The sequence below is a fragment of the Agelaius tricolor genome, unplaced genomic scaffold, assembly GCF_023055355.1.
Source record: "Agelaius tricolor isolate 1412-34295 unplaced genomic scaffold, bAgeTri1.0.p SCAF_4, whole genome shotgun sequence".
In the NCBI taxonomy this organism is placed as follows: domain Eukaryota; kingdom Metazoa; phylum Chordata; class Aves; order Passeriformes; family Icteridae; genus Agelaius; species Agelaius tricolor.
The window spans coordinates 23,645,733-23,873,609 of NW_027269264.1; the positions used below are offsets into that span (position 1 = coordinate 23,645,733).

The window sequence follows — 227,877 nt, forward strand, 5'->3', positions numbered from 1 at the left end:
TATCTTGGGCAAGATTCACAATTCTCATATGTAGTTGCATAAAGCACAGCTCTTGAACACATTAGATTGCCCAGTCCTTTCCTGTAACACTGGCCCTGTTTTAGTCTCATGGGTGTTCACCAAGCTAATCATCAATATTAATCATCTGTAGAGAAAACTGCAAGTATCGATGTCTATAATTTTGTGAATTCTGAGATGTATATAAAATACCATTTTTCATTACCAATTATTTCACTGAAGAAATACTGACTATGTGAATTTGTTCCTTTTCCTGTCAAGCCAGGTGATACCTGGAACCACAAAAAGAATTTATAGACCACATCCTGATCTGGTATTTAGTTGAAAGATTTTCATCTTAAGGAAGTTGTTTTGTTTAAAAAATTGTAAATAGAAACATTGGTATTAGAGCAAAGAGAACTTTCATTTCAATGATAGCTACAGCTTAAGAAAAATCTATCAAAATTGCTTTCAGACACCAGAATTCTTAAGAGATAATAGCAAACTTCACAGACGACACAGGCTGTATACATTATCTTAAAACACCAAGGTATTTTTAAAGTATGTCTCACATCACAATACCAAGAACAACTGTGTTACTTCTTAGTTATAAGTAAATAGAAACCACTACTGAGATGCTTAGTAACAACATAGATGTGACTAAAAATTTAATTATTTTTACTAGTGTCTCTAGGTAGAAGCAAGATCAAAAGATACAGGCATCTCATATGGGCTTTTTTCAGTATTAAATCTAAAGCACCTGTGTAGGCCCAGAGAAGCAATTTAAAACTCCAGTCTGGCTAGGAAAATGGTATCCAAGGTAGTAAGGAGTAGTGGAAGTAGTCAGAAATAGTGTAGATTGGGGATTCAGGTCAGGAAGCCTGCCTACTACTACAGAAAGTGCTTCAACATCCCGCCAGATCAGCCCTTGTGTGTGGCATAAGGGAAATTAAAACTTTGGAGTTAAAAATGTACTTCAAATGCTGGCACAAAGAGCTAGAACATGAAAATAGAAACAAGGCAAGCTACTGCTGCTATCAGCTAAGAGCACTAGTGGAAATACCAGTATTGGAGTTTTCAGTTCACAGAAGTCTTATCCTGACCAGAAGAGTAAAAATAGCAGCTCCCACGAGATCAGAGGACAACTCCACTGGAAGCCTTGTCACCTGGAAGCTTTAGAAAACCCTCTTCATACTGTGCATTGATGGGAAGCATATAAAATTGGAAAGAATATATAAATGTGAAATTTTTGCTGTGGACCAAGGATCATTATGCTTTTGCAAATGGAAAGAATAAAGAGAAATAGTACAGGTCTCATTACACTTTTGCTTGTATTGGATTGAGATTTCTCCTATTTTAGTATTTTGCTAGCAGCAGTTATGATTTCATGTTTTAATTACATCAAAACCCATGAATTCCATCATGGAATCATACCAATATTCATAGTCATCCAATATAAGCTTTCAAAACCACGATTTCCAGGAATGCTTCTGATTTCTACCATTTGACTGAGAATTTCAAGTGCCACAATTTCAAGTGCCATCAGTCCATGCAGATGAACCTGGATTTGTGCAATTAACACAAAAGCAAAGACAGCAGTATTTACTATGATGCATAACTGGAAAAACAAGACAGATTAAAAGTGTAAATAAGTTTTCAGAGTTTTCAGTGAACTTTTATTAGGTTCATTGTAACTTCATGTTATGCTGGATAGCAAAACCTTGATCAACTACTGCTGGAAAAGAATCAGCTCACTCAAGGAGAGCACACATACATGAGTTCTCTGTCTGGTACCACAAATGGACGTCATTATTAAAAGATAAATAATGCTGACTACATAGCAACCTGGCAAGCATTTCAGGAGGCAGCTGGGATGTCTGGTCCAGCAAACTTGTGAGATGAGCAAATTCTGGTGAAATCTTACACTTTGGTGGTTCAAACAACGGTTTGGGGCTATTTTGTTTTTCAGAGATTGCAGTCCTGAACTGTGAAGAGTAGGTCTTGGGAAGACTAAGTGAAAAAAATTATTGAGCTTTATGAGTAAACAGTAACATGTTCTCTAGCAAATAGTTACCTATTGATTTCAAGCTTTTCGGTCAAACAAGAATACAGACAATTATGTAAAACATTAACTAATAGCAAGAGAATGAAACTGTTTCTATTCCAACTCAGGGTAGAAAATGGTTTCCTAAAAATTTAAAATAAAAATATTTTTACTTTTTATTAGAATACTTTATTGTTAAATATATATAAATTTATATAAGTTTATATGTGTAAAATGCTTTTTGTAAATGAGTTTTTAAATTGTTAGAAAAAACCTTGGATGTTCTGATGTATTCATGACAGCCTCAAAAAGAATACTTCTCCCCAGGCACTTCAATCCATTGTCTCTGCCAATTTCAGATCCAACTATATATAAAGTATGCAGTACAGATTCTTACAGTGAGAATGCAATACCATAGCAGCAGTAACATGAAGAATCCTTCGTGTTTCTGATTTGACAGGAAAAAAAAGGTTAAGTATTAATCCACTGAAAAAAAGTATGCCCATCTAAATTGCAAACTGCCTGGTCAATTTTGCTTTAAAAGATGATTTTTGACGTAATTCACACTCTAAATGCAAATATTGAAAAGCAAGTATTTAACATGAAAGATATTAAATATCACCTGCTTTTGGGCATGTAATATATAAATTATTCTAAGTTCTTCATGGTATTTTTAGGGACAAGTAACAGATTCCTAACTCCTAACCTCACAAATAAAACACTTCTGAATTTATACTTTTATCCAGCATTTCTCAGTGATTAGCTTTAGAATTTTAGATTTAAAAAAGGGAATAGGTAGCTTTTTACTGCTGAATATTACAGATTGCAAGTAATTGTTTAGTCAGACCAAAATCACAAAGAATGACTGAAAAATTAGACAAGCAGTTGGGAAAATATGTGAAAAATAACAGATTAATATATTACCTTCTAATATTCTGAAGTGACAAAGTCTGTACAAAGAACATACTTTCATTGTGCAATTACTTGTGCAATACTGCAATAGCTAAGTAATCTTGTGTTATTTGCTCTGTAGGATTGAATTTGAGGATTCATGAGTTTTTTCATATTTGTCAAGCAACTGGAGTCAGTAATTTCTACAGATCCTATGTGTTCCAGAAATCACATAGCAGATGACTGAGTAAAAAATAGTTACGGCCTCTTTTTCTCTCCATTCAGCCTAAATCATCCTGCCTAGTTCCTGTATGTAATAAGTATATTCTAGTTCAGAAGCAGCAAACCAGCTGCCTGTGCACAAGGACAAGAACAAGATGCTGGGGCTAAATCCTAGAGTTTTAAAACAGTGATAATTCTCTTAGTTTTACATTCTCACATTCCTCTAGGTCCTGAGAGCAATCTGAGTTAGACTACACATCCTCCAGAGGCCCCTTCCAGCATATGCTATTCTATGATCTGCAGTCATACCACTAATGATGGCTGTATTTAAAGGTTTCCTATAGCAATGTTTCTGGGCTCATTTTTGACTCTGAAACTTCCACTAATTTTCAGAATGTCATACCCACACACTGTTATGCAGGAATTGATGTTTGCCCCAAAACCATTTCTGCACTCCCACTGAAATACACTGAAAATAAACACTAGGAAAAAACTGTACTCAAATTAACTTTATTAGCTCAAAAATCTGTGATAATGGAATCCGTATGTTGAGTCCCTCATGCGTAGTACAAACTCATGGGTACCATTTTAGCTGTATCACATGTTTTCAAAACTAAAAATCTAGTGACAACATCTAGTGACAAAGAATGCAAGCATGAAACAGGAATACTGAGCAGTATGCAATGCTTTAAAAAGTCAAAGTCTACAAAACCTTACAAAAAATTCACTAATTATACTGAGACATCCAAAACATAATCTTGCAAGTGTAAAGAACAGTTCAAACCTTTTAGAACCACTTCAAATGCTGTTAACACTTGGTATACTTTCTTGTATTTCAGAAACAGATCCTACAGTATCAGTTCCAGAGCTAACATTAACTATCTGCAGTCTACTTTTGTCTCCTCTCACACTGTTACTTGGAGCTGCTGTTTCATTTGCTAGAGGAATGTGTTTCTTAGAGGAATAATTTTTGCTTTTTTCACCAGGAATACCACTGGATATTGTGCTATCATCACTTCTAATTTGTACACTGGAATCAGCAAATGAATGCAGACCGGTAGCCAACTGCCTTGCTGAGTGATGTCCTTTTGCTTGGTCATTTTGTTTGACTCTGCTCTCAGATAATACTGGAGTACTACTTCGAGGCTTATTCTCTTTATTTGGGTTAATTGTTTGAGCTTCATTTTCCCTCCACAAACCTGGCTGGTACTGCTGTCCAGCAGCCTGAAGTTCTCTCATTTCTTTAAGTGATGAAAAGGCATTATTCACAACCATCTGGGATTGAAATGTGCCAGGAAGAGGAAGTTGAATGTCCCCAGCTCTGTTCTGAAACAAAAGATTCCAATGAAAAGACAGGCAACTAGAGGAGAGGGAAAAAAAAAAAAAAAAGAAAAAAAAAGCCAGTTTTGCAACTGCCACATATACTGGAGTCTGCAGAGCAAAATACAGTCTTTACCTAATATAGGTAAGACACAGAGTAATAGCCATTGAACAATCTTTATCACCTTTCAAAACAGATTTTTGAAGATTGCTAGGGTGATAATGACACAGAGTAGGCACATTACAGTTTCACATCTAGCTTCAAATTTATACCAGAGGTGCATCAGTTACACAAAAGCAGCCAAAACTTAATCACATCTACCATCCCAAGACACCTGCAATTCCTTATGTTTACTAGCAATTCACAGAAGTGTAGTCTCAACACTCTATACCACAACACCTAGCTGCTACAAGAACCCAAACTAATCACCAGTATTGGGAGGCAAGAACAAGAGTCTTCAAACTGCAAAACTGGAAATTCTCTCCACACTGTTAAAACAACTCCCAAATTTTTAACATTACATTTAAGGATCTCGTGTTCTTGAGGAAATTAAAAGAGTTAGAGTGGAAGACTTTGGATATAAGAAACACACTGGAATGCAGAGTGATTCTTGGTACAACAGTTTTATTCAACTTGGACATAGCTATAGGCCTCCAGTATCTAAATTTTTAACAGCCTTTTAAAAACCCTGGGTTTTTTTCTTTGTTACATGAATTTTAATATCACCTTTGAAAAATACTCAAGGTTTACTATCAATTCACAGAGTAGAACCTCAAACTTCATGCAATATTTACAAATATTACAAATTTGTAGTTGCCTGAAGCTCATGTCATGGCCACAGAGAAATCTATCAGGACTGGACATATACACTATTATTACTTACAAGATAATTTATGATTTTCAGTAGGTACATTGTATAGCCTCTCCTGTAAGACCAGGGTTCTTAAAAACACTATACTTCATTATTAAATGTTTCTAAGAAACCTTATCATGGTATTTTCCAATTTGAATGGATGCATTCCACTACTGGAACTTCCTATTTCAGACAAGGAAACAACAGAATTACCACCAAAGCTTAATACATTACAAAATACTGCAGTTTGTGCTCCTAGTGGTAAACACTTTAAATGCTTACATTAATCACTGAATTATTATGATCTGTATAAATGCAGCTACAGCAAAGGGTTCCAGTAATAACTTCATGAATCAGAGGGGGATTAACAGCTAAAAAGTACATTAAAGAGTATAAAGCAGAATCGCCTCTAGCACTCCTTATAAAGACTTACTTTGCTATTCTCAGTATGTTCTTGTCTTTCTTCTTCAAAAGACTTCTCCTTCACCACGTTCACAGGCTTACTGAGAGTAGCATTCATTTGTGGATGCCCCAAAATACCAAAATCTGATTGGTCTATCCCAGCTAATACAGCAAGTTGTCCAAGGCTGTAAGATAAATGTTTAATATAAAATCACACAAACTATTATTACTTTTTGAAAGACTAAATGTTCAAAATCAGAAGTAGAATCTGTTAAAGCTTTGAACATAGTTTTCTATTACTTTAAGTGAAGCTCAGAGTATCTTAACTAAGACAAAAACAAGCAGCTGAAGGTATTTTCTTGACTTTGCATAATTAGCCTGCAGAATCAAAACAAGTGTTACAAGGCTGAGAATGAAGCTCTCTAGTTAGCTCAGAGCAGCATACTGGCAATGAGATTCCATGTCAGGCAGAACAAAGATTAAAACTCTGTCCATTCAAGCAGAAATTGGCGCACATCTCCAAATAGCATAATCTCTTAACATGTCAATGACAAGCTTCACAAATACAATGATGTTGGGTCATCTGCCAGCTTGTAAGTTGGCCAAACCAATCACATGTGGGTTTTAAGCCACAGTAAAAAGTGGAAAGTTGCAATCATTAACTGATAGCATAGCATATGATAAAAAGAAGCTTACTGAGAAGAGCATTCTTCATGACTGGGATCCTGTAATGCTCAGTGAAGCTCCTTATTTACTATGAATAGACATAGGGCTGATATAAAGAAATTTTTTTCATGCAGTGAAAATGCATTTTTCCCTTCCTGAGAAATCTGAAACTCCTGTAGTAATGGCAACTCTACATACCGATTGTCACAAAAATTAAAACACAGCCTCAGGGTAAAGTTTACAGCAAGTCAGAATCATTGTATCATGGAATCATTAAGGTTGAAAATCATTGAATCATTAAGGTTGAAAAAGACCTCTTAATATCATCAAGTCCTGCCATTAATCTAACACTGCTAGGTTCATCACTAAACCATGTCCCCTAAGCACCACATCAAGATGTTTTCTGAACACTTGAAGGGGTGGCCATTTCACCACATCCCTGAGCAGCCTGTTCCAATGTCTGACCACACTCTCAGGAAAGAAATTTTTTCTATGTCCCTTCTAAATGTCCCTTCTGAACCTCACCTGGCGTAACTTGAGGCCATTGTCACTTAGGTCCCAAGTTATATCACTACAATTTGGAAGTGGGAGATAGGGAGGGCAAATAAAATCTGTGATCTTCTCTGAATCCACAAAGTAGACTACAATGCATATTCATATAATTCCATTCTTGTGGATGAGACTGCCATGCTTGGTCATACAAACTTTACAAGCCGGGTTCAAGCTGAAATTCTTTGAAAAATGGGAAGGATGAACCATCCTCTGACAAATTGCAGATACAGTGGTAATACAAACTTTAATCAATTTTCTCTACTACTACTACTACTACTACTATTACTACTACTAGTAACAATAAATAGACTTAAAATACAAAGGCTGGAGATACAAATCCCATGTAGATTTCTATACTTCAATTTGTGAATGGACAGCACAAGGTAACAGGACACTCTGAAGGCAGTTCAACTGCATTTTGAGCCTTTCATATTGTGGGAATGTTAAGAGCCAAAGATGATTCACTAAAGACTTGGAAACACACCTTAATAGAAGCTTTCTACTGTTTTGGAATAGGCTTCTTGAAAGCCTTTCCCAAAGACAGATGCATGAATAGCATCTTAGCTGAACAGTATTTAGATCATGCCTTTGCCACTAGGAAGAGACTAAACAATAGGTAATTTATTTTAAAAATGGCTAATTTATTTTCCTTTGCTCTCTCAGAGTACACACCTAGAAATCTGGCAGGGTAGCAGGCAGCATACTTCATTGTGAGGATAATTTTGAAAAGATCTCAGGAAAAACAGCAAGACTAAAAGTGACAACCTACCCAGCATCTTTAAGGAGGTCTAAAAAAGCATGAAACTTTTGAAAAGAGTTCTCAATGCTGCCTAGAACACCTTCATCTTCCAAAATCATGTTGGTTACTGACTGTGCATGAAGAACCTCGGATAGGGAGATATTTAGACTCCTTAATCTTGCATTTTCAATTTCCAGCTATGCAGGGAAAAAAAAAAAGAAATTTCTTTCATTTTCAGTTTAAAAGACCCCAAAATATCAAACCTCACCTGTGTGCCTAAACAGTAGCATCATAACTGATGTAACAAGATACAGAGTTTGCTGTACCACACACTTTCAGGGCACTGTTGCATGAGCTCTGTGCAGGTCTGCTTATCCACAGCTGCAGTTCTGTGCTTCCATAGATATTCCTGCAGGCACTCAAAGCCACTGGCTTAGCACTGTCTTCAATATGTACAGGATGTTACAGATCAAGTACAAGCGGAAAAATTTAGCTTCCATATTGTTTTACTGTGTAGTTATTATATGACATGTTAACACCAAAGAATTTATTTTACTATTAAAAACTTTAATGAAGGCCAACGCCCTCCTTATATTCATCCCTCTATATTGGAGGCACTATGTATACTACTGTTAACTCTCCCCTGCCCTGTGCATCCCAAAACTGAAAGTTTAAGATTATTCAATCTTTCTCCACAACGACCAGTAATCAAATTGATGATGAAACTGAAAACTGCGTGATCACTACAAGATATACAAGGTTTTGTGCTCAAGGGAAGCATTAACTCACTCATTGAAGATTACAGCTATGCAATCAAGTACTACCACAGGCTTTCTGTCTTGTATTTTTTATGAGAGGATGAAAAAATTACAGATTGGGTAGTGCACTGTAGTTGATAAGTAAGTAACAAAATAAACACTTTTAGAGATTAATGCTACTTGTTTTATTCCATCTCCTGGTTCAAGGTGCTAAATCCAACCAGCCTAGCCTTGACAGAGGAAGATTTCTTGTAGGGGGTGTTCAGCCTAAAAAGCATTTAAGGATCTAAAAAACAGACAGGCAGCAGAGCCTACTGGTGCACATCACATTACAGGAAGATGGGGATAGTCACAAAAGAGGGCTACAATCTGTCTTTGAGAAGTGGGGAGTTCTTTGTGGGTATCTGCTGTGTGGTATCACCTGTTGCTCATATTTCAAAGGATATCACCGCTTTCACTTCCCTCCAAATCACATGTAAGGACTAAATCCCTTTGCTTACACTACCTTACACTCAACTATATTACAAGAAATTCTGTTTATTCATGCAGAAGAATATTTTTAGGTCAGCAACAGCAGAGGGGAAACAGACCTCACAATTCAACTGTGATAAATTGTTCAGTTTTGTCAAAGCTGAACTGCACTTCACAACAAGTGACATGCAGAAAACCATCCAATATGGTTAATGCCTGCAGAAATAAGACTTAAAAACCAAAGGTACAGAATAAACCAAACTGAACAACAGTTGCAACACAGCTTTCAGCACAAGTCATGGTTAGTGAGTTGGGAGACAAAGAACTATCTATGTGTACATACTGCAAATAGATTTAATCACTTTCTTGAGAAAAGCAAGTGTCAGGATGTCCCAGATCATAAGTGTTTCAGAAAATGAATAAAACACATTGAAAGAGTAGCTTGAGCTGGAGTTCAAGGCTCTGGAACAGAATCAGTAGAACAAACATTACTAAACACAGATTTCATCACTGCCCTTAAGAACAGTAAACGATCCACGTGACTTTGAACTGAAAATCTGGAAGCTAACACATCAGCGGTCATTGATAATTACCCCTAAGCAAGTGCATTCTCTGAGCAGTGCCTCCTTTAAAAGTAAATATCGTTAAGTATCTTTACCTCTAGTAATCGTTCCTCAGCCTTTACTCTAGCTTTCTGTTCTTCCTTTAGTTTTTCCATGCATTCTTCCAGCTCCAACTACCAAAACACAGATAAACTATCATGAAATTTATCTCAAAATGTCAGATTAACATGCAATAAGAAAAAACTTAACAGCTAGCAAATGGCATTCCAAACATACCTTCTTCAAAAATACAAGACAGAGGCCTACCAGTAGACCATCTAGGATGCAAAATATTAAGACAGAGAAGTAGAAGTGTGACTCACTTAACAGATTTGTAAGACTGCAAGAGATCACATGAAATTACAGTCCAAATCTTTTTGGTCTATGATATAACCATCAAGAACATATGTTCTTCTCTACTTCCCCTTAATTTTTTCAAGCATCATTTTTAACTAAATATATCTATATCATAAAGCTCAAATTGGGCTCTAATAAGAAATTCTTAGCAGCCATATCTAGATTTTCCAACTATACTCTTTAGCCAGGATTTTATTCCTTTCTTTATTCCTTCTTATAATTGTAAGAATACAAAATTCTGAAGAACTGTACTCTAAGTAGTCAGAATACAAAATTCTGAAATGTAAGAATCGTACTCTTTCTAATTGGTTTCACTTAGATCTTCAATAAAAAGCTTTTCACAATTCCAAGTTTAGTGTTGAGTTAACAAGAATAAAAACAAATCCAAAACACCTAATAAGTATATTCTAGTCTTATTAATAAGATGCCTAAACTTGTATTTTAATTAAAATCTCAATTTCAGTAAGAGTAGCCAAGATTTGCAATACCACATTTTCTTGCATCCCAGCTGAGCATTATTCTCTTTAATTACAGCATCTGAACTAGCAAAAAAACAAGCAAGAATTTTTGTTCTTGTACACCTTAACAATTTTCTGGTTCAAAAGGTGAAAACTGTTCGAATTATCACACTATTCTATTTTTCAGAGATTAGACTGTACAAATTAACAGTATACAAAACTTCTCCCTTTCACTTCGTGTACAAGCACACATATGTAAAAGGACACTGCATTTTGTACGCACCGTATCAACCAGTTCTAAAGAGAATTAAAGATTCAAGTGGTATTGAAATAGTTTGTTTACTAGTAAAAGCTTTTCCAATGCATACTACTGCACTTCCTATAAGTAACCAACTGAGAAGACTAGCGCGCAACAGAATGGATAGTAAAAATAAACCTTCTACAAATGCAAAGGTGTTATAAGTTGCAAGGTACTTTTGCAATTGGTTCCAAGATGCAGGTTCTACAACCACTCCAAGTGATGATTATGGGTCTGTCACTATTCCAGTGAAGCCCACTCCTAAAATCACTAGACTAGTATCAACCAAGCAAACACTGCAAGTAGAAAGCTAGTCATATCTTTATCATACTCCTATTTGAGCATCAAAGCAGATTTAGCACTATGTCTAACCTGCAGGCACAGGGTGGGGGGCAAATATCTAAGGAGAACCATCCACAAATATCATAATCTTACTGCCATCTACCTTTGAAGATGTGGAAATAATGGGAGCTACAAAACCTCTACATACACAGAAGCACAGCACAGAAAGTAGAAACCGTAATGTTCTGCACTGACAACTTGGCAGTCCCCCAGCCTAGCTTTGAAGACCAGTATTAGCTATCACAGACTGAAGAATTCTTACCTTTCCATTTATAGTGCATGTGCATATGTATAATTATTCATATTTTGAAGTTTCTAGGATGTAGGCTAGGAACTCTACTTTAGAAACCATAGCTCTCTAGTATTTTTGTTGTGGATGGAATTTAGATAATTTTAAAGATGAAAGCGCTGACCTTTTTCTTCAAATTGCTCGTTTGGAATGCTGAAGGTCAATGGCTTAGACAGTAATCAAATTATTACAATTTTTTAAACAGAAATGTAGATGTTTTGCAGTGATGCTTAAACTTGATTTATCACACTCGATATGTACATAGTATTTCATGGTTATGGACTGAGTTCATAACAAAACTGAACACTGCAGTTGCATCTCCTCATAAGCAATAGCAAAGCCAGCATTTAAAGAAACTAATTTGTCACCATTATGTTACAACTATATGTACATTTTAATCTTTGATTTGCTTTTAAGAAATTCACTAGTTTACACAAGACCCTAGTCTCTGTGCAGAAAAAAAATATTAAAATTGATATCAGAGAGGTAAATGTACATCCAAGCTAAAAGACTAAGACTTCAAGTATTACAGCCCAGAAAGATAACACTGATAGACTTTAAGATGAAACTGGGTATCAAAAATATAGGTAGCCCTTAGAATTACCATAAGCAGTATGTCTGTTCAACACTAGACAGAGGTATAAAACTGAAGTTTAAAAAATTGTATTTTAAAAAATTTAGTAACTGTTCTTTTATTTGACTGCATCATACTTAAAAAAATACAGTTACAGTGCAATCTCTACTTCTTTGCAATTCACAAAGTAGTGAGATGTAGAAAGAGTTGCCCTGATAACTAATTAGGGTAAAGTTCACCATTTAAATCCCTAGTTAAAATTTAAAAGTATGGGAGTTACCTCAACTACATACTTCATCAAAACCAATTGTGACATTTGATTCCCTCTAGTGGAAGAAGAGAATATTTATCAGTTCTCATTTTTCATTTAAGCAGATACTAGGCTTTCACTAGCCTAGTCTTTTTTTTTTTTTAATGAAAACACAACTAAGTACTACTACTAGTTTTATTAAGTAGTATGCCTAAAGCCCCTTTTTCTGCAGAAGGATGTAGAGGAGTTCTCCAAAACTTGCGTACTTAAGTGAAAGTCTGGTCCTTCAGTCACATCAAGAGATATCTGGAGAGCTTTTTTTGACAAGGAAGTAGTTTAAGGAACTCCCACCCCTTACGGTTTATTCCCACTCTGCATTCCCATCGTTGCTCTAACACAACTGGTGGTCCCATTAACTGAAAGGTCTATTACCACCAAATACACTGGACTACTTTTCAGTTGGATCAGTTCCTCAAAGCACCTCCCCTCACAAGCTACTGCACAGTAACACCTGTTGAATGACAGTCTTATGATCAGACAAATGTAAAAGGCACAAGAGAAAAAGACTGAAGCCAGAAAAGAAAAGGCTAAGTGACAGAGGGAAAAGAGACAATTCAGTGGGGCCAATTTGATAGCTTGATTCTGCCATAATGTGAAACCTGCTTTTTGTGAATGTAACAAAAACAATGGGTGAGGCACAGAATCAGGTGCAGATTGCTTAATTGGTGCTATCTGATAAGCAACCATGGCCTAAAAAAGTATTTTGGTTTTCAAATTCAGAAAGTCATGAAAATCTCGACCTTTACAAGCACACAAAAATCAAAACTTTGCAGTAGGTTGCCAAAATTTGTGGGTTTCTCTCCAAGGAAGTTGAAATTAATCATAAATTGTCTCCTCCTTATAGCTGCCCTACATGTAGTACTACAGCTAACACCAATGTGTTAGCTGTGGTATGGTCAATATGACATCCTAGTGGTCAGTATGACAACCCTTCCCCAGAGCACAAAACACTGCATGCCTCTGCTGTGTGTTATGAATAAAATATTCTTCCCTCTCCAAAAAGCAAGAATAAATACATCAAAGGCTTTCTGCAAGCACAGTAGTTCCTACATACAGGTTTTTGGAGCAATTTGCACATGACACAGAATTCTATGACTTCAGACAAAGGACTCTTGGTAAGTGTTGAAGCCACTACACAGCACAATGTCAATACATTGCACATTAACAGTAAAAGTTACTATAAAACTAATTTCCAGCAACATGTGAAAACCTAGAAATTTTCCTGAACAAGAGTTCTAGGGAGAAGAAGGTCTAAAGAAAAAGTATACCTCAGCTGAAAAGGCTGGGATTTATTCATGCAGTAATTGTACAGTCCTTTTGCTTTCCACAACTCTATCTGAGCCGAAATATTCCCACTACTGATAAACCTACAGCAGGTTAACTTAACTTCACTCCTCATACACAAAGACAGGTATACAGTCCAATATTTACACATACAAACAGCATATTCACCCAGCGTGGTGCTCTGACAACAACCTGCAAATCCAGACTGACTGTAGATCTTATTTACAGAAGTAATCATTGCTTTCTCTGAACAGAATTAAAATCTTGACACTTTAGAAACAGTTAACTCATTTATTCTGCCTGAGGGTGTTACCTTATAATACTGCTAGATTACCTCAGCAGCATTACAGAGCCACTGATACATACCTTTTCTCCACCCCTTTCTTTTATAATAAGATTCCCAATCAAGATATTTGCACAAATAATCCATTTCACTACTGCTAAGTTTTTTAAGTATCAAAGTAGAAGGAATAATAAAAAGCAGATGAAAAAAGTTTACTAGGCTCAATTATAAAATGGAATTCAAACATTTTGAGCTATTTCTGTAATTATTTTTAAACAACAGTTATTTGTATATTTTAGCTCTTAGAAATAACACTAAGTTACTTTTATAAAGGAAATACTTGAAAGAAAATAACACTGATCAAAAGATCAGTGCACTATGATGCAAGAGAGAAATTACACATACTGCAGCTGTATTAAGTTATTCTGAAATCCTGCTCCAAAACTGGTTATTTGTTTAATTACAATTTTCTGAATAAAACGTGGTTTAATTTATATAATTTGCCTTTACGGAATCTAAGGCACTGAACATGCTTCTTACCTGTAACTGTTGATATTGTGCTACATCAGCCTTATCAAATGATTTTGACAAACCAGTCTGCTGGACAACATTCTCTAAATCTTCTGTGTCTTCAGTTTCAGATGTAGAAGCACGTTCTAGTGTCACTTTCACAGGTACAGCTGTCTAGTTACACCAGAAAAGAAAACCATGCCCACTCATAGCATTACAATGTTTAGCAAAAATCAAAGATTAAATCATATCAAAAGCTTAATTTAAAGACAGTTGTTTCCCAGAGTCCTTTACAATGTATACACATTGCCCAGCCATACATCTATGAAATAAATTTGCATAAAACAGTATTAAAAAAAAACCAATCCTATGTGTGCCTATGTTGAGTATTTGTGGAGAGGATTTAGCAGCAGAGTCAGCCCCTGCAAGGCATAGCCAGGACTGCCCCATACAGGACACAGCCAGTCTCAGCTGACCCTTTGCAAGGCATAAAATGCCAGACAGGCACAAGAGGTGGGAACAAAAAGAGTGAGAAAAAGCAGAGGGAACATAAGGCTGGGAGCAGGAAAAGGGGTTCCATGGTGGAGCCAATACCCTCATTACAGCCAGGGAAGACCTGTGTCAGAGCAGAGGGATGGGTCAAAAGAGCTGCTGCCCACAGGCATCCTATGATACCCATGTTTTCCCAAAGGACTGCAGTCCATGGGAAGCCTACACCAGAGCAGAGGATAACTGGTGGCTTCTGCAGCCATCAGATCCTTCTGTGATGGAAATGAGATACAAAGGAGAAGGAAGAAAGATGGGGTTTTTCTTCTCCTGGTAGAGCAGCTCACAAAGAAGTACAAAAATAAGCATATAATCCAAATCCAAGACAGGAAAGATGGTGCAGAAAGTGTTCAGAGAAAAATGCTCTTGGTTATTCCTATTGCCTATGGAGGGATTGTGCCTATACTCCAACTCAGCCAGCTCCTAAGACTAAGAACCCAAAAGATACAGAGATAGAAATTGAAGTAAACTAAGTATCAAAGAAGATTCAACCAAAGGCTGATGTAAACTACTTTGTTTTTTACTCCTATGAGTGACAATCTTTAAAAGTATGTTCCAGTCTTAGCTTTCAGACAACGAGAATCTCTTGAGAACATTTTCCTCTTTTTTCAGGCAGCTACCCATTAAAATAAAACCAGTGTGTGAGAGAAACAGTACCTGAATCTTCAATGGCAATTCCCCAGCACAATCCGCTGCCCTGCCTCTGAAGTTCAGAAAAAAAAAAATCAAAACCATACTTTTGAGGAAAGTTTATAATGCTCCGAACACAAAATTTGGAAGAAATGCACAAAATACTTGGAACACAAAATTAACTCTTACTGGTGAAGCAGTAAGAGTAAATAAACAGCATCAAACACTGCACTACATCCCTTTAAGCCTCATTACACTCTTATTTCGATTAGTACTCCCTAGTTAATCATGATTTAGAGCAACACTACTGGATGCTAACATTAATATCTTCAATAGGCATTTTGTTTAGTTAATTATTTTGAACTAAAGTCAATAGGAGAATTTGGTGTTCAGCATTTTGAAAAACAAACTTAATTACCACAGTTGCAATATAGCATTAAGTAATTTTTTTGTTTAAATAGTTATATAGTCTCCATTTTGAGAGGCCAAGATCTTGGGAATGGATTAAAAAAACAAAAACAAACAAGAATTGTTTCAAAAGACGGCTTTCATGTGTAAGTTTTTTTCAGTTTTATTTTAATTTACCGCTCTTAGATGATCACAATAATTATGCTGGTATTGAGTGGGGTGAAGCAGAAAAAAGAGACAGGAAAATACCTAAGCACCATGAACTGGATCTCAAACCAACTATACTAAAAGTTTAGAATGCTAACTTGCCTCTTCAGCTATGATACAGTTGATAAATCATTATTAACAAAAGAATAAGCAGAGAAAGTAGATTTGGTTGTGGTGGGGTTTTTTGCTGCATATGAATGGCTATCATGTATTTTTGTGTATTTTAAATCCTTACTAGAGAAGAATTTATGTAAAATCCTCAAAATTTATATAAACAGAAAAAACTCTGACAACAGTTACAACATTCTGTGTGTAACTTTCAAATCATATTTTAAAAAGCTAACATTGCTCTCTACTGTATTTATCATGCAAATTTTATGGTTTAGTATTTTCTCTTGTACTATGAAATCCTCACCTGTATCTCCTTGCACGTTCTGCAGTCCGCCAAGGAAGGAAGCCCTTTGTGCCTGGTGGTAGTGGTTTTGGTGAGTAACTCTCTCTAACAGTAGAATTTTTTTTCCCAGGACTTACAGATTTCTTAGATGATAATCCTGAATTGAAGAGCAAGACCAGAAGAAAAGAGAATTCATAATACCTTATTATTCACATAAGAATTCACAGCTTACTGTTCATAAAATTTTCTATGTGATAAATAAGGACTGTAGGAAATCTGCCATTCAGTCTAATTTGGCTAAAAAAAAAAATCTTGATCCAAAACCTTGAGATTATAAGATGGTATACTTAACTGCTCTTAGGCTGATGCAAGACAAGCTGGATTTCAAAAAAAGGAGGCAAAGCTTTGTAGCAGAAGAGCTTTAGATGGTTTTAAACCATCCACACAAACAGTAAAGGCATCTATGTGTTTCAAATTGCCCTCTAGTGGCTTTAGAGTGAACAACATTATTTTATTTATGGGCAAAATAATTAAAAATAAAGCTGATACTTATGCACATCACTTGTACAGGACACCAGCAATCTCTTCCCTTCAGAACAATAATAAGAAAAAGTAGGGTTTACTGGTCTGGTATTTTGCTGTTTAAATCATACAGCATCAAAGTAGACTCAGAAAGAAACCTAATATGGATCATCATTAGAATATCTACCAGGAGTAATTAAACTTTTTATCAGGGCAAGGGGAGCCTCACATTCTCTCTAAGCCAGAAACTGGTAAGTCTTGAAAACTAATCATCTTATATTTCCTACAATTAAACTAGTGAGAACTCAGGTTATTGTTTTTCTGAGATCAGTACAATAACTGATTTTGCAATGGTATAGAAATGCATCACTTAGTTAATAGGATTCAAAATCTCAATTCATTCTGAACATAATAAACAGGATAGTTTTCAGCTTGACTTTGTCCTTCTCTTAAAAAAAACAATCCCAAAGCACATAAAAACACCATACACAACAAACAACCCCAAAACAGAGAAAAAGACAAGAAACCACAAAACCCTCCACAACCACATTTGCCAGGCATTTTTTCCTCCCATTACCACCCAGATCACTTACCTCTCTGCTTCCAGATAACTAGAGTGAAGACAAGAGACAGTGAAATGTATTACAGTGAAATTTTTAGTAGCTTACTGAAAAATGTTGAGTATCACATCTATCAGTACTTAATTATAAATATTCAAGATACCTATGTTACTATTTATAATAGGTTTACATGAAGTTAAAAAATGTCTTAGAACATTTTGTACATCAGATAAAAAATGCATATTTGCTTGTTCTGGCAGAGGACAGCCTGCTACAGAAAGGTTACAACAGCAGGAGAACTAGACAACTTACTACTGCCAAGCTTGAAAGCTTGTGGAGGCACAGAATAAATACATGCAATACTTCCACACATTTTAAAGTCAGCATATCCTACCATTTTTCCAGCCATGTATCTAGCAGCACTAGAAACAAGAGTAAGTTTCCTACCAATGATACCAATGATAACAGAAGATGCATTATATCATTAAGAAGAAACAATTTTTTTTCTTTTTGAAGACAAACATTCTGTAAAACACTAACATTTAGACACATCATACATTTTATTTTTTAATTTAAGCTCTTAAGCATTAAGATAAAATTTTCTAGACAAAATGTACTATAGGCAGAAAAAACAAAGAATTACCAATACGAATAGTAGCTTTTCCTTTCCGACCACTTCCTAGGACAATAGTTCTTTTCTTTGGCTTAGTTTTCAAAGCATCTTTGGAAGACGGAGACATCAGCCACTTAAACTAGAATTTGGTTTATTTTTTAAAGAAAAAGAAATCTGTTTAGCAACTGACAGTTGAAGAGGTGCTTATTTAAAATTAGTTTTTCAGATCTAGAGAACACTGTACTCACAGGAAACTTTATAAGATGTAAAATCAAGAAAAAACAGAAGTCTCACAAGGCCCAAATTTAAGCAGATGATAGTCTACATTACCAGAATGTGTTCCCAAAACATCACTAAAATATCCCATCCAATATTATCCTTTCTCCTGTGGAAAACAATTCTCCTTCTATAGCAAAAATCTCCCAGCATCAACCCTATAAAGAGGCAACCCTGGCTTCTGCGCTTCATTCTCAGACAACTGGCTTGATAGGAATGACTGGCTCAGACCAAAGCTCTCCAGAATAACAAAAGCTTCCCCAATGCAATTTTGTATTGCTGATAAAGTTAGTATTTTAAAAAACACAAAATTTATTTTTATTTGCCTGTAATGAAAATTCATCCTTACACAGTAAACGCCCCAAAATAAAATTAAAAGACAGTGATGATCAAAGGCCACAGCTGTACTTCAAACTTCACTTCCTTACAGCAACAGTTCTATTCCTAAAGGCTCCCCTTGCCTGATAAAAAGTTTAATTACTCCTGGCAGATATTCTAAAATTACTCAGCTAAAATTACTTACTTTTCAGTGTGCATCACTAATACAGACTCTAGTGCTGGAGCAGTAAAATACAGATGACACTAACACAAAGCCTGTCTCACATGGCCCTAAACCCCACATCAGAGTAGTAGGAACAGTATGTCAGAGCTATTCCCACCTAAACCATCAGAATGATTAAAATTCCATTACTGTGCTCTAAGTTTAATTCAAATTTATCATTGCCAAGAAGATCTTTTTCTTTTCACATTGGATACAATTAAACCTTGTATAAATTTTGCTGTGTCTCCAGGTGGGTCTGGTCCCTGCGCAAGCGAATTGATAATTTTAAACTAAAACATGCCCAGAAAGTGTAAAATTAATTTGCAAGCTTCTAAGAGCAAAAGTAATTTTAATTTTGTTTAGCTAGACACCTAAAAGAGCAGCTTTACTAGGTTAAACCAAAAGTTCATCTAGCTAGCACATAGCCTGTCTCATCTCTGCTCTTGTTGTAAACCATCTAAGCATCCAAGTATAAAAACAGCAAAATATAAAACCAGTGCTCTGAAAGTATCCTGTTTTGTAGACACCTTCAATGGATTTTCCCTTGAGCTATTTATAGTCTCTCAGAAACTACACAAACTTTCATCACCTATTACACTTGGTCATATCTATGATTACATATCTATGATTTCACTATACCACTACACAGTGCTGCTAGAATATGTAGCTTTTGTTTTAGCAAGGGCATCAATTAGCAGTAGACAATTACTCTTGCAAACCCAAAAAAAAGGTCCAGAAGAGAATCAACTACATGCTACTGAAAAACAAACAACCACTTTTTACACAAAGCAGGATGGAAGGAAAGACAGATGTGACTAGCAGAAGAAGCAAAGCTATGTAGTAAACCAATGGAAGTATTTCTTCATCCATGTTGTTAATGAAGTATGAAGAATTACTAGCAGTGCTAATAAAACTTAAGATACCACACTAACTGGTTGAATATAAAACTAATGTCTTGAGTCAAGTAATCTTTTAGTATATGGGAGATTTCCCAGAGTTGTTTCTTTCCATGGTCTGGCTTTCCAATTATCTTTAGCATTTCCAGGCAGATGTTATTTTCACGTGATTCCTGTGATATTTTTTAAGTTTTAATCTCATCTGCCAAGCAGAAAGAGTACTTCTTCACAACCAACCTCAACTTCTCAAAAAAGGTCTTCTAGAGATTGAAGTAGGGAACTGTAATAATCCTCCAGAAATTCTGTACACAAATTTTCAGTTTATTAAGACAGTCTCTACACATCCACAGCTCTGTCTTTATTTAGTCTTTTCAAAAACCAAAAGAGCATTAAATTCCAACACAAAAACTGGGATTGCTGGGACTCCTTTGAGAACTGAATCACATTTCTGTATATTTGAACACTATACCTAATCATAAACAGTCTAGATATTCAGTTTATATGCATTACTGTGAACTCTCTGTGGACAGTTAGACCAAGATGAATGGGGGTAATGTACTTTAACTGAACTCTGTTTTCATAGATGGTCTGCATTGAAAGGACAGGCCTGAGCAACTTTAAAAAATTTGGGTTACAGAAGTTAGAGACAAGAAATAAGTTCTAAAATAAATTAAGTGCTAAATTCCTAAATTGTGGTTTCCTTTACTTTTTAGTTAGAAGTTATTATTACCATGTTGACAAGGACATATGTAGTAGAAAGCCCTCCAGCAGTCCTGGAGGGACTATTTAATTTAATATTAAATTAATATTTAATTAATATTCTATGGTAATGCCCAAATACACACACATTTCCATTTTTCTCTCCATTTAATGGATATCCAGGTTTTATTACATGTGACAGCTTTAACTCCATAAGAAATCATACATGGAAAGAAATACAGTAACATGTTCATTATAGTGGTTTTAGGTTTCCCCCGAGATAGTGGTTTTTTTCATTTGTACTGAGTCAAACTTCTGTTTAGAACCAGAATAGCTGTTTTAGATTCATTCTGAAAAAAGTCATCCTTTAAAAAAAATAAATGCAATAGAAGCTAAAAAGAAAATCCCAAACTCACTCCAAAATGTGTAAAACACACCTCTGAGTCAGCACTGCTTCCATTCTTGAGAACTTTTTCAATTATCTTTTTCATCAGACTATGACCTAGAATGAATTAAAACACCTTTTTAAGAATTTTCTGTAAGAGACAATTCTTTTTGTGAACAAACAGATCATTGACTAGTAAGTAGATATTACCTATCCTGGTTGTTTTCCTATGTTAAAAATGTTTAGCAAATTATCGTGGCATGTTCTTTTTTTCTTAAAAGCAGTTTACCTTTCCCCAGATAGCTACTGAAGAAGAAAAAAAACCCCAACAACCACACAAAGAGAATAAATACAGACACAGATACATACCAATTAATGGATTTTTTCTTACGTCAAGTACCACTAATGTTGTGTTAGTTTGAAGAGCATCTAATAATGACCTTGCTCCTTCATTGGATATTCCGCACTGCTGCAAATCAAGTGCTAAAATGTTTAAGGAGGCAAAAAAAAAATCAGTGGAGGTAGTATAGCATTTAGTTAGTAATTTAATTTAATAGTTAATATCTAAAAAATTAATCCTGCTGAAAACCTCCATTTCACAGAAAATGAAGCATGAGAACTGAGGACATGATGATAACAGTCATCAAAAAAGTGTAAAAACAGGAGTATTGCTTTCAAAGAACACAACTAGAACTTTTCAAAATTAAGAAACAGCTGTTAATATCTGCAGAGGAGGTAATATGAACCACTCTACAACCACTGTGGGCAACCTGTGGCAGTGTTCAGTCATGCTCAAAGTAAGAGGGTTTCATCATGTTGGAGAAACCTCCAGTGTTTTCATCTCTACCCACTCCATCTTGCCTTGTCCACAGGTACCACTGGAAAGAGTCTGTCTCCATTTCCTTTACATCCTCCTTTCAGATATTTGTACACCTTGATTCCATTCTGAGCCTTCTCTTCTCCAAGCCAGAGTCCTAGCTTTCTCAGCCTTTTCTGAAATCGGAGCTGGTTTAGTCCCTTCATCTTAGAGGCAATTCACTAGACCCTCTCCAGTAGCTCCAGTTCCCTCCCGCACTGCACATTCCATGGCCTCACTTGTGCTGAGTAAAGAGGAAGAATCACCTCCCTCAACCTGCTCAAAAAGTCTTTGCTTAATGCACCCCAAACACTAATGGCGCTCTTTGCCACAAAGGCACCTCACTGTTTCATGGACAGCTCATTGTCCACCAGGATCTGCAGCACCCTTTTTGCAAAGCTGCTTTTCAGCCACACAGCCCCTGCATGTTCTAGTGCACATATTATTCCTGTCCAAGTGCGGGACTTTGCACTTCCTTTTCTTAAACACCATGAAGTTCCCATCAGCTGATTGATCCAGCCAGCTGAGGTCCCTCTAGATGGCAGCACATCCTCGCCTTTCTAGGGATCCAAGAAAGACTGTAGTTTCCCGAGTCCTTCTTCCCAGACTTCTTGAAAATAGGCAAGACATTAGCTATCCTCCTCCAGTCCTCAGGCACACTCTCCCAATCACCATGATCTTTCAAAGGCTACTGAGAGTGACCTCAAAATTACATCAGCCAGCTCCCTCAGCACTTGTGAACGCATCCCATTAGGGCCTATGGATGGCTGTTTGTCCAGTGTAAGTATTCTCTAATCTGATCCTCTTCCATCAGGATGGATGTTATCTGTAGACCTGCCTCAAACTAGAAAACAAAACTATAAAACAGGTATTTTATTCCACACACAGAATGCTATGATTTACACCAGCACTATTAGTAATTTTGTATAATTACTAGGTATAGCAATACATATACTGCAGAACAAATTTATTCTCAAAGATACTGAAGGACAATACTAAATAAAACAACAGTATTCAGATACTTCAGAAGAGGAAGAGAGATTTCTTTGGAAAAAAAACAGTACTCTTCCCAAGCTACACAGTAAGTTACTCCTCTGGCTGCAACTGTTATAACCGATAATTTTAAGTCTTCTGCCTGCCACTACTATATTTTAAGAGATGCAGTAGTGAGACACAGAGATAGTAGAAAACATATTAGTAGAGATAAAGAGATATGGAGATCCTGCTGAAATCCTTACAGCAACTAGTAACAAGCAGATATGAGGTATATCAGGAATTTGCTGGTATAGGCCAAGTTCTACATCATATGGAATATCTCAGTACATATACATTAGTGTGTCTGTAGTTACTATGTAAGGAAACTCCTGAATTACTCTGCTGCTCATTAGTAAAAGACTTAGTAATACCTTTTAGCCAAAGGTCCTCTCCTAGACAGTCTGCAAAGGCACTTGCTCCTCTATCTCCAACAAGCATGTTGCAGTTCAAAGTAATCCGCCTCAAACCTGTCATATATTCAAGGTCAGGTCTCCTGTAACGTAGGCTGTCAGCCCAAGCTTGACCATGTCTTCTTACTGCCTGGTGCTTTGCAAACAAAGAAGCTGTTAACAAGTGAAATGGCAAAGCCATAACTGAGGACATGATGACAAGCTACCTTTTTCTGTAAACCATGTTCAATGCCTTGAATGTTGGTATAAGAAATATATGCTGGTGTAAGTACACCATTCCTGAATTCAAGAAACATAACTAATTTTTAAACCTTACTGGTAAGTCATATTTGTTGTGACTGCTCAGTTTGCAATGCAAATTATTAAACTTGGCTACAAAGTATTTTATCACCTTCTTTTGACAGACACTTTCAAGGCACATTGAATAGGAAATACATACATACACAATTTTGTGCTTTCACAGAAATCACAATTAACACTAATTAAAACACAGTACTAGGCAGAAATCTCCTGATCATTTAATCAGCAGCTTCTAAACTGTAAACTTGATTATTCTTACCCAGTGCTTCAGAATACTTGAGACATTTTTCAAAATGATTGACAATGAAAGAAGCACCCTGAAAACAGGTGTCATGTTTACAGACCTAGTCCTTATTTAAAGAAAATGCTTTATTATTTATGTTTTTTTCTAAGAAATAGCAAATTTAAATTTTACACCAGTAAACTAAACTACTTTTGTCATACAAAGTCACACCTTTCGTAAGAACATACACTTAATTTTGGCATTCACACAAGCTCCTCACGAAGTGCCTTAACTGATTTTGGGCTTTAAAGCAGAAGTAAAAAATTAAATTTATTAAGTTCTTACAAACACTCCATTCTAAGACAGTTCATTAAATTACCTTTAATAAATTTGCTATATGTTCTGCCCCTCGCCATGTGAGGCTACATGCTGTGAAGTTAAGAAATCTGATAGTAGCTGTATTCTTTATACTCTGACAGATTGCTGAAGAAAACAAAAGTACACATGTTATCTACACACAGCATTTCCACATTATCAGAACATGCTTTTTCAGTGGCCTATTAAGAGGCAGCTTTAAGAGCCAAAAGCTTTGACAAAGAACTAGTGCTGAAATACAGAGTGTATTTTCAATACAATTAATGTGTTCTAAATTCATACATTTCTAGTGCAAATGTTCAGCAAAGAATATCTGAAAAAGTTAGAAAATATTTGATTTCAGTTTACTTATGGAAGCTTAAACAAATCAGGAAAGGGTAAAGAAATACAAATGCTGTTTTAGATAAAAGTATAAACATCACTAAAAAGTAGTATATATATTTACTAGCCTGAAGTGAAGAAATTCAAGTCTTTAAATGCTACTGAGTTATGCAGAATAAAGTAAAGATTGTTCTTATAATCTCCATAGACAAATTTAAAACGGGAATGGAAATACTGAAAAACTTGCGTACCTATTTGGAAACTTAAAAGAGAAAAGTATATTTACAGGTTTTGATTCTGAACTTACTTTCCAACCCTCCATCTCCAATTGGACAGTGGGCTAAAGAGACACTCTCCAGAGATGAAGCTGTGGCCAAGCCCTAAAGAATAAAACAAACAATGTTGTTATGTGGTTGAAAAGCAAAAAGAAAAAGAAAAAGAAAAAAAAAAAAAGACCAAACCACTCATTCTCTGTTCCTTACAAGAAACTCTAGTGGATTCAAACAAAGGTCAAAACCAGCAAACCTTCACCTTCAGTTTAAGCGGGTTCATTTCTTTAGCTTGCAGAGGAAGCTTGCCTGTGGGCAACCAGCAGCAACCTCCCCCCTAGAAGCCAGTCATGTGCAAACTGGAGCTTTCCAGTAACACATCTGAGGATCAATTTTTATCTCCTTGGTGTCCCACAACTTCCCTTCTACCACATACATGCACAATGGTTTCAGTTGTAAGCCTATGTCGTACGCCTCAAGCACACGGCAGAGATGTTGCTAAGATCTTTCTAGTAAGCCTTGTGCTTCTGAGACATTCAGTTAAGACCAGGTTATGCTAAAAGTCTCAGCAGAATCATTCTTTATGTATACGTAAAGACTACACAAGATATCTTTGCATGTATTTGTTGCATGTATGTTTGTCTGCAACAAATATGCAAAGATTAGTTGCTACTATTCTCTGTTCTGGGCAATTTGTATATTTTGTACTATATGTACTATGTATTTGTACATACTATTATATTCTCACCTTTGTTAAAAGTGCTAGGTCTCCTTCCCTCAGAAGCAAACCCTGCAGTTCTAAATGTTTTAGTACATCTGATATACTGAGACAGCCTTTCACAGCTTTGCATAGTTGGCCAGTCAAGTCTTTTGACAGAGTTGCTGGAATTCTCCTTCTAAAGTAAGTTTTGTATCTTTCAACACCTAGTGAAAAATAAAAACTACACATCAGTAAAATCCAGTCTGTATTGGCTTAAAAGCAATTATAATCATACCCTCCTTGTTTTTTGTACTTTCTTAAATTATAGTAATTCCTTAGGCATAAGAATTCCTCCCCCCATGTATTCAATCACGGAGAAGTTTTATGCAACAAGTTTTAACATGCATACATCAACATACTTATCTTTTATACAGACCTGATTCTTCAAGACCGTGTTGATGTAAACTTCTTATTCTAATAGAAGCCAAAGTCTTATTATGCCTGAGAGCATTCAGAAGTGGTGCCCAATCAGTAGCTTTGATGTGATCCACAATCAGATCAATAGCATCACGAGTCATGTTAGCCTTCACAGCTTTCAGAGGGAGAGAGCCTTGAAGTTCACAAAGATGTTCATAATGTGAGAAGAAATCCAGCATGCACTGTCTTCTTAATTTGACTGACTCAATCATTTCTTTTATGTGATAAATTTCTCTCTAAAATAAGAAAGAGGAAAAAAGACAGAAACTTTTTTTCAATATATAACTATCTTGCATTACAGTGCCAATTCAACACACATATCCAAAACATGAAAATGTTCCTGGATATTCTATAGCATTTACTCATCTTTAATGCGTAGCTAAAAACCTTATGTCTTATGATGCTTACTACCTGTGCAAGTAAAGTTGCATGAGTAAAGGGCTGGGGAAAAAAACCCCAAACACCAAAAAACAACTCATCTGCATTTTTATTCTCCTCACTCTAACAGGTATAACAAGAACACAGAAGCCCAGATCTTTAAGCACTGACTTTTGTAGAGATCTTGTTTTCATCTTAAGATTTAACTTAGTAGCATCAAGCTCTGCCCAAAAGCCTTGGGCACTCCCTGACCCACCATCAAGGGAAACATACAGAGCCAGTTGTGAACTTCTCTGCTACTTCAGTTAAAAGTCTAAATTATCATCATACATAATAAAATTTGATTTCCTAAATATTTTTACTATTGCATATCAGATATACATATCCCAGTAAAATTCACTAAGCACTTTTCAGGCATAAGGTTTTGTTATACTTTAGTACCCACAGAGAATAACACAACTAACTTCCAAACAGAATCTCTAAATACTGCTATGACATAGCTATTAAGAGTTAAGTAATTCTACTGTCTCAATAGGGACACTTGTCAGTATATTTAGAAGATACGTTTATTTATTTATTTATTTATTTATACTCAGGACAACATTAAGTATTCCACACAGGATATCAAACACTGTTCACATTGCAAACTTTTTTTCTTATTTATCACAGACTAGAAAGCTTTAACCAATCTTCTCAAATATTCTGTATGTCAAATTAAGACATGCTATACTGGACATGTGAGGACAGCCATTTGTAAAAGCATAACTTAGAAAAATAATATATTGTTAGCATATAAATGACTGGAAATATAGTAATTCTAATAATACAGTTCCTCTACACCCTTTTACTTTTTTTTAGCTCTGATTTACTAGCATTTCATGACCACACTGTGGCCACAGTGTCAGAAATTACTGAATTACAATCTTACACTTTGGGTTCAGAAAATGACCATCAGTTTTAAGACATCAATGGCTTCTGGTAATGTATAAATGTGCAAAATATTTCTCCAGAGCTTAAGCAATATTCTTCTCATGGAGGCTTTCACTGCAACACCTTAACACCACACCTCTAACTGAAGAAAGGAGCTCCTGGCCCTACCACTGAAGTTTAATCCACTTGTAGGAAGCGACAAAAAAAACCAAACTAATCAGACCCAAAAGCTTTCCAAATGGAAAACTATATAAATTCGAAGTCTTCTGCACTGAAGGTGCAACCAACCTGATACCATACCACCTTTGACTTGAGTGGCTCTGAGAATGTATACAGACGATACTTATCTACTCAATACGGATCCAAGAAATCACACTAGCTGGCAACAAATTACGAGAAATATACAGCACACAGTAAAACTGAAAAATCCAGCTCCATGTTAGGAGTTTTCTGGAACCTGTGAGTTTGTAAGGATTAAAATAACCAGCTGGCTAAATGTATATCGGGTGGGCAAACAGACGGCACCCAGGAGCACTGCCAGCAGCAGCCACGGCCAATGCCGACCTGCGGGGCACACGGGGAGGCCGAGCCGCGCTCACCCTGCGGGGGCGCGCCTTGCCAAGCGCGGCCTGGGGGCCTGCCGGGGCTAGGCACCCTTCACTGGACCTGGTGCACAACTGCGTTTAAGGATGTAACTCAGCACCCAGCTACAGACAGCTCCGGTTAGCACCGGGGTAATAACAGAGGGGCTTTTAAGCTACACCGACTCAAGACCGACACCGATTCAGGGAATCACTTCAGACCGCACACCACTGAGCGGGCATCAACAGGGGGCTGGGCTGTCCGCCACCAACTCGAGGGCTCTCGCCAGAGGCGGCCAGGAACAGACATCAGCCGGTCGCTCCCACGCCCACAACGGCCCCGCCACCCCCGGCCCTGACAGCCCCATCTTCCCGGAACCGACTACGGCTCGCTCCGTGGGCACCCCGCTCCGCCTCTGCGCCGCGGGCCCGCCGTTACCGTTGTTAGGCGCCGCTAACCGGCACTGCGCGCCGTTACCCGCCGTCACCCGGCAGTGCGCGGCACTGCGCGCCGTTACCCGCCGTCACCCGGCACTGCGCGGCACTGCGCAGCGTTACCCGCCGTCACCCGGCACTGTGCGGCGTTACCCGTCGTTACGCGCCAGTGACCGCTGTTCCCGCATCCCGGGCCTGGGCCCGGCGCCGTTGCAGCGGCCGCCGCGTGGCGCGCGAGACTGGCCCCCGATTGGCCGCCGCCCCGCCGCCCTCCCGCCCGCGTTCAAAATGGCCGCGCCCGGCCGTCGCGACGGCGGGGGTGTTACATAGCAACAGTACCGCGCAAGAGAGTACCGCTTCCCTTTCCTGAAGAAAAACAAACAAACAAAAAACAGAAACAAAGACGGGGGAAAAAAACCCCAAAAACCCAAACAAACCCCCCCCCCCAAAAAAACCAAAAACAAAAACAAACCAAAAGCCAACGACGCAGTGCTAGAAGAAAGCAGGCACTGCTTCAGCTTTCCGTCAGCAAGGCACGTGATGTAGGAGCTCCACAGGTAGGGAAACGTTTTGATATCCAGCAGTAGCCACAGACAGGTAGCCTGAGCCGTCCAACAGGGTAACAAACTCGTATTTCACATCTGTGTTTCCCATTAGGTTGCTAGGTCACACATAGTTTTCATTAACATTCAGTACAGTGCATTATACGGTGTGACATTTAGGACTGAATAACTCAAAATGGAGTCCAGGTCCTGCTCCTAGAACTGCAAGTTCTAGGGTAGGGACACCAGCTAATTAGGAAAAATTATTACTGTAGGTTGATGACTAAGAGCAATTTGGTTATTTAGAAAATTATGCTTGTAATCTGCTCGTAGGCAGCAGGATTTAAACTCTTAAGGTGAGCAAGCTCTAGAGAGCTTTCCACAGAAACTAGACAGGCTCCTAGGACATTCAGAGGACACTGTGTTTACGCAGATGCAATGTTACTCGCTGTCTCTGACTGACATCAGAAGCAACTGAAGCACCTTAATAGCTATCAAGTGTACCAGAACAAGACTTATTTCAGTAAGTCTGACATCACCATCTGTACAAATGTTTCACTGTGATATTTGAGGAATTCAATGTAAAAGACAAGAAACACTTGGACCATTATCAATGGAATGCCAAAGCCAATGTTTCCGTAACTGTCTGACAAAATATTTCCTGTGCTTGCCATAACTCTTGGTGTCACAGACTAAACTCAAGCAAAATTAAATTAATATATTTTCAAGAATCTTTACTTTTAAAGGTTTATTTTTCATGCTACTTAGTTACACAGATATTTCCAAAATTGAAATTCAAAAACCTTGCTGAGAAACTGCTTCAAGTTGCTCTCTACCAACCTTGGTTTTCTTAAAAAAATAATGTTAAGTGTCCATTTCCTCAGCATTTGATTCAGTGCTTTAGATTTGCTTTCTATTTGCAACTCTATTTTTTTTTGTTTGATTTAGGTTTGCGTGGGGTTTTTGGGGGGATTGGGTTTTTTTGGTTGGTTGGTTGGTTTTGGTTTTGTTAGCTTGTAGGCGGGGGGGTGGTTTTGTTTGGTTTTTTGTTTTTTGGGTTTGTTTGTTTGTTTGTTTGTTTTTGTTTGGATTGGGTTGGGGGCTTTTTGCTACACAGAATTTTGGTATACATGACACAGAGCTTTTGGTACACCTTCCAAAAGGGAGGATTATCAAAAGTGTTCTGTGTATATCAATAATTGAGTAGGCCCTAAACACAGGCTTTTTCTGGTACTTGTGATGATGTCTCCTTCTGCATTCCCGTCTCCCACGTGTGGGCCTTGCAACAAGCCCACAGACTTGTTGCAGAACACACCTAGAGCAGGTAGCTTGAAGTGCCAGCTGCAGGTTGTACCCTGGCTGGTGGGAAACAGCTGCAGCCCCAAACAATGAGCTTTGAAGGCACAATGAGCTTTTAGACCTCCTGCCTAACAAAGGGCACAGTCCTGGAATGCCAGCCATCACCCAAAGCCTCTGCAGGGCCCAGTGAACAGGGAGAAGAGCCCATGTGCCACATAATTTTTATTGTTGTTTTATGTTTTCTCTTTGGTAAAGATCTCATTTATTTTTGAATATATCCTATGTATTGCATTTGCAACTATAATCACTACTTTCTTTTGTAGTCAAAGGCAGTTCCCTTTACTGTTTTAGAGCTTCAAAAACATAAAGTAATTTGGTGAGATACCAGATGTCTCTGGAGAGAACAGTCCCAAACAGACCCAATTCTGTCACTTTGGCAAATGATGTCTTCTTCACCAGTCATCATTTTGCTGAATTTGTTTAAGCGCTTTTTGTTCTCACTGTTTTCTTCCTGTATCTTTCTAGGCCATATGCTATTGCAAATTTTTTTGTTAATGTGTAATTTAATTTTTTAATCTGATTCAACAGTACAAGCATTTCTCAGTCTCAGACTATAACCAATGTTATCTTTCTTAGAGGCATCTGGAGACAAAAAGGGGCTGTGCACTCTACCCTGTTAGTGGGTGGGCAGCAGATGTTTTCTCTTGACTTTATGAGGATGTCTGGAAGGTATCCTACTTGATCACTTACTGCCTAGTAAGGATGTGTTAAAGGAACCACTTCACATTGTCCTTTCTCTTTTTTTTTTAACTCCCCTATCTAGCCTTTTAAAGCCTGCTTCCAAGCTGACTTTAAATAGCTGTCTGATTCCAAAACAAAATAACTAAAAATTATTTTCCTCTGTTCTGCAGAATGCCAGTGGGGTTGAATGCTAAGTGCAAAAAAGGAAAAAAACTAAATTTCCAGAAATATTTGACAGGTTTAAAAAGCTGCTGACAGGGCAGCTCTGTATAGCTTTTGTCCAGAAGCCTGAGAGAATCCTTTGTTTCTAGGTGGCAAGGTTCATCAAGCAAAGCTGTATTGGAAGAGCTCATAAATCTGCTTAAAGCATGGAGGAAATATTTATTTCATTCTGCCATTATTAGATAGCTTTATCATATTTTTATTGGAAGTTCATAGTTGCATAAGTGCCCAGTGCTCCTTATTATTTGCATTATACTGTAAGAGGACTTGACCCTTCAACACACACTAAATGTGACAAACTGGCAGAATCTCAATGTCTACTTCAGGGCAACCTAAAAGCACATCAAGTTAAAAAGAAAAGAGTCATTGTTTTCACACCAAGAGATCCAAAAAGGTACGAAACTTAGATTGAAGACAGAAGTTTTTCTGGTAATCCTCAATTGTTCAAAACCTCTTGCAACATGGACTGGGCACTGGAAACTGAAGCAATGGTAAGAAAATATGCTTCAAAAAACCTGAAAGGAAAGAGGAAACTTGGCCAAGATGGAAGTAGAAAATATTTTATGGACTAAGGAGGGAAAAAGTGCTGAATATTCCTTGTTTTAGAAATCTTCGGTTGGACAAGATCTGGGGCATAGACATAGATTCAGTTCTTGTCTCCCTGCAGAATCTGGTGATTCCCTCCATTCCATGTATTAGCACTCCTTTTCGTAGCCTTGGAAGCTCCACATCCATGTAACAATGACTGAATGCAAAGCAGGACTTTTTCAGTGGAAATTGATTTTTTTTTAATTTATCTACCACTGGCTTGGTTTGTGTTCTCAAAAGATTGTTGTTTCTTTCACTGTCAGATATGTACAGAAAACCTTTGCTCTCCTTTTTCTCTTCTTGTTATTCATTATCTCCCTTTTTCCTACTTTAAATTTATTTTCTCTTTTTGAAAATTGCTGTTTAACTATATCAACAATCTAGATACAAAAGTCTTTGAAAAGACATGATTACTCCTCCAAAAGTTGCACTTTATCTAGAAAGTTGCAAATTATCTAGACGAATTCTGAAAGTCATAACTGTAACAATATGCAACACTGAAAAACTCACCTAGAAATTTAATTCCCTAAAGTTAGGAGATGAGTAAATACTGAGTGTGGAGGATATAGAAAGGCAGCATGAACAAAAATAACAACATTATGTACCATTGCAATAACATATATTCAATATCATACATACAATATATATCATTGTATAGAGAAGAAAATATATAACATGTATAATTACATACAATTGTGTACATAAGCATATAAATTAAATATGTAATATAAGATATGTGAAAGAACATCTTTTTTTCCTTCTGAAGTTAAGCTGAAAGGTCTTATGTGCAGGAAAAGAGCACACTTTTAGCTAACTGTCCTTGATCCTAACTTTTCTCCTATATTGGGAACAATTTTAGCAGTTTCATTGCACAAAGTTTGTCTTTTGTTTCTGATTCACTGCACAGATCTGCACAGCCTCAACTGCCAGAGTAATTTAGTAACTACTAACAGTAATAATAACAGTAACATAGTAATTACTATACACTAATTTTGAAATATATACTAACTTTCAGAAACAATGCTGAGAAAGAATAGAAAACATGGTCCAGGTTGGAAGGGACCTCAAACATCATGTACTTCCAGCCCCCCTGCCATGGACAGGGACATCTTTCACTAGATTGGCTTCCTCAGAGCTCCATCCAGCCTGGCCTTGAAAACTTCCACAGGGATGGGGCATTCGCAACATCTCATGTTTCAGTGCTTCAGCACCCTCAGTAAAGGATTTTTTATTAATATCCAATCTAAACCTGCTCTCTTTCAGTCTGAATCCATTCCCCCTTGTCCTGTCAGTACATGCTCTTGTAAATAGTCTCTCTCCATCTTTCTTGTAGGCTCCCTTCAGGTACTGGAAGGCTGCGATTAGGTCACCCCAAATCCTTCTCTTCTTCAGGATGAACAGTCACAATTCTCTCAGCCTTTCCTCACAGGAGAGGTGCTCCATCCCTCTGATCAACCTAGTGGCCTCTCCTGGACTCTCTCCAACAGGTCCATGTCTTTCCTGTGCTGGGACCCCAGAGCTGGATGCAGGGTTCCAGGTGGGCTCTCAGCAGAGCAGAGCAGAGGGGCAGAATCCCCTCCCTGGCCCTGCTGCCCACGCTGCTTTGGATGCAGCCCAGGACACGTTTGGTTCTCTGGGCTGTGAGTGCTCATGGCTGGGTCATGTCCAGCCTCTCAGCCACCAGCACCCCCAAGTCCTTCTCCCCAGGGCTGCTCTCCATCTGTTCATCCCACAACCTGTGCTGGAACCAGGGACTGCTCCAATCCAGGTGTAGAACCTTGCACTTGGTCTTGTTAAACCTCATGGAATTGCTATGGGTCCAATTCTCAAGCTTGTCCAGGCCCTTCTGGATGGCATCTTGTCTTTCAGATGTAGCAACAGCACCACTGACCTTGGTGTCATCAGCAAATTTGCTGAGGAAACACTCAATCCCTTTGTCTATGTCATTAATGAAGATCTTAAATAACGCTGCCCCAATAGGGCCTGTGAGGGACACTACTTGTCACTGATGTCCATCAGGACTCTGAGCCATTGAGCACTACCCTTTGGATGTGACCATCCAACCGTAAAAGGCTGCCCTCAGGGACAAAGATGTGGAATAGAGCTGTCAGATTGTTAAGGAACTAATCCATAGAGCACAAAAACTAGCAATCCCCAGGTGTAAAAAATGATGCAAGGAAGACAGGAGACTGGCATGGTTGAGCAGGAAACTGCTGGTCAAAGTAAAGGAAATGCAGACAGTGGAAACAAGATTAGGTGACCTCGGAAGCATATAGAGACAAAATTCAGTTGTTTAGGGATGGAGTGAGGAAGGCCAAGGCAAAGCTGGAACTGAACCTATCAAAGGATGAAAAGAATAACAAGAGGTCTCCTACAGATATATTGAGCAAAACACAAAGGTCAGAGACCCTGATAAACAATGCTGGAAAACTAGTATCAAGGGATGAGGAGAAGACTGAAGTAATCAACAATATTTTTGTTTCAGTCCTCAATGGCAATGTCTTTTCTCACATCTCTCAAGTGGATGTACAGCAGGATAAGGACTGAGGGAGCAAAGTCCCTCCCACTGTAAATAAAGATCAGGTTTGTGACCATCTGAGGAACCTGAATGTATATAAATCCATGGAACCTGATGAGATACATTCCAGAGTTCTGAGCAATTTCACTGATGTAGTTGCCAAGTCATTCTCCATGCTATTTGAAAAGTCATGACCATCATGTGACGTCCCAGGGGACTGGAAAAGGGGAAACATTGTACCCATCTTTATAAGGGGTAGAAACAAGGACCCCGGTAACTATTACCCTGTCAGCCCCACCTCTGTGCCTGGGAAGATCCTGGAACAGATCCTCCTGGAAGCTGCACTAAGGCACAGGGAGAACAGGGAGATGACTTGAGACACCCAGCATGACTTCATCATCAAAGACAAGTCTTCCTGACCAAGCTAGTGGTATATGATGCAGTGATGCATCAGTGGACAGGGGAAAGGCTACAGATGCCATTTATCTGGACTTCTGTTAAGCTTTTGACACAGTCCTGCCAACATCCTTCTCTCTAAATGGAAGAGAGATGTATTTGGTGACTGGACTGTTAAATGGATAAGTGGTTGGATGGTCACATCCAGAGGGTAGTGGTCAACAGCTCTATCAAGAGATAGATATACCAATGGCTTATATAAAGAAATATTTTTTTTATCTGCTGATTAAATGTATGTAACAACATACTCAATCACTTAGAATAAAATCGGTATATAGAAAAATATATACTTTAATATAGAATTTTAAAGGAGGAATATTGTCTGTTCTCATTCAAGATTTGTTACATTAACAAATAAGATTATGTTGCAAGGGGATTCTAAAGCCTGAAGAACACAACATTTTTGAGATAAAACATCTCCCAGGCACTTTAAGAAAGCAAGACACCCAGGGAGCTACTGTAATTGGCACTGCTGCTGAACAGCCAGGTATCCCCTCTGAATGCCTGTGGCCTTTGACCAGAAGACCAACCAGAGGCAACTATTGGAACAGGCAGAAAATGTACTCATATGACTTTCATTGCCAGACCTGGAGCTGCCAGAGCTATGCTGGGTACGATTGGACCAAGTCAGGAAATTGAATTAATTAATTAACTATTTAGTGCATAATTACGATAATACTTTTAGTTCTCCTGTTCACCATTCCATCATTACTAGTTTAATCACTTTTGAAATTTTTACACAATATATATTTGTCATGGTTTAGGAATGGTATTCCCCTATTTAGTGTTCCCACTGTAACAGTCAAAACCATGCACTGCTCACTCACTACCCTTCTCCTCCACCTCCCTGTGTTGGTGGCTGGACAGAATTGGAGGTTCAAAGGGTAAAGATCACAGGCTGAGATAAGTACCATTTACTGGAAACAGCAAATGAAACAGGAAAACAAACAATAACAGCAACAATATTAATAATAGTGTGTGAGAGACAAACCATTCAAACATGATTGCTCACCACATAACAATACCCCACTACCACCAGGCCACCCGAACCAGAAGGGCCCCTTCCCTTCCATCTGAGAAAATTATGTGAGGTGGTACAGAATAATTTTCATGTCCTAGCCATGCTTCCTCCTGGCTATTGCAAAAATTAACCCTGTCCTGGCCAGAACCAGGACAATATTGAATTCTTATTTTCTGCTAATAGCACCTGCCAGTGCAACATTAAATGACCTTGCTCTGACTGAGAATTCTTTTCATACTTTCTGAGATTTCCTGTCAGGATAATCCATTGACCATTTTAGACTTCTAGACACAACTTGCCGTCAAAACTAAACTAAAAGATCATTAAATTGAGCTGGTCCTTCTGATTTTTTCTTGCAAAGAAGCTGCTCCACCACATGACTGTTTCAGTCACCCAGTCTCTGAGTTTTCCCTAAGTCCACAAGATACTTTTGGCAATGGAAAAAACTGCAATGGAAATTGTACCTGCAGCCCACCTGCTCTTTTAGATTTAGAACCAACAGGATGCATTCTGATCTATCTTCAGCACCCTTTTGGTGATTGTCAACATTCAATGGCATTTTCAGCAGCTAAAGCACAACTGGCTGATAATCAATGACAATTCCTAGAACTCCCTTTTGAGCTTTAAGTTTGAGTTAAGCATTATAAAAGCATCTAATCATGTCTTAGTGTATTTTGCATTCTGAGTAAAATAATTTTTGGTGCCAAATTTTCCTATGCTTCCTCAGTCAATAATAATAAGCTCCCATGAACACCTAGTTTGTTGAAAGAAATACCTCTTCTGTGGTAGTCTTCATCTTTGGCCTATACTTTATGAAAAGCCATTTGTTTGAGTTCAGTGGTAGTGGTTTTTCAGAAAGAAGAAAAAGACAAAATGATAACAAAAATGCTTTTTAATATGGAATCACTTTTCTTCACATAATACATACAATAACAAATTTTCTGGTTATTAGCTCTCTTCAAGGGAAGATTTACCTTCTTTTTATTTACAGAGGATTTTAATCCTCTGTGCTGGATGCTGTTCTAGAGGTCATACAATATTCATCTAACATGTCTTAACTATTAAAAGAGCCTGAAATAACACTGTTTTGGCAAGATGAGGCAGTTGGGATGAAGTAAAAAAACTGTAGCAAAATTTTAATCTTATTGTTTCAAAGCCTTGGAAGTGTGAAGTTTTTCAGAAGTAAGAGCTGGCATTATTCTATAGAATCCAAACAAAAAACTGAACAAAAACTAGATAAGGAGACTTTGTCTATTACAGTAAGAAAACTCTCTTGATTCACTAAAGGTTCTGCACTACTGCTTGAACTTTCTCAAGATGATAGTCATATAGAAAATTGGAAGACTGGGAATTTAGCAATTAACTGAAATGTATATATGGTTGATAGCATTTAGAAAACACCAAGAAAAACATCCAATTTTCCCAGAAAAGTAATATTTTTTCAAAATTGTAGGCAAGGACAAACCCATTTTCACAGCAGTGATATATTAAATTACCAAAACATTTGTCCAGCTCAGAAAAAAAAGTACTCTGGCACCCAGCTAATCTTAGGGTCATTGTTTGAAAAATGTTAAAGGACAAAATCCAGCATCATATTCTGTTCATGTGGAGGTAGGAGGAGACATAGAATGAAGAAGTGAGAGTATAGAAATAGAAGACTAGGAGTATAGAAATATAGGAGTATGAATAAATAGAGTAAAGTGTCCTTGTTCTAAGCTGGTAATTATTTGATGGTCCTTAAGAATTGCCTAAACAAGTAAGGGTATTTTTTTCCCTTGGATTTCACTGCCAATGATATCACAATCTGGAAGTAGATTGTTCTTTTCTCACTCATTTTTCCCCTGTTCTGCTCAACGTCATTTCATGGCCTTTTCCCCCTGCTTTCAGCTTATTCAGCTTGAACACCCAGTTTTGTCTAGAGAAGTCATAAATAAATCTTTGTACCGGCAGAGAAAAATATCAAAGAGGAATCCAGTCCAGTGCAATCCCTAGTACAAATAGAAGCTGCGCAGAGAATGGATCAAGACTAGCCCTGCCATGAAGGACTTGGGGGTGCTGGTGAATGAGGAGCTGGACATGACCCAGCAATGCACACTTTCAGCCCAGAGCAAGCAGCCATGTCCACCCCTTCCGATCCAAACCATTTTATGATTCTGTAATTCTAGGAATGGCATTTCTGTGTGTTCTCCACAATGTGTTAACTGCTTAATATAAATCCACTGTATGAAAAACCTTTCAGTGTATTTTATGTAATGTTATTAATAGATCATTTTCTTGACATTATTGAGCACCAATATGCTGCAAATTCAGATCTTCAGCTTGCTAGGAGAACCAGTACAACACTGCAGACACAAACTATACTGACTGCATTGTTTCTGATGCAGTTTAAGGTTTAATGACATGGCGATGCTGGAATTTTTAGTCATTATTTAAATTATTTAGTTGTTGGATATAGTGCCAGCTCATTTGATGCTACCACATTAAAAGTCTAACAAAGGCTCAAGTTTTAGTTCACTTGGCACCCATGCTGTACATGTTGTGTTGACCTTGGCTAACTGCTGGACACCCACCCAACCCAGGTGCTCTTTCACTACTCTTACACACAACAAGGGAAGATAAAATAATATAGAATAGCTCATAGGCTGAGATAAAGACAGAGTGACAGCTTACTGATTCTTATCAGAGGTAAAAGAGACTCATCTTGAGAAAGATTAATTTTCTTGGTGGTAAAACTCAAAGACACTTACCTACCCCTTTTCTTCCCAGCTTCAACTTCACTCCTTCTTCCCCAGGTCCCCTTCCTCCTCCCATGCCAAGTTGCGTGGGGCAACACCAGTGCCTGTATTTGGGAAAATGTAAGTTGTACAGGATTCTCAGTCTTTGAAGTTTCTGAAAACAAAGAACAACTTCAAAAATACAGTTTCTAATTGGCCATTGTTCTGGTTCTGGCCAAGACTGGATTAAATTTTGTGGTAGCTAGGAGGAGCATGGCTAGGACAAAGAGATTATTCTCTATGACCTGATATCATTGACAGGGCAGAATAAAGGGACTTTCTTCTGGCAAGATGGGGTTTCTTCCAGTTGAGAAAACGTAGCAGAAGCCACCTTGTGTTAATTGCGATGTGGTCTGCAATGAGCATTTTTGCATGTGAATCACTCTGTTTTGTATACTTCTATTATTAATATTGTTGCTGTTACTGTTTGTTCTCTTATCTCATTGCTGTAAATTGTTCTTAACCCATGATCTTTGCCTTTTGTGCCTCCAGTTGGATGGAAGGAAAGGGGAGAAGCATATGTTTTTCTTTTTTTTCAGTGGGAATACTAAACTGGGGAATACCACCTCTAAACCAGAACTGCCATATATCTTTAAAGATAACTTATTATCTGTATAACAGAGGCAAATGAATATCTGCTGGAACAGCATCCCCAGAGACAGCACAGAGCAATTAGTAGTGAAAGTCAATACTGCCCACTCTATTACTAGCCAGGTCAGAGGAGCAAAGCAAACTTAGAAATAGAGTGAATGAAACATATACAAATTAACACAGTAGCAGGCTGATTTGTTATATAAAATCTTTTTGGGCAATGAGTTACATACCATTGCCATCACGGTTGTAAAAGATCATGTTACCCCAAAGAGTACAAGAGAATATCCTGCACTGAGTATGAGTAGTAAATAGAATCTATATTATTTTCTCAAGTGATGGTTTCATTAATTGAAAAAAAAAAAAAGAGGAAAAAAAAAAAGAGTGAGAGAAAGCTAGAGCTGGCAAGATGCATGTAGAGATGTGCAAGTATGCAATCCTGAGAAAATTGGAAAGAGCAGTAAGGCAGGAATAAATCAAAGCACCTGAAAAGTGGTTTGAATGCAATGGCTCTTGTCACAAATAAGTAGATAGCAACATGAAATCATTCTACTGTCACAACATGACATCATTGTGAAGACTACGCTGATGCTGTCTGACCCAAGATCAAATGTTCTCCTCTGACTTGTTTCAAAAACTCCAAAAGAAGGCATACTTGTTTGGAACCATATTTCCTTAAGAATCTTCCATCATATTTCAGTCTTTCTTTACAGGTAGGTTTTCTTTCTAACTTTATATTTAAAGTTAGACTAATGAAACAAATTGACAGACTAGCATTCAATTTTGTGGAAAATCAACAGCTTCAATATGGAGGATGATGCATTTTTTCCAGGGAGGTAATAATAACTGTTAAACTTTTATTTTTTTCTCATGTCTGGTAATAAGAGATATTCCTTTTTTTACTCAAATTGATCAAAGTTATTATCCATATTGATGATGCTACTGTAATTTACTGTACAGAGAAAATGCCTTTCTGTACTACCAAAATAGGAATGCAAGCACTGAACAAAGTCACTGCACTCAACTGTGTTCACACATTTTCCTGAACAGTAGAAAGATGTTGAATTGGGGTTTTAGACAATATTTGGCTAATATTGGGTAGCTAATATTGAGTAGCTAATATTGGGTAGCTAATTCTATTGATCGAAGTAGCTATCTAGGTTCCAAGAAAACAAATACAAATTAAAAGTTGTGATAAAATACCTTAGAAAAGGATTCTAAAGAAGACAGGGACCTGGGGCACAGAGTCTGATGAATTCATGTGCCCCCTAGATGGTGAATAAAGAGCCTATGAGCAGACACATTAGGCTGGAGCATCAAAAAAGTCCCTGACCAGTCAAGCAGCTAGATACTAGATTTTACTTCCAGCAGTGGAACAAAAAATGGTTTCCTGTAAATTTGAGCTCCATGTATTTAAGAAGTTGGTTATACTGAATCCCCAAAAGGATTGCACAAAGCTTAGTAATTTGCTTTGGGAGTGGAAAGTGTGTGTTCAAATCCTGGGTCAGAGTCTGCAGCTAGTAGCTCTTTTCTCAGCGGTTTTTTTTTTCTTTTTATGAACATGGGATGTGTATCTTCCAACAAAGGCATGCACATAGCCTGTGACTCCGTGTTAGATTTTATATTAAAACATTGGCATTTCCTGGCAAGCAGGAGCATGCCTGTTATCACGGAAGAATTAATTCGACTCTGTTCAGAAATCTGTCTGATCCAAAAATTAGAAGGAGGAGGGGCGTGGCCTCACTTTGTCAGCCTAGAAAGTGAATTAATAGCAGAATTATCAAAACTTCGGTCTCAGAGAAGATGCATACGAACCTGGAGAAGGCTGTTTCGCAATGGTTTCAAGAGTAAAGACAAAGGATAAGAAGGAGGAGCCTCTTGCTAGCCCGGTCTGTGTTGGTAAGCTCGACATGACTGATGTGGATCTGGCGGCTCCGCTCTGCGCGGGGAGGGGGGAGCAGCATCTCCCCTTGCCGCCCCCATTGTCCCCCCCACTGGTGGGGGTGAGCAGGAGAGCTGCCACCGCCGTCTGTGCCCGCCGCGGCTCTGGTGACAGCAGCGGAGACAGCGGCAGGGCCGCCACAGCCCCCGAGCGGCCCGACGGGGCGGAGACGGGCCAAGGCCCGGCCGGGGAGCAGCAGAGACGCGGGAGCAGGCCCCGGCCGGCCCTCAGCCCCGGTGACACCCGCGGAACAGCCTGCGTTGGAAGTGAGCGCGGTGCTTCCCACACAGATAGCTAGCTAGCTCCTCAGAAAATGAAACCGAGAGCAAAGCTGCTGCAGCCACTCTAGTGAGAAGGAAAAGGGGGAAAGCAGCCCGAGAGGCCATGGAAACACCCGACCCAGTAGCAAAACACACCAGATCTAAAAAAGGAGGAATCAGAAAGGGAAGAGTCTGCCATACAAGCACGTTTAGGCTATGCTGTTGGGAATCAAGGGGTGATTTTCATAAAAACACTGTTTTCTCTGGTAGAACTGCAACAGTGGAAAGCCTCAGTTGGACGACAAAGAGACAATCCAGAGAAGGTAGCTAATCTTGTTAATAGGGCTATTAAGACACAAAACCCAGATTGGAGTGATCTGAATGTAATGCTAGACACATTATTAGATGAAACAGAAAAAGAGATGGTTGATAAGGCTGTTATATCTGCTACAGAGACTCTAATTACAACTGGAAATCTTCAATGGCCAGTTAACAATATTTTTCCCTTTAACTGACCAAGGGTGGGACCCTTATGTGGCAGAACAAATGGCAAAGTTAAAATGTTACCAGAATTGGATAGTACTTGGCCTAAAATATGCCATTCCTAAAGCAGTGACTTGGTCAAAATTATATGAAGGCACAAAAACCAACCAACCAAACAAAACCAAAACCAAACCAAACCAAAACAACAACAACAACAACAACAACAACAACAAAAAACAAAACAAAAACAAAAACAAAAAAACAACAACAGAAATAAAACCCCTACAGACTTCTTGAGTAAGCTTAAAGAGGCTGCATGAAAATACACAAATCTGGACCTCAAGGCGCCTGCAGAGCAAACCCACTTGGCTTATTTGTTTATAGGCCAATCTGCAGAATAAGCTATCAAGGATGGGTGAGATGCATGGCATAGGTAGATTGTTGAATACAGCCTGGAAGATATATCAAAATAGAGATTCAACAGACAGGAATAGATGCCAGCAGAATAGAAGGGGTGATCAGGGAAAGTCATCTAATGTATTGAAAAGGAGTACTCCTCCTCTAGACAAAGGGTACCCCCAGTACCTGAATTAGCTGTGAATGGGAACTGATGGGGTCTGAAGGGACTATCCTGCTCAGCACAATCTTTGGTTATAGTTAAGTTGGGGAAAGAGGGTGTTGAATTTCTGGTAAATATGGGGGAACATATTCTGTGTTAAATACTTTAAAAGGGAAACTGAATCAAGATACTATAAATGTGATTTATGCCACAGGGTCAGTGAAACAAGGCCTTTCTTCTGGCCTTTAAAATTTAAGCTAGGAAACTGGGTTTCCTAGCTTAATTTTTTTTTTTTTAAGCTAGGAAATTTTTTTCCAAACTCCTCAAAGCCATTAATAGGTAGGGATTTACTGTAGAAATTAGAAGCAGAAATCACATTTTCCAAAGAAGGTGGGAGTGAAAGTTAGAATTCCTAAAACTAAATTTGTCAAAGCAGCTATTTTCTTACAGGAGAATTATGGCAAAATTCCCAAATCCCAAAATTCCCATCTTCATCTTCAAAGAAGTTGAAGATGCTGTCATTCTAATAGTGTAGGCCAATGATTTTCCTGGGACCTGCAAAAGAGCTGAGCCTGTATTACACTCAAATTAGGGTCTACAATGGCAAGGCAGAAACAGCACCCTTTGAAGTTAAAAGGCCATAGGGTATTAGAATCTATCACTGAGAAATTTGGGTTATTAGTGGAATATGAATCCAGATACAACACGTCCATCCTTCCAGTAAAGAAGGCTGATGATAAGAGTTATTGATTAGTGCGGGATTTAAGAGAAATTAACAAAATAACAGAAGATATATACCCAGTTGTAGCAAACACCTACATTCTTTTGACCATGCTGACAGATGATTAAGGGTGGTTCATTGTTTAGATCTCAAGGATGCCTTTCCCTGTGTTCCTGTGCATAAGAATAGCCAAGAACTCTTTGCTTTTGAGTGAGATAATCCTGAGACAGGGAGGAAAACCCAGCTCACTTAGATGGTTCTACCCCAGAGATTCAAAAACAGCCCAACAATATTTGGAAACCAGATCACAAAGGAACTGGAGAACTGGAGAAGACAGGAACCAGGAGGAGTTATTCTTTAATATGTTGATGATATCTGAATTGCAGCTAGAACTCAAGGTGACTGCATCCAATTCAGTGTAAATCTTTTGAACTTTCTGGAACTAAGTGAGTACAGAGTCTTGCAAGAGAAGGCACAGGTTGCCAGGGAAACAGTAGTCTACTTGGGGCTAGAAATCTTCAATGGACATCAACAACTCAGCAGAGAACAAAAAGAAGACACTTCCAGAGCCCGACACTATGAGAGAGATGCAAGCCTTCCTGAGAATGGTAGGTTGGTGCTGCTTATTGATACCAAATTATGTACTCTGAATGGAGCCCTTAAGGCAGCTGAAAAGGGAACCATCATGTGGACAGAGAACACAAGGGCTGCATTTAAGCAACTGAAACGTTCCTTGATGTCAGCCCCAGCTCTGGGGCTGCCAGACTTAAGTAAGCCTTTTTGAATTGTTCACATATGAGTGACTGAATATTGCTCTGAGGATACTGGTGCAACACCTTGGAGATCAACAAAAGGCTGTGGCCTACTTTTCAAAACAGCTAGACAGTGTTAGTCAGGAGTGGCCTGGGTGTTTGAAAGGTGTGGCAGCTACTGTCATCCTGATACAAGAAGCCCACAAAGTCACCCTTGGGCAGCACAAATTCAAGTATGTGTCCCACACAGTGATCACTGTACTGGAACAAAAGGGAGGACACTGCCTATCTCCTAGCAGAATGCTTAAGTATCACTCTGTGTTGTTGGAATGGGATAATGTTACCCTAAAAACAACATCTGTTGTAAATCCTGCAATGTTTTTTGTTATCTACATTAATTTACATCATGCCTGAGCATGACTGTTCACAGATAATAGAAGAGGCCTATTCCAGCAGACCAGACGTGAGGAATGTGCCTCTGGAGAATCCAGACTAGGAACCGTATACAGAATGGAAATAGCTTCATGGGAAATTGTAAGCAAATGACAGGCTACACAGTAACAACCATGGATAAGGTGATTGAAGATCTGATTTAACTCATTGTACTGACAAGAGCTCTAGAACTCAGGGAAAGAAGGTGAGTATATGGACTGATTCCAAATATGTCCTTAGTGTTGTCTATGCCCATGGAGCCCTTTGAAAGGAGAGAGGGCTATAACTCCTCAAGGTAATGAAATTAAGTGTAAATTAAGAGTATTTGGAAGCCTTCAAAGGTAGCTATTATGCATTGCAGAGGTCATCAAAAAGGGAAAACAAGTCCCCAAATGGGAAATTGCTTTGCTGATGAGACTGTGACTCAGGGTTGGCCCAACGATTTGTATGGGACTTTAGTCCAAAATGTATCCAAAGCTCTTAATAAGAACAATTACTGGATTTATACTCAATTGCCACCTTTCAATAAGAGTAGTAACTGGCCACTGACTGGTGTTTTAATGGAATCAAACTGTACCAAAAGGTGGTAACAAGTCAATAAGACTCTTCTGCCTCCTATACCCCTGAGTAGTCTAATAGATCACAGGAATGATACAGTTCCTTGTGCAGTTAAAAATGCCACAGGAAAGACCATTCTCCCTTCATACTGCCATAAGACCAGATTCATGGAAAAAATAAGCCCAAGAACTGTGAGGAAAAATGGAACTGACATCACAGAGACTAGTTCTACCACTTAGGACAGAGTATTGGATATGTGACAATAAGGCCTGGAAAATCCTGCCCATAGATAAAGCTCAGATTTGTGCCTTTGGGGCTGTAACTCCAAATATAACAATATCTGATCTAATTGAAAATCCAGATGGGAGGAGGAAAAGATTTGTTAGTCCCTACATTGAATGTCCTTGAATGTCTCCATGGTATAATCAGAACTCTCATTCCCTCTTTCAGAATAGTCAAGCTGGAGAGGGCAGTTACAAACATCTCAGCCATTACTGAATATATTTAATGGCAGACTGTAGACGCAATTTCAGTCTTACAGGAAGAAATCCATGGTATGTCTCGTGTTTGTGCAGAACACAATGGCTCTCAATTTCATACCGGCTGCACAATTATGTGCTATTATTAATACCACTGTTCTTATGTGGATCAGAGCGGAAGACATTTGGCTGACATTTGGAAGCAGACTCAAATTTTACATAAAGCAGCTTTCAGAAGTAACATCTTAAACTTTGACTATATCTTCAGCACCCTTACCTCATGGTTACCAAACTGGGCCTGGATAATCACAATAACTAGTGGGATAGCCAGCTGTGTAAACTGGTGCTGTGGTTAAATACAAAGTAGAGACTAGACAAGATAGACTCTTGCTAGTTTCTAAAAAAGTGCGGAAATAATGCCGTATTGATTTTTGCTATTTTTTCTTTTATATATTCTCTGTATTCTTTACACAAATATTTGTCACTCTGTAGTCTACTATTGTAACTTAACTTGAGTATTTTCCTAGGGAGAAGGACAAAACACATTCCAAGACCCCAATGCTATCTTGGCTCTCCTTAGAAACCAAGACTGAGACCAGCTCTTCAAAACATATTTTTTACAGAGCTTAGGCCTCATCTGAGGTGAACGATTTAGAAGATACTAGAGCACCGGGGCACGACTTCGCCGGGTGTGCATCTAATTGGGGATTCTTGCCAGATATGCTTATTTGCAAAGTTTATAAAAATTGTGCATGCATTATGCAGGGTGTGCATCTTCAGCATTTTCCAGCTGATGAATTGGGTACCTAAGGATCCTTATATAAAGGATAACCCCTTTTTATCTCCCTGTGTCTGGCTCATATTTCCAGGACCAGAGAAAAAGGCATCAGTAGGTGCTAAATGGATACCAAAAAAATGGAGAGACAGAAGCAAAATAGATCCTAAATATTCACTAAGGAAACAATGTCCTGAATCAAACAAGTCATATTTGTTTAGTAACAAGGGAACTGATAACTCATGGTGACCTTTTACTAATAGTGGTGCATGTGAATTTGGAATGAGTTACACTCTTATGGGGAGTGTGGCTGATATTTTCTCCAAACTGAGTTCTACTCCTTTCTATGTGGTCTACGTGAATAGATGGAAGGATTTGATATAGCAGAGGGAAGAAAACATACCTGTATGCGGTTGAAATACCTGTATTAGCACACAGGGCTTTGCATATGAATTTTTCTTACAACTACTATCCATTAGGACTGGAATCCCAATGGTCTGGACACTAAATAGAATTACAGAAAAAAGGATATATACTCTTAAACTGTTTATGCTTGTGGTCTATCCATATGCATGACAAAACAGATCTGGTACTAAAGCATAAAAATATGCAAAATGAACAAAGCAGTCAAATAAAATGATGGAGACAAAATGGGAATGTAACAGATTAAACAAACAGTAGGATCTACATTTTATAACATAGAATTCTAGCAACAAATAATACTCTCAGCTCACTGCTAGAACTGGCTCTTCTCAGCATGGGCAACTGTTTGAAATATTATATCCAATGTAAGCCTCCAAGTAGGACTTGATAAATCTTTTGTGAAGACCATGGAGCTGTTTTATTCAATTCATAAAGGAAAAGACAGAGCAAAAGTAATCATTAAAGTGAAAGAAGATTAATTGAGCACGTTAACAGCAGGAAAAAAGAATTAAAACTGCAGTTAAATTGAACTTCCCTTGATCACAGAATCAGTTAGATTAATCAATCATCTGAGATTATCAAATCCAACCTTTGACCAGACACCACCCTGTCAAGTAGAGCATGGTACAAAGTGCCCCATCCAGTCTTCTCTTAAACATCTCCAGGGATGGATGACTCCATAGCCTCTCCATGCAGCTTGATCCAGTGCTTAACAGCTCTTTCTGTGAAGAAGTTCTTTCTAATGTCCAGCCTGAACTTCTCCTGGTGCATGCTTTAGATTGTCCTCTCATCCTAATTGCCTGGGGTCAACCTAACTTGGCTGCAGCTTCCTTTCCGGTAGTTTTAGGAGCTGATAAGGTCACCCGAGTCTCCTTTTCTCCAGGCTAAGAAACCCCAGATCCCTCAGCTGCTCCTCAAATTACTTACCTCTAGACTCTTCACCAGCTTCATTGCCCTTTTCTAGACAATGTAGGGAACAGAAAAATTGTGAATGATCTGTGGGTAAAAACAAATATCTTCATGAATCTTGGAGTGCTGTCTCTCTAATGAGACCATGAAAAAATCAAAAATCAATCACTTTGGTTTACTGGTTTATTTTCTCATGAACTATCACAAAGGAGCAATGTGATCCTTGAAAAGAGTGCAGGTAGATACTGTACTGGGATCCTCATGGAAGACATTAAACCTGAGGAGCTGGTGATCTTGCAAAGGCCACATTTCTCCTATTGGAACTTGGACTTGAGAATGCCATGTTATTAATACGATTTGTAAATTACAACATATATTTGGGAAAGGTAAACTGTATAGGGATCAAGGGATGGAATGCATTGATCCTGACTGGGAGACAGCTGTACACTGCAACTAACATGGGACGGTACAGGCAGCTGCCTGTGGGCAGCTCCTGCTCAGCACTGCCATGATACTTCCTGCATGGACTTGCCCTTAAACAGACCTGTTTTCTTGTAAGGAAATTATAGATGACCTCAAATGACCGAAAGGGTGAGTTTCTTTCCCCAGACGGGATCTGTTCTGTGCAGTGTGCCATGGGAAAATCCACTGGGGCACTGTTCAATGCTCCATGGAGTGCCTTCACCTGAGGAGATGTAACATGTTGCTATCTGTACCCCTCTTCTCAGCCTGTCTTTTTGAAGTAACTTTATTAAGCCACTTGTTGTTGGGCCTTTCTCACCAAAATTTAGCAAGACCCCTGCACCAGCTCACTTTCACCTCATTCCACACCTCCATGTGGAACAGATGGTATTTGGCGTTACCAGGCCAAAGAAATAGAGGTTCGCTTAACTACTTTTTGGAAATCATAATGGTAAAAAAGAAAGATTATTTCATTAGAAGAATTTTGAACTCCATAGGGAAAATCAAGGAGAAGTACCAATACATATATGATACACTAGAGAGAATTTTGACTTTTTTTTTTTGTTACAATACTACCACCTTAATGTCACCTATAAAGAGACTAGCAGAGACTCTTTATGAGAACGGGTATAACAAGACTTGAAATAATCAGCATATTAATATTTTTCAGTTGTTAAAATAATGAAAGCACATAACTCCAAATAAAGCTCAGCCTTTGTGCAAAGACAGGCTTTTTTTCTGGAAAAAATTAAGTATTATTTAACAAAGAAATACTAATAAACAGATAAAAAGTGCTTTGATTATGAGCACTGATGATGAAATCAGAAACTATACATTATAGACAAATCTGGCCATTATGAGATTAAACACTTTCAGTGAAAAGTGTTTGTAATGTCAATCAGTACATCATTCAGAATTTTAGTTCTTAAAGTACTCTTTGTAACTTGCAATGGTAATAATGTAAAAGAACTCAAAAATTAGATTTACAAGTAGTAATTTATTAAAAATTGCAGTAGGAGTTCCCAAATCACTTACCTGAATAAATAATAGCTTTTTGAAAGCTATCTGGAAAAGTAAATTAAATTACTAATTTGTATGAATATGCCAATATTTAATAAGTTCTATGATCCACCAATTTCATGTAAAGGGAACAAGATTAAGTGTATGCATATACAAACACTAAATCATATCTTTGCACAGGAAACTTGGAAAACTATTGTATGTGAAGGTATACATTGTCATGCACATTATGCTATGAATCCCAAAAACCTTAAGAGTTCTAACAACTTGGAAAACAAACATTCTGATTCTCTCCACTGTTAATAGCACATTATCAGAAACTTAAAATAGTATTTCTGTGTTGTTAAATTTCTCTTCTATCTGACTGATATTTTACCCATCAAAACAAAATCCAGGTTTTCCATCTTTTTGGATGAAAAGAACAGTAGGGGGAGCTCAAAGCTTTTTCTTTTCTTGTAAATCTCAGACTTATGACTAGTTTCTTAGCAGAAGCAGGTATTAATGACAAAAGTTTTCCCTCACAAATACAAGAGGTTTGAATATCCTATATAATTCAAAATACATCTATTACTTTCAGTATTCAAACTAAAATTTAACCACTGATTTTCTGAAAATTTCCTAGTCTCTTCAAAGTCTCAGTTCTGTTAAACACTCTTTATTTTGGAGTAAAAAAAAATTACCTTTTTTCAATCAAAACAAAACCAAAATTTCAGAGGATTTTTATTTAGATTCTATGTAAGGCAATGCAAACCCACAACTCAAAATGCAACCAGATTAGGAAGCAGTCCCATAGAAATACAGTACCCTGACAGCCTGCCTCACAATTATACCCACACCAGGGTAATACATGTGTTTTATCCAAATTAGTATTTAAACAATCTTAGAACTCTATCAAATTCTCTATATGTCCAAACCAGAATTTTCTAAGTGTTGAAAAGTCTCTCTTCTCTGTCTCTTAGGACAAATGAAACAAATGTTATCCTTTTCCCTACTAATGAATTTCCCTTAAATATTATTATTGATTCACCAATCTTCCTTAAAAGTATAGAGCACTATCTGAATTCCATGTTAACTGCAGGGGAATAATAACAGCAATCTACTATTAGCTCTGCATCTCAGGCATGAGAGTTATTTCTATTTCTGCCCAAATTCAAGTTCACAAATCATCCCATACTGATTGAAGAAACATACTATTCGGCTATCTGAGGTTATAGGTATAACTAAAATTATGTAACTGTAATTATAGTTATACAATTCAACCCACATTTTTACTTCAGTATGTACCTGAGTGCCTTGATTCCTGCTCAATACTTCCTAAAGTCTTAAATGGAAGCCAATTGTTTGCTGTCTTCCAACTCAGTTTTCTCCATTACTTTAAATACTTCTGTGGAAATACTACTTCTGTCAAGTATTTGTGATGGCTTTATATAAGACTTAATAAGGACCAATTTTCCTAAGTACCACAAGCTTTTCTAATAGATTTTCATATAGAGAAAGAAAGATACTTCCCTTATTACTGTACTTCCACTTAGAAGAAAGCATTGATTACCGGTTGTCTTAAGATGCTTCTCTGCATTCACTTTAAAACCATAAATACTTGAAACAGTCTCATGATGGGCTTCTGCTATAATGTTTTTAATATTATATATATATGAATAAAAATCATTTAATTGCTCATCTGAAAACACAATTGACTAGGTCATAATTTTTATCCTTATGTCACTTATCCCTCACGCCTTTGCTTATGATTTTCATTAGAAGATATGGTAGTAATGTGCAAAATATATTGATGCTCCTATTAATATAAGACATGAAGCATATACAAAATACAGAATTTATTCCTAAAGCTTCTAAATTCTTGCATTTAATTTGTGTATAAATTGCATATTGAAAAGATAATTTTATGAACTACTACTACATGCAAGTGGATCATTATTTTCTGTTCATCTTCACTGGAAAAATAATTTTTCAGTTTACATACTAAAGTTTGGTGCAAGATTGTGGGAAGTATTCAAGAATGCTTTGATTTTGGATTAGTCTTCCATTTTAAAATTATGGGCAATGAGATAGTTATCCGTAGTCTTTCTAGTGACGTACTTTGGATTGCAAGAAAATAACCTCCTCTGACGCACTCTTTGGATGATGGAAAGATTTATAAATAATACTTTTCCATGAAATACCAAAAGAACTACCTCTGTCTGGGTGATGTGTAACTCTTGCCTCCCTGTCCTGTGACATAGTGAGAACTAAGATGGGAGTGAGGGCATATAAGTTTATGCTTTCTAATGGTTAGACTATTCTGAAATTCTGTTTTTTTCCTTACAAACTGGAGGAGTCACACTATTACAATGTGTATGTTAAATATCTTAAAAGGAAGCTCATGGTCTGACACTACTGTGTATGATAATGAAGAACAATTGCGTTGTTTTTCAATGGTGCAATTCCATTGAAAAGGATGGAGTTACTATGCTATGAAACTTATATGAAATCAGAATTAGGAAGCATATATCTAAGAATAGACTGTAGGGTAAGAGTAAAAGCTAGAATAGAATGTTTGAGGTCTTAGATAAATAATCCAAACATACAATACCATTAATCTAGCAGAGCATGAGAAGCCCTACTGATGGCAAATGAACCAGACATTATACAAAGTCTCTCTAGGTTAATAAATAGGTGTGTTTATATTTATGAATAACTTTGGACTTGCACAAAAATAAAAAAACCCATAAAGAATGAAAGCCGCCTTGTTAAAAATTCAATGACATGAAAGAAAAATGTGCTTGAATGTGACGAACATAATAAATGCACATGAAAGGTATTTTGACAGAAACAATAGTATTTCTCTGATGCCAAAATATTAATTTATAATTTATGTCACGGAGCTGGAAGACTAGTATCCTCCATACTATATCCTGGGCTGAACACTTCATCACTGGCCTTCTGAAACTTTTGGGAGGAGATTTTAACCTCTATAACTGTCAAATAATAAAAATACAAATAAGCCTGGATCCATAATTGGCATCCATTTCATGGTAAAAACAATATAATAGGACAAAAGTAATCAGAGAAACAGCTGATGCCAATACTGAAGACTTAAGTATTCATTTTCGGTGAGTGGCCATATTACAGTAGCATCAGCTAATACTCTACCAATTTATTAATGTAATTTGTGTCATGTGGCTATGTCAAGCGTGATGAGATTTTTTGCTTTGTTTTGGGTTTTTGGTTTTTCTCAGGGTTGAAATTTATGATCCTGTTCCACCAGACTTGTGCAGAACAATACAGGAACAACTGGCTCATACAGGTGATCCAGCAGCTAATTCCCACAGAAGTGGTGGTCTGGATCACACTGTGCCTACTAGACGTTTCCCATGAGCAGGATTGAAGGGTCAACCGAAACTTTGTGAAAGACAATGCAAATCCTTAAGCTACTAGCAAACCCTGGGAAAATACCCAGTCAAGCAATCAAGCAAGGAACCAACCAACAAACCCTAACGACCAAGAAAATTCCCACCCAACACAATACACCAGGATCAGTTCCGCACGCAGTTAAGGAGCCAAATCATGCGGCTGGCAGCCTGTCCTGCTGGAGCGGGCGAGGAGCACTGCGGACAGGATGCTGGTTCCTGGTGCGGCGTGCTCGGCTGGGCTGCGCGCCCTGCACCGCGCCATGCCTGCGGGTCGCTGCTCTGCACAACACCCCTCTTCTGCTGCCTGCTGGGGCGAAATAATATTAAAAGATGAGTCTGAAGAACAAAAGTATTTCGAAAAATACTTAAGCTTTTTCAGATAGGTCATCCATAAGAACGTCGACATACAAACAGGTAGAAGGAAAGAAGTTTCTAAAATTCCACATAAATCAGGTGAAAAAACGGGGTTAACTCTTCCCTAGTCATTAGGCTATACCTTAGCACCTTGGCGGGCACCTTTTGCTTTGAAATAAGTAACACTGAGAAACATTCAGAATATAATTTGTCTAAATTGCACACAAAAGGGCATCTGTTGAAGGAAATTGCAAATACTGGATGTTATTAATTTAACAGCAGAGAACAGCTGATACATTTTATTTGGGTTTTTTTCCCCTTTATAAGAACAAAACCAATCAAACAAAGACCAACCAACCAACCAACAAGAACAAACCAAAAAATTCAAAACCCCCCCAGAAACCCAACTAATCAGAGAAAAAAAAAAAAACAACCAAAAAAAACCCCCTAAAAACAAAAGGAGAACCGCAACTGAAATAAACAGGGCAGGAGACTTTTTCTCTTTTTAATGCCTTTATTAAAAATGATCAGCTCAAGATTGGGAAGTTTCCATCGTCTCTCCCAGGGTGATTCGGTGAAAAAGAATATGCGCAGCTTTGTCCACTAGATGTAGAGCTGGGGGTCAACTTCTCGGGGAACTCTGGGGCGTAACCCCAATCTACACTCTCTACCCCTTTCTAGCTCCGGGCCTCGGTTTAAGATGATTTTCGTGCTCAGGGCGAGGGGCAACAAAGGTTCTCAGCATCTCTGCAGGCTCAGTACTCTGTTCCTCACGTTTAGGCATCACTCTAATTTCTTAATTCTGCATTGGCTCGTTGTTTTTGGGGTTTCTTTCAGTAAGTTTGACACTTCTCATGGCATGCTGGTCCCGAAGTTATTTTGCATCTTCTCATGTCCCCCCTCCCACTCTCGTCCCCTCCCCTCACTGTCTGGGGAGAAGAACCATTAACTTAGCCGTAGCCAGGGCCTTTACTGACACAAAAAGAACTATTAACTTCAACGACTTGTGATTATCATAACAAACAGGTAGCACTTCAGCAGCAACACTGGTGTGACTAGTTTTTGTAACCTTTTTCTCACAAAAAATTGGCAGATTTTTGTTTATAACACCAACCTAAACAAAACCAGCAAACAAAAAGCCGATTAGGAAGGCATACTGGAAGGATAATTTGCTCAACTCAGACATACTGACAGCCTCTAAACTTACTGGAAACACAAACAAGACTGGGATGTACTTCTGCATAGCACTGTACAAATGTCTTCTTAATGCACAATGGCAAGCAAAAAGCACTCATAAGATATCCCATTGGTTAAGATGGGAGGCTTACTCATTATGAAAATCCTATGATGTTGCTATTCACAATCTTCTGTTTTATTGTCATGTGAGTACCAAGTTCAGATACCATTTGGAACCTGTCAAAACATCACAGAAAACCTTTCTTAGACAGAAAAGACAGAGGAAAGTGACAATCAATATCTTTAGGCATAAGGAAGGAAGAAATTGAAAATTGGGATAGATTAGTGCAAAGAATGTTATGGACATGGTTAAACATAGTGGTAGTTTCCAAATCTTTACTGTTTTATGGGTAAGAATACCTAAGATGCAAGGTGTTTTATACCATGTTTTCTCCCTCTGTCAGTCTCACTTTTAATTTCCTGTGGCAGTAAGCAACACCAAAACGTCTCACAGGCAGTGGGTTGCTATGACATGCACTGGAGACTAGATGGATAGAGGAATATGAGATTAGTGCTATAGGGAGGCTTATCAGGAAGTATCTGTCCAGGATTAGGTAACAGTATGGATATCTATGGTATCTATGGATAATAATTATGTGCATAGGCAATAAAGATTTCTGTCATTTACTGATAGTTGTTATTAGGATAAAATATTTATAAAGGATGTTTCACATTTCAAAACAAAAGCCAACCATTATGGAATTGAGGTCTGGAAAGAAATTTCCTCATAGGTTTTATTATCATGTAATTATCCATAATGGGATTCTTCTGACTTCCACTAAGTCATGAAGCAAATGAGTAAAACTGTGTATAATAGCTATCTGCTGATGCCATATTCAGGACTAGATAGCTCATGCATTAAAAATCTGAAGTTATTTATTCTGTAAATATTTGAAATTCAGTTATGTCAATAGAAGTGGTACATGCAGATTACAGTTTTGGTCTGTAGGGTGTCTTGTCTCATTAAAAATGCAAAATCAAATTACAGTTCTGCATTGGAGGTATACACTGTGTTCATGCCTTTTATACTGAGCATATAAAACAGTTAAGAAAGTTTAGTCCAGCTTCTTCTACTGCAGACTATTATAGTTTTTCTTAGAACAGTATGCCCTCAGTTTTGGAGAGGATACTGATTCAGTTTACCTAAAGATTGGAAACTCATTGACCTGTTCCTAACCTTTTTTCAAGATGTGATTCCTGGAGACGATTGCTGTGGATTTGGGCACAATGTACAAAACATCCAGCAACTATTTCTTGTGAGCTTTACTACACTCACCATCACTCTTTTGGACTCTGGCATTTATAAGAAAACCCTAGTATTTATCTCAAAAACTCTAATAATTATTTTCTTGAAGTAACCTCCCCCTCTTTTTTGTTACTTGTTATATCTGTAATTCAGTGTTGGCACTTTAGAAATATTAATTTCATGTATTATTAATATATCTGGGACCACTACACAATACAGGTGAATACACAGATACAATTCTATACATACAGGTTTTAAAAGAGAGAATATGCTGAGTGAAATCTAATCTATTCTTAGTAGCTGAAACTACCCAATTTTGACTAAAAGTCATTGACTGGAATTAAAAAAATAAAGATTCCAAGTTGTATCAATCATTTTATACATTATATCTACTAGTACAATATATATCTACATGAAAATGATGCATTTTTTAAATAAGTAATGTTTTTTTCCATGCTCTAAAAAATTGATTGTGTTATTTTCTTGATTGTTTTATTGTCTTTATTTTTAATTCCATCATCGTCTTATTCTTTACAGCAGACCTTACTTAAATAATTTTGTCGGTACATATGGAAGCTTTTAGGAAAGAGCATATGCTTTCCAAAACAGATGTCAGCAGGTGCTGGTGAGGTATCAGAAATGGGGCTAGAAGATAGAGAATGATGTGCCTTTCTACTCATTACCTAGGCTAGTACCAGATTTACAGCCGATTTGGCAGCATTCCTAGATACAAGTAGCTTAAAATGGAGGTGGCCAAAGGAAGTGCAGGTGTGGGAATTCTGTAAGGCGTTTATGAATTCACAAAAACTAGAAGGTGCATCAGTGCGTTCTGCTCGATTGTATGCCATCACCCTGAGGGCTACCGAAAGCTACGTGGGGACAGCTTTCCAGGGACTGAGTCTGCGGCAGGGGCTGGGGCGTGGGGTGAATAGAACTCACCGCAGCCGAGTATCGGCCACACTGGTGGCGTTCCGTGGGGTGTCCCAGGCGTTCGGGTCGAACGCACGGCTTTGCCTTCCCAGCAAGGAGCCAGGGCGCTAAACCTTCCGGGTGCCTGACGGTGTGCGTGTACCCCGCTCTGCCTTCCCATTCCGGCCAAAGGTGGAAAAGGCATTTTCGGCTCCTTACTTCTTGCTTCCTTTCAGCCGGCCACATTTTCCGCCAGTCCCTGCCAACCTAACTCATCTCTCCCAGGATGTGAACAGAATAAAAATGTGTGCCCACGACTAAAAACAAAGGAAGCGAAAGCAAACAAGGCGTTAGGGAAGGCGCTGCCCGGCAGAACAAACCGGAGCAGGCACAGCTCCTCGCAGCCATTTGGAGTGAGAACCCGTTCAGTCTCTTCCCGCACCTCCTCTTCTGCCCTCCTCCTTGGCCGCCGCAGGGCGGGCGGCGCGGCCCTGGGGGGCGGCACAGCGCGGGCGGGGGCTCGGCTGCCCCGGCCGCTCGCCCCCACCGCGCAGCGGGGCGGAGAGAGAGCGGGAGCGGCGGCGGGAGACGGGCCGCCATATTCCTGCCGCACCACGCCCGCGGCGCCCAACCATTTAAAAGCCGGTCGAGCTCGACCCCTGCTAGTGCACTCGTTTCCCTTTCCGCTGCTCCGTCGGCAACACGGGCAGGGCCGAGCCGAACAGCGGCAGCTCTGATAGCGAGCTCCGCTTTCCCTCACCACCACCCCTGCCTCCTTCCTGGAAGGGCGAGCGGCCGAGGCGGCGGGAAGGAGGAGCGGCCGCGGGGAAGCTCTTCCTGCCGGGCAGCGGCGGTCTCGCCCACCCCGCAGGAGCCGGGCTCCCGCTCTGGGGGCGGGGAGCAGCGGGGAGATGTGTGTGTGTGCGAGGCGGGGGAGGGATTAGTGGGCATTAGCGCTTCCACGGTGGTGGGGTGGTCGCGTCGGGGGTGTCGGCGGCCGCCAGGGACACTCGGGGACCGCGTAGGCTGCGGGCGGCGGCGAGGGAAGGGAAGCAGCGGGACGAGGGGCGGCTCGGCTGGGTAGCGGTGCTGCTGCTGCCGCGGTGGATGTTTCCATGTTGTTCGGTGCATGATTTAGAGGAGAGGAGGAGTTGTCAGCGGCAGGGAGCGGGGATCCGCGCCGCCAGCGGCCCTCCCTTTCTTCTTGCCCCTCTGTGGCATCGAGGCTGCTCTGCCTGCGTGCCTGCCCTGCGGCGGCCCCCGGGCTTTCGGAGAGCGCCTGTGCCCCCCGGGGCCGGAGCGGCGGCGGGGTGCGTGTGTGCGTGCGGGTTTAGGGGGGGTGGGGGCTGTGTCTGAACCAGTTAGGAAGAATGACTCTGGAGTCCATCATGGCGTGCTGCCTAAGCGAGGAAGCCAAGGAAGCCCGGCGGATCAACGACGAGATCGAGCGGCAGCTGCGTCGGGACAAGCGGGACGCCCGCCGCGAGCTGAAGCTGCTGCTGCTGGGTGAGTGTGGGGCTTCTTCCTCCCGCCTCGGGCCGCTTCCCTCGGGCCGCTCGCTTCGGGCCGCCGCTGGCGCGCACGCCCCAGGTGCCGCCGGGCTCCAGCCCGGGCATCGCCGCCGGCGCGGTCCGTGCCGGGCGCAGGTACCCGGCGGCGGGGACGGGGCGGCAGCGGCAATGCCTGCGGTGCCTCTGGCTCGTCGTCCCCGCCGCGGGGAGCCGCAGGCCGAGCCCCCGCCACGGGGAACGGGGCGTGTGTGCCCGCCCGCGGGCATCGTCGGCGGTGGGTTCGGTGTGGAACGGGAAGAGGCCTTCCAAAATGGAGAGGGAACGGATGACGGGTGAGAGAGGGGGCTGCGGGACGAGGGGCAAATGTCGATGTGTGTGGGAGAGCGATGGTAGCGAAGCGGATTAAGGAAGGGATTCGCAAGGGGAGTCGCTGTGCAGGTCGATGGTGGCGGGTGTGATATCTGCATTGTTCCGTGGGCTTCGGGAAGGTTGTTAACTTACCGGTTGAATTTTTTATTGTGATTTTTATTTCTTGAGGTAAAGTTGGATAAGGGGCTTGTGCTCAGCTTGCATACCGGTTTCTATAAAGAAACTGGACCCGCAAAGGCCCAGATGCACATGGCAAGCCGAGGGGCAACCTGAAGTGTGCTGGATGATTACAGGATCTTTAATACTGTTGGCATCCACCCACTGGATGGTGGAAATAAAATCAGCTGTATCGTTTCTCCTTAATTAAAACAGAGGTTGCTATTTTAGACCTGCAAGTGTGTGGAGGTGGCATTTATCTAATAGAAATTTGGCTTATCTTAAAATAAGGCTTTTGAATTAAAATATGCCTGCCTGTGTCCAGTGTGATGCACTGTGTCGCGTAGCTCTCTGGTAATAGTTCCTGCCTGGACTCATAGGCCTTTATGTGTTCTAGCACTACTGTCTGGTGTGTGGATGAGTGAGTGTGTTCCAAATGGATGTGGGATGTTTATGGGGAAGATGTTTTTCTTGGGCCGTGTATATGGAAGTAGTGGTTGATACTGGGGAAGTAAACTGCCTATTCAATGAGGTAAGACAAGTTGAAAGGAAAAGTTTTAATACGTTTTAGTGCTTCCATATGAATATGCTGTTTCCTGAAGGTTATCTTCTGGATACAGAGAAGGTTGGGATCTCTAACTGATCTGGGAGAGAAGTAGTGGACATGGATGCAGCACTCACAGTAATAATGTTCTGTTGGATTTTGGCCTGATTTTGGTTTATGGCAGCACATGGTGTGATTTCCAAGATTCACAAAGAAGATGAAATAGGTTGCCCTTGCTTAATATTATGGATGTCTAAGTATGATTAATGATAGACACTTGCTTCAGGATAGGCAGTTCATACATTTGACCTATTACTCAGGTCCAGATTTTTTCTGCTCTGGGAAAGCACTACCTTGTGATCTCTGAAAAACGAATCACAGAGCAATGTGAAATAAAGTAAGATAGATGTCCGATTAATGGTGATTAGCTTTGTTGCAGGAATAGAATGCTGTAAGCACAATATCTTTTTCTATGAACTTCCTCTTACAGTAGTGCTAGAGGTTTCTCCCAGATTTTGAGAAATGTATGAAATCCATTGAATGAGACTGAACATACTACCTAGAATATATTCTACTGAATATATTACCTAGAGAAGAAATTCAGAGATTCACTTCTGCAGTTAGGAACGCAGAACTTGAGCTGCTTTGCAAGGTCTTCCCACCACTAACATGAAGTATTGGTGTAGATGGTGGTAGACTGGAGTCCAGTTACGGCATCGCTTTGGATCAGGTGATGTGTGGTGATTTGCAGAAGAATGGGGGAGAAGCCACCCCATAGAGGGAACTGAGGAAAACTATGGAGTTCCTGTATAAAAGACTTCTGTGTTCATCATCAGTGCCAGCTAATAGTTCCAGCAGGCTTGTGAAAGTAGAGGCATGATATAGAGAGATCTGGAGGGATGAACTTCTGGCTGCATGTACTTAACAGTACATCCATATACCTGGGCAATAAAACCAGTACAGAAATTGTTACTGTGCACACATTTTTTGTCTTTTGTTTTGTCAGCCTCTGTCATATGTTTGACTGAAAGAAAGAGTATGTGCACATTTGGATCAACACTTAATGATCTTGTCTTGTGAAATGCTGTGTGTAGTGAAGGACTCTTGGTGTCTTGGTATTTTGTAGACTCCAGTTTCAATTTCTGAAAGAAATTTAGGGAAACTTCTTTCATTAGTAGGTTTATCTTAAGTACCTTAGAGCAGGTTTTTTTTTAGTCATTTTCATTGCTTCTCGGCATAAGCAAATGCTCAATTACTAAGTTTGTTGTTTGTATGGGTCATTCACTTGGTTATGAGACAGATAAAACAGTTTTAAAATGAAAATATATTCATTAAAAATGGTGAGGCTGGTAGCAGGAAAACCATCTGAACATGTTTAAAGTTACCTGATTTTTTTAAATACTGAATAGATGTTTACTGTCCCATTTCATCTCTTCCCCCCTCATTATTAGCAAGAAAATCACTAGTACAGCTTAACTCAAGCATGTTCACATATGCTTACATAAAATTTTCTTCCTTATTTTTTTTTTTTTTTTCTGGAAGTGCCAGTTTCTCAGTCCCACTCTCTCAAGTATTACGGGTCTGAAAAACATAAGTGTGTTAAGGTTTTTAAATACAGGACTAAGGAATAACCTTTGACTTTTTATTTAGGAGAATATTAGTGCAGTTTAAGCTGAGCCTTGTTAAGTGGCTTTGCGTGTTCTTCAGACTAGTTGCAAATGCGAAGTGAAAGGTATTATCAACCTCTAAAGGCACAAACAAGTGTGTCTGTGCTAGGTTGTTTTATTATTGCACTTGCTTAAAAATTAGATGTACACACATAAAAATGCACATAGGTAATAAAGAAAAAATTAATCTTTATGCTTCAGAGGAAAAGGATTTTCTCCCTCCTCAACTTGTGAAAGACACAGTGCTTTCTTGGAAATTTAGGTTTCTCCAACTTGTTACTGTGTCATGCACACAGACACAAACACACACCCACTGCTTAATGTGCTCATGATATCTTTTTACTTTTCATGAAATCAAAGAGCTCGAAGTCGGAAGTAATTTGTGTAAAACTCACTGTGTGCTAAGATTAATTTTAGGTTTTAGTTTAAAAATAAACACTCTTTGATTAAACATTAAAATACCAATTTTACATACCTTTTTTGTACATCATTATTTGATTTTTTTTTTTAATGTATTAGAACAGGACAAAGTATTTTTTACAATTGTAATTGTGGAAAGCCAGAATCCATAAATATGCACTGAAGCATATTACATAGTAGTTCAGCTAGCACAACTTGCCTGTAGTTTTTTGAGACACTTTGGAACAAATTCAGTCTTCCACTGAATTTAGTTTTAATCTGTATTTTAACTCTTCTGGATGTCATTTTTGATGAACACTTTGTAAAATGCTGTGGTTGTTCTCCAGAGCTTACAGTTGTTAATATCCATCTGTTGTTTGCTGTTAGCTGTAAAAAACACATTGTTTTTATAATTAGGGGAGAAAATTTTTATATTTGCCTGTGCCAATGTGTTCTGCATGCTTTTATTTTAAGCATTTATGTATGTATTTATATTAAAGTAGTAAAGTATATACTTATGGATGTATTTTTTTGGTCATACTTCCATATATAATTTTTTCCTGCCATCCATGTAAATTTTCCAGGGACTCAGAAAGCAGCATTTGAGCCTACATGACAGGTTGTAGCCATAAACCATCAGTCCTGGATGTAGTCTGCCTGTAGACTGTATACATTAATATTGTACACTATTTTCTCACTGAGAAATGCCTTGAGTATCTAAGAAAATAATGTAGGCCTGTGTGTGTGTGAACCCTGGCCAGATTAGCTACTAGAGATGTGTGTGACAGTGCTGGTTTTTTTTCAGCATATTGGTTGGTATTGTCATGTGCAAAGCATGTTTTTGTAAGAGTTAGGTACTTATATTAAAGATAGCAAATGTGTCAGTTGAGAAACTTGCCTTGATACAAGTGTCCTTCTATTCTCTGTGCTGTAGCACGGAAACTAGATGGACAATAAGCCATTTAAATTGGCATGAACAGCAGTCAATCTTATGCTTAAAGATGCTTTTGAACATAAGGTGACTATATGTATTATTTCTTAAACCTGTGTCAGCTGAATTAAATGTTGAACATGCAGAATGTGGTCTGTTCACAGAGGCAGACTTTGTGTAGATACATTTAAGAGGAAATGGATCAGTTAAGCCAACAATGGCACACTCGTGTTCCTATAACTTTTTCAGCTGGAGAAACAAGCTTCCTTATTTTTCTTGTAACTTTTATTTTTATCAGTCTGCCCTGATCACACTGACCTCTTTCAAATAATTTTAGGTAATTGACACAGTACATATTTACTACTGTAAAATGAACAAATAATTAACTTACTTCTTCATACATATTGTACCTAGATAGGTAAATATCTCTTGTTTAGCAGAAGCTTTTTCAAACTAAATATAATTTCATTCTAGATGTTAAACACCTTGATGTATTCTCATGTACACACACATGTCCATATATAAGAACATTTCTTTTTTGTGAGGTAGGAAAACACAAATCACCATTTGGATATCAGTGTGATAATGTGAAGAAGATGTATTTAGAAAATATTTAAGAATGTTTATTTTTGGTGTGCCACAAAAGGATACCTTGTGTGCAGCCATTAGAGAGGGTTTGTTGCTCTTTTGTTTTTACTACTCAATAAGCAATCTACACCCGCCAAAGTTAATAGGAACTAGTGGAGTGTCTGAACAGTTAAAGAATTTAGACTAATTTAGCTTTATTTATATTTTTATATATTAAAATATATTTATATTTTATTTAGCTTTATTTATATTTTATAAAGAGCCAAGTGGCCCCTAATTTGTATGTTACACTGGCAAACAATGTTGAATAAATGTAGGATGAAAAAATACATGCTGAGCAGAAAAGTCATTGGAGAATGGTCATTTGAGTGTGTGCTGCAAAACGAAGATATAATAATTCTCCTCATTTAGTTGCTTCAGATTAATTTTGTTGTTGTACAGTAACAGCAATTTCATAGGGGAAAGCACTACCTTGTGATCTCTGAAAAACGAATCACAGAGCAATGTGAAATAAAGTAAGATAGATGTCCAATTAATGGTGATTAGCTTTGTTGCAGGAATAGAATGCTGTAAGCACAATATCTTTTTCTCTGAACTTCCTTAAGCTGAATGGTAGAAGACTGAAGAAAATCTGTTCTTGTACACAAATGCTGTGTATGAACACAAAAACTGTGTATGAACAGCTATTACTGATGAAATTATGGAAGTTTTTCAGTATTAACCTTTTATTTACTGTAATTATCAAACCTGGCAAGATCCAAGAGCAGGAAAGCAGGAGAAAACAAAGGAAGAATTAGCATATAGGAAACACTAGGAAGCCATACACTTGGTGTTGACCAAAAAGAAGGAACATTCCACAGGTTTTAAATATTAACAACTCTGTGCAAAGAAGTTAGATGTGTTAAAACTGGATAAGAGAAGTCCAAGCGATACCAATGTTTTAGAATTTAAAAGTTTTGAAAGTCTCCTGTTCCTAGAGAGTTCCAGGAACAGCACAAATGTTTTTTCAGGCTAAACTGAAGTTTAAATCTGAAGTCTTCTGAAAGCACATTGTTCCCTCAATAAGTAGTGCTGATACCGAGGCTAAACTGAAGCGTGATTTTCTACAGATTTTTGTCTTTTGTAAGTTTTCAAAGGATAAATGGCAGGGAATAATGAAACTGCCTAATTTGTACCCTCTACTTACTGTGTATCAGTAGCGCAGACTTTTATCCCAGAACCCTGATGGAGATGCAGTTGCCAACAGAAAAGTACTGTTGTCCATTTCATTCTGCACTTGAGAAGGTGGTGTGGCTATTCCAGGAACAAAAATAAACCCTAACAAGCAAGACTTCTCCTTTGTCAATATGTTAAGGCAGAGTCATCTGACGAACTACTGTAATGAACTGCATGATTTATGTGTGCCCCACTGTATTGATTCAGCTCATCTTTCTGTGGAAAGCAGGTGATGTGCAATATGTGTGTTGCTTGAATAGGCAACAGAACATTAGAAAGTTGATGAAAGTGGAAGCAACTAGTGATTCAGTAAATTGAAAAGATAAAGGCTATATCACTACTGCCTCAGCACAGCTGAGCTGTGTATTGACAGTTTCATCTGGGAGCTTTGCTATTTGTAATTTAGATTCATCTGTGTGTGGAAGAAGCATCTGATAGGAGTGAATGAGACTAGGTAGTTTTGACTAGTGTCAGAGTCTGAGTCTGTTTGCCTTAGAGTACATGGATGAGATTTCTACCATAGGTCCTGTTCCCACTGATATCTGTATCTTTTGTTTTGTATCTAGGAGAATGCCGTTGTGGTCCTTACTCAAGTACTTTGGTACTCTGTCCCAGCTGTCAAAAGTCTGTTGAAGGAGGATTTGTTTTTCCCAAAGGAAATTATGGAGAGGGCAGTTAAAATTTGATATATGTTATATTTCTCCCCTTTACCCCCAATTTTCTCTTCTCTAAAGAGCTGAGTGCAGTCAGATCCTTAAGTCTTTTGAAGTTAAGCGAAAAATACAGCTCAGATCTTAAGTATCACCAAATGTGGATCTGAATAGTGTTTGCCCAGATAATGTTAGCCGCCTTTAAGTTAATTCACGGTAAGAGCACAGAAGACAACCTGTTAGAGATTCTTTGAGTATACAAGAATCGAGATAGAAATTACTCATTTAGTTACAATATAGCCATGAAATCAACCTAAAGAGATCCTGTTCTTGATCATACTTTTATAAGCTAAGGTATAATGTAGTAAACATATTTTAGGTGCACTTTGAAATAATACATTAGGAAAAAATATTTTAATTTTTTTGTAATAGTACTTATTCTTATGGCACAGAATATACATTGCTATCTAGTTTTGTTAGTGTGTCTGTCACTGTCCCTGAGCTATATGCTCACTAGACACTTGCATAAGCTTCTTGGTCCTTGGCTAATTCATTGCTCTAATGATAATCTTTGTCAAGAATCCTTATACTGAATGAGAATATTTCTGTGAATTAAGGAAAATTTCTTTGATTTCCTTGTTCTATAAACCCATCACAGGAGAGTTTTTAACTCCAAGTCTTCAATGTTAATGTTCATTATCTTGCTTAAATTAGAGAATGTTGAAAAAGAATCCTGAAAGGTATTCCAGCCCACAATTCTGGGTGAACAGCATCATCCAGAAAGTCAAACAGAAGGTTTCTGAAGGAGCTGGTAACTCAGAACACCAGAAAGATGCAAAAGACATAGAGGTTGGAAAAGATGCCATCATTCTTTATGTTTCTGGGAGTTGGTCAGGCTTGGGAAATCGGTGATCAAGTATGGAACTTATATTTTGCTCTGATAACGGATTCGCAAAGCGCTGTGAGTGCCTCTTAGTCTCACAGACCAGAGCAGCAAAAGCAATTGAAATTAAATGTGCTGAAAAATAAAGGCATCATTCACATATCTTGAAGAGATTCTTACACAACTGTTCAGATACTTGAAGGATCTGATGCTTGTGTTTTTGGAGTGTGCTATCTAGATGGTGTTTAAATGAAATATTTATGTTTATGGTTTAAACCTTTCAAAGGTAGTTTGCAAAAATGAGAAATAAAAACAAATGAAAAACAAACAAAAAATACTCCTTTGTACAATTTGTTTTAACTCAGTTAATCTTTTAGGAGGGAGAATAATGATTCTTATGATACTTCTCACTTGTATTTCAGTTTGATTGTTTTTAAAAAGAAAATAATAGTAACCTGGAAGCAGAGACACTCTGTAGTTGTGCTGGGGAGAAAAGGCCAAAGAATAAAGGATGTATTCTTACACCTATATTTGAATAACTCTGGTAAATTCTGTTTTCCTTCTTTTAATTTCTTGTTTGTGTGTAAGAACCTGATGCTTAGAAGTGCTTTCATACACAGCAACAATCTTCATGCCACTCAAATCTCTCCTGTCCTGTGATTGTCTGTTTATTTGAGGGTGGTTCTGATGTATGCACCTGGTCATCTTCAACAGTGGTGAGATTAGTAGTTCATCCCAGAGTGCAGGCCACCAAGCAGCTTTCTGACTGACTTAGCCCATTATTAAAAGAGAGATTTAGAGATCAAAATCTGTTTATCTCATTACCATTCCTCCAATCCATTAAATCCTTTAAGTGATTTTTTGATGAAGGTTTGATCTGGGAAGTTACAGGTGTTGCATGTCATCGAAAAAGGATTTTGTACGAAACCCCATGACAAACACTTGAGAAACTTTTTTTTAATCCCACCAAGTAGGGGAAACCTCTCTGGCAGCATTAAAACTCAAGGCAAAACTCAGGGTATAATTTAGGCTTTAGATCATGGAACAGATAGTCTTTAAACATTTATTGAAATTTAAAGAAGATGTGGAGGTGTTCATTATAGAGTCAGCCAACAAGACGTGCAAAGGACTAACTGCCTGACTAATTTTTTGGTCTTCTATGATGGAATAACTATATCAGTTGACAAAGGAAGAGTTAGAGATGTCATCTGTCTAGCCTTCTGTAAGGCCTTTGATACAGTGTCCCCTCCCAACATTCTTACTGTTAAAATGAAGTGAGGGAAATCAGATGGATAGACTCTTTGATGAATAACGAATTTTTATGAAGGCTGCATTCAAGGAGTATGGTCAATGATTTAATATCCAAGTGGAAACAGTAATGAGTGGTGTCCTTCAAGGAATCATACTGTTTAATACCTTCATATGACATAAGCAGTGGGAAGTTGCACCCTCAGCAGATTTCCAGGTGACACCAGTCTGAGAGGTACAGTTGATACAGGAGGTGAGTGGGCCCATTGGAACCTCAAGAAGGTTCAGCAGGGCCAAGTCCAAGGTCCTGGGTGTGTTGTCTGTGGTTCGGGACAACCCTTAATGTCAGTAGAGTGCTGGAGATGAATGTTTATTGAGATTGAGAGTAGCCCTCTGCAGGAAGACTTGGGGTACTGGTGAATGAAAACTTGCACTTGGAACCTGGAGAGCCAGGCCTACATCAGAAGTCTCACTGGTGGTTAGGGGAGGTGATTCTTGGATGGACCTGGAATCCATCCATCTCTGTGCTCCTCAGCACAAGAAGGACAGGAACCTTTTAGAGTGAAAAGAGCTCAGAAAAGAACCACAAAATGATCAGAGGGATGAAGCACCTCTCCTGTGAAGAGAGTCTGAGATGGTGTGAGTTTTTCAGCCAGGAGAAAAGATGCCAGAGAGACCATGATGAGCAGCCTTTCAGTATACCAGGAGTGTATATAAGAAAGCTGTAGAAAGACTTTTTACATGGGTCTGTCAGTAAGAGGACAAGGAGAAATGGGTTTGAGCTGAAAGTGAGTAGATTGAGATTGGACTCACAGAAGAAATCTTTACAGGGAGGCAGGTGAGACGCTGGAACATGCTGCTCAGAGAAGCTGTGGATGCCCTATCCGTGTAAGCATACAAGGCCACACTGGGGATGGTATTTGAGCAACCTGGTGTAGTGGGTGGCATAGATGATTTCTGAAGGTACCTTCTAACCCAGACTGCTCTGCGATGCTATGATTATATTGCTGTGGTAATAAATGATTTCCTGAAGTTAAAGTTTGTGTACATCTTCCTAATTAATAGCTGTAAGAAACAATGCTTTATACATGTATTTTTCCCCCTCTGAAAACATGAAATGCACCTAAACATACTTTTGTTTTTCTTGGTAAGAAGAGATTATGGAGAGAAAATAACATGAGGGGGTTTTTTTTGTACTGCATTCGGTATCCTCTTAGTCTTTGTTTATCTCAGCATTGAATTGGTAAATAAATTAAAGGAGATAATAAACATTTACTCTAAGTGATGTAAAGATGGATTTCATTTAGGTGACTCTCTCTCCTGGTTTAGCAGCTTATTTCATAGAAAAGTAGAACAGACAATTTAGGAGTAAATTTGCATTCATCTAAATGTAAGACTGGGTATTTTCTGCAAACGGAACAAAGATTCACTGGATTTACTGTATTTCATCAAATTGCCTAACAGCATGTTTCATAGAATCACAGAACAGTTTGAGTGGGAAGGATCTTAAAGTTCCAACCCCCTGCCATGGGCTGGGGCTGTGCACTAGACTAGGTTTCTCAGTGCCCCATACAGCCTGGCCTTGAACACTGCCGGGGTTGGAGCATTCGCAGCTTCTCTGGGCAACCTGTCAGTGCCCCACTGCCCCCACAGGCAGCATTAGTAAAATGGCTTGTCTTAAAATCTGTTAACTTGGATTTTAATGCCTTTGGTGTTCATAGAAATCCAGAAACATTCTCTGCCCAGAACAATTTTTGTTCTCTTGGGGTTTATTTACTTAATTGCATTTATCCTGTGTTCTTACCTGCAAGGCAAGATAATAGTGAATTCAGATTTGCTTTGATTTTGTTCTTTTCTTCTTTGCGTTTGGCTCCACAACATAATTATACACTCCTATTAATTATTAGGTTTAATTAGGGTTAAGAACTAGACTCATGGTAATCTCTGAAGATTTTGGCCTTTGAACCAAAACTACAGAAACAACATAAGCAGAGTTTGCTAATAGCTTAATAGTGGCTGTATTTCCTACACCAAATGCAAACCCCTGATGCTGAACAGTGTATGTAAGCCTTTAAATTGTTTTCTCGGAGAAATTTATGACACATTCTCTGGGTAATGACATATTTGTGCTTTTTTTTTGTTTATTTGTTTTGTTTTGTAAACTAACAACCACTTTAATTTTATTAGCGCATTTTTTATTTGGTTGTTCTCAGAAAATACTTTGTCTGAATGTTTTGATTTATGGACTTTTTTGGTCTGCAGTTTCATGTAGTAAAGTGAGAAGGATAGATTTAAACACTTACATTGCATTTTTCATCTATGGAGTTTTCTCATTAAATAATATAAAAGCAGTAAAGCAGGAGGAGATTGTCTTTTTGTTGTTTAAAATGACAAAATATGGTGGGATTTCTTTAACTGGTAATTATGCAAAATTACTATGTATGACTATGATCTGTCAGGCTGCTAGGACATAATCTTTTGTTAGAATAGCTTAAAAGGGGGGACACTATAATGAAATTACTTTGTAATGCTTTTGCTTTATATTTTAGTTATTTTCAAGTTGTGATAGTATTTTCTGGAAAAATCTGTAGCTGCAGAAAGATGTGATCACCTTGTTATCGGTTTGTTTTGTCTTGTTTACATGATACCAAGCTACTTCTGCTTAGTGACATGGAATTTTCTTACACCTTGCCATTTCTTTGCAGCTATTTTTTAGGTGTACAGAGGATAAAAACTCTGCAGAAGTAGTCAAAACAGAGCCATAAGACAGAGAAATGTTTATTTGTTGACTGAGTTCAGTCTTATTTAAAACAGTATTTCAACCTACAGATCTAGACTGTAGTTTAGGTATAGTTAATTGCATATATCACTGTACTTAATAACTCAGGCTTTTTTGTGGGTTTAGGAAGGTTTATTTTTGTGGGTATGCATGATGAGGTTTTCTTTTTTGAGTGTGGGTGTCTTTAAGGTGATATGTGGTTTTTTGAACCAAAATACATGGTTGCATAAAACTCCAGCGGCCTGTCTGATAAGCTCTTTCTTAATATATTGTGGAATTTGTTTTCTGACATTAGATAAAGCATAAGAAATAAAATAACTGGACTACTCATTTTTTTAAGTTCATCATAACCATGAACATTTCATTTATTATCCACTTTGAGGACAGAAAGAAAATACTCCAGTATCTTGGGGTTCAGTTTGGATGGTTCCATAGTTCAGTTCTAACTTTGTAACTGTAGAGTGGATTTTATGATCCTGTAACTGTTTTTGTAGCTGGTTTTTGAGTTCTTTCCAATTCAAGGTCAGTACTAAAGTACAGATCATGAGAATTGAACAGTGATGTGTATATACTTTTATTACAAGTATATAAGTACTGCTAGGTGGAATACCATTGTTGAGGTGTGTTCAAGGAGTGTAACAGCCTACTGAGCCATGACATTAAACTATTCATGTTTAGATGACTGCTGTATATTAAATGCTTTTCTAAATAATTGCTTTTTAGGGTGGGTTTAGTAATTGTTTAACAAGTTTATATTTAACAGTATTTGGATACACAGTATTTGCCTCTTTCTGTTTTACAGATTATTCTGATACAGTTTTCAGCATCGTATCATCATCATTGTTTACCAGTTCACAGCTTTTGCATCACCTACAAGTACTGGCAGCAATGATTCTTTGTTTTTATTTTATCTCATGGGTGAAGATTTTTAAGGTTTTTTTTAGTTTTAATATTGTTGGGATCCTGTTTGGAAGACAGCTCTCTGCTGAGGACTTTTGCCTGTGTAGTTTACTACTTAACTGTTTAAGCAACTGTTACTGAATGCATGCAGTGTTGGTTTATTGTATGATCCGTTGCTTAGCAGATGCCTAGTTCTTCAAAAGCACTGACTTTGACAGCAAACCATCCAAATACTCTAACTCCATCAGTTGGTATGCAATCTCTTTCCCTCACCTGTTTTTCACCCTTTGGGGTTTTTTGGGTAATAATTCAAGAGTTTCAAGTCAGTATGCCTTCCTAGCCAGTTCTTCTAAAACCTTTGGACGCTCTGACTGGCATTCTGACTTGAATAAATCCTCTGTGTTGTTCATCTTCAGTGGGCACTCTTTCATTGTCATTGCAAATGTGGTCTGTGCTTCCCTAAAAGAAAAAAAAAAATGAAAATTACATGAGTGTTTTTCTGTGTTAATAAATATTAAGTATTCTACAGCAACAGTTTTGTAAGGAACCACTATGGCTTGTCATTAAGAAAAAGTGAGGTTTTATGTGGAGCCCCAGAGGTCATAATTTGACTTTTTCTCTTAAATATGGTTGAGATTTCCCATGGTTTTGGCTTACCTATTTCAATTTTCTTCTTTTACTTCCTCTCTTATCCAGGCTAGTTTTATTGTTTTTCTTTTTTCTTTGTATAATTGTGGCTGTCTAGGCTACTTCATGAAATGTTCTGAAATGACTCCCAGTTGTTCCTGTTTTAAATCTAAATCCAGTAACTTACACTTGTAATTCTGTCAGGTTTTTGCTGAAGTAGCTCTCGTGAACACAATGTGCTTATAACATGCCTTTACTACTGGTTTTGAAATTTGTTCATTTACACATAGCAGATGGTGTACAGTCATAATCATATGCTCCTGCAGTTGCTTTTGACTGTGGTTCTGACACATGCCCCTTTTCTTAAGAGGTATTTCTGTATGGTGCTTTTCTGGTTTAGGAATCACAATTTTTAAACTTGCAGAAATACCAAGGTAATTTGCTTGAGACCTTTAGTGTCAGTTACATGGCCTTATATTTTTCCATCTTCATGAAAGCACTAGAGGAACTCCACTTGCTTGCCCTGTCACATTGCCTGAGACTGTCATCTGCTATGCCATCAGCTTTTGTTTCAATTTTTCTCTATTAGAATTTAAATGAAAAATATGACGAACTCTAGCTGCCAGACAATTCTGAAGTGTAAAATAAAGCCAGCCACTGTAAACTTTGACTTGGTAAATCCTTTCTTTAGTTATACCTCCTTCTTCAAAACGGCATCTTTCTAAAAATGTTACTTTTGATGTTACCTTTTAGAAATCAACTCTTGAGCCAGGCTCTTTTCAGTGATGCCCAGTGATAGGGCAAGAGGCAATGGACAGAGGCTGAAACACAGGAGATTCTGAACATCAGGAAATACTTTTTCACCATGAGGATGACTGAGCATTGTCACCAGTTGCCCAGGGTGGTTGTGGCGTATGTCTTCTATTAAAAAAACATGGTTCTGGGCAGTGTGTTGTGACCCTGCTTGAGATCCTTTCTGACTTCAACCAGTTTGTGTTTCTGTGAAATACAGTGTTTCTGTGAAATACAGTGCTGCAGCACTGGATCAGCTGAGTCACCAGGTGACCCTGACCTTTAATCATACAATGTGGGGGAAATCCTATGGGATTTATATTTCATTATGCTACACTTGCTTATCAGTGCTTATAAGTGTACGAAGAATCATTTGGTAAGTAGTCCTGGATGACTGTGACCAGTTACCTGAGGGGAAATCAGTGAAAATATTAGTTTTGTGTTTCAGAATTCTTGCAGTGGCAGCATGCCAGCATGCTTTTCCCAGAACAGCCACCTGTGCAGCTTAAGTCTGTCTGAGAAGACAGCAAAATAGCTCATTACCCTGAATTGTGGGCTGATATAGGGCTGTCTTTCAGCTGATCCTTGAATAGCTACAGGACTGACACAGGCTGTAGCTTCAAGCTGTTGATTGTAGGCTGGGCAGCCTCTGAGCCTGATCCAGTCGCAGTGCTCCTGTCACATCATTATGCATCATTATATAGGGTAGTTATGGTTTTAGGTGTTTGACATGTTATTATAAACTAAATAGACACAGCAGGATTGAAACCCTCCAACTTGTAAAAACACACTTTCCTGAGACCATGTTGTAAACTAGGTGCATGATGCTAGCTGTGCATGTAAGCCCAGGTCACTGCCAGCACATCCTGGTAAGTGGCACATGGACGCAATCACAAACTGTTATTTTGGTGATACTCAAAAAGATGGTCTGTCTGTTGTCAGCAAATGCTTTTTGTAGAAGACAAAATTATTTCTGGATAAAGTAGTAGAAAGAAAAATAGTCTCTTCTCCTACCCTCAAAATACTTACCACTGGTAGAAGTGTGCTGCAAAGTCAGAAGATTATTTGCAGAGGTGAATGTTAATTCTCAGTATGTACATTCATGAGAGAAATAAATGGATAAGACTTGTGATTCTCTACAAAGGTACTGTGTACCAAATATGTGTATTCTAAAATACGTACAAATAACTTCTTGAAATAACCAGCCTGTTCAGTCAAGGTTGACAAGACTCTAAGGAAGGAAGTGCATGTACTGCCAGTCTATAGCCCTGCCATGCTTAGGCTGGGTACTGGAATAGCAGAGCAACCAGCACCTGCCTTAGCTCTTGGCAGAGCTTTATTGTCTAAGCTGACAGGACTTTGCTCTTTAGTATGTGCATGACTGCTAGAGGGCCTGGTGGCTTCCCATAGGGGAATTTTGGGAATGGTGGGGCAGGATAGAGGCTTTTAAGCAGAGAGGCACCCGCTTCCAAAGTGAGTCCTGCTCCATCCTTATTTCTTTCTTTAAGAATGCTCCTCCTAGCTAGTGTTTGAAGATGAGCCTGTACCCTACAGTTGAGTGATGTGGTACATTGTATCTCCAGTGTCCCATCTCCATATCTGCTGTCTTGGTGTCCACTGATGACTGTGATAAGTGTGAAGGAGGCTGTGAAGCACACCTTAGCTGTCTGCCTTGGCTGTGCTGCAGGGAGGAATGGAGATATTGGCGTGGTCTTAAGGTAAAACATCTCATTCAGTACAGTTAGGGAGACGTGAGACATTTGTCAGGTTGCACTGGAGTTGGAGCCTTGGCCCCAACCACAGGTCTCTGTTTTAAAGACTGGTGCTCAGTGGTCTTATGGAAACTAGGCACTGTTTTTCGTGAGGAGGGCTGGACCTTAGCAAATGAGTGTGTAGTTGTGCTTGGCTCTTTGCTGTTACTTTCTAAAAATGTTACTTTTGATGTTACCTTTTAGAAATCAACTCTTGGGTTTATTTTCCTCTTGTCATAACGCTATGTAGTATTGGGAATTTGTTTCTTTGATGTTGGATTTTGATTGGTTTTGGAGCTCTCAACCTGTTGGATTTCTTTGCATCTTAACCTGTAAAATCAAATGATGACAAGTTGTTTTCCAGGCTCTCCTGAGATAATGCCAGTAATGAGTCAGCTGTTTGGGAGTACACTATTTTCTTCTCTTTGTGAAAACCAATAAATGGAAAGAAGGGAAAAGCCATTTGAATGCTGGATTATCTTTTTCCCTGTCCTTTCTTAATAGCCTACTTTAAATGTACAAAAGCCTTTGCCTCCTACAAAGATTTGTCTTTTAGTCTTACCCACTCCCCCTCAGAATAAGGTATGTTTAAAATAAAAAAAAAAATCAAAACAAAAATAAGAAAAAAAAACCCCACATCCTTAGAAAAAACAAACAAATCCCAGAATACAAAACAAACCAGCCCTCTTCTGTGTTATGGAGCTACCTTGCAATATATCAAGTTTGCAGTTGTGAATGAAATTCACAGTTTTGCAATTGTAAATTAATTGTAGATAAAAAATAAGCCTTCCTGCCATTCTTCCTTTGGACTTGCCTTTTTAATAAATCTGCTTTCACAAAGAGGGGAAAAATGATTTTCTGATGAAGTTCTTTTGAAGCAGAAAACCTTCCTGAACAACTTGTAATGCAAATTGTGAAGTTTATTGCTTTCAGAGTAATCTATTTCTTGATTTCAGGCAGTCCTTTAGCAAGCAAGGTAGATTATTTTTCAGTCCATCAGCAAGCAAGGTTTTTTCTGATTCTATGTTGTGACATGAAAGTCACCTAGGAGTATTTCTTCTTTTTCTTAAATGAATGGTATCTCTGTAAGTATTTTGAGCTGCTTGTTCTTCCCAGTAATCTCTTTGTAATTATAGTGTTATGAATTACATTTCAGAATTATACTGGAAATGACACCAAGCTTTATTCCTGGATCAATTAATGAATCCGTATCATCATTTCTCAAACAAAATCATGATTCAGACTGATCTAGGGTTGGGTTTGGTTGAGTTTTTTCCTTTTTTTTCTTTTAGTTCATTTTGTAATGCTTCTGATGCTGTAAATTACCTGGGAATGACAGCATGTTGCAAATTTTGCTGGTTTTCTGCAAATTATTCACTTAAATAATTACTACAGTTTGGATCATAATGCATGATTCTTTCTTAAATGATAAAGCTTTAATTCAGGGCTTAGTGGATCATTATCTTACCTTCACACAATAGGTTTTCTTTTGGGAAAAGTGTCATACTGAAACTAAATTTTAAAGTAGGGAAAGTAGAAAGGCCATAGCTGTTACTTTCATAGGTGATACTGTTTCCCCCTCTAGCACATCACCCAGTTTATACTCTGAGATAGAAAAGAGACTGAGGTACCAGAGAGGTGGATTTTAATTTACATTGGACTGGAAATGTTTGCCTAGGAGTAGTAAGTTTTTCATGTCTTAGCCAATACTGCCTTAATGTCTGAACTAAACTTCATATTTTAATATCTTGGGAACATCTTGTTACAATTCCATAAAAAATGACTATTTATAGAAGTTCCTTTTTGTTCTTTCTATCGTGTACAATCAGGTACTTATGTTTTTGATGGCACTAGTAGTTAATTTTTTGAAAAACCTTACTGTGAAACGTATTTTGATGTTCTCTTTTATTTAGTCTAACCCATGTAGTCATACTGGTAATTGGAAGTAATTTTGACAAATATTTTTGAATGTGTACATGAAAGATCCTGTCACTCCACTAAACATTTGTTTAAGAGCATAGAAATTCATTAATTTATTTGCAGTACATCTAGCTTCTTTAGTCACTGCTTTTTCAAACTGCAACTTTTGACATGCTTGGACCACCTGATGGTTTATGTTCATCTTCATCATGCCGTACTGCCTAGGTGAAGAATCTGTGCAGAGGGATTGCAGGTTTCCTGGAGAGAACTGTGACCTCTGCTAGCAAGCACTGAAGTACTTATCAATCCTTTGACCTGATTTAGAAGCCCCGAGAGAACTGGGTGAATGAGTAAGCATGTGCCTAATTAGCTAGAACTGGCAGGATCAGAAGCTGAGACTAACTTTTGATCAAGGGTGAGAACGTGATCACTTTCCTTCCTTCATCTGACAATACATCCTGCTTTTCAACACATGGATGCGTGATACATGGTAGTGTAGTTGGACAGCAGGTTATCTTTCTTGGGAAGTTGAAACTGGGAGTTTGAACTGATTTTGCCAAACAAGAGAAGGTAATTAAAGTTCTGTGTAGTCTTCTGTATGTCTATGACTAAGCTAAGCAGAAAGCTGTTTGAAGTAGGAAGGGTTGTTTTCTCCTGTAGTTGTATTTTGCAGCAGAGAAAATGTCCTCACACTATGTGAGGCTTGCCCTGGACTCCTCAGGTGAGCCCCCCTGGGCCTGTTGCCATACTGGAAAACCTAGGAGGTAAGGAAACATAAGTGCCAAATGTACTGCTGGAAACATAAGTACAGTGCCAAAATGAAACATGAAAGATAGTAATTAACAAAATTGCAATCTTTAAAGTACTTATTTATAGATTCTTTATATTGTCTTTGGTTTTATTAAGCAAGAATAAATAAGCAGGAGATGCATGAGAACAGCAGTAGGTACTGGTTGCTTCTGTTGTGTATAGCAGTACTATTGAGGAGTCATTTCGTTGTTCATGGGTTTTTGGATCCTGACTGATAAATAACATTTTAAGATCTAGAAAAGCTTATACTATATGGACAGAGTTGTATTTCCAGAGACAGATTTCTGCTGAACTGAACAGCATCCTAGCTAAAATCAATGCATGTGCTTCGACTGGACACATCATATCATTAAGTTCCATGAAATAAACCTGCTGTCACCAGAGTGGCTTCAGCAAGTGGATCAAAGTTGTACTGGAGAGTAACCAAGGGTGTTCCAGATAGGGGTTTTCTTGTTTATACACTGCTGTCTTATTGGATGGTACCTGCACAAGAGTATTTGTAATAAGAGGGAATAGCCACAAAGCACTGCAGATTTTCAAAATATTGCCCACCTACTAGCTAATCAGTCACTCTGTCACCTCCATAGGGTTCATAATTGCTATCCCTGTGGTGATAGGTGGGGGAGTGCAGAGAAAGGCTGTTCCTAAGTTAGCAAATACTGTGAATGAGAGTGGGTCTCTAGGGTAAAACAGTTAGTGTGGAGAACCCGATGTCCAAGGGTTTGGGTTTTTTTTGCTTTAGCCAGGTCTAATCTGATCCTAGGGACTAAATGCCTGTTTGTAGTTGGAATGCATTAGTTGTGGTCCTTAACTTCAATTTTTGCTGGCTTTGTTCTAAAGAAATCCATGTTCTCACCTGGGGATATTTTGATAGCAGTGGTAAAGAGCACAGTCTGTGAAGGAGTTGAGGAAGTTTAAGCTAGGTTCAGAAGAGCACTTTTGAAATAAACACTAGTGTATGTCTACCCACAGGGACAAGGGACACTCTGGCAGATGGCTTCAGGTAGGAGCTTCACTATGTCTACAGATTAGTTGTTTAGCCTGGAGAGAAGAAGGCTCCAGAGGTCTCTACAACTACCCAAAAGTGGTTGTAGCAAGGTGGGGATTAATCTTCCAAGTAACAAGTAATAGATAAGAGGAAATGGCTTCAAGTTCTGCTGGAGGAGATTTAGATGGGGCATCAGTAAAAATTCTACATGGGAAGAGTTGTCAAATGCTAGAACAGGATGCTCAGGGAAGCAATCAAGTCAGCTTGGAGGGTGCTTAGGAATGTGGTTTAGTGGTGGACCTGGCAGTGTAACGTTAATGGTTGGACTTGGTGATCTTCAAGGTCTTTTCCAACCTAAATGATTCTATACTTCTGTAATTTTCAGAGCTGCTAAGGGCACTTCAGCTGAACAGAGAATTGTGCTTGCAAAGCATCTCCTAATAGCATTTTATATACGTGAATCTGGTCTTAGGAATTGGCTGTTACTTTGCATGAAAGTGATGGAACTCACATTTCACTTTTCCCTATAATTGCTGAGTGATAATGAAACATTAATTCTTTGAAGTAGATTGATTTATGTTGAGAAACATCTTCTGATCAAGTCTGATTTTCATGAAGAACACGAGCTACTTACTCACTTTTTCTGTGTTTCAGTGCCAGAAGTAATTAGTCCATTATGTGCAAAAACTTGGATTAAGTTGTCCTCTTTATGGTCTTTTTTGTTCTAAATTGTCTGAACCATTAATGACATTTCACTCCTCCTTTGCTTTGCTTTCGATGTTGGATCCTGCAGTAAGTTTAAATTGCAGCATAACTAATTGATCAGAGAAGTGTTTATTCTTTGGTTAGGCAGTATCTTTGTTAACATCTAAATTATCAGTCCTTTTTGTTTGATTTGACTTCTTGTTTCAACTAATGATAGCAGCTACTGTCAATTCATACCAATATGCTTCAACAGAAGCATCAGAAAAATAGATTTAGCAGATGTTTTTGATCTTAAAAATAAGGAATTGAGCAGGGAAAAATACTAGGCTGTCTTTTTTTCTGGAAGCAAAAGAATAGCTATCCTTCTGTCTCTCTGCATGTGCAAGTATATTCATGCAATCTTTAAAATACTTCTGACCTATAGATTTTATGTAGCTACACAACAGAGCCATTAGAATGAGAAGTTTGATGCTGGCTTTCCTGTATGTTGGTTTTATATCTACAAAATTACTCCATATGGAACTTTTTCGTGCTTTAAACTGAGCTAGATGCCTTTAACTTGATGTACAGTTATCTTTCACACATTCCTCAGGAGATTTTTGGCTACCAGTAAAATTGGGAAAGAAAATTTTAATTTAGTAAAGAGACAGGAAATTTATTTGTATAAATTTGCTTTTTGGAAAGCTTATTTCATTTCAAAGATGATCAGTTCAAGCAAACAAATCATAGTGTAATTATATGATGCATTAGATTCTACGTGAAATTGCTGGTAAAATATATGAAGAGATACATCTATTCGTGTAGCATTATGTTAGCAATCCTTCTTGCAAAAGTCAAATCACTATTTTTGTTTAATACCTGGTTCATGATTGTACAGTCTTAAATAATATGTACGGTATTGCATATGAATCAATAGCCATGCATCAGTAGTTGACTTAAAGGAGCTGTCTCCTTGTCCTAGGAAGTTACCTTGGTGATGCAGTGGCTTTCACTAGTTGCAGTCTGAAACCCAGTGCTATAAGTGCCTTCCAACATAAAGTTTGTATATTGTTCTTCTACAGAAATAGAATTTCAGTCTTGGTAATTCGGAAAATACCTGTGCAAGGGAAGAGGAGAATTTAAGGTACTTAATTTTGGCTTTAGGCCACAGCATTTAGGGCTTTGAAGATGTAAAACTTTCATTTTAAATTTCACATGCCTTCCAGAGTTTAGCAAATACTAGATTGCCTGCAGTCATGTGTTGTTTGAGAGCAAAAGTTTTTGGGTTATTGGGAGGTCGATACACAGTATAATGTACAGTATAATGTAATCTGCGCTCACTTCTTCCCAGGTTACTGTCACAGTATCTGTCTTTTACTGAAGATAGCCTAACACAACTTCTTGTGGCGAGTATGGAATCAAAAAGGAATGTGTGTGATCATGGAATGCCTGTAAGCAGAGTTTTGAATAAATCCAAATGGCAGTGTGGAGGTGTAGTCAGAATGGAGCATCTTCTCTGCATTGAGATTATTCTTGGTACTGTATTTTGTTTTAAAAATCATAAGTATGCAAAGCAACAACGAAGGTAACATTTTAATAATTGATTTGAAATGGATAGCTCATGTAGAAAAATGGTAATGTGGATTTTTTTCTAAGTCTCACTAAAATCTGGCATGCAGATTAGATTTATAGGAAGGCAAAAAACCTCAAGAAAAATAGTACTGAAATTGGTACTTATTGGTTAGGTACCAGTAGTCTTCAAAAGTAATTAAGAAACAGGTCATTAATAACTGGTCTGTTTGATTGTTTAGTGAGTAGAATAGGTGCTTTTTTTTGTTATGAGAATTAACAACAGTAACAAACACATGCATAAGGAACTGTTCAGAGGACTGGTACATCACACACAGTAGCTGTAACCACACTGTGCTGAAATGTTCTCATTCAGGTAAATATATGTTTCACCTCTTTGTTGAGAAGGAATGGGATCATGACCTGTATGCCTAGTTGTGTGACATAACAAAATAGCTTGCCAAAGAATTGTTTCTCAAGTAGAAGTTAAAAAGCAGGTTAATCATAAACTTGTAACAGCAGAGCTGCAATAGAATAGAATCAGAGAATTAGTAAAAATTTAAGTCTTCTTCTACTTTCATCTGATACTTTAGTTTAAAAATAAATTAGTTTCTATAAAGTTATATACATCGTTCTTCAAATACATTTTCTTCATTTGTTAATATGGTATAATATAGGTGAAATCACTTTTTAGGACAGTGTTTAAAGGTATTTAATCTTCTCATTAGCTGTGTAGTGCAGCAAGATTACTGAAATAAAAAGGACTAACAAATCAGTTTGATAAAAGTTGACATTTGCACGTAACTGCACTACCCATGCAAAAACCACTGTGGAGCAGTGGAGCTAATACATGGTAACTGGTCACACCATGGTAACTCTTCTTAGACTCTCTCTGATCTTAAGAAAATTTTTGGTAATTTGGTTAAGTGATAGGCAGAGAATTTGGAAAGCATTTGATGTTCTTTATTCCTATTCCTTGTTTTTCAAGAATACTTCTAAAATTATTAAAATGGATATGCAGTATACTTTATGCCTACTCTCAGTTTTTTACCCTCATTCATATTAATAAGGCCATACTTTGCAGTAATCTTTTGGGACTACTTAAAGTGTAAGGATAGCAGAAAAAATCCTTAATAAGGATCGCAGGAAAAAGAGCGGGGGAGGGGTATGATTAAGCTTTCCTGAGGTCGTTATTACTTTCTTTAATTTCTTTTTCCAAACTCTTTAGTAACTTAATTTCTTTGAAAAATGATTGGTTTTTCTTTACTACTGACATGAGAGGAGTCAGTATATAGAAGAAAGTAATGCTTGCAAAACTGGGGAGAGGTTGTAGGTTGCTTGGGGGTTTTCCCCTGCAAATACCTTGAACATACCTTTGGTCCTCTTAGTTGCAAAAAGGTTTGCTTTTTTTTTTTTTTTTGTAGTTCTGGTAATTGAAACTCAGTTATTGACTGTAAGCTGCGTAGTGTAAAAATCCATATTTTTATGCTAATAGTGCATTTTCTCTTGTTTTCTGCTGCAAACTTAGATTGCAGGAACAATTTTGCACTCACAACTCAAATTTCTCTTTTTGTTATTTTCACAGTTTGAAAATTTCTTATTAAAGTGTAGGAATCCTTCTCCTAATTTTCTGACTTATCAATTTTTTTGTTGGGGAAAGAAAGAATTTGGCAGTTTGAAGTGAAGTTACATGATACTTACACAGAAGTGCTAGTTGTTGAAAACTTGTGCAGAAGCTTTTATTTCTTCATCTTTAGAAATAAAGAAAGCTGTTAAGATGGCATGAGAAAACTTGACCAACAAAACAGGTGATCTCTGATGACAGTCAAGAAAGGTTCATATTTATCTGAGCAGAAACATTCATCTTAGATTTTGTATCAGGGAATAACACAGGGCAACTGGGATACACTGGTCTATTGTCTAAAACACATTTCCATAGCTTTATGCTTTGTCAGCCATAGTGAGAAGGTAGTCTTTAACTGCATATTTTAGTCAACTAAATCACTTTATCTGAGTTGATAAACGTAGAGTTTGGTAAATAACATTTTCCCAGAACTGCAACAATATAAAGACCATCCCCAAAACACTTCAATTGTCTTTTATGATACTTGTTCCCTTGCGGCAGAGATTAGAGGACCAGCATCCTTCCTCGTCTAATAAATGTCAGAATGCTTACATGATTTTGGAGATCATGTTAAAAGAGAAAATTGACTTCCTCATGGCAAACACTTTTTAAGTGTTTTAAGTGTTTTAGATAATTGGTAATTACTGGATGTGTACGTGTAATTCAGCAGCCTGGGAGGGTGCAGTGGTTAACCTTTTACTAATGCTCAAAGGCGTTCAGTGGTGGTTGGATCTGTAGGGTAAGACACATACTGAAGCAGCTGGGCTTTTTCTCTTTTTTGTTCTTTCTTTTTTTTTTTTTTTTGACAAATGAGACAGCTGGAGTCAGCAAAATATCCCAAAATCTGACAAATGACCAGAGGAAAAAAGGATAGTTCAGAACTCCCTGGTTATCACATTGTCTTCTGCTTTCCATTTTCTTGAAAATAAGTGTTGCAAAGTGTGGACTAAGGGTTGGCTGCTGGTGCTGAAAATGTCATCCTTGTCCGTTTTTTACACACCTCTTGCTCCTCAGTGTGACAGCAGCCAAATGGCTCTATGTTGCTTGTACTTCAAGGCTGGGGAAGGAGCTTAAAACTCTTCAGAAATAAATTCTGCACCATGACCTCTATAGGGAACTGCCTTGTCAGCTTCTTGTCAGTGGGTGGAGGAAGGGCTCTTCCCTGGTACTCCCTCCCTAAGGGCCAAGCTGTGCCTGATTGGGGAGAGCTGGCTGGCAGTTCCCACCATCATGTCCCACGCAGAAATTGTTTTGGCTACACACAGGTCTCCTCTCCTGGCACACACAGGAACCTGCGGGATGTGGCTGGACAGCTGCTGGAGGGTTTGGGTAAAGACATGCGCCTTTGTGCTTGGTGGTGATTTTGCAAATTATGCAGACCAGTAGGGAAAGCTGTGTGGAGGGGTCTGTTGGTTAGAAATTGTGATGTTAGTGTAGAAAAATGGTGTCTGTCTCTATTCTTTGTTTTGAAAATTTTTAGTGTTTTCAGCATTTGTACTCTACATAAAATCAACTTTATTTCACAAGATTCAAGGCCTTTAGAGTAATAGGAGTGTTATGACATGGGGATTTTTTAGGAATATCTAAAAGGTGTGGGCTATTTTCTAGTCATGTAAGCTATTGCATGTTGTTTTGTTCTGCCTGCCTCCCTTTCTCCTAGAACAAGCCTGATAACAAAAAGAACATTTTTAACATCTTCTGTTGGATTTCCCAGAGTTTTTCATTATAGATTTTCAGACAGTCCAGCCCTATACAAAAGGGATCAATGAGTACATTTTATCAAAAAAAGTATTTTAAAAAAAATTGCAAAATTGACAGTGTAAGTCCAAAAGAACTTGGGGGGGATGCTTTGTTTTGTTTTTTATTGTTACCGTAAGGGTATAAAAAGAATGATGCAAAAGGAGAAATAAAAACGGAGGTGACAAATATAATCACCTTTCAGCATCATGCCATTGTGGTTGTTGTAAGTTCTTGTTTAGCTTTGAATGGTAAACTCTGTGGTTTGTGGTGACAGCTGGATATGCCCTTGCTTGTTTTGTTGTGGGGTTTTTTAGTTGAACTGAATTGGTAATTAAAAAAAAAAAAGTGGACTTGGTGGATAGCATTTTATTAGCCTAAAACATAAAGATTTGGACTCAAATACTTCTTATTTGGCTATTGTGGAAAGGAATGACGTGTTAAATAAATGTTTACTTCCTGGAAGTAAAAGTTTCCTCTAGAAAGAAAAATGATGGCGAATAGAAACTAGTTCTTCACCCTGCCACCTCGTGCCTGTATGAACTGCAGTTGTGTTACAGTTCTTTGCCCTGACAGTTAAATTTATTTCTGCTTTGGTGTACTAAATAAGAACAGGAACAGATTCATAGTGTTATCATGCTCTTGAGTATCTTTTGCCATAGCACTGAAAGTGGCTAGAAGTGTATTCAATGTAATCTTTTTTGAAACTAGATGCCAGTACAACAAGTGAAAACCAGAATTACATAAATGTTCATAAAACGAGAACCTGTCACCATAGAAAGCCCAATTACTGAGGATATTAAGTGAATTTAGAACTTTCTCTCAGATGAACCAGGATTTATAATGCAAGTAACTTACTTAAATGCAAATGAACAGCATGTGGATTTTAATTATTTAAACAGAAAACCACATGTAATTTCAGAAGAGGTCAGAGCAATGAGGCAATTCAAGGAGAGAAAGGAGGTGACATTTCCTAAGTTACATATCCATGTGTAGGTGGTACATGCTATTGGCTAGAGTAGCTGATGTTTGAATAAAACAGTAGTTGTTTTATTGAATTCAGATGCCATCTAGATTTCTGGAGATTTCTTCTAATAATGTAAGAGTATCCAGCAAAACAGTGCTTTCCTGTGACTCAGGAAGGTGTGTTGCTTATTCACAATTTTAATTGAGTTCTGAGTGTTATTATCTTATCGGTTTTATTACCTTTATAAGTAAAAAGTAGTTATTTATTAATCTATGCGGTCTTTGTTTATAGTGCATGTGTAAAGTGAATAAAAATACAAAAAATCCAAAAACTTTCAGAGTATGTAATAATCTGGTATATAATCAGATTATATAATCAGGTCTAAATAAATACGTAACTTAGGAGAACAAGAGTCATGTAGCTATCTGTTTTGGCATGTCAGAGATGTGACTGGAAGCTCTTCCTCTGAGCTGCTGAAGTTGCTCAGCTGAGCAGGTCAGTGGCATGGGAGCTGGGCCCCCTCTGGGCAGTCTGAAGGGGCACAAGCCATGAATGCTCTCTCTGTGACACTGTGATTCTCCAGAGTGGTGCCACCTGACTTTCCCTGCTGGAGAAGCAGAACATTGAAATGTCACACAGTTCAGCCATACCAAAGTGATGCTTTAAGCGGTATGCATGCTGGGACACTGTGCTGTTAAAAATGCAAATGCAAAATGATGGCACCAGATACTTTGACCATAAAATCTGCCTGCTTGTCCCTGTTCTTACTGACTGTGACAGTCCATGTTCTTACTGACCCAGTAGTAGTTTTCACTGGTCACTTTAGGCAAGCATAAAGTTTATTTCAATTTTTCATCTATTTGCTTGAGCAAATGCAGCATCTGAAAAGAATACTGCATTTGTCATGTACTAGGCATGGAAATACCTATATGATGTGGTGTGTATGTGTAAAGCTAGCAAGGATGTCCTCTCAGAACTTAGCTATTCGATTTACCTTTTTTTTATTCTTAACAAAAAGCAGGGATTTTTTGGTGGGGGGGTGGAGAATCTAATTATAATTTTTTTAATTATAAAATTGTTCTTTGCTAATATTACCCTTGACCTGATTTCTTAAATTCAGAGTGCCAGTGGTATATTTATGTCTTTAGAGCCTTCATCACTTTGTGTGTGTATGTATGAACATGAAAATATGTGCATAGGTGGTATTTATATTCAAATATGCAAGGAACATGATTAAAATGTGATTTGTTCATTCTTTACTTTTTCAGTATTATTCCAAATTTCCTAGATTTTAAATGTTTCAAGTAAGAGTTGCAATAATATAGCAGTTCTGTCACTCCTATCCAGCTAATGAGCTGACTTGCCCAGGGCCCCTCTCCTTGTAGGAGGAAAAAGTGTGCAAGGAGTCTACCTTCATTTTGGAGAAGCTGCTTAATTAGTGTATGACTTCTTGGGATACCTCAGAAGATATAAAATCTGAGAAGACAGCAAAAACCCTCAAAAACTAGTGACTCTCCAGGGGAAGTAGCAGTTCAAAAACACTCTCAAGTTAAGGATGGTCTGCCATAAGCTGCAGGAAATGTGCCACAATATCTGGAACTGTGCTTTCCTCTGTGTGGGTTTATAATGGGCTTGGCCTCGGAGCCTGCCTGGATTTCACAGTGTATGTGCACAGCCCTGCCGGTGTGCACCAAGGAACACGTAGAAGTTGGGAGCAACACTGTGAATGTAGGAATAAGCGGAATGCAAACCCAACATATGAGCCTCTCACAGTATTTGTAGGATGAAAATAAGAATCAAATAATATGTTTTTACTTGGATAGCTGCTGTGCCAGAGCTTCTTATTATGGTTGTCAGCCCTGCTGGGCTCTGTGCGCGCCTTGGGGATGAAGAGATGAAGGAACACTGCCTGTAGTAAGGGACAGATCTTTTGGGGACGAAGTCTTTCTAGTGGCTGCTAAATAGCTGCTGAGAAACTTGCACATGGAAGGAGGCTGGCAAGAGGAGCAGCCCTGGGCTCCGAAGGCTTGCCATGTCCATGGGGTGAAGGCCAACCAGGAGGAGCTTTGCCTGGTAGGGGATGGCAAAAGTTCTTCCCAGGGCTACTCACAGCTGCTGATTTGAAAGCAGTCTCTGCACTGGACTTGCCCTTGTGCACCCCAGTTCACCTCCTTTTTAGGTCTCCCAGCAGTCAATGTCTGCTGAAGCTGCCTGCCCATTCTATTTTCTGTTAGGAAGTTTCTTTGTTCCTTATAAAAGGCCTGAGCTCCCCCCACCCCACCCTCCTTCCAGTTTAATGCTGGGATCAGCTGTAATGACAATGATATCCCAAATGGAGTAACTGAGTTGGTGGCATGTGGAGTGAAATGAGTGCTCATTCAGTGAGAGGGCCTGAAGCCAGGTGGGGGTGGGTTTCAGTTACCACAACCTCTTCAGTCTCCCTGGGGAAGGAGGAGCAACGCCTTCACAGCAGCATGAGAGAAAGGGGTTAAATGCTAGAGGGAGATACTTGCTGTGAAACTTTCGCTTATACCATTAAGTATTTCCTTTATGATGCTCTCAAGATGTGTTCCCCTGGGAAAACAGGAAAATACACAGTGTGTAATATACACTTGTGAGGTGTAATATTAAACTTATTAATTACCCCAGCTGATTCCTTACTGCAGTCAGTTCAGGGCTCTACTTTCAAGAACCTGCACTTTGTTTGTACTTGTTTGTAGTTTAACTAAAGCAAAAATGACTTCATCATTTTAGTGCTGGAGGTATCTTTGAGGCTTGAAAGAAACCTCTGTCTCTCGTCTAGTACTGCCTGTGAATGGACCAGGAAAGCTGTCTGACAGGTATGCGCATACCAACATTTGATACATAGTTCCTTTATGTTTCTAGTGTAAGTTTGATAGTGACACTAGTAAGCTGACCCTTGTCTAATGAGGTCCTCAGCATCAGCTGTCATGTCATCATACTAACACAGAGGTCATTGAGAGCTCTGAAGCATGAGCAGCAAAGAAGCAAAAGCAGGAGACCAAGAGAACAGCTTAAATGTCTTCCTCAGGAGTACATTACCTAACACAGAAAGATGACAAATAGCTTTGTGGGAAAAATATTATTCTCTTCATGTGTAAGAAGAACCAGCATGATTAGCTTTTCTTTCTTTCTTTTAAATAATCTCAATCCATATGAAAATGTTCTTTCTTTGGCAGGAATGAAGGACATATAAAAGAGTGGAAAAGCAAAGGGGTTTTCTGTTCATTCATTTGTGTTTTTCCCCTGTAAGGAGTGCTTCATGATCTCTAGACAAAGCTTGGAACTGGGGTGACTATCATTCTTGGAAGCAGTGGCCAACCATTCTTGAGGAAAAAAATATACCAAAATGCTACAAAACAGTTGCTGTTCTCAGTTTCTCATTTCAGATAATAAGATTTACCATCAGAAGTGTTACTTGACGTACATATTGGATCATAACAAATATGCTATTATTCATATGACTTATTTTCAGTAAATTCATATTTATACTAGTTTTGTTATAGCAAAGCAATTGTATGCATTTCCACCTTCTAAGAAAGAAAATGCTGCACTGTGTACTTTCAGCTCTGGGATGGAGCCTCCTTGTATGAGGGGTAGGTCAAAAGCTTATATCAGGCTTTCAAAATAGAGCTCACAGGCATAGAATAGAATAATTATTTAAAAAAAAACCTTTGGAAAGGGTGTTTTCATGTTTTTGGACTTAGTTGTCCAAAAACATACTGTTATGCTAACATACTGTTAGCATAACATATTGTTAAACAAATTACATAATATACTGGTTTATATCAGATATTTCAGATGGTATTTCAGATATATCAGATGGGTATTTCAGATGGATGCAAATGCACATCTAATATACTCTCAGTACTACAATACTTCTTTAAAACACAGATTAGAGAACAGATCACAGAATTTCTAGCTATACCTTACGAAAGCAGAACATGCAAACTATAAGGCTTTGTGTGTTTGATAAATACAGCTGTCGTTTTGTTGATATGTTCTTGTCCATGATAATTATGTTTCCAGATAGAACATATCAATAGAGAAATAGTCATCTTTTTCAGTTTTCTGTATGGTAGAAGAATGGTAGCCCTTGGCGTGGGGGAAACATAGATGGCCAAACTCTGTTGCATTATCTTAGACATGAAGACCACTTTTTCTGAAGACATAGGGTTTGAAGTAGTTAAGGTATTTTTTTACCTTCCATAATAAAAATGAGGGAAAACTATTGCAATTTTGAATGCTACCAGTATTTATCCTTGCTTTTGATTAATCATAGTGGTTTATACTGTCCCTGAAATAGAGTCTCTCAGAGTTGGTAGGAATCAGAGTTGTGTTTACGTGTTCATAATCCCTCCAACTAACAGAATGTGAAAGAAATTTGAAAGAATTAATTATTAATTAAATAAATTTTATGTGTCTTCCTTAATAAAAGTTTAGAGCTAACTCAAGCCTTTTCTTGGAATGCAGGAAAACTTAAATCTCGTACTGAAATTCCTGGAGAATACTCCTGGAGACCTGCAGGACGTGTAGTGTTGTATGGCCTCTCTCAGCCCCCATAATTTTCAGTCCAGCTTAGGTGTAGAGGTGATGAACTGTAGCTGTAATATGAAGGAAACATAAAAGATTTAAACCCTAAACCCTGTCTTTATCAAATTAGTAGTTAAGCTAGTTTTCACAGAAAATCAGGTGGTGCTCAGCATATTATTACCATTTTAATAAATAGCTTAGAGAAAACATACAAGTTGATTTATTAATAGTTCTGTATTATCCTGATCTCAAAGAAGATAAGAAATGATCAATCTTGATTTGCTTGTGCCTTGGAATCTACTGGAGTCTGCTTTCCAACACCTTCATATAAACATTCATTTGAAATTAATCACACACGTTTGCAAAGACCAATTTTGCCTTTCCTCTGTGCTAGGAAGGTAAGAGTTTGTATGATACCTTCTTTTATGAATGCTGATGTTTGCTTCTGGTTTTGTTTATAACATTTCCATCGAAGAGCAGCAGCCAACAGACTGACTTTAAACAGTTTGCTGTTCAATTGAGTTGTGAGTAGCATCAAGAAAATATTTTTGAGGGTGAAATTTGATTTGTGATGCTTTTTCTGCACAGATGAGTTCTTTAGGCAGAATTTGTCAAAGCTGCTCCAAACTGTATAAAATGGAAAATAAGCACAGACTGGAAAGAGTTGATTCTCTATAGGGAGCCTGTGGTTTATCAGAGGGATCCTTTCAAGAGAAGGGAGGAGAAGGTCACACAAGGTGGGATCCTGTCCTGCTTTGAACCCATTTACAAAGCTGTGCGAATTCTTGAGGAATTACTTGACCTCTGTGAAGGCACCCAGTTTATCTCTTCTCTTGCATACTTGCTTCTGAATTACACCTAAACCATAATAAGATACCTCTAAAATGGTGACAATTACCTGTTTGTAGCTATAAAAGATAAGGACGAAGTCCTGTTTTGTTGGGTGGGGGCTTAGGTGGTGGTGATATTTTTTGTTGTTGATTTATCTAGTTGTTTTGATTTTGGAGGGGGTCTTGCTGGTTTGGGTTTTTTTGGTTGCGTGGGTAGGTTTGGGGTTTTTCTGAATTGAAGGTGTGGAGAAGTGAATGCTGACTTTCAGCTGCATAATAGTAGTGTAGTTTTGCTGTGTAGTTTTCATTATCTGGCAAAAAGCTGTATTTGATTAACTGCATTTCCTGTAAAAGAGTTGGAGGTTCTGGTTCACAAAAGCTTGAATTAACATTAGTTAAGAAGCTACAGAACATCAGCTGAATTTTATGTTTCAATTCTATATTCCATTTCCTTCCAGTTTTTCAGTAATTCAGTATCTGTCTTAAGCTTTATTGTAGTAGTCACTTGAACTGTTTTGAGTGCTTCACTTGTACAATGAGGATGGGTATTTTGTTTCTCTAAGTTTGTGGCTGCACTAGAATGACTAACTTTATTATAGTCTCAAAAACAACCAGATGAAATTTGTAAGAGGATTTTTCTTCTGTAGAAAGCACTCAGACTAGCTGTCCACATCATGGCAGGTATTTCCCCTTTTTTAAGGAAGATGGTCAATACAATTTCAATCACGTAGGTAAGGAAATGATGGAACAACTTTAGTAATATTTGTAATGGATAACATTTGCTTAGTTTTTCATAAATATTTAAGACATTCAAGATTATTCTTGAAACAAATTGCTCTACATGAATGTAGATGCTTCATATTCCTTATTTGAGGTAATTATGTACTTCATGAGCTACTTCAAAATTCTATCCATCCTTTTTTGGAATATTGCTCCTTTTTGTTGTTCCATTAGTAATTCATGAAATAATATTGTGTAGAATATTGACAGTAATCTTAATGAAATGTTTATTAATTATGAAAATGATACAGAGGAGATAATTTAGTGAATAGTGAAATGATTATATGCTTACTCTTTTTTAAAAAGCAAGTGGAATATGCAAATGTGCCTTTTAAACAAAACAAGTAAGAAGATTGTGTAGTGATTTTAAATTAAAGATATTCTGTCAGTGGAGCAAACACTTGGCAATAGAATAATATGTACCCCTCTCCCATTTTTCCTAAGTGGTTCTTAACTTCAACCTGTGTACTGTTAAATCTCAAAATGCCGTCACTGGGGTTCTCACATTTTTTGGCTTTTTGTCGTTATTCTGTTCAGTTTTTAACATAACTGCAAAACATTGTGCTATTGATATAGGAACAGACTTCAGGACACCTTAGTTCTCTTTCTGGCTTTTTTTGACTGAAATTTGAGATGCTTTCCTGTTTCATAGGCTTTTCTGTAACTCTAAATGAAATGCCATTGAAATGTTTCCTAACATCAAACAACCCTTGTAAGGTTTAATCTCTTAATGTCAGTTAATGAGTAGGATAATCATACAAGGAAGATATAATGGTTCTACTTTTCATTTTGTGAAAAATATTAATATGTCTACTGTATCCATTATCAGCACTGGTAATTCCTTACAGGAATTCTGTTCATGTCTCTGGATGAGTTGTCACTGAAATTCTTTGGTGTTTCTATGACCAAGGTGAAAATGGTCAGTTTCAGTTATTAACTTGTAGTAGTATAAATTGGTTGTTGGAGTCGGTTGGTACTTGAGTATCTTTCAAGAGTTATGATACAGTGATACAATGTCATGGAGGTAATACTTTTTAAGCAATAGGGAAAAAAGTTCATAGAGTACTAGCAGTCTTCACTAAAAAGGACTGCCTCATCAATGGCTGTACCAGCTTGAAGCAGGTCAACTCAGTTGTGGGAACTGTTGACAGAGGTGATGGTCAAGGCTGTTGTAGAGGTAAGGATCTCTTCATATGATGTCAGGATGAGAGCACAGTCTGCCTGGGCGCATGAGCACATCAGGTGGACTGAGCTGTGGGTGTGGGAGACCCCTTGTTTCACTAGCCTTGCTGCCTTCTTTTGATGGAGAAGTGATACTCTAGTTCTGCTCCAGGGCTTGGACAGATACATGTTGCAGGGTGAGGTGGGGAATTTCACTTGTACCTCAGGGAGTTTTGCTACAGTCTTACCAACTGAATATCCCTCCCAGCAGCAGCCTACAACTGTGATCCTGAGAGTTGCTGTTCTGAGTCGTAAGACGGACTGGCTTCTCTGCCTCAGTTCCCAGGAGGATCTTCATGCATTCCATACTACATTTTAACTGATTTGTCACCTACAAAGCCAAGCTGGTCCAAGGCCTGATTTGTCACCTACAAAGCCAAGCTGGTCCAAGGCCTGAATTCTGCACAGTTTCATGTTTTCATTTACCCATACTTGGTTTCAGTGGAAATGTGATCCCACTGCATTCCACTGCTAGAGCAGCAACAGACCAAACAATATTTTTTGTTTTCTCTAATGCTGAACTAGTGGTAGCATAGAGGACATTAAACTTTCTTCCAAGTGAAGTATAACTTTAAGTAAAATCAAGTATTTTTCTTTTCATGCATTACCTCTCTATTACTGTTTTAGCTCTTACTCCTCCTAGGAGTTACACTGCTAGTTAGTATCTGATGAGGTTTATTGCTCCCCTTTTCTGTAAATCTGTGAGGCAATGTACAACGACTGCTTTGTCTGAGTACATGTTTGATGAAACTCTGGTTACAGTATGGTTCTGCTCATCTGTGTAGGATGTTGATTCTACCCTTACCCATGAATCTTCACTTTCCAGGTACTTGTAGGCTTTCTTTCTGCATCTAAGCTCCAAGATGAAAGCCAGTTTTCTGCAAATGTATACACTGTTGTTTTGACAGTTCCTAATAAGTGTGTGTGTACAGTGACTAACAGGGTAGTGGATTTCAATGGCTTTCTCCTTCCTTACATGTTAAGAATGTCCTCTTCTCTCTAATTTAATATAAATTTTCAAACAGTTAAATAGCAGGGTTTATTTGCCTTTTCATAGGTCAAACTTGGGGGAAAAAACACTATCAGGTGTAGTTTAGCAGTCTTTCTGTTTAAGAGATGCCAGTGTGCATTTTACTTAGAGAATGGTATGTTGTTTTAGTTAAAAAACAGCCTTGTATTTGATCTGAAGATACTATACCTAAGATTTTTTTAAAGTTGCAATGCAGAGAAATGCTAAAGCAAATACAGGACAACCATACAAAGGAAAGGCTTGTCATTCTAGGCTTCTACAGTTGTTTTTCTTTTAAATTAGTCTCCTGTATCTTCTTTGTCAGTCACCACAAGCTCTGAAACCTCTCTGCCAGTAGCTGCACTGTCACCTATGTTTAAAGGTTTTCCGTAAGTTTTGCAGAGCAAAGAATGTTGTATTTCAAAATTCTGTGGCTTGATTTTTGCAGGATGTGTACCAGGAGAAATAAATTGTACGTCATATGTATATATCTGGGTGCAAGTGCATGCATAAGGATCTACTCTGCATTTAAGCAATCTGGCTTCTTTCCTGATTCTGCTTGTGGATGTAATATTGCTAGAAGTACTTTCAGATCTCTGCTTGTAAAATTCTTGATGATACAGTAATTATTGTAATTATTAACATTTCAAGAAAAAAAAAACAAAGAAGTTTTCAGAAACTTTCAGTTTTTCAGATGCTAAGCTCTTAAAAATTTTGATAATCCTCTATGCCATGAATGGGGAGTTCATCACTATTACAGACATTTCTTCATTATTTTTAGATGACAGTTAATCTTTTTTCATTCATTACGTTGATTTTATCTGAGATGAAATTTAGAAGTCAGATGATGAAGCAAGCTATGTGCTTGAGTCAAGAATGTGGGGTTTTATTCTGTCACAATATTCAATTCTCAGCTAAGTACTAGACAAGGAGTTATATTAGGACTGGGGAGGGGATAGGGGGGGAAAGGTTGAAAGTAATGTTTTTTAAAAGATGAGGGAGTGTGGCGGTGGTATTCTGATTATGATTGAGTTTTAGGTACATTGTGTGGCTTCAGCAGTCTTGTGACAGATGAGAAGATACTATATATCTGGCTTCAGGGAACTGACTTGACTAATGTAAGGTGCTGTGGTAGCCAGCAGAAAATTGGTCTCAGTATAGTTTTATCCCCCATTGGTCCATTCTGCTGATCCACTGCACTGCCGTTTCACCTTTGCTCTTGTCTTGTATCCATTGGAGGTATAAGTAGAATGATGGTGGCAGAAGCAGTGGCTAACAGAGCCCATAAGGCATTCATATCCTCTCAGAAGAAAATGTAGATTTTTTTCTTATGTAATTTCAGGTTTTCTTTTCACCAGGTGAAACAGGCCCACTCAAGGGTCCTGTTCATGCTGTTACGCAGTGTTGTTTGTGTTTATTATGGTAAATGGTTATTATTATTATTGTGGTAAATGGTTATTATTATTATGGTAAATGGTAAAATTTTTAGACTGTATTGCCATGATGTATTTTTTAGCTTGTTCTGTAATGAATGGTTGAGGCTGTAGAAAGTACAAGTTGATACCAGTCAGTGTCTTGATGTCTAGGGGGATGATCTAGCAGCCTTTTGCTGACTAAATGGAGCCTGCAAGAAAGCTGGAGACTGACTTTTATGAGGGCATGTAGTGATTGGACAAGGAGAAATGGCATTAAACTTAAAGAGAGTAGATTTACATGAGATGCTGGAAGAAATTCTTTACGTGTGAAGGTGGTAGGGCACTGGCACAGGTTGCCCAGAGAACCTGTTGATGCCCCATCCCTGGCAGTATTCAAGGCTAAATTAGATGGGGTCTGTGCAAACTGGCCTAATGGAAGATGTCCCTGCTTATGGCAAGGGGCGTCTTGTGATTAGATGATCTCTAAGGTCCTTTCTAACTCAAACCATTCTGATTCTGTAGTATGTAACATCATGTTGGATATTCTGGGAATGTGTGCGTAAAGAAAACCTGCATTAGAAGTTTGTTATATGTGTGCAGGAAATGGGAGTGATGGTTTCAAAATTATGCTTGTGGTAAGGGCAGAAGATTTTAGAGGCTTAGATTTTGCAGTGTGTGCTATCTCAGAAATAGTTAAGGGTTACTCCTATAAACTTCACTGCTGTGAAACACACTTTTTTGGGAAGACACCAAAAACATTATCTAAGAGGCCTATAAAGCTGCCTTTGTCCTGGACATGAGTATTAGGGCACAAGGCATGAAAGCTTTACAGAAATGATTAAAATAAAGCCCAGGCTGCAAGTCTGAAAACCACAGCACTGAGCAATGCATTTTGTTTTCTGCAGAGCTGAGCAGCTGGGTGAACACAGGGCTTATGTAGTTGTGCAGGTTCAACTCCTCCTCTTAAGCAAACACAGGGATAATATAGATAAGCTCTTGTAGTTATAGATGAGCTTGTTGAATTGGAGAAAAGGAAAAATGTTGTGTGTTGTAATCTTTGTGAAGTTTCCAACAGAGATCTTAACTTTAAGTTGACAAATAGTCATATTTCATCAATAAATTACTTTTAGTACAAAGTATAAAAAGACATTAAAAAGATTTAGTGGAAGGAATGACTGCTTATTAATAAATATGAATCAAATTTTAATTAACAGTGATTTCATATGGTTCTGAGATTGAAGTTTGTTGGGCTCTGGTTGTTCCAATACTAGCTTAAAACAAAAAAAAGCTGCAACCCAACCATACCCCCTCAAACAAACAAATTAAAAACCAAACAAGCAAATACAACAAAACTGAAAACCCAAACAGAATCACAGAATTTCTAGGTTGGAAGAGACCTTTAAGATCACAGAGTCCAACCCATGTTCTAACACGTCAACTAGATCATGTCACCAAGTGCCACATCCAGTCTTTTTTTTGAACACATCGAGGGATGGTGACTCCACCACCTCCCTGGGTAGATGATTCCAGTATTTGATCACTCTTTCTGTGAAAAACTTCCTCCTTAATTCTAGCCTGTATCTCCCTTGGCACAGCTTGAGACTGTGTCCTCTTGTTCTGTCTGTTGTTGCCCGGAGAAAGAAAAGCCAGAAAACCAAAACACATATATCTGTTGCTTGTAATACCAGATTACTGTAATGTCCTGAGAGTTAGCCTAGGAAGATTTTCTTCCTCTCAGAACTTTTGTGATGAACTGTCTCATGAAGTTAGAGTTTCGTACAATTACATTTTTAAGAATAAAATATTTTCAAATACGAAGTCATATGTAATATGTATATTTTGGAGTGCCATTTTGCTCATTAGTTCAGTTTTTAAATCAAAGTGCAAATTTTAATTCAGTTCTTCAGTTGCTACTGATGTTGCTGTTTGACATTGAACTGGTCCTTGTAGTTACCTTCCAAGCACCACTTGACACTGTTGAGCTCTGCAGTAAGCAAGCTGTCAGCATTGTGCAAAAAAAGTCGTGTTTGTGTCCACTGGGTAAAGCATATCCTTCTTATTTGTCTTGCAGGCACAGGAGAGAGTGGCAAAAGCACATTTATCAAGCAGATGAGAATCATTCATGGATCAGGTTACTCTGATGAAGACAAAAGGGGCTTTACAAAACTGGTGTACCAGAATATATTTACAGCAATGCAGGCCATGATCAAGGCCATGGATACCCTCAAAATCCCATACAAGTGTGAAAATAACAAGGTGAGATTTTTGTTTATTTCTGTAGCTGAAGTTTTTCCTCTTTTTTATTTTCGGAAATATACTGAAGGTCTCAAAAAAATGACACATCACAGAAGTGATACTGAAAGCTCCAAAGAAAAGGGTGTTTCCTGTCTTGCCTTTTTGTCTACTTTTACAGCACAAATATGCGTTTCAACAAGAGACCTCTCTTAAGATGCCTGGGGGGCATTGTCACAGAACAGAGGTTTAATGGCAGGCTGCCATTTGACTTCAGTAACTCTTGTCCTTTGCTATGTGGCTGTGCTCTGGTTAGAGCACAGTTAAACCATTCTTGTGATGTACTGCTTAAGGATTGCTATTACATTACAAGTGGAAAAAATTCAAATTATTAAACAAATAGGTGAAGATATCGGTTTGTGTGTGAATAGATTGTTAAATTAAAATTTTCTACGCAAGGCCTTAAAACAGTCAGAGTCTTCTGAGATTGATGCTGTTACTGCAGTTTAAAAGGACAAAATACATTGAAAGTGTTTCTAAGGTTCATCTCTAACTGCCTTTTAACATTTTTTAACAGTTCTAACAGTTTTAACATTTTTTTTAATAGTCAGATTTTAATAGTATGGTAACTACAATAGTTTGTCTCATTCTGTGACTAGGAATGAAATGCTTGCTATTTACTTAAAATACATGGTAAGCCACAGAATTACATGTCTGTATCTCCCAATATCATGACGTCACAGAATAGGTCAAATTGGAAGGGACCACTGTGCATAATCTGGTCCAATCTCTTCCTGCTCAAGGAGGCACTGTTTGATAACAGTTCCCTGAGAACTTGTTTGCATTTTTACTGTTGATCCATTATCAGTAACTTTGTCAAAAGGAGAATTTAAGATCTGTGACAAAGTGGATCCCTCACCTTTTTTTCCATCTTGTGAAAGAATATTTAATGATTATCTAGTAGTCCTGAATAAAAGTAGTATTTTCTTTGATAAATTACTCAAAAGTTCTTTTATTCTGGTTTTTTTCATTAATAGAAAATATCAAAGAGCAGCAACATTTACAATTAAAAAAAGCATCCATTAACTGGGAAAGAGAAAATGAGATAAACTTGGGTTAGTAATAGAATCTTTTGTGTCTAAATATATGAAGTTTGATTTTTAGACCTGAACTGCTATATGTGTTTTACAACAGCTGACTTATAAGTAGGAAAGATAAAGCTTATTAGCAGGCTAATGATGAGTTGTTTTTTCATTTGCATTTGCTGAAGTCATCACAGATGATCATTATTTTGTTGGTGATGTAATGTTGCAATAACAAGCATCTTGCAGGAGGGTGACTTGATGCAGTAGGAAGTCAGGAGGATCCCATCTGTCAGAATCAATATTGTTAACCTTTAATGGCGGATGGGGTTTTTCGTGCATGTGAAAAGGATTGAAAATTTTGTATTTGGTGAGACTCCTGACTGTTAAATTTCATAGTCCAGCTGCCTGCTGCTGCTGTCTGTTTTCCCATCATCCTTTATAAATCACAATCAAATGTCTAATTAGTTTTAAAACTGCGTTTTCATTTTCTTTTCAGTCTTTTGGCTCCATGTTTTTGCTGTGTGCAAAGCATGAAACATACTGGCCTGAAAAGTTAGTTGATTGTAAAGCACATTTTTTCTTCAAAATTGGTGTTGACTGTCACTTAGCCTTAATATCTGGAAATCCTAATGATAGATTAGGATTCTTTTTTCATTGTATTATATTACAGAGTATGTGTTCCATAATTATTTTTGGATGTGCTGACTTTTTCTAGTGTGTTTATATGGCTGAGTCAGGTAGGTTTGCCATAGCTGAATATGCATGGCCAGAACTGTTCACTTTCTCTACATAAAAATTACTTTGCTCAAAGTAGGGGTCTCTGCTCAGCTACTTCACAAGCATTCCCATCAGTTTCTAATAGGGCTACTTGCAGACTAAAATAAAAGTCACCAGTTACCAGGCTCTCAAGGCAATTCCTGTACAAATTCCTTCAGGAGTGTAGGAAAAACCAAATGCGCTGCAGCATTGTGTCTAAATAGACATGACTGTGGTCTACTACACTTTTTCTCTGTATACAAGGTCACTTCACTTCAAAGCACTGAACACCAGTCAACAAATAAATCTGCTCCTTCATTTTTTTACAGGCTGTTGAAAACAAACTCATTAGTCTAGCAATCTAGAAAACACAGGAAGGGAAAACACAGGAAATTCAAATTCCTATTAATTTGAATCTCCTATCAGGAAATCCTATCTCTGGAGAGAATATCTTGAAGTTTGAGTAACAGAATATTTTTAGCACAGTAGCTGTTGTACACTGTAGTTTAGAAAATTGCAGGTCAAGTCGGTATTGATGTGGTTGGGCCTGAAGAAAAAAATTACCCTTTTTTTGGGTCAAGTTCTTCATGTTCTGCAATAGACTTCGGGGCTACAGTATAAATGGTTTTCTTTTACTGTACCAATTTTCATACCTTTAACTGTGATTTATAAAATTTGGAGTATTTTGAATCTCTGAATGCTGCTGGAATTTGAAGTGTCCTTAGCAGTCAGTTAAGTAGGCAGCTGTTTTCTTTGTGTGGTGTACAGCATCACAACATTTACATTGGATTATTTTAGTATAATCAACGTAGCCATAGGTAAGTTCTAAATTTCACAGGTCCGTTCTTGTGAGATTATATTTGTCTTCATAGTCACAAATGTAACTAAAGAGGCAGAGATTGAAATGCATTGTCCTATATTATAGTAACCTAGACTGTTTTGAAAGATTTATTATCAGAGTAAAGCCAATTGAGAAATATAATTGTGTTTAGAAGCTAATATCTCAGTACTGATGGTATAGCATTATATAATGAAAGACATTCATTTTTATGTGTTTAAACTTCTGAATGTGAGCTCTTCTGAGGTTTAAGATAATGGGTGAGTGTGATCTCCTCTTTTAGGAATTTGTCTGTCATGGGAAATAGTTGCCTATAGACTTTTCTAGTTTCCTTTTGAGTAAATTTTACTGTGCTTCCATTAATTCTTTTTCAACTAGAAGTTGTATGGCTTTTGAATTTTAGGGTAAGAAGTATTTTATGAAATAATGGAAAGTGTTAGTTTTTAGAGAAATGTTCAGAAGCAATTCTGAAAATTGCCTATCTTTTGCAAAATTTTGTTTGTACAAACTAACTCATGCAACCCCAGGTGTTCAAATGTATATTAAAAAAATACAGGCTTATGCTTTTTGCAGTTTGTATTTTTAGACAAATGAATCTACTACTATACTAAACACCAAATACTATGGTTGTCCTATACTTTTCCATTTTAATGTAACTTTCAAAAGACAAGCTGTTACTCTGTTCCAGCAGACAGTATCAGGAAGGTGTCACTCCATGGTGATTAAGAGGCAGGAAACCTTACTTGAATCCCATTCCCATAATTTCCTGTGAGACTTCTTAAATATTCATAACACTAAAACTAATATGAGTAACTGTAGTCTTCAACAACAGGCTGAAGGAAAGTTTTTCAAGAAGCTGGAAACATAAAAGCAAGTTTTGTGGTAGACATTTGCTGTTAAGTTTCTAAGAGTGTATTCTGATTAATTTTTGTCTGTATTTGTGCCTGTTTCCCTTGGGAAATGTCTTGCAGTCAAAATGAGCAGATATCAGAAATGGTTTCAAAGTTCAAAATCTTACTAGCATTATCTTCAAGTCCGTAATTGTTTTGTTAGCTTGGTTTTTTCCATGTCAGACAGATCCACTGGAGAACGCTAATAAAATTACAGGCAGAAGTGGGACAATAGGAGCAGGAATGGAATGAGATTGCATAAGTTTTTGTCTTGGGTAAACAGTTGGGAATGTTAAGTGGTGAAATCCCATGGTGAAATTTGATGTTGAACAAACATAGCTTGGAGGAAAGGACTTACTGCAGACACCTCACCTGAAACAGAGTGTGAAGGACTGAATCTAGAGCAGTAGTGTGCAAACTGGGAGGAAAGTCTTTCAGTTTAGAGGGGGGGTTTATTTAACAAAAAAGCAAGAATTAAGTTCTTGGGATAGTGACATAAAATGCTTAATGCTTTAGAATGGATATAATCAAATGGCTCTTCAAGCAGATGGAGAAACCTGTATGGTTCTTGTTTAGTATTTAACAATGTTTAGTGCTTGGTTAGTATTTAGGTTCTCTGAGGTGTTTCTCCAAGCACTCAAAACCAAAAAGTAAAATTACCCAATAAAGAGCAAGTCTTGCAGAAGAGTTAAATGCTTCTAAGACCAGGAGGCTCTATAGGCATTATTTTAGCAAGAAATAGATAGCTGCAGTCAGATAATGTGCAAGAGTGTATAGAGGATTTAAAATATCGTGGTCATTGAACTACATGTATTCAGACAAAGGAACTGAAGAGAGCTTACTTTTTTTTTCACTGGAAGCTGTAATATGAGGAAAAGCCCATGTCCCTGATAGCTGTATTTCCTCCCATGGGGATATTGATCCATGAACTTTAGGGCTTCCAATAAAGCCACAAGCAGTTTCTTCCTGAGTGCTTAGTAAAGAAGCTTTGTGAGGATTTCAATGATCTTAAATAGATAGCAGCCTCTCCTCAACTGCCTTTCTCATCTTTTTATCAGTCTCCTGTCAGTCATTTGGTTTTCTCATTCTTTGCTCTTCTTTCTGGCACCTCCTCAGTCTTACGTACATTTCACCTCAGTGCATCTTTACGTACTTACGTGTGGCATACCATTTTGTCCTACTTTCTTCTGTTTTCCTTTTTTATATTTGAATAAAATTAAAACTAACAAGCAAAAAGCTCCCCATATATGTAGTAATTTATATTCTGTTCTCCTAGTCACTCATTTGCTTGCTCTCTGTTTAGAGCAGAGGGCACTTCCATTTATCTGTATTGCTCTAATGGATTGTTGAATTACTTGTTTCATCTTGTTATGTTCTGCTTAAGTATTCCATACTTTATCCCAACAGAAGCCCAAGTTCTAGCTGTTTTTTCAAATGTGTAGGGAAGATGATGGTATATGAGAAGTAAGCTGGAGAAGCAGAGTTGAATGCTCCCATGAAGAGTTTCAAATACTTTCTTTAAAATAAACATATAGATAAATGAACACTCTGCTGTTCTCCAGGGAATGTTCACATGAGTGTGTTCACTGATGACGAAGATACGAAATTCGCTTAGGGCAACTTTTATGTGTAATGGGAGTTTGGCATATATTTTAAGGTAGTGAGATTGTGTACTCTTGGAATGGTTCTGACTTTCTTCATGATTAGCTGCCATTATTATTAGCTGCCATATTTAGACAATACAGTTTTATAAAAATAATGGATAAACATAATCATATATAAGTACTTTCAAGAAGGAGATATTTAGAAGTCATAGTTTCCTAATTACTTAATTCATTTCTACAGGAGATAGGCTAAGCTTGTCTAATACTTTTCTCTAAATTAATTTCAGATTGAAGTATTTTTGTCATATTTTCCTCTGTAATTTATAAGAATATTTCTTACTCACAATAACCTTTTTTGGGGGAATTCAGATCCTATTGTGTTCTGGTTTTATTATGTAGAATGACTAAAAGTTACTTGTTTCTTCATTGTAATTCCTAGTAACACACAAGATGCTTGAAATAAGGTTTATTGCAATCAATTAATAGTTCTTCAGATTAAATGGACAATATATTGATCCAGATTTTGTCAGTCCCTTGTTCAGTGTGCTCTTCCTATATGGTAAAAATTACAGTGCAAGCAGGTTTTGTCTTATAATGAAATTCAGCCTTGGCTTGACAAAAGAGTAGTTAAAAAAATCCACAAAAAAAAATCAAAACACAACCCGCCCTTCCCTCCTTCCTCCCCACAACCCCCTTTTTTTGTTTCTGAAGTTTAATTTGTTTTGGATTGTTGGATGTATTGCCTAGTAGAAGTATTCACATTGACCTCTACTTTTTCTGAAAGATTATTTTGCTCTTTTTTTCTCCCTGGTTAAATTAGGATTAAAGTCTGCACATGAAGAGGTGATTACATATTCACACTTCATCAATCCCATCACATGCCTACCTGTTTTTAGGCTATGGGCCCATGTAGCTCTACTCTTAGATTTTGTATTCACTTTGGGTGATTGCATAAAGGTGAGTAATGAGGCAAGAATCCAGGGTTTTGCTTCTGGAAGAGTAGGTTGGCAGAGGAAAATCAAAGCATGACATTAGTCACGTTACATTTTAATTTTTTCATAACATTTACATAACAAACAGACAATCACAAGGCTATGGTTGTGTGCTTCATCTTTGTCAAGAAAGTATAGAGCTCTTGACTGTAGATTGTTTAATGTTTAGATTGCTATAGTGGACATAAATTACTAGCTAGGTAAGAAAGTAATTTATTGTGAGCAAATCACTTCTGTGAACAGTTTCAAATATGACATGAAAAGCTAAATGTTGGGTTGTAGGGATGGGAATTATGAAGAGCTGCTTTCTAACATTTCTCTAACTGTCATGTTAGTTAGTCCTGACTCATTAGTCCTCATTAGTCCTGACATACATATGAGTTTCTGAGACAAATGATACTGTGGAAAAGCTGATACAATTAAAGTAGTAGTTAAAGTTGTTTCTGATGATGACTTACCATTTTTCTTAATATGACCTTCTAGTCAGTGTTAAAATTTGGCTTACTGTTTAGTTGTTAATCTCCTAAGCCAATTTGTAGATACAGTGTACTAATAGGTTTTACCCTCAGTCGTAAACCCATGGAATTGAATAAAACTGATTTTGCACAGAATATATTTGAAACAATTCTAATATATGTTTTTAATATTCCTTTGACCCTTTGCATTTTTTAAAGCTGCTTTTATTCAAAGTCTGGATTGAAAAAGGATTTCTTTAAGCTGAAATATAACCCTAGAACTTAACAGATTTGCTTTAGTTATTTTTTCCTCTTTTTCTTTCTTTTACTTTCTCTGTCACACTTAAATACTACCTTGATCTTTGAAAAGGTGAACGGGTTATGATGAAGAATTGAAAATTAAGCCATTCAAAACAGTGCAAAAACATATCAGATACTGTAAATTCTGCTGTAGCAAACAGTCTACAAATAAGAAAGGCACAGGAAAAAGGAAATGTAGTGGCATTTTTCAAAAATAGTTTATAGGTATTTTAATTTAGCTGCGTAGTAGGAATTTGGGGGAGAAATTAATCTTAAAACTTAGTCTTGATTTTGAAAAAGATGGATTTTTTTCCAACCACTTGCCACTTTGTAAGGAGCTTTTAAAAACTCTTGCAGTAAAACAATTTAAATGGCACTTTGATAATGAGCCATGGAGGAGCTGTTGGTGTTGAACTGAGACATCAGTAAAAGACATGAAAATATGTCTAGGACGTGTATCTACAGTTACATATGCAGTATGAAATGGATTTTTATTGAAGAAAGTTGGAGTTACCTATATCTGATTCAAAGTTGCTCATAAGGGAAGGTGTTTAAGACTGTGTATGAAAAGATTGAGTAATGCATGTATGGACACATCTCCTCAGACGCTGCAGAGGAGCTTGCACACTGAGATAACTGAAACTTTCCTGAAGGAGAACACAGACCATGCAGGTGGTATTTAAAGGTCAGGAAGGTTCTAAGGACGCTTCTGTGATGTTGAGGGGATATGTCTTTTTGCAGACTTGTTAATTTTTAGAAGCTCTTTTCAGAATTTTCATAATGATACTGTGTTGTGTATAGTTCACTTACTTCTTGAAAATCCTGTCCTATGAAAAGTGTCTTAACACCAGTCAGCATTTTTCCAAGTTGAGTCATGGAAGTTTTTAATTTCACCTGTGGGATATTCTGGTACTTCTGATAGGGAAAAGAAATTGTGTGACATTATTATTAGACTCATTGTGAAAGGCCCTGTTTTTAAAAAAGTTCTTTTTCTGGGGCAGCTTTTATAAACAAAACCATCCTAAACAGAGAGGAGCATGACAGTAAAGCCCTGTAGCTCATGCCCTTCTTGTGTGATAAACAATGACATGCACTGGCTGCTGTTGCTATAGTGGTGTACTCTGTCACTGCATTGCAAAATGTTTTAAATAGCAGCTCCCTGCTGTAGAAAACTACTCAAATTTTCCTCATGTCTTTTCTTTCAGAAAAAAAGTGTACCTTTTCAAGAAGTAGTTTTTTGAGGATTAATGATTGGTAGGAGCTATAGCTTGCTCACTCACTAGCTTTGTTGTTTCCTGATTGCAGTGGGGTGTGTAAGTTCTTCCTGGTATGTTTCTGCCTATCTGTCCCTTTTTGGACACTCGTCAGCTTTTGTGGTCTTCCTGTAGAGCTTCCTGTGCACTGCTGTCTGATAATACCATATGAATCAGCAATGTGGGTAATGTTTTGCCTGTCTGGCAAATAAGGAACCTATAACAGTAATGTTTTTAATTTTTCTACTTTGAAGTCAGTACTATTTAGAGTTACTTTCTTAAGGCACACTGGGATGGATTTTTGTGATCCAGCAGGTCTTTTTTGATTTATCATCTACTGGCTAGAATATGCAGTAGAAAACAACCTTTTATGAGTGCATCCCAGGCAGGTGTTGTAAATGTCTGGATGTACTGAAACAGATAGAATCCTTGCCAACATAAAATGCAATCAAATTCTGGCTTTGCTAGATTTTAATGCAATTTTTCATTGTGTCCTTCTTACTGGTCTAAACACAAGAATTAGATTTTACGAGTTCTTTCCTCTTTGGAAAGGGATGAAAATTAGATTTTGCATATGAAGTTACTACAATGAGAGGAAATTTAAATAAATACGCCTTGGGGAGAGGGGTTGGTAGAGATGTGGGCAAAGGGAGGAATATATTGTTGATATGTAGGCTGAGTTGTCAGGATTATGCTTTGTAAAGAAAGAGTTAGTCCCCGAAGAGAGTTTGTTTAGTAATGCTTTTCCAGTGTTCAGATGGTCTCATTAGGTCATTAATCTTTGAACATGACACAATTATTTCTCAACAGGTTATCAAGTAAGGTATTTCCTTAGACAACTGTTTTTATTATTTTATATTTGGCAATTAGATCTATCTTCTTGTGTTAAGGTTTGTGGGATTTTTTTTTCTTTCACTTTGCATATTCTCTAATTTTATGCAATTGTATTTGGCAGAAGAGTGTGAGGGAGAGTACTAAATGAGAACTCTTACACTGCTGTGCCTTGTGCCTGGTTCCCATATTTCTGAGCTTTCGGACTTCTTAGAATTCAGTGAGTTTCTCAGGACAGTCTTAGTTTTCTTTAGCAGCATGGGAAGTAATCACGTGAATCAGTATTTAACACAGTTGGAAAAATGGTTGATATGACTCTGAAACACAGGCTTCCTGATATAGTTGTATTTTCCAGCACCTGCTTTGCAGATACAGATTTATACCAGCTGCAGAGTTCCAGGGAATTTTACTACAGTTCTTGTTAAAAATAAGTATTCCCAAGTGGCTGAGGAATCAAACAAAAAACAATGCCATAATTTTGGGTCTGCAGTTGGCAGCATTGCATGAAATACATAACGTCCCTTCTTTACAGTACAAGAAAAGAAGAGACAGTAACTATCTCATCCTTAAAATGAGCAGAAATGTAATGCATGCTTTCACTAGGAAGTAATTTTATAGTAGAAATTGGAGTTCATAGATGTTTTGAAAGGCTGAGTAAAAATACTCTTAACTAGAACCCTACTGCATGCAAAATTCAGACATGTATTCATGCCCATCTCCTAATTATGCTTCACTACATCAACAGATGAGTCTTACGAAAGAAGCAATGATAAATCTCCACTCTTATAGTGTGTTACAAGTGCCTTCACTGTCACCATTTATAAATAAAATCAATAAGTGAGCTAAGTATTCTCCTCTGCACTACATAATTTTTTTTTCTTCAGCACAATAAGGGAATAAGGGAAAGGCTCATATCCCTTAAAATACTTCTTCTGTTCTGTGGTAATCTTGCCATTCTGAGTGTCAGTCTCTACTGTCTTTCGTCTTATATCATCTTGTTATATGGAGACCTGTACTCAATAGAGATCAGTGGGTAGGCCTGAAGTACTAATAGCTAGACGTCAAAATGAAGACCAGGGCTGGAAAAAGTGTTCAGAGCTATTGTGGGGAGATTCTTCAAAGGCAGAGCTTTTCCTCCCTCCTTTCCAGTATTATTAACTGTGATTCTGTCCAATGCCCCAGATTCTCTGCCCTTCGCCCTGCTTGCAGTAGCAGTCTTGCTCTGAGCAGTCCCAGGACAAACCCACATCCAGTTTGCAGCACAGATTCTTAAATGGAGAGCAGCAGTAAGCATGCTTAGCATGTGCTGCCTTCAATCACCATGAACTGTCAGTCTCTTTGAAATTCTCTCACACATCTGGTGACCTGCAGTAAGCTGTAGGGATCCTTTCTTCGGTCCGTGTCACTTTCAGTGGCTTATATGGCCTTGAAAATGTCAGTCTTACCGCAAGCAGCATAGCTAAGAGTCTAAATATGGATCTTGGATGGTATCCCACAGCATTTAAATTAACGTTAATGTTGGTTAATTCAAAGATAGGAAACTTCAAGCTAACTAGTTTGAGTAAGGTAATTGCCTATTTTTTTTTCCCCTTTATGTCCTCTGAATGAAACAAAACTCTTTCCTTTATGACATCATTTTACCAAAGTATTAGTCACTGCTAGTTTGGTGTTGCTTCACAACCTGTATCACTGGGGAACTGAATGCTGGAATCATGTTTGTGGCTCAGTGCCTTGGGCAGCTGCACACGCATACAGAAGTACATGCTCTACAGTCTTGAGAGCTGGTTCAGAAAATGGACTGCAGTGGTTTTGGATACTTGTTCCTTATGGCCAACCTCAGGATCTGCACACTAACCTCTGCTCCCCTGCAGTGTTCAGTATTCATATACAGAGATGTGATTTGAGAAAGTAGAGAAAGCACAGCAGTGTCTGCCAGATCCACTAGCTGCTGCTGAAAGTTAGGTCACCATGGAGGATGTTCTAACTTAACTTGGAGTAGTGCCTGAAGCTAAAAGCATCAACTGTCAGGAGGGTATAAAGATGATTTATCCCTATCTTATGCTTAAGTATTTCTTTCAAATCTCTTCCCCCCCACTCCACCTCCCCCAAACTCTCAATTAAGTATTTCTTGGCTGATTTTCTAAGTTTGACCTCAGACCTCATGTGCAACTATAGAACATTCTAGAAAATGTTACTAAGTCCATACCAGATCCTTTTGGAGGTAATTTTTAATATATGCTTATACTGGTTGATACGATCATGCAGTTAATTGATGCAGGTAATATCTTCCACTGATTAAAACAAGAAACACCCTGAGCTAAACAAAGTGATCTACATGAAACTAAAGTAAGCAACTCAAGTTTTGCTATCAGGTTTCATTTCTTGCCAACCTGATTTGTTTGTTGAAGATTTATTTGCATTTTAACTTATAGAGGTTGATACTATTCACTTATCAGAAAAATCAAGATGGAAAATATTTTTGCTGGTAAAAAAATGTATGTGTTCATCTTTATTTTGAGATTAAAAGTGTGAACTGTTGCCTGTCAAGAAATTTTTCTCCCTTCGTTGGTTTCTGAATGTGAATTTCACACATTGTCTGGGGTTTTGTTCTGCTTTTGAGTGTTCATTTTTTTAATGGTGGGAAAGTTACTTTTAAGAAGTGAAATTCTCTATTGTGGATATGAAACAATAGTGATTTAATTACCATTTAACATGTAAGTAAAGCAATTTATAAAGACATTACCTTCAATTTCTTAATTTTAATATTGGCTGTGTAACAAGCAGGAAAAAGACAATCTAGCTTCAAGATGCACAGTTTAAGATGAGCTCCAGTACATTTCTTTTAATGGGACAAAACTAATGCTGCCTCTTCTGACATCAGTTTTTTAAAACAGTTAAAACCAAAATCTACTCCTTGTTAAAACATGTCTGGCACCATTTTGAAGCATTTTTTTGATATGTTAGTAATTGTACTAGCATTGTCTAAACATAAGGAGGGGCTTTTGGTATCTAAGCTGCTAATTCTGCTTTCACTGACTCCCTTTTACTTACTTTTTTTTAGCGTTAGTAAATCTGTCCTCTGCTGTGAGAAGTTGTAACAAAATTAATCCTAATTTTGGAAATTGCAGGATTGTGCATAGTCAGTTTGTAGTGAATATTGCTTTCTAATGCTTTCTGTCACCACCCTGTTTTTGCTTGCGTTACCACCTCTGATCTTTTTAATCTAATACATGCTTGCTTTTTGACCTTTCCATTATCACTGTTTCAATTATATGAAAACTGAAGGATAGGTACTTACAACTGAGTAGAAGTCGGAAATAACAATTAGGAAGGCAAACCTTATTTTCCTCTCTTCCAGCTCTTCTAGTGAAATGCTGTTAACATAAGTGATTCCTGCCTAGTAGATGAACAGTGAAAGCACAATTGAGATTTCTGAAAGATGCTTCTTAATTGCTTTGCCAGCCTCAGACTCCAGAGTCTGACTCAGCGAAGAAGTGTTTTCCTCCTCCCCCTCTGTCTTGTCAGTGTGAGTTCACTGTTGGTGGGGCATATGACTGCCATACAGATAGTGCACTTGAACGATCACTGTCTGTAGTCCATAGGGCAGCTGATTTGGGTTTACTAACATTGGGGTGCACAAGGCAAGCTAACGAAGCCCCTTCCAGTAGCAAAAAAAAAAAAAAAATACTTGGCTCAAGAAACACCAAGTTTGATCTACACTTTGATCTACAGTTACTTTCTTGTTATTTATTTGACCAGCACCCCACTACCACTGCAGAGCAGCAGGCTGAACCAGTGCCATGTGCTTTGCATGCATTTAGCAGGAATATGGGTAGTTTACCCATGGAAACCTATTTGCCTCTGATTGTACACAGATTGTCAGTAGGAGGAGTTATTCTAGGCGGTTAAACAGTATTTAGGCTTTTATTCAGGAGCCACAGTACCTGTATTTCAGATTACACAGAGATGGTAGAAAGCTTCCCTACAAACTTTCTTCAGCAAAATAATGAAGATTAAAGGTGTAATTGAAATTATAACCAAAAATATGTTCTTTCCACTTATTTATTCTACAAGGCATTCCCTCTTGACATCAAGTATCCTTCCAAGCACAAGTTTCACAAGCGTAGTGGAAGTATTCATGCAAAAACTTTCGGGGAAAAAACAAGTATTCAAAGAAATCTTTGCATGTTTTAGTAAAGAATGCATTCAATCTGGCCCATAAGTTTTTATCTTTTACAAGGGTACTTGAAACTTGCCGTTAATTGTCATGAGTCCAGTGGTTGTCCTCTTAATCATATTGATAAGTACTTGCTCAGACTAATACCAGGTTATTAATGGAAGGCTTCATAAGCATGAGCAAACCATAATTTGGTCAGTATATTTGCAATGTCAAAAGGCAAGCCTCTGGCTGACTGCCTTCCTCTCCAAAGTATGGGACTTAACAGATTCCTTCTCAGGGGGCTACTGCATCTTTTCTGTGTTTGGTGTAAAGGCTAAGTTACAAAATGTGATATGCAGAGTCCTGCCAGTAATAAAATCTCCGTTCAAGAAAATGGAAGATTTATTTCTGTGCTTTGTATTTATTGTATAGGACACAGTTAAAATTTAGTTTTAGACTGTGCTTTAGTAAGTTTTGGTGAACAGCATGAGCAGAGTTTTTGTAAGACACAGTTTTACTTTTTTCTGAAGATTTTCTTTGTTAAGAGCCTGACAAACAAATGTTAGTATTACTGAATACCTTATTGAAATGAAAAATATGGGGAAAACATCCAGAGAAAGATTGCAATAGTAAGTAACTGAAATTCAGTTACTATTGTTTTTGTTAGTGGAATATTCTGTGGGGTTTTTTTACTTGATAAATTTAATACTGTTTTTCCTTAGTCATATAAATCTATGGCATTGTCCTTGTGCTACCTTAGTCACTCTTTCCGCTTAGCTCTGCTATCTGTGGGGGTGGTGAAAAAAAATTACACCTCAAATCATACTGCCTGAACTAATTAATTTTAGACCTCTTCTGAAGATCTAACTGCTGAAATGCTGTTTCCTTTTAATTAAGGGGCTAAGAAAAAAATAAAAAGGAGGTGCTTACTAGGATGAAGGTGTTTTCAGTCTGTATAGACAGCAACTCTTTATGGCAATCCTTCTCCAGAAATACATTGTACATTGGAGTTAGGAGCGACACTCAACTCCTTGGGTTTAGGTTTGGATGCTTGATGGCAAGCAAACTAGGAATACATGATGTTACTTGATGCAGAGTTGGTTGTGTTACTGATGAGTCACTGTCCAGCAAACTGTGTTCTTTTTAATCTGCTTTGTTCATTACTTTTCCCTCTCCTAATTATGAAATAAATATTTATTGTAGAGCTTGAGTGAAGTAAATCTATAATGATGAGTAAATTTTTTCATTTCAGTATGTTGTTGTGTTTGAGGTTTTTTTTTGTTGTTGCTCCTGAGGCAGTAGCTGAATAAAAGGGAGGAATTTGCTGGTTACCTGGCAAAGTCACACAATTTTTTGGTAGTTTATGTAAATACCATGTTGTAGTCATTCATCTGTCATTGACTGTTTTCTTTGGAGACTTTTCATTCCTATTCCACTTACCAAGGAGACTAAACATAATGTACCAGAGTTAAGTAAAATGAAGATTATTAAAAAAAAAAAACACACACAAAAAAAGAACAAAACACAAACCCCCGCCATCAACCAACCAAACACAAATCTAGAATTTGCAATACTTTTTGTTTTAAAGTCTTGGTAATACACACTGAATATCTTCTGGGGAAGGGAAGGTAGTATTATCTTAGTTATTCTTACACATCTTAAAGGTCCTAGACTGGAATTTCTGGAGCTCCCTTTTGCATTAAACTGATTACAAGGTGGTGGCATTGTAACTCCTGCTCAAGGTAGAAAGAAGAGGAGCCTTTATTTATGAAAGCCTCTGTGTGTATATTTCCCTTGATAACTGTCTCAGGCTGCATTTAAGATTTACTTCCTCCTTAGGAGCTTGAGTCTAGAAGAACAACAGTTCTGCATTTTGTAAGTTCCCTTAAGCTCTTGCAGCAGAACAAAATTGGCATAGTATTTTAATTGTGTCACTAATGCTGAAAAAAATAATGAGGAGGCTGATCGTAAACTTGTTGAAGTTATGAACAGCAGCACAAGCTATTTAGCTTTCTGGTCAGTAACTCAGGAGGACAGCACTGTTTTAATGTGCATGTGAGTCATGCTTGTTATCTCTGTAAATACAAAAGGAGAAGGCAAGAAAAGTAGTAATACTTTACTTAGAGTTTAAGTTATTAATGAAATAGGCTTGAAAACTGAAGCAAAACCAGCATATCACGGGAGTTAGGAAAGTGGCTGATAGTTGTTATGAAGCAAGCCAGTTATATAAATTGTGAGATACAGTGTCATTCAGGGGTTGGAGGCAGGGGGCCATTTCATTGTTCCTCTGATTGAATTACTTGCAGAACTTAGGAAGTCAGTGCATCTATGTCTGCCGAACATGTTGCTAGTGTCAATGAAACTGCTTTGCTTGTGATACTTGCCCCTCTGTAAACACAGTAGGCAGATGCTTTATCAGTTACCTCCTTAGTTCATGAACTCCATCTGCCTTTCTGTAGGCTCTCTATGTGCTGTGTTTAAGATTCAAATAAACCTCTGGACACCAGGTTCTTCTCATTTCAGTGAGAAGTGGGGGACCCTATAGAACCAGAAGCAGTGTTTTGAATTCAGGCTCTGGTATTTGTGATGCTGATGTGAGAGGCCCTAAAGAGGAGAGCACAGTGAGCTGTGTGAGCATCAGGTGTGACACAGCACTGAACAGCTTCACTGCTGCAGTTTGTTTTTTTTACCTCTTAGCTTGACAACAACATGAATCATGGCAAACAGGCAGAGGTCAGAAAATGTTCCGTACAGGTGACCAGGCAGTTGTTAGGCTATAGAAACATAGCTGTGTTTGTTACTATACAAATGAGATGGCTTGTCATGTAATCTCCTGCTAGGGTAAGGTTTGTCTCAGTGGGTCTGGAGAACTGTTCTGTCTTTCAATTACCTTGTTTTGCTAACTGATTAATAGTGCTCTTAGTTTTATGATGTTTGGCTTTATTATACAGACATTCATATGCATTTTTAAAAGAGAATGTTATACTGCAGTTCATTCAGAAAAAGTTCCAAGCTATTTGAAAGACTGGTTTTAAGCTCTATGTCAATGATTATATATTCACCGATAAATACTTTTGTGAGAATTTTTTTTCAGAGCTGCTTTAATTCTTTTGATTAAAGTAATTTTCAAACAGGCTCGATAAAGCATGCCAACCCTAAATTATCTGTGCTAAAATAACTTCATGTTAACTCATTTCACTATTAAATAAAAAAAATCTAACATCCTGGATGATGACCAGTTAAAAGCTTAGAGAAAGCACCATTGGCTGTATAAAAAAGACAATAATAAAATAAGGTTAGAACCAGATTGATGTAAAAAACAATGTTGGCTACACAGGAAAATTTCTTACCAAAATCTTTGTATTTCTAGGCATCTATTATTTGTAGTAGTGCTTAGGAACTTATTAGTAAATATTCAGGAAATAAGAGGAAAAAAACCCATTAGTTGATGTTAATAAAAGCATGACATTTGGGAGAAAAGTTCCAAAGATGTTAACTCCTGCACAATTCAGAAGCTGTGTGCACTGAACTCACTCCTTCAGTTCAGAGTCTTATGAAAATAAGTTCAGTGTGTTTGAAATGCTGCTTGAGAACAGAAAGAGAGAATGAAAGCTGTAATTAGAAATCTCATAGAAGTTTTTGGGCTTGTACTGTGCAGTACTGTAACTTTGTACACCAATGTCACTAGAAGTTGTCTCCCATGTCCTGTCCCCAGGACACGCTTTTGGAAGCTGGAGTGTTTATAGGTAGTATGGGATCTAAGACAAACTCTTAGGGCGGCACCTTACAAGATCTTTGATGGAAATACAATGAAAAATATGTAAAGAATGGAAGGGAAGGAGTCATACAGGAGAGGAGTAGAGATTGCAAAAATATGGTTATTAATTGTATAGCAACATATGATCCTGCCATTTATCACTGATGGTCTTCTCAAAATGGTAGTAAAAAAGTTAATACCAGGTACGGAATGTAGTTATCAGGTTTGGTTCAAAATTTCTTTGTTTGATTTGTTTGATTCTGGTGTTGCTTTTTGGTGGGGGGCTGGTTGATTGCTTTTTTGTTCCCTTTTTCTTGGTGTGTTTTTTGTTTTTTAGATTGGGGGGGAGGGGGGGGGGGTGGTTTGGGAGGGGAGGGTATTTTTTGGGGTTTTTGCCAGGGTCCTAGTTCTTCTGTGAGACTTTTAATGTTCTGCTTTCAACCTGACAAGGTGTTGCTATTGCATATTTCTCGTTTGTTGACAGCAGACTTAATGTGTTTCCAGAGACTTCAAAGCAAGAATGGTTAGTCTATACATAGTTTTGGAATCAAGACATTTCTCTCATTTTTCTTTTGATGGCGGAAGATATACTTCCACAGTAAGGAAGGATTCTGTTAAGGAAATAATTCTGCACCTGCTGCCAGAATTAGATAATTCCAAACTGTGTTGTTGTAACAGGTTCCTCTGTCCCATTTCATGTGCTGAATTACCAAAACCAGTCAATTACTTTAGATTTTCTTCTGTACCTACAGCCCCTTTTTTCCACGTCCAAACCAGTTTAGCTTAGTTTAGATTCAGTTTAGCCCTTCTGCCCTTCCATATGATGGTTTTAATTTTAATTATTAATTTATACCTGGTTTTATTCTTCCACTGATGCTTCAGAAAATTAAATCTCACAGTTTATTTTAGGATTGTAAAACTTGCAGTTTTCCAGTGTTCAGAAATTTTAGATCATACCTAATATGTTATATAATACAATATATGCTTCACTTCGTGGTATTATATTTAACTGTGCAGGTTTAGTGTCTGCTTTCAGCAGGAATAACAAGTAACAAGTAACAGGAACTGTAAAAATAAAGTCTTCATAGGATTGCCTAATTTTGTACTGTTCAGAAAGACTAATGTGTACTATTGACATTTAGGAACTGTGATAAGCAGTAAGTTCCATAGCAGTTTTTCCGTGTTTCTGAAATTGTGATACAATACAACAAGCATCAAAGGAGCAATACTCTTTGTAATATGTTTTTTCACTTTGATTTAACTTATTTTCAGTTTTTGAATATAACTGCTGAAATGGCTACGTATTTCCAAGTGCAAAGCCATACAGTTTTTATAATGAATGTGAAAATAGGGAAGTATTTTAATCAAATTTTGAAGATAACTAGAAATAAAACAATGCTTTAAATGGTCATTGCTTTGAGCAGAAAAAAACCAAACACATTTTATCTCTTCTAAGGAATCTAAATTTGATAGTAAAGAAACAGCAAACACTTGCAGTTTCAACAGCAGAACTCGTTCAGCCAAGAAATGTAATGCAGGAAACCAAAAGTAGCAATATTTGTAACATTGATTCCTGTCCCATTTATGTTACTTCGATATATATACACACACACACTGCTTTTTGCTGAGCTTCAATTTAGTTTTGAGTACTTACAGAAAAAGCCATAAATAGGGAAACTGATTCTGTTATTACTGGTTTTGGTATTCTTTTCTCAGGAAACAGAACATTGGTCAGGATGCTACATGATGAATCATTATTCTCCTTATATTTGAAAAAAATTACCATCACTAGTAAATTCAAAATTTACACTTTTTTCCCTGAAAGTGAGCTAATTCTGTAGCAATACTTACAAAATGTTACATGGTGCTGAACATGTTTTTATAGCTGTGCTGTACAGATAGCTGAGTATTAATACTTTGAGTTACTTTTGGTTTTGAAGACTTGCAGTGGATCAGCAATACTTCTGTAACTTCACAGACCTGGAGAAATGGGTCTGTTTGGCAGTTTTGAAAATTGTTTGGGGAGAACATTTAGATAACCTCCTTTTTCCTGGTTAGATTCTTTGTTTGGAGTGATCTGCTCTAGGATCAGATGAGCAAACTTATTTTTTTCTCAGATAATTTGTCTAATTTCAGAATCTTGATTGGATAAAGATACCTTTGTGTTTGCTGCCCTTACTTGGGGGAGTAGGTCCATTCTATCATATTTCATCATAACTCTTTCTGGAGCATATTTTTAATGCTTCTTTTAAGCATATTTTTAACATACAAAAGAAGGGATTCATATTTCCAAGTTCTCTGTTATTCAGAAAAAAAAATATCTTATACCCTTTAGATAATTTGCAGGTATTGGAAAAATTGGTATTTTAGAAGCTTCATGTGGTTTCATACATCAAAGCTCATTTCTCCTAATTTATTAAGAAATTTTCTTTAACAAACCTCATTGATCATGAGAACAATTTGGTAGTTACCTTGTAATTCCCAGAAAAGTCCCATTTATCCTTCTGCCTCAGATGTCTTCCTGCTTGCCTGCCTCCCTTGAAGGTCCCTAATGCTTTATGGTTATACTTTGTTTTGTTTTACCTTTCTTGGTTTTTTTCAGTTCACATGTGATTACAATTTGTCCTTTAGACCCTTTTTTCTGGGCCTGGATGGGATTCATATTATCCTCTGTGGGACTGATGAGGCAATATAATGCCAGCCATAGGATGCCTATCCTGCCAACAGCCTTGGGAATCGTAATTTATGTGGCAACTGCATTTCAGGGGAAAAAAAAAATCTTCCTTCACAATTTTACATTATGGACTTGAGTTTTATGCCTGAAAGTTCTTGGGGAATGCATTACTGAATCCTCCTTACTCTTTAGACAGGAGGATCTGGAGGATTGGAAATGGTTTTTTCTCACAGATCAGAGGCTAGAAGGCAACCCATCAGCATCCTAGAAAATTCTAGTTATTTCTTTTCCTGTTTTTCACATGGAGTTTTGTATTCTGGTTTCATAAACTAGCTGAGTATGTTTTTTGACAAAGGAGAACAAAAGACAACTCATTAACTCTTAAATTGTTACAAATATTCATTCAATATTTACAAGAAAACAAATGTTCATGTGATTAGTTCATCTCTTCTGAAACCCTCATTGTCTCCCAAAGACTTATCTGTCAGATTACAGTGAGTAAAAAGCTTAAAAGGAAACTTTGTGTTGGTGAAGTTAGTGGAAAGTTTGTTTCAGCCTTAATTATAAAAAAAGCTGCTGTCTTTGTGTGGTTCTTTGCTTTGTTCCATTTTGCATATTTTCTGGTTTTGATTGGGTTTTGTGGTTTTTGTTTTATTCTGCTCCTTGTCCAGGCTAACAAATTCTTTTATGTTATTTGCGTATAAGTTTGGAGGGAAGACCTTAGGGCATGAGGATTGGAGTGAGGACAGGGACATGGGAGAGAGGGAGTGTCAGACCCAACAGATTAGTCAAAAAGGAAGTCAAATGCACCTAATTTTGTATAATGGTAGCCAGAACTGGCATCTCTTTGTGCTGAAAATTCTCAAGAAGTTTTTTTCAAGCCACCTCTTTTGTAGCGCCACCCTGCTGCCCCCTTTTTTTTCTCTTTAAGCAGAAAACCTTCTATCAGACTTGCATCCTTCAAGTCAAGGCTTGACATGCATGCAGGAACGTGCAGACTTGGAAGACAAACTAGAACTTGATCTCTCAAAATTATTTTTTTCCGATGAGCCAGAAAATATTTCATTGGGAGCACTTTTCTTACTGGCTTGCAGGAAAGCAGGGAGGAGTTCTGCTCTTTAAAAGGGAGTTTTTAGTGGAGCTTCTCCATACTGATGTATGTAGTCTAGGCTAGCAAAAGTGCCTTGGGTTGTTTATGTTTCCCACTTCAATTGTATCTCCTATTTAAGAGTTTTTCAAAGGGATTACTTTACTTATGCAGGAGTATAAAGCTACTGAAAGAGTAAACTGAAAAGTGTGCAAAGAGTTCTGTAAGGAAGTCCAAGCTAACGTTACTACTTTTAGCTTCCCACTGAGAATATCTGTCCTTGCTTATGGAGAAGCTGTGTCTGTTTGAAAACTTAGTTCTGTAAATTTTTCATTATCCACCCCTAATTTTTTTCTTCTCAAGTCGTGAAGGGCCTTCCTGCCTCCTTTTGAGAGAAAAAATCTAACTGGAAAACAGACCAGAATTAAGAAAACTCCCTATATGCATGCTATTTCATGTTGTTCCCTTAGTGAAATAACTCAAAATACATAGCAAACAGGTTAGATAACTTAATTAATTATTCTAATTTAAATTCAACTGTTAATGATACTGAAAACTGAAGATGAAATATCATTGTCTCAGACACTGTGTGACAGACACACCTCTGCCAATGATTTCAAGATGCATGTTACTAAATATGAGGCTGTAAAAATAACACTTACCCACAAACTTGCAGACTAATAATGGCTGAAAGAGTTCTGTATGGGAGACCTTGAAGTGTGTGAAAAACTTTGAATTCAGTGTTCTCTTAATATGATGCCACCCATGCCTTTTTCAGAGGGTTTAAATTCTTATTACATATTGCCGCCTTTAAGAGATGACTGATGTGCAATTTGAATGGATTTACTTGTTTTAAGGTAATGTCAGGCTTTATAGTTCAAATTAGCTAGTTGTTACAGCTGTATCAAGCACATTACAGTCAATATATATGGACACAGCATGTTCTCTTTCCAGATTATTTTCTACAAATTTAATTTTCTGCTTATTTGCATAGAACATAGAATTTTTGTTGATTTTCTGTTTCTGAGGCCTGTGGCTGTTGTCCTCGTAATTTATGGATCCAAAAGTAGTGATGATCTCTTGTCAACATTTTTTACTTTCTCTTGCTGTAGATAAATGGTGAGAAGCAAAACTTACACTACACTTACTTTCTAGCTCTAAAAAGAAATACCATATTTCCTAACAAAGCAGATATATTTTTACCTGTTTACAATTTCAGTTATATTTAACACTTTTCTCATACTTTAAAGAGGTTAATACAACTAGGAAGTTGTTTCCTGTATTTTGCTCCTTTCTACATATTTCTACATGTTTTTGCAGGAAAAAAAATATTTTTTAATGTCTCTAAAATGTTTTTTCTTTATGATGCAATATTCTGCTGAAGTCATGCTATTCTTTTATGAAATTTCTTAGTGTTCTACTTAGCATTCCACCCAAGAAGAGTCTGAAAATTTGAGAGTAGCTGCATTTTTACACATCATTCCAGTTTAATAACTTTATGAAGTTATCCAAGATCCATTTTTATCCATTGCTTTATATACTTTTTCTTAACCTAATATGAAGTCAGTCATAAATACCATAAATATTAACTGTGTTGAATACCAGCCTCTTATTTGGCATATATGTCATACCTAGGAGAAATTAGGTGTCAATAGTAGAATGGATTGCCTTAATTGAAAATATTTACATTACATGTAATGACATCTCTTTAGCTTCAGATACATGGTAGTTACTTCATATATCCAGAATGACTGTGAACACATAGAATCCATTTGACAGAAGAGATTCTGGATTCATACATACCAATGACATGTCTCCCATTTACTGGCTTGAAGTAATACTCATCAAAAATTGGTGCTTGTTTGATGATGTAATACAAGGTGTTGGGTAAGAGGCTGGTGAAGATCAGAAAATCCTGGCAGAGCTACAGTGGTTTCAGTGAATCTACACTGATTCACACCAATTGCAATCCATGCTCAAAGGTTGCAGATAACTATTATTCTTTCATTGTCCCAAGTTTCAATAGAATTGCAACTTCACAATGAAAAGAAACTTTTTCATTTTAAAATGTATTTTTCTATTTACCATTTTGTTTTCATTGTTAGAATACATATAATGCTAATGTTTTCATCATAACAGATGTTGTAATGCATATAAACAGTATAGCACCACTGTTCATTTATTTCATCCAAACTGCCTAAGAGTGACTTAAATGCCCCTTGTGATTCATAGTGTGGTGAAAGAAGTCACTGTTGCCACCAAAGGCTTGCTTTCTAGCAAGATGGTTCCAGAGTTAAACCTCTATTTTGCAGTTTAGGTGTAGGGCTAGAATGTTCTGTCTTGAAAAGATTTTCATATATTCAGAACTCACAAAATAGGGTTATCTAATAAGGAAAGAAGCAGTATTGGAAAAACAAGTAATGTGAAGAGAAACTTCAAGTCATCCAGCGGTAGATGTTTTCAGTTGTATTTTAGTAAGGTACACATATGTGGTCAAATCGAAATACTGCTGAATGGTTACAGAAAGCAACAAATCACTTAATCACCTTCTTTCTTTATTGTGTAATGTGTCATAAAAGGTGTATATGGCATATATAGGGGCAGGACCTCTTCAGCTGCAGAATTTGTTAGAGTTTCTGACTATGAACACTTGTATGTAATTTTCTTCAATAAATAACATGGAAAAAAGAATGAGAGTTTTAAGTTTCTCATACTGATTATCTTAAAAAAAGGGAAAATTTGTCTTGAATCAGTATGTCTTGCTTCTAGTCCCATTCTATTGAACTATAACTTAAGCTCTAATCTTTTAATAAAATGAACCAGTGAATCACCATTTAAAGATTTCAGTTTTTCAAAAATTTTTATACAAGTGGAAAAAATATGTAACTGTTCTTGGTTTAGTGAAAGAGAAGCAATATTGATATAACTCTGGGTCTCACTTAAAGAGCTGCAAGGACAATAATAGATTTATTTACATACAGGAAGTGTCAGCCTCCGTCAGCTTTAGAAAAAGTTTAATGTTAGGCATACAGGAAAGGATGTGTGATAAGTATCTTCATTCAGATATTGTTGTAGTATAGATGTTAGAAATCAGAACACTTAAGAAATTTGGCAAAGGATTATGCATTTTGAATACATTTCTGTTCAAATACATTTCAGTCTGTATTCAAATACTGTAAAATATTTTATGTCAGCAGACCAGTTACATTTCTTAAAAAACTCTAGGTTTTAGCTGTTCCCCTTTAAAAGGCAGCATTTCTAGTAACCATCTCATGAGTAAATCCAAATTGAGGATATCTACACCACAGAAGTTTCTTGGTATTTACCTCATTTATGTTCCATACAATCATTTTTGCATCTTTCTTCTCAGTTGCTCTTGGGTGGGCAAGGATTGCTGTGATGGAGGTAACTGCAGGGGCTTGCAGTACACCAGATGTTCCTTGTTACCCACTCCTCTCATAATTTTCCACAGTGAAACAGTTAAGGGTGCTTTGTGTCATCTGCCACCTGTATTTGGAAAATGCCTCCATGGTTCTTCCTGTCTGGTGGATTCTTCTTGCAGAAAATCTTAATTCAGTAGTTTGTACAGTCCCATGAGTGATAAATCAAAATGATCTAGTTTGCTACAGTTTCATGAACATTTATTTCAATGTGGTTTTCAAGAGAAATAAATCTACCTTTAAAATTGCAATACCTCACCTTATTCTCAAGACCAAAATCACTCAGAAGTCTTTTCCAATCTCTCATTCCTGGGCCAAGAAATTGAGAAAATAATAACTAACAATCTCCATTAACACACGCCATCTGTGAACATCTCAAATGTCCCACACTCTAGGTTCAAACTAGGCAGAGCTCACAGATGAGCAGGAGGTCCATATAAAAACCATTCTTCCCTCTTTTTTGTTCCTGTAATCAGCCTGATCTGAATGAGGGACTGATTACTGAATTAGTATGTCTGCACTTCATTTAGTTTTTACAAGGATTTACATGTTTACATGGGCAAGAAAGGAAAATGAAGGAACCTCCTATTTTATTCTTAAAATAGATTTATTAAAAATTAGAGTCCAGTATTGTATTTCTCACTGTTCAAAAAAGTATGCAAAGAAATTTTTAAAGAAAGGACAAAATATGTTCCATAAGCAATAGCCTAAATTAATTTCAAAATTAATCAGTGAGTATAGCTGCAACAAGCCTAGCACATATCTGGAGCTACAGTTGCAATGTAACTATATATATGTATATATCTGTATAATGTATCAAAGAGGAAACCCAAAGCAATTGTTTTAAATTCAGTTCCTCAAGAACTGCATGATAAATGTATGCAGCATTGGAATCCAGTAAATGTGATTCGTTAAGAGCTCTCATACTGCCGAAAGAGTGAATTCAAATATCTAGCTTTTATGTCCAGAAAATAAAGTGGCTGTTCCCATCTACAGTACAGAATTTAGTACAGAATTACAGGAGTTATTTGCCTTCAGGTTCAGTAGACAGTACCTCTTTTGTTTGTTTGATCTTCTTTTTATGTGATAAACTGATGTTCTGGAATGTAGAAGCTAGTTCACTTACAAGCTTTCTGAAAGGACTCAGAACAGTTTAACATCTTTAAAGGAAGTTAAGGCATAAATGTCTGGCTCCTGAGCTGTGCTCCAGCAGAAGTTGAGAGAGTGTTAGTTTTGCAGTGCAGTAACAAGTGATGTGTTATTTGTTGTTGGATGTTTCCTCAAAGGGGGATAGTTTATCAACTTATCTACAAGGCCTTCATCAGACAAAAGAGTTAAAATTGCAGACAGAGCTGTCAATCAGAGTTGTTCATATACAATTATTTGTGTATATCTGTTAAGTTTTAAGAGCTTAGTATGGGATAAAAATAAATGGCTAGTGGAAGGTTATCTGAGGAAACGATTAAGAGGAACGTGGTTTGCGTGAAGAAGGTAAACAGTACTGGTGAGGATGCGGTGGTGACAAGTTCATGAGTGTGTTCGTAGTTTGTTTGCTGGAATTTTTGCTCTACAGCTTTCACTTTTGCTGGTTGGTCTGCTTAATAGTTCTGATTTCAGAGGGTTGCTCTCTGGTTGCAAAGCTGGCAGAAGTCTATCTTCCCCCAGAGGCATACCATTGCATTAACACAATTGCATATGCTTGATAGTTTTTTATGTCAAAGTCTTCTTCTTGCCAGCTAAGTCATGTTAGTGATAGCTGAGACATTAATCTTTAGGATGATACAGGCATGTTAATCTATTCTGAATGAGTGATTTCAGGTTTTAATTAAAGACAATGGTTTTTTTCTCTGTATTGATCAGAAGAGTGAAATCATAGATTTTAATTAGAAGATGGAGAAGGCCCTTTCACCCATCTCACATGATGCCGTGAAAGCAATTTTTATATCAAAGGGTTTTGCTTGACTCTTTTTTCTCTTTCTTTTTTTTTTTTTTTTCTAATCACCCTCTTTAGTTTATAAATATGCATTTTTCAGTTAAGTCAATAGATACAGTTCACTGTAAGGTCTTGATTCAAAGCACTGGAGCTGCTTTCTCTTTGCCTTTTGGAGAAACTCTAGTGCAGAGTTGAGAAATGGCAGTCTCAGGTCCTCTTTCACACTATTTCCTCTATTCACTGTTTTCTAATGTAGTTCCATGTTTTCATTTGCACTAAGAATTTGGAACTACTTCCAGCCACACCATTTTAAAGTAGTGAAGCGCATATGCTGTGTCTGGCATTTATTCACACTATCAAGTCTTACTCTTCTACTTCTCCTTAGATCTGTTCTGTTCCTCTATGTTCAGCAATTCCCGAAACCTTGTTTTCTCTTCCAGAGTTACTGTTGCAGTACTGGCTTTGCTGATGATACAGATTGTACCAAAAAACCCCTAGGATTCAGATAGGCTCATTCAGGTAAACGTTGTCCAGAGTAACTGATTTCAATAGTGTGTGACTTCTGAAAATTAAAAATTAGGGTTCATACAAACCCAGAAGGATCAGTCTGTTTTAAATTTGGAGAATAGACTACAATATCGTAGTTGGAACAGAAAGTTTTGTTTCCTGTGGTATATCTAACACAGTGACTTGTTAGGATTGTAGATGTGAATCACCTTTCTGTGAAATATGTTCCTGTAGTACTTTTGTGTAAAAGGTTTCTGCAATTTCTTTTAGGTTGTAGTGACTTACTGGTTTCTCACACAGTCATATTAATGTGTGTGGTGTTTGCATATGACTGTAACCAAAGTGATGGTGCTTATGTCTAAGGATCAGCTGAATGGACTATTTGTCATCTCTCTGGCAAGTAGTTTCGTAAGTTTTTTTAGAATTAAGTACACATGTTTAGTTAGTAGGAAAAGTAAAGATTTAGGATACACAGTATTGTTGTCAAAGTTTAGGTGTTGAGATGGGAACTGTAATGGTGACATGTTTTGGGGTTTAGGATTGGCATCAGCCTTCTTTGAAATGTGATCAAAAGGCAATGGAAGCAGGAATGAAAAAGGGGAGATTTCTTCTCAACCATAAATTGTCTTTTCTTCTATCAGGCTCCTTTCTGGTTTATTTATGGTTATTACCCTCACCAGATTCTTCAGTTTCAGCTTTTCTTTTGCAGCCTGACTCAGACAACATACTTTTGGGATTACCAAATATAGTACACAGTCAAATTCAGTCCCTGATATTCTGCAAATGCAATTCACAATTTAATTATGAAAGTGTGGAGTCACTGGGCTTGCCCAGCTTCTTCTACACTCTAGAAGCTGTTAGGCATCTCCATTGTTACACAGTTTAGGAAGAACAGCTGCTTCTGCTTTGTTTGATGCCATTTGCCTATGGATCACAAGCTCATGGCAGGCTGTCACTGTGACACTTGGATGAGTAATTTTGTTCCTCTGAGTTCTTGTTCTGGTTGTTACTTGTTCCAACATCTTTATTTATTTATTCATGTCGGGAGGAAAGACCAGCATTATTATGGACAAGGACTCTTGATGAAAAGGGCTACTTACATCATCTGTCTTCAGGTTTTTTGGGGGGGGTGTGTCTAAGGTTCAACAGTTGTTTTTCTGTTGGTGTGGGTAATGCTGGTACATCACTTGAACATTTAATACTGGGCTGTCCTTATGTGTATTAAGATGCTTTAGGTGATTGAACATGAAACAAGGCAATATGTGGTGCCTTTACCATGAAAATAATGGTAAAAAATCTATAGCCATATGGTTAGAGCTGTGTTTCTCTGGTATTCTTATTAAATAAGAAATTCTTTACCTCACCCACTGAATCTCTGTATGAAAGTGGGGAGACCAGTATAGCAGCATCAGTTTAAATATTCTAGGAGTATTTTTAATATTTCCCTAACTTCAGGGTACACAGTCTTCCTTTTATAATTATAATTCTATGATCTTCTGAGAGTAGGAGTTGACACTGCCCACAGGATACTGTCTTTAAAAATGTCATTTCCTTTCCCGTCTCTTCTTCCTTGTTGCCATTATTTTGGGTTGGCTTTTTTTGTTTAATCAGTTGGCTGATTTTGCTCTTTTGGGCTTTTTTTGTGGCACATGCAACAGGAAAATGCACTCAAGAGCTGTACTTTGTATGAACAGAAGTAAGACTTGCTGTAAATTAAGGCCATGGAATTCACAGTAATGCTCACAGAAGGATTGCCAGGCATTTTGAACATACAAAACCTGTCATTAGGTAACACAGCCTTTGAAACCACTTACTATGTATGGCTGATGTATTTCCAGTATGGTCTGATCCAAGACAAGTTAAGGAATGGGATAAATACACCACTTACAGATCTCTATAAGACCCTGATGGAGTTTGCCTAATTTATTGGGTTCTTGTAGGAGTAGTGATTTCTGCAGTGCTTATTCAGTAAGAATTACAGGAGTTATTTGCCTTTAGATTTCAGTGGACAGAAGATGGGGCTGCAAAACAGCTGAAAAGTTAGAGAATTATATCTTGATGTTTATTTTCTTTCTTCTGCCTCCCTGTTCTACTTTTTTTCTTGACATGGAAGTATTAGTGTCAGACCAAATATGTTGCCATTGATCCTGTAAGTTGTAAAGGTGAAGAAGGATGTGTGTATTTGAAGGCTGATAATGATTGAGTGCTTTATTTATTTATTTTTTCTTGATTGAAGACTTTGCTTACAGTTACAGCAAAGGAGTTGCAAGGAGACAACAGAATTTGTGGATTCCTGTTAGACAGTAAATTATGTGAGAGAAAAACAAACAGTGATACATCTCTGAAAGCACTGAGACACCAACCACAAATGTATATAAACACAATTTGATGATACTGCTTATCAAATCCTTGGTCTTTATTGGGTCAGTTTAATTCTAATTAGACTTGTGTTTGCTTGTCAACAGTCTGTACTTTAACAAACCTAGTTAACTTTTTTCTTTGCTAAGGTGTTTTCCAAGTGGATTGTCAGAGCTGAGGCAGTATTTGGGACCTCTCAGCACTATGCAATACTTGTAATAATTGTGGTGCAGGAGTCTGGGGTGGCTTCTGCAGACCAGCAGCCACAGAGGGGTGCACAGGCAGAGCACTGTTCTTGTCCAAACTGTTTTATTCTTTATGAGACTTTTTTCCTCTGTTAAACTTGAGTCATATGCTGACCCTCAGGAGGAAACACTGTGGACACTTCCAGCTTTCTGCTGCTTAAACTGAAAAGAGTGTGGCCTAACAAATGCAAAAGAATTGCTGACCTCACAATGCTAACTTTTTTCCTTAATAGTATGGAATGATTTTACTGTTCGGTGATTAGTGTTTTAGGAAATGGTAAATGTGATTGCTGATCCAAATTTACAATTGGATAAATACTTCTCTTTGTGGTGAATTACTGGGACCTCTGTATATACTGGTAAATTTCTCTATAATAGGTCCCCTAAATAAGGAAGTATTTTCTGTCCTCTGAAAAGCTGAATTTTGAAAAATAATAGGACTGAATTTTTCATCAAAGAAGAGGACTGATTACTGTATGGAAAAAAAATCTTACAACAGTATTCTGTTTTCTAAGGGGTTTTTGTTGTGGATTTTGTTGTCTTTTGTGCTGGTTTGAAAGCAAACTAGTGGGGGATCCCAAGTCAGAAATACAATTTAATAGGAAAATTAAAATAAATGCAATAATATAGAAACACTGAGATAGTCAGAATAGAACCTGACATCCTGTTAGTCAGGGTGCTGGTAGAAGTCCAGTTAAATGGTGGCTGCAGTCCTTTTGGAGTGACAAATGTGATTTTGTTGAAGCAGTGTTCCTGTAGAAGGGTCTCATCTTCCTCTGAAGATCCAGTGGTGGTGTAGATGGGTCTAGGCTTCCTCTGGGAATCCAGTGGGAAAAGGCTGAATGTGGTGTTCCAAATATCAGATTTTTATCCAGGTAGGAATGCTTGGCTCCTCCCCCTGGGTGGAGGATCTCCCAATGGGATGATGTCATTTTATCAGTCAAGCAGTGAGATTCAATGGCCATTAACAGAAGATATCTCCGGGGAGAGAGGATGGGTTGTGGAAGAGATAAAGAACACTGCTCCACCTGGTTTTAGCAAATGGTAATAGAATTCATACTTCTGGGTACATCTTGCATTGCAACCTAAGACGGTTTTTAAAGCCATATTCTAAAATTTAAAACAATTCAATGTGGAGCAGTTTAACAGCTACAACAACTAATGTGCTATCAGAGGAAGTCACTGAAACGAAGATGCAGGGGAAACAGCACTGAAATCTTTGGAAAACATAAGTTCTGTGGTTCCTTTGTCCTATGACACAAATAAGACAAAGTTTAGTATTTTCTTAGAACCGTAGTGTGAATTTTCTAGCTTTCCATCAATTGATTTTTAAACAATTAAACATAAAGCCACCAGTGTGACACCAGTGTAGTGAATTATTCAGCTACTGTAAATCCACTATAATCCACAGCCAGTCAATTTTGGTTAAAACCCAGTTTTGATGGTTTCACAGATTGCAACTGAGTACTTTTATATAATAGGAGGTGCACTAACATTGTTATGTTGATGCCTGAACCAATCTATAACTGCATTTAGATCATAAAATTCAGACTTTATTACAAGGAGCATTCCATATTATATTCAATAGTTACCAGGTTAACATGCATCATTAAGTGTTCTCTATCTGTTCAGTGTTGACCTTTTTAACTAAATCTGTAATTTAAATCAGTCATTTGAATATATATTATTAATAGTGTGAAAGTAGTAGTGTGAAGGAAAGCTCACCAGTGTACAAAGAAATTGGCAGAGCCATGTCCTTATCATGTAATCTCCAACTTTCTAGCCTTTTAAACTTTTACCCTCCTATGATAGCATTTCCATGTTAGGATTTGTGATGACAATTATGGAAGAGTACTTTGTCCTCTGCAAGTCTCCTGCTGCTTTGTATGTAACATTGCAGAGATTGTTGAAGGACATCCATGGTCACATACCTAGATGCACAAACTGCTGGGTGCTGTGGTGTGGGCTGTCAAGTCAGTCACCATCAATGCAAATTTGAGTGATTGTGGGGATGTGGTGCTTTGCAGATTTAGTGATCAGCACTTCTGAAGAAGGTGTTGGGTGGCTGCAAAACCAGCATAAAGCTTACTCTGATTCCTCCCCTCTAGCAGTGCTCTCTTTTATTTGATTAATAATGTCCTGACCTACCTGCAAAAATGCAAAAGTGTTCCTAGTTGGAGATGTGTTCTGCAGGTGGGGGATTGTATTAAATCAATGTACTATAATTATCCACTGAAGCTAAATGTTATCAATATTTAATCCAATTTGTGATTCATTTTATGGCAGAAGTCTGAAACAAAATACTTATTTACCCTGTCTAAAAAGTAATTAGGGTTATTTTCATATTGATAGTTTAAAGCCCACTGAAGAAAACAAATTTTAATGATAGCATCAGGTGATAACTTAAAGCAAGAGGGCTTTGCTAGCTTTTTAAACAAAATCCTGTCTTTTTTTCTTACAGTGAATTAATTCTTTTGTTTAAAGACTAATTGCAGGTTATTTTTGTTAACCATTCAGTTCAGTCTTACTATCAGCATTTGAATTAATACTGCAATTCCAACTAGAAATATTTGTTTGTGTGTGTGTTGTAGTTGCCTGCTGATTTCCTAAGTAGTTGCCTGTCTCTGATAATACTTGTGAACAGGGTAGATAAGGCCTATTAATAAATGTTCTTTCTGGATAGCAGGATATAACTCAAACAGCATGTCTTTTCTACATCAACAGCTTCCCTAAATTAACTTGATAAATTTGTTTTGAAAATTTTCTGGGAAATTGCCTTGGACATTTCTGAAACTAACAAACAACAATAACGGACAGAATTAAGAGGGTAAATTTAGATATTTGTGGCTAAGTAGAACCTGTTGACTCCAGGAGACGCGATGTAATTGTCTGGATGTGACTGTTTACTTCATCATTCATGTTCACTGTTAGATTTTCATCTTGTTGCTTGGAGAATCTCCAGAGTATATTGAAGAGCAGGCTTAGGTGACTGAATTCAGAAACCTTGCTATACTAGTAATGAGGACAGTTTTTCTCAATAGACTGTGTTTGTGTTATTCACCCCCCACTTCTTCCAGATAAAATTTAATCAAAATTAATTCAAAAAAGCCCTCAATTTTGTTTACCTTCACATAGATGTCATTCTTATTAAAAGCACAGGCTTTCAAATAAACCATGTAGGTTATTAAAAATGTACTATTAGGACACAAACATAACCCTTCAAAAATCTATTTCCTCTCATGCGATGACTGATGTTACCTTTATAAAGAACATGCCTTATTTCTCCTGAGAATCTCATCCAATTGTGCTTTGGTGGTAAATAACATGCCCAAATGGTTGTTTAAAAGGCCACTGTGACCTCTCCCTGCAAATATTAATAGTTAATAAGCTAAGTTAATCATTGAAAAATACATATGAATCAATTTTACACACACCAGGCAGCAAAGTGAGTAGCTTTTCAAGCTCTTAAAAATAGAAAACTTGTTTCCATATTTTCAGTATTGCAAAGATGTGTTTTATTGGTCATTTCTTCCTCCTTCCCAAAGATATATGAGTTGGCAGCATGTTCCAGGACTGGTGTTTGCTTGAAGCCTTGAAAGAGAAGTCAGCAGTGTTTTTCCGTCCTCCTTTAAATAAGCTCTTCTTGGCATCTGATACCAGCCAGCACAAATACAGTCCATTTCTAGGAATAGAGAAGATAGTACCTAATTTATAAGGAAGCTATCACTTTTTTAGGTCACACATGGCATAAAACTTTATTTTAATTTTCCCTCAAGGCATTTTTCAAATTGTTACTCATCACTATGGTATAATATGTCTGTGGTTTCTCTAGAGAAAATAATGTTGGCTTGCTATCTTTAACATCTTGGGGCTAAATTGATTCTTGTATGACCCTGTTCTAAACAACAGCTTTTCATCTGAGATTACATTTTGCCCCCTTAGTTCAGTCTTGCCAACTCATTGTTCTAAACATCTAGGGATTAATGAGCACACTCAAAATAAGTAGGTGATAGGGTGTCATGTATCTTTGCATGCCTAGGGTAAGTCTGAAGCTCACTTTCAGAGTTTACTTCCAAGAAGTGAGGTAATTGTTTAGAAGGACAGTCTTCTTGGTTGGACAGCACACAAATGTGATCATTTAAGTTAGTTGCAATTTTTACAGAGGAAAATTCCTGCTGGAATCATTCATTATTTTGAAAGGGACCCTCCCAGTTCTCTGATATTTCTAGAAATAGCAGTTTGAAATAACTGCCTCTGCTCTTATGTATTAGTCAGTAGAGGGCACTCTGCTTCTTTGAAGATAAAAAAGTGTGACTTAAAAATATGGAGGCAAAATGCTTTTCTTTTATGTACTTTTTTTAACTTATCACATCTGACAATTCTAATTAGTATGAGTTGTGTAGAGGATACTTTTTCCACGTAGTACTTTCTGTCCTGAATTGAAATTCAGATACGATTGCACATTTCCTTGTCCTGGTTTAATCCCAGTCTATCTAGTGCTATGTACCGCACAGGCACTTGATTGCTACATCCATGATGGGGAGAAGATTCAGAGAAAAAAATATTAAACCTCATGGGCTGAGCTGAGAGCAGTTTAATAATTGAATCAAAATAAGACATCATAATAATAGGAATGAAAAGGAGAGCAAGAGAGGAACAAAACCTAAGAGAAACACAACATGCCCAGAACAGCTGCTCAGCTGAATCATACTTGCTGAATGATGCCTAGCCCATTGCTCAGCAGTGATCAGTGCCTCTCAGCCGCCTTTCCTTGGTTCACATACTGGCCATGACATTCTGTATGGAATATCCCCTTGATAGCTCAGATCACCTGTCCTGGCAGTGCTGCCTCTTAGGTTCTTGTGCACCTGCTGGCTGACAGAGTATGGGAAATTTGGCTTAGAGTAAATATATTTAACAGCAACTAAAACATCAGTGTGTCATCAACTTTATTGTCACACTAAATCCAAAACTGTACCAGCTGCTAAGAAGAAAACTAACTTTATCCCAGCCAAAACCCGGACATTCCCTTAAAAGGAGCCTGCTGTTTGTTTCCCTGTGCCCTATCACCCACCATACGTTCTTCTCTAGGTCTGAAAGGCAGTGCAATTCCTGCAGTTTCTTTGTGTAAGCAAGTAGGTGCTTAACTGTCTGAATCAACTGGCCATGACATCTGTGAAAAGAGGTGCATCGTCTTCTCAGTTCTAGGTGTTTGAATCCATGAGACCAAGCAAGGCTGTTACTCCTTGTGCTCTTAAAAAAAGTCTGCAGTGCAGGACCAAGGCACAGGAGTGAGTCTAGTGGGAGATCTGTTCAATGGTATGCTTGTTAAGTGAGAATTCTAGTACTGGAACATTGTCCTTCTATTTTACTTCTTTTTAATGCACTTAATTGTGTACTGCAGTGATTGACTGAGGTAGCAGATTCTTGGAGGCTTGTGAAGTATAGCCAGTTATTTTGCTTGCAAATGGAGTGAAAATTTCAGCATGTCCATGTTTCCACTACATTTTCTTCCATAAATTCAACTCAACCACTATACAAAAATTTGGCAGAAAAATGTGCTATTTGCAAGACTTATCGAGCGCTGTTCTTTAAAAACAGTGAAGCATATTATAAAGGTCTAAAAACTGAGATGTTTATGAAGTAGGAGAAATACTTTGTTATATGTTGTGTGTACAATAATTATTTGTAGGATTATAGCACAATAATGGTTGGATGATCTCAGCTTAAAAGTTGTCCTTGGGAGAAAAAAAGAAGACAAAGAGCACACCAAAAAAAAGAGAAAAAAATAAGAAAAAATACTTATAATATTGATATCTTTCTGAAAATATTATTGTAGATACATAGAATGGCCTGGAAAAGATCATCTAGTTTCAATCCCCCTGCTGTGGACAAGATCTTCCACTAGACCAGGTTGCTTAGAGCTCCATGCTTGAATGTGTTTTTGTAAACATTCAAGAATTACTTGGTGATAATACTATCTTTTTATAGATGGAGCAGTAATTTAGATAATTCCTTTTAGCTACAAAAATTGTTGTGAGAGAAGAGCTTGTTGCCAGTACTTGCCTATGCTAGTTCAAATCTGAAACGGTTTTTGTTAGTTTCTGTCATTGAAGATTTGAATTAAATTTGTAAATAGGTTTTATTGCTAGAAGATTATTTTACTTGTTTGTCCTTGTCAGTTATTGATTGTGAGAATTTGATGAGATTGTAATTTGTTGCTAGTAACGATGTCTAAAAGAAAAAGATTTGGTTTAGTTTTATGTTCAGATTATCAGTGTTAGAATTCAAATGCTAAAATTAATTTTTAAAAAATGTCAGAACATTATCGGGTATATTCCATGGTATCCTTGGGAGTCTTAAGGATTTATCTGAACCAAAGTGTTAATCCCAAAATTTCATCAGCTGCTGAAAACCTTTGAAAAATTGTCAGTAAAAGTAATGGAAAACAACTCAAAATATGACTTGATGAGACTATTTAAACCCAGTACTAACTTAGCAAAAATAACTTTTTGCCAGTTATTTTGCATCTCTCTTTACTTATATGGACTGTATTTTACTCATTGCTCTGTTTTCTTTAAAAAGGAATTTGGCAAAGCCTGGAGAATAAGTTGAATGTGTGAATTAATGTCATACACTCCTAATCAAGCAGTTAAATATATATAAATTAATCCTATAATTGAAGCTATTGTTTACAATTAGAATGAAATTGCACGTGTGGGGTTTGTTTGGGTTTTTTGAAGTATTTTAGAAGGGACTGTAAACGAGTAGAATGTTTAGGCAGACTTGACTAATTTCAGGGCAGGATACCTCATCTCCTAACAACACAAAACCAGCTCTTTGGGGGGTGAATTACTAAAGCAGTGGAAAGGATGTGGCAGTTGGTTGATCCATAGAGATATTTCAGAAAGTCAGCTGTAGAATTTCCCCAGCTCTACAAAGCAAAAGTGTTTTCCATAGAATAAAGCTGTTTCTTTTTCTAGGATCCTCAACAGCAAAAATGACACATTTTTTACAGCACACATCAGGAAAGTATTCACTAGCTGCAAAACTTTAGGACGAGTGTGTGAAAATTTCATGTAAGGTGCTACATTTAGTAGCAGGAGGTATGAAAGTGCCTAATTTATAATCCGTTGCAAATGTAACATGCCACACACACAAATGTAAATATTAGTTATGATTTTTTTTTGTGATAGGTTTTTGCAACCTGCTGTTCAGTTTTGCACTGATGTCATCTTCCAGCTTAGCTCTGTAGCTATGCCAGTATTTGAAGAGCGTAACACCCTATGCAGTCATGAACAAGCAAAGTTGTAGCATTTAAAAGTTGTAATGCTTAATGATCTCACCTTCTAAGAAAGAAAGTAGGCAAATGTCTTGAGGGATCTGGAGAACTAGAGGTCTGGAGAGTTAGAGGTATGAAACTTTTAAAAGAGAGGATAAAAGAGCCTCTAATTTTTGTTTATTAAATCTTCATATTTTAGTTTATAGGTTGAACAACTAGAGACAGTGAAAAATATAAAAGGACAACTAATATTTAAAATCTGAAGGTAAAATTTCTCTTTTGCCTCTGTCATCACTGCAGTTGAGGAGATTAGTGCATTATCTCTGTGGCGTTTTAAGTCTTGTGTAGCAGAGAGAGGAAGTGAGATGTTCCCCCTCTCTTCAAATAACAGGTATTTTTTTGTTTCAGATGGGTTTTTTTTTCATATTCCAGCAGCACAGGGGAAAAAAGATGACTAGAAATTACTGTAATGTTTTTCATTAAAGGTAGTCAAATAATTTCAAGTATTAGAATATGTTTCAATTTAATTTTGCTTTTGAAAACCAGAGTTATATCTGTATTTTACATCAAGCCTCAAGTCTCTGAAGTGCCAATATATCTGAAATGGTATTATGTCCCTGGTAAATTGCCTTATATACCAGACACAGACAAAACATTGGAAATACTTTGGTAATTAAGATTTCCATGGAGGTGAAAAAATGCCCCACAATACTACAATTATGTTAGTAATTTTTGCAGCTGTAAGATTTTTGAGTTGTTCCACGGAAATGGCGTACAATTTCCTGCCTTCATGGAAGAGTTTACTTCCTTCATGGAACTATTTACCTGCACAGTTTACATCTGCTTATTCCATACCTTAATTCTTGGGGATGTTTTGCAAATAACAAATTTGGTCATAGGGTCATTAAAATATGATTTAATTATGGGAAGTCATGAGAAGTGTGTAATACTTAGAGTGCAGGTTGTATACACTGTTTTCATTTGCCTGTTTGTCTAGTATTTTAAACATTTGAGTAGCCCTGTAATGGCATTCCTAAGGTGACCATAGATCCATGTCACAGGCTGATTTACACAGGCTCTGTCTATATTACTTAGAAATTCTGATGGATTTCAGTTCACCCAACTGAGATGTCATCCTTTTACTATGAGGAAACAAAGAAGCTGTTATATACCCTTATTTCTCCCTTTGTGCCTTCAATGTTGTTTATATCTTCATGTTGCAAATGGGGCCATGATGAGGAAGATGCTGCTCTAACAGGTTTTGTGAGGGTTTGGCAGCCTTATGTGTAAATTACCATATAGCATGTACTGACTGTCTGACAGCTGCAGCATTCTCAGTCTCTAAGTGTTACAGTAGACATCCATAGTTGCATTTAAGTTCAATTTACCAGAAAGTGTTGGGATCATACAAAGTTGCTGTGCCATTGTCATTCTGTAGCTGGGATTTTAGAGTGTGGTGATTATCCTGTTCTGCTCTGCTCTGCACTATCCTTTGAATGGCCTTCCCTTGAGTCTAATGTGTGGTTTTGAGTGCCGGAATACACAAATACTAAACTGTTAGGGAGTGTCCAAAGGAGGGCCATGAGGATGGTGAAGGGCCCTGAGGGGAGCCGTGTGAGGAGTGCCTGTAGTTGCTTGGTCTGTTCAGCCTGGAGAACAGGAGACTGAGGGGAGACCTCACTGCAGTTACAACTTCCTCGGGAGGGGAAGAGGAGGGGCAGGCTCTGAGCTCTTCTCTGTGGTGACAGTGACAGCACCTGAGGGAATGGCATGAACCTCTGCAACCCGGGAGTTTTACACTGGATATTCTGAAGACTTACACTGATTTAAAAAAAAGACAAACCAAAGAAAGATGACTGAATTAGTTCCTCCTATAGCTGGAAAAGTGAAATACATTTTTGGCATTAAACATTTTTATTTACTCGGTTTATTCAGCTAACTGCTATTGTTGTCATAACCACTGTGGTAGTTCAGGAAAATATATACAGCATTTTGGTAAAATCCAGTTTAATTTAAATGCACACAAGTAGCCAAAGGAAAAAAGTGCTTCACAGTAGTGAAATGCCAACTCACTGGTCCAACCAGTCTAACCACCATTAACGTAGTCCTACAAACCAAAGAACAGAGAAAATATGAACACTTTTCTTAGTAATAGTGCTGAGTTACTAGAACTTTCTCAGCTCTTTTGAAGTAGAATCTGTAGGATCAGGTATCTCCTAGTAGCTTGGAAATTATTTTGCATTGGGAAAATGGAAATTATTTTCCATTACTTTCCCATTACTTTCCCATTACTATAAAAATAAGAGATGATAATAAAGATATTAAGTAGAAGACTGAGATCTTCTCAAGTGGAGATGTCATGATTACAAAATTCCAGTTTCTGTATTCTGGAATCTTGCTTTAAATACTTGTAGAAAACCCATGAAGAAGATCCTAAATGTATAAGACATGGTTTTCCAAAAATAATTGATTAAGTGTTTACAAGATTTCTGGTAAATAAAGGGGAAATTCTTATATTCCCAGAAGGCCATGGAAAATGTCTGCTGTTGTCAAAAGTGTATTGAACTGAACAGTCACCTACAGCATCTAGATTTTGGTTGTGAAACAACTGAGTTGCACTATCAGTAGCCAGATCTTAATGACCAGTTTGAATTTGGTGGTACTTACAGAATCCTTCTGTTTTGTCTGTTATGTTTATTTTTTCCTTTGTTTCGATGTTATGGTAATAATTGCTGGTGTCCCAAAAGAAAGAAGTCTAAGATGCAATTTTCCCAAGAACAACTTCACTCCCTGTGATGTTAGCTTAAAAGTTACCTCCTTTTTGCATCTTCACAATCATCTTCATATTTGATTTTTCAAATTTAAATACGTGTTGATGATATAGCCAATGTGAAGAATTATAAATCTTGTTCATTGTATATGAGCTGACTGCAAACATAGAAAATGAGGTACATTTTTACTGTTTTGTTTGTTTTGAATTAGGCTCATGCACTATTAGTTCGAGAAGTTGATGTAGAGAAGGTGTCAAGTTTTGAGAACCCATATGTAGATGCAATAAGAAGCTTATGGAATGACCCTGGAATTCAGGAGTGTTACGATAGACGACGGGAATATCAATTATCAGATTCAACTAAATAGTAAGTACATGGTAGCAATGAACATCTATATATAATTTTCTGTTTCTAACAAAGTAATTTTTGCTTTTTAGCTTGTTGTACTATATGTCTGTGTACATGTTCATATGTATATGCAGCACAAGCATAGCTGAATATAAATTGAATTAAGGAGTGGTATACATCTATTTAAGGATTATATCTGTGCTTATTTTACAAAATGATAGTCTGTGATCATACAAAGTCTTAAATTAACATTCAAACTAGGGATGATTAAATTGGGGGGTGATTTTTGTTAAGCCTATTCAACTTACTCTCTTCTAACATATAATCACAAATGCAAGATATGTAAAAATAATTTCATGTAGTGTGACAGTTGTGAATACTGGGGAGTGCAGCCAAAGTAGACCTCCATACAATTAATAAAAATTTAAATATCCAACAACTTCTATTTTCCAGATTTTCTGGTTTTCTTCTCTGGCATTTGCAGTCTTAGTGGTGAGGTAAACAGTACTAAACAAAGAGATTTGTTTTATACTGAACTGTCTTTCTATTATGGAAACAAATTCTAAACTTTAAAGAACATGGCTGCCAGGAAGAAATCAGGAAAGCACTTCAAGTTAAATTGTTTGTTCTAGAGCAACAATAATAAAAATGCATATGTGACTAAAAAATATCTGAAATATTACCCCTTTGTTGGGACTGGGATCTGATTAAAAAAACATGTGAAATTTGTCACTGGAATCTGATGTCTGCCAGAAGGTTTACTCCATGAATCTTAGTTATTTTTTAGTGATGTGGCATACAGTTCAGGTGAAATGTCTCATCTGCTGTCAAAGAAACAGATGATGGCTTTTTGATGTTGACCTGTGCTACAGAACACAGCATGGTTTGTTGTTAAAGCCGTGGCAAAAACTGCCACAGGTTCTACATTGATTTCTGTATTAGCTATGAAAAAAAATTATTCTAGTGACATAATTCCAGTCTCCATTTGGCATGTGTATGTGAATGGAAGCCTCTCACTTAGGAAAGCACAATGGAACTTCCATTAAGCTCATTGTAGCAGGACATTAGACGTGACAGGTGTGGAATGACATTTATCTGCACAGTAGTCTAAGCATCCCTATCTAGTACTGCACTTAATAAGGGAATTAGTCAAGATGAACTTACTAGGATCTTGCTGATAGAATTTAGGCAGCTGAAGACGATGGATGCATGACATAAGTCTCCTCATATCCGTTGCAATGTTATCACCACACCATGACTTCCCTTTGCCCTGTGCAGAGGGTTTCTGTTGTCCTGTGCAGTTTTCTGTCCTGGTTACCTTCCCAACCCATCATTTTTGCACATACGTTTTGGTGTAGAGTGGTGCAAAGCACAATGGCATCTCTCTTGTATTGTTCAGATTCTCACTGTCCCCAAACATACCATACTGTGTTTTGGTTTTAGGTGGTAAGGAAACAAATACAATATTGCATAAAGAGAAAAAATTCAGGATGCATAAACAGTGATAAGAAAATTTTAGAGACACGTTACTAACAATATATTTTCAGGTTGTTTCTGTACTGAAATGAGTGGCAGGGTTAACTAGAAGGTGAAGCATCTCATATTTTGAATTTCTTGTATATGTAGGTCCTAACTTTGTTTCCACAACAGATGAGATACTGGTTTTAAAGTTGAAATAACTGTATGTATTTTGTGTGCTCTACCTTAGAGGCTAGAAATAGAATTACTCTCCTAAGTAGGAAATAATGATCTCATGCTACTTCAGATCAGATTGTGCTGAATACCATAGTTTTGATCTACTTTTAATAAATTGGCATCGTAGTGGATCTCTTGAGTAGCATTAAAATAGTAGGGAATAATCATTAAGTAGCTATTAAAAAAAAAGCTCCTAGTACATTGTCTTGCAAAAGGTACATGTACTAGTTGATTGGTTATTTCTTAAGCTCAGCATGTTTAGCAGTCTACCATAAGTTTTTGCAGATTTGGTGACTTTATTATAGTTCATACTATGGATTTCTGCAAAATCTTTTAAATTAGACTTGTTAATCACTGTATATGAGTATTTAGAAAAGCCTCTATGTATATTTATGCTTGCAAGTAGAATTTTTTCTGGATGAGGAGGTCCACTATAAAAAATCAGCAGACACAAAAGAAATAGTTTTTCAAAAATACAGTATGTGTGTTTACCAGTAAAACACCCAAACAAATTTATTAGCGTTATAAATGTCACAAAGCAAGGAAACAAATTGCTTTAAAGCTACTACTGGGATTCACAAGGCAGTAAGACAGAAAAAAGCACTTGGTGCTCATTGTCTTCTGACTTGACGTATAACCAGGATGGTTTGTTGTCCACCCACTCTCGTGTTGGCATATGTGCCAATATCTGGTAAATGTATGTGTCAATGTCAAATGTGTTCTTCATTCATCCCTTTCACATGCCTCTCATCTTCTCAGTAGTTTTCCACTGTTTTTTGTAGTAGTAGTAGTAGCAGTAGTAGTAGTAATAGTATTTTCAGTCTGCTGCCTTTATTGCTCTTTTCTGCCATCAGTCTTCAACAAGGTTAAGTGCTGAGTGCTGCCCTTGGGTCGCAGCAGGCCAAGGCAGTGATACAGGCAGGGGCAGAGTAGCTGGAATGCTGCCCAGCAGAAGATGACCTCAGGGTGCTGCTTGACAGCAGATAAGATGAGCCATCTTCTGGCTGAGAAGGCCAATAGCATCCTGGCTTGAATCATAAATAGTGTGGTCATCAGGACCACATCTTATTTCTTGGATCAGAAGGACTGTGGAAGGGTTTGTCCCTCTGCAGTCAGCACTGCTGAGGCCAGACCTCAAATCCTGTGCCCAGTTCTGGCCCCCTTAGTGCAGGACAGACATTGAGGGACTGGAGCATGTCCAGAGAACTGGTGAAGAGTCTGGAGCACAAGTCCTGTGAGGAGCAGCTGAAGGAGCTGGGGGTCTTTAGCCTGGAGTAAAGGGGGCTCAGATGTGAACTTACCACCCTCTACAACTGCCTTGAAAGGAGGAGGTAACCAGCTGGGGGTCAGACACTTTTCCAGGTAACAAGAGATAGGATTAGAGGACAGAGCCTCAAGTTGTACCAGCTGAGGTTCATTTTTCTGAGCATCAAGAATAATTTAGTCTTGGAAAGAGTTGTTAAGCATTCAAACAGACTGCTCAGGAAGTGGTGGAGTCACCATCCTAGAGTTGTTCAAGAAGTAATTGGATGTTGTACTTAGTGCTATAGTCTAAGTGATGAGGTGGTGATTGATAAGTGTTGGACTTAATGATGTTTGAGGTCTTTTGCAATCTAAATTATTCCCTTACTACGCATAGTCTTTTTCCTGTTATTTTACTGTTTCTAAATTACGTTTCAGGTTTCTGTTATGTCCTGTATATCATACTACTTTCACTTTCTGCCATCTTTTGACCTGTTTTGTCATTCTTTGTCATTGTTAGCTTCATTTTTGATGTTTTTGTACCCACTGCTTGTACTCTGGAAGAATACATACATTGTATGTTTCCTAGAAGAAGTGGGAGTAGTGTCTAAGAAAGAAAATTTCCTGCATTATGGGAGTCGATTTGAACTTCTTGAAGGCTTAACAAATTCATTCTGTTCTCTTTCCTGACCATTGGATGCTCCAAAGCTTGGATGTTCATGTTGTTTTAAAATCAACTTTTAGACTTCTCTGTAGTAAAGTCAAGAGCACCTGAGGTATATAGAGGTTATTTGCTTTCCATGTGCATTACCAGGTGACTTAGCCACTTAATTACCATCAAATTACTTCCCTTTAAGATGCTGCCTCACAGTGTGAGACAGATGTAAACTAACATGGAGAATTGCCTTTGTAGTAGCTGTCAGAGATAAGGTGAGATAATTCAGATTATACTGTACCAGCTGCCTAGACCTTAATCCAAATGTAAAAAGGTTACCATTCAACAGTTTGATTGTATCATACCTTCTCAAAGCCTAAGGAAAGGAGAGCCAATAGTCTTCTGTGTTAGAGAATTTGGGTTGCAATTGGAATTTTTGAAAATTCTTCACCATTTTTCTCCAGTATGACACTAAAGGCTTACCATTCATTAACAAAATGTAGGAAGAGTTAAGAGACCTAGAAAGTGTCCCAGAGCCTTGCTTGGCTCAGATTTTCAATTTCATCTTTTTCTAGCCACATGAAATTGAAGTATTTGGCTGCTGTGTACCTCCAACTAATGACTTCCTAGTTGCTACAAGCACTGAGAATGTCTGTTTAGTTTCCCTTCCATGGCTATGTTTTCTAACACTTCAGATAATTAAGTATAATTTTCCCATTAGTGTGTTAGCTATGCCAGTGGATATCTATAGCACATTTTGTTATTATATAATGTACTGCTTCTTTAGTCACGCATGCCATTGCATTCTCATGCATGTATAATCTTTCAGGCTTTTGTTTCTGCATTTGCTGTCACCTTTAACAGCTCAGTTCCTGCAGCTGCACAACTTTGCAAATACTGTGAGCTCAGGTAGTTGGACAGTTAGTATAGAAATGCAGATTCCCATACTTTACTGTGTAATATAAGAGCTCAAGGGTGTGAATCTGAGGTCATTTACCACATATCACTGATTTTAACCAGAAAGAAAGATATGAAACCTAGTGATGTCTGCTCAGTAAAGTACACCTTTTGTAAAAATTGTTGCAGGAGGTGTAAGGCTTTGGTTATCTAGTAATTTTTCTATGACAGTATTCCATTTGAGTTTGAAGTATTTTCAAAATTTTGGCTAAAAAATTCATTTATATCTGTCATCTAAAACTATCGTCTTCCTTCTGTGTTACTTTTCTGAAACAGATAAATTTCAGTGGAATTAGCCTCTGTTAAATACAACGTGCTTGGGGGTACACAGGGGGGCAAGATCAGCACATGAATCTTAAGTTTTTACTAACGCAGTTTAGTCCATTTCTTAGCATTGCCTTTAGCAATAATTTTTTTATTTCATAAAGGCGTAGGGCAGTCTTAGAGCATGATGAGTCTTTCAGAAGTAGTAATAATGTCTGAAATTGGGACCTGCTATGAAGTTGAACTGATAGCAAGTTCTGAACAACTGTCTGGGATATTTGTGTAGCAGTCATTAGACTGTAGTGACAAAACCATATAGTCATATAGTGGTAATTTAAAAGATGCCTAAGTACATTATTATTTAATAAACTGCTTATTAGTTCTTGCTTACTTTCATTTGTAAAAATATACCTGAAGGTCCTAAAGCTATACTTGAGGACAATTTGTGTTGCAGAATTGTAGATTCTGCTTTTCTGTATTTAGAGTTTACACAGCCTAACAGTTTAGAGTAAAGTAGAAACAGCAAATAAAAATGAAAGTCTTGAATTCGAAGATCAAGCAGCAGAACTATGATAATCCTTTCTTATGCTTTAGATATAGTCCCAAAAATAAAAGCAATGTCTGAAGAAAGATGGGATGTGCATACCAAGGTACTGCTTCCCATACAAAAACTGCAGGTTATACAACACAACTTGGGAAATTCAAAAAGGAAGGGGGGACCATGTAAAGCAGTATACAGTGTGTATTTATTTCAGGATATTTTTTTGATGCAGCACCAAACATGTTCTTAATGACTGTATAATTTTTACACCACAGTTCATAAAAAGAAAAATTTGCATGCGTATTTGTTTATTTGGTGACTTTTCTTTTTAGCCTTTGCTAAGGTTGGCTTTTAGTGAGGTAGGAAATTGAGGAAGACAGCCAGGTAGGGCTTAGGTGGAATATGGATTAAAAAAATGCTGTGCTGATGTCTTCCTACCTCACTTCAAACCATAGATTAAGATAAGATTCCAGTTCTGGAAACTGGCAATTTACTTCAACTTTTCATCAATGGTGTAGAGTCTTAGAAATGCAAACCTCTACAGAAGTTCTGAGAACAGAGCCAGTACTTGTTTACATTTAGTTTTGTATGCTGAAAATCAATTCCATTTACTGGACTGCTGCCTCTCAGCATAGAGAACACTTGTGTCAATTATTCTGGCAGCTCTGTGAGGCAGGAAAAATCCTGCTACAGCAGCTTTGGCATTTTGCATATCTGCTGTTGAAAGTCAAGCCAGTTGTATGTTTTCTCTAAGAAGCAAAAAAAGAAAGGCTTTTGTTTTTCAGCACATGGTCCAAATTAGTGCTAGGGGTTTTAGGAGAGTGGCCTCATCAACTGGCTCAAAGTTTTGCAGAACAAACTAAAAAAATCCAACCCCACCCCAAAACCACACCAAACCCCAACAATAGTATGGAGTATAGCTCCACCCCACTCCAGAACAGGCAGGCTCCAAAGGACAGAGATATATCAAATCTTATTTAGTATCTTGCCAAATTATCCTTCATCATAGACTTCGGTTAGGTTTCTATTTTCTCTTGCACTGCTATTATCTGTGTATGAAATAGAGCATAATAAGAGGGTCATACCCATGAACTATCTTAATCTTAAGGAAAAAAATGTTTTTTTGCATTAAACCTCTGAACTTCGGGGTTGAAAAGATGTAAATGTTTATGGTTACTATCATACCAAAATCTCTCTTGTCATTGAATGCAATGAGAAAACATTTGCATGTGAAATGTTGCTGGTAAGACTTGCTCTTATAACTGTGGTTATACTGAAATAACCAACAAACAGTTCCCTGTACTCTCGTTCTCCCCATAGACATGTGTTGGCTGGTTGGGTGATAACAAATCCTCTTTACTGGTTTTATACTGACCTTTCTATCAGTGTCAATAATTACTTCTATCTCAATGTTTGGTTTTATTTAGAGGTTTATGACATAATGTTTCTGATATGGTGCCAGTCAGATCCTTTTTCCTCAGGAGTGTGTTTCAGATGCATTCTGCTCTCCAGAGACTTCTGTGCTCAAAGTGTCTCTCAGACTCCTAAGCCCAGGGTTTATAGTGTGCCAGTGAGTGTTAATTCAGCACCTCGCTACATCAGTTTTGCCTGTTGAGTTTAGGAAAAGTTATTAGACAGTACTGATGAGCAGACTAGTCTCATTTATAACCTCAGATAGGGAAGTTATGTTAGAGATGGATTGAAGGCTGAATCCTTTCTACCTTTGCCCATGCCTTACTGCCTGCATGTGATCAATTAGGCTATACACTAGCATAGAACTAGAAAAAAGTTTAATGTTACAGAAATTCATCCTATGAATTCCATAGAAAATGCTTCTTTATCACCTGATTACTTGGAAAAATCTGACCTCAAAGATGCTGATAAGTAGTAGCTCATAGCTAGAGCAGGGTGTTTCTTTGAAGTGTCTGTCTGCCCCATGTTGAAGGTGCTCCAAGATCTTGATTTCTGAAAGTAAATTCAAGTAAGTTTTGATGGTCTGTCTTCATTAGGTGGTGTAGCCCTAGGAAAGTAAGGCTCAGTATTGAGCTGCCTGTTCATGGTGGCGGGAGTCGTACTCAATTTATTAAAGAACTTTACTGGTTAAAACAATTGTGGTCTGCTTATTAAGCTTAGGAGTCTCACTTCCTTGCCCGATTTCCATATGGGAAATACATGTAGGAAAGTACAGAGTCAGTGTATTCCCATAATCCTATTCCTGCTGTTTATCTGGAAATGTGGACCCACAGTACCTTTGACATGTGCTTTCTTTCAACAGCATTGTTAGCACGTCCATAGCTTGGCAGCTTCCCTGAAGCTGGCTGCAGGCTTGGACCTTGTCATAGGTGATGTAGCGTGCATTAAAAATAATTACTTAGCTCTTGGTGCTGACTGGGAAACAAAAGTCTTCCTCTGCTTCTGGTCAGCATGCAGATCACGGGCATGTTGCTAGATGCTGGCAGCTTGTCCTGCCGTCAAGGGAGGTCCACTGCCAGCAGCTCATTACATACTCATCACCTCGGTAATGCACCTTCTGCCTGTCACTATAGCAACCCCCTGGACAATTACCTCAGCACCACTAAAATTCATGTTTATTAAAACTAATTATGGATATAATTAACTTTAGAAACTTGGTCTGTATTGTAAATTTACTCAGAACAATGTATTTTCTCATTTTATCTCCTTTCTATAATGCCTAGCTGAGTAGGTGCTGTTTGGGTGAGAGGCCGTATAGCTACAGTGTGACTCATCAAAACAAGATTTCTCAGTAGCTGGTGAAAATGAACTCTGAGTACCATGTAGCTGAGACCTAAATGTCTTGCACAGTTGCTACTACCTGTACAACTGAATTTCCTGTGGTAATGCTGGTGGTTACTCAGTGCTGAACTAGACCTCAGGATGGCTTCCAGAATGTTTCCAACAACCATATTGTTATTATGACTTTAAAGTTTGAAGGCACTAAACTGAAAAAATACTTGGTCTGTGCAATTATTGGCTACTGTCCTTTTTTTAAGATTGTATCTATATCAAGTCTTGTGGTTTGTTTGCAAGAGTGCATGTAAAGTCAGTTGAAGTATACATTGGAGAGTTAGGTGCATTGGTAAGACTGTGTATTGCAGTATGTGTTAATCCATTTTGAATTGAGCATCTACCCTAAAACACACTGTGCATTTCTCTTATTTGTTTAAATTTCTTGTTTGTATGTAGATTTGTTTCCTCAGGAGGGCAGTATAGTTGTCAGTACTTTAGGGCTGCATTAGCTAAGTGCTTTAGAACCACAGTGAATCAGTTTATTAGTAAGCAGATACATACAAAAGCCCATCAAATTTTCATTTACTCCTCATCCATCTGCATTAAAAAACTCAATGCAGTTCACATAGCTGTGGCTTCACAAGTTTTCTTCTGGTTGTAGATAAGTCAATGAAGAAAGTAAATCCACCCTGCTTTCCTGCTGGAGTTTATGGACTTGGACATCCTAGGACATATCCATCAAATAAACCATAATCAGAACAATTTCAGTAGTGTTTCTTCACTGTTCCAAATAACATTGACAGAGATGTGTTATCAAGCTATTGCACAAGTTAAAGAACTGGCAGCTGGGGATGGGCAGAGGAGCAGCTAGGGTGGTTTGGAGCCAACAGAGTTGAAAGCAGAAGACAATTGGCATTAGCTAGCACTTTTGATGTTTTAATTTAAAGTTGCTGCCTCATAAAGTAATTAAAAAACAAATAAATCATTAGTTTGATAAGCTGTAGAATGTTTAAAGGTTATGTGTGCAATGCTGCCCCTCCCTGGTGATCAGGGAATTTCTTTAAGCCCCAGCTTTCATGAAGGTAAAAAAAAAGTCAAATATCCAATTCTTTTGGTACAAAGAAGATTTAAAAGTGAAAGTCTTTATTGTGACAGTAAATAAACCATGTTAAGCCAAATAATAAAATCTCAATGTTACAGGAACAGTTAGAATAGTCGTATGTGGAAAATGTGTGTGCTGCTGGTATGTCTTTAAATATTATTTGTATTCTAGTTGTCTTCTCTTTTTATGTAGTCAGCTTCATTCACTTACATATTTCCTCTCAGCATTTTGAAATAGTGACTCAGCTCAACAACCAGTTGTTCAGAATAATCAGACTGTCACCCCACCCCATCTAATGAAATGCAAAAATCCATTTTTGTGCTTCATAAGGAGAAAGTGCCTTAGGTTTTCTCTGTGTAGTACTGTGGATGTAGAGATGTAGTGTTTTGCAATTAATACACAAGTTATGATAATGTATTGAGGCTATGTGTGTTGATTTGCTCTCATTGGTATTCTAGGAAGATTGCACGTGACTGAAAAGAGACATTTTATTTCTGTCATATCAAAAGTCTTCAGACAATGTTATAAAACAGTGAATAAAATGGAATGGAAAGACCCTGATGTCAATCCCAATGATAGATGTTCTTACTTAAAGAAAATAGATGTTTTTTTTAAATTCTTAGTTTATTTTAGAGGTTATGTAAATTTTAAAAGAGACATGCCACATTTTTAGTGAATTTAGAATATCTTGAAGGCAACTTTGTGTTGCTGCTGCTGGCAGAGCTTTCAGTTTGATTTTCAAATTTTCATGTTTAATCCCCCTGAAGTTGATAGCAGAACACCAAATTACATATCTCCATGGGGTAACAGGAAGTCTAATTGTCTGCAGAACTGTCAGTAACAGAAAATGCCAGTTCCTTTGCTTCAGAACAACAGTGCAAAACTTAATTTAAATCTGAATTTCAGCACAAGTAATTTTTCAGCAGAAGTTAAAAGAGTCTGTTAAAACAAAATGTAAAGAAACTCCAAAAAAACCAGACAAAACTCAAACAAAACCAGAACAAACAAACAACAACTACTAAAAAATCAAACAGAAAAACTGGAAAACAACAAAAAAAGCAGGGTGTTTTCTAAATGGGTTTTGTTAGCCTGTAATTCTAATTATGATTGTAAAAAAGATTTTCTTCTTTTAGGGTTTTGGTGCACCCTTATGTTTTGATTTTTTTTTCCTGTGAGATACTCCTACTGGTTTTGACACTAATTCCTTGATTCTGGGTTTGAATGTATAATTCAGGACAGTTCTTAGAGACCCCAACACTCTTTATTCTGTTAAGTGAAGCAATCCAGGATATTAAGTAAGACTCTATAGATATTAAGTAAGACTCTATAAGGATGCATAAGGACTCTTCTGTGGACTGTGTAGACTCTGTAGGGGGCTACAGGTGAAAGAGGAAATGACCTGTGTTTGGTTACTGAGTGAGCAGAACTTGAGCATAAAGGATGAGGAGAAGGAAAAGGTAAGTATTTTTTAAGGATAAGTTAGTGTTTGTGAAACTTAGGACAAAAAATCCCCAAAAAACCTCATCTGTTTGTTTATTGATTTCTAGAAACACAAATGAGATGTAACAATTTACCTTTCTAAAATGAGCCAGATGTGTATTACCAGATAGTAACTTGTCCACTGTGCAAAGATGCAGTAACCAGGCTCACCATGGAGACTGCTTGCCAAAGGAATACAACAAGACAATTGTGTAAATGGGCCACCTGCCAATTTATTCAGTTAAAATTATCTTGTTCTTATGAATACCACTGTAGCATGTAATGACTGGCAATGCTTCTTTATCTCCCTTCAATATTTCATCACAAAATGAAACTAATTATTCTGTGGGTGGGAGGGAATAAGAATCTAATTCAGAGTCTGTCACTTTCTTATGGAAATAGTTTTGGATTTCATTCACTTTTTTTTTTCCTTTTTTGCCAACAAATTGGTGGTGAGCTTGTTCCTGCTGCTTTTTGTGTTAAAAAACCCTGATGGCAGATCCAGTGCTCAGACTCTCAAGCCCTTTTCTCATTGCCAGAAGCCAATTAGCATTCTCAGAAAATATTTTCAGACTAGTACCTTCTGGATTAACTGAGATAGTGTTCAATACATCTTTCTCACATTGGTATTGACTATTGAATTGATACTCCATTAATGAAACATAGTGAAGGAAATTTGATAATTTTATAATTGAGCCAATAATAATTTGGCTCTTCCCAAAGCTAACAAATTCTTCTGTATTTTTACTGTAAGGTAGAAATTAAACTTGTTTGTTTCTGTCATTGTTCAGGATAACTTCTCACTATTTTATTAAAAAGTAATCCAGAACCTCTAGAAGAAGTTGGATTATTTCTTGTGTGGGTTTAAAAATAGTGTCTTCACTAGTTACTACAAGGAAAAGAACATGTTCAGAAGTTGGTGACACTTCATCATCATTTAACAAATCACAAAACTATTGCTCTCATCCCCTAGAATGAATGACAGGATCCCTACATTAGTTTATCTTCTTAGTGACTAACTGTAGGGTTACTGTTCTGCTGTGAACTAGCCAAATGTCAAAGAACTTGGTTTCCTGCAGCAGTCCTTCTGCCACATGTCCACCATGGGGAGGGCATAAGCTTCATGGTGCACTGACTTCATTAGATGTCTAGTTCCTGGACACACACATGGGTACCTTCCTTTTTTGGAGGATGTTTTTCATGACAGCTAATTAAAACATTCAGTACATTAGTGCTTTATGGTTGAAACTCATCTTTAACCAATAAGCGGAATAGGTCTGTGTTATAGTTACTGAACATTTACAAGCAATTTTGTACAATTTTGGGTTATTTGTTAGCCAGCTGGAGTGTGTTTCAAGTACTGCAGACTTACCAACCTAATCAGAAGTTTCAGTGTGAATGCAGGAGTTCAGGTGCCAGAGATCCCACTAATTAGTTTGTGCTGCCTTCTGGTAACAAGATCTGGGGAGTGTTTTAATTGTCAGTGGTTGGTCTTTTCAATTTTTAATTTAGTCTCAAAACAGTGCTCTTTATCTTCCTGTCATTATATAACTGGTAATGATCTATTACCAGTCAGTTACACCAGACTCCTATAGACCACTATCTATTCTATAGCAGTCCATTGTTTTTTGGAAGGTTCATTCAGTCTTATGGAGTTGATATTCATACAGATCGAATATCAAGAAATACGTTACAGATTCAAAGCAATTTTATGGTTTTCACACTTTGTACAATACTATGCCTCTGAATTTCCTAGAATGATGTAATTGACAACTTTGGTGAATTTACATGTGAAAGCCAAGCAAAGCTATATGAGATTAACAAAAAAACATAATAATTTTGCTAACTTTCTTTAGAATTAGCTTGTAAGTGTAAGTGGTGATGGAGTACCTTTTAATATTTTATCCTCTCTTTTCTGCCAATAATGCTTTTTTTTCCCCTGTTGCACTTCTCCCTACCCCACACCCCACTTCCTTCCCAAGTTTTCCTCTCTCTTTTCCTCAGTGGGATGATGGTGTCACTGTCTAGCATTCCTGTTGTTTCTCCCTGTTTCTAGCTATCTTAATGACTTGGACCGCATAGCAGATTCCACCTATCTGCCAACCCAGCAGGATGTGCTCAGAGTTCGAGTCCCAACAACAGGGATCATTGAATATCCATTCGACTTACAAAGTGTCATTTTCAGGTAGGAAAAAAGTTTTAGCACCCACTTGCTTTGCTTCTTTTGTTTCCTTTTACATTAGCAATGTCAAGTAAGGATATTCATTTAAACTACATAGAAAGCAATTATTCTGGTTTTAAAATTGGAGCTTAGTGAGTTTATTTTCATGTAATTGTCCACGTGTATTCAGGAGCTCATGTTAAAGATGTCAAAGCGATCAAAGCCAGTTAGGTTTGTTATTTTTGAGAGTAGTTTTTTCTGATAAAAAATCTGCAATTAATCTTTTCAGTAATATATATCAAAGTTTCACTATGCGTAATAATCTGAAAATCCAACCGTGTGTCTTGTCATTCATGTAAATCATGGAATAAAAGGTTACCATTTGTTAGTTGATTTTTAGAGAGATACCACCCTACTTTAGTGCAAGTACAGTTGTTTAAAAATAACTAAGGAATTGTAATTACGAGTTAGACAGCTGTGTTTACACTGAGACATGAGATGAAATGGGATTACACTGCAAGCAAACATGAGTTTTGATTTTGGCTGTCAAAGCCTTTAGTAGATAAGTATTGTTTTCTATTTGTCTGCTTAAAATGGGACAGTTGTGGATTTTGATTCTGTTATGGGGGGGAGAAAAAGGTGGTCCACCATCTCTTTTGTGTTTGTTTCTGAATACATGGGGCATACATTGCCAAATCTTTGCTCATGAGACCTTTATACCTCATAATTCTGAGGGGTTTGAGGTTCACAATAGTTCAAATACAGAACACCCATCAGACTTAAAGCAAACATGATTAACATGCTTATAACAGATTCCATTTAATATCACTGGAAAAAAAGCCACTAAGAAGACCAAACCAAACTGTGTTTTAAACTAAATTCTTGTATTTTGCTGTGTTTATGGTTGGGTGTTTATCTGTTAAGGTGTTAATGGAGTTGATGTGGTTGTTAATTTTGCAGAATGGTGGATGTAGGAGGCCAACGATCAGAAAGAAGAAAATGGATACATTGCTTTGAAAATGTCACATCTATCATGTTCCTAGTAGCTCTTAGTGAATATGATCAAGTGCTTGTGGAGTCAGATAATGAGGTAAGCAACTGTCAGCAAAACCCATGAGTTCAAAAAAGAAGTTTTACTAGTCCAGTCCCAGGTGTTTTCTAAATGCATCTAGAAGCAATCATGCACAAATGGCACCCAAAGGAGAAGCACTTCAGGTATCAAAGGGGAGGAAGGGTTCAATCTTCAAGTAGGGCTAAGTGGATCTGCTCCATGAAGGATTCAAAGAAGTCCCTATTTTGTGTTGAAGAGGAATACAGTTGAACACAGAGAAATGTTTGTTCAGTTACTATCATGAGCAGAGGCACAATAATAGGTGGTGTAAATGAAGACAAAATTTATCAATTCCTAAGGAACAGCCCCAGGGTAGCAAACTCCGTTCCTTTGACTTAAAGCCTAAGGTGTATATTGTATTTTTGTTTTAAAAAACCAAGAGAAGTAAGCAAATGGGTGTGCTGATGGTTCAAAGTACGCTATCCGTTATTTTGAATGCAGTTTTGAATGAAGACTAAGGATGATTTTTTATGTTGAAGGTATTTTTTCTATCCTGAGGGCTTTTTAAAGTTACTCATTGAACTTTTATGAATTTTAGTAATTAGCACTGTTCTATGAAAATCTTTCAGCACATATTTTAAAAAGTTAGATGAAAAAAGGAGACAATATCTTCTTCATGGCTGGATACAAGTTGCAGTGTTTAAAACAGTGGTTGACATAAAGTAAAACAGGTGTCCCTGGACAAATACATTTTGTATATTGAGCTTTCTTTAGGATTATTTGTTTTAAATGCCTTGGAGCTCTGGAAATTTTTACATTGGTAGTGTTTTCATAAAACAAAACTGTTTTTACATTAAGTGTATAATTATCTGTCATTCAAAGCTGAATTTCCAGAAATTTTGATGTAGTCTGCACCAGCTTCATCTCCTATAATTTGGAAGCTAGACACATGTAATTAAAAAAGAGAAATCTGTCAGACTTGGTTTGTTTCAAGTCAAACTGGAAGTGTCTGGTTATATCTTCTTCTGTTTGCATTATTCTTTTGTAGCCACAAAGTCAACACACAAATACCAAGCATTTTAATTATACAAAGCAAAGCAGAATTCATTGGAAATTGCATAAAGTAAAATTAGTTATGATACTTTTCAAACACTATTCTAACTATCCAAAATAAGCTTCATGGAAGTCAAAACTTTCTTGCAGATGAGGTTTTTACACCTCACTACTGAACTATTTATGTTTTTAACAACAGAGGAAAACTTCTGAACCTTTTTGACTTGTAGTTTAAAATATATTCATGTCTTTAATTCAAACCAGTTTTTGTTTTCAAATTACACATATGTAGCCTAGAAGGCTTTCCAGCACACTTGGGCCTGTGTTACTTTAACTCTGGAAAGGATCTAGACAGTCTTAGAGCTGAGCACCAATCTGGGCAGCTCAAGTTTTGGCTTTCAGCAAACTTATCACCTGTCTGTCTAGATTTTCTTGGTATGCCAGGACACTGCCTTCTTCCCTTCTTTTTCCTTTCTCTGTATCTCTAAACATTGCAGTCCCAGAATTAATGGAAGAATGAGTTTATTTACTCCACACAAAGCAAAGCATAGTTTATCTGAATGTGGGTGTGGCAGAAATATGGCTTTAAATGTTTGTTGACACCTTGAATTAGGAAATTCAACCCACAAAGCTATATTTGTTCTTCACTGAGGTGTAACAAGCTCAGTAGGGAAGACAGTGGTTTAACTTGAAGACTTTGGTAACCAGCCAAGAGATACTTCTTATGCTTAGCTTTAAATTGTGGAGCAGTATTGAAATTTTAGCACCAAAGTGGAGGGAGTGTGTGTGAATGTTCTACTTTCTTAATATGTATGCCATCAGTGCAATACTAGAATGGAATCTGATCATTCTTTGGTCTCTATGGCTCATACTGAAATTAAAATATATGACTTGACAATTTACAGTGTTCTGCTATTTCCTTTTCATTGCTTTCATGGCCTGATTAAACTATGATTTTTGTAAGGTGGCCTACTTTCTTTTTCTAATTAGTCCATTGCATATTGCCTGAAGTCTCATTTCCTGTAGTACATTTTTACAGAGAAAAGTGTAGTGTTAAATCATTTATGTCATCCTTTTTAGTTAATACAGCTTTTCATTAATATAATATTTATGAGTAAATAGAAATCTTTAAAAAGTACTATTTTCTATTTGGGGGGGGGGGGGTGAAGGAGGTGGTGGTGGTTATATGACCTTCCTTATTAGAAAATAATGACTTGATTTTTATTTGAAAATGTAATGCCTGATGGATGGTCAGTTGTAAATCTGTTTCCTTGTTTACTTTATTCAAGAGAAATACATTTGGATTATAAATCAGATGAGGTTACACTTAGTTGAGAGTCTTTGTTATTGTCTCTTACTGGATATATGTGAGGTAGTGCTGGAAACTGTTTCTATTTCATGCCCTTGAAGGAGTTTAGATTTAAAAGTTCTGAGGAATGTAACTCTTGTATAAGTGGACATACATAGAAAATAAGACAAGAGTTCAGACTCCCTGTTATCCAGAGAGGTGCAGGATGACTTCTAAATGACACACCCATGACATTGCACTCCCATGACAAATACCTCAAGAGTTGTGAGCTTCAGTCCTGAAGATAAGCACACCTGTCTGTCCACCTGTATTTTAGCTATGATTTCTCTAACAGGTGATACTCAGACCCAATGGCATCTCTTTTAAGTGTGTTTCTAGATTGTAGATAACTTGATTTTGGTACGTAAATACAAAACAGGAAGAGTCAGTAAGGATGGTATATTTTAACACATCCTGCAAAAATTTCAGTTGATGTACAGTCATTAAATATTTCTAACAAACACAAAGGAGAGATAGCTAACTGTTCCAAATTCTGCCCTAAATAAAATAGAGAGTCTGTCTAGATTCATAGCTGAAAATTAAGACAAAATTTGAACCAGAGGACATAATATACTAATTACATTAATAGTACTGTAAATTAAGTAAATATTTTATCAGTCTGATGTGATGTGACAAAGGACAGCATGTTATAAATTAAATTATTAGATGTTTGACCTTTTCAGTTTTTCAGAAAACTCCAAGAGGATTTATGGTGAGATAAAAAATTAAGGAATCATCTCTCTGTTAAATGGATTTATGATCTTTTATGTCTTGTGGGTCACATTGTAGCTCTGAATTATGCCAGCAAATTTGGAGAAATTTGCCGTTTTATCAAATGGCACAGTTTAGAACTTTTTCTTAAGTTTAAAGTCAACTTATTTGTTTAAATAAAGTGGGCTTTTTTTTAGATTTCCAGGATATGCTGCATTTGAATACTTGTTAGAGATAGCTTCTTTCAACATATCAAATCTCAGTGTCTCAGTGCAATAATTAGAAAAATGAATTCCAGCTTCATAAAACAACCGTAACCACTTGCAGTTACGGAAGAACTAGAGACATAAGAGTATATCTGTAAAATGAAATTCTATAAAAAAGTGAGTTCATTGTCTTTGCACATCTAATTAAGTACTTAGAAACAGCAAAATAGAGAACAATGTTTATTGAAGCTTGTAGATATTTATTAGCGCACTAAAAGTCTTAAGGTATATAAGATTTAATATAGTTTGTATAGCTCTGTGGTGGTTATGTGTACATTTTTATAGGGTTCTCAGATCAAAACCAGAAAAGACAGAATATAATTTCCTCAGTTCAGATAAATAAATTAATTAATTAATAGGCTAAGTGAAAATTGGAAATTTTGTAATTTGAGGTGTGAACAGAGCCAGTAGGTCTGGAGGTGGCTTGAGCAACATTTCCAATAGCCATTGCAGTTTTCTTTCAGGAGTTCAGGGGGTCTCAGACAGTCTCAGACAAATTAGAACATCTGTATCTCTGGAATATGAAGGGACCATCTGATTGAGTCTTTCATGGAGCTATATACTCCAGGAAGAAGGTTTCTCTTAAAAATGTTTTGTCCAAAACATTACCAACAGGGGATTATTAAAGTGACTATTATTAATAGTCTGTAAATACAGTGGCCATCAGTAAAACTGTTTCTGATTTGTTGTTCCTGTATCTTGAAGTCTGAAAGCAGAATTGTTTGTTTAGAGAGGTAGGATCTCCATCCTGAAGAGAGATGTTAAAAGCTTGTCTGAACACAGCCATGAGTAAAATTATATGATGACAAATTTTTTCCTGCTGGGAGCAAGGAGTTGTACCTGATGACTTTCACGTACAGATCCACTCCAATGTAATTTCTTCTTCGATTTTATAAAAAAATTTATATGACATGTGAAAGGAGCAGTTTTTTCTTTGTTTCCTTGGTGAGCATCTTTATAGTCATGTCATAAGTTTTTCTTTAATACCCCTGAAGAACCCTACTTTATTTGACAGTGGATATCTGCATTAATGTAGTTACCTTCACAGTACTTAATTTACACTGAAGAACTGTCTTGCATTTTTATCAGATGAAGGCAGAACAGGATATTACAAAAATTAGGGCCTCAGTATCTCAGCCACAACTACAAATTGAAATGGAACGAACTTTGTAGAGTGGTTTTCTGCAATGTTTTTATGCTCCAGGTAACTGAATAAAGGCTCTGTTCTTTCGATGGAAAAATTTGTTGTTTGTAAATTGCCCCACAGAGAAAGGATCAATATTGCTTGGTTTGTTAAAAAATATTGCAGTTAAAATCTAATTTATTAAAATTTATTAAATTTTTATTAAAATATTGACATGAAACATAGGGCTTACAGCTCAAATTTTAAATCTGAACAAAAGTACATCTGCAAAACAGCTGAGCCTACAGGGAACTTGTGTAGCGTTAATTTGTATAGTACATTAACAGGTGACAAATTGCTACCATGTTCCAGTCACACTTTGTTCTGAGGTGTGCAAAAATAAGAAATAGCATGAGGCTGCACAGTTCAGAGTATGTTTACTCTTCAAATAAGCAATTATCTGAACAACATATTTCATTTTTTCATCAGAACTCTCATGCTGTTCAAATCTGAGCATGCTTCCACTTCTCTTCCAGCATTGTGTTACTTATTCTCAGGTCAGTCATACATGGCTTAGCGTGACGGCTGAAAGAAAACAATTCTGAGATCAGACGACTTCAGTCTTTCTACATCATAAATAAATGTAATGCTTCATTTGGCTGGTTTTTTCATCAACAGCCAACAATCCAGAACAATTGAACGTGTGGCAGAGGGATAATAGAAACTCCCAGTTAGAACTAAAATCCTCATACTTATTTATTTAATTATTTTTTTCCCATGGGAAATCAAATCTCCAGAATTGATTGTTTATTTGGAAACTGGAGAAAATAGCACATTAACTACCTCATTGCTGGATGTATTGTATCTCTTCATACCTGTCCACACAAACGCATATTTATTTTTGGCTTGTGGATAAAGAACCTTTTGAATGTAAACTATCAGTGCTGGGAAAGATTTTCATTAGGAAAAGTCAGAGCCTCTCTCTCTTGTGTTGAAGTGGGTGGTTCATAATGGAAGTTGGGAGGTTGGATGATTATGAACCGGCATACAGAGGCTGCCAGAAATGTTGCTTGTAAATGGTGCTACTGGCAAAGATATGACTGCTTTTTTTTTTTTTTTTTTTTTCAGGGACAATTTGATTTTAAAATGTTTTTACTCATTTTTCTCAAATATATGTAGGTATTATAAAAATAGCCAATTTTGGCATTAATGTTTTATCATGAAAAATAATTTAAGAGCCATTTTTGCTTTTAAAAAATACTTGACAGCAATACTTGAAGTATGTTTTATGAGTACTTTATAGACCATTTTTGCTTTGGACAGTATGTTTGCTTTTTGATGGTTGTTGAACATGTTGATTTAATGGATTTCAACTGTCACTTGCTTCATCTGTGTCTCTGCTGGGTACATAAAATGGCCATGTACTTTCAAGTGCAGTGTTGCAAATTCAGTTCGCAACAATTGGAGAGTTGAGAGTTCTTCTTCCAGGTGATTTAAAAATACAATTCTTATCTACAGAGACTTCTTCCCAGTCCTCTACCAGAAGCTGTTTTTTTCAGTCTAGTTTACAGAAACATTGAAGACAGTGAACAAAATAAAGGAATTATTCCTGAGCTCTATTTGAAATGGCCTCTGACTGCATTTGTGTTACTCATCAAAACATTTATACAACCATTGCAGTTTTTACTAAGATGACTAGTTACAGCAGTAGAGTTACTAGATTATACTTCATACTGGTGGCAAAAATGCAAAGCGCTTCCAATTTTGATACTGTATTTACTTTTTTACATAGTGAAGGACTCTGCACTTACCTCCCACTTCCTCATTTCCTCTACTGTTTCCCAGGTTTTGCAAAGCAGCTTCCTTAAATATTTAGCCAAGAAATAGGCTGTAGGTCTTTCTATACAGCTTCTACTACTTCTATACAGAAAATAATTGCTGGGGGTCTTAGTTGGGTAATAGAGACATTCCGAGTTAATACAGAGTTGTACATAAAAACCATCCAGAATGAAAGTTTTTGTCAATCAAAATAATAGAGTCCATGACAGTGACAGTAACCTTCAGAAATACTAACCTCTGCTTTTTCTGAAACTTTCGTGCGTCAGTATCTCATTTTCTACCATTATCATCTCTGAATGCCCTCTGATTCATGTAAGCATTTTTGCTAGCATACAGAAGTTGCATACACAGAACAAGTAGTTTACTGAAAAATGTGTGTTTGTTTACCTCCTTGCCACCTTGTCTCTCACTGCATTCCAAGAAAATGTAGTTCCTCAGAATATGTGAAATCCTAATTTTTCTAATAGACACTGCTTGAATTGCTAACATTTTTTAAAGAGAAAAGTAATTACTGTGTTTTTTGTTCAGTGTGTGAGTTACAGTACACCCACTAGATGCCACTCTAGATAGTCATAAAGGCAGTAATGGGTGAAACTCCACTAGTGCTTCTCTGTTGTTTCAGATTAATATTTTACTAAGTGTTTTCTGTCAAAGCACTGCTTGTTAGCTGGAAAATGCTGCTTTCCCTTCACTGGGTACTAGCTCTGATACAGCTTTTAGATGCTGTTTTAGCACTCTTGCAGGTATTCTTCGGGATCTGACAGTTGAGCACTTATAAATTACTTCAATTTTGTTATTTCTCTAATTGTAGGAGTAATTGCATTTTTCCAGAGCAACAGATAAAAAAGAGACATCCAAATGAGAAATCCATCATTTTGATAGGAAAATCGAAAGTGTACCTATAAAAATAAAATTGGAATGAGGTATACTCCTTTTTAATCCATTAAAATTTAAGGAAGAGTAGATTTGCATGTGGATAAAAATGTGGGGAAATATGGTTTATACTTCTGCTTGTATTTTTATTAATGTTTAATGGTTGTACAAAAACTTTCCAGCATAAAATCTTATATGTAAGAAATACATGACAGAAAGACATTCCATTTTATTTTTCTTTCATAGAAACATATTTCTAGTCATAAAATTGGACAGTCAAGTAGTTTATTAGTAAGTACAGTGTTTTTTCTTGATATTTATTTAAATATTAGGATAACTTTGTCCAAGATTATGTAACTTGTTTATAGTTAACAAATTCACTATTGGAGTATGTCTGCTGTATTTCTTACTCAGTTTCATAGTGATATTTTTACCTTGGACTGACAACTTCGTCAGGTTGTATGGAAGATGGAGAATTTTACATTGGCATCTGTATATCCTTAGAACAAAAGTAGAGGAACAGCTGGTGATATCAATATGTTTTTATGTAATTTGGGATTGACAGCAGACAAAAGCTGATCAGGGAAGTTACCCAGGCCAGCAGATCTTTGAGGATGGTGAAAACAGTAATCCTGATGCTAATTTTCCATGTGCCAAGCCAGAGAGGTCATGATGAGCTGTTGCTGCTGTTGAACAGAGATTGCTGTTGAAGGTTGGCTTCCCTGCTGACAATGGCTGTCAGCTACTGAGAAAGACTTGAGCCACATCCAGCTGCATGTTTCTGTACATTACTTATTCAAGTTTCTATCTGCAGCATTTTTTGTTGGAGCTGAAATAAGATTTTTCTGGAAATAATTTGGTGAGATAGAGCTGCTCATAAAAGGGGATTAAGTACTTGGACAAACTAGTAAATATTGCCTGCTCCCCATTGTTGCTGGGTTTTGGGTTTTTGTTTGTTGTGGTTTTGGTTTTTTTAGGGGTTTTGTTTGGTTGGTTGGTTGGTTGGTTTGGTTTTGAAGAGCCATACTGTAATGCTTGGTTTAGCAAAGCTTCCTTCATGTTGCATCTGACAGAAGGTCAGATCTCCAGTGCTAGTCACTTTCCATCCTCCTTGTAATCGTATCCCTACTATCAGGGAAAATACTGTAACATGAAACTATCTTTTACACAAGAAATAGTGCATCCTGTTAAAGAAAGGTTTTTTCAGAAACCCGTTCAACCATATGATCTTGTAATCACAAGTAATCAACTGTAATTAAACTGATAAAAAATATTATGGCACATATAATCAATAAAGGAAAAGAGTAAGCATTGAAAGGAGTGAGCTATCATTAGAAACAGAAAACCAGTTTAAGACAAATTTTAGAGGATAATAAATTCTTCCAGTGTTAGAGGAATTTACTCTGGCATAAAAATTGTTTTTATCTGCTGTGACAACCATAAAAGTTGAATTGCCCTTAGTAATTGGATAAACAGAGAGACAAAAGACAGCAGAATGCTAAGCAGAGATTGAGAAGTCAAAAATCAGTCACTTCAAATTTTTTCTTAATCAGTCAATAATAGTAAATTAATGAAACCATTATTGCATTTTAATCTGTAATGGCAAATTGCATTTCTTTTTAGAGGCAGATAAAATTTACTTGAAAATCTCTAGGCCATTTTTCAATTCCTACAAAACATCTGCAGACAACAGATATAAATGACAACATATCAAAATGTCAGTTTACTGTCCTTAACCAGTTTGCTTCGATTTCCCTTTGAAATAATTCGCAAAGGCAAATTATATATATAATTTCATGGTCACCTAATCTGCTGGGAAAAGCATGAAGGGCCCAGAGCCAATGTCCTGTGAAGACCTGAGCTTTTTTAGTCTAGTGAAGAAGACACAAGTACTTGCCAACAAGTAGTTCTGGAGTTACATGAAGCTAAACTTTTTGAGGTGGACCATATAACAGATATAACTATACTAGGTAGTTCCCATTGCCTTTTCTTAAGGTCTTGTTAAGAGAAGAAGTCTGTATAGAATGTTGAGAAGAAAATAGCATCTTATTAACAGTTTGTCTAAGGAGTTATGTTTTATGCTCAGCTGTGTTTACATTAGAGGTTCTTTCCTTCCAGAGTGAAATCCTGGCAGTGTTGAAATCAATATGAGTCATGAGATCTGACTGCATGAAAGCAAATGTTTTATTAGTCTGCATTAGTTTCTCAATATATAAATTCAACTATTTATTTTCATGCACTACAGCAACATGCAATAAAGTTTAACAGACCAAATTATCAGCTTTTACTGAAAAGTTGAATTAGTGTAGTATTTGTTTTTTTGTTTTCATTTTTTGTTTTATGTTTAGTGGGTTTTTCAAGTTCCCATTCATGTTTATGTTGGCCTCTCTAAAATGCAAATTGATGGAAGTAAATATACAGTTACGGCAAAACTTTCTGAGTTATCTGACAGATTGTTGTATGGCTCAGCAACAGCAGAATCTGCAGGATTCATGTTTTTGTCATCCTCTGGAGGCCCATTTGGTGGTGAAACAACTTTTTCAGGGGGCTGCAGCTTTTAAATTTTAATAATACTAAAAGGAGTAAGTTAGTTCCTGTCTTAAAAACCTTATTTTCTCTGGCTCTGTATTAACCACATCAAGTCAGCCTAACAGTTAGGAACTAATCTAATTGTAACATTATTTTACAATGACAAAAGTTTTACAAATAGAAATAACTGTAGGCTTTTCTGATATTTCAGCTATAATGCAAAGTGGTTTCAGGAGCATCTAAAGAGTTAAAGGCTAATCCAGTGGCATTGTTACCAAAAATCAGTTAAAATTAATGTAGCCCCAATGCAGCATTAAGAAGCAGGCATTCTTTATTTGGCCAGATGCACAAGGGGATAGCTCTTCCAAATACTGTATGTGCTGAGTACAGGACATTTTCTCTTTATATACTGTATTTTACATACATACATATTAATTTTCCCAGAATAAACATACATACGATCATAATTTCCCCAAAATCCTTGACATGTGGTCCCTTCCCTCTGTACTTGCATTCTTTCGTCCTGTGATTCTCTTTGGTGGTACCTGCTGGTCAGCAACCCCAAAGTCATACCTGACTGCCTGGTGAACTGGTAAAAGTTAAGATAACTGGGCTGGCTGGTTGTTTTCTAGTTTTTCTTCCTACAGAATAAGCATTGTGTTCTTCCACAGGCTAGTGGGTTCTGAACAATAAGCATTGTATTAAGTCCAGGTGCAAATAATTCTTCATCTGGCAACAATGCTAGAAACAAAGGTAATAATTTACGATTTTTTAAAATTCAATGTCATAAACCTTTGATGTTGACAAAATATATTCTCAGGTTTTAAATTTACTTGCAATTATTTTAAGCTGATCTCTAAGGATTGCTGAACTCTGTATTCAAAATTTGGGAAAGGCAAGTAAAATAAATAATGTTCTTAAACCTTGAATTGGTTGTCTTGTGTTGTTATATATGTCTCTACCATGAATGACTTGTATTTCAATAACCACCAGTGTGTTGGCTGATTGTAACTGTGCATAATCAGGTTTAGCAAATGTTCCTGTTACAACTTTCAAGTTCGTGACTAGTGTTTTAAAGAATACTTATGGCCTAACTAGCTGAATTTGCAAAAGGAAGATGCCTGAAGGTTTAATTTACTGTTTGCTCATTACTTTTAATTTAATTAATTGGATCTTATATATTGTAGGAAAGTGCAAAACAAGAAATGGATTCTTTTGCCAAATGGAGTGAAAATGCATGAATTTATTTTGAAAAAAAAATAATCTCATGACCACCAAAATTCTGCTCTCTTTTTTATTCCAGAATCGAATGGAAGAAAGCAAAGCACTCTTTAGGACAATTATCACATATCCATGGTTCCAGAACTCTTCAGTTATTCTGTTCTTAAATAAAAAAGATCTACTAGAGGAGAAAATTATGTACTCCCATCTAGTTGATTATTTTCCAGAGTATGACGGTAAGTATAATGACATGCTGTGTTTACACTGTAGTACTGGCAAATTGTGCTAGCTTGACCAAATACTAGACAGATAGATACTTTGGTATATTCCTTTAAAAAATACTAAAAAATTGTAAAAAGTGATTGAAATTTTGTGGAATTTTTAGGCTGCTAAGATTTTGATTTGTACTGTAATGACTTGTGGGTAGGATGGCAGAACCTCTATTGGGAAATTGTTGACTTTTAGATGATATTGTCATATTAGTAGTGAACCACTTTTTGTCATTTTACCAAAGTTAGGGTGAGAGTTTAAATTGAAATACAAGAGTTAAAAATAAATAGAAACATATTCCTTAATTGTACATATAGTTTTTTATATTTTTGGTGTTTTGAGGTTTGCTTTTATATAAGATTGAATACTGAAGGGGAAGTGTTATAAGCTCTCTGTAACATTCAGAGAAACAAGCAACCACCCCTTCCACCCTTTTATTGTACCTTTTAAAATTGTGCTTTAATTTTACATTGATTATATGGAGTTAATGTGTTTGTCCATAAAAAAAATTGTGGGCTGTATAAGTGTTTCTATTAAAGCTGTACTTTCAGGAAGTTCTTATGAGGGGAAAAGCTATGTATTTTGAGGTAACTGAGTGGAGGAGGCCTTGGTAACAGAGAAAAATCAAACTCATATAATAAGAGGTCTAAAGAACTAAATGTTCCTTTTTTTTTAAAGAGAGAATTGATTTTGTCCCACCAGGAAGGAATAGCTGATTGGGAAGCTGAGAAGAAGATTAAAACTCTCATGTTCAAATATGGAAAGTAATAATGGGGAAAATGTACTTCTTGTTTTCTGTTAAAGAGGAAGAGAACAGAAAAAGCCTGCAGGATCAGATAATATTATTTATGAGTCAGTGTAGTTTCATAGTAATTTAGTTTCATAGTAATATATAGAAGAGATCTGGCAGTTGAGTAGAAATATCCTTGTTCTTTTGAATTTACTTTGTGTAACAGGTTCCCTAGACAACATCCCAAAGGTGAGTAGACCCTACAGTCTGCTCTGTTACCTCCTCTCAAATGTTGACAAAGCCCATGTAAAATGCTTTTCCAGGGGAAAGAAAAAAAAAAAAAAGAATTCAAACAGTTTGTAGAAACTTTGTTTCTCTTCTCCTTTGTCATTGATGAGGGGAAAAAAAAACTTTATGGACTATCAAGGATGTGGGAGTGAAGACCTGCAAGTCTTTGAGTATCTTTTGTTTCCTAATTCTGTAGATCTTGCAGGACCTAACTCCAGAGACAAAGTTACAATTTGATGTGATTACTTCTTATGGCAGGATGGAGTCTGTGGCTTGCAGAGGTGGTCCCCTCTTCTATCCCAGTGTATTTGGGATGTGGAAAGTGGGAGATCTGAGGAAGGTTTCAGAAATAGGTATTTTTAGCTGGACTGCTTCTCTCATCTTCAGAAGGGAAAAAGTAGCCTAGGAATGAGAACTGCTGGCCAGGGTGGCAAATTGGACAGATTAAATTAAGGAGTTCTGCTGCACAGTGCATTAGTAAGAGCTTTGAAAGGGAGGCCAAGCCATGCTCCTAGGTCAGTGTGTCATATGAAGACACACTTTGTATGCTAGTACTTGACAACTGACTCACAGGCTGGGAGAGGGAGAGAGGGCAAACACAAAAAAAGGATGTAGTTGGTAGGAAAATAAGAGAAAAATATTGATGTAGCACTTGTTACATAGATCTTCATGGCATCATATAGACCCAGTCATTGAAAACTGCTGATTAGGGAGAGCAGTGGGCAAGAAAGCTACTAACCCATATGACAGTTCTTTTCTAGGTTTCTTAGACCAGAACCACTTTTCTAAATTTGACATTAACTCACTCAATTTTTTTAAGTTCCTGAGGTCATACACATACCTCTCTGTGCTTGAAATCAGCTAAAAGTTTAAATAACGTAAGAGTAGAGGTGCGCAAATTTGGGTATATCTCTGAATAGGCCAATAGATCTTGAGAAAACAGTGTGTGTAGCTACTGTGAAACTGTTTAACAAAATTCTGTTAGAAACTGTCTAGAAAACTACATGATTTATTTTGATGAAATCATTGTCTTTGGAAGCCCAAGAATTTTCTTCATAAATACTCACATATATATGTGCTATTGTGAGACTTAATATTGCTGTTCTTTGTCTATAATAGAGTCTGGTATCCAAGCTAAAGGCTAGAGCCAGTTGTGTTTTAGAAGCTGTAGAGGTGTTGGACATGGCCCAATTGTCCAGTGTCCTCTGTCCTGCCTCAGAAAACTTATTATCTGTTTATATTCCCAAATCTCAGAAAATGTGTCATCTATGTATGTATGTGCATATTTGTACATCTGTTCACATGCATACGACCGTTTACTGCCAAAGCTTACTCTTCCTCCACATAGATTTGCAGCACACCAGAAAGTATGTGCTTTCTCTTTCATACATTCCCTTCCTAAATTTTAGTTGCACAAATTGGAAGTGTTACAAATTTTAAGCCTGAAGTATTAAAATAAGGTCTGTTATCCAGTTGGTGACATGTGTGGACATGTGCTGGGCACCAAACTATTGATTTTGTGATTACTGAAGGACAGAGCTACAAATAACAGCTGGATGCTGGTATTTGTATTGCTGTGCAACAACAGAACTAATGAAGAGAATAGGAGGAAACAGCACTGAAAATCTGTGTTCTGTAGAAACCCACATTTCAGAAACACAAGAGCAAGGGAACAATGACTTGGTGGCAGCACTAGAATAATGGAACAGGATTCACCAGCATGTGGCTTAAGTTCTTGCTTCTGCACTGCTCTTTTGGCTGTGAAAATGAATGAATCCTCACTGTTGAAGGCTGGAAGTAATTACTTTACCTTCTGAGATCTTTTAAGCTGAAAATGTAGTTTGGTTAGATTGACTCTGTCCTTCTGAGAGTTACAACTTTAGATATGATAGGATCATTAGCATACATAATTTAGATACCAACTAAAATACTAGATACTTTAAATTGGTTGGAACATGAGCCTTTTACAGGCAACAGTTTCAGCTGGAGAGCAGCTGTGTATTTTATTATCACTTAAAGTAAATTAAGTTCTATTGATGACAATGTCAGACCCAGTTCAGGATATGATTTCTCTATGCTTCCTACTAAAATCCATATAGAACTTGTAAACTTGCAGTGCCAAAATAACTGAAGTATAATTTAAATACAGTAGGTTTAGACTGAACATTCACCATTTCTACTAACTTTTAAAAATATTTAATTATATAGCTATTTTTTTTTAAATTTTCATTCTATGCATTTTAAATCACCTGTTCTAAAACAGGTGATTTATCTTGGTAAAGAAAAAAGATAGTCAGCAGTGAAAGACCAGCTCTGACTTGGTGAACATCTAAAATTTCTTTCCATCTTTATTTTTAATAGTTCCTACCACAAGGAATGCAGCCAGTATATGATAATATTGATTAGTAAAAGGTTCCCCATCTTCTTTTAGGTGGGGATCACAGACTAAGCCGTCCTTATTTTCTTTTAAAGAAGTGGAAATACAAAGTTGACTTTAAGAAAACTGAATTTCTCTTACAGGACCACAGCGGGATGCACAGGCAGCACGAGAGTTCATCCTGAAGATGTTCGTAGACCTGAATCCAGACAGTGACAAAATTATCTACTCTCACTTCACATGTGCTACAGACACAGAGAACATCCGCTTCGTCTTTGCTGCTGTCAAGGACACAATCCTACAGTTAAACCTGAAGGAGTACAACCTGGTCTAACTGTACCTGGGGCATCCTCCAAAACCAACTTTCCATGATTGAAGATATACAAGAGGGACTGTATTATAATCTGTGAAAACAATTTGCATAATACTAATTTATTGCCGGCCTGGACTCTGTGAATGTCCACAGAGTTTGTAGTTAATATTATGATTTTATTTAAAGTATATGGAGGAAAAACAAAAGATGCTGAAGTACATTCACAGCACATTTCCTCATTTTTTAGGTAAAACCATGTGACTCAATGTGTTTCAAATTCTCAGTCGTACATTTACAAAGGATAGCAATTTTTTGCTATTGAAGCAAAATCAAGCTGGTTTCCTCTTTGCCTAACCCTTTCTCTTCCCCTCCTTTCCTAATCCCCTTATCTTTTAAAAGGTACAATGGCCTTTTTTTTCCCCCAGTTGCATTCCTGGGTGAAATATTTTCTGTTGAATGATTCGGTCAGGAAAACATTATCATCACTGTTTAAGTCATCAGTATGACTTAAATTTTACAGTATGTACTTTGAAGGATCAAAAAGTATTGATACTGTGATTTTTAAATTCTTTACATGGGTGTCTTCATTCTGTCTTCACTTCTGAGACTAGAATATTTCGATTGCAAAACATAATTACAGTTGTCTAAGAATAATAAATGTAACCATAGTTTTACAGTTAAGAAAGGTGCACAGAAGACAGTTATGAAGTAATTAAGACACAATCTGGGATGTACATGGAATATGTTAGAACCTCTTTTTAATTGCCATGTGCCATTTTTTTCTCTCTTCTTTTATTCACAAATGCCAAATAGAAAAGTCGTAGACACTACATTTTCCTCAGTGGCTGGTTTTCTCAGTTGTGTGGGGTGTTTTCTCTTATGTTAGAGCTTTTTTAAGTGTTTGTTTTCCACAGAAAAAAATTATTTTTATTGTACAAAATTCATGTTGCCAAATCTGGCTTTTTATAAAACCAATGCGCTTGAAACATAAGATACTGATTGAAATGCCAAATGGATGGGTTGGGAACTGACCTGATTGAATCAACTGCCAAATGATTAACACACACAGTTTCAGCTCATGTGTTCCCTTTTTTAGAAAGTGTACCATTTTCTAATGCCAAAACCAACATGTAAGTGAATATTCTATAAGGTGTACTGTGCACCCGCATGTAGTCTAGTAATTTAAAGACAATTTAGATCTCTCATTTTGTAAGTTATGACATGAGATTGTTTTCTGTAATAATGTCAAGGCACCTTCAGTTGTATTACAAGAAGTTATTGATGAGAGATCACTTTCAGGAATCTTTTCTGATAAGGTTGATTGTTAATTGATTCATAGGCATTTGATAGGCTTTAATGCAAAATAGCCTTTCTCAATGTTCTTTAGGAAGAGATTTATAAATGTAAATGAAGCAGTGACAAAATCATTCTTGAAATTTAAATGTGCAATTTTTAACAAACAAAAGTGCAGCACATATTGATGAGCCTTTATTCCGCAGCTTAGGTTGAAGGTTTTTTGACCAGGTGCGTGATTGCTAGCAAGAAAAGTCTGTATAGAGTTCAGACATGTAATTGGATTGATTATCTATGATGCCAGCTGGCACTAGAGTGCACTTAATACAAAAACGGCTGCCACATAGCAGCAGATGGGAGGTGGAAAAAAGAATGGTTTATTAGTTGATTACCAAAGTTAACAATAAATACTAATGAGATATTTTTCATCCTTAACCCTCCCAAATTCAAAAGAACGATAATAAGAACAGTTAGTATTTTTTGCTCCCTCTTAAAACACCTTGTAATTTAAAACTGGTTGTAGGTATAGTGCAATTATGAATGCTATAATCATTGTACATACATATATATATATATATATATATGGCAGCATCCATATTGGCTTTGTAATCATTAATTTTTGGCAAATTGAATGTGCTGTATTGATATGTATCTATGTAATTGTATTGTATGTCTTATAGCTAATTCACATTTTAAATAATGTTATTTTATTTACTTTTTTAAGAGAGAAGAATGTAAATTTTGTCAGTTTATTTCTGACTAGGGATTCGTTGTTGTTTTTATTTGCAAAACAAAATACTATAGTACAGAGCGGTACTAGAATCGTGCTGTATAAAATCATTTGCACATTCCTGAGTAGAAGTAAATTGGAGACACCAAGACAGAGATGATTCACATTCAAAACAATGCTCAAATCTTGTCAGGGCTTTATACAGCCGTAGAAAACAATCCTATTACAAGAACTTATGCTATTATATCTCATATTGGAACATAAACTTTAACTAGAAATTTCGGGTTTTATTTGACTGATTTGCATTTGGTTATTTTCACTTTTCTGATAGTTGTATTGGAAAAGTAAATTCAGAGATATTTCAAACCATTGTACCATAAGTACTAATGCATATATGCTGTTGCCCTACAAATACCATCATAAAATGCAAAACATCAGATCAGTCTTTCAGAAACTGTGGAAACCTTAGGTATAAAAACAACAACCAAAAAGTCACTATTGTTAACGATTTTAAGGAGTTAAAGTGTTTTATTTAATGAAGCTAAAGCAGGTAGATGTAGATTATAAAAAGTGACACTGACATTCTGAATAGGGGATCAGAACAGTGATTCTTTCTTACATACAGCTTAACAAAATTGGTCCTGATCATGCTGTAAATGCAACATGCTGCAACATGCAGCTTCTGTTTTCACAGTTCCACTGTTGATAATATCCCTTTTTTTAACCTGGGAATACATTGCCCACACTGAATTCAGTGCTATAAATGGAACTGTGGCCAAAAAAGGAAGGGGCAAAAAACAAAAAAAAAGAGGGGAAAAGAAAAAAAAAGACAAAAGAAAAAAAATACAAACACAACCAAACAAAAAGCCTAGACTGTGGTGTCTAACAAATGTTTGGGGTTTTTAAATTTGTTTGGTTTTTTTTTCTTACGGGATATTGGGTGGGGGAGAAGGAAATGTGGTTCCAAGTTTTGTATAAAAACGAAACAAAAGTTTACTCATGCTTTATAGTTATATTGTGATTGCAGAAGTTTTCAAGAGTGTGTGCCACTGGGCTATTTTCTGGTATTTTTTAGGTAAGTTGAACCTGTGGCAATGTTTAGATAATTTGAGCATGTTCTGGGGAAAAAAAAATATTTGGCATGCTGAGGCAAGCTTTACATGAATCACCTAACACAGCATTGCAGTATGACAGTTTACAAAACATTTTCTTTTTAAATAACACAGCTGTTCCCACTTGTAGTATATTCCATTGTGGTGGTGGTGGTGGTGTTGCTGTTGTTTTAATTGGTGGTTACTACTATGCCTTATAGTGCTTAAGTCCAGAAGTTTGTGCCTCTAACATGAAGCTGAAGGCAAAAACATCAAGACAGAAACCCTTTTAACTTTGCCAAAATGATATGTTTTCTTTGAATGTTATAAATGGGGAGGAGGGAAGGAAAATGTCTTGGGAACCTGTGTATTCTAATGTTCACTAGCACAAGAAAGCTGTCATATGTGTTTTACAGAAACCTGGAACTTGCCTTTTTCACAAATTAACTGTCGCTGTCCTTACAGATGTAGGATAATGCAGCTATAAGGGCAGTTTACTTTTTATAATTCAGTCTCTTTTGATTGTCAAGGTGTATGGACTGTACTTTTTAATCATACTGCCACATGATTGTGAATCACTTTTTAAAGTTTGAAAATGGAGAAGAGACTTTTAATGCTGGATAACAGTCAGAATTGACTGCATGATTTGCAAAAACTCTATATGGGGGAAAAGGGCTGCATATAGATTTTGCTAGACTCCCAGCCTTGAGTTGTAAGGTGCAGAAGACTTTCAGATTACTCAACCTCATGACCCTTTCCTTGTTAAACATTCTTCCCAAAAGAATGAAATATTAGGAGAAAACAAGTACATGTTAATCCACATGAAAAAAAATAAAATTTAGACATTTAATTTATTACATGTGCTGCTATTCTTGGAGATCTGTGCATAGTTATCCTGCAGACTATTACATTAGTGAACTAATGAAGTGTTCACAGCATATTAACAAGGCCTACACATGACCTACCTCTAGTTAAGAGATTAGTAAAGTAGCTACGTTTTGGAGAGACTGACATAAGTAATTTAGAAAACTTAAATGTCCTGGTATTTAATTAACCATGGTATTTTAGAAATTGACGCTTTTACAAATGCGGTCCCTCTTTTGACATAAACCATAAGTTCTAGAATTTAATAGACATTAAACAACTAAAGCCTTACCAGCTTGTTAGTTTAGTAGAAGTCTTGCAAAACAATAGCTTTAGTTTGAGAAGTGGAGCTACTGATATTTCCTCTGTTTTGCCTTCTGGTTATCTGTAGCATTTTGAGTTCTGTCAGTCATACAAGAATTTTTTCTATCTAGTCAATACATTGGGGTCACAATTTAGATGATAAAAGAATTTTACTCTAGGTTTATCTTGAGCTTTTTCACAGTAGTCATACTGCAGGTAAGAAAGGAAGAGAGATTTTGAAAACAGTGTCAAAAGATACATTAAGTTTTATGTAAATTATTTGAAGTTTTTTTGCTCTCAAAATACAGTTTAAACTGGTTTCCTCATTTACCATGCTGCAGGAAATCCTTATTTGACCAGCTATTAATATTTTTTTTCTTTTAAGGAAGGGATGTCAGAGGCATTTTTAAACTTGAGTATTTAAAATAATATTTGCTGTTCTTAAAGTGTCACATAAGTGCATGTATTGTGTGTTGCTTGAGGGATGGAAAAAGTTTTTTTTAAAAAACTAATATTGTACAGTTTCTGCCCCTCAAAAATGTTGATGGTTAAAAATACAGTATTTTTTGCTATATCTTCATACTATAGCATCTTCATTCCTTGAAATTTAGTTTTTCTGGAATATTTGGACTTATTGTTCTCCCAAAATGATTCTTATTTGGTCAATGCTGGAGACATGTATTACTCTAAAATTACTTTTTAATTATACATGCTCCATCATCATTGTCTAAATATTACAATTTCCAGAGTATCTTTGTTACAGCCAGATGTTCAAAACATTTAGGGTTTGTTACAGCAGAGAAGGTAATTTGACAGTATTATAAAAGTTTTGGAGTTTTTTTGGCTTTTGTACAATGGAAACTCAGAAGCATGGGAGAAAAGAAATAAAACCTATGTCTCAGGAAAAGAAAATTCATACTTTGCAGACAGGAAATTTTCTTAAGGCGTTTTGGATGATTGCAGTACTACTGCAAGAGTAGTTAGTGTTTCTTAGATCTTTTTGTTCACCTATGTCATGACAGCCGTAACAGAAAGAGGCCTCTGTGCTACTTTTCAGGAGTTTGACTCATACCTGGTCAACAATCAGTGGATCTGAGATCGTCATTACTGAAGAAATAGTATTTCAGGCAAGTTGGAAAAATTAGTTGGTTCTCTATTAAGTGAACAAAACAGTTGGGGTAAGAATCCTTACCTCAAACAGAGTGCAAACCGTTTGCCTAAGCAAAGATAAGAGTGAATGGTTCCTCATTTTTCTTTCCAGTTGCAGAATGTATGGGAGAAGGATCAGTCACTAGGAAAGGATTAATTTTATGTCTGTGTCTCAGTGAAGATAATGCCAACAAACTACAGTGTCATTGTGACCTTTAGATATGTGAAATAGATGTAGAAGCTGTATCTGTGTGATAAGTTGTGCAGACTTGTGATTAAAATCTTACATCAGATGCTATGATCATCTCACCCAATTACCAGGCACTTTGTAGGATACTGTCCCAAACATCTAGGAGTTCCAGAATATTTAAAAAATATTCTAAAAATGCACAATTCTCAGTTCCTCAGGAGCACATCTGATATCAGTATCTGATACGAAGGCACCAGACCCCCTCTCACAGCTCATTACTGTTAAAAGGAGCTACCCTCCAAGACCTCTGATCCTGGTTTTCTTCCGCTCAGAGCTTTCTCTCCCTTATGTCAGCCCTGCTGCTTTGTCAATGAACTGGGTGGAAAAACAACCAATTTATTTTTGCTCTTCTTGCTTGGCTGCTTTATTAGTCTAATTTTCAGGGCTTTCAGCCAGTTTGGCTGACCAGTGGTTCCAAGAAGTGCTAAGCTGACCAAGTGGAAGGGGTAGAATTGTGTGGCCCAAAGGCTTAGAAATGAGGAAAAAAGGGAGTAACACTTTCCTTCCTGAAAACCTCATCCTAGTGCTGTAGTTTCTAAACCCTTCATTTTATGCACTATTAGCTATTCTGGCTTGGAAGTGTTGCACTTTTCATTTTTAAAGGCCTTGATTGCATACTTATTCTAAAAAAAAAAAAAGGAAACTGCAAAACAAGGAAAACTCTTGTTCCCCTTTAAGAATCACAAGTTTCTGTGTACATAGACTAAATGAAACTGTAGTCAGGACTGATGACTGATCAGAAAGAAATCAAGCTTAGTGTTAAGGATAGAAAAATACAAAAATTGGACTTTTATTCATAGCACCAAAAAAACCTCAACACATAGCAAAACAAAACAAAAAAACCCCAAACAAACCAAAACTTGTTTTTTTCCAGTAAGCTCTAAAAAGAAGATGTTTTCTATCTTATTTAAAATGCTGTGTTGCTGGGCATGATATTCAAGGTTTACTGTGTTTTGTCCAAGGCACTTCTTTCTCCATTCACATTTATTTAATATCACACTCATTAATTGCTTCCTCTTCCACTCTCATTAATTGCCATCTAAAGAAAATACAGTATTGCTTTATGTATGTGCACTCTGGAATACTTTCTGATCCTTGTGAATTAAATGTAAATTGGTCTGGTAAAATTCAACAACTGCTGATGTGTAGTACAGCTGAAGAGGAACACACTTTCTGCTTAATCTTCTTCCTCCTGCCATTTTGTCTTGATTATTTTTTGATATCTTTATCCTGTTTGCCACAAAGAGAAGGTTTCTTGACATACCAGATTCAGTTCTGGAAGTCATTGCAGAGTTGATCATACTGGCTGCATTAAAGACAAATTGTGAATAAGAACAGCTTCAGAAGGTTCCTGTAATCAGAGGAAGATACAATTAGCCTTTTGGACATGCATTTCAGAAAACTGTAACACCATAGTTGGAGTACAATCATTTGAACAATGTAGTAGGCAAACATGGCCCAAATGTTGCCATTTTAGTATGTCATTTTGCATTGTCAGTAGAGAGCTGTTTGCTAAGATGTTGCTGAAAATTTGCCTTTTTTCCTGCAGTCCTGTATGAGGCGGTTAATGCAATAATCAGGCTGGCACTCAACTGAAGAGATGCATTAATTTGACAATAAGTTCAAATGTATTCTTGCAGAGACTATTGCATAAGATTACTTTATATGATGCTAACAACAACAACAAAAAAGATACTTGCATGCATGCAGTAAATATTTAAGATATTGCACTTTTATACATTTATTATGAAGAGGAATCACTCTCTCCCTAAAAATAAAATTCCATTTATCTCACAATGAAGTATCTGGAGTCTCTTAACAATTGTCAATTACTTGTGCACACAAGTGTGATTATTGTATACTAGAGGTTAATTAATCTGTTGTCACATGCTGCAGAATACTTGGTTTATTTCAAAAGCTTTTGGAAAAGCCAAGTAATGTTTTTATTAGTATCTTGGTGACTACTTTTCTCATGTTTTTAGAAGAACACTCACAGTTGCTGATAAGACCTGATTTATTTTAGCTCAAGAAATTAACTGATTTATTATCAAAGTTTTTTATTCAAGTGCTTTAGAACTTCACTGTTTCACCTCACTTTGCTGAAGTTAACCAACCTGAGTGTAATTGAGAGGCAAAAAGCTAGATATAAATGTAGTCAAATTTGATACTTCCCTTGCATAATAATCTTTTAATGTACAAATAAATTACATTACTATAATTTAGCTGATGGAGCTATTCCTCTTGAATTGCAACAAGCTGTGGTGGTAGTAAAAAGAAATCAGTTGTCCTTATATACATAATCATATTATTCAGATTCTTTTCAAGATGTTGGAAGGGTTCAAATAATATTATGACTCATACATGTAAAAACAGCTTAACTGATTTTCAGTATTATTTAATGGTCTAGAAATTGTTGGAATACCTTGTAAGAAGTTATAGAACTGGTGCTACAAGTGAAAGATTTCTGTGGTTATGGATTAAATAATTCTCTTTTGATACATATTCAAACTTATACATGCTGATTTTATTTCTGCTAATATGAAACAAAAGCAATTCCACTCTAGATAGCAAAACATAGTCCTCAATTAAAAACCAGAAGGGCAAAGCATTACATAGCTAGAAGGTAAATACAGGGCTTAATCTAGATGATAGTATACAATGTAAATGAGCACGACAAATTTCCTAAGCAGAGAAAAGTTTATGTAAACTGAGAAATAATTTGTGAGTTGCTTAGTTGACTGTTCACTTGTTCAAGCTTAATAGAAAAGCATTTGAGATACTTTATTAGCATCTCTCTAGGAGACATCTTTAAACATTTTGAAGTTCAAAGCAAAGTAGGTTAAAAGCTCTTTCTCCCTTACTCTGATGTTCTGGAGTTGAGAAATACACACTCACACTCACAATACATACATTTCGGGATGTTTAAACAGATACTTCCGAATTGCAGCAGAGGGGGATAGTGAAACACTGCAAGGCATGGAAGGCAAACCTTATGTCGCCAGTCATGTAGATGAAATTATTTTGCCAGTTGATCTGCAAAATACACATAACTTAATTATTTCGTTTGTCTTCTCAGTAGAAAATATTATGGCTTCAGTATCCTAGAACAATCATTTTAATTCTAACTGAAGAGTTCTTAATTAACAACTCTTCAGTTTTTTCTAATGGAAATAGGGACAATTGTTGTCTTACCCTAGGTTACAAAAACAGCTTAACACCTTTCCTGAACTCTTGGTCATTCAATATTTGATTTGCTGTCTTGGAGAGCCACAAGTATGACCTTTATTTAGCCTTCTGTTGCACAGCAGGCAAAAAGACAGGTCCTAACCACAGGAAATTAATGAAAGGGCAGACAAATTTAGCTGCTGCAGATTCATTTTCTGCACTCTATTCATACTGACTTAGTCTTTGCTTTTAATAATTCTGTGACCGACTCAGTTTAGGAGAAAATAGTTTCCCTTGTCTGCCTGGTGGTCTTTTGATTAAAACTTCTATTCCACTCATATATATATATATGGAAAAGAAATCTGCTTCTCAGAAGAGGCTTCTTTTACAGCTGATTATCTGATATTTCCAAACATTAACTTGGTAATTGAAGGTCTGTAAGTCATAGAGGGTGTAGCATTAAAAGAAAGCGCGTATTTCCTTCATTTAGGCTGACAAGCATTATTTAAAATGCTTATGGGTACATGGAAATTGCTATTCAGTGCACAGCGATCACCTTGGCCTGCTGTGTCACTTGTGAACCCAGGGCCCTAAAGAATGGAAGTCATAGCAGAAAGTCATGGTGTCAGATGTTCCTGTGTTCAAAGGAAGAGTAGATATGCTGCTGCTTTTGTGGAACAAAATTTCTCTACAACAGAGATACCCATTTTCTTCCTTCTCCCTATCATTTTTATACATAAAAAACCAACCAAACAGCAACAACAAAAAAAGCAAAACCACCACACCCAACCACAAAAACCAACCCTAACAAACAAAACCTCCCAAAGGAGCTGGGAAGGCATATCACACACACACATTCCTGACAACAGTTTTCAGCCATGTTGTTTGAGCCTCTGAGTGCCCAGGTTTGCAAATATGACCACTGGCTGTTGATGTTGAGCCTGTAACTACATCCAGCCTGTAATGTCAGGCAGGATTTGATATGTGGTATGAAATATGTGGGTGCTGTTCCGTAAGAAGATGCCTTTCTCAAGTGGCAGGAGAAGTAAATACGTAATGACAGATGGCCATCAACCATCTACTAAGATCTATGGTGAGAACAGGCAATGTGAAGAATTCCACAGACCAAAGTTACTGGTACAGGAGGGGACTTTCTTATGGCAGAAAACTATTACACTTTAACCAAAAATACACTGGGAAAACAGCAGTGTGGCATATGTCATACCACTTAATAAAAGTTCCTTTGAAAATAAAAATTGTAAAGTCTGAGGTAATTTGCCAAGACTTCAAGGCTGTCATTAAATAAAACACAAGTTGAGAATATATCTGTGCATATACTACCTAGCAGTAAATTCGGGAGCTGTGACATTTGGAAAATGGCATATATAAATGACATAAAGAATGCAACACTAAGCCAATGACAGGCCGCACAATTTTACTTCTTTCATCATAGACAAGTACAAATGCTTTTAAGTACATTTTTCTATTTGTATGTGCACATTTCTATTGGCATAGCAAGCATATCCAGGCATTTTGTGATGACTGAGAGTGCCACAGTCTTACAGATAATGCTTACCTATGTAAAGAATTTTCAAGAAGTTATTGTAAAACCATTGTAATTTCATAGTTGTTAATGAAAACTACAAGTTGTATTTTGTTTGATTTTTTTTTTGTGTTAAATTAAACAAGTTTATTTTAAAAGTGTTTTCTACAAGAGCCTGACTTTCTTGATATTTTACATGAAAATATAGCTATGGTTTTGCTGCTGGCTGAAGAGGACTCGGTTTCACAAACTACAATGATAATGGGGAAATTATGCATGCTGTGGTCAAGAGACCAGAAGTACCTTGTGAGAGCCACGGGCCTCTCCTGACTCTGCCTCCTTGCCCTCTCCCCAGGGGAACGGCAGACAAGAGAAAGTGGGCCAGAAGCTTCCTGGCTGGGGCTGGTGCCAGTTTTAGGAGAAAAGCCAGAGCTGCCCGTGCGGTGCCGCCCGCGGGGAGCGCGGCTGGCCGGAGACACCGGCGGCTGTGGGAGGGGGTCCCGGGGACGCTGGCACCGGAGCCGGGCTCCGCACCCCGACCGCCCTCTCAGCCCGCGCTGCTCCGCTGCCGCCCGCACGGCTCCTGCCTCTCGCACAGCACCAGCAGCCCCCATCCCCGGCTGGGCCAGGCGGGACCACCACAGCCCCGAGCTGCCTCCGCGCTTCCCTGCCGGCGGTCCCGCAGCATCACCAATTCACACGCAGCTCGTGTCCCCCGCAGGCACACACACCCCGCTGCTCGGCAAAGCGACTCCCGCCTCTGGGGAGCTGCCACCATCCATGCGCTGCTGTCTCCACTGAAACATCCGCGGCGTCCGTCTGGCTGCAGGTACTGCCCTGTGACACAAGGTGATAGCAGGGCTTGGCAGAGCTGCTGCAGGTGCTGGGGTCATCCTCTCACTATTGGCATCCTCTCATCCGTCCTTTATTTCCCTGGATGGGAATTGTCCCTGTCCTTGCAATAAGCTGGGGTCACTTATTCATACTTGCACAGTAGACAGTATCAACCACCTATCCATGTACCTGTGTACGTATGTATGCATGCTTGTGTGTGTGTGTATTTATGTATGTATCTCTTCAGAAAGTTCATACAATTTAGAATCAGGATCATTTAGGTTGGGAAAACCCTTTAGATCACCAAGTCCAACCAGTGAGTGCAGCTGCCATGTTGACCACTAACCCATGTCTCCCTAACTGCCAGATCTACTCAGCTTTTAAATTTCTCCAGGGATAGTGACTCAGCCACTTTATGGGGCAGACTGTTCCAGTGCCTGACAACCCTTGCAGTGAAGAAGTTTTCCTAATACTCAGTCTAAATCTCCCATGGCACAACTTGAGAGCATTTCCTCTAGTCCTGTTGCTTATTACGTGGGAGACTGACCCCACTGCACCACAGCCTTCTGGCAGGCAGTTGTAGAGAGCCACAAGGTCTCCCCTGAGCCTCCTCTTCAGACTGAAAAATCCCAATACCTGGTATTTATTACTGGAGAGAAAGGAGAGTTCCTGGAAGTAATTTATGTACCTGATACTTTGAAGAAGCCAGTTTACAATAGCTTGGGAAAATTTTAAGTGATGTATAGAATAAAAAAGCACAGAGTTTTGCAAAGAAAAACCACAACTTTTAAGACAGTTACTAGATTAATAATGAAGATTCAGTAATAAGACAGATACTGTTGTATCATTTTTACTCAGTAGCAAAGGGAAGTGAAAGGCAGTACAACACAGAAAAAAAAATCTAGTCATAAATAATCAGAATTCAAGGGTAGGGAGTACAACAGTTAAAGGGAAGTTTAAATACCAAAGGACGAGGTAGCACCAAAAAGACAGATATTTAAGTACATTAGAATAATATTAGCAATGCTATAGGTCCTTCTTGGTTTTACCTAAATGGTGAAATATAAATATGAAGAAATTAGGAAGCAGGCATTCCATATGCCTATGTCTGGGATATGTCTGAAGGGAATATAGCAAGGTGCTGTCAAGTAAGTATGATTGAATACTTTCTAATCCATTTGTCACTAAGGATAATTGTGAAAAATATTGAGTAAAAATTAAAACAGGCCCAGATAGCCTGCAGCCAAAAATTTAAAAAAAATTTTTTTCATTTAATGTAAAATTTTAATAAATCAGGAACTCCAAGAGAAACCCCAGAAGAGTGGAACCATGGTGCTGTTGTGCTACAATGAGATGTAGTTTAACTAATTAAACACTGCCAACAATGAGCATAAGTAAACACCCTGATAAATTTTCAAAAATATTTGCTTGAATGTTTACTGAGTGCTTTATGATAAACGGAATAACAGTGATTATACTCAAGCTTCCTGTTCCAGCTCTGTCATGTTTGTGATGCGATCCTGTGGAATTGCTCTCCTGCTTTTTTTGTACAGTCAGTGGAGTTCACAGAGTAAAACCAGTCCAGCCAAACAGACTTTTGTGGGAGCTAATGCAGTTATTTTTGGTGAAGTTTAGACTACTGAAAAGAAACATAAAAACGTAAAACTTCATTATATTTGCTAGCGGAAAAAACACGTATTATTCTCCAGACAATATTTAATCCAATATGTTTCTAAGCTCCTCTGAACCTGCCGTTACTAATATATTTTTACAAGCATTATAAAATACTTAAATCTCATAGAAGACTGCTGCTAGAGCATCACTCTAACAGGAAATGGTGGGTTTAAACTCTCTGCAGATACAGAACCATTTATGCAACATTAATCTTAATTAGTGGTTTTAATCATAAAATGATGGAACTCTTTCCTTATACTTCAGGATTGCAGACTTATAATTATTGTGCAATAAACTGCTTTATTCCCCGACACCATAAATCTTTACAAAACAAAACATTAGTAAATACTAACATCAGCATGCACATGTGGATTTACTTGGGAAAATTATCCTATGTGACCAAACATTTAGGATTTCTGAGAGGTCCTGGACTTATCCTCTCACAAGAATGATTATATGAAAAATGCTTCCTCATTTGGTCATCCATAATGTATTTTTTACTTCTCTCAGGAGAGATAAGGTACACCAGCAGTTTTATTTTGCTCTCATAATTTCTTATTTGTTTGCAGCATTAGGATAGTGGATAACTTCACATTGCCAGATGAGATTAACCTACCATGAATTAGATCAGCAAAATCTGGCCATGATAGGTCTCGGACCTCTTGTAGAAAGAAGCTTAAGCTGCTGCTGGTTGTTTTCAAAGTATTCCTACTGCAAGGACAAGTTTTGCCTTTGAGAATTAGACTGCCTTGTGATTTTTATACAATTCATTATTCACATTCTAAGTGCTAGAATTTAATTCATATCCTTTAACCCAAGTATTTCTGTTGAAGGGTAAGAATATGTTAAATAGCATGCACTTGGAAGGTGGTTGAACCTGGGATATTTTCTCACTGCACCAGTATTTGGGGTCATTGAACCTGTCAAACTAGTTTGGGCCAGTAAGAAGGTTTCTCTGAATCTGTTCCTTTTAAGGAGTACAGCTACTGTGAGTTACTAAGCAATGACATGCACAAAGTACACAAAGTACGAAAGAAAATAAAAAAGTCAGCTGAAGTAAAACTTTATCAAAGTGTAAAATAGCAAAACAATAGAATAGCAAAACACATAGAAACTAAACCACCACCCTAAAGAGAAAGCCACACATGGTGTTAAAGCAAAATTAAGTTTATTTTAATCTCCCAGTTTTGGAAAATGTATAACAATTGAGATCTGTTTCTGTCTGAATGTCTGTGTCCTACATAACTCTTTGTTCCTAAGAAAAGTGGACAGAAAGCACTGCCAAAAAAAAATGTGTATCCATTTTTCACAGGTTAAAATGACCGTGCTCTATGAAGGCTCAGAAAAAATAAGAGATTTCTCATTTTTCAGTACTTCTTGAGTGAATGACAGCAGGATTTTTTATGGTCTTCTGCCACTACTCTCACTCATAGTAGGTATGAAAATATACATAGAATGTAGAAATAGGAAAATGTATCTGTAATTTAGGAGTAAAACAAAAATATTATTGGTATTAAGTATTCTGCTTTGAAGTCCCTTCTCCATATCAACAGTACCCAGAAAGCTGCTGTGAGCCATCAAAAAAGCCCCAAATAAACATTTAAAAATAGAAAAACTGCTTACTTCCCCATTGAACCTACATTAACACATTTTTGCTCATGTTTTTTTTCTAAAACATCATCTTCCCCAATCCTATACTCATTACCTTTTTTAATCAACGAGCTACTTCCATGTAAAGCACATCATGAAATACAAGCCTGTGAAGCATATAAACATTTCCTTCTGCTTCCTACCTCTACTCAAAATATCACTTCTCTTCCTGGTAGTTGCTACAGAGCCCTGCTTCATGGCCTTTTTGTTTGGTACCTTCTTGATTTAAAGATGTTCATCTTCATCTTCAAGAATCATAACAACAATGAAAAATTGAAAAGAAGAAGAGAGCAGTAAATTATTGTGTATGCCTCTGCCCTTGAGTAACAATACACAAGCAGAAGAAGGAGGGAACTACCTGTAGCTGTTTTATGATTTTGTTACAAGATATTCACTGAAAATTACTTCTGACCATTCTCCATGAGGCCAAACTAACTCTCACTTAGCTTAACAAAAAGGGGTGATTTACAACTTTTCCCAACTGCATGCGAGCACACCTTTTGAGCTAGTTTTCAGCAACATACGCATGTGAGACAGTGAGATGTTTGAGTTATAAAGATTTTTACATCATATCAGATATTTAAAAATTTCAAATCTACCCCTATAAAAGCATATTTTTTTCATTTTTGCTGACAGTAGAATTTTCATCCCTGATGGTATAATAAAATTTTATACTGTAATTAGCTCTCAACAAAAACTGTACTGACACCAATCACTTACCTACTCCTTTTTTTTGGCAGTCTTATCAAGATTGTTGTGAGTTCATATGCCTGAATGTCTGAGAGTAGGCATGACTCACTAATGGTGAATCAGCCAGAGGAGTTAAAAGGAAAAGAGCTTGATGCTTATATCTGGTCTAAGAAACACGACTGGCTGACGGATATTTTGGGTGGCTGTATTTCTCTTCAGTTGCAGTGCGCTAGTTTTGTCTGGGATAGGGTCAATTCTCTTCACAGGGGCTGGTATAGGGCTATGTTTTAGATTTGTGCTGAACACAGGTTGATTACATAGAGATGTTTTTGTTATTGCTGAGCAGGGCTTACACACAGCCTTTTCTGCTTTTCATGCTGCCACACAGGGGAGGAGATTGGAAGTGCATGGGAGGCTGGGAGGAGACATATCAGGGACAGGTGGCCCAAAATGACCAAAGGGATATTCCAGACCACTTGACATCCTGCTCAGTGCATAAAGTGGGGGAAGAAGGAGAAATGGAAGGATATTTGGAGTGATGGCATTTATTTTCCCAAGTCACCATTATGTGTGATGGGGCCCTGCTCTCCTGGAGATGGTTGAACACCTGCCTGCCCATGGGAAGCAGTGAATTAATTTCTTGTTTTGCTTTGCTTGTGTGCACAGCTTTCACTCTCCCTGTTAACTGCCTTCATCTCATCTTGTGAATTTTCTGACTTTTACCCTCCCAATTCTCTCCCAGTCCTACTGGTGGGGGAGTGAGTGAGTGGCTCTGTGGGGCTTGGCTTCAGGCTGGGGTTAAACCATGTCATGCATCAAGAGAGTTGTGGCAGAATTTTGACTTGAAAAGCCCCACAGGAGAAAATATTGACAGCCTTATAGTCTGCACAATTATATTATTCATCTACAGAATAACCAAACTGTAAATAGTGCAAGCTTATTGAAGAAAGTAGTAAGTAAGCTGGAAAAAAAGACAATTAGTGATTAGAAGAAAGCTTAAGCATATCACATAAATATTTGCTCCAAGAATAAATTGCCCAGAGGATTACCTACATTGTACTGACTTGCTCTTATATGAAGAAATATATGAACCAGAGTGTGATATGTTGGGAAATATTGCCTGAAAGTGTTAAACAAGTGTGTGGATATGACATTTGGCGATCTGTTTTAGTGGTGAGCATGGAAGTGCTGAGCCAAATGGTTAGACTCACTTCCACTAGAGGTCTTTTCCACCAGTTTTCATTTACAGTTCTATGAGTCTGTGAAAGTTCTCTGGCCTGTTAAAAGGTGCTATGAATAAAGCTGATAAAGATAGGACATACACAGAAAAATAAATTTAGATCTTGTTTTCTTTCCTCGGAGAGCCAACCTTAATGTGGGAACAGAGATATGATGTAAATTTTCCAAGTGATTAGCATAGTGGGAACTGTACTGCTGTGTACATCTTTCTGTTGTTCCAACAAAAAACCTAATTCTGACACTTATCTCAAACTGTATGTACAGGTCATCAAATGCTATTAAACAAGGCAAATATTTACTTGCAGTAGCAATTAGTAAAGTCATTCAGAGAACAGCCACATTTGTATGAAATTCCATGATCAGCAAACTCAGAGATCCTGACTTCTTCAAAACCTGCCATATCCTTATGTCAGGAAAATATTCTAAAAACTTACTATGAATAAAAACTACAAAAATATTTCACTTTTAAATTTTGAAGCAACTGTTATATAATTACTTACTCCTGCATATTTGCAAAGTTGGAGACAGTTGTTTTCCATCGACCTAGAAATACTAAGCTTAGATTTTAAAAAATATTTTATATTCAGGATATAAACACAAATAAATGCCCATGGGGAAAAAATCACCTTATGCTTGTTCAAATATTTGTTCATATTTCTATTTTCTAATGGTTTCACCTATCCCTGTTGCACAAATCAAAAGTTTGTTCCTTGTTATTAAAAGTGCTCAAAACTCAAGAAGTTCAAAAGTTCAAGTATCATTAGAAGGTTTGTTTTCTTTAGAATAAACCAGTAGAGAAAAACATGATGAGGGAAGACAAAGTAAAGTAACAGTCTCTAAGGAAAATTTGAATGCATACATGGAGAAAAAAAAAATTGAGGGGAAAAAACCCTATAACTGTTTAATTTTAGAATAAAATTATAAAAATAAAGTGTAATTACAAACCTGAGTACATAGCTTCTATGCAATAAATGTTTCTCCCCATCACAAAAAAAAAGAAAAAAAAAAGAAAAAATAATAAAAGGTTTTCTGCACCTGAAATAACATAGAAAAGATATTTTAAAATTATGTTTTTATTTTACTGAACTTCAGTACATTTAGAAGGTCATAAAGACTGTATTCTCCACTGTTTGCAAATCTGTAAATGAGCCTCAGACTCTGGAACATGGAGTATGACATACTGCTACATTAGCAAGTGTGTCCTTAAACAGCTATGGAATTGATTCTAGCCTGAGAACAGAAAGGGCTGAAATAAATTACTGAAGCCACGAAATCTTTAGCCTGAAGGAGTTCCCACCTCAACCACCCTCAGCACAGAGGTATATTTCCAACTGAAGCCCAAGTCACCATGCAGCCCTCTGTGGCTACAGTAGTTAGGCAGCTTGCTTGCAGTACCATGTCCTCAAAGGAGACAATAGTAATTGTTCTAAATCAGTGATTTGTGTATTAAGAAACATCAAACCTGCCTTTTGTAATGCTGCTGCTAATTGCAGACACCTGAGAGCCCCTGTCACTGCACTGCAGCTGCCCTGAATGATGCTTTGCTACTGCTGCAGGCAAGACCTGGGTGTGAGCAAAATTCCCAGACTGTATGCCTTAAAAACCACAAAACAGTAAGCTCAGTGCTAGATTCAACTATATCAGCAAAGAATGAAATACAGCTAAGTCCAAAAGAGCCCTCCAACATGAAAACTGGCCGACACCAATAGCAGGCACATGCCCCGCCTTTCAGCTTGCAGACAGCTTGGGGACCCAGAGCCCTGCTGCGACAGACACCCTCCCATCCCTCCTCCCCTTCCCCTTCCCTTCCCTGGTGCCTGAGTGGTTTTTCTGAGAGGAACCAAAGGCCAGCCCGCAGTGCCAGGGCACTCTGAGGACGCCGTGGTGTCCGGGGTGGTGGTGCTGAGGCCCAGCAGTCGGTGTCTGTAGGCCTGCTCCCTCCTGCCTCCCGCATCCGGCATCCACCCCACGCCTTCTGCCACCAGCTCTGTTTCACTGCTGCTCATCCCGGCCAGATGTCGGTGAGGGCTCCAGTGCAGATGAAGCTGACAGCTTTAAGCCTTTCTAGCCACTGCTATAAAACTCTACACAGATGCCAAACACACATCCAGTAGAATTCCTGCTGCTCTGGAACAGAGTGTGGGTGGAAATGAAGCCCACAGCACTGGCTGAAAGAAAACCAGATACTTGGAACTACCTGATACAAAATCCTAAACTAGGGGGAAGCAGCCTCAGTCAGGAAAGCTTTGCTTTTCTGTGGCAGCTGCTTGTGCCCCCACAGCTTCATGCAAAAGGTCTCAGGAGTCAAAGCTCCCAGTTTGGAGCTGTCTCTCTGCTCTAAGCAGCACCAGGGAAGTCTGTTAGCACAGTGAGCTGGCAGGACACTGTGCTAGTGCTCACACTCCTTTGCTACAGACTCTGCCTTCAGCTCCGACGCCCATGGGTCTCAAGGCTTGGCATCATGAATTATGCACCTCACCAAATAACCAATCAGGCTTCTGACAGAAAGTTGTCAGGAAGACTGAACAAAACTACAGATTGGGAACTAAGTTTAAACAGGCTTCTCTCAGTGTTGGATTACAAAACTTTTTAAAGGCAAAACCGATTTGAAAAAAAGAAAACCCCAAATAGTGATCCACCTTCAGTGTCATATATCTGTTTAGCAATTGCTTTTGCCTGTTAACCATGTAGGAATCTGTCTGACTGCTCCAACCATCTACATTGGTGGCTGCTGGATTGTCTTGTGAATATTTATATATATGTCTGTTAAAACATTACACCATAGGAGTTTTAGTTTGTGCTGCTGATGTCTTCAAATATTGTGAAGTAACTTTCACTCCAATTTGCTTTTCTTCAGTACAACGCTCTACATTTATGCAATTTAAATATTATAGTATTTACTGTTTTCTGTTTCTCTCCTATTTGCTTTTTAGGATATCCCATTGCTGTACAATGTTGCTCTGCTTTAACCGAAAACACTGCAGTTTTCTGTATTCATTTGCTGTTTTCACCAGGAAAACAGGTGAGCATGAGAACAGTTCCATTGGTTTTAAAAAATATAGGACTTACAAAGCACCACTGAGCTAAAGGAGTTTTAAATATATATATATATATATATATATATATATATATATATATATTCTGTTTGTATTTTTTCTTACTGAAATAACTGTGAAACCCACTTTCTCCAGCTATATGCAGCAGTGTATGTTGTGCTTAATTGGAGAAATTGTTATGTTGAACTGTTGGCTGTTTGAACAGGAAGCAGAATATACAAATAATACTTGCAGTTTCAGGCCAAGCTTAATTTTGTAGCTTTTTGAACAAGAAATAACAGAATCTCAGTGTGATTTTAGTAAAAGATATAGGAAAGCAAATGGAAAAGACAGAATCTAGTAGGCAAAGTATGCCTTTAAAAGTCATAAGGAGCTAATTCATCTAGAAACTGTATAGCTTCATAAGAGATGAGATAAAAATTTTAACTGGGGATGGTGTCCTTAGGAAACTGCTGCCTTCCTGTGTACAGCTTGGTTAACACTGAGTCATGGTGTGGTGAGCCCCAGATTGAGCAGCCTGGAGAGTCTTGGCTTTTGCCAAGACTGATTTTGCCAGCCCTTGAGTTATTTAGATTAAAATATTTTTCGTAGTATACTAGTTCTGGCTGAGCTGGAGTTAATTTTCCCACAGCAGCCCTCACAGTGCTTTGCATTGGTGTCTGGAAAGGTGTTGATAACACAGCAGTGTTTTGGCTACTGCTGAGCAGCACTGGCACAGCATCAGCCGTGTCTCTACATTGTGCCCCATCAGCAGGCTGGGGTGGTCCTGGTAGGGGACACAGCTCGGCCAGCTGACCCAAACTGACCAAAGGGAACTCCATAAAATGTGATGTCTCTCAGATATAAAACTAAGGGAAGGAAGAGAAAGGGGGATGCTTTTTATTTACAATGTTTGCCTTCTGGAGAAACCTCTATATGTGCTGGAGCCCTGCTCCCCAGGAGGTGGCCAGACATCACTCGCTGATGGAAAGAAAGGAATAATTTTTTCCCCCTTTGCTTGTAATTAGACAGTTTTCACTTCTGTTTTAGCAAACTGCCTTATTTCAACCTACAAGTCATTTTCCATCTGATTTTCCCTCCCCTGCCCAGCTGAGAAGGGGAAGTGATAGGTCAGCTTGGTAAGCACCTGGCATCCAGCAAAGGTCAACCATACATAACTATTGGGGAAAAGATTTTGGCTACCTTAAGACTCAGATCTGATGGAGAAGTTAGGGTGAAATCCTTTGTCCCTGTTACCTGTGATGTAAAATGAGAATTGGTTTGTTTTGAGAGTGAACCTCTCCATTACAATGTTTGGTACCAAGTTTAAATTTTAAACAACTGTAATGCTATAACTTTAAAGGGCCAGACCGTTTGACTACTCTCTGGGTTTGTCCACTGGTTCTTCTTGCATTCTATTCAGCTTCTCCTTCTTTAAAAAGTTTTATTTGTTTGTAGTAGTGCAAATCCATCAGAGAAAATTTTAGACAGAGGAAGAATATTAGTATTTACTATTAATATTCATTAGTATTTAGAAGTAGCTAAATTTTAGCTAATATTAGTATTTAATCAGCAGCTGAGAAGCTGCTGATTCAGGGAGAAAAAGAAGAAAGGAGGATAAGGTCAGTCTTAATAATAGGTAGTTAAGATTATTATGTGGGGGGTTAGGGGGTATTTATGGGTTTTTTCTAAATAGCCCTAATTTTTTTTTTCTGGCAATCCCTAATCTTACTGGTAGACTTCAAACTCTTTGTCTGCTATTTTTTCTGATATAAAGTCTGCACTTTAGCCTTTTTTGATCAGAACTAAATAACACTGCTAGGAAAAAAATTATTGGAGAATAATAAAAAATCTGTGGTCTGTAGTCCAAATGTCTACGTGAAAATTGGATGGTATGCAGTATGAAAGCATATCAGTTGTGCCTTGATCCCACTCAGCCTTTTAGGAGACTGTTTTCATGTACTCACCACTCTTTCTCTACATAAGATCCTGTTTGGTTCATCTCCCAGAGCTGTGCATGACTGGTGGTGTTTGGGTTCTTCTCTTGTCCTCTTTTGACCTCTTTTAACCTTTTCAAGTTCAGTAATATTTTGGCTCAATGGAAGTTTTATATGAGGTGTCCCTGCCTCTGAAGAGAGGGTTTCAGTCAGCTTCCAGATTCTTGCTGCTGCACTGCTGTGTTATTTTGGGCAGTGTTTTTATCCACCCAGTCATAGAATAGCAGTCATCGAGGTAGGAAGGAACCTTGGGGATTAGCTGATCAGCTATGCCCCTGCTCAAAGAAGGGTCACCTGGAGCAGGCTACTCAGAACTGAGTCCAGTTGGGTTTTGAACATCCTCCAAAGATAAAGAAAACCTCCCTGGACAGAATAGTTGTGTATTAAATCACCTTCATGTTAAATAATGAGGGTTTTTTTATGTTTAATCTCTAATATTCCAGTGTATGTCCATTGCCTCCTGTCCTTTCAGTGGATAACAGTAGAGGAGTTTAACCCTGTCTTCTTTGCACTCACTATCAGATATTTAGGCACACTGATATTATTGATTTGTAAGAAGAAGTAAACAGAACTGTGGTAAATTATTCTCCCTGTGGTCAGCAGCACAAAATGCTAATATAAGATCCAACTAATGAAGGATAGTCTGAGACTACTTGTGGTTCAGAGGTAAATCATGAGTAATGCATGGCAGATTTTTCTTTTGGTTTTGTAATTTCAGTTAAGAGTCTAAGTTTCACAAAGATGAGAGAACTTGGGGTGGTAAATTGCTCAGGTCCTCCAGAGCACATAGGCTCCAGCCTCCATGAAAGAAAGCAAAAAAAAAAAAAAAAGAAAAAAACATTGTCCTGGCAAACTTCAATTTTTAATTGAGTGCTTGCTCTATTAATGTATCTATGTTTATAATGTGAGACATGAAAATTTTTATGCAGTTTTGAGCAAGTGTTGATAGATTAGTGTTCAGACTAGTGCTTGAAATGATCTTTTAATAGAGCTCAAAGTATGTTAATACTGAGTGCTGCTGATCTGCATCTTGATAGTACCTTGGGGTTTGTCTTTGTCCCATATATCATGGAGCTGTTGCAGTTGAGGACTGGACATTGGAGGTTCACATGGCCACAGCCCATTCCGATGGAATGGGAATCACCTTTATCCAGGGTGAGAGAGCCAGCGTGGCTGGTCCCGACTGGCTGCACTTCACTGCCACCCGGCTCACTGGCCAAGAGCTGCCTGCATCCCCAGTGGCCTCGGCTGGCGGAGTTATGTCATCAGGGTTACCTGTGGCTGTGGGGCCTCCAGGCCAGCTCTTAGCCACCACTTACTAAGGTAAATAAAGTAAGGGTAAAGAGAAAGTTGCAGTCTTGCAGTGAGGTCTCCCCTCAGTCTCCTCCAGACAGAACAGACCAAGTGACCTTATCTGCTCCTCGCACAGCTTCCCTCAAGGCCCTTGACCATCTTCATAGTTCTCCCTTAGACACTTTCTAACAGCTTAATATATTTATTGTATTGTGACATACAAAAACTGCTCCCAGCACTGGAGGTGAGGCTGCTCCAGCTCAGAGCAGAGCAGGACAATCCCCTCCCTTGCCCAGGTGTAATGCTGTGCCTGATGCCCTCCAGGACAGGGTTGTCCCTCCTGGCTGCCAGGGCACTGCTGACCCATGTTCAACTTGCCATTGACCAGGACCCCCAGGTTCATTTCTGTGGGATTTCACTCCAGCCACTCATTCCCCAGTCTGTCCTCACTGCAGCAACTCCAATCTTGCCTCTATACGATGGCCTCTGTACCTCTGTAAAGATCAAATTTCTCTCTTTCTTTTGTAACCAACAATTACTGATGTGATCTTGCCAAAATAAATAAATCAATGTATGACGTCTAAATTTTAAACATGAAGGATAATTTTGAAATAAACAAAACTGTCACAAAGTGGAGGAGCATTGCTGTGCTTTAACATGCATGTACTCTGGCCTACCTACCCTCCACATGCTTGTTCCAGTCTTCCTGACATAATTATCGAAGGAAGTTGTTCCTGAGAAGTTTTTGGTTTTGTTTCTATTTAAAGCCCACCCAAGTGCACATGTATACACATGTGTCTGGATTGTCTGTGACCTACCTTTCCTGTTTTTTAATAAAATTATAAAAGAAATACTTTTAGCATTGATATTTTCAACAGTAGCAGACTCTTGGGGGGTGAGGACAGTAGCTTTTGCTCATTAAGCATGTGAAATGTTTTACAAAGCCTCATACTACATGAGGAAACCTTAGAGGATTTGATCAGAGGTTGTAACTTTTGGTGACAATGCTGATTTTGCTCCCATGCTTTCCTTCAGGATGTTTGGAATGACTTAGAATGATGGAATTACGACTAACTTTGTCCTGCGCTTCTATAAGGTGAAAGACTTGAGTGAGACATGGAACTTTTTAAAATTGTTCCTCACTTTTTCCTCACAATTATTATTTAGTGTATTAGTAAAGTATTATATTTTTTTGATAAGACTCTTATAATTTAAAGGCTTAATTGAAGATATATTGTCATTTCCATCTTTACACTTAGTAGCAAAAATATCATTGAAGTAGCAAGTTATGTAGGTGTCATGCCAGAAGCAGACATTCAGATATATGCATAACAATAGTCCATATGAACTTATAAATAATTTTTAAAAGTTTTTTTTCTTCTCTACAGAATTTTTGATAGTTATTATTAAATATGTTTGGAGCTTCTCCCTCTGTTAATTTAACTTTGGGAATGGAGAATCTTATATTCTGAATCATATTCCCTGTCATCAGCAGGGAAAAATTCTCAAGAATATTCTTTTAACATGTGTGATTTTAGAATGCATGAGAGCTGTTTCCCTGGTAACCAGTGTGGAAGATGGTTCTGAATCCTACAGAATATGAATGGCGTATCTGAAATAGCTGCTGGGTTTAAGGGAGATGCTTTTTTCAGTTTTTGCTCCCCAACCTCATCTTCCAGGCCAAATTTGTTTCTTTATACTTCTGTGGAAAGATAGCTTTTTTATTGTTGATTAGTAAAAAGTGACAGATAAGACTTCAAAACATTGCCTGGCACAGATATTAGGAATGCTTGCTTATTGGTAAATGAACAAGAGAAGTGAAAACACATTTTATTTTTGGATTATGTCCCTACTGGAAAACAATAACTTCTCATGAGTAATAGAGATTAAATCTCCTTTGGTTTTTCCACAGCTCTTGTCACTGCCTTGTAGTAGTGAAAATGGTCATGGATTTGTTTTCATGTAGCTATGTGCATTAGGTTGTGAAGCTATTTTCAGCATTTATTATAGTACCTCCATAGAAGTGGTTAACAGTGGTTAACATGGTAGTCCTCCAAAACTGCTGAATTATCATAAAGATTTTCCTTCCTGACAACCCTGAAAAAATCCCTTTCTGCTGCTTTTCTCTTCTTTCAAGAGAAAATTCTGAAAATTTTTCTGTTTCTTGTAATTAAAACCCTATGGTTTTGTTGTAACCTTATGTATTTTCAGTAATTCAGATTTATTTATTTGAAAGCCATTTTTGTTATATCCACGTTTGCACACTAGCTCCATTTAGTTCTGCATATCAAACTCTTATTCCTACAACTACAGAAAGATGTTTTCTTCTTTCAGTGGTACAAGCCTAACAGCTACAGTACAAACCATTGCAGATCCTGTGTTAAGGTGGTTTAGTTGTTCATGCGACAGTGAATCTCCTGATTTAATTAGTAAATGTTGCTATCTTTATTCTCCTAAATATTTCTGCCCTTTTTTTTTTTCTGTAGAGAGTCAGAAATGTGGCCTGTCAGAGGCTTAAGAGCAGAGGCTTGAGGGTACTGAGTTTTGCAGAGCTGGTAAGTCACCTCAAGCCTAAACATGATCCTTTTCAGGACCCTTTTCCAGTGGCCATGGCTAACTGGAGGAACAGGTTATACTTACCCATGTGGCAGTCAGTATTTGGAAGCAGAGGGAAAAATTGAATGCTTGAAGTGACTGGGAGGAGGATAATTGTATGGCATTCACGGAAGTATTTGCATGTCACCTTTTGTCTATGACCTGGTCGGTAGAATACATAATGCCGTATTGTGGCAGTAATGATTCAGCAGATAATTTCCTGAAATTACATCCACTAAATGTATTCTGAGAAAATGCTTATCAGAAATTTCACTGAAGAGTGAAATACAATTTGCCTATGTTTTGGGAGGTATGTTTTAAATTTTTTTAAGCACAAATAATGTTTTTAAACTTGCTAGTAATAACAGAATCCCAAGAACTTGCTGGTATATAGCCATGTTTCAAAGACTCCTGTTCTCCCATGATGCTAGAATGGACAGCTTTAAGATATGATTATATATTTCTAGATATATAATGCATCACTATTTATCTGTTCTATTATCTATACTTTCTGTACTACCATCTTTTTATTACCTTTTTAGTACTTTTCTGTTATTCCTAATGTAACAACTATCGTTTGTTTTCTAAAGATGCACCAGGTTTTAAAAGGTACATTCCAATTTATGTGTCCATTTATTTTCCAGCTATTTTAATTAGAAAGATACTCAGTCCAATCTGACTGCATATGCTGTTCCATCCTGAATTTCAATTATCTTTTGTTTAATATCTCAGAAGTATGCATATTGCCTGGAATACTCCATATTCAAGCTCTTTTTTGAATGCCTAGCCTCTTCTTAGCATGCTTTTAAATGATGCTCTGTCAAGATGTGCTTCAAAAGCCTAGTTTCATTTTAGCTAATGAGCCCTGAAGAGTTTTATGGGAATGGAGTAACAAAACACTGTGTATTGTGGGATTTGCAAAGACCCAGTATTCAGGGTTTATGTCAAGAGGCACAGCAAGGCACATAAAGGAAGGAAAAATACAAGAGGAGGACTGTGTACTCTACTTAACATCAGATGGGAAGCACAAAACTTGTGAATCATCTTGTATTCAGGGTTATAAAAGGCCATGGGGTAAAGCAGGATGGCTCTGCTTTTTACCTATGTATTTCATACCACTTTGTGAATCATATCAACAGCCCATTTTCTTTTGCTATATGTTGACTTAGAGTAGATAACTTGGATATTAATAAAATATTAACCTAACAATTCTTTAAAATTAAATTGGTTATATTGAGTGAAGAACTGCATGAATGAAAGGAACAGGAGAACTCAAAAGTATCAAGTGGCTTAAAGGCTGGTGCCATTGGCAGAATTTTGGATTCTTTGATCGTGGGACAACTTTCACGGCACCTGGCCTGCTGGAACTGTATGGACTCCATCCCTCTGTTAAGGGCAGAAGGATTTTAGCTCATGAACTAGCAGAGCTCATTGAGAGGGCTTTAAACTAGGTTTGAAGGGGGAAGGGCAGGCAGTTGGGCTGTCTGGAAGCAGGCCCAAGGGTGGTAAGCCAGAGGTAGGGGTGGGATCAGCAGCCCAGCTGAGGGGCATGTGCACTAATGCACACAGCATGGGCAACAAGCAAGAAGAGCTGGAGGCCATGGTGAAACAGCAAAGCTCTGATGTAGTCACCATCACAGAAACGTGATGGGATGACTCACATGGCCGGAACACTGCACTGGTGGCTGCAAGATCTTCAGAAGAGACAGGAAAGGAGAAGAGGTGGAGAGGTGGCCCTTTATATTAGGGAGGCTCTCGATGGCATGGGCATTGAAACTAATGACAATGAGACTGAGTGCCTATGGGTGAGAATTAAGGGGAAGGCCAACAAGGCTGGCATCCTACTGGGAGTCTGTTATCGTCCACCCAACCAGGAAGAAGAGGTGGATAACTTATTCTAGAAGCACATGAAGGATGTTTCAAGATCACCAACCCTTGTTCTTTTAGGTGACTTGAACCTACCAGACATCTGTTGAGAAGTCAACATAGCAGAGGAGGGGCAGTCTAGAAGGTTCTTGCAGTGTGTGGAAGAACAACTTTTTGTCACAGCTGGTGAGTGAGCCCACCAGGGGGGGACTACACTTGACCTGCTTTTGCAAACAGAGATGGGCTGGTAGGAGATGTGGTGGCTGGAGGCTGTTTGAGTCATAGTGACCATGAAACAAAAGTTTTCAATATTTGGCAAGAAAAGAATGGGCATGAATAGAACTTATTCTGGACTTCCAGAGGGCAGATTTTAGCCTATTCAAGAGACTTATTTGGAGGGATCCTTGGGAAGTAGTCCTTAAGAACAAAGGAGTCCAGGAAAGGTGGGCGTCCTTCAAAACAGAAGTCTTGAGGGCACAGGAGCAGACAGTCCTGATGTACCAAAAGATGAGCCGATGAGGCAAATGTCCAGCCTGGATGGGCAAGGAGCTTTTGGAGGAACTAAGAAAAAAAAGGAGTGTATCACCTTTGAAAGTAGGGTCAGGTATCTCAGGAAATGTTTAGGGCAGTTGCTAGGGCATGTGGAAAAAAGTTAGAGAGGCAAAAGCCCAGTTAGAGCTCAAACTGGCAACTTCTGTGAAGGACAATAAAAAATACTTTTATAAATACATTAATGGCAAAAGAACAAATCTCCATTAATGGTAAGGACAACCTTCATTCTCTATTAGATGCAGGAGGGAATTTAGTACCTAAAGATGAGAAAAATGCAGAGGTACTGAACACTTTCTTTGCCTCAGTTTCCAACAGCAAGACATGTCCTCAGGACAACTGTCCTTCTGGGTTGGTGGATGTGTCAGGGAGCAGAATGGTCCCCCTGTTATCCAGGAGGAGGCAGTCAGAGAACTGCTGAGCCACTTGGATGTTCATAAATCCATGGGACCAGATGGGATCCATCCCAGGGTGATGAGGGAGCTGGCAGATGAGCTTGTGAAGCCACTCTCCATCATTTACCAGCAGCCCTGGCTCACTGGGGAGGTTCCAGATGACTGGAAGCTGGCCAGTGTGACGCCCATTCACAGAAAGGGTGGGAAGGAGGATCCTGGTAATTATAGACCAGTCAGCCTGACCTCAGTACCTGGTAAGGTAATGGAGCAGTTTACACTGAGTGTCATTATGCAGTCCTTACAGGATGGCCAGGGTATCAGACCCAGCCAGCAGGGGTTTAGGAGGGGAAGGTTGTGTTTGACCACACTTTTTTTATGACCAGGTACCCCCTTGGTGGGTGCAGGAAAGGCTGTGGATGTTGTGTACCTGGACTTAGCAAGGCCTTTGACACTGTCTCCCACACACACTCCTGGGAAAGCTGGCAGCACACAGGCTTGGACAGGAGCACTCTGTGCTGGGTTAGGAACTGGCTGGATGGCCAGGCCCAGAGAGTTCTGGTGAATGGTGCTGCATCCAGCTGGGGCCAGTCACAGGGGTGTCCCTCAGGGGTCTGTGCTGGGGCCAGTTCTGTTCAATATTTTTGTTGATGACATGGATGATGGGATTGAGTCTTTCATCAGTAAATTTGCAGATGACACTAAGCTGGGACTGTGTGTCAATCTGTTGTGGAGGGTAGGAGGGCTCTGCAGAGAGACCTGGAATGGTTGGATGGATGGGCTAAGTCCAATAAGATGAAGGTTAATAACTCCAAGTGCCAAGTCCTGCATTTTGGCCACAATAACCCCCTGCAGCGTTACAGGCTGGGGATGGTGTGGCTGGACAGTGCCCAGACAGAAAGGGACCCAGGGGTGCTGGTCCACAGCCGGCTGGACATGAGCCAGCAGAGTGCCCTGGGGGCCAAGAAGGCCAAGGGCATCCTGGCCTGTGTCAGGAATAGTGTGGCCAGCAGGAGCAGGGAGGTCATTCTTCCCCTGTACAGCACTGGTGAGGCCACACCTTGAGTGCTGTGTCCAGTTCTGGTCCCTCAGTTTGGGAAGGACCTTGAGATGCTTGAGTGCGTCCAGAGGAGGCAACAAGGCTGGTGAGGGGCTTGGAACACAAGGCCTGTGAGGAACAACTAAAGGGGCTGGGGTGGCTCAGCCTGGAGAAAAGGAGACTCAGAGGTGAGTCTATCTTTAGATAGAGTTATCACTCTCTAAAATCTCCTGAAAGGTGGTTATAGTCAGGTAGGGTTGGTCTCTTCTCCCAGGCAACCACTGACAGAATGAGACAGTCTTAATCTGTGCCAAGGGAAGTTTAGGTTGGATGTCAAAAAAATTTCTCCACTGAAAGCATGATTGGGCAGTGGAATAGTATGCCCAGGAAGATGGTGGAGTCACCACCCCCGGACATGTTTAAAAAAGGCTGGATGTGGCACTCAGTGCTGTGGTTAAGTTGATGAAGAGGTGCTAGGTGATAGGTTGAACCCTATGATCTTAAAGGTCTTTTCTGACCCAGTTCATTCTGTGATTCTGTCAATTCCAGCTTGCATTATAGATTATGACCTCTTCTAACTTGGCTCCATCTGCCTTTGGTGCTTGTGGGACTTGGGAAAAAAATATCTTCCTTTAAAAACTGAAATTGGGGGGGGGGGAGGGGGGTGAGGGGCTGTTTATTTCACAGCATTGTTACATAATTCTGACAGTCACATAATGTTTTTTCTTTGATTCGCGCTAGAGGGCACTTCTGTTATGTGATAGGGCTGTTTATTTTGAGTTTATAAAATTTTGGCCAGAAATAAAGTGCAGGTTAGGTAGTCTTCCTCTGAAATACAAGGGTTCCACTGGCAGTGAAAAAAGTTAGTGGTGGGATTTTTGGATGGGTTTTTAAAACTGAATTGTATTTGCATTGTGCTTTTGTTGACTTCTGAAAGATGACACATCAGAACTGCCTTCCTGAGGGCCATGGTGTACCTTGTAACATCAGCACTTTACTAGAATAAATTCCTCCCAAAATTTGTTTGGCATATGTTCCATCATATTTTTTATCATTTTTCATATTTCTTTCCAGTAAACCAGTAGAACATCAAAATTAGAGAAATCAAAAAAATATGTTGAAAGAATGGCTGTATTATCTTTTTTACATACAAAAATAGGAAATATTACTTATTCCTTGTCTAAAAAACTGCTTCAGTCTTCTTCTGATGGTCACATTACCTGGAGAGCACAGCTGTGCCAGCAATGTCCTCGAGAGGGGCTGCTGAACAGTACAGGCTTGAATAAGGGACTGATGGTAGCTTTGAAAGGAAATCCCCAAAGGATGATGCAAATACAAAAAAAAAAAAAAGTCATAGAGCAAGAATTGATGACAGTAATAAATATTTTAGAAAAATGGCCGTGATATAAAATGATACATACCATACTGCACTTTCCTAAGTTACCTGGGTTTTGCTTGCTCTTACTGGTAATATTAGGACCCCTGCAGCTGGGTGATTGTTCATTAATGTGATGGTATGGTCTGCTACAGTACTGACATACAGTGTGATGAGGTGGTCAGTCACAGCGTTTTCTTGCTTTGCTACATCTGAAGATATGACATTCAGAGAAAATCTTCCCTCTTTGTGTTGGCGTATTTTCGACACCTAGTGGTACAAAGTATAAATTACTGAAGGTTTATTAATGGGAATACTACTTTACCAGCAGTAACTGCTTAGTAAAGCAATTAAGCAAATAGTAAACTCAGACAGAATGGAGTCAATTGTTAAACTTAAAAAAAATTACAGTCAATCTTTTAAGAAGAAATTATAACAGGTATTATTTTGCTCCTGTACCATCCTCCAGTTGGGGAAGAGCAAGAAAAGGCTGTCCATGTCCCTCTTACTTTAAAGCTCTCTGGGACAGGAATGGATTAATTCAGCCACATCATACTGATGATGAATAACAGGAAATATAGACAAACTGACAGGTATTGTGGGAAAGAGGCTAAGCAGCCACAAGAAATTTTTCTGTTGAGTATTAATGAAATTGGTAAGGATGACTGAAAGTTTCAGAAGGATATTGTGAGAAGAAGCAGCAAAATAGCAGGTAAAGTTAATTGTAGATCAGTATAAAGTAATGCAGATGGAGAATAAAGGTATAGCACGTGCTGTCCCTCTTTCTTTCAATTGCTTACAGTGCAGATAAGACAATGATGTCACTTCATAAATCTAATTTTTGTCAGCACGTTTTTGACATTTTGGTACTTCAAGTTTATCTCAGAGGTAAACAGAACTGATAAAATTTCAATATGAGCCTAAGGGATGATCAAGTTTGGGAGTGTTTTCCACCCGAGAACTGAAATTACCTGGTTAGAAATATTCAGAGGAAAATACAGCAGAAGGTAAATATGTGTTGTCCTTTGTTGACTTTCTTGAGCCCACCACGTTTCTCTGTCATTTCCCCTCCCGTCATGGTTTAACCAAGCCTCCCCCAGCTGCTCACTCACTCCCCTGCAGCAGGATGAAGTGAACCAGCAGAGTAACAGCTGGAAAACTCATGAGTTGAGTTAAGGCTAGTTTAATAGGTAAAGCAAAAACTGTCCACACAAGCAAAGCAAAACAAGAAATTAATTTACCACTTGCCATGGACAGGCAGGTGTTCAGACATGCCCAGGAATGCAGGGCACAATCAAGCATAACAGTGACTTTGAAAGACAAGCACGATCATTTCTACTTCCCTCATCTCTATAGGCTGACCATGATGCCATACGAACTGGGATATCTCTTTTGTCACTTGGAGGGACCTGTTCTGGCTGTGTCTCCTCCCAAGTCCTTGTGCATTCCCAGCCTTCTTGCTGGTGGGGTGGAGTGAGGAGCAGAAAAGGTCTTGCCCTGAATAAACCACCCTGAGTTATCAGCACTGTTTCCAGCTCAAATCCAAAGTGCAGACCCACAGTAGCTACTCTGAAGAAAAGTAAGTCCTTCCCAGCCAAAACCAGCACATCTTCTTAACAGGGCTGAGAAGAAAACATGGTGAAAAAAATTCATGTATCAAGATAAAGACACTTACCCATTACCATTATGAGCAAAAAGGAGTTGGCTTTGGGAAATTAATTGCCATTCAAGGGGATACCCTGTAGGGAGAATCAAGACAGAAAAAAAAAAATCTCTAGAATTTATGAATTTATTCACTGAAGCACTATATGAATGAAATACAGTCACTAGCTTACTTTTCATTCAAAAAATACGATTGCATATGACTGATATGAATACAAAAATAATTATCAGACTTCTCATTATTTAAATTGTTTATGTTCTTTTTTCTCATTAGGATTATAGAGAAGAAGCATAAAAAACTGGTAAATTAAGATTCTTTTATTTTTTGTCACAGAAGAACACATGGTCTCAACAAAAATGAATTTTGGACTACATAGACTGGAGGAACTAGGGTTATTCTTTCACACATGAGAAAATATTTTGAGGGTTAGTAAATAATTTGTAAAACACCTTTGGGTCCTCAAGAAGGCAACAGTTACAGAAGCAGCTAATATGATTGAGAATATACTTCATCTTGATTCAGATGTGTTTATTTTGATGAAAAGCTATGACCATCAGAATCTATTTGAGGGAGTCTATTTTGCACTCTCTCACTGAATTTCATGTTTAGATTTGGGTTTTTTTCTTCCCATTAAAAAAATACACAAAGACTTAATAAACAACACAGGTTTTTTTTATTCTGAGCACTGAGAACTGAGCTGGATGCATTTCCATAACACATTATTCTGCCAAAATGTTGTTCTTGATGATAGCTGTGCTGGCAGTGTCTTCAGATTCTGAAGATTATAATGCTATTTTACGCTTGTTAGAGAGAAGCAAAATGTAGTGTTCTGGCTCTTTATCAAAGGTAACGAAGCACTAAGTGATAAGAAGAGTTTGGCAAGGCCAGCTTCAGTGAGATGGAGAAAGCAAAATCCCTTTTGCTTACACACAGAGAAACCCCTGAGAGACAACATGAAAATAACCAGGCATCACTCCAGCCACTTTGCAGAAGACTACTGCATTTTGATCTTTCATTGGGTACTGAATATAATGCAAAGTACTGTTAGTCTTGTAATTGTCATTACATTAATGGATCTTAGGCCTGTAATGAAAAACAGTTGTCAACAACAGTAATGAACACAGCAATTGTGATTCTGCTGTCATAATGTATTGCAAAGGTGTGTCCAGTGACAAGGAAGAAATCACCATGCATAGACCCCCACTTTACACCGTGCCTGCCTTTTCCATGACATGACTTGTTTTCTCTGAAATATTTGTTTTCCTATGGTACTTTATCAATTTTGTTTATCTGTTTGCATTTTTATTTTTCTTGTATTCAGGTTTGTGCTTTGACCAAGTCAGGGCCCATGAATTCTCTAGTTGATGAATATCTGTCTTTAGAGCTTTTGTAGCAGAGAACAGATTGTTCTATGCTGTGTCTCTTTGTGAGTGTAACATACCTGAAAATCTGTAACTCCTGTACGGGTAGAATATCAAAAGGACTTGTTAACCTTCAGAAATAAAAGCAGTTTACAGAAGGTATTGAATGAGGTTTCTTACTGCTGTTTTCAGCTGTAGTTGTTTATTTTCCACAATAGATGCTGAAATGAGAGGGTAAGAGAGTTTTTTCTTGGATGAAGTAGTTATGTACCATAATAATGCTTGACCTTTAACTGAGAAAGCAATTTTTACTTAATTTCAGGTTGTGTATTCTTTGGGATATTTTTTCTAGACCTCAACTTGAAATTAAAAGGTGTCATAGCATGTTTTGGGTACATTTTAGGTGAAAATCCTGCAGATGTTTAGGAATCCTACAGTTCATAAATAATATAAGGCATGATTATACTACCTTCTAAACTCTACAGTTCTGGAAGGGCTGTTTGGTTGGGGATTTTTCCTCCTTTTTTTTTGTTTGCTTGCATTTGATTGTTTGTTTGTTTTCTTGTTATAACCACTCTAAAATTTCCTGCTAGACATGAACTCATTGAGAGGGTGGGGTGGAGGAATTGTTATTAATATTCTATATATCACTTTTTTTTCAGTACCATAGAAGACAAATTGATAAATTGAGTGTTGGTTGAATAGCCCTTTACAGTACAACATAATTTAGAATCTGAGGATAGTGCTTTTGTGTGACAGCTTGTATTAACTACTTTTACAAACACTTCTTGTGAGAATACAGATTTCTAAAAAGCAAGTTGAAAGTTAATGGCTTCTTTGAGAAACAGTGCTTGAGTAACTGTGACTACTAATATAAGTAAATGAAAGATGAACTGTACAAGTGAGACACAGAGAAATGAAAAATCATTTGACAGCAAGTCATTGAAAAGTGAAATAGTGAAAGCCCTTTCTCACTGTACCAGATTTTTTTATCAAAGTCAAATTGTAGGAAATTAAATTTCAAGCATCGTAGACAAAAAATCAGTTGATGATGGAGGAAGTGAAACTATATCATTCTGCTTGTATATATCAATCTTAAAAGGATAATTTTCAGATATATTCTTGGGTGTTTGTTTCTGGCAGCCAGTCATAGCTTGTTGAATTACATTAGTTTTTGCTGTTGCTACTCATATAAAGATACTAGGGATGCAACAGAGATTTTAAAATACTAGTTCAACAAAACTTTTCCCTCATCTTCCAAACTAAAATATAGCCTGTATTGTAGGAAAATCACTCTTTCCCCTCTCCACTTTAGGTGACATTAGAAATTTCAATTTACTTGCATTGAAGAAAAGAAAACTAAAATTCTAAATGTGTACATTAAGCCAGCTATGAAGAGGTTTTTATATAGCTGTCTGGGGTGGGGATCATAGAAAAGGAATTCAGTCCTGTTGTTGTGGGTTGGTTTGGTTTATAAATGCATATGTGAAATGACAGGGCATATGTCTGCAATTAACAATTCTTTTCAGCAGTCTGAACAATAAGTTTTTTCCTAGGGAGTAAAACAGAATACTGTGAAAAATGCATTTCTCAAAAATGTTTCTGACTTTCAGTAAATAATAATCTAGTGTCCTTTAGTCTTGCAAAGTTGCCCCAGCATGACTGTGTTAGCAGAACTAATTTTTTTTTTTTTAAGAAAGTACTATAATGCCAAATTAATGTTATGGGATAGGTAAACAGCTAATGTCAGAAAAGGGGAATGCAAAAAAGACAAGTATGGCAAGATCAAATTTGGGAAGTACACAGGGAACCCATATAGTGTGGACAAATGGAAAACATAGCAAAGAGGCATTGGTGGATTTCCTTGCATGTAGGCATTTGAAGTTTTGGAAAATTATACAGCACAGTCATTTCTCATCTTCATTATTTTAAACCTTAGGAGAGAAACCATTTCTTATAGCAGATGCTTTATTTTAAAAGTAATCTGATAGTAATAATTTTATTTTGTGCTTTTAAAAGCATTTTTACTTGCAATTAAATTTAGCTAAAAGACACAATACTTTTTAAACTGATTTTCATTGGGCTGGCACTAATTCAGGTGATAAAGGGATGGAATTTATGGACAGTCTAGATGTATTTTAGAAGTTTGTTTTATAGAGACTCTAATTCAAAGCATTCCAAAATATATTATACCCTGCTTCATAATAAACATTTAGTTATTAGTGCACAAAGTATGGGTCTAGGCACTCCTAAACAGAGGTCTCAACTTGATTTTCCAAGGAGATGAGACTTATGTGAACAGACTAATTGTATCTGTCTTTGGACCTTTGTGTGATTTTAGCTGATCTCCACAAAGAGGTTGAAGGTAGAAACCTGAAATTCTTCACTTAGAGAATTTAGTGCTGCTGGATGGTTATAAATAAGAGAAAGGAGAAAGCTTCTCAGAGCAACCCAATTGCAATGAAAGCAAAGAGTCAGCAGAGGAGAGGCTCTTTTCAAAGCACCAGAAGAAGGAGCTGTGTTCATTCAGTCACGAAATGTAGCATGTAGCACCATATCCTTAGAGACTTGGGCACACGACATCAGATCTTCTGCTTCCTTCCAGGAAGGGCAGAGTTTTTCTTGTTCTTTTTTTTGTTTTATAAGCTCTTATTTTGAGAGAGAACATTGTCTTCCTTCCAGAGCAAAGTGATTCAGTATCCACTTTGGGGGCTTAAATTTGTTTGCTGCTTTACATGACCAAGTATAAAATGCCATGCAAGTGAGTTAATAGGACTCTACATGGAAGTCAGGAAGGAAATTTTCCACTTCTTAAATGGCAACCTTCCCTGCCACAAAAGCAATACGCACGTGCCCAGCTGGGACATGTTTGTTGGTATTAGAATATGTGGGACTTGTTAAGGATGTGTTGTGTTTTGGTTCAGGTTTTTTTGTTGTTGTTTTTTTTTTTTTTTTTTTAATGGTCCTATTCATCAGGATGCCTTATTGTATTTAAAAATTACCAGACTCTTAATGACACTGTTTCCAGAAATGCCACTGCTTCAAATGATGAAGTTCTTTTCTGGCATGTCATAGTAAAATTGTGTGTTTATAAGACATAATACTAGTTACTAATTATTATTAAGAGACCTGTAGGAGTCTGTACAGTTTTGTAAATACATAGACCATTTCCTTTAACTTCAAAGACTTCAAGTTTCCCTACTATGCCATGTTGTTGACAAAACTGAGTACTGGGATCTATTTCATCTTATTGCTGCCAATACTGGAGAGGTTGTTTGCGTCATTGTTTGCATTACTCCACTGAATTTAAATAAATATGACAGGCTGGGTTTAGAGTTGCTTTTTACTTCTTCTTTGGTAAATTCAGAGTAATGGGTTTCTGGTAGTCCTCCTTCCTAAATAGTTTCTAGACACACCCAGATGCAAAAGCAATAGTAACAGGGGTTTTCTTGTTTTCTTAGCATCTAGGTTCCAACTACCCACTTACTTGTTCTCTAGTGGAATTGCTGAATTAATTTGTTCTTCAAAACAGGTGACTGTTGGTTAGAAACCTGTAGGTATTTCTCTGCCTTATAAAATATCAGAGCTACCAAAAATGTTACAGAGTTCTCCTCCTCATTTACTAATTAATTCCAAGTTTTGTGTCCTCTTCCTGTTATTTTGTTCGGCCTGTTTTGCTTTATTTTGTGGGGTTTTTTTGGTTCTTTGGGCTTTATACTGCTCTTTAAGTAAAATATTATGTTACATACATTTTCATTTTGCTTTGGTTCTTTTGCACTAGGGGAGACAGTTTAGCTTACTAGAAACAGAGTTAACCCTTCAATTTATTTCAATTATAATTATAACTGACTTTTGGATGCTTCTGGGAAAAAATAACATAAAAAACTGTAACTGGAACAATATCACAAGGGGAAGAGCAGAAAGGAAGAAAAAGTAGATCTTAAAAAGTGTATACTTCTACAGTTTCTCACAGAAAAATAAAAGATGGTAGAAGGACTGTGTACATATATATATAGGATTTTGAAGAAAGTTTGAGCTGAACTGCTTACTTGAGTCTCTAAACTGAGTTGCCTTTGTGATAGTAGTGATTTTTAATTTCTTACATGTCCATATCTTTGAGGTAGGTTTTTAGAAGGAGCATATTTTCTCAGAAAATACTATGAAGGACACCCATACTTTAGACTGGGCTGTTTTTAAGAAAAGTAAATACTGGTGAATACTGAGGCAATGGGCGAAAATTGGGGTTTTTTCCCTGGTCAATATTACCTATGTATTCATAGATACAAACATTTGAGCAGAGGTACACCCATAAATCTACCAAAATCAGCTCTGAGGTACTCCCCAGAGCTGATACTTTGTTAGCCTTTCTCCACAAAATGTCGTATCTATATCTCCTGGATATAGATATATATTTTTCACTTTATATGGCCTTTCATCTAAAATGTTCTGACTTTATAGTTGCTATTTCTATGTAGCATTTAACATAGCACACAAAGTTACACAAGCACACAGCACATAGTAACCCAAGGCTTGGGTTTAGTGCATTAGGAATGACTGGGAGGAAGCCCTTCAGCCAGCAGTGGATTTATTGCAAATTGTTCTCCTCTTACTTTGCCATGTTATTAGTGGCATAAATAGTACATATAGAGATGTGATCTGATAATGAAAAGGGAGGACAGTAGTGATGGGAAAAATCATTAATGATGTAGAGCTTGTAAGTGAGGATTCCAGAATTAGTGCTGTACTTGGAAGTGGAGGATTGGATGTAGCAGTTCACATTAGAAGGATATGTACACGTGGTGAATATTTTCTGGCTTTTCAGAACAGACTTCAATGTACTGCAGGCCAAATATCCTCCCTCTTCCCCATGTTCCTTCCTTTGTAGTAAGTGAATAATTGTGTTGCTGCCTTTGTTGCAGCAAAAGAATTATTTATTGGCAAAGGGAAGCTTGAAAAACAAGTCTCCTAAGGGTGCAGAAGATGGAACAGAGTCCAATTATTCTCTGAGCTGTGGCTTGAGGAGATTTAAAGTGTCAAAACTTTGCTATAGAGACTAAAATAAAGTCACTGTACAGGGACAGCTGTGGCTGAATATATTTTTTCACTCAACTTCTCTATCAGAACTTGATGCTTCTGCATCAGAATCTGGATGGAAGCATATGCCCCTGGTTCTGTTGCTTGGGTTCAATCTGGCAAATTCACATCCGTAGTAGTCACAACAAAAACAACCAGAGTACATCCCTCAGAGACCTTTGTCAGCAGAATAAGAAAAAAAAATCTTATCAGAAGGCAAGAAAAAATTTCAAAATATAATTTTAAAATGATTCATTGAAGGCTCTAAGAAAATAAAGTTTAAAACAACAAAAGACAAAAGTCTGTGTTTTTAGATTTGGCATGAGGAGTCAGAGGTTGAATCAGTCCTGAGAGGAAGATACTTGTAAATGTGTGTTGCAGCTGGAGAGTTTTGATACCTGCACACAACTGGCTGTATGAAACACATGCTCTCTGTGTGAAAGCCATGTGACTGCTATCATTGACAACTTTTTCCAGGTCATTGGGTTTTCTTGCACAGTCTTGCTTGCATACTTTGGCTTTAAGATAGAAATGAGGGAATATGTACAGTTGAAAAATATTTATTCTTAGAAGAGAAACATACTATTTTACAGACATTTACAGTAATATGTGAACAACTCCTTGCTATGGAAGATCTGAGGATTTTATTTTAATGGAAAGTTTAATGGGCATTTCTCTAAAGGAAAATTGGCAAATTTCTATTTTGCAGCAATTAAATCCCTTAGTGAATAAGAAACAAAGAAATTAATTGCATATGAAAAGACCAATTAGTAGCAACTCAGCCAAAATCATTTATATCAGCATCTGGTGTCATGTTAAAAATGAATAGGCCACGTCAGAAAGAGAACTAGCTGGAAAGCTCCTCTAGGCCTGCTCTTTCCTTAGTGCTAGAGCCTGTGACACATTTTATGGATTTATGATCTGCCAACAAAATTATTGTTTGAAGTGAATTTTCTACAATGAAGAAAAAAAAAATCTGGCAAATTCAGACAGTGTTCAGAAAAAAATTCAGAAAGTGTTTTTAGTGTTAGTCTATTTCCTACCAAATGCCATGGTTCCATTTTAACATTCCTATTTTCCACTCCTGTATGTGTATTGAAACATGATATATACCATTCTTTTCATTAATTTGATTTAGATATTCTTGCAACGTGTGGAGACTCAGCAAATCTGAGCACCTTCTTGGAAGGATGCAGAACATTTTGCAGGGCAAAAAAGTGAAACTCTCACACTGGATTTCTCTTTGCATTTTGTGGGGGGTTTTCTGTTTCATTTGGAGTTTTTGTTTGTTTTGTTTGCTTTGGGTTTTGTTTGTGATGGGGTATCTTTGTGTGGATTTGTGTTTGTTTTTGTTTGGTTGTTGTTTGTTTGTTTGGGAATTTTTTGGCAAGCCATTCCCACATCTTGTTTGACTGGGAGATAAATTGAGAGGTATGAAGAGATGCCTGCTTGCTGCCTAGAGGCCAACACAGAAAGGAAGTCCCTCTACTCTAGCAGTGATCATGGTGCTATTTGCAAGGGCTCTGAGTAGGTGTTGTGTCAGTAGCTGTCAAGGAGAGCCTACAAAGGCCCTGTTTGCTTGCAAAAAAAATATGGATTTCAATGGCTTTGACATTTACAGCAGTGTTTATCAAGTCATCTATAGGTCAGCAAGAATAGAGTAAGTTAAGGAAAGACAGAATTTGATGTGCAAACCTTATTCACTGTGCTTCATCAAATTGTATTGGTAGCACTCACTGGTGAATATTGGCTTTGAGGAGAATGTGGGGTAGACCTGTTGGGAAAAAGGCCTGCAGAGCTGAGAGCAGCAGCCCATCACAGGAAAAAGAAGCTTCAACAAAATTTTCAACAAAAGATCTTCCCTTCTGGCTCTTGATTCATAACACCTTTACTGATAATTTGCACTGATATTTCCAGATAGAGTGAAGAAATCCTGAATTATTTTTTTCAATTCTTGCTGTACCATGAAAAACTGTATTTCTTAGAAGTAAAAATAAATAGTATGTTATACACACAACATTAAAAATTAGTATATTGTGACATTAAAGAGTATATCTCACAGTTTTCAAGTATTTATATAATGCTATTTAAAAACAGATGGGAAAAGTGGTCTAATTTGCCCCTAGACTAGCATGTACAAGAGATTTAATTGAAGAAACAGAATAAACTAAAGATAGGCAATTCACATCAAAGAGGAAAAAGATCACATCATAAAACCATAGAATCACACAATAGCTTGGGTTGCAAGCTGCCCTCAAGTCTAGCACCTAGTTCCACCCTCTGTGTCATGGAGTGGCCTCCCTGCCACCCCCTGTAGCAGGTGCCCAGGGCCCCATCCAACCCGGCCTTCAAGGAGGATGTGAAAAGCCGTAATAACACAGGCTTTCAGGAACTGGCTTCAGGTCAGATTTTGTCTCTGTAATGTACTACTTTGAACAGGTTTGGTAAAACAAAAGGTCTAGCTTCATACTAGAAATTTGGAAGAAAATTATTTTTTATTTGGGAATTAAACTAATTTTGCTGGGGATTTTTTTCCATTTGGTTATTTTGTTTCTTAAATAAACAGGTCTGTCCCTCTGAATTCCTCTCTCAGTTTTATTGTCTGTCTTGGAACATAAGTATATCTGAGTGGCAAATATATTATTCTGAAGGACGTCAGTATTAATTTACACAGAAATTTCTGAAGCTGAGAATTAATGATAGGCATTACAGTAAAAAACAGAATAATTGTATGTTTTATGGCTGGTATGTTTGTCTCCTGCTCTGTTTTTTATGAGTCTGTGCTGCTGCTTTTTCTTCTTTTATTCTTCTATTGCTTAGTTGTTGAAAAAAAAAATAAGCAAATCTGAAATTTTTAACGTCTTAGAGAATTTTTGTAATTTGCAAGTTTCTGAATACATTGCATAAGATACTTTGTGTGAAATTTCTTGGATATTGACAAGCACTCTTTTAAAACAGAAATCTAAGTGTAAGTGTCCAAAGAAAGAACTGTGTGCATTGTCAAGACTTTCTTGGGAGAGGAGCTCAAGTAATATTAACCATTATGGCATTATTAGTGGAAGAAAACAGATGCAAACTTCACACTCACACTACTTATTCATTCACATTGTGGCAGTGGAAACACCCTGACCATCTTCCAAGCCTTCTGCCACATGTGCTAGAGGGCAGCTACCCTCTCAGAATTCCACATAAACACTTGTACTGGCCCACCAGTGTCTGAGGTACTTCAGCACTTCGCTTATGTGCTCAAACCATTCGCACTACCATGAGTTCAAGCTATGCTCTGGAAAAAAAAAAAAAGGAAAAGAGAAAAACCCAAACCAAAACAACAACAACAACAACAAAAAAACCCCAACCAAACAAAAAAAACCACAACAAAACAAAACAAAAAAGCCAACAAAACAAAACAAAACAACAAAAAAAACCCCAAAAAACCAAAAACACAACAACAACAACAACAACAAAGACAAAAAACTAAAAAAAAGACAAAACCACAAAAAGACAAAAAACAAAACCCCCAACACATTTATGGGATAAGCAGTTGATAGCTAATGGAATAAAAGAAAATAGAAGTGAGCTTCCTTAATCTGGGTGACCTCCACAGATCTCTTCCAACCTCAACCATTCTGTAGCTCTGTGATCCCTACAGGGATGGTGATAGACAGACCACAGAGAGGGCACAGTCCCCGGGGCAGTGTGGGAAGATGTAGTCTGGGAGGCAGACAGTGGGGAAAAAAGGCCCATAGGAGATCTACAACTTTAGTGAGTTTTTGAGCAGATATCTGAGACGTCTTTTTGGTAGCTGGAGTCCTGACCTTCTTCATAGCTGTGAGCCATGAGATCATGAGGCCTGTGTTAGTTAAGAGCACAGCAAAGCTAGGAATATCTAGCATTGAGTTTGTTAGTCTGAAAGAGACATGACAGAGATTTACCAAAACACCAGGCTTTTCCCTTGCTTTCTTGCATTTCTTTTCCTTCTACTTAAAGGGACAATTTTTGTCTGATGAACAGAACCTAGGTAATTAAGGGCTACAGATGCTGTGGTGTAACAAAAAGAAAACTGAAAGTTAAGAGCTTCTTTCTGCTTTACCTGTAGAAAAAAAAATTGATTATTAGTAGAAAGACAAGAGTGACAACATTCTTTATTTTCTTTTTTCCCCCAAAGTCACAGTAGAGGAACTAAGAGATTTTTCAATTATAACCCCTTTGACCACAGGGTATGTTACAGCATTCTTGTGCAAAAAACCCTATTTGGGATAAGGGATCAGAAACCAAAATATAAAGCTGTAGGAAGCTCAAATGGAACAGAGACAAATAGTGAGCTGGAAAGTGGAGTAGGAACTCTTAAAGTAAAACTTAGTATTGGACGAGTTAGTATTTTATTCCTAGTTGTCCTCTGTTAAATTCATGTTTATTTCCTTTTCCTTTTCACAGAATTTCAAAATACTGTTAGTTGGAAGGAACTCACCAGGATCATTGAGTCCAGCTCTGCAGTGAATGGCCTGTATGGGCGTCGAACCTGTAACCTTGGCATTCTTACCACCACGCTTTGATGCTGGATATATGCATGCAATTTCCCTGCTCAGCTGGCTTCTGCTCTATGTTCCTCTTAGCAACAAATCAAATTAAATAAATGGAACATAGCACACATTACTCTGAATTTCAAGACATAACATTTCTTAGAAGTCTCTCAAAAGCTGACAGCAATTCTTTTGTTATACCATGTCAATAAGCCCCAAAATTGCCCGGCACAAAAATGCATTATAGATTAGCATAAGGACTAGAGAGATGTTGCTGCAAATTTCTGGTCTAATTTCCTGTACAACACAGGAAATTATCCTTTCATCCCAGCTTGTGTGTTTTTCTAAAAGCTATGCTCCAATTAAAAATAAAATGAGTCACTATAATAGTAAATTAATTTCAGCTCCTGGTAAAATATTCCAATGATAGGTTATTCGCATAGGAATGGGTGGAAAGTTTGCTTTGTTCTGTTCCATGCCAAGGTTCCACTTTTGATGTGTGGAAATTGTTACATATTTGCTGGTTATCTTGAAAAGTCATCTGTTACTTTCTGTTCTACACTTTGTGTGATTAAGTTAGTCATGCTTATTCTCTTTGATCCCTTAAAAGTTTCAGTTCTCATGAAGACGTACATTAGGTATGGCTCCAGCCCTTTAAACAGGAACAGTTCCAAGTTTCTTCATGGTGAAGGATAAAAATCAAGAGCCAGACTGGCTAAGATAGCGTTTTCCCAATTTCCATTGGCAACACCAAGCCGAGCCTGGCTCCATCCTCTTGACACTCTCCCTTCAGACACTCACAGACACTGATGAGGTCCCCTCTCAGTCATCTCTGCTTGAGGCTGAGCAGGCCCAGCTCCCTCAGCCTTTCCTCCCAGGAGAGATGCTCCAGTCCCCCCATCATCTTTGTCAGCTCCACTGGACCAGCTCCAGCAGCTCTGTGTCTCTCTGGTTCTGAGGTGCCCAGAACTGGACACAGCACTCCAGATGTGCCTCACCAGGGCTGAGTAGAGGGGCAGGATCACCTCCCCCATCCTGCTGGCACTGCTCTTCCCAGTGCACCCCAGGACACCATTGCCCTTCCTGGCCACCAGGACACACTGCTGCTCATGGACAGCTTGCTGTCCACCAGGAACCCCAGGCCCTTCTCCTCAGAGCTGCTTCCCAGCAGATCAGACCCCAGCCTGTGCTGGTGCCTGGGGTTCTTCCTTCCCAGGTGCAGGACCCTGCATTTGCCTTTGTTGAATTTCAGGCAGTTCTTCTCTGCCCCTCTCTCCACCCTGTCAAGGCCCTTCTGAAGGGCAGCACGGCCCTCTGGCCACTGCTCCCACCTTTCTATCAAAAAAAAGTCCTACCTTAGGCAGGTTGTGTAAACTGTATCTATTAGAAGGCTATTAATTTTTCTATTTTACTACTACCACAGCTCTCAGTTGAAAAGTTCTATGATGGTGTCTTCTCAATATTAAAGCAACATTGAATCACTGATAAGTAATAAGTGAACCACGAAACACAGCCAATTGTCCTGCAGAGAACTCTTTAGAAGGCATTTGTATGGCATTTTCACTTTTATGAAACGCATTTCATAAAATTTCATTTCATTTTTAGCAGCATTTACCATTTTTTTCTTTTAATAGCTAAGGTAGTAGAGGCAAAGAGGATAAAAAGAGGGTCTGGATTGTAGACATCAAATCTTACAGGAGTATTCATAGATTGAAAATAAAATTATATACTCTAAAAATACTGATCAACATGGTAGTCTGCTATTCAAATATGGTACTGTTCTCATAAGTGGAAACAACTTTTTGGTTTAAAATTGGATGTCATTCATTTTGATGACATATGTAGTAAGTTATTTTAAAAGAAAAAAAATCATACAGTACTATGTAAATACAGGTTTTTAAGCAATAAATTGTAAGTAATGACCTCTATCACAAGCAATATATTATTCACATTAATATGCAAAATAAAAGAGGTAAAGTTTACTATGTGAACTCAGAGAACAGCATAGAAAACATAAAAAGTTCAGCATAGAAAACATAAAAAGTTGTCATGTTTGTTCCTTGTAAATGTTTTTTAACCATTTTTCTGGAAAGGTTTACAGCACCAGAACACAGGCTCATTTCTTTCGCACAGCTGAGTCATAACAAAATTAGAAAACCCACACCTAGTATTTGCAATGCCTTTGACAAAGCTGATTTGCATGATAAATAAATATTCATTCACTCCATCTACTCTCCCATTGTATATGGAGTGCTTGGAAAAAAATGCCAACAGGAATACATCAGAACTTACAAGCTAAAATGTTGGGGAGTTGGTTTTTCCATTTGTTTTTTATCATTTTAAAAGTAACAGTTATCTACAGGGTAGAGGCAAATGGGTTTTCTTACATTCCTTGTTGACATAATTCAGTACTAAACTGGGCAGGCATTTAAGACGCATCTTCTGTCTCGGCATATCAGTCGTGTCAGAGCAATCCCAAGCACAAACACAGGCTGGAAGGTGAATAACGGAGAGCACTCCTGCCAAGAAGGACTTGGGGGTGCTGGTGGCTGAGAGGCTGGACATGACCCAGCCATGGGCACTCACAGCCCAGAAAGCCAAACATGTCCTGGGCTGCATCCAAAGCAGCGTGGGCAGCAGAGCCAGGGAGGGGATTCTGCCCCTCTGCTCTGCTCTGCTGAGAGCCCACCTGGAACCCTGCATCCAGCTCTGGGGTCCCCTAGGAGGAAGGAAGGAAGACTTCAACTGTTAACCAGAGGGCCAGGAAGATGATTCAAGAGCTGGAGCAGCTCTCCTCAGAAGACAGGCTTAGACAGTTGCAGTTGTTCAGCCTGGAGAAAAGAAGGCTCAAGGGAGACGTTAGAGCACTACCTAAAGAGTCTCTACAGGAAGACTGGGCTGTCCTGATTCAGGGCAAATTTTGGAGAGACCTCCCAAAGGGGCTCCTCTAGGAGAGCAGATTCAATCACCCCCTCCCCACAACTGGTCTGGGAGAAAACAACTCCTTAGAGAAAAGTGGAAAAAGCCTGTTTATTAAACAATAAAACCTAAACAATATTAAACAATAATACCCCTTGCTGCTCCAAAAGAGATGACAAACTGAGAAAGTCCCCTCCCTGGGTTGCAGTTCAGCTCAGTCTCTGATCAGTCCCTCCGGTGCTGGAAATGCCGCGGCCCAGGCCCGGCCCGGTGGGCCCCAGGTGTGAGCTGCCGGTGCTCTGCTGGGTGTTCAGTCCAGAGAAGGTTTGAACAGGACTAAAGAAAATGGAAAAAAACCCCCACAGCCCAGGGAACTTCTTTGCCTCAGCTAGCTAAACTAACTAAAGCAAAGGAGAGCTCTGTCCCACTGTCTGTCCATCCACAGAAAACACAGTGCAGGAGCAGGAATGTGGAGGAGTGAGTGCAGTGTCTGAAAACAAACTGCACGCTTCTTCTCTCCCCCCTTCACTCTCTGGAACACGTCTTAAAGGTGCAAAACTTATTATTCAGCTAAACAGAACAAGACGATTGGGGATAAAAACATCATATAGTCAGCCTAGGACATGGACAAAGACTTCTGGTAATGTAATATAGTGATAGGATAAGGGGGAATTGCTTCATACTGGAAAAGGGTGGGTTTATATTTTATATTTAGATATTAGGAAGAAATTCTTTACCGTGAGCATGGTAAGGCATGCCATGGCAGAGGTTGTCCAAGGAATATGTGATTGCCCCATTCCTGGAAGTGTTCAAGGCAAAGTTGGATGGGGCTCTGAGCAACCTGGTCTGGTGGAAGCCGTCCTTCTTGCCCATCACAGGGAAGCTGGAAGCAGGTCATATTTAAGCTCCCTTCCAATGCAGGTTATTGCATGGTTCTATGTTTCTATGATTCTGTGATTCTATGATTTGCTTAGAGGTTGTCACTACTTAACAAGCCAATGACAGTTTATATAATTTCTTTCCTTTTGTCTTTCAGTGGTTAAAACCAAAATTCAGAGTGGTCTGCTTCCCCATGTTTCAACATGAGAGAAAAGGCTTTTGTGTCTGTGGATTTTAAGAATCTCAGAGTAATGAAGAGGAAATAAGGAAATTGCTTTCATGAAAATGTGAAATTAACTTCTTAAGTAAAATTCTTTGGGTCTATTCAGTACTTAAACTGATAAATTAGTGAATTAAACAGAAGCTGGTAATTCAAAATATTCAGAGCTTGAGGAGAGATGTTTCAACAGAAGTCTAGCAAAGGATTCTCCTTATCCATGTTTGAGAATACAGAGATATTTTTTAATATAGAAAAATAATAATGACATTTGTGTTTTACATTCATCATCACTTTCTTTTCTTCTGGGTACTGAAACAAATAGCATATCTGGTACCCTACATAGGTTGAAGGCAAAAGGAGAAATTATTTCTGACTTGTATATATCCAAAGCCATATTTACTTGAGCTGTGCTGTGAGGTATCTGAAGTGTGTTTAGAATGTAGTCTCTCAGCGCAGGGTCAAGCTATGTTTGGCAGCATTCACTTTCTGTACAACACGATATACCCTTACAATCCTACGTAAGATAACATCCAAGTAATTCACTTAGCAAGGAAATTAGACAGATGAGTAGCTTGGCACACTGGGAAAGCACCCACTTTCAAGGACATTGTCCTTAAAACCAGTCCTTATTAATGGGTGAACATCAAAAAACCTGGAGTTCATTTTAGTTTAGATAGCAATGGCAGCTAAACTAATTGTGTCTACAGATACAAATTGGAAATATAGCAAAGCAGATTGTTAGATATTGTTAGATATATGGAATTTTCTGTGCTCAAACCATTTTAGAAATTCAAGTCATTAGTTAATTCAAAGTGATGGAAAATTTATTATTTTTGAAAAGAAGATGGGGAAAGTTTGGAAGAATCAGTCTAACATGCAGTGCAGTATAACTGTTAACACTCAAGTGTGAAATGTTAATCTCATGAACTAAGATATATTTTGGGGAACCATCTAACATCTATTCAGATTATTTTCAGTTGAGGCCTAAATATTATTGAAGATGTATTTTCACACATCTTTGTACACTGAATTAACAGAAGTATTTAATACCTGTTGTCTGGGCATTCTACTGAACAGAACATGTACACTTGCAGTAGAAGTTGCTGAGAAGGCTGAGATACCCCTGAGATGCCCTTCTTTGCATCAGTCTTCACTGGTCAGTCCACAGGTATCCCTGGCTGAAGAAAGCAGGGGAAAATTCTGGATGATCTCTACTTGATGAAGCTGTTATACATCTTAATGCACACACTCAAAAACAATGTCCATAATCCAAAACCTTCTCTGCAATAAGTTTTTATACTGTAAGTACACTAGCAAGGCTGCAAGAGAGTTAATTCTTGAGAGGTGGTGTGACCTGTGAAATACCTTTGAAATGTCCATCTCTATTCTAAAAAGAATGCCAAAAACTTTGCAGAAAGTGTTAGGTAAATGTTATGCTGTTTTAAAGTACTGGGTGATAATGAAGATGCACCATTGTGTCCTGAAAGGAATCAGTGGAACGTTATTATATTTGCCTCTTTTTCTCCTGTGGTATATTGCAAAAACTTAAGGTGGCCAGAAATTTAATTTTCTTCAGATGCTCTTAACATGGAGTCTCCAAGGATATGGTGTATTTCTTGTAATTTTCAATTTTGATGTTCATAAGTGTCTTAAAAATGAGACAGTATGTAATTTCATGTCATATGGCTGCTGATGGCAAGAGATGTCATGTGTTTTCTTTATTCAAATCAGGATTTCTTGTGTCAGAAGTAATGAAGACAGAAGTAACAATCACCAGGGATGGGAAACTCTGTATAGAAACCAAGTGAGACAATTTCATTCCAGGACAGTAATTAGTTTTCAAGGAGGGCTCATTTTATTGACACTCTTAGTCCTTCAACAGTGCAGAAACAAAACTGCTCCTCTGTCTAGAGCTGTTTGAGAATAGATAACCAATAGCTCTTGGTTTCCCATGTAGACTTTCTTTCTATGACACAGTCCTGGGAAAGAGAGACGTTTATCTTTCGAGTTTCTCCTGGTTCCATGGTACAGTCTAAATCATTTGAATGTTGTCTCCAACTGCCTGTAATGCAGAACCTCTATACAGTAATTTAAGAAGATGGAGATAGAATGCATGAATGAACTCCTGAAATTTTGGTGTAAATATCTGAAATAGTTATTTGTAATTATTGACTGCATAAGCTCCTTTTCACAATGTATTCTCATTCTCTACAGTTGAAGAATTTTCTGTTTTCAAGAGATTGAGGTATTTGCTGATAGAACTGCAGAAATAATTGAGAGGAAATTAATCTTGCAGTATCAGTGTTGACTCCTGCAGAAATTTGATATGTTAATAGGTGGAAAGGTCTGTGGTTTTGACAGAAAAGAGGAAATCTAGAGAATTTGCACTAAACTGTAGAAGTTAGACATCCACATTCTCATCCACATTCTTGTCCTTTTCTATTTTTTTTTCCATTTTTTGTGTGTGTATGTGTGTATGCAAGGCTTCACCTGGCTAAAGAACCTCTTTATGACTTCAGTAATTCTTACTTATATAATAATCACATATTTAAAAGCTTCTTAATGTCACTTTTGTCCTACACCAGCTAGTTTCCACTGTAAAAATTACACCCAGAAGTATGAAATTTTATGCAAGCTCTGTCCAACTCTTTGTTTTTTCTGAATAATATTTTAATTTTTTGCCTTGCCAGAAGATCATTCTTTTTCATCTTAATTATTGCATTTTTATTTTCCTTTCCTGACTCTGAATTCACTAATTGAATCTCTTCCTCATCCTAGGAAATTTCCAAGTAGTGGAGTGCCCCGAGTGCCCCTGTTCTCCTGCTTGAAAAGTTTGCTCCACACACAGGGCTGTACATGGAGGCTTTTGGACCTGTGAACCTTGTTACTTTCAAGGAAGGAAATCAAGGCATGGACGAATTTCCTATTCTTAGCCAGCTGCATTTTTGTGGTTTGTTTCAATTTGATATGAATGTTATCTAATCACTGTTTTTTTTCTCCCTGAATTTGTTTCCTTCCTTTCAGGAATCTACACATATTGTACCTTCAGAGACCTATTCATGTTTTTCCTAATTCATGATGAATCTGAAAGAATTCCATTACAGTCAGTGGTGGAATACAAGTACAAACCGAGTCAGAAAACACACTAGTAAATTTCTCCCTGATTTGAGCACATACTTAGTGAATATTGTTACTTGGAAACATGTTTTCTTTTCTTCATACAATTTTTCTTTAATGGACTGTGACTAATTAAAATTGGGCTTTTCTATTGTTATGTAAGGCCAGAATAAATGGAATAAGTATTAAGTCTAGTTTCTTAAACAAGAAATATTCTGTGATCACACTGTGCTTGACTGCCTTCCTTCACTCCTTGTAGGTTTTAAACGCATTGATATATGTCAGCCAAAGTTACAGAGGAGAGAGATGTAAAAGGTAATTAAGTTCTGGCAGATTTTGTGATAAAATTATTGCAAGCGTATTGGTGAAGGAAAAGGAAGTGACAAGAACAAAACAGACATATTTTTTGCATGCCTAGACCTATTTCTCTGATTTAACTTCTGAAAAAATTATAGACATTAATTCCTTCACTAAATTTGGTTGCATTTTCTCATAGTATGCTATAAGAAAACCAGAAGCTAAGCAGAGGATTAGTTGGATTAAATTCTGTGACTAGAAATCAGTCTACATTCCAGGGTTAGATAATTAGAATAATTTATTCAGGAAAAGAGAGAGTTACTGTTATGGATATGTACTAATATGTTGTAAGAGTATGAAAATTCCATTTAATTCATTTTTTTAAGCACTGCTAGAAAAAAAAAAAGATAGAAAAATAATCCCTTTAATTTTTCATGTCTGTTGACTCAGCAACATTACGTTACTGCATTGCTTACTATATATGGTTATTCCTATGTTGTTATTTTTTGCTAGGTTTTGAAAGAGCATGGATTGAAGTCTGCACTACTGCTGAAATTTGCTAGGGCCATTCCAACTAGAACAAAATTAAAATAAGGATTATCAGAATGTGAAACTTTTTAAAATGTCTTTCTTCTGATTTTCTGGAAGCCATCCATAAAGAGCAAATGCAAAAGGAATGGAAGATAAAGTTATCTCTCTAGAAAGCTTTAATACAAATAGGTTATAGACATATGAAATTGATTCTTTTTATCATCATTGTCTAATATAAGTGATCAAATTCAATTATAGACTTTGGCATCACAGACACAAATATTCCTGAATAGAACCTTCTCAAGTAGTTGACATCTTCTTGACATATCACTACTTGAAATTGCTGAAATGGGCTCAACTGGAATCAGAGAACAGACTATCGGGGAATGTCAGAGACGTTTCTGAGGGTAAAAACTATGTAACAAATTCCTCAAATATTTATGCATTATAGGAATAGATAGTATTAATGTGAAATGGCACATGTCATATATCATGACCTTTCAATAAAACACTTTTTCTCTCCTTGGGAAAACTGCATGCTCTTGAGAAAAGATGTGGCATTACTAGATGAATGACATCTGTCAGATTCTGCACCAGGGATGGGGCAACCCTGGATGGACAGATTGTGGAAGGAGAATCTGGAAAGCAGTGCCATGGAAACAAACCTGGGGGTCCTGCTCAATGGCAAGTTGAACATGGGTCAGCAGTGCCCTGGCAGCCAGGAGGGCCAACCCTGCCCTGGGGTGCATCAGGCACAGCATCACAGCTGGGCAAGGGAGGGGATTGTCCTGCTCTGCTCTGAGCTGGGACAGCCTCACCTTCAGTGCTGGGGCTGGTTTGGGGGCCACAATATAACACATTAAACTGTTAGAGAGCATTTACAGGAGGGCAACAAGGATGGTGAAGGGCCTTGAGGGAAGCTGTGTGAGGAGCAACTGAAGTCACTTGGTCTATTCAGCCTGGAGGAGACTGAGGACAGATCTTACTGTAGTTACAACTTGCATGTGAGGGGGAAGAGGAGGGGCAGACACTGATCTCTCCTCTATGGTGACCAGGGAATGGTCTGAAGTTGTGACAGTGGCCTGAAGGGGAGGTTTAGGTTGGCTATTAGGAATTCCCCAGAGGGTGGCTGGACACTGGAACAGGTCCCTGGAGAAATGGTCACAGCATCAGCCTGACAGAGCTCAGGAAGTGTTTGGACAATGTCATCAGGCTCATGGTGTAACTCTTCAGGCTGTCCTTTGCAGAACTGGGAGCTGGACTTCAATGATCCTTGTGGGTCCTTTCTGACTCAGGATATTCTATGATTCTATCTTTTATCCATTTCTATTATAATCTTCTAAATTCCTTACTTCTGAGCAGATCTGTACTAAAGAAGGAGTCTTTTTTTTTTTTTTTAATATGAGCTATTTAGCAGTTGAAACAATATTAACTGATGTGTAGTCAGAGTAACAATTGATACCTCCACATTTCCACTATTGCAAAAACACGGTGGCAGCAGAGTAAAAACTAACTTAATTCAAGCAGAATAGCCTGTAAGAATGCCAGTGTTTGGCATTGGTCAATGATAGAAAACATCCTTTTTGTGCTTTTTCAGTACTATTGCACGTGGTGCTGACTAGACAGGTGTGGAGGGTTGATCTTGGCAGGTTACCAGGTGACCACCAAGCCTCTCTACTGTTCCACAGCTGAACAGGGGAGGAAAAATCAGATGAAAAACAATTCATAAGTTAAGATAAGGCAGTTTATTAAAACAAAAGCAAAGTTTGCATGCACATAATCAAAGCAAAAAAAAAAAATTATTTTCCGTTATTTGCCATCAGGAAGTGATGTTCAGTGTTCAGCCCCTTCCCAGGATGCAGGGCTCCAGCATGAGTAGAGGTTGCTCCAGAAGGCAAACATTGTAAATAACAAATGTCTCCCTTTCTCCTCTTTCCCTTAGTTTTATATCTGAGAGACATCACAAGGTATGGAGTTCCCTTTGGTCAGTTTGGGTCAGCTGGCTGAGCTGTGTCCCCTACCAGGACCACCCCAGCCTGCTGATGGGGCACAATGTAGAGACATGGCTGATGCTGTGCCACCCTTTTACACCCTCCATTCAATAATTGTAAAGACTAAGGGCCCTCCTGAGCCTCTCCAGGATAAACAACCCCAACTCCTTCAGCTGTTTCTCACACTGACACCAGTGTCAGACACTTCCCCAGCTCTGCTGCCCTTCTCTGGACACCCTCTACCCCCTCTGTCCTGCAGTGCGGGGTCCAGACCTGAGCACAGGATTTGAGGTGAGGCATTGTCAGTGCCGGGTACAGGGCAATGATCCCTTCCCTGGTCCTGCTGGCCACAATGTTGCTGGTGCAGGCCAGGATGCCACCGGACTTCTTGGCCAGCTGGGAACACAATGTCTCATATTTGGCCACTGTCAACCAGCACTCCCAGGTCCTTTTCTTCTGGACAGCCTTCCAGCCACTCTGCCTCCAGCCTTTAGCACTGCCTGGGGTTCTATTTAATATTTTGTTTCCTCGGAAATAGGACAGAGGTGCAAGGTATCAAACCAGATACAATTTGTTTCCAAGCATGGAGATTCAAACCCTTCAAAAGAGAAGCTTTACTGAAGTAACAGCATTACATGTAACAGTTGGAGATAAAATTTATTCATATATCTTCAAAAAATTATTTTTCACTTGCAGTGTTATCCATTTGTTGTCTGACAAATATTTGTTTTTACTATGAGTTGTATTCAATATACTCATTCACCTGGCATTTCTCCCTCTTTCTTGTCACTTTCACAAAACAGGGGAAGGCTGCTTTTACCCAGTGGTATTACTGATTGAAGTGAAAAAGAAATACTCAAGACCTCTCCTGATTATTTTCTTTTTTTTTTATATCACTTTTTGATGAAAACAGATTAACAACAGGACCTTGCAGTGGTGCCTCTTATTCATCATCAAGTGCCCTTTTATTAGAGTTAAATTTGATTCCCACTCGACAGTAATGTAACACACTTTAAAGAGAGTAATAGGTTTTTAGTATTCAATTGAAGTTAGATAGAGGTTTTGAGGTTTTTTTGTTAAATGATTTTGCCACTGTCTTTATTATACATGATCAGTTTTCATTCCAGGACTATAGGTTTTGAGAATTTTGGTCTAGTTTGGTTTCTCGTGTGTTTTTTATTTTTAATAGGACAAATATATTCTCCTACTTCTGTGTATTCAAAACTATTTACCCTTATTTTGTCTTCTGCACCATGCACCATGTCATGGAAAAGTAGAGTTCTACAAAAAAATAAAACATCAGCCTGAAGTAAGGCAACTTTGGCATGGATATATTGAGTATCAAAATTTTATAGCATGTTACATGTAACTCTTGCTGTTCCTGCTTATACTCTGTTTACAGAGAACATGTTATATTCTATGTATTTCAATTAAGAGTGAATTCTGGAATTCATTTGTGAGTTGTATTTCATTAACAAAAATTTCTGCCAAGAAGCAACATTAACATGTGCTTGTGCTGTTTTGCATTTTCCCTCTTTGTTCCTTGGTTTGCTGTCTAATGATTATGGATTTACTTTGAACCCTTTCTGTTCTTTCTGTACAGCAGCTACTGCTCATGTGTTTACAGTTGCATATTTCCATTGTGTCTCTTGGGCTAACTTCTTAGTGGTGAGACTCCTATAAAATTCCAATCTTGATGTAAATTTTCAGGATGTTTTCACTCCTTTCATGATACACAGTTGGAAATGCCAAAAGATATTTGTTAAATGTAAATTTATGTTATTACGAAGTGTTGACAGGATTTAACAACCCTTTTCTAGACTTCTTAGTTTTGAGATTCTACAGCAAAATAGCAAAAAGCCTGCAAGCCTTGTGGGATATCTTATCTCATTCAGTAACCCTTTAGAGTATTTAACAAGGTGGGGGGAGGGAGGGACATTTAAGCATTTTATCAGACTAGCCTAAAGAGCTAGAGCTATAGCTACAGTAATAGCTAGAGCTATTGATTCAAAGTCCACCTACTCACAATAATCCTCAAAAACCCTTCAGTGGGAGAGATACAACAATGTAAAAAAAAGAACTGGTTAGCAGAATTGGTTCTTATGTACTGCAGGAGCTGTGAATACAGCTCGGGTGTTTACTTAATTTTCCAATGGTTTAGAGATTTTCAGTTCAGTTGCAATTATTTGTCTTGACCATGAATGCAATACAGAAAATCTGTAACTTAGCTGTAACTTTTATCAAAGTCTGATAATCAATTTTATTTAAAACTAGATCTAAAACAAACAATCAATTTCCAATTATAATCCTATTTTACACTGATCCTTTCTAGCCTGCCAACACAATTTTCTAGAAAAATAATTTCTTTCAATTAATTCAGTAGTCAGGCTGAAACAGCTGGTATTGCTCTGGTCTTAAAATGAATGCTTCTTGTTAGTGGTAAATCATCACAAACACAAGAACACAAACACAAGCACTGAAACAAAGCCCTGTGACACCTGCCTCTTGGTTAAAATGCTGATACTTCCCAGTATAAAAAAACTACAGGAGTCTCCGGCTGTCCAGTTTGAAGGACTTTCTGCTGCTTCTAACACTTTCGAATGTGTTTCATGTTAATCCCCTCTTCTATCAGATCCTGGCTGGGTTATTGTAGGCTGTCTCCTAGTGTTAGGCATACTCATTTATCCTGAGAACTGCATTTTAAGGAATATAAAAATTCCTGTACCTTGCTTTCATATCATGTTATCCACTATAATCCACACCATAAGCATTTTTTATTAGCAACATGCTAATGTTAATTAGCAACATGCTTCCCAGTGGGAAGATCTGCCAACAGCTTTATACTACAATCACTTTGTGCTTTAAGTAACGTTTCACTTCAATGTATGACTTTGCTTTTCTTTGAATTATAGCATGAGACTAGCTGTCTGTGTCAAACTCCTTTTGTTATATTCTGTCAAATTGATGGTTAATCCTGAAGTTACGTGGTACTCGGCCACATAAGGTGACTGAGGTTTGCAGATGTAGATGTTTAAGAAATAATTCTTCTTACAAGACCCTGATAACAAAGCTAGTTTTGCAGCTGCAATTACAATGAAGCCAGAATAAACCCCAGTCAAAACGCCGTGAATGTGGCTTTTCATGACATTGCCCTTTATGCTCTCTACAAAATGATGTCTGTTCTGTGCCTTCAGTAAATTGAAGGAACAGTAATTCATAAACAAAATTATTCTGCACATCTTCCCACTGGAAAGGTTGAAAATACAAAGAAAGTGTATAGTCAGGACACAGGGTCTCTAGCCATTCTAATCAGTGCTGACATAAGAGATGCTTTTGTTACTGCTGAGCAGGTTTTACACAGAGCCAGGGCCTTTTCTGCTTTCCATACCCCCACACTGGCAAGGCAGTTGGGAGGCTGGGAGAAGACACAGCCAGGACAGGTGGCCCCAGCTGACCAAGGGGATGTTCCAAACATACAATACCATGTCAGTATCTAAATTTGAGGGGGAAGGAGGAAGGGGCAGTTGTTTGGAGTGATGGCATTTATTTTCCCTGGTCACTGTAATGTGGGACCCTGCTCTCCTGGGGATGGCTGAACCCCTGTCTGCCCACAGGAGCAGAGAATTAATTCCTTGGTTTGCTTTTCTTGTGTGCATGGTCTTTTGCTTTTCCTATTAATCTGTCTTTCTCTCAACCTGTAAGTCTTCTTTTTACCTTTCCAATTTTCTCCCCAGTCCCCCTGGTGGGGAAGGGAGTGAGTGGTTGTATGGTGCGCACCTCTTATGCAAATTAGGTATTTCCCACCATTTTGTTCACACATGCACAGCCAGCCCTTTGGGACTCTCCTCTAGGAGGTAAGTTGTTGGCAGAGGGGATGGATTGATCAGGAGTCTCAAGGCAGAAAAATAAGTTGGCTCAGCACAGGGCCATCCTAGTTCTGCAGGACACTCTCTTCTAAGCACAACTGTCCTGTTATAACAGTCAGAATGTTTGAGAAACAACATGGTTATGCCCAGTCCTCCACAGACCCAGGAATTCACTGCTCCAGATCCAGACCAAATCTGTATGCAGCACTACCATTTGTGTCCTCAATAAGAGGTAGGCAAGAAAGCTTATTTCATTTTTACATTGGATCTAAGTTAAAAGGTTTTGATATCTATCAGTGTACTGGGAAAAGTGTAGGCCAGCTGAATTTACTGTAACCAATTTATATTCCACTCGCTAAATAATTTATTAAAATATGAATTAATTTTATAACAATTCTTTTGCTGACGCCTAGGGGTATTGGCAAACATCAGTATTTACCAGTTCAACAGTTACAGAGGACAATGCTTCCAATCACAGAATGGTTTGGTTTGGAAGGGACCTTTAAAGATCCTCTAGTTCAACATCCTCTAGTTCAACATCCTACTATGGCAGCGCTTTCTACTAGACCAGGTTACTCAGAGCCTCATCCAGCATGACCTTAAACACTTCCAGCGACAGGGTATCCACGGATTCTCTGGGCAACCTGTTCCAGTGTCTCACCACCCTCAACATAAAATATCCATAAAATACCCTTATGTCCAAGCTAAATCTACCCACTTTCAGCATAAAGCCATTGGCCCTTGTCCTTCCTCTACAGACCTCTGAAAAAGTCTGTTCACTGGATTCACTCCAGTAGGTCTTGTACTGGGGATTCCAGAGCTGTATGTAGTATACCAGGACGCGATCTCAAGAGATCTCTCTCAACCTGTTGGCCACACTGGTCAGTCGGATGTAGATGTCTTTCTGGGCTGCAAGCACACGCTTCTGGCTCATACTTAAGTTTGTCATCCTCCAGTACCCCCAGTAGTCCTCTCCTCAGGGCTGCCCTCTCTGTGTTTTGTCCCCCAGTCTATATTGATGTAGGAGACTGCCCCAACCCAGGTGCAGGGCCTCACACTTGCTATTACTGTTGAAATTTGAGAGGTTCAAACATTCAATTGCCGCGGTGCTGGATTTCTTCTGCCTGACCAGCTCCCAGCACCGACAGCACAGGTGGGCTGCCCCTGGAAAGCTGCCCGATCCCGGGTGCAGCTGCAGGGTACGGCGGCTCTACGGCACAGGTGGACTGCACACTGTGCCGAGGGTAGGGACAAGGATCAGGGAGAGGCCTTCTGTGTGGCTTCCAAAGAACTTTACCTCCGGAGATTCAGGGAGAGAAAATGTAAACTCAGCCCCATACATCAACTTATAGGGAGGAGGTCCCAGGGGAGGATACAATCTTTGATCAATTGGGAGAAATTGGGGGTGGAACACAAGGCGGGGAATACAATGTTTAAACCAATAGGGGACTGCAAGGGAGGAGAATAACTTAAACAAACCAATGGGGTTTTGGAGGATACAAAATTGATAGGGAAGTTTCTAGAGAAAGGGGCAGGCTTGGGGAGGGATTGACATTCAATAGGTGGAGGAACAGGGAATAGAGGGGCTGATCTTTGGGGAGGTGGACAGCTAGGGCAAAACCAACAACACTGGGGGGAAAGGAACAATCCATCAGTAATAAAATATGCTGTAACAGTACGAAATAGGAAAGATAATAAAACTGACTGCTAGAAATGCATTACAATCAAAAAACACACTGCCACATTCAATAACAATCATTTACTTGAAAGTAAATTCATTCAAGGATTGAAACTGCTTGATTTCTCCTAGGTTCCTTTGTGATGCCTAGTCTCATTGATGGAAATAATATAATAAGAAAGGGGGAAATGTGCTGCATTGTGTGCCAATAGCAATCCTTTCTTACAGTTGTGCAATAATTTAATTGACTAGATGATGAAAGAATAAAGTGACATTGCTGGAATGATAAGTTGAGGCAATCAAGGAATTCTGGAAAGATTCAGGAAGCTGGACTAGGATGGGGGAAGCAGCTTTAAACTTTCTTTAAACAGCTTTAAAGAAAGTGGGTTTAGACTTGATAAAAGAAAGAAATTGCTGAATAGTTTGTGCAACTCCCGTACCTGGCCTTCAAGGACAGGCTGGAGGATGTCTGAGCAGCTGGGTCGGTTGGAAGATGTTCCTGCCCATGGTAGGGGTGTTGAAACTAACACATCTTTAAATTCCCAAACATTTTTTATGATTCTGTGAATTCAGGAATTCTACAGGAGACAGAGGGAATAGCATCTCTTAGACTCATGTAAGCAGTAATGACCATGCCTAATTACAGCAACAAATAAGACTTAGAGAAGTTAATAATAGAATTGTTTCATTTTGTAAATACCCTTAAGATCATCACATCCAACCTTTAATCTCACACTACCAAGTCCACCACTAAACCATGTCTCAAGGTGCCACTTCTGCACAACATTCAAACACCTGCAGGGATGGTGACTCAACAACTGCTCTGGGCAGCCTGTGCTCTGAAAACACTTTCAGTTAATAATTTTTTCCTTATATCCAATATTTATCTCCCTTGGTGCAAATTAAGGCAATTTTGTCTTGTCCTGTCACTTTTTACTTGGAAGGAGAAGCCAACCCCCCCCTCACTACAGCCTCCATTCAAAGGGATGTAGAGTGCAATAAGGAAGATATCCCCTGAGCCTCCTTTCTTCCAGGCTAGACAGCCTGGTAGAAAGCTGGATTTGTGCTCAGACCCTTCACCCCTCACAGGATTTGTGCTCCAGACCCTTCACCTGCTCTGTTCCCTTTCTCTGGACACGCTCACTGTCCTCCCTGTAGTGAGTGAGAGGCCCAAAACTGAGCACGGGATTCAAGTTGTGGCCTTCACAATGTCAAGCACAGCTGTCAATCCCTTTCCTGGCCCTGTCATCCATGCTACAAGCCAGAATGCCATTGGCCTTGGCCACCTGGGCACATGCTGGCTCATAAAGAAGAGATAGTTTCCCTCTGATTTTATTAGTCATACCTGTCTCTATGCTGAGGTACCTCTCAGCAGTATACAACAAATCTTAAGCTGGAGAGATGAAACTAACTAATTTTAGGCATTCTAAACATTCTTCCTCCCAATTCTGAAATCAACACAGCTTGTATGTAACTGAATTTCCCTTGGGGAAAATAATGAAAAACAGCTGTACAAAATATATTAACAACAAGCAGGCAGATCAGAGAGTTCAGTTACATGAAATGTTTTGCATATAAATAAGAATGAAGATAAGTTTCTCCCCCAGTTTTCAAAAACTTTAATTGGTGAGGGAAGGGTATGCAGCAGGGGGAGCTTTATTCTGATAACAGAAGAATTACATTTCTATTTCTGCCAAGGCTGAGAAGTAATAGGGTTAAATTTCAGCAAGGAATATTTAGATTATGCATTTATGGTAAAATTTAACTCAGAACAGTTACACATAGGCAATCTGCTCCTGTATGTCAAGCATTACCATTCTTGTCATATGTTTGTCTGCGTTTTCCTTAAATAATCTTACACTGAAGAAAAAGGATGTCATTTAACAGTGTACTATTGCCTCATTTCCTAAGAAATCAGTCACAATCAGTAATTAGTTTTATTTTCGATTTTATTAAATTTTCCTTTTGCTGTTACTTACAGATGAAATCTCAACATTAGTTTGCTACCTCACTGAAGAGGATGAGTTTTCTTACTCTTAAGAGAATAAAAAAATTCATCCTCTAAGCAAGTGGTTACATCGTAAGTATTTTTTATTCTGAAGTCCAAATGTGAGGGATGCTGGAGCAGCAAGGGAAGAATACATAGAAGTCCTTGCTTTTCCATGAAAGGAAAAGAGAGGGAGAAATTGGTGCTTAAATAAAGGAAGGTTTGTGCTACAACCGTGGTGTAGGATTTGGAATACACCTCCTATCTTTTGTTCTAACCCTCCTAGGACTTCTACCCTTCTTAGGGTTTTGGATGATCTAACGTTGACGTCTAGTGGTGGGAAGGTAGATTGCAGAGAGCAATCCTGCCCTGCTCATGCACACACACATTTTACCAAGGCACGGGAAATGTTATCCTAAAATTTAAACCCAGCCATTAAAACTATAAGACTTGTGGAGCTAGGAAGAGTAAGGTTTAGAATAACTGCACAGTCAGATGAGAAACAAAATGCCTCATCTTTAAGTCTCATGTTTAAGTCTGAAGCATTCTTGTTTACAACCTTTTGTTTTACTGTGCTATATAAACACCACAGATGAAGAGACTGGTGTTGGTAAACATTATAACTAGACTGATATTTATATTTGTCTTCAGATCTTAATCCTTATGTTTATTTTGGGGTAATAGAAAAGATTATTCAAACAAAAGTTAAAGGGTTTTATTGTTTTATGTCAGCAGCAACTGTGCTAAGGTCATGTACAAATGGATTCTATTTAGCTGCTTCTGTGGGAACACTTTGGTGATTGCTGATTACTACTCTGTGTTTGAGTCTGTGTGGTTCATTTATGATAATGCCTTCATCTTGTTTTTGTTGGGTGACCTTGGTCATATTGTTATGTTCTCATTTGTGCCAACTTGTCAAGATATTCTTAGAATAGTGGTGCCAACTACAGGAATTATTGAGTGTCCTTTTTATTTGAAAATACTGTATTTAGGTAAGATGACCTGCCAAATGATTCAGGGTACAATTGTGAAATTAACTGCTGCAGCTTTCCCTCTATGGTCCTTTAAGCTTTCGCATTCAATGAGTGTTGGATGTATGTGTTTCCATTCCTTTTATTTTCCAAAGTTAACACAGTAATGTGAAGTGTTTCAAAACATGGTTTTAGAAGATTTACATTACATGAAAAAAGCTTTCCAATTCAAGCAGCCCAATTACTGTGCATGCTGAACTATTATTTAATTAAGTTTTGGATGGGGGAGAGGGGTGGTGCTGAGAAAAGGTGTTTGTAGTAACCGGAGTGCTCCTATTGGAATGTAGTTTAATTACATTTAGAGCTAACAGTTTGTCTCCTGACTGTAGCTGTTTGGAAGAGAGGGCCCTAGTAGATATGCTAAAGCCCTAAAGTATGTTTACAACTTCCAGTTAGATAAAATTATGGAAGCAAGCTGGAGACACTGAGAGAAGGAGGACAGGGAGCAAAAGAAGCAAAGGGTCACAACAGTAGATGCTTCTGTTCTTCCTACCATATAATAGAAATAATTAAAAGAAAAAATGTGTTCAATGGATTTGAGAGAAAAAGTCCAAATTATAAAAACAGCCTGAATAATTTCCTTAACAAATGTTACTGATGCTTTACATCACCAAAAGATGAGGTATCCTATTACATCGTACAGGCTTATATTCTGCAAGACATGTATCAAGCTTCAACTTAGACCACGGGAGCTTCAGGAACAGGCTGCCCAAGGATGTGGTGGGTGGAGTCAGCATCCCTGGAGGTGTACTCAGAAACAACTGGATGTGGTTGTTGACAATGGATTTGATGGTTGGATTTGATGATCTTGGAGGTCTTTTCTAACCTGAATGATTCCTTGGATTCTATGCTGAATCCCACTATCAGAAATTAGAAAATGTTATATTAATTTATTAGCAATAGAGAAAACACGTGTTCCCTTCTTAGCCAAAGAGAATCCTATTTACTCTGTGTGTTTTAGAAATCTTAATTTCTTTCATGGTCATTGACAAACTATGACAGTGTGGTGAACTATTAATATATGCTGCATAATTTCAGTAGACTTTTGGAAAAAAATTTGTTGACCTGTAATTTTTACCTTTGAAAAAAAGCATACTCCACACATTTCAGAAAGTAGTGTTGCAAACAGCTTTTATTCCATTAACAGATGAATGAAAAAAACCTAACAGGGGACTATGTCTTTATGGTAATTTGGTATTTAAATACAAAATTAGCCTGTTTTGATGCTGCCCACATTTTTCTTCCTTAACCCAAAACTTTTAACTGTTCAAAACCAAAAATTGTTCTTTGAACTATGATTTAAACAAGAAGTCAAAGCTGTCTCTCTTCTCCAAAAGAAGTCAGAGACTTAATTTTGAAGCTGTATCAGGATCTGTATCCAGACAAGAAGATAATCTTTCCTACTTGTGCCTCAGACGGAAAATACTCATTTTGTCTTTTCTGTTGTCAAGTCCACTAAACCTGAGGGAGTTTCTTCTGTTTTAAAGAAAAGCATAGTTGCAGCCACAAAGTGTAGCTTGCTCATAATACCCTTTTTAAAATGTGTTCATTTTAAAAAGGGCATCTTTTGAAATACTATTTACGGAAATGGAAGAGGGATTTTTATTTACTGAAGAAATACGGATTAAAAGAGTTTTAAAGAATTAGTTTTCACAAGTTGTACATTTAAAACATTGTGTTCATATTTCCCATCTCATTTTTGCCTGTGAGTTATTTTTTGACAGCTGTATAATCAGGTGTATTTAGAAGGATGTACATAGCTACATTGCTCTTCAGTTGTATTTTCTTCAGATTTTTTTAAATTTAGTATTTACAATCATAGCTTATAAAATTTGAAACAGTATTGCCTTAAAAATAACAAGTTAAGAGTTTTTTAGGGTGCTAGATATTTTTATATTCTTGTTCTGAGCAATGTAATTGAAAGACTAGGGTAAGCCTATTATGTTTTACAGAAGTAGCTCTCTGTACTCTTGATAGACCAAGTCCTTGGATGTTCTAATAGTAATTACAAATATTAATTACTGGTGACTCTTGCATATCACTACATTTTTGTTCAAATGTTTTAAAACACTTCTCGGAGAGCAAGGCACTTAACAAATGTTCCCAGCATTCACTGCCATGGGAGCTGAAAGATTATCCACAGGTACTTGTGATTAACTAGGCCTTGAATTCCTCCAAGTCACTAACATAACCTGCTTTTTGCACGTTGCATTCCCCTTGCTATTAAGCTTCATGGGTAGTTTTCCATGGTTTAGAGAGCTGTAATGGTCATCCTTTAGAAGATTTCCAGCCATTTTCCTACCTCCCACATTTTCTGCCCAACTACAAACCCCTCCAGTAAAAATGGCAACACCTCTAATAGCACATTCAGTTCTCCTTCACTGTGTCAACAATTCTCAGACAAAATAATAAAGGACATGAGGGCAATTTTGAAAGCTGTTCTTACCATGCAAAACTTGCAGAGGTTACTGGCACTTATCAGCTCGCCCAGCAACACTGGTGAGT

General features: G+C 37.6%; 3 protein-coding genes and 1 long non-coding RNA gene across 13 annotated transcripts; 3 read left to right on the forward strand and 1 right to left on the reverse strand.

The window, feature by feature from the left end:
* Positions 1 to 3,648: 3,648 nt before the first annotated feature.
* On the reverse strand, positions 3,649 to 28,811 carry CEP78 (centrosomal protein 78). 9 transcript variants are annotated; one of them, XM_071424876.1, is made up of 17 exons: positions 28,663 to 28,811; positions 25,826 to 26,102; positions 25,438 to 25,613; positions 24,728 to 24,800; positions 24,104 to 24,207; positions 23,163 to 23,337; positions 21,270 to 21,383; positions 20,953 to 21,017; positions 18,134 to 18,242; positions 17,524 to 17,541; positions 16,430 to 16,565; positions 15,427 to 15,472; positions 14,254 to 14,397; positions 9,575 to 9,652; positions 7,718 to 7,884; positions 5,762 to 5,915; positions 3,649 to 4,480 (listed from the first exon to the last, which is right to left on the reverse strand). In XM_071424876.1, the coding sequence occupies exons 2-17, from the start codon at positions 26,076 to 26,078 to the stop codon at positions 3,953 to 3,955; spliced, it is 2,340 nt and encodes a 779-aa protein (XP_071280977.1). In that variant the 5' UTR covers positions 26,079 to 26,102; positions 28,663 to 28,811; the 3' UTR covers positions 3,649 to 3,952. The 9 variants fall into 9 exon arrangements, with proteins under 9 accessions (XP_071280977.1, XP_071280976.1, XP_071280975.1 ...); XM_071424875.1 differs by lacking the exon at positions 28,663 to 28,811 and adding an exon at positions 28,268 to 28,508; XM_071424874.1 differs by lacking the exon at positions 28,663 to 28,811 and adding an exon at positions 28,228 to 28,508.
* Positions 28,485 to 32,317, forward strand: LOC139588985 (uncharacterized). The gene is made up of 2 exons (XR_011678890.1): positions 28,485 to 28,747; positions 31,084 to 32,317. It is a non-coding gene; the product is annotated as an uncharacterized lncRNA (long non-coding RNA).
* A 24,925-nt stretch (positions 32,318 to 57,242) lies between these two features.
* On the forward strand, positions 57,243 to 174,172 carry LOC139588983 (guanine nucleotide-binding protein G(q) subunit alpha-like). The gene is made up of 7 exons (XM_071424884.1): positions 57,243 to 57,378; positions 95,062 to 95,246; positions 134,651 to 134,805; positions 147,527 to 147,655; positions 148,592 to 148,721; positions 159,728 to 159,881; positions 163,454 to 174,172. The coding sequence occupies exons 1-7, from the start codon at positions 57,243 to 57,245 to the stop codon at positions 163,642 to 163,644; spliced, it is 1,080 nt and encodes a 359-aa protein (XP_071280985.1). The 3' UTR covers positions 163,645 to 174,172.
* Positions 174,173 to 174,236: 64 nt separating this feature from the next.
* Positions 174,237 to 218,136, forward strand: LOC139588984 (uncharacterized). 2 transcript variants are annotated; one of them, XM_071424885.1, is made up of 5 exons: positions 174,237 to 174,840; positions 183,032 to 183,120; positions 188,910 to 188,978; positions 190,966 to 191,070; positions 206,771 to 218,136. In XM_071424885.1, the coding sequence occupies exons 1-3, from the start codon at positions 174,284 to 174,286 to the stop codon at positions 188,939 to 188,941; spliced, it is 678 nt and encodes a 225-aa protein (XP_071280986.1). In that variant the 5' UTR covers positions 174,237 to 174,283; the 3' UTR covers positions 188,942 to 188,978; positions 190,966 to 191,070; positions 206,771 to 218,136. The 2 variants fall into 2 exon arrangements, 1 of the variants encoding a protein (XP_071280986.1); XR_011678889.1 differs by lacking the exon at positions 174,237 to 174,840 and adding an exon at positions 177,840 to 177,955.
* Positions 218,137 to 227,877: the final 9,741 nt, after the last annotated feature.

Bases quoted from the DNA above. Each gene is read 5' to 3' on its own strand.
- CEP78 (XM_071424876.1), bottom strand. From the start codon at position 26,078: ATGATTGAGTCAGTCAAATTAAGAAGACAGTGCATGCTGGATTTCTTC. The intron at 24,801-25,437 runs GTGAGAATATAA...TTTATTCTTTAG, and splicing joins ACCTAGCACTTTTAACAAAG to GGCTTGGCCACAGCTTCATC. The intron at 21,384-23,162 runs GTATTACTAAGT...TAAACATTTTAG, and splicing joins AGAGGACCTTTGGCTAAAAG to CACTTGATTTGCAGCAGTGC.
- LOC139588984 (XM_071424885.1), top strand. From the start codon at position 174,284: ATGCATGCTGTGGTCAAGAGACCAGAAGTACCTTGTGAGAGCCACGGG. The intron at 174,841-183,031 runs GTACTGCCCTGT...TTTGCTTTTTAG, and splicing joins CGGCGTCCGTCTGGCTGCAG to GATATCCCATTGCTGTACAA. The intron at 183,121-188,909 runs GTGAGCATGAGA...TTTTTTCTGTAG, and splicing joins TGTTTTCACCAGGAAAACAG to AGAGTCAGAAATGTGGCCTG.
- LOC139588983 (XM_071424884.1), top strand. From the start codon at position 57,243: ATGACTCTGGAGTCCATCATGGCGTGCTGCCTAAGCGAGGAAGCCAAG. The intron at 95,247-134,650 runs GTGAGATTTTTG...GTTTTGAATTAG, and splicing joins ACAAGTGTGAAAATAACAAG to GCTCATGCACTATTAGTTCG. The intron at 134,806-147,526 runs GTAAGTACATGG...CCCTGTTTCTAG, and splicing joins TTATCAGATTCAACTAAATA to CTATCTTAATGACTTGGACC.